We start from the raw sequence: 288358 nt of genomic DNA on the forward strand, positions 1-288358 counted from the left end.
AGTTTTGACCTGATCTCCGACTATGGCAATGGATTCTCCGCTAATACGGCTACTACGGATAGTATTAAAAAAAAAATAAAAAATACATTTTTTCGGGAGTGTTTTCGTATAAACCTTCTCCTGGAAAATTAAAACAGCTGAAAACCAAATGAGACAAATCGGCTCAGCCATTCTCAATTTATGAGATCCCGTAAATTTTTTACTCCATTTATATATAAATACCGATTTATTAGTATGGGTAATTATGTAACGAATTACATTTAATACAACGTATTGGTACAATAAATTATGATAAAATGCGCTGAACCGGACCGACTGTAAAAAAATTGCTAAAAAATATTTTTCTCTATACTACATATGCAGACACCAGTAGACCTGATCAAACTTTTCTCTGTACCAGATGAAAAAAACCAACATATTGGCAGTATTGGCTGTAAATACGCAAAATTACAAGGACAATTGTCTTCCGACGCTTAAAAAATTTGTTGATAGGTATTATGCGAATGAGCTATTATCATTCGCATAATACCTATCAACAAATTTTTTGCTCATTATGACAGAACAACTCTGAAGCCTCTTGGCCACTTTTTTTGCTTGTTTTGGGTTCAGATCCCCCCATAAATGGAAATACCTTTGTTGGTTTTTCGGCAAATTCTTGGCGGAATTTCCAAATATCCGTAATCACAGGAAAAACCGTATGTTTTATTGACGTGTAGACTAACCACATATAATCGCACAACTCGAAGCCGTTGGATAAACATTTCTTTTCTAAGTGTTTTCCTTGACTGTTTTCACAATGTAGCATTTCTCATACTATGCGTCCGGTTTTTCAACGTTACACTGTTTATTTCTAACATTCTCGCAACATTGTGGGTTTTTTCAACATTTCTCTGTTTATTTCAAACATTGTCGCAACTTTGTCTCATCTGAAGAAGACTGAACACCACTATCCTTGATCTGCTTCCCACTCATTTGTTAAGCACTTAACAAAGCATTGAGTTCGTGCCTAAGCTGCAAAACCTGCAAATGTGCCTCAGTTAAGGCCAGTTAAAAAGTTTTGAGCAAATTCGAAAACAAATATTTACAAAAAGGGATACAAGTCTGTGGAGATAATGTTTTTTATCCCCAATCGGCCGACTAATTATTCCAATTAAATAAAACTCGGCGCAGAAATAAAATTGCGATATGTTCTTTAATGCGTGACATCCAAATTGCAAGTGTGGCTTGCCTGCTCTTTACATTGCCGCTCCGATCGCTAAGCGCAGCTTCGCTCGGCCGACGTCGGTAGGTAGACGCAAAGCGGAGATAGCGAAGAGCGAGCTGGCAGAGAGCGTTTAGCAGGGCAAGCAAGCGCAAGCTTTAACAAACAAATGAGTGACATAGACATAAGTAACAAACAAAATAAGCGGCTGAGGGCCAAGAATTAGGTGCTATTTGGTAAGCAGCTAATCGGCTGCGTTCTGCTCCGAACATTCACCCCCCGTTGGAAGGCAAAGGCTTTCAACAGATCCATCCTGAAGGGGCAGAACCGCTATTTTTCCAACGGCCCTCTTGAAGATGCTTGCTTGGGCGCAGGTGGCGGCTACGCTGGGATGATCGTCGAACGCAGCAATCGGCGCTTCTTTACGAAGGCGGCTTGTCGTGATTGAGTCTTGATCATCGGGAACCTCTGTACTTGCATAGAATGGCAGGAAATTTGGCAATGTAGAAATTGTTGAAAGTTGAATTTCATTTAGCGTGGATATATAGGTTTTTAATATATCAAAAAGTTCGCGCTGCAGTTCCTGATTCTCCGATCGCAGTTTTTCCACTTGCACCTGGCACTCGAGCAGCTGCTTCATGCATTGCTGCTCTAAGTTTTGGTACTCCAGCGTTGTGGGCCGAAAATCGTCATTAGAGATGTAGGAGGAATTTTCAAAAGCGGCTAAAACTGCACGCTTATTCTCCGAGCTATCAATGCTTCCTGACACTATCCAACCAAGTTTTGTCTCCTGCAATGTTGGCAATTGGTCTGATAGTCGAATCTGTCCGACGCACATTAAATCGAAGAACAAACCACCACCTATCAACAGATCGATACGCTGGGGCTTGGAGAAATTAGGATCAGCTAGTTTTAGATTATTCGGCATGGGCCAATCCTTTGCGTCTAGGCTGAAGTTAGGCTGCATTTCCGTAATTGAGTTGGTGACAATTGCAGCGAAGGAAGCTCGATAGCTTGCGTCCTGGGATTGTACAACTATATGTACAGACTTGCTCGAAGGTAGAATGGAATCTCCGATTCCGGAGATGTGAACATAAGACGAGCGATGATCCAACTGCAACTGATCAGCAAGTCTAGATGTTACAAAGTTTGCCTGTGACGCAGAATCCAAAATGGCACGACATGGGATAAGTGCTCCATAACGATCTGTTACATGGACGAGGGCAGTAGGTAGCAACACGTTCTGGCTAGGCTGAGATTTCTGGCTCGAGGGGGGAGGGCTGGTATATTTGCTTGCAACTAGGGCACTTGCAGGATCATGCTGGGTCGGTTCCGTGCTCGGCGACGGCAACTCAGCGTCAGCGCCCGACTGCATGTGGAGCAGAGTGTGATGCTTGGCTTGGCAATTTCTACATGCCCCTGACTTGCAGCGTTGCAATGAATGGCCTTTGTTGAGGCAGTTTAGACACAAATGGCGCTTCTTCACCTCCTTGTATCGAGAAAAGACAGGGAGATCTAGAAATGCCTGGCATCGGGATATGTAGTGATCAGAAGATTTGCAATACTTGCATGTTGAGCTAGTATGATCGTTAATGGAGGTGATTAGGGTGCTAGGTTTACTTTCTCCCAACTGCTGGCTAGGAATTGTTACCATAGCCGATCCCAAATTTTCCAGCATCCGACATCTTGCTTCCAAGAATGAGGCCATGCTTGACCACCTGGGCAATCCTGACGTCGGCAAGCTCTCCTCCCATTTCTCCTTGGTCTTGTGGTCCAATTTCGTGCCTATGATGAAGATCAGCAACCCATCGGAAATCTCCTGCGGGGTCGCCAAGGTCTGCAGTGCACGCAAGTGCGAATTGATTTTATCGCTGAGCGCGCGCAAGCCGATAGCTGAGCCCTTCTCCACCCCTTGCAGCCCGAAAATAGCCTTGACGTGTGCCTGAAAATGTAGCAGTTTATTATCGAATCGCAACATTAGCAAATTCAACGCCTTGTCGTAATTCTCCTCAGAAAGTTCCAAGGAACGAATCGTATCCAGCGCAGCACCATCTAGACATCCACGAAGATATTGGAATTTTTCGATGATTGGGATACGATGGTCTTTGTGCACCATTGTCGAGAACATCGAGTGGAATTCTGGCCAATCCATGTAGTTCCCACCGAATCGCGGAAGCTGCAACTCGGGCATTCGAGAACGGCATATACTATTATAGGCGAACAACGACGAATTCCCCTCGAGAGTATGCCGAGCTGTTGAATTGGCAACATTTACCGTGCGAGCAGCCATCAACTCCCGCGACAGCCTGGACCTAACCTTGACATAAACATTCGCAAAGTCCAGCCGGGCATCATGGGCTAACTGCAGGAAATCCAACCTTTCAAGGCTCGTTTGAGCGGCATCGAAATCCGCATTCATTCGCTCGATTTGCTCTAAGCGAGCTTGAAGTTCTGCCTCATCTAACTCGGCAAGCTCTTCCTTGGTGAGAAAGCGATCCATGGCCTTTAGTTGGCGCGCGACGGACTCGGCCTTGTGCTTGTAGAAATCAACATCACTCGGCATTGCTGCGTTCGCGACATTGGTAGGCTCAGGTGCTGCCATGTTGAGGTTTTAAAAGAGTCACTCAGCACGACCAAAAAAAAACACCCTGTATACGTATAAACGTGCGAACCGAAAACAAAGGGATTACAGCTAATGCCTTTAGCTGTGCGAGCTGTCCGATTCCGCTTTGTACTCAGCTTGTGTGTATTAGTGAGTTCGCTGCACTGCACTGACCGAATTGTCGCGACAGAGAAATTAATAGCCAGCAATGCGTGTATGTAGGTGTATGTAAGTATGTTTTAGCACCGAATTGTGCTTAACCGCCGAAAATTTGTTAAGGCTAACGAATGTCGATCGCGAATGATAATTAATTGACACTGCAACTCAGAGATCACGTCGGGGTCACCAAATTTTATGTGGAGATAATGTTTTTTATCCCCAATCGGCCGACTAATTATTCCAATTAAATAAAACTCGGCGCAGAAATAAAATTGCGATATGTTCTTTAATGCGTGACATCCAAATTGCAAGTGTGGCTTGCCTGCCCTTTACATTGCCGCTCCGATCGCTAAGCGCAGCTTCGCTCGGCCGACGTCGGTAGGCAGACGCAAAGCGGAGATAGCGAAGAGCGAGCTGGCAGAGAGCGTTTAGCAGGGCAAGCAAGCGCAAGCTTTAACAAACAAATGAGTGACATAGACATAAGTAACAAACAAAATAAGCGGCTGAGGGCCAAGAATTAGGTGCTATTTGGTAAGCAGCTAATCGGCTGCGTTCTGCTCCGAACAAAGTCAAAAAACATCGACTGCTTAACATTAAAAATCAAGGTACCCGAAAATATAAGGAAGGCTTATCGCTATGGTCATGATTATTTTTTGTAAAAATAGCTTCTAGTCTAGTAAAAAACATGAAAAATTTAAGTTGGTCAGACTCACTTCACTAATTAAGAAACTAAGCATGCATTCAAAATACAAATACCAATACCACTACAATTTCTAATTACTAGAAAGGTGTGTAAGGTTAAGGTGTGTGAGTAACTTAATAAGAGGAAGAGAATTAGTGGGGGAAATAATATGGTAGAGGGAATTATAATCTAAGCATAAGAGCCTAAACGGTTCATGCAAGGAATAATTCGATCTACAAAGTGGAAGGAACAACGCTATAACATTTCTAGTGAGTCTAATAGGAATCGTGAAGTTTATGCGACCTGTCCATGTCACCCCTGATCAAGTTGTGCACAAAAATCACACCAAGAATTTTCGTACGGCTAACTAAGGATGGGAGGCTTACTTATAGCAGTCCACTGGAGTAAGATGGAAGTCTCACACCCGTATCCCAGTTAAGGCCCCGCAGAGCAAAGTGTAAAGAGTTTTTCTGTACTGATTCTATACGGCCCTGGTGTACTTTGTACGAACTAGCGACGTATAGAGAGTCTTTGTTATATAGGGGTCGTCAAATTCTTTTGACCACCTCTTTATAAACCGAAGTACGCCCATGGTTATATTTACCATTGTCGACATGTGTTTAGAAAACTTTAGCTTGGCGTCTAATATAACACCAATATCATCCACCAGGGTATTTTTCACAAGAGAACCACCACATAGGGCCAATTCCGGAATAACGTAGGTTGCGGCATTTAGTTGTAAGCCCGGCTTAGTCAGAGAGCGGATGGAAAAACTGCAGATCTTCTTTGACTAAGCGGACACGGCATTGAGAATGGAGACCTCAGGTTTCGGAACGTGGGCCACTGCTGGTAGTCCCCAGTGTCACATGGAGAATGGCGGCTACCGCCGGAAGTCTGCACTTGAACGGCCAGTTGCGGCGTGTGAGAGACAGTCGGGGGCTCGAGCTGATCGTTCAGTTCGTCAAGGCATTACGCGTAGACCGTATAACAGTCATCGTACATCCCTTCGACATCAGCTACCACCCTTTGGATCCTCTTCCGACATTGCCACCGAACAGGCCTCGAACTCCGGGTCCACCTGGTCTGGTCCAGTCTGGTCTGATGAGCTCGTGAGGTGGCTCAAAGGGGGCCTAGCTGAACCCACCGGACGGGTCGCAGGTTGCGGATAGCGAACGACCTACCTATATACAGGTCATATAGGTAGGTCAGCTGCGAATAGGCGGACATCCCTAGGGAGAGTACCGAAAATAAGCAGCCCCGGACAGCCAGCGGGTGTTCGCGAAGTAGCAACACTGACGATGCGCTTGTGGTGCCGCCTCGTATAAGTAGCTCAAACACTCTCCTATCCCTACACACTACCTACCCACATCCCAACCCCCACATTCAGCTCACACCGGGCCGGACTAAGAGTGTTATTCGACCCGTGCCGAGAGTCAGCCTGGCTAGGGGCCCGGTATATAAAACTAGCCCAGTCGTTAACGGAGAGCTCAGGGACTTGGCAGCCCCCTGTTCTAAGTATGCCTTATCCGGGCAACGTGGATCTCTGCCCGGACGGACCGTACCCCTTCTCTGCAGCTCGTGGGAAAAGAATGGAAGATTTAAAAAACAAACGAAATGAGTCTGGCACTCCCCACATGCCAACAGGGAGCAATCCCAAACAGGGGAAGGCAGCGGCGCAAAGGCCTAGCCCAACCCGCAAACCAGCAGTTAAAACCTGCGCGGCGGAAGATACTAGGGAGAGCCCAAAGGGGTCCCATCCCGGTTTCGGGGTGAGTGGTGAATTGGCTCCCAAAACCGATACCTTGGCAGAGTGGCTATGCAATCCTGCGGCTGCTCTGCCTGCTGGTAAAGTGGCGGGTGATGAGTCCAACTAGTGAGTCTACTAGTGTCCAAGCCAAACCTATTACATATGCCGATAGAAGGAGTGCTGGCAATATACTCCGTCGGCAGAACGCAAGCCAGATGTCCAGCCCAACGGACAAATGGATAAAGAAGGTTAAGTGGGCCTCGAAGGTGCTGCCGAACTTTGGCAAGGAAGCACCGAAGAAGGAAGCCCCTCAGCCAAAAAGGCCGCGCTCGCAAGAGACTCCTGGGCCAACACCGAAGCGCTCCAGTTCGTGCAGATTGCCAGAGAAACGAGGCTGATCCTAGAGGCGTCCTAGACAAAGGCGGAAGGTGGAAGCGGCACTGGACGACCGCTGCTTCGAGCTGCTGGAAAAGAAGATAAATCTCCACCACTGTAAAGCAGCATCCGCTGCTCTTATTCTCCTTAGCCCTAGTCTAGGAACCTTGGATAGTAGAAGACAAGGTTTGTGGACTAGCGTCGAAGGAGTACAAGATAATTGTAGCTCAAGCACCTTAATATCTTTCTGCTCCATAATTATAACAATAGCGACAACACGGCGGCAAGCCTAGAGCTGAAAGGGATCTAAGACATCTAAGGCTGATGTCGTCCTACATGGCCCATGAGGAAAACGATCCTCCCAACGACCTTGTTCGCAAACTAGCCAGCGACAACGAAAGGTCGGACAGAGACCTGCTAATAGGGTACGATGCCAACGCTCACTACAGCCAATGGGGAAGCACGGACACAAGCGTAAGGGGTGAGTCACTTTTCAGCTTCATCCTGGACTCAAACTTATTTATTTGTAATCGGGGCAACGACCCCACTTTTATAATTAACGAGGGGGAACGTTGTGAGTTGCTGCGGACACCGCAACTCTACAGTTATACCCGATACTAAGTCAGTATGACTCTCCTCCGGCAGACGCCGCTTATATTAATCGACACGACAAAGAGTGCGTGCGAGAGGGACAGAAAATCAGTCTGAGCGTGACGTCGGGCGCTGCGTAGCCATTGCAAATTGATTTGTTTCCTTTCGCTATAAAAATGATCTGATCTGATCCAGATTCAGCAATCTGATGGATATGTTCGTTATCTATGATTCTGCGTTTTTAGTTTTCTCAAATCTGCAATATTGTGGATGCAATAGATTTTCGTCCTTTGTGCGGGCGGAAGCGGGTGGGGCGAAATTTTGAGATATACGTTTTATAGTGAGATCTAACAGAAGTGCGGATACCAAATTTGGTTACTCTAGCTTTAATAGTCTCTGAGATTTGTGAATATCCCCAGATTTGCATTCTTTGCGGGGGCGGAAGGGGGTGTGGCGAAATTTTGAAACAAACTCGTCTCGGTCCGATATATTAGGAGTGTGGATACCAAATTTGGTTGATCTAGCTTTTATAGTCTCTGAGATCTAGGCGCTAATGTTTTACTCTAAGCAAAGCCGCCTATACTACGTGTGTGTTAGAGAGAGACAGGGCGAGAAAAAATGAAATTGTTTTCTTGATGCTGGCTATAATAATAATACGATCCAATTCAGATTCTGCAGTCTATAAGATATGGTCATTCTGTACGATTCTGCGTTTTTGGTTTTATCTTATCTATAAAATTGTGGATGCCACAGATTTTCGCTCTTTGTGGGGGCGGAAGTGGGCGGGGCAAAGTTTTGAAATATTTTTGTAGCAGTGACATATCACAGAAGTCTGGATCCAAAACATCGTTGCTCTAGCTCTTATAGTCTTTGAGCATTAGGCGTTGAAGGGGACGGACGGACAGACGGACAGAAGGACGGACGGACAGATGGACAGACGGACGGACGGACAGACAGACATGGCTTAATCGACTCGGCTATTGATGCTGATCAAGAATATATATACTTTATGGGGTCGGAAACGTCCTTCTGGACGTTACTCATATCCACGTTTACCACAAATCTAATATACCCCAATACTCATTTTGAGTATCGGGTATAAAAATCGACAGGAGGTTATTGACCTCACCTCAGTATCTCCCAACCTGTTAGACATAGTCAAGAGTTGGCAAGTCCTTGATGACCACTCTTTCTCTGACCGCAGATACATCGAGACCACACTATCCCTCGAGTGTCCGAAACCTAAGGACTATATTAATCCCAGGAAAGCCAACTGGGAAAAATATAGCTCAGCCCTGGAGGACTTACTCCCCTCCAAAGCACCATCATGCCCGGACACAAAAGACGACCTAGATCGCCTAGTGAACAGGTTCACAGAAGCATGCAAAAAAGCCTTCGCGGCAGCATGCCCCTCTAGCAAACCTAGGCGGAAAAAGAAACCCCCCTGGTGGTCAAAACAAATAGACATCCTTCGTAAAAGCTGCAGGACCCTCTTTAACAGGGCCAAAAGCGCGAACGAGGAGAGCCACTGGGCAGACTACAACATCTGTCTTTCACTATATAAAAAGGAAACAAGGAAAGCAAAAAGGGCCTCTTGGCAAAAATTTTGCTCGGAAATTGAGGAAACGTCAGAGGCCGCAAGGCTTCGCAAGATTCTCTCAAAAACTAACCCCTCGGTAGGGTATCTTAAAAAGAATGACGGCACGTGGACCAACTCCAGTGAGGAGTCCTGCACATTCTACTAGACACGCATTTCCCAGGGTGCACAACTATCGAGACGGTACATCTCCCAGGAGAGGGACCGGTAACATCGATGGATCACATCCTCACAAAACGTAACATAAGCTGGGCAATAAACAGCTTCAACCCGTTCAAATCGCCAGGCCCAGACCAGGTAATCCCGGCCCAACTTCAGAAGGCCGGGGATACGGCCATAAACTGGCTACAAGGTATCTTCAGGAAGATACTGGCTGTGGGTACAATCCCGCGAACATGGCTTAAGGCAAAGATAGTCTTCATTCCCAAAGCTGGGAAAGCCTCGCACTCAGCTGCAAAGGACTTTAGACCAATCAGCCTATCGTCCTTCCTCCTCAAAACCTTTGAGAGACTCGTCGGGCTGCAACTGAGGACAACTATACACCCTCAGTTGCTGTCAGGCGCACAGCATGCCTACCGGAAAGGAAAATCCACGGAAACGGCTCTTCATGAAGTGATCTCTGCGGTAGAGAAATCTCTGCATCACAAAGAGTACTCACTCATAGCATTTCTCGATATTGAGGGAGCTTTCAACAACGTTGTACCGGGTGCCATTACAGAAGCCCTGACTGACCTGGGGGTGGACCGTCACTTGGTGATGCTCATTGATCAATTGCTCACATGCAGGACGGTGACATCATCGATGGGATCGTCCGCCCAGTCAAGGTATGTCAACAGAGGCACCCCGCACGGTGGTGTCCTGTCTCCTCTTCTGTGTAACATAGCAGTCAACAAGATTCTATGGGACCTGGAGGGGGGGGGGCTGCAAAGTCGTGGCCTATGCGGATGACGTTGCGATTATTTTCTCGGGGAAATACCCCCAAACACTGTGCGACTTAATGTCCACAAAGCTAGCGCAACTGTCGGACTGGACGGAATCGCGCGGTCTGGGAGTAAATCCCTCAAAAACGGAACTCGTATTATTCACAAATAAATACAAGGTCCCGCCCCTCAACCCTCCAATACTACAAGGATGCAGGCTCTCCTTTAGCGGCACTGTTACTTAGGGTTGGTAATTGACAAGAAGCTTAACTGGAACCTGAATGTCAAAGACAGAGTGAAGAAGGCAAAGACTGCACTCTACACATGCAAAAAATCTATTGGGCTAAGATGGGGTATGATCCCAAGCATAGTCCAATGGATATATCAAGCTATAGTTAGACCAATACTACTCTACGGAATTACGGTGTGGTGGCCGGCCCTATCGAAAAGGGCGATCACCAAGCAACTGGACAAAGTCCAAAGGCCACCGGGACATCGAGGGCAACTGTATAGCGGACGAGCTGGCCAGATCTGGCACTACAATCCCCCTTCTCCAAGACAAGGAGGATATCTGTATGCCAATGGACAGCTCATTATAAGGGAGCAATACAAGCGACTAACAAACGATATGTGGCAAATAGTGCCACGATGTTGCACAACTCGGCAAACATGGCCACCATGGGCATGAAGCGCACCTCCGAGCACTGCAAGCTAAGCAGGAAAAGGTGCAGTGTACTCATACGTTCCCTCACGGGACACTGGCTAATAGGCACCCACGCTAACAGGCTGGGGGCCCCACATAACGATTTGTGTCGCAGCTGTAGCAGAAGAAGGCTACAGCACCTGAGCTCAGCCTTTCTACACGACATCTCAGAGATGTCCAAACTATGTCCCAGGAAGATAGCGAAGTTTGTGAGAGCATCTGGATGGGATAATTGCTGATAGGAAGTCTCACAACGCAGGAAGGAATGATCCTATGCGGTATCACAACGGGCCGAAACAGGCCTAAGTGTGACGGGTTCCGAGCGAGCCCGGTAACCGCCTCAACTTAGCCTTGCCCACAGGCTTCGGAGTTGATCTCGATGGACTTGGGAGAGCGAGCAGGTTGGAGTGCTAGCATCTGGAGCGTCGAGCTTCTGATCGAAGCGGGTCAGTCTGCTTGCAGCGAAGGCAAACTTGGACCGTGTGAAAATGGCTGCCGATTGGTCCATAGTGCTCGGAACCGTAAGAGGGACTGCCGAGGGGAGCAACAAGACATCGAAAGCATATTCTCAACCCATAAAATACGAACTGTATAAACGTAACAATATTATGGAAATTGTAAAATGTGGCCGGAATGTGCAGATATATATACTACGATCAATAAATGTTTAACCAAGAACGAAAATTGTGGACGAACAATTATATTGAGGCACGAGGTATATGTCAGGTATATGTCAAACAACGGGTAAAAAGGTTTATAACCATTTTATACACAGGTTATGCTAGATATATGTATGTGTATTAATAACTATGAAGGCATGAGTGAATATATATATGTATGCATATGTTCAAGTATATGCTAATTCAAAATGTATACGTAGCCATAAACATATGTACATAAACAAGTTCAAGATTATTAAGAAATAGCTACTGGATCCCTTGGGTGTAACGTGTAGGTAGCGCGCCGGTTAAAACGGTGGTGGGAGCGTAACTAACTTATCTTAAGCGTTACGCTGCGGTGAACGCCGCGTGGATTGTGGATCTTCCGAGCGCACCGCCAAATTCGCGACATCGAGTTGGGACCGGAGCGCACGGAGTTGGCGCAGTGCGCGGCAATTATCTACTGATGCCCTGAACAAAAAATATTCCGAAAATATCGACGTTCTGCCATGTTTAGCTCAGTCACTGGATCTTAAACTCATCGAAATCTTATGGCCGAAGGACAAAGGAATTCTACCAACTGCAAATCCGTCAACGTGAACTCAGTTTTGGCAAGTGGTTTAAGAATTATTAAAATTATTGGCTCAAATCGTATTGAAAGGTTGGCAGGACCTTACTGACCCATGCCAGGTCGGGGGAAAGCAGCTCATACAGAACATATACAGGCAGGCTCCGTTTTTCATTTACTTTTGCGGATTACGTTTTCAGCCAAAACGTTTCGTTTTCGTTTTAAGGTGTTCCATTTTTCACATATTTTTTTTATCGATATGTTACATTTTGAAGTCCGAATTAAATTGGGCGGGAAACAGCTGTGCTCACACAGATTTTCTGTTGAGCGCATGTTACAAGCACAGTCTGAGCTGTTACATGCACATTTGTGCTGTTATACGCAAAAATTTATTAATTGCCAACGTTCCGATAACCAAATCGGAATGCGTCAGCTGCTTACACCAAAACGAAATTTGTTGTTGCTGTGGCCAATTTTTTCCGAGCCAAATTTTAGGTTGGGTTAAAATAAAATTATTTATAAAGAAAGCACAAGTTAAATTACCCTGATATAGGTATCAAGTTTATGTTAATGCATCAATAAGTCATCTATTTTTTCCTTTTGCAATTAAGGTTCGTTTTGTTGTATAAAAAGCCGTTTACTTTTCATTTCGTCAACGAAAATGTTTTCGTTTTGAAAACGAAGAAATCTTGCGGAATGGGAAAAATAGAGCCCCAATTTATGTGATTTCAAAAGTAAATCGGAAAACTTTTGTGAATGTGAAAAACGGAGCCTGGGTGAGAACATAGGTTTTAATTTGAGTTTCTTTTTTTGATTTTGTTCGAAAGCAACACTATTTCAATAAACAGCAGATATCTTGGGTAATTGTGTAAAGCCATGAAAAATAGAAGATGAATGTAAATGTAACAAAATTTCATCAGGTTTCTAATTTCTTCTTAAATTTTAACATTGTAAAAAGGAATAACTTGTTCAATTTTGAATATCTGAAATTTCTCAAAAGGAGTATGTATTTTGAGTTGAAATTGTTTTCTTCTAATTTTTTTTCTGCCATATTGAGTCAGGAAAGTATAGTATAGGGGTATATTAGATAAGTGGTGAAAGTGGATGTGTGAAACGTCCAGAAGAAACCGTTTCCGACCCCATAATGTATATATATTCTTGATCAGCATTAAAAGCCAAGTCGATAGAGCCATATCTGTCGGTCCGTCCCTATGAGCGCCTAGTGCTCAGAGACTATAAGAGCTAGAGCAACGACAGTTTGTATCCAGACTTCTGTGACATGTCACTGTTACAGGCACCCACAAAGGTCGAAAATCTGTGGCATGCACAATTTTAAAGATACGAGAAAACGCAGAATCGTAGAGAATGATTATATCTTCTAGACTGCAAAATCTGAACTAGATCGTATAATTATTACAGCCAAAATGATGGATCTCTCTCTAACACACAGGTTTCATGGTCGGCTTTGCCTATTGCTAAAAGTGAGCTCCTAGATCTCAGAGACTATAAAAGCTAGAGCAACCAAATTTTTGATCCACACTCCTGTGATATCGGACCTTGACGATCTAGTTTGTCATGGTCGGCTTTGCCTATTGCTAAAAGTAAGTTCCTAGATCTCAGAGACTATAAAAGCTAGAGCAACCAAATTTTTGATCCACACTCCTGTGATATCGGACCTTGACGAGCTAGTTTCAAAATTTCGCCACACCCCCTTTCGCCCCTGCAAAGAACGAAAATCTGGGGCATCCACAAATCTCAGAGACTATTAAGGCTAGAGAAACCAAATTTGGTATCCACACTCCTGTTAGATGTCACTAAACAACGTATATTTCGAAATTTCGTCGTCTGCCGGAGGAGAGCTATACTGACTTAGTATCGGGTATAAATGTAGAGTTGCGGTCGCCACAACACCTCACAGCGATCCCTTCCGTTTTTTTTTTTAATTTCCGAATCGAGGAATGTAGACAGAGAGTTAATTTTAAAATTATGGAATCACAATATTTCAAACAAAATTTAAGCTTCATGGCGAACCAAGTTTGAGCTAAGAAAAACTATTCAGTTCGGATCTACCCAAATCTGCCAATACATCTTGGTGATGTCAGCATTGAAGTCGTACCGTTAGTAGCACTACTTCAGGATCTGAAGGGTTAAGTCGGACTGGAGAACAGGGTCGGTGTGCAGAAGATCATTCAAGCTGATACCGTTAGTCGACGGGCTGGATGCGTGAAATACTACGCGGACTTTCGTGGTGGTGCTATCAGGCTTGAAGACAGCGTGGTGCGGCAGGTAGTAGGTTGAGGACCAATGAATCGGATTAACTTCTGTCATGTGATCAAGGTCTAGGTATTCTTGGATCACGGACTGGTACTGCGCCTGTGAGGTAGAGTCTCTTTTTAAACGATTTTCGTTCCACAAAAACTGAGTCGGGGCAATCGACCTTGAATACCCCAGATCGGATCCGAGACGATCTGGGTCACGGAACGGCAACGCGACAACGTACTTTCCATTCGACGTTCTCGAAGTGGTTCGGAGGAAATTGCTTTCGCAGTAGGCATCCGACTCGCCTACGATTTTCACCGGTAGTGTCTCCACCTCCCAAAACTTGGTAAGAAACTGATCTAAGGGAGCCTCTAGCTCGTTCGAAACTTGCGTAGAGAAGGATCAAATACTGCTTTGTACAGTATTGGGCACTGGGCCGGTAAATACCCACCCGAAAATGGTTTCCTGCCCGAGGAGAGAGCCACAGATGTTGGTCTGTGAGCCGCTTAACAGGATGGACGGAAGGATATCCGCTCCAATCAGGACATCTATTTGTGAACTCTCGTGGAAGGTCGGGTCTGCCCATGCAAGGCTCGGCAGGTCTCGCAACGAAGTTTGCAGAATCGGATGGGATGGCAGGTGACCCGCCAGTTTCGGCAGAACATAGGCCGTGGCGTTTAAGTGCAAGTCCGGCCTCGTCGTGGAATGGATGACAAAATGACAGATCTTCGTGGATTGAGCGGATACTGTCCGATTTAGGCCCGAGACTTGTGCCTGGATAAGTCGAAACGGCAACTTGATTATATTAAAAAGACGTTCCGTGATAAACGTTGCCTCGGATCCCGAGTCGATTAGAGCGCGGGCGCGGAAATTTGTCCCCAGGTGGCAAATATTAATGATTGCTGTTCCCAGAAGGACAGCTCTTTGGCCGGAGGCGAAATAATTTTGAGCGCTGGGTGGCGCGTCGGAAGAACGTGGACTCGGTACGACTGGGGAAGTGGAATCACGGGCGATTGGAGTGCCACGGTGCAGCAGCGTGTGGTGTCGGTCCCCACAAGTACTGCAGTTATGGGCACTTTGGCATTCCCGGATCTGATGGCCTCGTGCGAAACAGTGGAGACAAAGCTGCTTTTGTTTGATGCAGCTGTCACGAGCATCAGCGTTCATTTAGAGAAAGTGCGGGCATAGCCGGATTGGGTGATTCTCTTTCCCGCAAAGATCACGCTCTCCGATTTACGGTTGTCTCGAAGGAGTGAACCCTCCGAGGAACAGGACTCCCTTGGGAACGGAACGGGTTGCTTCGGGAAGGTGGCGGATTCGGATCACCTTTCGGACTGTGTGAAGCGGACGGGTTGCCCTCGATGGCTTCGAGCGTCAGGTATCTCTGGCTCCTTCCACGAAGGCATCTCTTTCTTTGTGGTGACGGAATCTTCCCAAAAAGCCCGGGTTACCTTCGGTAATTTGGATGCACAAATAGTCACCAGCAAGCTGTCCCAGTTTTCGGCGGAGACCTTTGAGTGGGCCAGTGCGGTTAAAACCCCTTGGATGGTGACTTGACTCGGTACCAACGGAAGCCAATGAAAGGAGGATATTTATTTGGTTAGTCACCAGGAGCCTGTTATTTTCGTACCGGTCCCGAAGGGCATTCCAGGCAGCCTCGAAGCCGTCATTTGTGAGTGGGGACTTTTCCACTATGGCCTTCGGATCACCACTGGTCTTAGTGGTGAGGTGATACAGCTTCTTCACGGGAGACAGCCTGGGATTCTGTATGTAGATCGCAGTAAACAGGTCTCGGAACGTAGGCCTGCGTATGTAATCCCCAGCGAAAACTTCGATGTCGCATGGGGGGAGTCTGCAGCCGCCGTGGAAATCTGGCTGTGCGGAGGGACGGACTGCTGGTTGTTGGAGCTGATCAGTGAGATCAGCAACGCACTGTTCGTACACCGTAAAACAGTCATCGAACTTCGATTGAAGGTCCGCTTTAGCCTGCGCACCGTCTTCAGCCACAACCGCGAAACAATTTTTGTGCTCTGCCTCAACCTCCGCCCACATGCTTCGGATTTGGTCACGGTGTACCGTGGCAAGAGAGGCAGATGGAGTGCGGGGATTCGGAAGGTTTATTCGCTCTCCGAAATGCATAAGTTTGCGTGAGGCTGCTTCAAATGTAGCCATTGCTGTAGTGGCAGCGGAGTGAGCCATTGTGTGGGAGGGTCGAGAATGGCTTGGACTGTTTTGCGTACGCGCTGGCACCTTAAGTGTGACCGGCGACGGGAATAGGACCGATCTGGTCTTCGCTCCCGCGGAGCTTGTGGTGGGCCCGGGAGTACTGGATGACTTAACTTTGCGAGTCACCGAGGTGGGTGTTTCTGGGGCGGACGAGCTGCGTGGTCTTCTGAAACTTGGAGAGGCCACGGACAAAAGTTTTTTGCTCTCTTCACGCCCTGTTGGCATATTCGGAAATCACACGAAGAAAGGAGAACATTCTCCCACTCGGATGAGGAAGTGTGGAGCGAATGGCCACAACCTTGGTTGTATACGGAGATTAGGATGAAAATTGAGGATGAACAATAATATTGAGGCACGAGGTATCAATATATAGAGTCAGCTGCAAACGGCCGTCTAAAACAATATACCATCGAAATGCAGGGTAGCGCGTAACTTGACGCTCCGTTACGGTCAAGCGCGGCACCGAAAAATTTTCTCCCACTAACAACAACGCAAGCGAACACGGTGAAAAAGCGAAAGCGAAAGAAAAAGCGGATCGAAAGCAACGCTGCTGCTGCTTGTATGTGTGTGCGTATGGATGTAAGTGCTATGTACGGTGCCTTGAGTTAACGCAATTGAACACCGGGTACAACAAAAAAACGGTAACCGTTTTAAATACAAGATGTGTGTATGTATATAGATATACAAGAATATGCTACTTTAAAAAGAATGCGTACTTATGAATATGTAAATTAATATGTGCCGGCCGTATGAAATCGTGTATTATGTTATGGACAATATAATTAGTTAAGAAAGGGGCGACGTAGTGACCTGTGTTAGTTTATATATAGTGACATATCCATAATTCCCCACATCCCATACACATTATGTTTATGTACAATTCATCCACCCCATCCACACAAGTAACAGGACCCCACTCAAGAATCAATAACTGTTTCTTCCCATACTCCAAGCTAGGGCCCCCCATAATATAAACAATGGACCACATTGTTTCAGCAACATTAGAATCACGCCACTCTCGAGAAATCGATTCTTTAGAATCACGCCACTCATGAGGACCAATCAAAGCTAGACATAAAACCAAGGAGTATCACATTCCTAGCTCCGTCATGTAATGCAACACCGATCGCCAGCAGTGGATGCCTTTCATCAAAGCCGACGCATCCCCAAATATCGATCCAGGCACGTACGCCACCGACACGAAGATGCAGCCGAGGAAAGCAACGCCCGAAGCCAGAGTCGGGAGTTCCAAGAGAAGGGCTCATGGAAACTAGCCAGCAGCAGAGAGATCAGTTCCGTTTGAGACCAGCAGACCGAAAGTCAAGTCGGGGAATTCATTTAAATCTTGTGACATAAAGATATTTAAGTTGTAAAATAAAAGTCTTTGTTAAAAAAACTTAAAATCGAGTTGCGGATATTTAACTGGCGCAGTCGGTAGGATTTCGTTTAAAATTAACACCTATATTTCGGTAATGGTCAGCTTGTGTAATTTATAATTACTGTGATCACGTAATCCCGGAATTGTTAATAAAATTGTGAAATCCGCCAAAGAACCTATGTGCTGCAAGCACATACGATTTGCAAAACTAATTTAAGTGAACTGAAGTAAGCGGAGATAGTGAATCACCAAGGACAGTGAAACACTTAATACAAAATCAAAAAAACTTACAAGTGAACCAAAATAAAGTTAAAAACTACAACAAAACAAAACCCAATCAACACCAACAACATGGCGTTACCACCACTATCATTGAGCGAAATCCACTTGAACCAGGCACTGCTGTCGATCCGACAAATACCTGCCTATGACGGTTCATCTGGACAGCTAAGCTCATTTATCAAACGAATCGAATATGTATGCGGATTATATCCAACTGAAGATCTTCGCCAACAAAGGATCCTATTTGGAGCGACCGAGATCCAACTGTCAGGAGAGGCACAACGCATATCGCAAATGATACAACCCAACACGTGGCTCGAACTGAAGACGGCGCTGATCAACGAGTTCAAAAATCACACACCATATGAAGAACTCTTACGACAACTATACACCACCAGATTCAACGGCAGTCTTCGTAAGTTTATAGAAGAATTAGAGATAAAAGCATTATTAATAAACAATAAGCTAAACTTAGAAAACATACCAGAAAATAATGTCATTTATAAAAACGCTTTGAACAACACAATTAAAGATGTCATTACTCGAAAACTTCCTGACAGAATGTTCATGACCTTAGCAAGAAAAGATATTACCACATTGTCTAATCTTAAGAAGGCAGCACAAGAAGAAGGATTGTACGAAGCTAGTACAACAGATTCAGGTACAAATAAAGATCAATCGAAATCGTCTCAATCAAATCGAAAGAATGTTGGAAACTATTATCCAAATTATAATACTACTAACTATCACAATCAAACTCAGAGTTCATCTGGAACAGGTCAGACTAATCGAACAAATCAAAATCAAAATTCCCAAAATCCAGGATTATACAATGAGTTCAAAAATTCCTTGAATCAAGGTAGGGCTCAGAATCCATTCAATCAGCAAATATCTCAAAACCAAGCTAGTGGGAGTGGACCCAACCAACCTACTAAAAGAGGGAGGGAGAGCCAGAGTGGCCAAACGACGATGGACGTAAATTTTCATCAAGCCGCCTCGGAAGAAACCGAGGAGGACCCTATATAAACATTACCATTAATAAAAGAATATTAAGGTGTATCGCTGACTCGGGATCATCGATCAACATCATGAAAGAAAATTACACAGATTCCGAGATAAAAGACGATAACCTTACGGTCCATACCATCAATGGACCTGTCCGTTTAACTAAGAGTATAATGAGGAATGCGAACAAAACATGTCCGTCCGAACAAAAGTTCTACATACATAACTTTTCCGAAAATTATGATATTTTATTAGGAAGAGAATACTTGATGGCAAGTAAAGCCGTCATCGATTACAGAAATGACACTGTAACACTAGCAGCTAGGTCGTACCCAATCATTCAGAGTGGAGAAGCTATTGAAGCCGGGAAGACCGCACAGAAGTGCACTGATCCCTCTACAAAAGAAGAGAAAATCGCACCTAAGTGCCTTGACCCATCTCCAGAGGGAGATCAATACTTCGCTTCCTCTCTAGACAGTGAATTAAGGGAATGTAATCAATTAAGATTGGAACACTTAAACGACGAAGAGAGGGAAGAGTTAAAGAAGGTCTTATATGAGTTTAAGGATGTGCAGTACAGAGAAGGTGACAATTTGACTTTCACAAGTACAATCAAGCACGAGATCAAAACTCAACATGAAGACCCGGTCTACAGACGACCATACAAATATGCCCAGATACATGATCAGGAGGTAAACCAGCAAATCAAAGATATGATCAGGCAGGGAATAATTCGAAAGTCGAATTCTCCTTACTGCTCGCCCATATCTATGATTCCGAAGAAGATAGATGCTTCAGGAAAGCAAAAATATCGAATGGTAGTAGACTATAGAAGTCTAAATGAAATAACAGTTAAGGACAAATTCCCAACTCCAAGAATGGATGAAATCCTAGACAAACTAGGTAAATGTCAGTATTTTACGACAATCGATTTAGCAAAAGGTTTCCATCAAATACCCATGGAACCTAGCTCAATCCCCAAAACTGCGTTCTCCACTAAGCATGGACATTACGAGTTCACTCGTATGCCCTTTGGGCTAACCACTGCCCCAGCTACCTTCCAAAGATGTATGAACAATCTGCTAGAAGAGTTAATCTTCAAAGATTGCTTTGTATACTTAGATGACATCATTATATTTTCCACTTCATTGGAAGAACACTTGTTGTCACTAAGGAGAGTATTTGGAAGGTTGAGAGACGCCAACTTGAAGCTACAAATGGATAAATGTGAATTCATGAAAAAGGAAACTGAATTCCTAGGTCATGTAGTCACTACTGAAGGAATAGTGCCAAATCCAGGCAAAATCTCTGCCATTGTCAAATTTCCAATACCAGAAACGACTAAACAAATAAAGTCATTCTTAGGTCTGTGCGGGTTCTACAGGAAATTCATTCCTAATTTTGCAAACATAGCAAAACCCATGACACTCAAACTAAAGAAAGGAGCTGTCATAGACCCCAAGGAAGAAAAGTACGTCGAGGCATTTGAGAGACTAAAAGTACTCATCACCTCAGACCCTATCCTTGCGTTCCCAGACTTTGACAAAATGTTCACGGTAACAACCGACGCTAGTAACATAGCATTGGGAGCGGTTTTGTCACAAGAACACAAACCGATCTGCTACGCTAGCAGAACCCTAAATGAACATGAAATAAACTATTCAGCCATCGAAAAGGAATTATTAGCGATCGTATGGGCAACCAAGTATTTCCGTTCATACCTGTTCGGTAGAACATTCGAGATACAAAGCGATCATAAACCCTTGATTTGGTTGAACAACCTCAAGGAGCCAAATATGAAATTACAAAGGTGGAAAATAAAACTGAATGAGTTTGATTTTAAAATGAAATATCTACCAGGCAAAGAAAATTATGTAGCTGATGCCTTATCAAGGGTAAGGATTAATGAAAATCTCCTGGGAGAAGCTTCCAATAGCGTTGGTGCAACTGTACATAGCGCACAGGAAGACAATCTAAATCACATTGCTATCACGGAAAGACCAATTAACTATTACAATCGGCAAATTGAGCTAATAAAAGGCTATGAAGATAAGGTAGAAACAATTCGTTATTTTCACAAGCTAATCATCAAGATCACGTATAAGGAAATGACTAACACCTTAGCGAAGGATATAATAAAGGAATATCTATGCACCAAAATGAGCGCATTATATTTCCATAACGAAACAGATTTTCCTCCATTCCAAAAAGCCTATTTAGAAATCATTAATTCTAACAATATAACCAAAGCTATTAAATCAAGCACGAAACTCCTAGATATTCAGAATTACGCTGAATTTAAAGAAACCATATTAAAGAATAATAAAGGCTTACTCCGTCCAGGGATAGAGAAAACCGTCAATTGGTTTAGGGGAAAACCAAAAACTAATCCAAAACATCATAAACAAATGTCCTACTTGTAATATTGCCAAAACAGAGCATAGAAATACGAAGTTGGCATTCGAAACTACACCGGAAATACTGAACATCAGAGAGAAATACGTCATGGATTTCTATATGGTTGGTAACCAACAGTTCCTATCATGTATTGACGTATACTCGAAGTTTGCCACTCTTGTAGAAGTAAAAAGTCGTGACTGGTTAGAAGCAAAAAGAGCCATCATGAAAGTTTTTAACGAGATGGGCAAACCAATTGAAATCAAAGCCGATAAAGATTCAGCTTTTATGTGCACAGCATTGCAAGCATGGCTGAATGCGGAAAACGTCAAAATAGAGATCACTTCCAGCAAAAATGGAATATCTGACGTTGAAAGATTTCATAAAACAGTAAATGAAAAATTAAGAATAATATCTAGCGAGGATAACACAGAAGATAGATTCACGAAGTTTGAATTAATTCTTTATACTTATAATCATAAAACCAAACATAATACCACAAATAGGACACCAGCTGATATATTCATTTATGCAGGCTCACCTGATTATGACACACAACTAAATAAAGTGAATAAAATCACTCAATTAAATAAAAACCGCATAGAGTATGAAGTAGATACCCGCTATAAACTATCACCTCTAGTTAAGTCTAAGGTAACAAATCCTTTCAAAAGGACGGGTGAAATTAGACAGGTAGACGAAAAACATTATGAAGAAAAGAATAGGGGTAGGAAAATAACTCATTATAAATCAAAATTCAAGAAAAAGAAGAAATCTAATAGAAGCAAATATAATAATTCCAGAGAAACCGAGGAAGTTAATGGAATCGGCGAACTTCAACACAATTAAAATCCTCATCTTCCTCATAATTACCATCGTAATGGCACAGGGCCAAAACATAGAAATAAATTCTATAAAATCCCAAAACGGATATATGATATTCAAAACTGGATCGATCAACATACCTATCAATTACGAATACCATTATCTAACTGTTAATGTAACTAAAACCGAAGAACTATACCAAAATTTGTTAAGGCAAGCCACTAAATTCCAGGACATAATCCAAATAAAATATCTAGTAGACAAATTGCAAAGAGAAATGAACGGGCTAAAAATAACCAAAAGAAATAAAAGAGGCCTAATCAATATAGTAGGAACAGCCTACAAATATCTCTTTGGAACACTAGATCAGGAAGATAAAGTCGATTTGGAACAAAAAATAGAAAATTTAGCCAGCCATAGCATTCAAATGAATGAACTAAATTTGGTAATAGATGCAGTTAATAGCGGAATAAACGTTATAAACAAACTAAATGAAGAAAAAGACAGGAATCAACAAATAGAAATTTTGATATTCAATCTACAACATTTCACAGAATATATCGAAGATATAGAACTAGGTATGCAATTAACTAGGCTCGGTATATTTAATCCAAAATTATTAAAACAAGACTACCTGGAACAAATAAATTCTGAGAAAATACTAAATATAAAAACCTCCACATGGCTAAAATCCGATACCAACGAAATTCTAATAATTTCCAACATTCCCAAAGACATTACAAAAGTACCAATCTATAAAATCGTTCCGTATCAAGACGAATTAAATAACATGTTAACAGATATGACATACGACAAGTACTACATAAAAAATGAAGAAGTATTTGTTAAAGAAACTAGATTGAAAACCAATGACAATTGTATAAAAGGAATTTTAATGCAAACTCCCACTAAATGTCCATATTCCAAAACATTTCAAAACTTTCAAATAAACTTTATTAAACCCAATATACTAATCACGTGGAATCTTCCAAAAACAACGCTAAATCAGAATTGTGTAAACCAAGAAATCATAGCGGAAGGAAATACCATTATAAAAATCTACAACTGTTCAATCCAATTAAATGAATTTACAATATCAAACACAATGTTAGATTTTGCCCAGAATGTTTATGTCAACAACAACATAACTAAAATAAAACCACTGTCGTATGTCCAAACTAATGAAATAATTATGCAATACACCACATATAGTAACCTATTACAAATAAGTCTACTAATTTCATTTGTCATAATTATATTAGTACTACTAAGTTATGTAGCTGTTAAATTTACGAAAACTTCTAAAAGAGTCACGGTTAAATGTATAAACCCTATAATAGAAGCAGAAGAGGAACCAACCTCAGCCACCGCACTTGACACCCCGTCACTATACCCGAGGGTAATCGCCTAGGGACAGGCTAATAACAAACGTTGGGGGAGTGACATATCCATAATTCCCCACATCCCATACACATTATGTTTATGTACAATTCATCCACCCCATCCACACAAGTAACAGGACCCCACTCAAGAATCAATAACTGTTTCTTCCCATACTCCAAGCTAGGGCCCCCCATAATATAAACAATGGACCACATTGTTTCAGCAACATTAGAATCACGCCACTCTCGAGAAATCGATTCTTTAGAATCACGCCACTCATGAGGACCAATCAAAGCTAGACATAAAACCAAGGAGTATCACATTCCTAGCTCCGTCATGTAATGCAACACCGATCGCCAGCAGTGGATGCCTTTCATCAAAGCCGACGCATCCCCAAATATCGATCCAGGCACGTACGCCACCGACACGAAGATGCAGCCGAGGAAAGCAACGCCCGAAGCCAGAGTCGGGAGTTCCAAGAGAAGGGCTCATGGAAACTAGCCAGCAGCAGAGAGATCAGTTCCGTTTGAGACCAGCAGACCGAAAGTCAAGTCGGGGAATTCATTTAAATCTTGTGACATAAAGATATTTAAGTTGTAAAATAAAAGTCTTTGTTAAAAAAACTTAAAATCGAGTTGCGGATATTTAACTATATGTATGTAATTATAAAACAAAAAAACTGTAGGCTATTGGACATGCATGGAATAAACACCAAGGTGACTGCAAGAATCTGTACAGAATATGTATGTGCATATGTATGTACGTTTGTCAGCCGCGAAAGCTCAGCTGGTAGCTGGGAGAGGAAGGCAGATGAGTTACCGACAGATATGCATACATATGTGTATGAATGTAAGAGCTGGATCGGAGGCGGATAAAATTGGTCTCGCTGCAGGTGACTTCTTTTTATTTCACTGTGGCACAACTGATTGCACAGGCAACGGAACTATAAGCACGACCGTTGTATTGGGTATGTAGATGTGGGTATATACGAGCACTCGAAGAAGCGGAGAGCGCCCGGAATTGCCTGGAAAAATATGGCGCCGTCGATAGAACGGTAAAAGGAAAGACGCGGCACGAATATATATGTATATATGTCCAGCCGAATGGGACCAGGAGGTGAGGAGCCACTGGAGATGGGCTGATGGGGAATCCGTACTTATCTTGGAGGTGGGGAATTATCCGCCGGTGCTTGTTGGGATGGACTTCTCCTTATGTTTAGGCGAAGATCCGGCTCGAAGGACTAATGTTTGTAGTGGGGCGGACGAAGCTCAAGTCTCCAACGACGATATGGATGATCCAGTGCTACCTCCTAGTAGCCGTCGCAAGAAATGAAATGCCGTGGTGCTTCGGGGTATATATGTACATATGTAGTATTTATTTCGGGGGTCGCGCGATAAATCGGGCTTTGAAACGGGGGTTGAAACGTAACTAAGCTAGGCCTTATGATCTATGCTCTATGATGGCTTGAGCGCCGGGTGGATCGTAAAATCTCCCGAGCGCCCCTCCGAGCGCGCGAGAGCGAGTTGGGACCGGAGCGCACGAAGTTGGCACAGTGCGCGGCACTCATCTGCTGCTGTCCTGAACAATCTTAATCATGTTGTAGCTCCAGATTCCCAGTTTTCTCTTCGGGTACTCTGCAATTATCGTATTTACTTTTATTCGATGTTTTCTTGCTTTTGATTTTCATTTTATAGTGGGTGATTTTCCTCTTCAAAGTTTATTATTATTATTATTAAATAATGCTAATAGCTAGTTAAAACTAAATATTAACAGAAGTTGGAGCTATAGCTACTGAGGCCTTAAGCTCTAGGGTAACTGGGTCAGATTTTATACATATATACAAAGATGTTGGGATGAGTATTTATTTACAGTATGTTCGGTTACATATTGTGGAGGATATTTGCGATTTGAAGGAATTTGAGGATAATTTTTTAATTTGAGTTGGTAGGGTTTGCGATAAGTTGCATGGGGTCGTTGTTATTAAATGATAGGGACCTCACCTTTCCTGGTGAGAGTGAGGGACAGGTGTATAGTGTGTGTCGTAAGTCTATGTAAGCGTTGTGGCACAATGAACATGTGCTGGGCAATGTTTTGTCAATGTAGTGGGCGTTGGTCAGCTTGGTGTGGCCCAGTCTCAGTCTATAAAATATGACCTGGTGCTTTCTATTAAGGATATTGTTTTTGGGTGGGGTGTTATTGGTAGCGAGGTTGCTAATTTGTTGGTACCATGTGAGGAGGTCAGTTTGTTTGGATTGGAGGATTTTTTTAGGAAGTGTGCAATATCGGTAGAGTTGTGGTTTGGGGTGTAGATAAGAGGAAATTTGGCGTTCATTTTGGCTGTAGAGTCGGCGAATTCGTTGCCTATTATGCCTATGTGACTAGGTATCCAGATTATTAGGATCTTAGGGAAGTGGGTGGATAATAGGTTTCTGATCGAGGAGGCGTAGTAGGAGTGATTGTTGGGGTTCCTGATTGAGGTGATAGAGGAGAGGGAGTCGGTGCAGATAGCATATTTTCCACGTTTATATCGGGTAAATAAGATGGCTTTGTGTATTGCAATTATTTCGCTGGAGAGTACAGATGAGTATGTTGGCAGCAATCCAGTTTTTATTACTGCTGATTCGTTTTTAATACAGTAGCTGGTAATATCCCCGGATTTGGAGCCGTCTTTGTAAAGGAAGTTGTGTTTGAGGAGAGCTGATTTGATAGAGTGGAAAAGTTGGTGGAAGACTATTGTAGGGGTAGTGTTTTTGTTGTGATTGGAGAGGTTGATGTTTGTTGATTTGTGGATGTTAAGGATGTTGAATTTTTTGGATGTGGAGGTTCTGATTGGGGAAAAAGGGATGGATGGCATGGATATTTTTAGTGGGGTAAAGACCGCAGAAACGTCTGATTTTGGACCATGTTGTGGTTGGATCTGAGTTAGGCTGTATATGGGTTGTGAACTCAAGGATCGATTTTCGTTTCCCTTCTCTAATTGCTCTTTTAAAACTTTTGATTTTTATACCCGATACTCAAAATGAGTATTGGGGTATATTAGATTTGTGGTAAAAGTGGATGTGTGTAACGTCCAGAAGGAATCGTTTCCGACCCCATAAAGTATATATATTCTTGATCAGCATCAATAGCCGAGTCGATTGAGCCATGTCTGTCTGTCCGTCTGTCCGTCTGTCCGTCCGTCCGTCTGTCCGTCTGTCCGTCCCCTTCAGCGCCTAATGCTCAAAGACTATAAGAGCTAGAGCAACGATGTTTTGGATCCAGACTTCTGTGATATGTCACTGCTCCAAAAATATTTCAAAACTTTGCCCCGCCCACTTCCGCCCCCACAAAGGGCGAAAATCTGTGGCATCCACAATTTCGACGATACGAGAAAACTAAAAACGCAGAATCGTAGAAGATGACTATATCTTCTAGAGTGCAAAATCTGAATCAGATCAGCCAGAATCAAGAAAACAATTTCATTCTTTCTCGCTCTGTCTCTCTCTAACACACAGGTTTCATGGTCGGTTTTGCCAATTGCAAAATATGAGTTCAAGGATCTCAGAACCTGTAAGAGCCAGAGCAACCAAATTTCGTATCCACACTCCTCTAATATCGGACCTTGACCGTTTTATGGAAAAATTTCGCCACACCCCCTTCCGCCCCCGCAAAGAACGAAAATCTGAGGCAACCACAAATCTCAGAGACTATTAAGGCTAGAGTAACCAAATTTGGTACACACACTCCTTTAAGATGTCACTATAAAACGTATATCTCAGAATTTCGCCCCACCCCCATCCGCCCCCACAAAGGACGAAAATCTGTTGCATCCACAATATTGCAGATTTGAGAAAACTAAAAACGCAGAATCATAGATAATGACCATATCTATTAGATTGCTGAATCTGGATCAGATCAGATAATTTTTATAGCCAAAAGGAACAAATCAATTTGCAGTGGCTACGCAGCGCCCGACGTCACGCTCAGACTGATTTTCTGTCTCTCTCGCACGCACTCTTTGTCGTGTCGCTTAATATTAGCGGCGTCTGCCGGAGGAGAGCCATACTGACTTAGTATCGGGTATAACCGTAGAGTTGCGGTGTCCGCAGCAACTCACAACGTTCCCCCTCGTTTGTATTCTATGATGTTATGGTTGCTTATGTTGTGCTTGAGGTAGTTCCATTTTGCGACTTTGTCTCTTTTGAGGAGTGAAAGTTGTTTGTTCCGCCAGGGAACAGTGCGGGTGAGAGAGAAGGTGGTGTTTTGTGGGATTGAAAGGTGGGCACTTTGGATAAGTATTTTTTTTATTAGGGCGGCTTCTCTATTGACATTGTTATTTGATTGGGTTGTGGAGATGAAGCGGGCTGAATGTTTCCTGAAGAGATCGCAGTCTGAGTTTTTGAGATTGAAAGTCGGTTTAGGGGTGAAGGGGGAGGGGGGATAGGGAGAGGGAGAGGGAGTGTTGAATAGTGAAAGTAAGATGGGAAAGTGGTCAGAACCGTAAAGGTCATCTATCACTTCCCAGAGGATCTCTGGAGCAATTCTGGATGTTGCAAGTGAGAGATCGATGTGGGTAAATGTATTGTGTGTTGAGACGTGGGTCGGAGTATTGTCATTTAGTAGGATGAAGTTCGAGCGGTCTAGGAATGAGGCTATTGTTTCCCTGTTCCCTTACTTAGGTGAGCCCCAGTAAGGGTGCCAGCTGTTGAAGTCTCCTAGGACAATGGTGTGGTCGTTTGCCGGGGTGAGGACGTTTTGGAGGTTACGGGTGTTGAAGGATTTGTTAGGGGAGATGTAGGCGGATATGATATTGTGATATGATTTGGACCTTATGGTGACGTCTACTGCGTCAAAGTCTGCGTTGAGTTGAATTTGGGTATGGGAGATGGAGTTGTGAATAAGGAGAGCTGTGCCACCGAAAGCATTTGTGGGGTTGTTGTTGCAGTATAGTCTAAAGTTAATTGGGATTGGGAGTGAGATGGGGTTCGTTATGTGGGCTTCCTGTAATGCAATAATTTGAGGTTGTGGGATTTCATGAGTGTTTGTAGTTCTATATAATTATTCTTGTATCCGTGGATGTTCCATTGGATTATTTTGAGCATTATATGTTAGTGGGAGTAGTGTTTTGTTTTCTTAGTGATAGGGCTTAGTGATAATTACTAGTTTGGGTTGATATTTAAAGATCATCTTCGCTGTAAATTTGGTTTGCTAATGCAAAGGGCTAGGTTTGCGTTTGGGGTCTTATTTTTTTCAGTTTTATCTTTGGCTTTGAGGTGTTTGGCAACCAGGTTCTTTTTCCTTAGTCTTCTTAGTTACTGAGTTTACGGTCACAATTTTGGATAGTTTTCGGGTTTTTGGTATTTTTAGCGGTTTCCGTAGTTTCGATGTCTTTGATTGGTCTTATTTGGTGTGATTGGTTATAGGTGGGCAATGATGAGGTAGATGTTTCAGTGTTATGAGGTTTTGGTTGTTGATGGCGGGCTACTTCAGCGTATTGTGTGGATTGATGGGGGCTCCGTTGGTTGTAAATTTTCTTTGCGGTAGTGAAATCTACTTTTTCGATGGTTTTGATTATTATTGTAGGTATTCTGAATATCGGTGTTGAATTTGCAGTTACTGCACAACTTTGGCTTGAAGCATAATTCATCGTCAGGATGTACTTTCGAGCAGTTAGTACAGATCTGCAGCATTTAGAAGGGTGGCCATATTTTTGGCAATTTTGGCATTAAGGGGCGAGGTGTTTGTATCCGATCATTAAATGTTGGGGTAGAGTTGTCGAATGTAACGACGATGATTCCGGTTTCATGGAGCACGTTGTCTTTCTGTTTAAGTATTTTGGTTGCATCAATGACTTTTTGAAGTTTGAGTTATTTTTTAAATCAATGTTACGGAGTAAAAGTTTGGAGTTGGAGTAGAAGTTTAGTGTTTTGTGTTCGGTTGCTGTTCCTTCGATGTCGTGGAATTTGGTGATTTTCAAAAGTCTAGAAGCCTGGGCTGTTCCTTTTGTTTTGACCAGAAGTTATTTGTCTCTGATTTTTTTAACCGAGTCTACTTCACCGCAACACTGGTAGTCAATGATTTTTTTTTATTATAAAAGTGGAGGTGTTGTCAAAAGATTTGTTATCTGTTGTGTTTATTGATATGTATTTTGATTCTATGAAAGCTGTTTAGTCCTACTGTGTGAGCAATTTTGGGTCTGGTGGTCGCGACATTGCGCTCGAGTTAGTGCTCTGCACTTGCCCGCTGCACTTGGATTTTTAACTGTTCACTTGGTGTGTTTGTTATTGGTTTCATTGAGTACGTTGTCTTTCTGTTTAAGTATTTTGGTTGCGTCAATGACTTTTTGAGGTTTGAGTTATTTTTATACCCGATACTCAAAATGAGTATTGGGGTATATTAGATTTGTGGTAAAAGTGGATGTGTGTAACGTCCAGAAGGAATCGTTTCCGACCCTATAAAGTATATATATTCTTGATCAGCATCAATAGCCGAGTCGATTGAGCCCTGTCTGTCTGTCCGTCCGTCCGTCTCTCCGTCTGTCCGTCCCCTTCAGCGCCTAATGCTCAAAGACTATAAGAGCTAGAGCAACGATGTGTTGGATCCAGATTTCTGTGATATGTCACTGCTCCAAAAATATTTCAAAACTTTGCCCCGCCCACTTCCGCCCCCACAAAGGGCGAAAATCTGTGGCATCCACAATTTTAAAGATACGAGAAAACCAAAAACGCAGAATCGTAGAGAATGACCATATCTTTTAGACTGCGGAATTTGAATTGGATCGTATTATTATTATAGCCAGCATCAAGAAAACAATTTCATTTTTTCTCGCCCTGTCTCTCTCTAACACACACGTAGTATAGGCGGCTTTGCTTAGAGTAAAACATTAGCGCCTAGATCTCAGAGACTATAAAAGCTAGATCAACCAAATTTGGTATCCACACTCCTAATATATCGGACCGAGACGAGTTTGTTTCAAATTTTCGCCACACCCCCTTCCACCCCCGCAAAGGATGCAAATCTGGGGATATTCACAAATCTCAGAGACTATTAAAGCTAGAGTAACCAAATTTAGTATCCGCACTCCTGTTAGATGTCACTATAAAACGTATATCTCAAAATTTCGCCCCACCCCCTTCCGCCCCCACAAAGAACGAAAATCTGTTGCATCCACAATATTGCAGATTTGAGAAAACTAAAAACGCAGAATCATAGATAATGACCATATCTATCAGATTGCTGAATCTGGATCAGATCAGATAATTTTTGTAGCCAAAAGGAACAAATCAATTTGCATTGGCTACGCAGCGCCCGACGTCACGCTCAGACTGATTTTCTGTCTCTCTCGCACGCACTCTTTGTCGTGTCGTTTTATATTAGCGCCGTCTGCCGGAGGAGAGCCATACTGACTTAGTATCGGGTATAACCGTAGAGTTGCGGTGTCCGCAGCAACGTTCCCCCTCGTTTGATTTCAATGTTACGCAATTCGTTGGAGTAGATAACCCCTTTGGAGAAGTTTACTGTTTTGTGTTCGGTTGCTATTACTTAGATGTCGTGAAATTTGGTGATTTTCAAAAGTCTAGTAGCCTGGGCTGTTCCTTTTGTTTTGACTAGAAGTGATCCGTCTCAGATTTTTTTTACCAGAGTCTACTTCATCGCAACACTGGTAGTCTATGACTTTTTTTATTATAAAAGGGGAGGTGTTTTCGAAAGATTTGTTATCTTTTCTGTTTATTGATATGTATTTTGGTTCTAAGAATGATGTTTTGTCCCACTGTGTGAGCAATTTTGGGTCTGGTGGTCGCGACATTGCGCTCGAGCTTGGACTGCTGCCCGGTTCACGTGGATTTGTAACTGTTCACTTGGTGTGTTTGTTATTGGCTTTTTTGGAATTTGCTTTGTGCACTTGAATGTTTTTCTGCGTGGATTTTGTTGCTGCTGCCTAGCTGCTGGCGCGTCTTTACTTGACGAAGTCTAGACTGGCACTGTTCCTCTTCAAAGTGCTTTTCGTCTACCTGCCTAATTTAACCTGTTTTTTTGAACGGATTGGTTGTTTTTTTTTAACTAGGGGTGCACTCTTGTAGCGTGTGTCTACTTAAAAGTCGATTCTATCGTTATTCAAATGATTGATCTTCCCAACTTTATTCAGTTGGGTGCTATAATCTGTTAGACCAGCGTACAGGAAGAATTCAGCTGGGGATCTTTTTGTAGTATAATGAACCGTTTAATGATTATAAGTGTATAGAATTAACTCGAATTTTGTGAGCTTGTTCTCTATGTTATCCTCGCTTGAAATAATTCTTAATTTTTCATTGATCGTTTTATGTAGCCGTTCTACATCAGAAACTCCGTTTTTACTGGTAGTGATTTCGATTTTCACATTTTCCGCATTCAACCATGCTTGCAATGCTGCACACAAAAAGGCTGAATCTTTGTCGGCTTTAATTTCAGGACATTCATTGATGATATTTTGGATTAACTTTTGATAATCGGGGTAGTAGAATTTTCCTTTAAACATATTAGTGGTCTTTTCGAAACTGGGTGAAGTAGCTCTTTATGATTCTTCAATATTTGTTACTTTAATTCGGAGTAGTTCGGAATATCTATGAGTTTGGTACTGGATTTAATCAGTTTAGTCAAGTGATTGGGACTTATTATCTCCAGGAATGCCCTTTGGAACAGTGGGAAGTCTACTTCATTACGGAAATATAGTGAACTCTTTTTGGTACACAAATATACCTTTATTATATTTTACGCTAATGACTCTGTCATTTCATTTTTATCAGTATCTTGTGGAAATAGTGGGATGTTTCTACCGTATCCTCTGTTCGGAGCAGAACCCAGCCGATTAGCTGCTTACCAAACAGCACTTAATTCTTGGCCCTCAGCCGCTTATTTTGTTTGTTACTTATGTCTATGTCACTCATTTGTTTGTTAAAGCTTTGCGCGTGCTTGCCCTGCTAAACGCTCTCTGCCAGCTCGCTCTTCGCTATCTCCGCTTTGCGTCTGCCTACCGACGTCGGCCGAGCGAAGCTGAGCTAAGCGATCGGAGCGGCAATGTAAAGGCCAGGCAAGCCACACTTTCAATTTGGATGTCACGCATTAAAGAACATATCGCAATTTTATTTCTGCGCCGAGTTTTATTTAATTCGAATAATTAGTCGGCCGATTGGGGATAATAAACATTATCTCCACATAAAATTTGGTGACCCCGACGTGATCTCTGAGTTGGAGTGTCAATTAATAATCATTCGCGGTCGACATTCGTTAGCCTTAACAAATTTTCGGCGGTTAAGCACAATTCGGTGCTAAAACATACTTACATACACCTACATACACGCATTGCTGGCTATTAATTTCTCTGTCGCGACAATTCGGTCAGTGCAGTGCAGCGAACTCACTAATACACACAAGCGGAGCACAAAGCGGAATCGGACAGCTCGCACAGCTAAAGGCATTAGCTGTAATCCCTTTGCTTTCGGTTCCCACGTTTATACGTATACAGGTTGTCTTTTTCGGTCGAGCTGAGTGACTCTTTTAAAACCTCAACATGGCAGCACCTGAGCCTACCAATGTCGCGAACGCAGCAATGCCGAGTAATGTAGATTTCTACAAGCACAAGGCCGAGTCCATCGCGCGCCAACTAAAGGCCATGGATCGCTTTCTCACCAAGGAAGAGCTTGCCGAGTTAGATGAGGCAAAACTTCAAGCTCGCTTAAAGCAAATCGATTTCGCGGATCTCGGATGCGGATTTCGATGCCGCTTAAACGAGCCTTGAAAAGCTGGATTTCCTGCAGTTAGCCCATGATGCCCGGCTGGACTTTTCGAATGTTTATGTCAAGGCTGCTCGCACGGTAAATGTTGCCAATTCAACAGCTCGGCATACTCTCGAGGGGAATTCGTCGTTGTTCGCCTATAATAGTATAGGCCGTTCTCGAATGCCCGAGTTGCAGCTTCCGCGATTCGGTGGGAGCTACATGGATTGGCCAGAATTCCACTCAATGTTCTCGACAATGGTGCACAAAGACCATCGTATCCCAATCATCGAAAAATTCCAATATCTGCGTGGATGTCTAGATGGTGCTGCGCTGGATACGATTCGTTCCTTGGAACTTTCTGAGGAGAATTACGACAAGGCGTTGAATTTACTAATGTTGCGATTCGATAATAAACTGTTACATTTTCAGGCACACGTCAAGGCTTTTTTCGGGCTGCAAGGGGTGGAGAAGGGCCCAGCTATCGGCTTGCGCGCGCTCAGCAACAAAATCAATTCGCACTTGCGTGCACTTCAGACCTTGGCGACCCCGCAGGAGATTTCGGATGGGTTGCTGATCTTCATCATAGGCACGAAATTGGACCACAAGACCAAGGAGAAATGGGAAGAGAACTTGCCGACGTCAGGATTGCCTCGGTGGTCAAGCATGGCCTCATTCTTGGAAGCAAGATGTCGGATGCTGGAAAATTTGGAATCGGCTATGGTAACAATTCTTAGCTAGCAGGTGGGAGAAGCTAGCACCCTAATCACCTCCATTAACGATCATAATAGCTCAACATGCAAGTATTGCAAATCTTCCGATCACTACATATCCCGATGCCAGGCATTTCTAAATCTCCCTGTTTTTTCTCGATACAAGGAGGTGAAGAAGCGCCATTTGTGTCTAAACTGCCTCAACAAAGGCCATTCATTGCAACGCTGCAAGTCAGGGGCATGTAGAAATTGCCAAGCCAAGCATCACACACTGCTCCACATGTAGTCGGGCGCTGACGCTGAGTTGCCGTCGCCGAGCACGGAATCGACCCACCATGATCCTGCAAGTGCCCTAGTAGCAAGCAAATATACCAGCCCTCCCCCCTCGAGTCAGAAATCTCTGCCTAGCCAAAACGTGCTGCTAGCTACCGCAATCGTATATGTCAGGGGCCGTTTTGGATCGCTTATTCCATGTCGCGCCATTTTAGATTCCGCTTCTCAGGTTAACTTTATAACATCGAGACTCGCCAATCAGCTGCAGTTAGATCCTCACCCGTCTCACGTTCAAATCGCCGGTATTGGAGAGTCAATTCTACCATCCAGCAAGGCTGTAGACATCGTCCTGCAATCTCAAGACGAAAGCTATCACGGTTTTCTCTCTGCAATTATCACTGCCTCAATCACAGGAATGCAGCCTAACTTCGGCCTAGCCGCAAAGGATTGGCCAATGCCAAATAATCTAAAACTGGCTGATCCTAATTTCTCCAAGCCCCAGCGTGTCGATCTGTTTATAGGTGCTGGTTTGTTCTTCGAATTAATGTGCGTTCGACAGATTCGACTGTCAGACCAATTGCCAACATTGCAGAAGACGAAACTTGGCTGGATAGATGTCAGGAAGTATTAAAAACTCTGAGAAAGCCCGTGAGGCTCTAGCAGCCGTTGAAGATCCCCCTGTCATCTCCGCTTGCGAGACTAATTTGTGCGATATTGTAAGGCGGTTTTGGGAAGTCGATGGAGATTATTCGCCCTCATCAATTTCGGAGGAAGATGTTCTTTGATGTGTCGTATGCAGCGGGGGCGATACGTAACTATCATAACGTAACGTAACCCAGCTCGAGCCTTGGCCTGATCCAGCAGGTTAGGGGAGCCAGGGCTACGTTACGCTATGTGGACTTTATTGTACGGATACTATACTAGTATTTTAGGTACATTGTATTGGGGCTACATTTTTACTTATAAATATATGTAAGTAGCGAATTCTCTTCTGCGGGCAGTTCTGCCGGCGCAATCATCTTTTGTGAAAATCTCTCCGCTTTGGTAAACAGTCCGTTTGCCAGAGGGGGGAGGGGGAGTGGGTAGAGCTAAATCATAATACTATTGACTTAGTTTAGATTTAAATGTAGACTATAATTAAGGGGAGCATTTTGGTTGCCTTACATTGGCAGAAAGGGAGATTATATATATATGTTATTTATTCTAATTATTGTCTTTTTATTCCTTTTTTGTCTTGTTTTTGTTTCTCCTCTGCCCACTGGTCCGGGGCAGCCAGAGCTATTGCTTGTTTGGTTTCTTTCTTCATCTCTTCTTTCGTTGTTGTTCCGCCCTCTGGTCCGGGGCAGCCAGAATTGAGTTGAGTGTCTGTGTGAATGTGTGTATGTGGTTGTGCGCAGCAATCAGTTGTCTCGGCAGTGGAAATGGCAGAAATCCACCACCTTCCAGTAGTTGTTGTTGTCTTCTCTCTTCCTCTCAGGGAGTTCACTGGCGGCAATTCGGGATCTATAGGAGAAGGAGGAGACAGAAATTGCGCAGCAGAAATGCTAACGCTCATAGTTTTGAACAGCGGCGCCTTGATCGGACGCGTTTTTGGCAGTCGGTCGACTCATGCGACTCTACTCTTTTAAACAATTTGCAGCTGTCCATTTCCATGTCGTTAGTTGCTCGGTTCGGGAAGATATTAGTCAGAGTGTTCATTCCGTAACGGCCATTTCGGTGTCTTTTTTGTCCGTGGCATTCGTCGCGCTCGCATATACATATTTGTGTGTTTCTTTTCGTGCGTTTGTGTGTTCTGCGTCCAAATGCGGCAGCCATGGTTGTTGCAATCTTAGGGGCTGAACGAGACTTTGCTGGCGGTAAGTCTTCACTGCTGCTGAACATTTTGGCTGTTATTTTCTGTGTTTCTTGTTCCTGTTGCTGGCGGTGGTTGACTTTCATGGGCATTTGTGTTAGTGTGTGTGTGTGTGTTTCCATTGCCTTGGCCGTTCTCGCTATGCCGCGAATGTGTGTAAGCTATCTCGTTCAGAGCTGCATCTATTGCCAGGCCCAATCGCTCTAATCGCTGCCTTCTGCTGCTGATCGTCAGATCTACCGTGGCTATGGGAGCAGGCTCCAGTAACCTTCTTCTAGGGAGTACGACCTCTGTGTAATAATTATACTCTGTTGGCGGCGACACTGGGCGATCCATCCTAATCAGCATCCTCCGCATTTCATCGAGGTTCCTGTCGTGGCTGATTTGGTCCTCTTCTGTGAACGGGCGCTGGTTAGGGATCATCTCGATGCGGTTCCATTCGTGTTTCGCGAGTTCCTTGGGTAGGTGTTTGCCTAGAAACTCGGAATACCGGGGTCTGGTGACATAGGGGTCATTGACCACTTTGGCTGCCTCAATGTTGTGGTGGGATCTCATTTGCTCCGTGTACCTCTTGCATGTCCTCTCATAGACTGCCTCAACTGTGTCCACTTCCAGGTCCCTGTGAATGGTGTCGTTCCTCACATACCATGGCGCATTGCAGATCAGGCGAAGGGTCTTGTTTTGCTCAACCTGAATCCGTCCAAATTCCGCGCTGCTCGCTAATGGACCCCATACGGCCAATGTGTACTGCCAGATCGGTGCGATCATTTGCTTGTACAACATTACCTTTGTGTTGAGATTCAGTTTGCTGCTTGAATTTAGGAGCCAGCGCAGTTTTTGGACCCTTGCCCTGACCTTTGTGATGACGTTGCTGATGTGTAGATGGAACTGTAGCTTAGCATCCAGCTTGACCCCCAGATATGAATGCACGGCGACGCTACTGATTCGCTGGTCGGCAATGTGCGGCTGCAAATCATCCACTGACTGCTGGATCGAGCGCAATGTATGCACTATATGCACTGTTTTGGAAGCGTTGATGGTGATGCCCCATTGCTTTGCCCAGTTGGAGATGCTGAGCAGGAAGCGGTTGAGCTTGTTGGTAGCCATGAGCTGGTTCATGCCAGTCGCCAGGATTGCTGTGTCGTCAGCAGGTAGCCAGGAGCATACCACTGTCGCGAGGAAGCGGCATGTCGTATGCATACAGGTTGTATAAAACTGGCCCAAGTACGCTGCCCTGTGGAACGCCTGCTGCAATCATTTTGTTCCCTGACTTGACTCCGCCTGTGCATTCAACATAGAAAGACCGATCGTCCAAGTAGTTAGACAAGACTCTGTACACCGCTGTCGGCAACAACTGCTTCATTTTGTGCTTCAACCCCGCATGCCAGACTCGATCGAAGGCCTCCTGTATGTCCATGTATATGGCAGAGCAGTACAAATTGTTCTCATAGGTGGATAGGATGAACTTTGTAACTCTCCCCAATTGGTGTTCAGCCGCGTGCACATGTCTGAAGCCAAACTGATGGTTTGGAATAGCCTCAACAAATCCATCAGCTTCCATCATCCTGGTCAGAATAAGTCGCTCAAACAGTTTGGACAGGCCCGAAAGCAGACTGATGGGGCGATAAGATGCCAACTTATCGGCGGGTTTTCCTGGTTTGGGGATCATACTAACAGCCGCGTGCTTCCATCTGTTATGAAAATAGCCAATCCTGAGGGAGCTGTTGCATATGAGCGCGAAATACAGAAGAGCAGTCTTAGGTAGAGCTTTTATAGTCCGATTGTCAATCCTGTCCATTCCAGGGGCCTTTTTCACCTTCAGTACCTTGACCTGTGCCTTAATCTCAGAAAAGAGTGATCGCCCTGAATCTCAAATTGGGACCAGGGGATCCAAACTCTTCAAGGGACTCCTCGATGACTCGTCTGTCGGCTGCCGCGCTGGTCAAAACAGGCTTGAATCGCTGCTCCAGATGCAATGCAAAGGACTCTGCCTTCTCCTCAGTGCTCTTACACCAGGGATCGTCAGCATTGTCTTCTCCATCCGCACAAAACTTCCTCACAGGCAAGTTGGCTCCTGGCTGCCGCTTCAATCCATTTGTCAACCTCCACAGCTTTTGCATGCTGTAGCGATCGGTGGGGTCGATTGAGCCAATGATACCGTTCGCGCGCCTGGCTTTGTCCGCTTCCAGCTCCTTATGAATCCTGTTGGCAAGCATGTTGTATAGCTGTCTCACTGCCGGGTCATGGTTCCGCTTCAGCAGGTTCCTCAGGCGTCTCTTGGTGGCAATCATCAGCCGTATGCGATTGCTGACCTGATACTCAGCTTGGACTCTAGGTCGGACGGGCCTCCTCAGACTGCTTGTGGCATGTTCGGCTGCCTCTAACACGTTCCTCTCAAGAATGCTAGCTGCGTCATCAACATCCTCTGCTGACCTGAGCTCAGTATTCAGATGGATGTGCGAGTCAAGCCAAGATTGGAATCTCGAAATGCTAGCCCCTGGGGGCAAGAGGCGTCTCCTATTCACCGCCTCCGCTGGAGACATGCTCAACTCAATCACCATTGGGAGATGATCAGATGAGAGGTCATTCAGATGGGATATACGCAGCAATTCGTCTCTCACGCCCTTGTAGACCGCGAAGTCGATTGCCGATGGTGTATGCCGAGTGTTGTACGGGTAGTGAGTAGGAGATCCAGTAGCCAGAATGTTGCAGCTACTTTCCTGAACGGCCTTGAGCAGCTTTCCACCTCTTCTACACTGCCCTTGCGTTTCCCCACCATGAGTTCTTCGCATTCCAATCGCCAGCAGCAACGAATCTCGGCCCCAACTGACCAAACAATGCCAAGAAGTCATCGTCGGACCATTCCTGCATTGGGGGGCAGTAAATGGAAGAGACCACTAGTCGGCCGCCATCAGGCAGGGTCAGGGTAGCAGATACACACTGAATGTTGTCCGTTGCTATATTAGGCAGGGCAATATGAAGGATTCTAGCTCTGACTAGGAGCAGGGATCCCCCACGACCAGTCCCAGATGGGTGATTAGCACTGTAAGTACAGTATCCATTAACGCTGAAGGTCTCTGAGTTTTTAAAATGAGACTCAGAGACCATCAGAACGTCAACTTCGTGTCTGCATGCAAAAGCCGCAAGTTCGGCTGTCTTCCCTCGGAGTCCCGAGGCGTTCCAAAATACAATCTTTAGATTGCTGTGTTGGCGGGTAGAGTAGTTAGCATTAGAATTATACATTTCTGGCAAATGAATTCGCCTGAATGCTAGCATATAAACAGTCCGTAAGCTTCGTCATTTGTGCAATTAATATATCCATTTTCCCTTCCAGTTTTTGAGTAGATTCATCAGCGGCGGCCGCATGCTGGATCCGCTCCTGTGTCAGCAGGGTGATGAGGTAGTCCAGTTTCTGGCTGAGCTCATCGCTAGGACGGACACTCTGACTGCTCACCATGGGCTGGAATCCAGTTGTGGTCGCTGTTGGTGGCACCGAATGCCATACTTGCCTTCCCGGGAAGAGGCTGGGAATGACTCGCTGGCTGCCGTGTGCGGAGTGCATCGGCATAGCTGCTCATTTGAGCTGGAGGAGCAGGAGCTCTTGCGCCAGAGCGCGCTCGCCGGCGGCTTGGTTGCTGCAGTGCTGGAAATCCCTGCTGGTTAATGACGGGTGGCTGGCGGGGACGCCGCAAACCCTGAGTGGCGGGTAAGGTAGGCATCGAAAGTTTATTTAGCATCTTGTTGGTCTGATCTAACCCATTTCTTCTTTTATTGCAGTACTCCTTATACTTTACACAACCACGGTAGCTGGCAACATGGGGACCATCGCAATTTGCGCATTTCGGCACATCCTCCCGCTTCTTGGGGCAGTCCTTGGGGTCATGTTTCTCCCCACACTTCAAACATATAACTGCACGGCTACAGTAATTCTTCGAGTGCCCAAACATCTGACACTTATGACATTGGGGAACACCTGGCGCGCGTATGGGCTTCTCCACCTTGACCCGTTGGCTGCAAATTGCCGTTAGCTCGTATATACTATTGTTAATTTCCTGAGGCTCTAGCTCAACCTCGAATAGGTCCAATGGTTCCTTTGTAAACCTTTTAAGTATATTGGCAATATGCCTCACCTTATATCCGAGTCTTCCGAGCTGTTCACGCACCCAGTCTGTGGGTGTGGAGCGGTGCAGGTGACGTATAACAATACGCATTCCCCTCTCGCTTCGCAGGCGAAACGTATGGTGTTCAACACCTTGCCCCTCAGTGTGGCACATTACTTTCAAAGACCTATTAGCAGCAGGCCTGGTGTCATCTGTACCAGCGCCAATGGCATTATCGAAGCACTGTAGCAGGGGAAAGATATCTGTAACATTAGGAATGTATATGGGGGCTGGCCGCACAATTTTGGCGTCAGCAGCGGCAGCAGCATTGGGAGCGTGCGCAGTGTTAGGGGCAGGCGGGGGGTGGTCTGAGAAGTAGAGGGCCTGTTTGTGGGAACAGGTTCCTCGGCTTCCGTCTCTCCCTCGCTGCAGTCAGCATCCACATCCATATCGTCAGCATCAGACAGTATATTATAGTAATTAGTTGAACTCATCTGGTTAGGGTCCCGCTTCTCCTTCGAGGATACTATCCGTTTGACCATCTTAGCCGACGCCTTTGTAATCGGCGAGGCCAAGGTGGTCGTCCACTTCTTATTACGGGCCTCCGACTCCGCCTTCAGCATGGCCATTATCTTCTTCTCCCTTGCCAGTTTCTCCCGCTGCTCCTTGAGAATCTCGTGCAGAGTCAAATCTGCCAATGAGTTCGAGTGACAGGAAAGGGGGCCTAGATCACTCTGCGAAATTCCCGACATTAGTAGCGAGGGGGAATGCAGATCAACTTCGTTGTCTGAGCAGGGAGCACTTGAGGCCAAATTGGTCTTCTTTTTAGATTTCGGACACGGTTTACGTGCCATTGTTTGTTCTTTTGCAGCTTTATTAGCGCAAAGGCAAGTTTGTATATGGGGGAGGGGGGGGGGGGGTGGTCAGCAGCGGCTGAAGCCTACCCCACCTTTTTTCACTTTCGGCACTTTGGTTATGTAGTATGTGTATTTCAGAGAAAATTATTGTGCGCGGCACAACACTTCGCGTTGCCCCGAAATGTTTTTTACAGAATATTGCACAGTGTTTACTTACACATGTGCAATATTATAAGGGATTTTTTGGCGATTTGATGGTTTGTTTTTTTTTGTTTTGATGTGTCGTATGCAGCGGGGGCGATACGTAACTTGTTCATTGCGAACAGCATTTCGTCACAAACTGCATTCGCCTAGATTCCGGAGCTCACTCCGTGCGTTTGCCAACCAAATTCAGTCTAGAGGAATTAGGAGAATCGTATCAGCAGGCGCTGTACCGCTGTGTACGCTCTTCCCATCCCGATACGCACGTGCAGTGCATCCTATGGCGCAATGACCCGAAGGAGGAGATTCAGGTGTTCAAGTTGGAGACCGTTACTTACGGAACCAAACCTGCCGCTTTCTTAGCAATTCGTGCTATGCATCAATTGGCAAATGATGAAGAGTTGCGTTTTCCGCTTGGCGCTGATGTTGTTCGAAGAGATTTCTATGTCGATGATCTCATATCTGGAGGGGACAGCATTGATTCTGTCATCAAGATTCGTCAGCAGGTAAAGGAGCTACTTTCGAAAGGATGTTTTCCCATACGTAAATGGTGTTCCAATGAACCCGCTGCTTTGGAAGGCGTATCGGAGGCGGATCGCGAAAAGTTCCTTACCTTTCATGACGGGACTGAAGTAACCAAAGCGCTTGGTCTAGTCTGGGATCCCACCACGGATAATCTTCTGTTTAGCTTCGCTCACGTCAGAGCCGCTGCAGGCCCAATATCGAAGCGTTCGGTCCTGTCTACACTAGCTAGGTTCTACTATCCTCTAGGGCTCATCTCTCCCATCATCACAAAAGCTAAAATATTTATGCAGTCGCAATGGAACGAAAGCCTAAAGTTGAATTGGGACGAAAGCCTGCCCCAGGACCTACATACGACTTGGATTGAGCTGACTTCGCAGTTGTCGATGGTTGAAAACTTTAAGTTTCCACGTTACGTGCTTCGGCAGCAAGCCAAATTAGAAATGCACGCGTTTTGTGATGCGAGCCAAGCAGCATATGGCACCTGTGTATACATGCGTTCGGAAGCTCTTGACATTGTGCAAAGTCATCTCTTATGCTCTAAATCCAGAGTCGCGCCCTTGAAAAGTATGACTATCCCCAAGCTTGAGCTATCCGCTGCCCTCGTATTAGCCGAACTAGTGTCCACCATAGTTAAGGGATTATCAGCTCCATGCCAAATACATTGCTGGTCGGATTCGTCCATAGCCCTTGCCTGGATTCGAGAATCACCATTGAATTTTAATATATTTGTTTCTAATCGAGTTCAGCGGATTCAGGAGCTCACCGCTTTAATGACTTGGCATCACGTGCCCACAAAGTTGAATCCTGCCGACATCATATCACGTGGATCCACGCCCGCTGAACTAATGGATAGCAGCCTTTGGATCTCTGGACCACCATTCTTGGTGGAGCTCAGAGTGGCCTGCAGGTTTGCAATTGCCGACCGATGTACCAGAACGTCGTCATGCAGCATTGGTTGTCTCAAACGAAAGGGATGTATCGTACGATTGCAAATTTCAAAACTCATTCGGAACCATGCAGCGCGTCTTTGCTTACATATATCGATTCTACATTCTCAAGGACAAAGGCATAGCGCGGTCGAAGGGTCAACTTACCGTAATCGACATCAAAAATGGTACGCATTTGCTCATAAGGGTAATACAGCACCAACAATTTTCGGAAGAAATAAGGACCCTCGCCAGCAAACAGGCCCTACCGCCAAAACGCACGATGGCCTCACTGAATCCATTTCTGGATAGCTTTGGATTGCTGCGGGTTGGAGGCCGCCTCCAAAATGCCGAATTAGACTACGACGCGAAGCACCCGATCCTGCTTTCTAAGGGACATCCTGTCACTGTCTCTATTATTATCTTCTTTCACGAAAGGTTTCTCCACGCAGGAGCTCAAGGATTGCTGGGACTGCTTCGGCAAAAATTCTGGCCTATTGGTGGACGCAAATATGTTGCGGGAATCATTCGCAAATGTGTTAGATGTTTTCGTTTGAAGCCATTGCTGAGGGAACATATCATGGGAAACTTGCCTGCGGATCGCGTAAGGACTAATCCAGCATTCCACACAACGGGCGTTGATTTTTGCGGACCCTTTTATCACAAGTCGGAAGTCAGAAGCTGGCCTCCTATCAAATGTTACATCGCTGTCTTCGTATGCTTTAGCACCAAAGCAACTCATTTGGAAGTCGTTCGGGATCTATCTACAGAATCCTTTCTGGCAGCATTAATGCGTTTTATAAGTCTACGTCCCAAACCTCGAATCATCTGGTCAGACAACGCAACAAATTTTGTAGGAGCAAAAAATTAGCTTTTGGAGCTTCGTCAAATGTTCCTCAGCGATCCTCATACGTCGGCTGTGTCACATCTCTGCGTTTCTAGTGGAATCGATTGGAAATTCATCCCCCCTCGCTCACATCATTTTGGGGGTTTGTGGGAGGCGGCTGTTAAAGCAGCTAAATATCATTTTCATCGCATCGTCGGGACCTACATTTGTACTCTTGATGAAATTCAGACCTTGGCTTGTGAAATCTCTGCTTTGTTAAATTCCCGTCCGCTTTATGCAATTACAGAAAGCCCCGATGACCTAGATGTGCTCACGCCAAACCACTTTCTCAATGGAGCCCTGAAAGCTGCATTCGACGAGCCAGATGTGACGCATCTCCGGGTCAACTTACTTAGTCGATGGTAGCAGCTGTGTCAAATGAAGCAGGCGTTTTGGAGAAAATGGAGCACGGCGTATCTTTCGATTCTTCAGGACCGAAGCAAGTGGCGGTCATCGTCTCCAAACATGAAGCTAGGAGCGCTCGTCATGATCAAGGAGGAAACGCTGCCACCATTAAGGTGGCCGCTTGGCCGCATTGAGAGCGTCATCCCAGGAATAGATGGAACCATCAGAGTAGCCGTCATACGCACTCAAAGAGGCCTTTTCAAGAGGGCCGTTGGAAAAATAGCGGTTCTGCCCCTTCAGGATGGATCTGTTGAAAGCCTTTGCCTTCCAACGGGGGGTGAATGTTCCTAGCAGAACCCAGCCGATTAGCTGCTTACCAAACAGCACCTAATTCTTGGCCCTCAGCCGCTTATTTTGTTTGTTACTTATGTCTATGTCACTCATTTGTTTGTTAAAGCTTTGCGCGTGCTTGCCCTGCTAAACGCTCTCTGCCAGCTCACTCTTCGCTATCTCCGCTCTGCGTCTGCCTACCGACGTCGGCCGAGCGAAGCTGAGCTAAGCGGTCGGAGCGGCAATGTAAAGGGCAGGCAAGCCACACTTTCAATTTGGATGTCACGCATTAAAGAACATATCGCAATTTTATTTCTGCGCCGAGTTTTATTTAATTCGAATAATTATTCGGCCGATTGGGGATAAAAAACATTATCTCCACATCCTCATTACCTTTAATCAGTTCTATTTGCCTATTATAGTAACTGATTGGTCGCTCTGTAAGTGGAATATAATTTGTATTATCTTCTTGCGCGCTATGGACCGTTGTACAATCACTATTAATGGTTTCTCCGAGTAGGTTTTCGTTAATCTTTACTCTTGATAGCGCATCGGCTACATGGTTCTCCTTTCCTGGTAAATATTTTATTTTGAAGTCAAATTCATTTAATTTGATCTTCTTCTTTGGTTCCTTGAGGTTATTTAAACAAATCAAGGGTTTATGATCACTTAATATCTCAAACGTTCTACCAAACAGGTATGGTCTGAAATACTAAGTTGCTCAAACTATAGCTAGTAATTCCTTTTCTATTGCTGATATATATTGCTGGATACGCGGCATCTATTGTTTTATGTTCAACTTCTAGCTTAGGGTGTTTGTTTACATTGCCGGCTATCGGCTACACGTGGTCTACTTCGAGCGTGAGATTGTTTATGGGGGTTCGAGGCTGAGGGTGTCGGATGTGGTGTGGGTGTGGGGTGTGGGTTCAGGGTAATAGACATAGATAAGGGTATGCGGAGCATGGACTATAGATATGTCACTCCCCCATCGTTAGATTTAAGTCTATCCTCCGGCGTCATTCCTTGGATATAGCTCAGGTGCATCTAAAACTGTGCATGCTGGGGATTCCTCGTCTTCGTCTGAGGATATTTCTATGTGAGAGTCGGGTTTAGGCTTATTGCTTTTACTTAGATTAAACAATTTGTAGCTTAATCCTATTATGATTATGACAAATAGTGGTATTAAGCTTACATGTAATACATTATTTAATCGCGTATTTTCTATTACGGTTTCTTTGGTTTGAAAATAAGACAGTGGTTTAATTTGAATTCGCCTGAATGCTAGCATATAAACAGTCCGTAAGCTTCGTCATTTGTGCAATTAATATATCCATTTTCCCTTCCAGTTTTTGAGTAGATTCATCAGCGGCGGCCGCATGCTGGATCCGCTCCTGTGTCAGCAGGGTGATGAGGTAGTCCAGTTTCTGGCTGAGCTCATCGCTAGGACGGACACTCTGACTGCTCACCATCGGCTGGAATCCAGTTGTGGTCGCTGTTGGTGGCACCGAATGCCATACTTGCCTTCCCGGGAAGAGGCTGGGAATGACTCGCTGGCTGCCGTGTGCGGAGTGCATCGGCATAGCTGCTCATTTGAGCTGGAGGAGCAGGAGCTCTTGCGCCAGAGCGCGCTCGCCGGCGGCTTGGTTGCTGCAGTGCTGGAAATCCCTGCTGGTTAATGACGGGTGGCTGGCGGGGACGCCGCAAACCCTGAGTGGCGGGTAAGGTAGGCATCGAAAGTTTATTTAGCATCTTGTTGGTCTGATCTAACCCATTTCTTCTTTTATTGCAGTACTCCTTATACTTTACACAACCACGGTAGCTGGCAACATGGGGACCATCGCAATTTGCGCATTTCGGCACATCCTCCCGCTTCTTGGGGCAGTCCTTGGGGTCATGTTTCTCCCCACACTTCAAACATATAACTTCACGGCTACAGTAATTCTTCGAGTGCCCAAACATCTGACACTTATGACATTGGGGAACACCTGGCGCGCGTATGGGCTTCTCCACCTTGACCCGTTGGCTGCAAATTGCCGTTAGCTCGTATATACTTTTGTTAATTTCCTGAGGCTCTAGCTCAACCTCGAATAGGTCCAATGGTTCCTTTGTAAACCTTTTAAGTATATTGGCAATATGCCTCACCTTATATCCGAGTCTTCCGAGCTGCTCACGCACCCAGTCTGTGGGTGTGGAGCGGTGCAGGTGACGTATAACAATACGCATTCCCCTCTCGCTTCGCAGGCGAAACGTATGGTGTTCAACACCTTGCCCCTCAGTTAGGAGCCGAATTAGGGCCCTATGTCCATCTATTGTGTGGCACATTACTTTCAAAGACCTATTAGCAGCAGGCCTGGTGTCATATGTACCAGCGCCAATGGCATTATCGAAGCACTGTAGCAGGGGAAAGATATCTGTAACATTAGGAATGTATATGGGGGCTGGCCGCACAATTTTGGCGTCAGCAGCGGCAGCAGCATTGGGAGCGTGCGCAGTGTTAGGGGCAGGCGGGGGGTGGTCTGAGAAGTAGAGGGCCTGTTTGTGGGAACAGGTTCCTCGGCTTCCGTCTCTCCCTCGCTGCAGTCAGCATCCACATCCATATCGTCAGCATCAGACAGTATATTATAGTAATTAGTTGAACTCATCTGGTTAGGGTCCCGCTTCTCCTTCGAGGATACTATCCGTTTGACCATCTTAGCCGACGCCTTTGTAATCGGCGAGGCCAAGGTGGTCGTCCACTTCTTATTACGGGCCTCCGACTCCGCCTTCAGCATGGCCATTACCTTCTTCTCCCTTGCCAGTTTCTCCCGCTGCTCCTTGAGAATCTCGTGCAGAGTCAAATCTGCCAATGAGGTCGAGCGACAGGAAAGGGGGCGTAGATCACTCTGCGAAATTCCCGACATTAGTAGCGAGGGGGAATGCAGATCAACTTCGTTGTCTGAGCAGGGAGCACTTGAGGCCAAATTGGTCTTCTTTTTAGATTTCGGACACGGTTTACGTACCATTGTTTGTTCTTTTGCAGCTTTATTAGCGCAAAGGCAAGTTTGTATATGGGGGAGGGGGGGGTGGTCAGCAGCGGCTGAAGCCTACCCCACGTTTTTTCACTTTCGGCACTTTGGTTATGTAGTATGTGTATTTCAGAGAAAATTATTGTGCGCGGCACAACACTTCGCGTTGCCCCGAAATGTTTTTTACAGAATATTGCACAGTGTTTACTTACACATGTGCAATATTATAAGGGATTTTTTGGCGATTTGATGGTTTGTTTTTTTTGTTTTGATGTGTCGTATGCAGCGGGGGCGATACATAACTTGTTCATTGCGAACAGCATTTCGTCACAAACTGCATTCGTCTAGATTCCGGAGCTCACTCCGTGCGTTTGCCAACCAAATTCAGTCTAGAGGAATAAGGAGAATCTTATCAGCAGGCGCTGTACCGCTGTGTACGCTCTTCCCATCCCGATACGCACGTGCGGTGCATCCTATGGCGCAATGACCCGAAGGAGGAGATTCAGGTGTTCAAGTTGGAGACCGTTACTTACGGAACCAAACCTGCCGCTTTCTTAGCAATTCGTGCTATGCATCAATTGGCAAATGATGAAGAGTTGCGTTTTCCGCTTGGCGCTGATGTTGTTCGAAGAGATTTCTATGTCGATGATCTCATATCTGGAGGGGACAGCATTGATTCTGTCATCAAGATTCGTCAGCAGGTAAAGGAGCTACTTTCGAAAGGATGTTTTCCCATACGTAAATGGTGTTCCAATGAACCCGCTGCTTTGGAAGGCGTATCGGAGGCGGATCGCGAAAAGTTCCTTACCTTTCATGACGGGACTGAAGTAACCAAAGTGCTTGGTCTAGTTTGGGATCCCACCACGGATAATCTTCTGTTTAGCTTCGCTCACGTCAGAACCGCTGCAGGCCCAATATCGAAGCGTTCGGTCCTGTCTACACTAGCTAGGTTCTACTATCCTCTAGGGCTCATCTCTCCCATCATCACAAAAGCTAAAATATTTATGCAGTCGCAATGGAACGAAAGCCTAAAGTTGAATTGGGACGAAAGCCTGCCCCAGGACCTACATACGACTTGGATTGAGCTGACTTCGCAGTTGTCGATGGTTGAAAACTTTAAGTTTCCACGTTACGTGCTTCGGCAGCAAGCCAAATTAGAAATGCACGCGTTTTGTGATGCGAGCCAAGCAGCATATGGCACCTGTGTATACATGCGTTCGGAAGCTCTTGACATTGTGCAAAGTCATCTCTTATGCTCTAAATCCAGAGTCGCGCCCCTGAAAAGTATGACTATCCCCAAGCTTGAGCTATCCGCTGCCCTCGTATTAGCCGAACTAGTGTCCACCATAGTTAAGGGATTATCAGCTCCATGCCAAATACATTGCTGGTCGGATTCGTCCATAGCCCTTGCCTGGATTCGAGAATCACCATTGAATTTTAATATATTTGTTTCTAATCGAGTTCAGCGGATTCAGGAGCTCACCGCTTTAATGACTTGGCATCACGTGCCCACAAAGTTGAATCCTGCCGACATCATATCACGTGGATCCACGCCCGCTGAACTAATGGATAGCAGCCTTTGGATCTCTGGACCACCATTCTTGGTGGAGCTCAGAGTGGCCTGCAGGTTTGCAATTGCCGACCGATGTACCAGAACGTCGTCATGCAGCATTGGTTGTCTCAAACGAAAGGGATGTATCGTACGATTGCAAATTTCAAAACTCATTCGGAACCATGCAGCGCGTCTTTGCTTACATATATCGATTCTACATTCTCAAGGACAAAGGCATAGCGCGGTCGAAGGGTCAACTTACCGTAATCGACATTGTTTGAGATGCCAAGCTTTTTTGGCACCTATGTATTTCACAATAAAAAGAGATTTGGGTTAAACTTTATAATATATAATATATTTAATCTTGGTGGCTTAGCGGAAGCCGATTGCTTGCTATTGCCAGATGTACTTTATGCGAGATCGATATGCAACCAATGCGCAGAGGGGTTAGCATAGAACTAAACTATAGACGACGGCGTTAGATCAAAGTGACTGCCGAAGTGGCGGCAGCAGATCAAAGTAGTTGCCGAAGTGGCGGCGGCAGAGAGCCCCTTTAGCGAGAGAGCGCAGCAGCTCTGCAGAAAGTCAACGTTTTACAACATATGTAGGCGGCTCTCTATGCTCATACAATAATAATGCTAAAGTTACGGTTATTCCTCAGCGGCTGGCCCGAACATACTCCCCCCGTTGGGAGCTAGTCTCTCAACAGATTCCTTAAGGGGCAGCAAACATAGCCGAGTGACGGCCCTCCTGATGTTTCCTGAGGATGTCTTCAGGTCAGCGACGCGACACACTCCGTCCTTGCCCAAAACGACATCGACCACTCTAGCCAGTGGCCATCGCATTGGAGGAAGATTTTCGTCCTTCACCAGAACGAGGTCGTTCTTGCAGATGTTTTGCGCGGGGGTGCGCCACTTGCAAAAGAGTGAGATACTCTGCGCGCCAACGGCTCCAAAATATTTGTTGTAGTTGGGTGACCCGCTGCCAGCCATCCAGACGATTGTAGTTCAGCTTCGTTAGGTCAGGCTCGAGGATTTGCTCATGGGGGCCGCCTAAAAGCAGATGAGCAGGAGTCAAAACGTCTAAATCATCAGGATTTTCTGAAAGCGAGAGCAAAGGGCGAGAGTTAACAATTGCAGTGATCTGACAGATCAGAGTGCGCAGCTCGTCGAAGCTAAGCACAGATGGTCCAACTGAGCGGTACAGGTGATATTTTGCGGTCTTCACGGCCGCTTCCCACAACCCGCCAAAATGCGGAGAGCGAGGTGGGATGAAACGCCAGTCGATCGAGTCAGCCAAGCAGGATTCGTGGACCTCCTTCATATGCGGTTCGCTAAGACAAAGCTTCTTTAGCTCCAGAAGCTCGTTCTTGGCGCCAACGAAGTTTGTCGCATTGTCCGACCAAATTTGACTTGGCCTTCCTCGAGTGGAAGTAAAACGCTTTAGTGCGCCTAGAAACGATGCAGTGGTCAAATCCTTTACGAGCTCCATGTGTATAGCCTTGGAAGTGAAGCAGATGAATACGCTAATGTAGCACTTGATCGGAGGCCTTGTGCGGATTTCTGATCGGTAGAAAAAAGGTCCACAGAAATCTACTCCAGTGACTTCAAAAGCTCGAGATCCTTCCAAACGTTCCTTAGGTAGGTCTCCCATGATGTGTTCGACCATGCGCGGCTTAGTCCTGAAGCATCTCACACATCTGCTGACGACTCTTGACACTGCCTTAACACCTCCAATGGGCCAATATTCCAGCCGAATTTTGGATAGCAAGGCGCGAGGTCCGGCATGGAGGTTTCTTTCATGATAATATCTTATCAGCGCAAAGGTAATGGAATGTCCCTTTGGCAAAATGAGCGGGTGCTGAGCGTCAAATCCTAGCGATGAGTTGCCAAGACGACCTCCAACTCTAAGTAGTCCAGAATGATCGATGAACGGGTTGAGCGAACTAATAGAACTGGATTTCATGACTTGACCATTGCGCCGAATCTCCTTTATGTCCATCCACAAACTTGCCAGCTGAATGTGTCGAATTAGAAGATGCGTTCCTTGCCGAATATCAGAAACGGTGAGTCCTGGATGCCTAAGACGATGTATAAATTTATGCATGTAGGCGAATGTGCGCTGCATGCGAAGGAATGAATTCGCAAATTTGCATCCGGACGTGAGATCGGCATGTGGAGACGTGATTAGCAATCCTCTCTTGCGAAGCTCCAAAGTTGCTATGTTGTTAGTAGGAGATACAGGCCACTTATCCTTGGAGCATAGCAAAAAGGATGGGCCGTGAAACCATAGCTCTGACTGGATAAGATGGTTGGGAAGCGAGCCTCTCGAGAGAATATCAGCAGGATTTAAAGATGTGGGAACATAGCGCCATTCCATGTCTGCCGTCAACTCCTGAATTGATGCCACTCGATTTGCCACGAAAACTTGAAATTTAGCTGGCTCGTCCCTAATCCAAGATAATGCTGTTGACGAATCCGACCAGCAATAGAACCGACCTGTAAAGATTCCCATGTCCTTTACATTCTGCATGATTTTCGCAAGCAAATGGGCTCCACTTAATTCCAGCTTAGGAATCGATATAGTCTTTAGCGGCGCCACTCGCGACTTTGAGCACAAAACGTGGCTCGAAGACTGGGCTTCCCTGGACACGATATACACGCAAGCGCCATATGCTTCTAAGCTGGCATCACAGAATCCGTGAACTTCTGTAGCCACACTAGAACGAAGAACCAAGCGAGGAAATGAGATCCGAGAAATGCTTGCCAAACTATTTCTCAAGTCCATCCAAGTTGAATGCAACGCTGAGGGTAGGCTTTCATCCCAATCCAAATTTTCTCTCCAAAGCTGCTGAAGGAAGATTTTGCACCTGACAATGACTGGATTTATCAATCCAAGAGGGTCGTAGAACCGCGCAATCGTAGATAAAACCGACCGCTTTGATGGCTTTGAGGTTGTGTCCAGTGCGGACAAGGCAAAAAGCAGCTGATCCGAAGCAGGGTCCCACGCTAAGCCGAGAGTTTTGGCTATGTCGCTTCCATCATTAAACTTTAGGAACTTCTCTATGTCATCTTCAGGGGTTCCCTCAAGTACTTCCTGGTGACTGGAGCACCATTTCCTAAGTCTAAAGTTACCACGGGACAGTAAAGCTGATGTTTGGTGCATCTTTTCCATGACCTGTGCGACCGAATTACCGCCCGAAATAAGGTCATCCACGTAAAACTCCTGCCGCAGAGCAGCTGAGCCAAGAGGGTAGGATTCACCTTCGTCGATGGCCAGCTGGTGCATTGCGCGGACCGCTAAAAATGATGCAGCCCTCGTCCCGTATGTGACGGTGTCTAATGTGTAGACTTGAACCTCGGACTCGATGGAATCTCGCCATAGGATGCACTGATACAAATTGTCGGGTGGAGACACTCGTACGCAGCGGTACATTTTACAAATGTCCCCAGTGAGAGCGACTGGATATGTTCGAAAGCGAATCAATATGTTGAACAATGCAGGCTGAATAACAGGGCCTGTCATCATCACATCATTTAGAGAATATCCAGTTGATGTAGCTGCGGATCCATCGAAAACGACACGGAGTTTTGTCGTCGTACTGTCCTCCTTTAGGACACAGTGATGAGGCAAGAAATATTTGCAGAGGCTACGGGAATCAGGGTTGACTTGGTGCATATGATGCAAATCAATATACTCCCTCATAAAGGCGGAATACCGCTCCTTGAGTGTAGGATTACGCTCCAGTTTTCGCTCCAGACTGATGAACCGTCGATAAGCCTGAGCATAAGATTCTCCTAAACGATCAATATTGTTGTTTAGCGGCAGACGAACTGCATACTCCCCGGATGGCAACCGTGAAAGGTGGCTTACGAAATGTGCTTCACAATCGTCTTCTTCTTTGGTATTCAACCCAACCTCCACACAATTCTCGACTTCCCAAAACATACGAAGAGTTTTATCCAACCTTGCTTCCATCTCAGCTATCGAATCTGGACAATTGTGCGTGGCCAAAAGCGCCGAGCTTGATACCTTCTGTCCACCACCAGATACGATCCACCCAAGCCGGGTCTTCTGCAGAAGAGGCAGTCCATCGGTGAGTTTGATTTGCCCTACGCAGAGGAGATCATAAAAAACGCTCGCACCAATGAGAAGATCAACCCGTTGAGGATTGAAAAATGCAGGATCAGCGAGCTGAATGTTAGATGGAATACGCCAATCGGATACATTTACTGCCATACTTGGTTGAGAATCGGTAATCGTGGGGGCGATGAGAGCAGTAAGCGTAGTTGTGTAAGCAGAGGTGCGAGAATGCATACAAATGCTTATGGTGGATCCCTCAGTAGAAACGCTGGTATCGCCCAGCCCAGACACAAGTGCAGACGATTGAGTTCTCCTAAGCTGAAGCTGCTGGGCGAACCTGGATGTGACGAGATGCAGCTGCGATCCTGAATCTAAGATGGCACGACAAGGAACTAAAACGCCAGACCGATTCTTCACGAGAACCACGGCTGTAGCCAGAAGCACGACATCAGAGTGAAGACCTTGGGCAGCAAGAGAGGTAGACGAAGGTAGAGACGAGCTGCTAGCAGAATTTTGAGCAACGGAAAGAGTGTCCGGTTGAACGGCCAGATCGGGAGGAGTAATACCTGGGCAGCCTTGTGTTGTGGGCTGCATACTAACGAAGTGCAACAAACTATGATGCCTACCGCCGCATACTCGACATTTTCCACTATTGCATGCGCGGGTCCGGTGCCCCGGTTTTAGGCAATTGAAGCATAGGGAAAGCTTCTTCACTTCTTTGTGGCGCAGCAACGGTGAGAGATTTTCGAATATCTTGCACGAGTATATTCCATGGCCCGCTGAGTGGCAAAAGACGCATACAGACGGGTCGGCGGAAGAGTTGGAAGCTACAAACGTTTTCTTAACATGCGTATATGAATGGTTTTTTCCCACCTGATCGCTACTAGCGTGTGTCGCTGTAGCATATTCCAATCGCTCCATTTTCTGGCAGCGTTGCTGCAAGAATTCGAAGAATTCCTCTGCGGTAGGTATAGCATCCGACGATGTGTGCTCCTCCCATTTGGTTTGCGTCTTCGAATCCAACTTCTGCAGCAGCATGTTGATAACCATGAATCCCGAAATCTCCTCAGCAGTTCCCAATGTCTGCAACGCTCGCATGTGTAAATTGACTGCATCCGAAAACTCCCGAAGCCTTTTAGCAGAAGGCGAGTCTACCCTCTTTAGCCCAAGAATCTTCTTGATGTGTGCCTGGAAAACAAGTCTTTTGTTATTAAAGCGTTTATTAAGTAATCCAGAGCCGCACGATAATTGGCACTGGAGAGCTCCAACGATCGAACCGAATCCAAAGCCGCATCAGCGAGGCAAGAGCGAAGGTGCTGGAATTTCTCGATGTCACTGAGATCCGCATCCGCTTCAATCACCGATTTGAACATTGCCATAAAATCCGAGAACTCGACGTATCCACCAGAAAACTTCGGCACCTTCAGCTCAGGAAGTCGCTGCTTGTGCGCCATGATGATGGTACTATGTCCGGAATGGCTTGGCAGAGTCGTAGAATTGGCAGCGGCGTGTGACTGGCCTACTTCAACAGCAGCCAGCAACTCAGCTTTCAACGATATGAAAAGAGTATCGAAGATTTCGCGCAGCTCACTCCCAATCTCGTTTTGATCGAGAGCCTCCAACTCATTATGGGCCTTATTAAATTCCGCTCGAATTTCTGCCAACATATCAAGGCGCACCTCGACTTCCGCGGCGGTCAGCTTGTCGATTTTATTCCCCGCGAAGGATTCGCCAAGCCTGTGCAATCGATCATATAATGACTGACTTTTACGTTTATACAGACTCAGTCTGGAATCAGCCACCACAATATTTCCGCCCGCGCCTGTATTTGGATCGTTGTCCATGTTAACCGTTGTGCAATCGACACAACAACGGAAAATGAAATACCGCTTAAGCGACGATGTATAGACGCGAGAGCGAGAATGCAAGACACGAAAAGTCAAGAACCGCGGCTGCAGCTGCGCAGAGAATGAGAGATTCGACGCTTAAAGTACCGGAATTTGTCTATAAATATTCCAGCCGCACTCTCACTGAATTTGCACTTTAAACTGTTTTTAATGTGCACACAAATGTATTTGTTGGTAGTTAAACTACCCAACAACACAATATTGTATAATTAATAAGTGTTTTAACGGAACGCGATTAAGCAATGGTTTTATATCACGTCGGGGTCACCAATGTTTGAGATGCCAAGCTTTTTTGGCACCTATGTATTTCACAATGAAAAGAGATTTGGGTTAAACTTTATAATATATAATATATTTAATCTTGGTGGCTTAGCGGAAGCCGATTGCTTGCTATTGCCAGATGTACTTTATGCGAGATCGATATGCAACCAATGCGCAGAGGGGTTAGCATAGAACTAAACTATAGACGACGGCGTTAGATCAAAGTGACTGCCGAAGTGGCGGCAGCAGATCAAAGTAGTTGCCGAAGTGGCGGCGGCAGAGAGCCCCTTTAGCGAGAGAGCGCAGCAGCTCTGCAGAAAGTCAACGTTTTACAACATATGTAGGCGGCTCTCTATGCTCATACAATAATAATGCTAAAGTTACGGTTATTCCTCAGCGGCTGGCCCGAACAGACATCAAAAATGGTACGCATTTGCTCATAAGGGTAATACAGCACCAACAATTTTCGGAAGAAATAAGGACCCTCGCCAGCAAACAGGCCCTACCGCCAAAACGCACGATGGCCTCACTGAATCCATTTCTGGATAGCTTTGGATTGCTGCGGGTTGGAGGCCGCCTCCAAAATGCCGAATTAGACTACGACGCGAAGCACCCGATCCTGCTTTCTAAGGGACATCCTGTCACTGTCTCTATTATTATCTTCTTTCACGAAAGGTTTCTCCACGCAGGAGCTCAAGGATTGCTGGGACTGCTTCGGCAAAAATTCTGGCCTATTGGTGGACGCAAATATGTTGCGGGAATCATTCGCAAATGTGTTAGATGTTTTCGTTTGAAGCCATTGCTGAGGGAACATATCATGGGAAACTTGCCTGCGGATCGCGTAAGGACTAATCCAGCATTCCACACAACGGGCGTTGATTTTTGCGGACCCTTTTATCACAAGTCGGAAGTCAGAAGCTGGCCTCCTATCAAATGTTACATCGCTGTCTTCGTATGCTTTAGCACCAAAGCAACTCATTTGGAAGTCGTTCGGGATCTATCTACAGAATCCTTTCTGGCAGCATTAATGCGTTTTATAAGTCTACGTCCCAAACCTCGAATCATCTGGTCAGACAACGCAACAAATTTTGTAGGAGCAAAAAATTAGCTTTTGGAGCTTCGTCAAATGTTCCTCAGCGATCCTCATACGTCGGCTGTGTCACATCTCTGCGTTTCTAGTGGAATCGATTGGAAATTCATCCCCCCTCGCTCACATCATTTTGGGGGTTTGTGGGAGGCGGCTGTTAAAGCAGCTAAATATCATTTTCATCGCATCGTCGGGACCTACATTTGTACTCTTGATGAAATTCAGACCTTGGCTTGTGAAATCTCTGCTTTGTTAAATTCCCGTCCGCTTTATGCAATTACAGAAAGCCCCGATGACCTAGATGTGCTCACGCCAAACCACTTTCTCAATGGAGCCCTGAAAGCTGCATTCGACGAGCCAGATGTGACGCATCTCCGGGTCAACTTACTTAGTCGATGGTAGCAGCTGTGTCAAATGAAGCAGGCGTTTTGGAGAAAATGGAGCACGGCGTATCTTTCGATTCTTCAGGACCGAAGCAAGTGGCGGTCATCGTCTCCAAACATGAAGCTAGGAGCGCTCGTCATGATCAAGGAGGAAACGCTGCCACCATTAAGGTGGCCGCTTGGCCGCATTGAGAGCGTCATCCCAGGAATAGATGGAACCATCAGAGTAGCCGTCATACGCACTCAAAGAGGCCTTTTCAAGAGGGCCGTTGGAAAAATAGCGGTTCTGCCCCTTCAGGATGGATCTGTTGAAAGCCTTTGCCTTCCAACGGGGGGTGAATGTTCGGAGCAGAACCCAGCCGATTAGCTGCTTACCAAACAGCACCTAATTCTTGGCCCTCAGCCGCTTATTTTGTTTGTTACTTATGTCTATGTCACTCATTTGTTTGTTAAAGCTTTGCGCGTGCTTGCCCTGCTAAACGCTCTCTGCCAGCTCACTCTTCGCTATCTCCGCTTTGCGTCTGCCTACCGACGTCGGCCGAGCGAAGCTGAGCTAAGCGATCGGAGCGGCAATGTAAAGGGCAGGCAAGCCACACTTTCAATTTGGATGTCACGCATTAAAGAACATATCGCAATTTTATTTCTGCGCCGAGTTTTATTTAATTCGAATAATTATTCGGCCGATTGGGGATAAAAAACATTATCTCCACATCCTCATTACCTTTAATCAGTTCTATTTGCCTATTATAGTAACTGATTGGTCGCTCTGTAAGTGGAATATAATTTGTATTATCTTCTTGAGCGCTATGGACCGTTGTACAATCACTATTAATGGTTTCTCCGAGTAGGTTTTCGTTAATCTTTACTCTTGATAGCGCATCGGCTACATGGTTCTCCTTTCCTGGTAAATATTTTATTTTGAAGTCAAATTCATTTAATTTGATCTTCATCTTTGGTTCCTTGAGGTTATTTAAACAAATCAAGGGTTTATGATCACTTAATATCTCAAACGTTCGACCAAACAGGTATGGTCTGAAATACTAAGTTGCTCAAACTATAGCTAGTAATTCCTTTTCTATTGCTGATATATATTGCTGGATACGCGGCATCTATTGTTTTATGTTCAACTTCTAGCTTAGGGTGTTTGTTTACATTGCCGGCTATCGGCTACACGTGGTCTACTTCGATCGTGAGATTGTTTATGGGGGTTCGAGGCTGAGGGTGTCGGATTGTTTATAGTATGTGGGTTCAGGGTAATAGACATAGATAAGGGTATGCGGAGCATGGACTATAGATATGTCACTCCCCCATCGTTAGATTTAAGTCTGTCCTCCGGCGATTATCCTTGGATATAGCTCAGGTGCATCTAAAACTGTGCATGCTGGGGATTCCTCGTCTTCGTCTGAGGATATTTCTATGTGAGAGTCGGGTTTAGGCTTATTGCTTTTACTTAGATTAAACAATTTGTAGCTTAATCCTATTATGATTATGACAAATAGTGGTATTAAGCTTACATGTAATACATTATTTAATCGCGTATTTTCTATTACGGTTTCTTTGGTTTGAAAATAAGACAGTGGTTTAATTTTTGTTACTTTATTTTTGATGTATATGCTTTGTGCAAATTCTGGTATTGAGTTGGATATTAAGAATTCATTTAATTGTACACTGCAATTATGTATTTTTATTAATGCGTTACCTTCTACTTTTTCCGGTCTGATGAGCTCGTGAGGTGGCTCAAAGGGGGCCTAGCTGAGGCCACCGGACGGGTCGCAGGTTGCGGATAGCGAACGACCTACCTATATACAGTTCATATAGGTAGGTCAGCTGCGAATAATCGGACATCCCTAGGGAGAGTACCGAAAATAAGCAGCCCCGGACAGCCAGCGGGTGTTCGCGAAGTAGCAACACTGACGATGCGCTTGTGGTGCCGCCTCGTATAAGTAGCTCACACACTCCCCTATCCCTACACACTACCTACCCACATCCCAACCCCCCACATTCAGCTCACACCGGGCCGGACTAAAAGTGTTATTCGACCCGTGCCGAGAGTCAGCCCGGCTGGGGGCCCGGTATATAAAACTAGCCCAGTCGTTAACGGAGAGCTCAGGGACTTGGCAGCCCCCTGTTCTAAGTATGCCTTATCCGGGCAACGTGGATCTCTGCCCGGACGGACCGTACCCCTTCTCTGCAGCTCGTGGGAAAAGAATGGAAGATTTTAAAAACAAACAAAATGAGTCTGGCACTCCCCAAATGCCAACAGGGACCAATCCCAAACAGGGGAAGGTAGCGGCCCAAAGGCCTGGCCCAACCCGCAAATCAGCAGGGAAAACCAGCAGAGTGGCTATGCAATCCTGCGGCTGCTCTGCCTGCTGGTAAAGTGACGGGTGATGAGTCACCATCTACTAGTGTCCAAGCCAAATCCTTTACATATGCCGATAGAAGGAGTGCTGGCAATATACTCCGTCGGCAGAACGCAAGCCAGATGTCCAGCCCAACGGATAAATGGATAAAGAAGGTTAAGTGGGCTTCGAAGGTGCTGCCGAATTTTGGCAAGGAAGCACCGAAGAAGGAAGCCCCTCAGCAAAAAAGGCAGCGCTCGCAGGAGACTCCTGGACCAACACCGAAGCGCTCTAGAGTACTGCCGAGTGCATCGATCGTGCAGATTGCCAGAGAAAAGACGTTGATTGGCGTCCTGGACAAAGGCAGCGCGGACTCCCGAATTCCCAAGAACCAGTGGAAGTGGGTGGAAGCGAAACTGGCCGCTGCTTCGAGCTGTTGGAAAAGCAGTCTGGTCCCGTCATAACATAAAAATATACATACTTTCTTACCAATTTGTAACGTTCGTTCAAAACTATTGTGCACGAATCCGTCAATTATATCTAGCTTTTCATTATAGCGAAGCCCACTTCTTATTGCCATTTAATGCATCATACGGGCTACTTCAATTTCATTTTTTTCATTCAATTTGTAAACAAAATTTCAAATTGAATCAAAAGCATTATATTCAAACCCAGGCTGGAGGGATTTGTTTGGCTCCTATCTGAACAACAATTTGCTAAAATTTTTAATTCCTTACTAATCTGTAAATTATTAATATCTTTAATTTTTTGGCTGGGAACAAATTTTTTATGCTTTCTGCTCTGGAATTTTGTTTTTTTGGATTTAAATCCTTTTTTCTGTTTTGTATTTTTGCCAGTAGCGTGTTGCAATTTTTTTTTATAAACGTTATTTGACTTTGAAAATGTATTGCAATTAGCGCTAATAGATAAGCTTTTGTTATTTTATTGTAATTACTTCAGGTTCAATAAATTCATCACAATTACTTTCCAGCTTTTCGACTAAATTTGAAGTTGTGGAATAGATTCGCTTTTCAATTTTTTCGTCCCTATATATGCAGTAGAAAAATTATCTTCGCATATGAAAATATGTTTCCCCAGTGAAATACTATATTTTTCGTGCTAAGTTTGACCACAAATGGTCGCGCGTTCTGTCTACGGGGTGTCATTAAAAATCACGGCATAGAACATCTTTTGGTTCCTCATGCAAAATTTTGTTATTGTATGTATACAAGTGTATATCTGTACATTATATTCGTATATTCGATATTTAACAAAACTAGCATTTTAAGCATATATAAAAAAACAGTTCTTCCGCAATTTTGGGGCAAGCATCTTCAAAAAGTGCGAGCTCAAAAAATGGTAAAGTAGGTTAAATAGTCCATAAATTCCAGCAACCGTAGAACCTATACATGCAGAATGTGATAATGCGTTTACTTCAACACATTAAAGTACGCTGGACCCTCAAGAGAAACAGCACCAAAAACAAAATAAAAATTTCAGTTTTAGCTGCCAGCAATAATAAAACAACAAGCAAAGTACGTGAGAATGCGTGTGCACCCATACATTAAAACTCACTGGAACTGAAATTAAACTCTGAAAACGAAAAAGCATCACATATTTTTGTGAGAAAATATTGAAGCAGGCACCGAACTTTTATGAACTATGGTTTCAGCCAAAACGTTTCGTTTCACGTGCTCCCGTTTTTAAAAATATTTCGTATGAAATGAAAAGTATGGATCATTTTCTCATCGATTCTGGAAAACAAAATCAACAGACCTGGTTGCTTCGTAAGTGTACAGCGTGATAAAATGTCTTCATTTTTTCAATTGCTTGTTTTGAAGCAAAACGACGACAGAAAGTTCGTGATTTAAGAAGATAAAGAAATACTAGATGAAACACCTAAGTATTTAACATGTCTGACGAGCTGTGAGTATCAGCCTGCATATTGCAAATTAAATTGCTAATGGTCAAAAAAGAAATTCTTCTATTTCTGCTGTTATGCGTAAACATTTAATTCTTGCCAACGTTCCGATAATCAAATCGGACTGCGTCAGCTGTTTGCACGAGCACGAGAAGTGTTGTTGCCCTTACCAAATTCTAGTTTGGGTTAAGAAAAAACTATTTATAAAGAAACCACACGCTAAATTGTCCTGGTGCCAAATTAATGTTAATGTCATCTATTTTTCTTCGTTTGCAATTAAGATTCGTTCTTTTGTCATTTCGTTTACTCTTCATTTCGTCAAGGAAAATGTTTTCGTTTTGAAAACGGAGAATACTTACGCATTATGAAAATGGAAGCACCAATTATGTGATTTCAAAATTAAAACTCGGACAACTTTTGTGAAAGTGAAAACCGGAGCCTGGCTTATTGTGTGTGTGTTGTACTAACACATGCAAATCGTTGCTGTGTTGGCTCACGATAACGCGGCGCTAGCCGAATCCCAGAGCTATCTTTTTCTGCTCCATTTCTATTCATCTGATAACACTAAATAAAACTATGCAACAACATGTTTACTCCACGAACCAAAGCGTCTCTTTATAAAAGATGTTGAATGAATTATGGTTTTTATTTTTTTTTATGGTAAGAGTTTTTAAGTTTAAGTAAGTTTTTTTAATGAAACAAAAATGGTATTCTGGTATTTTATCAAATTTTTACTTTAAAAACTCAGGAAAAGTCGAAAAAAATCTTTCAGTTAACGCAAAGACTTCTTTTAAAAGACTCTTACGATTTTGATGCAATTTTGATATTGTTGCTTTTAGAAACCATAGTAATTGACAAGACAGAAAAAACCATGCGAATATACATATGAGTTTTGGAAATATTTTACTCTGTTTTTGACACAATATTATTATTTTCATCTGGTTTTTATCCCATATGTAGTTTTTCCATTAAGTAACATAATTGCATTTTTAGTCCACAAAAAATCCTTTTGGCATTAAAATCCCAATTTTCATTAGACTTATTTTAATGCCAGGCGTGTTAAAATGTCTATTAATTTTTTTTTTTTAATAAAGGAAACCCGGTACTGTCTGAAACAATTGCGCGATTTTCATTTTCCGACGAGTATGAAACCAATACTTTTACAGGTGAAAAACTGCTGTTAGGCCACAGAAAATAATTATTTTTAAACATTTTCCTTGTAGATCCATATTTCCTCTTTACTAAACGAAAATGGTTAGCACGAATGTTTCACTCTCAAAAATGTATAATTTGGTCCTATGGAGTAGTTGGAAAATGCGACTGCTGAAGACAGACAAACTGAGAGCTCTCATAGACACTGCAGTGGTCAGAGGCGAAGCATAAAGAATTTTGCTCTCTGTTGAAAAAGCTACATACCCGCCAGCATACCGCCAGCATACCGCCAGCATACCGCCAGCAACCCCGCCATTGAAAAGCTTTTTTATGCGTCATGCAACATAATTCCATAGTCTTTTTTTTGACACGCTTTAGTTATGCCAAGTTAGTTAGTCATTTCCGCGGATCGCAAACGTATGTTCGTAGCTTTTTGATGTAAAATTATTTTAAAAAAAATGTACTAGCTTTTTAAGCCATTTGTCATTTTGTTAGCTCTGTTTAGTTCTCTATGGGGTTCATCCAATTTTTAGTTTTCATAAGGATTGCAATGAAGTTTTGGTCGCGAACGTACACGAAATAGAAGTCCTGGCTTAATCTGGAATTGGGAAAATCTTCAAAACAGAAACAAATATTCTAAAGAAGATAATTTTTTTTTAAAGAGGATTAATTTGGGTTCCTGTCGAGTATTTACACAATAAATTATTGTTCTTTACGTACGTGTCGAGAACGTTTTTTTTTTCATGTTTTTTTTTTTTGTTACTTTATCACCTCACATTTTTCTATGAATCACTTCATATTTCCTTGACAAACAACATAGTTGATTTTTAAGAGACACTTTGAGGAAACATTTTTATTAAGAATCATCTTTCTTATAGGAGATCATGACTATAAAAATAACAAAAACCCGCGTAAAACTAACTTTTCTTATTTGAATAGGTTTTCATCGAAGCTAACGAAATTATGTGCCAATTGGTTCAATTTCCGTTGGCTCAGTTTCAATGTGTTTTTATTGACTTTTCATTTTTTAGCCTCAGTTGGCATTTCCACGAAGTTTACGAGGGATATAATTCGGTGACTTTATGAATGAAACACTGGTTTTTCAGCATGGTCCAACGATTCGCTAATATTTGTATCCCTTCTCGAGAGCTTCAAAGTAGGCTTTTTTGTGAGATGACTTCACTGTTAGACTCAAGTGTCTTTCCGACGAGCCATTTCTTCAGGTTCAAGAAATAATCGCTCAGGGTGGTTTAGGGAGCATCATTTATGGAAATCAAAGCTATCACTCGAATGCGTTTGTGGTCAATTATGAGCAAGCGCGGCAGTTATTTTGCGAAACGGTTTCTCATGATCAAGTGTTCATTCAAAATTGAAACCACTGAGCCCATTGATAAGCCTATGGCTTCCACAATCTGGGCGTCCAGGACGTTGGAATTGATTGTGAAGACTTACCGTAGTATTTATCAAGCTTAGCCTTGATTGAGTGAAATTTTTTCCGCAAAAAATTCTTTATGAACTCACTCGAATTAAAATCGTCCATCAATGGCTGTCAAACACAAGCTAAATAACGCAGATTTCTTAAGTTTTGATAGAAATGAGCTGTTGACAGTAGGAGTGTTGTCCTAATATTTGTTATATGGGAGGTTAAAATAGACACGGGCTTATTGAACAGTTAATAATTTAACTACTTCATAATTTAATTATTTCCTTGCCTGTGTTAAACACATGAGTGAAATGCCAAGTCCTACGCTAAGATGTAAAAAAGATCAAATGAAAAAAATTATGGAAGTCAGTCGTTTTCATTTTTAAATGGATATTCTCTTTAATCATTTGACTTCATAACGGTCGGCTAATAAGTAATACAGCACATAACAGACAAACATTCTAGATCGCATTGCATATTATGGTCAAAACACTCCACTACTGGTTTTTTTTTTGTAAAATGGTGTGCCCACTTGCAGAGCTTCACCCTTTTGCGGCTGCATTAATTACAGATGCGCTGATTGAATTATAATCACTTTCACCATTAACTTCGCTGATACCAGCAATTTTGGATTTCTCTGTGATTCCGTGTTGAATTCCAGTGCCGATTAGCAGCTCATGCTCCGTTTTGGTCCGACGCAGCCAATCGCGAAGGTCGCGAGAGCGTTTCACCAAACTGGTCGAATAGTTTACAGGCCGTCGATTTTGGGAGACGATACTATTGGCCGCCAGAATCGCACCACCCATCGAGCCTTGCATATGTCCAGCAGCTAACTGGCGATAGGTCTCAAGACGATCCGCAATTGTTGGTTTTGGTTGAGATGCAGGTACCGCCTCGATACCACTGCTATCGCTGATACCATGGCTAGATGTTGAGTTGCTTGCTTGAAACGGAGAAACTATAGCCGTTACGGTATCCTGCTGGCTAAGCATGTGTGTCCACTTAAGGTCGTTAGAAAATTGTATGGCCATGGTCGATAATGATTCCTGATGATGCTGTTTTTGTTGATTTTGACTTAGTATGTCAAGAATTTCACAAATCTCTTCGTTAAGAATTTCAAGATTCTGAATCCATTCGATGGATTCCTGTTGAAAGTATTCTCTGCGCTTCTGAAGATCTGCGCCACTGGCGAAATCAGTGCTGCTAAAGCCAGAACTGGATTGCGACGAAAGATCGCTGAGCGTTGCAGCATCATCCTTGTGATCCAGATTGGTACCGCACTTGTCTTGCTCGTACATGCAGAGCAGGCTCCGTTCTAGATGCTTTAGCCTTATAACCTTCTCACCTAACAAAGCACGTGTGCGATGTAGGTTTACTTCCATCTCGGTTAATTCTTTTTCCTCTTGGATATGCTGGTCCAGCCACTGCTTAGGTACTAAAGGGGGAGTTTTGATCCGTTGTTTTATATCGCGTTGCCGTAACCTAAAGTCACTACGGTCTTTTTTCAAAGATTCTTTGGCTCGACGTACTGAATCCCGTTCCATATGTATGCGATGTTTAAAAAATTCCAGTTCCGAGCCCATACCCTCAATAGCATGATCGTTGGAAATATCAGTAAACGGGTATCGAAGATGAAAAGTGGCGTCAACCGCATGATCTGGAAACTGATCCTCTAAATCCTCTAGCTTTCGCAGTTGGTACCGTAAATTTTCAACAGGAGTAAACGCACGTTCCAGTTGATATTTATAATCGGAGTTAAGTCTAGAGGTTGATGCTGATTTAGCGCGTGAAAAGACCCTCTTCCGTGACCCTCCCAGCTGATTGCTGTTGTTGTTTTTCTCTTGAATTTCCGCGTCTGAATTTCTGTTTCCGCTTGGCTTGACTGTACCACAACCTTTGCAGCTTGTGGGTTGTGAAACAGGTAAATAATGACCATTGGAGTAGTTATTTGATACTGTTGTGTCCGACTGACTGATTGAGGTGTTCGTCTCATTCTTGAGCTGCCGCTGCCCGATGCATTTGCTGCTAATATTCTGCTTATTAAGCTGTGTCTTCGGAAGCCCCAGTGGTTTTTCTTTTAAGCTGCCTTTGACTGCCTTATCTGAGTAGCTCACTGAGTGATCTTCCCTATTTTCAATGGGATTTTTGGATAAAGAGCGCTCCATTTCAGAGCCAATGATAGCGTTGGTCTTATTATTTTGGCAATTTTTCTGAAAAGCGAGTACCTCGCGTCGTCGATTGCGTCGTTCTAAGGACAGTCTAACGTCCGTTTTAAGTCTAAAGTATTTTTCTTTGAGACAACGATATTTGTCCTCAAGTAAACGTTTTTCACAGCGAACTTTCTCGTAGAGTCTCTCCTCACCCTTCTCGCGAAATCGTTTATTTTCCAATTCTAGCTCATGGGCAAGATTGTCCCGCATTTGTGATAGCCTGACTGCTTGCTCGCGGCGAAGAATCTCTTCCTCACTATGGAGGTCACGCTCTAACTCATTGAGAATCTCAGAATGGTTACTCTGCAGTATGGCCATTCGAGCCTTATGTTCGCTTACTATTAGAGAACGCTTGCTTTGCAGCTGAAGCTCCAGCTTGCCCCGATATTTTTCAATTTGACTCTCGAACGCTTCTTCGAGTTGGTGCTGGTGCGATGTAAAGCGCAAATCGTATTCATGTCTTAGGTTCTTTAGCCTTACCTCATGCTCGCGTTTGATTGCCTCATCGTTACTTAAAAAACTATCTGTCTGTTTATATAGAGTACCTAACTTGCTGGCCATTTTAAGGCCCTGCACGTTTTTTGTTGATACCTCTGCGGATTTACGCTGCAACAGCTCTAGCTCATGGCTATGCTTGCGACCCAACTCATCCAAATCAAACGGTCTGTTGCTTACTGGATTTAGGGCATCTTGCTCTGAATTTTTTTTTATAATAAAGCTGCGAACAAAACTAGGCTCAGGTTCTGGGTCATTGTTATCTTTGTGTTGCCTCGTTGTAGCACCTTCTTTTAATTCACATATCGACCTACACGTAACAGATGTTGAGTCTACCAAATTATGCTCCATGGGTGGATTGTTACTACAAGCCATCATCTTCTCAATGGTTTGAGTTTTGGGTACGGATTTTGATAAGCCGCTTGTGCAACGGCTTAAGCTACACTTTCCCTCTTTGAGATTACCATGGAGCAATTCATCATTATAAATATTTTCACCTTTAAACATGTTATTAGCTCGATCTTCATTAAAATCGTAGTCCATCCCCGCCTCTACTTCCTCGTCGTCCAGGTTGATGGACAACTCGCTAGTCTGGCATAACTTTGGCGAGAATTCATCCTCGGGTGAGTCTCGCATGCGGTGCATCTCCTCTAAATTAAAGCGCACGCTTTTTTTATCATCAAATTCTGTCGTTGGATCGTCACGGTCCATGCAACGGTTTATATCGAACACACTTGATTCACGGAGAATACCCTTTACACAAAGTAGTGGAGTACTTCCACCTATTTTTACTTGTTCCAAGTTTTGACGAAGCTTGAGAAACCTCCTGGAACCGCTTGCACTTGAGAGCAGAAACATTCCATCTCGCTGCTCCACTATAGAATCTGAGTTTTCCCTTGTCTCCTCGTTTTCCCGGCTTAGTGCCAGCATCCTGTGAGATAGTTTAGATGCGGATAAATGTGTGTTCATACTAATTGGAGAATTTGTGTTGCCGTTTTCAAGTTGAGCATTTTTAACACAATTGAAAATTTGACCGAAATTCCTAGTGCGAGACTCTAAAAATCGATTAACACCGCCACTAAATACACTTGCACCTGCAAAACTGGTCGTGTGAGTAGAAACAGAATTAATCATTGACGCCTGCGTTTTAACGCTGTTGAAAGGTGAGTTGATTTCGTAGAATTCATCGGTACAATGCATACTGCGTATACCAGAATCCAACTGGGATATATCATCTGAGCTATCAATAATAACCATGGCTCCTTCAGGAATTATCGCCCCTATGTTATGACGTGTCTTCTCTACTAATTCACGATACACAGCATCTAAGGGATGATCCCACTGCGACTGCTTGGTGAACGTATTATAATAGTAATGACCGTTTTTCTCCTCGGAGTAGCTGTAGAAGATTAAAAAAAAACCTTCTTAGTAATACAATGGCTAATTAAAACCGTAAGCTCACCAGATTTTCCACTCCGAAGGCAGTGCGGCCATCAAACCTTCCTTAGCGAGATAAAGCAAATGGTGCTCCTTAAGAGGATCGATCCCTATCAGCGTGGCATAATCGTAGATCTCTATAAAAGAAGATATAAATATTTGATAAAATATAATTTGTCATTCCAAAAAAGTAAATGTATTCCATAAATAACACAAACCCACTGCTGTGGCCTCAACTCTACATTTATACCCGATACTTAGTCTCCTTTTTTGAACGAAAAAAGTGCTTGCGAGAGAGACAGAGACAGCGTAGCCACTGTAAATAGTTTTGCTCCTTTTGGTTATAAAAATGATCTGGTCTGATCCAGATTCGGCTATTTGGTAGATATGGTCATTCTCCATTTTCCCGTATCTTCAAAATTGTGCATGCCACAGATTCTCGGTCTTTGTGGGGGCGGAAGGGGCCGGGCGAAAGTTTGAAATACACTTGTAATGGTGAGATCCAGCAGGAGTGTGGATATCAAAATCGGTTGATTTAGTTGTTATAGTCTCTGAGATCTGTGAATGGGTGGAGTGAAATTTCGAAATCACAGGAAAGTGAATTCAAAATTTGGTTGCTATAGCTCCTATAGTTTCTGAGATATAGACGCTCACTTTTAGCGATAGACAAAACCGTCCATGAAATGTGTGTGTTGGACACAGAGCGAGAGAGAATGAAATTGTTTTCTTCGTTCGGGCTATAAAAATAATACGATCTGGTTCAGATTCTATTGTCTAGAAGATATAGTCATTCCCTACGATTCTGCGTTTCTGGTTTTCTCGTATCTTTGAAATTGTGGATGCCACAGATTTTCGCTCTTTGTGGGGGCGGAAGTGGGCGGAGCAAAGTTTTGAAATATACTTGTAACAGTGACATATCACAGAATTCGGAATATAAAAAGTCGTTTCTCTAGCTGTTACAGTCTCTGAGCACTAGGCGCTCATAGGGACGGGCAGACGGACGGATAGACGGACGGACGGACATACAAACATGGCTCAATCGACGCGGCTATTGATGCTGATCAAGAATATATATGTATATACTTTATGAGGTCGGAAACGCTTCCTTCTGGACGTTACACACATCCATTTTCACCATAAATCTTATATACCCCTATACTCATTTTGAGTATCGGGTATAAAAAAACGAGGGTGAACATTGTGAGTCGCAGCTACTGCCACGATAATTAAGCGCTTTGCGTAGCCACTGAATAAATAACATCACGTTGCTCTTGCTCTTATGGTCTCATAGAGCTAGACGTCAAACAAGACGGACGGGCGGACGAACAGACATGGCTCTATTGACTCGGTTATTAATGCTAATCAAGAATATGTGTGACCTCCATCTATGGCGGCGATGAATTTTTTTATTTTATCTTAATTACGAAGTCTAGAGTAAGTTAGGCTAGGGCAGAGCGGGAGCGCAATAAAAGCTCGCTCTCTCGCTCTTGGCGAATTCGCCCCGCTTTGCCACCGTAGGTTAGCTAGTATAAGGGATTGAAAGAGATCGAACACATTCATTTTCGCCTCGCCAAATAAATACTTAAATTACAGTCACCGAAAGTTTTCGGTGATTTTCGTTTGGAAAAACTCTTCTAATTTTTCATGGCGTCCCTGGGTGGACTGTAAATTTAATTATAGGCAATAACAATAAATGACAGTGACACAAGAAATTGCAGTCTATGCAAACATAATAGTGTGTGTCCAACCAATCATTTTGCATAATATCATCGCGTCGGTCGCAGTTGGATTTAAAGATCCAAAAGAGGAATCAGAGGTATTTGTGCGGAAAATTGAAGGCTGAGCAAAAGATATTCAGATCTTTCTGTGAAGTGTCTTGTGCTGAAAACATCTCACATCGCTTTCAATTTTGGTTACAGACGTATGATATATAGTAGAGGTTGATTGCATGCATTTTATTAGCAATTGCACATAAAATCGACACATACAGACATATGTGAACCGCTATTTGGACGCAACAGTTATATGTAAATACAGTTATACTAAGTCAGTATGGCTCTCCTCCGGCAGACGCCGCTAATATTAAACGACACGACAAAGAGTGCGTGCGAGAGAGACAGAAAATCAGTCTGAGCGTGACGTCGGGCGCTGCGTAGCCACTAAAAATTGATTTCTTGCTTTTGGCTACAAAAATGATCCGATCTGATCCAGATTCGGCAACCGGATAGATATGGTCATTGTCTATGATTCTGCGTTTTTAGTTTACTCGAATTTGCAATATTGTGGATGCAACAGATTTTCGTCCTTTGTGTGGGCGGTAGGGGGTGGGGCGAAATTTTGAGATATACGTTTTATAGTGAGATCTAACAGGAGTGCGGATACCAAATTTGGTTACTCTAGCCTTAATAGTCTCTGAGATTTATGAATATCCCCAGATCTGCATCCTTTGCGGGGGCGGAAGGGGGTGTGGCGAAATTTTGAAACAAACTCGTCTCGGTCCGATATATTAGGAGTGTGGATACCAAATTTGGTTGCTCTAGCTTTTATAGTCTCTGAGATCTAGGCGCTAATGTTTTACTCTAAGCAAAGCCGCCTATGCTACGTGTGTGTTAGAGAGAGACAGGGCGAGAAAAAATTAAATTGTTTTCGTGATGCTGGCTATAATAATAATACGATCCAATTCAGATTCTGCAGTCTAAAAGATATGCTCATTCTCTACGATTCTGCGTTTTTGGTTTTATCGTATCTTTAAAATTGTGGATGCCACAGATTTTCGCCCTTTTTGGGGGCGGAAGTGGGCGCGGCAATGTTTTGAAATATTTTTGTAGCAGTGACATAACACAGTAGTCTGGATCCAAAACCTCGTTTCTCTAGGTTTTATAGTCTTTGAGCATTAGGCATCGTGCCTCTCTGATGAAGCATTAGGTAAAATAAAGGCGTTCCAAGTCACCAAGGCAAATTATGAAAACGCCATGGCTGGCCTACAACGAGAATATGAAAACGACTATTTGATTTTCACGAATAATATTTCCTCATTGTTCAATCTTCCGAGAATATCGCATCAATCTGCATCGTCTCTAAGAAATCTAATCGATACTGTTTACCGATCGTTACTGTCGATCAGAGACTATACCAAAATTTCGAATGCAATGCTCATTCATCTCATTTTGAACAGAGTCGATCCAGTGACGAAACAAAAGTGGGATGAACAGCTTACTTATGAGAAGTTGCCGTTTTGGTCCGACTTTGAGAAAGTCTTGAATCGTCGATACCAGCATCTGTCTGCTGAAGAATCGACGAAGCCAAGACACGACAAAGTCATGCCAAGCAAGCTACATTCGCAGTTCATTTGCTTGTTCTTCCACTTCCACCAGCAGAAGAACTAAGCAAACTTGTAGCTATTGCAATTCAGGAGACCATGTAGTCTCAAATTGCCCTCCATTTTTGCGTCTCTCGGAGTGGCAAATTTTCGAGTTTGCCAAGTCGGCATCCTTAATGCTTAATTGTTTGCGAAAAGGCCACGCTGCTGTAAAATGCAAAGCCAATAAATGTCGAGTGTGCAACCGCTCACATCATACATTATTGCATCGATACACAATGTCGGCTAATAGTCTCGCGTTGCCACCTGCATGCGACAGCGTTGGACAGGGTAATTCTGACTACGTCGATCGTAAGCGTCCGAACTAAGAGCGGTGAACACATTTTGGCCAGAGCTCTCTACACACAGTGGGGAAGTCGCGAATAAATGGTAGTGAGTTCTCCCTTGAGTTTTGGATCCTAAAATCAATTTCAGGTTATCACCCTGACCAGTGAGTGAATGTTACTGGCTGGCGAATCAAAGAGAACCTTCCACTGGCAGACCCATATTTCTACAAGCCACAAAGAATAGATATTCTAATTGGAGTAGAATTGAATTATTATTATTAGCTGTTGGTCAAATTAATCAGGGTCCCGACTTTCCAACTCGTCAGTAAACCCTTCTCGGTTGGGTTGTGTCGGGAAAATGTGTTTCAAGGAGTTCTGCTCCTCAAATTATAAACAGTTTGAGTTGCAGTGAAGAGTTGCTAGTGTCCACCGATAGGACCTTAAAAAAGTTTTGGTCACTGGATGAAATGCCATCTACCAAGAAAATTGTCACACCTGAGCACAAGTTATGCGAAGAACACTATCGTAAGACGACTCAGGTACTATCATCAGGTCGGCTCGAAGTAAGGATCCCGTTTAAATCAGATCTTAATTGTTTAGGCAGCTCCTTTGAGGTTGCTAAACGGCGGTTTTTGTCGCTCGAAAGAAAATTGCAGCGTGACCCTGAGTTAAAGAAAATGTACTTGGAATTCATGGAAGAGTACCTCTCCTTAGGTCATATGTCTTCTACAGACAATACGATTCCTTCTACTCCACACTACGTAATCCCTCATCAGAATGATATTCTGATGGTGGGACCTACCATTCAAGAGTAATTATACTCGACACTGCTGCGTATCCGTCTGCACAGGTGTGACCTGACTGCCGATGTTAAAAAGATGTATCGTCAAGTGATGATGAACGAAGGGAATCGGCAGTTTTAAATCATAGTGTGGAGAAGAGACCCTTCTGAATCTTTGAAATTATGCAAGCTCAACACTGTAACCTATGGGAATGAACCAGCCCCATTCTTAGCTATCCGGTGTTTGAAAAGGTTGCAGGTTGCAAAAAACATAAGTCTTTTTTGAGGTAGGGCTAGAAAATTGCAAAACTCTACGAATTGGGTAGAACTATCTGTATAACCTTTTTTTTGCCGATATATGAAGCGCTTATTTTTCAAGTTATTAAATGCAAAATCATCTAATGTTACATCTTAATGTTGATCTAATGTTAGTCCGAGGTAACTGAAACACTTTAAAAATATACCATTAACCGATATTGGGCAAATTTTATATGATTTTTTAGATAGTTTAACATGTAAAAAACACTCTAACTACAAATATGTATCAAGAATAATCCTTCTTATGGGAAATAATGGAAAATGAAAACATGACTACAAAAATACTAAAATATACTGAAAAAGTGAACTTTGGCTTGCTTTAATAGGTTTATACGAAAAACTGCCAATAGCTATGGTTCTAACGAATGCAAAAGTGTATTGATCATCACGGGTGAAATTTTAGAATAGTTTTTCTAAATTTTTCGTTTTCAATAGATTTTGGCGACTCCTCTATATACAAACAATTTCGTTTGAGCGTATCTTACCTACGGTGGCAAAGCGGAGCGAATCCGCCAAGAGCGAGAGAGCGAGCTTTTATTACGCTTCCGCTTTGCCCTAGCATAACTTACACTAGACTTAATCAAATTCGATCCTAATATTATTCTAATACACATTATAAGCCAAATGGCGCTACAAGGGGGAATATTTTGAAAAACAACGAGGGGGAACGTTGTGAGTTGCTGCGGACACCGCAACTCTACAGTTATACCCGATACTAAGTCAGTATGGCTCTCCTCCGGCAGACGCCGCTAATATTAAACGACACGACAAAGAGTGCGTGCGAGAGAGACAGAAAATCAGTCTGAGCGTGACGTCGGGCGCTGCGTAGCCACTAAAAATTGATTTCTTGCTTTTGGCTACAAAAATGACCCGATCTGATCCAGATTCGGCAACCGGATAGATATGGTCATTGTCTATGATTCTGCGTTTTTAGTTTACTCGAATTTGCAATATTGTGGATGCAACAGATTTTCGTCCTTTGTGTGGGCGGAAGGGGGTGGGGCGAAATTTTGAGATATACGTTTTATAGTGAGATCTAACAGGAGTGCGGATACCAAATTTGGTTACTCTAGCCTTAATAGTCTCTGAGATTTATGAATATCCCCAGATCTGCATCCTTTGCGGGGGCGGAAGGGGGTGTGGCGAAATTTTGAAACAAACTCGTCTCGGTCCGATATATTAAGAGTGTGGATACCAAATTTGGTTGCTCTTGCTTTTATAGTCTCTGAGATCTAGGCGCTAATGTTTTACTCTAAGCAAAGCCGCCTATGCTACGTGTGTGTTAGAGAGAGACAGGGCCAGAAAAAATGAAATTGTTTTCGTAATGCTGGGTATAATAGTATTACGATCCAATTCAGATTCTGCAGTCTAAAAGATATGCTCATTCTCTACGATTCTGCGTTTTTGGTTTTCTCGTATCTTTAAAATTGTGGATGCCACAGATTTTCGCCCTTTGTGGGGGCGGAAGTGGGCGGGGCAAAGTTTTGAAATATTTTTGGAGCAGTGACATATCACAGAAGTCTGGATCCAAAACATCGTTGCTCTAGCTCTTATAGTCTTTGAGCATTAGGCATCGTGCCTCTCTGATGAAGCATTAGGAAAAATAAAGGCGTTCCAAGTCACCAAGGCAAATTATGAAAACGCCATGGCTGGCCTACAACGAGAATATTATTGGACGTTGACATGCAATGACTGCATCTAACAAGAGGCGATGCAATTACTGCACCGTCAAGTGGCCCGTGTGACACCAGCAGAAGGCTGTTACGCGCGGATCCCAGGCAAAACGCAGCCCTCCTCCCGCCCAACCGACCGAGGGGCGCTGCCGCATGACGCGCGGTGCGTAGCCGAACCAAACGCGAGCATGCAAGAAAGATAGATATTAGACTAACCTTCGAGGAAAATTAGCACTAAACTTATTAAGAAATTAAGCATGCAATAAAATACAAAATACAAATACCACTACAATTACTAATTACTAGAAAGGTGTGTAAGGATTAGTAATTTAATAAGAGGAAGAGAATTAGTGGAGGATATAATATGGTATAGGGAATTATAGTCCGAGCATAAGACCCTAAACGGTTCATGCAAGGAATAATTCGATCTACAAAGTGGAAGGAACAACGGTATAAAGTTTCTAGTCAGTCTAATAGGAATCATGAAGTTTATGCGGCTCAACAGATCAGGGCTGTCTATGTCACCCCTGATCAAGTTGTGCATAAATATCACACCAAGCATTTTTCTACGGTTAACTAAGGATGGGAGGTTTACTAATAATAGTCTACTAGAGTAAGATGGGAGTCTTACACCCGCATCCCAGTTAAGGCCCCGCAGAGCAAAGAGTAAAAAGTTTTTCTGTACTGATTCTATACGGTCCTGGTGTACTTTGTACTGAGGGCACCATACACAGGAGCCGTATTCTAAGATCGGACGAACAAGCGAGGTATAGAGAGTCTTTGTTATATAGGGGTCGTCAAATTCCTTTGACCACCTCTTTATAAACCCAAGCACGCCCATGCCCTTATTTACCATGGTAGAAATGTGTTCGGAAAACTTTAACTTGGGATCTAACATAACACCCAGATCATCCACCAGGGTAATTCTCTCAAGAGAACCCCCAAATAGGGTGTAGGGAGCCAACAAAGGGTTAGAACGATGAAAAGTCATAACTTTGCATTTCGAGGCATTAAGGTGTAACAAGTTTGCACAACACCATGACTGAAAGCTATTGAGATCGGATTGCAAGCGAGAATGAAATGAAATGTCCTTGTACTGGACACAGAGTTTAACATCATCCGCATACACAAGTACTCGAGAGTATGTTATTACTGAAGGCAAGTCATTAATAAAGAGTGTGAAGAGTAAGGGGCCTAGATGGCTGCCCTGTGGTACTCCCGAAGAAACCTTTACTGTTAAAGAGAGGGAGTTTTTGAAGAGGACTCTTTGAGACCTAGAACAAAGATAGCTAGAAATCCATCTCAGGAGGTTGGGCGGAAACCCTAAAAGGTCAAGTTTATGTGCTAAAAGGGAATGGTTTACAGACTCGAATGCTTTACTAAAGTCGGTGTAAATAACATCCGTCTGTAAGTTAGCTTGAAAGCCTTTAATAATGAAAGAGGTAAACTCTAACAGGTTCGTGGTGGTTGATCGCCGACTTATAAATCCATGCTGAGTGGGAGATATAAGTGACTTAAAGAGATGTTGCAAGTGCTGAGTTAAAACCTCCTCAAACATTTTGGGAATAGCGGATAACTTTGCTATACCTCTATAATTTTTTGCGTCAGACTTGCTACCTTTTTTATGGAGAAATATTATAAACGATTCCTTCCAGATCGGGGGGAAGTAAGAGGAATCAATGGACATGGTGCATTGTTTAAGCAAGGGTCCACACAGAGCCTCGGCGCAGTACCTGAGTACACAACCTTGAACCCCGTCTGGACCCGGTGAAAACACCGGCTTAACTAGTCGAAGATCTTGAAGTAGGGAATACTCATTTAACAAGGGACTGAAAATGCCGTTCGACCTCGGTAATCCGTATGGGTACGGTTGACCAGAGTAGCGTTCCTCAGAATAGGTAGTTTGGAAAAACTGGGCGAAAAGATCGGCAATTGCCTGATCATTATTTGCCGACGTATTACAAAATGATAGCGAGGATGGGTGTGCGGACGTTCTACGCTTACTGTTTACGAAGCAGTAAAACTGTTTAGGGTCCTGAGAAAAACGTATCCTGCAACGAGATAGGTAGTTCTTATAGCATTGAGCATTAAGAACTGAAAAGTTTGACCGAGCTATTACATAACGAGAGTGAGAAGTAGGAGAACCCACTTCTTGAAATTTTTTATAAAGTCTTGATTTTAAGTTTTTTAGACTGGATAACTCTTTGGTAAACCAAGGGGGTTTTCCAGATCTAATCGGACAAGAAAGCGGGACACAAGAATCAAAAAATGTGCCAAGAGCATTGTAAAAAATGTTTGTGGCTTTTGTGACATCAGTGCACAAGTACAAAGCGGACCAATCAAAATCCCTAATTAGGTTATTAAGCTTCGCAAACTCGGCTTTACGAAAGCAGCGGACACGTTCAGGTAGTCTACTCGACCGATCCAATACAGTTGGTCCTATGTCTAGCGACACCTCGAAAGTAGGGTGGTAGGCGTCTTCAGGTATAGTGAGCGGAAGGGCTCGGGTTAACAACACTATGGTCGGATCCGATACAAAGCATAGATCAAGCAATCGACCCAAGGAATTTTTCACATGATTGACTTGAGACAAGGACAGGTCAAGCAAGCCGTCAACAAAGTCATGTCGTGACATGGGCACTAGGATACTAGACTCCTTTACCGAAGACCAAACAGTTCCTGGCAAGTTGAAGTCACCAAGAACTATCATACGATCTTTATCAGATAGCGAGGAAGCAACAGCGGTTAAAGCGGACAAGTGCTGCTCATAAATTGAAATATCCGAAGAAGGTGGGATATACGAGCAAGTAATGAATATAGCGAAAGCGGGAAGAATCAGTTTTACACACATTAATTCCAGTTCCTGTTGAACTTGGACTGTGAAGTGTTCTGACGTGAAGTAAGAGTCCACTGCAATTAGAACCCCTCCTGCACGTCGAGACGAACGGTCCTTTCTAAAAGTTGGGTACCGACCTGCCAAAACCTCGGAACTAAGAATGTCCGGCTTTAACCAGGTTTCAGTAAACACAATAACGTGGGAAGCAAATGCAACACTATCCCGGAAAAGAATGCTGAGCTTACTACGCAAGCCTCTTACATTCTGATAGGTTACTAAAAGAGAAGTTAGTTTTTTGCAAAGGTTGGAGCAAGACGGGAAGTTGAGGAAGAGGAAGTTGAGGTTGAGGGTGGCACGCTGGAAAGATTTGGAAGCGATATGGGGGGCCTATTCTTCTTCTTAGCCTTAAACTCCTTCACCACCAAATGCTCCGGCCAAAATTTGGTGGAGCAAATGGTGTCAAATTGAGTTGGGGAGATGCTTATCTTAAACGACGCTATCTCCCTGGCATAAGAGAAGTTAAATTTCTCCACCTTTAAACCCACGGCTTTTATTTTGCTTTGAATGAAAGCAGTTACATCATTAGATGTGAGGTCAGGGGCCAGCCGTGAAACAAAAACTTGTCGTTTTGGTGGGACTCCCACCAGTGGTTTAGTCACCGCAGGTCTAGTACCTGTGGTGGCAATATCCGGAGGTCCGGAACGTCTATTTACTGGTGGGATCGGGATAGACGGGACAACTAGTGAACTTGCGGACACCACGGACACGGACGCAGCAGACGTACTTGGCTGCACATTCTCCGAGGCGATGAATTCGGCTACCGAATCTGCATCGCCAGCAGCTTTCGTTGCCTTTGGAGTGGCAAACGAGATTAACTGCTGTACACTTGGAGTGGTCGGAGTCAATTTTTCGGCGGCGGACGGCTGAGTGACGGTTGGCACTTGCAGGTCCCGCGGAGTGACCTTTTTGCGCCTCGGAGACTCATTCAGCAGCTTTAAACCGCTAAACTGAGCCTCCATGGCTAGGAGCCGATCGTACTGGTTTTTAAAACCAACGGTCAGCTCCTTAAAGCCACTCCGCGTCTGCCTCATGAAAGCCACCATGTCTTTCTCCACCGCACGGCATGCCTCGCAACTGTAATGCAAGCCATTACGTTTGGCTATGGCATCGCTCACGAGGCCAGAAAATCCCGCGCATTGTGTGGACTACGCTGTCGCAGAGCCAGCAGGGGACATTTGGCTGATCGTGAGTGATCTGCTTCTTGCAGGTTTTTTTAGCGCAGACCACAGCGAATTCCATTTTTTTTTATTATTCAAATATTTTATTAAAATCAAAAAAATTAAAAATTTCCAAAACAAATTGGTATCAGACCAATGTGCCAGACAACGCTCAAAGCGGAATTGGTAAGAAAAAAAGAGAGCAGAGTGGAGAGCGGTTATAGCGAGAGCTACTAGATAGAGAGCGCTATTGCTCAGAAAGTTGAAAGAGCGAGAGAGAAAGAACAGTTATTGAGGTTGAGGTGATAGCGAGAGAGTGATAAGACAACAAAAGCTACCAGACGAGAGCGGACTGCAATGCAATACTCACTCACTGCAATAACACAACACAACACAAGCCGACGCCGAAAAATAAAAAGTTAAATAATATTTTAACACAAATCAAAAGGCATGCACTCGCGTAAAAGAATAGGTTTCCAGATTGTTGTCTGGTTAGAAAGTATATTTAGAATTTAATTAGGAAAACTCCGGCTGTTTATTCGAAACAAAAGGAAAAATGCGGAGCGCAAAACAAAAACACGTCTGATCACTACGAAAGAGAACGAAGATATGACAACGATTATTTGATTTTCACGAATAATATTTCCTCATTGTTCAATCTTCCGATCTGGTCTGATGAGCTTGTGAGGTAGCTCAAAGGGGGCCTAGCTGAGGCCACCGGACGGGTCGCGGGTTGCGGATAGCGAACGGCCTACCTCGGTAGGTCAGCTGCGAATAAGCGGGCATCCCTCACGGGAGAGTACCGAAATAAGCAGTCCCGGACAGCCAGCGGGTGTTCGCGAAGCAGCAACACTGACGATGCGCTTGTGGTGCCGCCTCAATAAGTAGCTCACACACTCCCATCCATACACAATACCTACCCATATCCCAACCCCCACATCCACCTCACACCGGGCCGGACTAAGTGTGTTACTCGACCCGTGCCGAGAGTCAGCCTGGCTGGGGGCCCGGTATAAAAAATAGCCCAGTCTCTAACGGAGGGCTCAGGGACTTGGCAGCTTCCTGTTCTAATGATGCCTTACCCGGGCAACGTGGATCTCTGCCCGGGCTGACCTTTCCCTTTCTCTGCATCTCGTGGGAACAAGATGTATAACAATAAAAACAAAACCAACAAAAAAACAAATGAGTGCGGCGCTCCCCAAATGCCAACTGGGAGCAATCCCAAGCTCGGGAAGGCAGCGGCCCAAAGGCCTGGCCCAACCGGCTCTATAGTGGGGAATACCCACAAGGTGGAAGGTGCCTGTGCGAACCCGAGGGGGTCCCATCCCGAATCCGGTGTGGGTGGCAAGGTAACTCCCGAAGCTGACACCTTGGAAGGGAAGCTAAGCAATATTGCGGCTGCCCGACCTTCTGGTAAAGCGGAGGGGGTTGACTTGCCTTCGACAAGTGCCCAAGCCAGACGATACTCATATGCCGAAAAGAGGAGTGCAGGGCACATACTCCGTCGGCAACACGCCAGCAGTGAAGCCAGCCCATCAGCCGAATGGCTGAAGATGGTGGAATGGGCTTCGGCCGTACTTCCGGAGTTCACTTTAGAACAGAAAAAGGTGGCTCCCCAAGCCAAGAGGCAGCGCTCGCAGGAGACACCGGGACCGGTAGCAAAGCGCTCCAGAGTGCTGCCAAATGTCTCCTTTGCGCAGATTGCCAAGGAGAGGACGCTAATTGGTGTCCTCGACAAAGGCAGCGCAGAGGGGAGAATCCCAAGGAGTCAGTGGAAGTGGGTGGAAGCGGCATTGGCCGACCGCTGCTTCGAACTCCTCGACAAAGACCCTGGACCTCCGCCAGTCTGCAAGGACATGGGGTGGTTCCAGGGCAATGTAAAGATAATTGCCTGCGAAGACGAGCGCTCTGTGAAGCTGTACAAAGCGGCGGTAGCGCAGGTCGGCGAGGTTTATGCTGGGGCGAAACTCGTCGCAGTCGACTGGAGCGAGGTGCCCAGCAGACCGAGGGCCAGAATTTGGGTGCCGGCTACCTTTAAGGAGCCAGAACGCATCCTCAAGATGTTGCAGAGGTGCAACCCAGGACTACCAACCTCCGATTGGAAGGTAGCCAAAGTTGACACGACACAAGGGCCGACTAACCAGGCAGTTCTCGTTCTCAATAAAGAGTCGCTGGCCCCGATAGAGGCAGCAAAAGGAGAGCTCAACTTCGGCTTCAGCTCGGTCACCATCAAGGTGTACAAATCGGACGCGGCGGCCGCGGCGCTTCCTGGCGTCAACCCAGACGTGCAGGATGTCGTTGCGGAGATCGAAGCGCCTGACGACGAGCTGGAGCCAGACCAGGAAGGCTTCTCCTCAGATACAGAACTGATGCGAGACTTCGAGTCAATGTGCCGAGAGAGAGTCTCAGATGACTCGGACGCGGACATCACGGTGGTGGAGAATCTTGAAGATGGTCCTAAGGATCCTTCAAATAAATCTCCACCACTGTAAAGCAGCATCGGCTGCTCTCATACTCCGCCTGCTGGACACAATCAAGAGCTGGAGAGTCCTAGGAGACCACTCCTTCTCGGACCACAGGTATATCGAGACGATATTATCCTTCGATATTCCCAAACCAACAGACTATATCAACCCCAGAAAAGCCAACTGGGAAAAATATAGCACAACGCTGGAGGAGCTACTCCCTCCTAACGCCCCTAACTGCCCGAACACTGAAGACAACCTAAACCGTCTTGTGTACAGGTTTACGGATGCGTGCAACAAAGCCTTCAAGGCAGCATGCCCTTCTACCTGACCAAGGGGGAAAAAAAACCCCCCTGGTGGTCCAAGCAACTAGACACCCTTCGTAGAACTTGCAGGACTCTATTCAACAGAGCCACAAGAACTAAGGAGGATACTCACTGGGCAGACTATAAAACCAGTCTAGCACTATACAAAAAGGAAACGAGGAAGGCTAAAAGAGCCTCCTGGCAAAAATTTTGCTCCGAAATCGAGGAAACCTCGGAGGCCGCAAGACTCCGGAAAGTTCTCTCAAAAACCACCCCCTCGGTAGGGTACCTCAAAAAGAATGATGGCACGTGGACCAACTCTAGTGAGGAGTCCCTGCACATTTTGCTCGACACGCACTTCCCCGGATGCACATCCACCGAGCCGTCTCACCTCCCAAGAGAGGGATCTGTAGAATCGATGGACCATATCCTTACAAAACGGAACATAAGCTGGGCAGTAAACAGCTTCAACCCGTTTAAATCGCCAGGCCCGGACCAGGTAATCCCGGCCCAGCTTCAGAGGGCCGGGGAGACGGCCATCAACTGGCTACATAGTATCTTCAGGAAGAAACTGGCGGTATGTACAATACCGCAAGCGTGGCTTAAGGCTAGGATAGTTTTCATCCCTAAAGCAGGCAAAGCCTCACACTCAACCCCGAAAGACTTTAGACAAATCAGTTTATCGTCTTTCCTACTCAAAACCTTTGAGAGACTTATCGGGTTACAATTACGGACTACCATAAGTCCCCAGCTGTACTCAAGTGCGCAGCATGCCTACCGGAAAGGAAAATCCACGGAAACGGCACTTCACGAAGTGATCTCGACTGTAGAAAAATCCCTGCATCTCAAAGAATACTCACTAATAGCTTTTCTCGATATCGAGGGAGCCTTCAACAACGTCACACCGGGCGCCATTACAGAAGCCCTGACTGACCTGGGGGTGGACCGTCACTTGGTAATGCTCATTGATCAATTGCTCATACGCAGGACGGTGACATCATCGATGGGATCGTCCACCCAGTCAAGGTATGTCAACAGAGGAACCCCGCAAGGGGGAGTTCTGTCTCCTCTTCTATGGAACATTGCAGTCAATAAGATTCTTTGCGACCTGGAAGAGGGGGGCTGTAAAGTAGTGGCCTATGGGGACGACGTTGCAATTATCTTTGCGGGGAAATACCCCCAAACACTATGCGACCTAATGACCGCAAAGCTTGCTCGATTGTCCCAATGGACAGAATCGCGCGGATTGGGACTAAATCCCTCGAAAACGGAACTAGTGTTATTCACAAAAAAATACAAGGTCCCGCCCCTCAACCCACCAACACTAAACGGATACAGGCTCTCCTTCAGCGACAGTGCCAGTTACTTAGGGTTGGTAATTGACAAAAAGCTTAGCTGGAACCTGAATGTCAAGGATAGAGTGAGGAAGGCAACGACAGCACTCTATACTTGCAAAAAAGCTATCGGCCTAAAGTGGGGCATGAACCCAAGCATAGTCCGATGGATATATCTGGCAATAGTCAGACCTATAATACTCTACGGAGTTACTGTCTGGTGGCCTGCCCTAGCGAAAAGGACAATAACCAATCAGCTGGGCAAGGTTCAGCGAACAGCCGCCCTCTGCATCAGTGGAGCTCTTCGAACTACACCAAATGATGCGCTAAACGCCATGTTATGCCTTCAGAGCCTTGACTTTGCAGGAAAGGAGCGGGCAGAAATGGCAGCAATACGTCTTAGGGACTCTGAACAATGGGTACCCCAGAACATAGGTCACTCATCTATACTAAACAAAAACAACAAGGTCCCAGCAAGAACGGACTATCAAGTTCCAATGGAGCACACGGAGACTCCATTCAGCATAATCATCCCTCATAGAGACGATTGGCTCGAGGGACCCCCCGGCCCAGACGGGGCCATAAGCATCTTCACGGATGGCTCAAAACTGGACGGCAGGGTTGGAGGAGGAATCTACTCTGAACAACTTAACATAAGGCAATCTTTCAGGCTTCCGGATCACTGTAGCGTCTTCCAAGCGGAAGTTACAGCAATCAGGGAGGCTCTGTACTGCCTTCATACGGTTACCACCACGGCAACCAATCTAAACATCTACAGCGACAGCCAAGCTGCGATCAGATCACTTAACGCGATCTCCTCGAACTCGGCTACTGTGGCGAAGTGCCGCAGATCTCTTCACGAGATGGCTCAGCAATTTGCTATCAGCCTTATATGGGTCCCGGGTCACCGGGATATCGAGGGCAACTGCATAGCGGACGAGCTGGCCAGATCTGGCACTACAACCCCCCTTCTCCAAGATAAGGAGGATATTTGTATGCCTATGGCCACCTGCAAGCTCATCATAAAAGAGCAGTACACGCTACTGATAGACAACAAGTGGCAAACAGGGCCACGTTGTCGCACAGCTCGGCAAACATGGCCGACCATAGACAAGAAGCGCACCTCAGAGCTCTGCAAACTAGGCAGGGAAAGGTGCAGCGCAGTCATACGTTCCCTCACAGGACACTGGCTAGTAGGCACCCACGCAAACAGGCTGGGTGCCCCATACAATGATTTCTGCCGCAGCTGCAGAGACGAGGACGAGGAGGAAACAGTGGAACACCTGTTCTGTTCCTGTCCAGCTCTCAGCAGAAGGAGGCTGCATTACTTGGGCTCTGCCTTTCTGAACGACATCTCGGAGATGTCCACGCTATGTCCCAGAAATATCGTCAACTTTATAAGGGCATCTGGATGGGACAACTGTTGACATGAAGTCTCATCTGCAGGGAGGGAATGATCCCAAACGGTATCACAACGGGCCGAAACCGGCCTATGTGTGCTGGGCTCCGAGCGAGCTTGGCGGCCGTCTCTACCTAACCTAACCTAACCTCAATCTTCCGAGAATATCGCATCAATCTGCATCGTCTCTAAGAAATCTAATCGATACTGTTTACCGATCGTTACTGTCGATCAGAGACTATACCAAAATTTCGAATGCAATGCTCATTCATCTTATTTTGAACAGAGTCGATCCAGTGACGAAACAAAAGTGGGATGAACAGCTTACTTATGAGAAGTTGCCGTTTTGGTCCGACTTTGAGAAAGTCTTGAATCGTCGATACCAGCATCTGTCTGCTGAAGAATCGACGAAGCCAAGACACGACAAAGTCATGCCAAGCAAGCTACATTCGCAGTTCATTTGCTTGTTCTTCCACTTCCACCAGCAGAAGAACTAAGCAAACTTGTAGCTATTGCAATTCAGGAGACCATGTAGTCTCAAATTGCCCTCCATTTTTGCGTCTCTCGGAGTGGCAAATTTTCGAGTTTGCCAAGTCGGCATCCTTAATGCTTAATTGTTTGCGAAAAGGCCACGCTGCTGTAAAATGCAAAGCCAATAAATGTCGAGTGTGCAACCGCTCACATCATACATTATTGCATCGATACACAATGTCGGCTAATAGTCTCGCGTTGCCACCTGCATGCGACAGCGTTGGACAGGGTAATTCTGACTACGTCGATCGTAAGCGTCCGAACTAAGAGCGGTGAACAAATTTTGGCCAGAGCTCTCTACACACAGTGGGGAAGTCGCGAATAAATGGTAGTGAGTTCTCCCTTGAGTTTTGGATCCTAAAATCAATTTCAGGTTATCACCCTGACCAGTGAGTGAATGTTACTGACTGGCGAATCAAAGAGAACCTTCCACTGGCAGACCCATATTTCTACAAGCCACAAAGAATAGATATTCTAATTGGAGTAGAATTGAATTATTATTATTAGCTGTTGGTCAAATTAATCAGGGTCCCGACTTTCCAACTCGTCAGTAAACCCTTCTCGGTTGGGTTGTGTCGGGAAAATGTGTTTCAAGGAGTTCTGCTCCTCAAATTACAAACAGTTTGAGTTGCAGTGAAGAGTTGCTAGTGTCCACCGATAGGACCTTAAAAAAGTTTTGGTCACTGGATGAAATGCCATCTACCAAGAAAATTGTCACACCTGAGCACAAGTTATGCGAAGAACACTATCGTAAGACGACTCAGGTACTATCATCAGGTCGGCTCGAAGTAAGGATCCCGTTTAAATCAGATCTTAATTGTTTAGGCAGCTCCTTTGAGGTTGCTAAACGGCGGTTTTTGTCGCTCGAAAGAAAATTGCAGCGTGACCCTGAGTTAAAGAAAATGTACTTGGAATTCATGGAAGAGTACCTCTCCTTAGGTCATATGTCTTCTACAGACAATACGATTCCTTCTACTCCACACTACGTAATCCCTCATCAGAATGATATTCTGATGGTGGGACCTACCATTCAAGAGTAATTATACTCGACACTGCTGCGTATCCGTCTGCACAGGTGTGACCTGACTGCCGATGTTAAAAAGATGTATCGTCAAGTGATGATGAACGAAGGGAATCGGCAGTTTTAAATCATAGTGTGGAGAAGAGACCCTTCTGAATCTTTGAAATTATGCAAGCTCAACACTGTAACCTATGGGAGTGAACCAGCCCCATTCTTAGCTATCCGGTGTTTGAAAAGGTTGCAGGTTGCAAAAAACATAAGTCTTTTTTGAGGTAGGGCTAGAAAATTGCAAAACTCTACGAATTGGGTAGAACTATCTGTATAACCTTTTTTTTGCCAATATATGAAGCGCTTATTTTTCAAGTTATTAAATGCAAAATCATCTAATGTTACATCTTAATGTTGATCTAATGTTAGTCCGAGGTAACTGAAACACTTTAAAAATATACCATTAACCGATATTGGGCAAATTTTATATGATTTTTTAGATAGTTTAACATGTAAAAAACACTCTAACTACAAATATGTATCAAGAATAATCCTTCTTATGGGAAATAATGGAAAATGAAAACATGACTACAAAAATACTAAAATATACTGAAAAAGTGAACTTTGGCTTGCTTTAATAGGTTTATACGAAAAACTGCCAATAGCTATGGTTCTAACGAATGCAAAAGTGTATTGATCATCACGGGTGAAATTTTAGAATAGTTTTTCTAAATTTTTCGTTTTCAATAGATTTTGGCGACTCCTCTATATACAAACAATTTCGTTTGAGCGTATCTTACCTACGGTGGCAAAGCGGAGCGAATCCGCCAAGAGCGAGAGAGCGAGCTTTTATTACGCTTCCGCTTTGCCCTAGCATAACTTACACTAGACTTAATCAAATTCGATCCTAATATTATTCTAATACACATTATAAGCCAAATGGCGCTACAAGGGGGAATATTTTGAAAAACAACGAGGGGGAACGTTGTGAGTTGCTGCGGACACCGCAACTCTACAGTTATACCCGATACTAAGTCAGTATGGCTCTCCTCCGGCAGACGCCGCTAATATTAAACGACACGACAAAGAGTGCGTGCGAGAGAGACAGAAAATCAGTCTGAGCGTGACGTCGGGCGCTGCGTAGCCACTAAAAATTGATTTCTTGCTTTTGGCTACAAAAATGACCCGATCTGATCCAGATTCGGCAACCGGATAGATATGGTCATTGTCTATGATTCTGCGTTTTTAGTTTACTCGAATTTGCAATATTGTGGATGCAACAGATTTTCGTCCTTTGTGTGGGCGGAAGGGGGTGGGGCGAAATTTTGAGATATACGTTTTATAGTGAGATCTAACAGGAGTGCGGATACCAAATTTGGTTACTCTAGCCTTAATAGTCTCTGAGATTTATGAATATCCCCAGATCTGCATCCTTTGCGGGGGCGGAAGGGGGTGTGGCGAAATTTTGAAACAAACTCGTCTCGGTCCGATATATTAGGAGTGTGGATACCAAATTTGGTTGCTCTAGCTTTTATAGTCTCTGAGATCTAGGCGCTAATGTTTTACTCTAAGCAAAGCCGCCTATGCTACGTGTGTGTTAGAGAGAGACAGGGCGAGAAAAAATTAAATTGTTTTCGTGATGCTGGCTATAATAATAATACGATCCAATTCAGATTCTGCAGTCTAAAAGATATGCTCATTCTCTACGATTCTGCGTTTTTGGTTTTATCGTATCTTTAAAATTGTGGATGCCACAGATTTTCGCCCTTTTTGGGGGCGGAAGTGGGCGGGGCAATGTTTTGAAATATTTTTGTAGCAGTGACATAACACAGTAGTCTGGATCCAAAACCTCGTTTCTCTAGGTTTTATAGTCTTTGAGCATTAGGCATCGTGCCTCTCTGATGAAGCATTAGGTAAAATAAAGGCGTTCCAAGTCACCAAGGCAAATTATGAAAACGCCATGGCTGGCCTACAACGAGAATATGAAAACGACTATTTGATTTTCACGAATAATATTTCCTCATTGTTCAATCTTCCGAGAATATCGCATCAATCTGCATCGTCTCTAAGAAATCTAATCGATACTGTTTACCGATCGTTACTGTCGATCAGAGACTATACCAAAATTTCGAATGCAATGCTCATTCATCTCATTTTGAACAGAGTCGATCCAGTGACGAAACAAAAGTGGGATGAACAGCTTACTTATGAGAAGTTGCCGTTTTGGTCCGACTTTGAGAAAGTCTTGAATCGTCGATACCAGCATCTGTCTGCTGAAGAATCGACGAAGCCAAGACACGACAAAGTCATGCCAAGCAAGCTACATTCGCAGTTCATTTGCTTGTTCTTCCACTTCCACCAGCAGAAGAACTAAGCAAACTTGTAGCTATTGCAATTCAGGAGACCATGTAGTCTCAAATTGCCCTCCATTTTTGCGTCTCTCGGAGTGGCAAATTTTCGAGTTTGCCAAGTCGGCATCCTTAATGCTTAATTGTTTGCGAAAAGGCCACGCTGCTGTAAAATGCAAAGCCAATAAATGTCGAGTGTGCAACCGCTCACATCATACATTATTGCATCGATACACAATGTCGGCTAATAGTCTCGCGTTGCCACCTGCATGCGACAGCGTTGGACAGGGTAATTCTGACTACGTCGATCGTAAGCGTCCGAACTAAGAGCGGTGAACACATTTTGGCCAGAGCTCTCTACACACAGTGGGGAAGTCGCGAATAAATGGTAGTGAGTTCTCCCTTGAGTTTTGGATCCTAAAATCAATTTCAGGTTATCACCCTGACCAGTGAGTGAATGTTACTGACTGGCGAATCAAAGAGAACCTTCCACTGGCAGACCCATATTTCTACAAGCCACAAAGAATAGATATTCTAATTGGAGTAGAATTGAATTATTATTATTAGCTGTTGGTCAAATTAATCAGGGTCCCGACTTTCCAACTCGTCAGTAAACCCTTCTCGGTTGGGTTGTGTCGGGAAAATGTGTTTCAAGGAGTTCTGCTCCTCAAATTACAAACAGTTTGAGTTGCAGTGAAGAGTTGCTAGTGTCCACCGATAGGACCTTAAAAAAGTTTTGGTCACTGGATGAAATGCCATCTACCAAGAAAATTGTCACACCTGAGCACAAGTTATGCGAAGAACACTATCGTAAGACGACTCAGGTACTATCATCAGGTCGGCTCGAAGTAAGGATCCCGTTTAAATCAGATCTTAATTGTTTAGGCAGCTCCTTTGAGGTTGCTAAACGGCGGTTTTTGTCGCTCGAAAGAAAATTGCAGCGTGACCCTGAGTTAAAGAAAATGTACTTGGAATTCATGGAAGAGTACCTCTCCTTAGGTCATATGTCTTCTACAGACAATACGATTCCTTCTACTCCACACTACGTAATCCCTCATCAGAATGATATTCTGATGGTGGGACCTACCATTCAAGAGTAATTATACTCGACACTGCTGCGTATCCGTCTGCACAGGTGTGACCTGACTGCCGATGTTAAAAAGATGTATCGTCAAGTGATGATGAACGAAGGGAATCGGCAGTTTTAAATCATAGTGTGGAGAAGAGACCCTTCTGAATCTTTGAAATTATGCAAGCTCAACACTGTAACCTATGGGAGTGAACCAGCCCCATTCTTAGCTATCCGGTGTTTGAAAAGGTTGCAGGAGCTTAGGCTTAACAAACTAAATTGGGATGAGTCGATCCCGCTGCATTTAGAAACAGCGTGTAATAGGTTTAAAAATACACTGTCTCAATTGGAAGACATATCCATATCTCGGTTTGTGTGTTCCGATCCGATGTCACCGGTTCACCGGTTACGTCACAAAAAACATAAGTCTTTTTTGAGGTAGGGCTAGAAAATTGCAAAACTCTACGAATTGGGTAGAACTATCTGTATAACCTTTTTTTTACCAATATATGAAGCGCTTATTTTTCAAGTTATTAAATGCAAAATCATCCAATGTTACATCTTAATGTTGATCTAATGTTAGTCCGAGGTAACTGAAACACTTTAAAAATATACCATTAACCGATATTGGGCAAATTTTATATGATTTTTTAGATAGTTTAACATGTAAAAAACACTCTAACTACAAATATGTATCAAGAATAATCCTTCTTATGGGAAATAATGGAAAATGAAAACATTAATACAAAAATACTAAAATATACTGAAAAAGTGAACTTTGGCTTGCTTTAATAGGTTTATACGAAAAACTGCCAATAGCTATGGTTCTAACGAATGCAAAAGTGTATTGATCATCACGGGTGAAATTTTAGAATAGTTTTTTTAAATTTTTTCGTTTTCAATAGATTTTGGCGACTCCTCTATATACAAACAATTTCGTTTGAGCGTATCTTACCTACGGTGGCAAAGCGGAGCGAATCCGCCAAGAGCGAGAGAGCGAGCTTTTATTACGCTTCCGCTTTGCCCTAGCATAACTTACACTAGACTTAATCAAATTCGATCCTAATATTATTCTAATACACATTATAAGCCAAATGGCGCTACAAGGGGGAATATTTTGAAAAACAACGAGGGGGAACGTTGTGAGTTGCTGCGGACACCGCAACTCTACAGTTATACCCGATACTAAGTCAGTATGGCTCTCCTCCGGCAGACGCCGCTAATATTAAACGACACGACAAAGAGTGCGTGCGAGAGAGACAGAAAATCAGTCTGAGCGTGACGTCGGGCGCTGCGTAGCCACTAAAAATTGATTTCTTGCTTTTGGCTACAAAAATGACCCGATCTGATCCAGATTCGGCAACCGGATAGATATGGTCATTGTCTATGATTCTGCGTTTTTAGTTTACTCGAATTTGCAATATTGTGGATGCAACAGATTTTCGTCCTTTGTGTGGGCGGAAGGGGGTGGGGCGAAATTTTGAGATATACGTTTTATAGTGAGATCTAACAGGAGTGCGGATACCAAATTTGGTTACTCTAGCCTTAATAGTCTCTGAGATTTATGAATATCCCCAGATCTGCATCCTTTGCGGGGGCGGAAGGGGGTGTGGCGAAATTTTGAAACAAACTCGTCTCGGTCCGATATATTAGGAGTGTGGATACCAAATTTGGTTGCTCTTGCTTTTATAGTCTCTGAGATCTAGGCGCTAATGTTTTACTCTAAGCAAAGCCGCCTATGCTACGTGTGTGTTAGAGAGAGACAGGGCGAGAAAAAATTAAATTGTTTTCGTGATGCTGGCTATAATAATAAGACGATCCAATTCAGATTCTGCAGTCTAAAAGATATGCTCATTCTCTACGATTCTGCGTTTTTGGTTTTCTCGTATCTTTAAAATTGTGGATGCCACAGATTTTCGCCCTTTGTGGGGGCGGAAGTGGGCGGGCAAAGTTTTGAAATATTTTTGGAGCAGTGACATATCACAGAAGTCTGGATCCAAAACATCGTTGCTCTAGCTCTTATAGTCTTTGAGCATTAGGCGTTGAAGGGGACGGACAGACGGACGGACGGACAGACAGACATGGCTCAATCGACTCGGCTATTGATGCTGATCAAGAATATATATACTTTATGGGGTCGGAAACGATTCCTTCTGGACGTTACACACATACACTTTTACCACAATTCTAATATACCCCAATACTCATTTTGAGTATCGGGTATAATAAAGCCATTTTAACTTAAAAGTTTTACTTCTTATTTACTATTCCCGAAATATAAACAGCAGCCCTCGTATACATCAATTATACATATATCAATTGGACAAAAGTATACGGAAATCTGTATTTGCTGGACTTTTAATCATTTTTGTCATGGTGGACATTTTGGTGAAAAAGCCCATAATATAATATAAATTTCGCGGCGAAAGCTAGATTTCTTTTTAGTTTTTCCATCTTTATTTGTCAAAATTAAAAAAAAAAACTAAAAAGATTTTAAACATTGGAAAGTAAAAATCTGGAATATTTCCTGGAAATTAAAACTGAAAACCTGGCGTGGCTTTGTTTCTTCATTAAGCAATTTTAAAAAGTAGTTCAAGAAGGACGTAGACTGAACTAACTAGAACGTTTGAATTAACGAGAAAACGTACTACCGTTAGCAACTAAATGATCTTACGAAATCTAAAGGAATTGCGATTATACGACTTGCTTGGCATAACCTTATATGGCTTTCGCATCGTCCGTTATCGTATCGGTCATATTTACTAAAGACTCTAGCTCGGGCCAGGCTGTCAAATCTCTACTTGGAAGCTCTTAATTGTTAATAATGCTTCACCAGAAAAAATGAGAAATCAAATGATTCGGTTTTTCGAAAAATGTTATCAAAATTTCGGTTCTGTCACAGAATACCAAAACAACCGATTTCCAACTTTACTTTTTGAGGAACCATGGTTCCCACAGGCCGAGTGCGACCAAAAGCACAGTCGGATAAAAGCTGACGGCTGGCCGGATAAGGCGAAGGTCAGGCCAGATGCCCACGGTTATCCGGACGCGGCGAAGAGGCCAAGGGCCTCGAGAGGAGAAGTGCCCTGCTCTCGGAGAGAGAGACACAAGAGAGGCAAAGGAAACGGCGGGATCGGGCCGGCAGTAATCTGGCGCATGACCAAATAAGGGCACGGGATCACGCCGCCGGCCAGGCCCCGTTACGAAGGCCGTGGAAACCAGGAGACGGCGATGGAAAACTACCGACGCCGAGCCGGGGCCTGGCAAGGGGCTATAAAAGGAGGCTGCGGCGTCGAAGCGGGTCTCTTTTCCGTGGATAAGTGATTGCGCGCGCACGTTGAGACCCGGTCGAAACGCAGGAGTGATACTCGGTACGAAATAAAGAAGTGTAGTGAAGTGTAGCAGCAGGCAGACAGGCCCCGCCTGCCGCCCAGAGTAAGTCTAAATTAAGTGAAGATCCCCGTACGCCGGCGGAAGCTAGGAGGGGAGTGCGAGACGTGGAGTGCGGATTTGAGTGGCGGACCAAAGAAATAGCAGAGGCCAACTTGCCCCAATCAATAGCCTCGACGCTGCCACACCCGACGAGAGCCCACGCGTGGTGGAGATCGGTAGCTAAGAGAAACTGTAACACCTAGCCCTAAGTCCTAATAGAACTGCGAATAAAGCGGAATTTAAATAAAGAAAAGGAAAGTCTTATCATTTGTCGTTGGGGGCAACAATAAAAATACGTTGCTGCGAATCTGCCGACCGCTGAGCAAGCCCAGCAAACTCAAGCGGGCCCAAAAAGGAGGTTCGTTACAACTGGCGCCCAACGTGGGGCCTACAACGACAAATAATAGGACAAAGGGAGGGAGAGTATAGACATCAGAATGGGGAAGGGACAATGGATCCATCGGTTGAGAAAGGATGAGCTTGTCCAATGCGGCCACGCCTTCGGCGTGCGGCTGGAGGGCACCGTGGACGAAATGAGAAGAACATTTAAGGAGTGGATGAGGGAACACGAGGATGAGGCAGAGTGGGCCGATCTGATAGAGGTATGGGAGTGTCGGGCGGACAGGTCCTCGCCGACACCCCGGGCGGACGACAAACAAGCCGCGTACGAGCACCTGGCGCCCCCACCCGGCGCAGCCGCGGCTGCGCTGTGGAGGTCCCCAGTCGATATACAAAGAGAGTTGATCGCGAGTCTCTCAGTGCCAATACCGGAACGCTCACACACAGGGACGCCTAGCAGGCCCCGTCACCCAGGAAGGGATCGAAGCCGAGAAACCGAAAGGGAGAGAGTCGAACCAGCCACCACACGGCCAGCACACCTGGACTACGCTAGAGTGGCGAAACAGGTGAGAGAGTGGTCGTTCCGGTTCGACGGTACGACGAAGCCTCTCGAGTTCTTGGAGCAGGTCGAGTGGTCCGCCGAGACGTACGGTCTGGATCCGGATCAGATCCCTAGGGCGATGCCGGAGCTGCTAAAAGGACGGGCGCTGATGTGGTTCGTGGCGAACAATCGGCAGTGGAGAACGTGGAAAGAGTTCTCTTCCAGCTTCCAGGCTTACTTTCTGCGTCGGGGATATTTTGAGAAGTTGCTGCAGGAAGTAAGGATGCGGAAACAGAAGTGGGGCGAGCCGTTCAAAGAATACATGGTAGAGATGCAGACACTTATGCGTCCCCTGAAATGTCCCCAAGAGGAGCAAACGGAGTTGATTCGGGAGAATAGCATGCCCGACTTGAGAGCGTATATGAGACCACACCGGTGCAAGGATCTCGACACCATGATGGAACTGGCAGACGAGTTCGAGGCGCTGGAAAGTGACCGCCTAGAGTTCCAACGGGAGAATCCAACCGTGAAAGGATATGTCAAGAATCCGGCCCAGGCGTGCCGAAGGTGTGGGAGCGCGGATCATTGGAGCCGGGAGTGCAACGGCCGACCGCTCACCTACTGCTGGAGATGCGGAAAAGTGGGCATCTCGGCATGGCAGTGCTGCAGGAAGACGGGAAACGCCCCGCGACCCACGCCGCGGAGGGCCGTGCCAGGGTCGCAAGAGACGGTCCCTCAAGCCTAGTCGGCAGGCTGATCAGCGAGGAGGAGCAGTTATCCGCAGTAGTGGAGGTCGCGGGCATGGAGCTGCAAGCCACGGTGGATACAGGAGCCACCAGCAGTTTCGTGAGCCGCGAGCTGGCGGACCGACTGAAGGGTGAGGGCCGGAAGGCGGCGGCAAGGAAGAGCGTGAGGTTGGCAGATGGCCATAGCCAGGAGATCACACACCAGATCGAAACGAAGGTAGGCTTTGGGAACAAGGAGATCCCAATGGTGCTACTCGTATTGCCGGATGTGATCGATGAGTTAGTGTTGGGATGGGATTTCCTCCGCGCGGTCGGGGCAGTGGTGACCTGTGCAGGACACAGGGTGGTGATCCCTGCCCAAGATCGGGAACGAGGAGGCCAGGAGGAAAGATTGTCCGTGGCGAAGGCCGAAGCTAGAGAGACAGGACCGGAGTACGACAACAAAACGGACCCGACCCTAGGGGTCGACCCTTTGCCAAGATCGAGGGGGTGTCTAATGTGGCGGTGCACACAATCACCATGAGCGACCCGCAACCGATTAAGCAAAGATATTACCCAAAGAACCCCAAAATGCAGGCCGAGATTAACCAGAAAGTGGACGAACTATTAGAAAAGGGATGCATAGAGCCGTCAAAGAGCCCCTACAGTTCGCCTATAGTGATGGTGAAGAAGAAAAATGGCAAATGGAGATTGTGCGTGGACTTTCGTCAAGTGAACGCGAGATCAGTAAAGGACGCGTACCCAATGCCCAGGATCGATTACATACTCGATCAGCTGGGGGAAGCAAAGTTCATAAGTAGCCTGGATCTGAAGGATGGATATTGGCAGATCCCCCTGGCCGAGAGCAGCCGGCCGATCACGGCGTTCACGGTGCCCGGCAAGGGGCTATACCAGTGGAAGGTGATGCCGTTTGGGTTACACTCCGCGTCGGCCACCTTTCAACGGGCATTAGACCAAGTGATAGGGCCAGAGATGATGCCGCACGCATTCGCGTACCAGGATGACATAGTGGTCATCGGGCGAACAGAAGAAGAACACCGAAGAAACCTGATAGAGGTGTTTCGACGGCTACGCTTGGCCAACTTGCGGCTGAATGCGGACAAGTGCGAATTCTTCAGGAAAGAGCTGCGGTATCTGGGTCATAAGGTGACCGGCGAGGGGATATGTACGGACCCCGAGAAAGTCGCAGCCATCGCCGAACTGAAACCGCCGACAAATGTCAAGGAGCTAAGACAGTACTTGGGAGTGGCCTCATGGTACCGGAGGTTCGTGCCCGACTTCGCCACCCTAGTGCAGCCTCTCACCGGGCTCCTCAAGAAGAAGACGGAATGGATCTGGACCCGGGAACGGCAGGAAGCGTTCGAGGAGGTGAAGAGAAGACTAGTGGCGGACCCCGTGCTGGCGTGCCCTGACTTCTCGAAGAAATTCATCCTGCAGACAGACGCCAGTGATTACGGGCTGGGCGCGATTCTCACGCAGGAGACGGAAAGGGGAGAGCGGGTAATATCATATGCTAGCAGGACGCTAAACGGACCCGAAAGGAACTATTCGGCGACGGAGAAGGAATGTCTGGCCATTGTGTGGGCCATACGCCGGTTGAGGCCATACTTGGAAGGGTATCGCTTCAAGGTGGTCACGGACCACATGGCTCTGAAATGGTTAAATAGCATAGAAAGTCCGTCGGGAAGAGTGGCGAGATGGGCATTAGAGTTGCAGCAGTACGACTTTGAAATCGCATACAGGAAAGGACAGCTTAACGTGGTAGCCGACGCACTCTCCCGACAACCGGTGGAGGAGCGAGGCCGGCGAATAAGAAGTGAGGAGGGAACACCGCCAGTAGGCGAGCCGCCCTGCAAGTGGTTAGAGGGCATGGCCGAGAAGATCAGGAAAGAAGCCCCAAAGTACCCCGACTATGTGGAGAAGGGGGGGAACTTGTACCGGCACATTCCGCACCGGGCCGGGAGCGAAGAAGTCGCCTCGTGGAAGTTATGTGTGCCGAAATATGCCCGAGAAAGGGTTTTAAAGGAGAGCCACGATAACCCGGAAGCAGGCCACGCCGGCGGAAGGAGAACCGCGGCACGGGTGGCGGCAAGATATTACTGGCCGGGGATGTACAGAGACGTGAGAGCCTACGTGCGGAAGTGCGAACTATAACTGCCAAGTCAGCTACAAGCGGCAGGGGAGATGTTGACACAGGTACCGGAAGAGCCATGGGCTACGGTATGCGCGGACTTTGTGGGTCCTCTCCCGAGATCGAAGCATGGGAACTCGATGCTGCTGGTGCTAGTGGATCGATTCTCAAAATGGACCGAGTTGGTGCCGCTGAGGAAGGCCACAGCCGAGGCACTAATAAAAGCCTGTCGAGAACGCATAATAGCCCGGTTTGGGGCACCCAAAGTCTTCATTACGGACAATGGGGTGCAGTTTGCAGGCAGGGCATTTAAACGATTTCTGGAGCAGCTAGGAGTCCGCCACCAGTTTACGGCGCCATACACGCCGCAAGAAAATCCGACAGAGCGAACAAACAGAACAATAAAGACCATGATCGCTCAGTTCACCGAGGGCAATCAAAGGTGTTGGGACGAAAAGTGGCCGGAGCTAATGCTGGCCATGAATTCGGGAGTGTCGGATGCAACTGGATATTCACCGGCGTTCGTGGTGCAAGGAAGGGAACCCCGGCTGCCAAAGGCCCTATATGACGAGGAGACGGTAGGCACGGGGCAGGGCACAGAGACACCGGATGAAAATGCGAAGAAGTTAAAAGAGCTGTTTCAGTTGGTACGACGAATCTTGGAAAGGGCAGCCCAGGATCAGGCCAGGCACTACAACCTGAGAAGAAGACCGTGGAGACCCAAAGTGGGAGAAATCGTATGGGCCAAACAGCATCACCTGTCCAATGCGGCGGAGGGATTCGCCGCGAAGCTGGCACCAAGGTACGATGGGCCATACCAGATAGAGGACTTCATATCCCCCGTTATCTGCAGCCTAAGAAAGGAGGGCGACAGGAAAAAGAGAACGGCCCACATACGAGACCTGAAACCCCAGCCCGATGAGTGAGGGACGCAGGGGTGAGAGGGAATGGATGGAGTGGGTCGCCCTAAAAGGGTCGCGCAGGACCGGGAACGGTAGGGTGCCACGCAGGACACGGGGGAAGGGTGCCGCGCAGGACACGCACGAGACTCGTCAGCACGCAGGGTGACGGACTGGTGCACTCAGACACGGGGGAAGGGTGCCGCGCAGGACACACACGAGACTCGTCAGCACGCAGGGTGACGGACTGGCGCACTTAGATTTAAAAAGAAAAAGGAAGAGCAGGAAAGCCGTGGTTTGAAAGATCTGAAAAAAAGGGTGAGAATTAGTAGGAATACAGAAAAATAATGCGAGAAGAGGGAAAGCTCAGCAAACCTGAACAGGAAACGCGTCCCCAAAGCTGGGAGGCGAATCCGGGGCCGGGGAGGGTAATCTCAGGCAACGGACGACCAAAGAAAGCCCAGGGGCCAGGCTCACGCCTCAACGTGGTCTCACAGGGCAACTACGAGCGTCGGGCCGGAACGACGGGTGCCGCTCATGCGTGGTCTACCGGGCGAGGAGTCGGATGATCCTCGGGTCCGAGCCACTGTGTGAGGGAGACGCCGGTCAAAAGAGTCCGGCCGGGGGCGCGTAGTAGTTGCCCTGGGATGTGAGCCAAAGATTCCAGCCCGGGCGGAGGGTCGAAGGACCCGTTGTTCACGAGCGGAATCGCGGCAAGCGACCCGCAGTGAGGGCGGAGGGCGAGCTGGAAAGGGAGAAAGGGTTAAGTAAAAGGCATCCGGGTCGGGAGAACTCACTCAGGCCAAGGAGGGTCCAATCAGCACGGGAGGAAGAACAGGTCGACGGTAGCAGGGAAGTAAATTGTAATTAAAATAAAAGGAGAAATATACGTACGCACAAATGGGAAGGGGGTGGGTCCATCAAAGATGGAAAAATATTATCCGTCAGCCAACACAGAACGCGGCGAGAACACAACAGTATCCAAAAAAAAAAAAAGACAAGGCGAAGTCGGATAGAGAGCGGAGAGCGCGTCGGTACTCACCCAACCAGGGGAAAGATGCCGTTAGAGAGCGCGGCCGGTAAAAGAGACAAGCCATGAGCACACACGTAACAACCGTTAGAACCAGGCAAGAGAGACCGAACCCGACGCACCGGCACCGTTAGAGGGAACGACTGGTAATGCAACGCGGGTATATATGCGGGTGGAAGACGGAACGGCGGACACTTGAAGGTAATTATCACCAAGGAGAAATCGCAGCAGAAAAAAAAGAGAAAAAAAATGGAGACGAAACGGCTCACCCACGAGGACGGGAAGAAGAAGATGGAGGATCTCAGGGCTTTCTTGGAGGAGCAGCAGGCGATAGTGGGGGAGGGGGGCTACCGCGCCGAGGCTTCTCGTCAGCGACGTGCGTCCGTGCACTCGCGTGGCGACGAGGAGGATTGGTGCGATGGCTCCCAGTTCTTCCAGCTGTTGGCCTCGCCGTTAGTATCGCCGGCGCCGTCGGGCCACGACTCCGTGTCACCGACGGTATCCTCGGACGAGGGGGCCGGGGAGAGCGAGGACGACGTGATTTGCATCGACGGTCCACGCGCCCCAACCGCCCAAGAGAAGGCCAGCGTGAGAAGGCCGCTGACCATGCGCGACCGGGGCGAAGCGTTAAAACGGAAATTCCAGGAGGCGACGGCGGAGGAGAAGCGCCGGATCCACCGGGTGCTGGAGGCGGCGCGAATGATCCGACGGCGGAGGGACGAGCGGCTGGAGGCGCGGCGGCGACAGGAGGGAAAGGCCACCAGGAAGGAGGAGCCCGGCCACGAGAGCGACGAGGCGCCGGCACCCCCGCCATTCCGAGTGGTACTGCCGCCGATGCAGTCCCCGGCCAGGGGCGAGCGGGCCACGAATCCCGAGGCCGAATGGCAGCGGCGACTGCAACAGGCCGAGGAGGAGGAAGGCGAATTGTGGCAGCCTACGCCACCAGCCGAGGACGAAGAGGGCCCCGAGAGGCGGCCACCGCAAACCGAGGAGCAGCAGCAGCAGCACCAGCAGCAGCCGCAGCAGCAGCAGCAGCAGCACCAGCATCAGCAGCACCAGCAGCCGCAGCAGCAGCAGCAGCAACAGCAGCAGCAGCAAGAGAAGGGGCAGTGGCAGCAGCAGCCACAATGGAGGGGACCGGAGGCGGCCGTAATAGGGCCATACGTGTCACAGGAGGTGCGGACCGCCGTGCGCCAGGGGATGGTTTGGCACCATCAGACCCTGCACATCACGTGGGCCTCGGGGCCCGCCCCGTGCGAGACCCAGCCAGAGACCGTCGCCCGGGTGTGGGAGGAGAGCCCCCCCGGCAGCAACGACTGGTAATGCAACGCGGGTATATATGCGGGTGGAAGACGGAACGGCGGACACTTGAAGGTAATTATCACCAAGGAGAAATCGCAGCAGAAAAAAAAGAGAAAAAAAATGGAGACGAAACGGCTCACCCACGAGGACGGGAAGAAGAAGATGGAGGATCTCAGGGCTTTCTTGGAGGAGCAGCAGGCGATAGTGGGGGAGGGGGGCTACCGCGCCGAGGCTTCTCGTCAGCGACGTGCGTCCGTGCACTCGCGTGGCGACGAGGAGGATTGGTGCGATGGCTCCCAGTTCTTCCAGCTGTTGGCCTCGCCGTTAGTATCGCCGGCGCCGTCGGGCCACGACTCCGTGTCACCGACGGTATCCTCGGACGAGGGGGCCGGGGAGAGCGAGGACGACGTGATTTGCATCGACGGTCCACGCGCCCCAACCGCCCAAGAGAAGGCCAGCGTGAGAAGGCCGCTGACCATGCGCGACCGGGGCGAAGCGTGCACATCACGTGGGCCTCGGGGCCCGCCCCGTGCGAGACCCAGCCAGAGACCGTCGCCCGGGTGTGGGAGGAGAGCCCCCCCGGCAGCAACGACAGGGACCCGCGGAGGAGAAACCCCAAACCTGATCCCGCGACTGCAGCGGCAGGCATGGCGACGGCGGAGGCAGCGAGGACGGCGACGGACGAAGCCGCGGATGGCCCGGCGACGGCGACCACGGAGGCAGGAATGGCGGCGGCGGAGGCAGCGAGGAGGGCGACGGACGAAGCCGCGGATGGCCCGGCGACGGCGACCACGGCGGCGGGAATGGCGACGGCGGAGGCGGCGACGGCGGCGACGGACGAGGCAGCGGCTGGCCCAGCAACGGCGACCACAATGGCAGGAGTGGCGACGGCGGAGGCGGACGAGGCGGCGACGGAACACGCGGAGGTCGAGGCGTGGGAACGCGGGCCGTGGGTGTGGCCCGCGCCGGAGAGGTCGAGGGCGGTCGAGCGCCCAGCACTGAAGAGGTAGGCCTCCTGCCCGGAGCCCCATGCAAGACCCAAGCGGCCGGCCCTGCAGCGGCAGAGCTCAGCACCGGCAGCCACGGGCCACTGGAAGGCGATCCCGCGGGAGGAGTGGCCGGCGGCAGTGAGCCGCGCACAGGCCCAGATACGCCTCGTGGGTAGACGGGTAAAAAAATTGGTAAGCGAGCGAGGTACGCGGTACCGCATCGCCATGTCGGCCACGCGCACGGAGGTATTCCGGGAATAGAAATAAAGGAAAACGGAGAAGAGAAGAAAACGGGGGGGGGGGGGGGGGGGGGGGGGGGGGGTGGGGGGGGGGGGTGGGGGGGCAGAAGAAACACAAAAAGAAAAAAAAAAAAAAGGGCAGCACACGCGGGAGAATATGAATAAAGAGAAAACAGAAAAAAAAGAAAACGGAATATCGACTGGGGGGGGAAGTATCGAGTGGATCGCAGAAGCGCCCCTACACCTTATCGATAGGCGGGAGTCGGCGCCAGCCAGAAAAGTGCAAGGGCTGGCAGCGCCGCCCGAGCTAAGGCGCCAGAGGGCGCCAGAACGCCGGCGATCCCAGGCACAACAAAGGGCGCGCGCAACTTCGGGCCGTTTGAATGAGGAAAGCCCACCCCATCCCGAGATCGCGGAAAACGGAAGTATTCCGCTACGGGAAGAAAGAGGGGGGTGTGATGAGCCATGGTTCCCACAGGCCGAGTGCGACCAAAAGCACAGTCGGATAAAAGCTGACGGCTGGCCGGATAAGGCGAAGGTCAGGCCAGATGCCCACGGTTATCCGGACGCGGCGAAGAGGCCAAGGGCCTCGAGAGGAGAAGTGTCCTGCTCTCGGAGAGAGAGACACAAGAGAGGCAAAGGAAACGGCGGGATCGGGCCGGCAGTAATCTGGCGCATGACCAAATAAGGGCACGGGATCACGCCGCCGGCCAGGCCCCGTTACGAAGGCCGTGGAAACCAGGAGACGGCGATGGAAAACTACCGACGCCGAGCCGGGGCCTGGCAAGGGGCTATAAAAGGAGGCTGCGGCGTCGAAGCGGGTCTCTTTTCCGTGGATAAGTGATTGCGCGCGCACGTTGAGACCCGGTCGAAACGCAGGAGTGATACTCGGTACGAAATAAAGAAGTGTAGTGAAGTGTAGCAGCAGGCAGACAGGCCCCGCCTGCCCCCCAGAGTAAGTCTAAATTAAGTGAAGATCCCCGTACGCCGGCGGAAGCTAGGAGGGGAGTGCGAGACGTGGAGTGCGGATTTGAGTGGCGGACCTAAGAAATAGCAGAGGTCAACTTGCCCCAATCAATAGCCTCGACGCTGCCACACCCGACGAGAGCCCACGCGTGGTGGAGATCGGTAGTTAAGAGAAACTGTAACACCTAGCCCTAAGTCCTAATAGAACTGCGAATAAAGCGGAATTTAAATAAAGAAAAGGAAAGTCTTATCATTTGTCGTTGGGGGCAACAATAAAAATACGTTGCTGCGAATCTGCCGACCGCTGAGCAAGCCCAGCAAACTCAAGCGGGCCCAAAAAGGAGGTTCGTTACAACTTATATACTCTATACTCAGTCAGTATATATACTGATCAACGTAACCTATGCAAAGATTTTAAATGTAATTATATGTAAGCGCCGGAACTGGTAACGGAGCTGATGATTGCTTTTTCTTCTTTTTTTCGTCTTTTGCGAGGTAATACAGTGTCTAGCGATGGCAATAGTCTTCTCGAACACAAGTCGGAAAACGCTAAACATGGCAATGGTTAGATGTGCCTGATGTTTTCATAAAAAAATTGTTGGGTCAAGGAGCTTAAATATTGTATATTATTGCCAGTGGTGCGGCCCAAAGGAAATGCCATTTGTTGTTGTCATTTCCAACGCCAACTGTAAAGATCAATTGTTACCGCATATGCATATGCAGCAGAATTCTTTCATCTCCTTATATCTTAATCTCTCTTACTCGGCTTAGCAGCGGCCCCGAGCATCACTAGCGCTCTAGGTATATCCTACTCTCTCGCTCGCGTCTATGCTTGCTGCATAGGGCTTGAGCTAATCGTCGCAGCTATTAGATTAAGATCCTCGCATCATTCGTTCGCCCAATCACCCCCATATGTGCATACGCGATAAGTTGGTCTACTTATGCAAATAAATTGTGAATTATATACAATCTCTCGACTTTCATTAAATTCCAAATTGCAACCGTTATTAAAAACGCTTAATAGCTTAACATTTGGTGACCCTGACGTGATTGTGCAATAAATAATCTATCTGTGCAATCACAAACTAATATAGCATTCAAAGGTCTAAACTAATAGCAGAAGAAACACAAAAAGAAAAAAAAAAAAAAAAGGGCAGCACACGCGGGAGAATATGAATAAAGAGAAAACAGAAAAAAAAGAAAACGGAATATCGACTGGGGGGGGAAGTATCGAGTGGATCGCAGAAGCGCCCCTACACCTTATCGATAGGCGGGAGTCGGCGCCAGCCAGAAAAGTGCAAGGGCTGGCAGCGCCGCCCGAGCTAAGGCGCCAGAGGGCGCCAGAACGCCGGCGATCCCAGGCACAACAAAGGGCGCGCGCAACTTCGGGCCGTTTGAATGAGGAAAGCCCACCCCATCCCGAGATCGCGGAAAACGGAAGTATTCCGCTACGGGAAGAAAGAGGGGGGTGTGATGAGCCATGGTTCCCACAGGCCGAGTGCGACCAAAAGCACAGTCGGATAAAAGCTGACGGCTGGCCGGATAAGGCGAAGGTCAGGCCAGATGCCCACGGTTATCCGGACGCGGCGAAGAGGCCAAGGGCCTCGAGAGGAGAAGTGTCCTGCTCTCGGAGAGAGAGACACAAGAGAGGCAAAGGAAACGGCGGGATCGGGCCGGCAGTAATCTGGCGCATGACCAAATAAGGGCACGGGATCACGCCGCCGGCCAGGCCCCGTTACGAAGGCCGTGGAAACCAGGAGACGGCGATGGAAAACTACCGACGCCGAGCCGGGGCCTGGCAAGGGGCTATAAAAGGAGGCTGCGGCGTCGAAGCGGGTCTCTTTTCCGTGGATAAGTGATTGCGCGCGCACGTTGAGACCCGGTCGAAACGCAGGAGTGATACTCGGTACGAAATAAAGAAGTGTAGTGAAGTGTAGCAGCAGGCAGACAGGCCCCGCCTGCCCCCCACAGTAAGTCTAAATTAAGTGAAGATCCCCGTACGCCGGCGGAAGCTAGGAGGGGAGTGCGAGACGTGGAGTGCGGATTTGAGTGGCGGACCTAAGAAATAGCAGAGGTCAACTTGCCCCAATCAATAGCCTCGACGCTGCCACACCCGACGAGAGCCCACGCGTGGTGGAGATCGGTAGTTAAGAGAAACTGTAACACCTAGCCCTAAGTCCTAATAGAACTGCGAATAAAGCGGAATTTAAATAAAGAAAAGGAAAGTCTTATCATTTGTCGTTGGGGGCAACAATAAAAATACGTTGCTGCGAATCTGCCGACCGCTGAGCAAGCCCAGCAAACTCAAGCGGGCCCAAAAAGGAGGTTCGTTACAACTTATATACTCTATACTCAGTCAGTATATATACTGATCAACGTAACCTATGCAAAGATTTTAAATGTAATTATATGTAAGCGCCGGAACTGGTAACGGAGCTGATGATTGCTTTTTCTTCTTTTTTTCGTCTTTTGCGAGGTAATACAGTGTCTAGCGATGGCAATAGTCTTCTCGAACACAAGTCGGAAAACGCTAAACATGGCAATGGTTAGATGTGCCTGATGTTTTCATAAAAAAATTGTTGGGTCAAGGAGCTTAAATATTGTATATTATTGCCAGTGGTGCGGCCCAAAGGAAATGCCATTTGTTGTTGTCATTTCCAACGCCAACTGTAAAGATCAATTGTTACCGCATATGCATATGCAGCAGAATTCTTTCATCTCCTTATATCTTAATCTCTCTTACTCGGCTTAGCAGCGGCCCCGAGCATCACTAGCGCTCTAGGTATATCCTACTCTCTCGCTCGCGTCTATGCTTGCTGCATAGGGCTTGAGCTAATCGTCGCAGCTATTAGATTAAGATCCTCGCATCATTCGTTCGCCCAATCACCCCCATATGTGCATACGCGATAAGTTGGTCTACTTATGCAAATAAATTGTGAATTATATACAATCTCTCGACTTTCATTAAATTCCAAATTGCAACCGTTATTAAAAACGCTTAATAGCTTAACATTTGGTGACCCTGACGTGATTGTGCAATAAATAATCTATCTGTGCAATCACAAACTAATATAGCATTCAAAGGTCTAAACTAATAGCCACCTCTACCAGTGTCGCCGACCACACAAGTTATCCATACATATATACACCGGCCTCTCCTGCATATTCGGTAGTGCACGTAGCTGTTAGCTTTCGCTTCTCTTTTCGGTCATCTTCCAGTAAGAAACGTTTCTTACACCGGTCGCCTTTGTATATACAGTTCGTACATAGCTGTTCGCTTGCTGGGCTCGGTTCTTGTCGTGTATTGCTCGTGTTACTCTTTGCGATCATCTTCCCTCTAGAGACGTTGGTCTCCCTACTAACGCTGCCGCTACCATGAAAATTAATGCTGCTAACGAAATTCCAATGACCAGTGAGCCAAACAGGCCGTCTTTTTTGAAGCTGAAGTCAACGGAATTGTGCGAGAAAATTAAAAGGTTAGTTACCGCCTGGCAAAATGAGTCGAAGGACTGTGACTACTACATGCTCGTGGTAAAGCAAGAGCAGGTCGAGAAGTTGATCGGCTAATTTCAGATGTTTCACGGCGAGCTTATGGAATTGGATCGAAGCGAAGCTCTCAGAGGACTGTGTAACATTTTTGAGTCACTTGCCAGCTCGCTGAAGGCGGCGATTATGAGGGAAATGGCTAAGAGTAGCGGCCGCATGCCGCTTCATTCTACCTTGGCTGGAGGAAACACTACGGTTGAGTTTGCCGGCTCGCAATTTCTACCTCACCGTAGACAAGTACCATCCCTGCCTCCTTAACAATTGCCGACGTTTAGCGGCGGGTATGCGAACTGGACGGACTTCTATTCAATGTTTGCCACCATCATCGACAGCCATCCGGACTTAACAAACATAGAAAAGCTCCAGCATTTGCGTTCCTGTCTGTGGGATTCGACATTGGAGACTGTTCGGTCGCTGGAAATCTCAGATGGCAATTATGCTGTGTCATTAGATTTGTTGGAAAACAGATTCAATAATTGGCGATTGATCTTTCAGGCACACATCAATGAGATCTTGGCGCTCCAGGCTGTGGAGCCGGGGTCAGTGGTCATGCTTCGGGAGCTTTCAGACAAGTTCAATTCACATATGCGCGCGCTCCAGGGTTGGGGCACCACTGAGCAGATCGCAGGATGCATCGTCGTGCAGGAGTTTCTCCGAAAACTGGATCCAGCGAGCCAAGAGAAGTGGGAGGAACGATTCAACGACCCCGCATTCGCAAACTTAATTCCGTCGTGGGAATCTATGGCCTCGTTCTTGGAGCAGCGATGCAGATCATTGGAGACGATGGACTTTTCTATGGCAAGCTATGCGTTGTGCAATCAGGTGGGCAGAAGTAGAAAGCATAATAATTCTAGATCCACATTGGTTACAACGAACCAAACCGTAGCACGGTGCGCGCTGTGCAACGATGGTGCTCACGAGGTCCAGCACTGTCAGAAGGTTAAAGCGCTGTCCCCCACAAATCGCCATAAAGAAGCCAAGCGGCTTTCCCTGTGTATAAATTATCTCAGACAAGGCATCGATTACTTCAGTGAACCTCGAGCAAATGTCGTACCTGCGGGGGCAGACACCATATCCTCCTCCATTTTGGTAGCCCTGAAGATATCGCAGTCCAAGTAAAATCAGCGAAGTGTACTCCATCCGTTTAAAAGGTCCCTCTTTGATGGTCTCTCGCGCTCGGGCCGTAGCAGCTGAGGATAATAGTTCAGAGGACCGGCTTGAGGTTCCAGAGGTTCTGGGGGGTAGAAAATTGCATCGAACCAATTGTAAAGTCTACCACAGAAGAGCTATATTGTGAAGCACACTTTGTCCAGCATTTCCATCGATTACATAAAGGCTATTATTATGTTCGTCTGCCAGCTAAATATAATTTGGATCTCCTTGGAGAATCTTACAATCAACCGCTTCGTAGATTCCTGACCCTTGAGAGAAAGTTAGTTCGTCGCACTGATGTTAAATCTCAGCATTCATAAAGTAATACCTTGATTTAGGCCATATGTCTCAGGTTACTGCCCAGTCAATGGGCAATTGCTGTTATTTTTTGCCTCACCATGAAGGAAGATAGTTCTACGACCAAGCTTCGCGTCGTTTTACATGGATCCGCTTCAACTTCATCTGGATATTCCCTGAACGACGTTTTAATGGCCGGTCCCGTAATCCAACCCAAACTGTTTCATATTCTTGTTCGATTTCGGTCATACGCCGTTGCGATTACGGGAGATATCTGTAAGATGTATCGTTGTGTAAGAGTCTGGACCGAGGATAGCAACTTGCAGTGTATTTTGTGGAGAAACTTCAGGGAAGAGGACTGCGTGTTGTGTTGTGTTTCAATTGGACACCGTTACTTATGGGACGAAGCCTGCCTCCTATTTATTTGTGCGGGCGATGCATCAGTTAGCAGAGGGCGTTTCCAGTTGGACCTGAAATTCTTCGACGTGACTTCTACGTGGATGACTTGATATCTGGAGCCAGCTCTCAGGAAGAGACTGTCCGAATTCGGGAGCATACTGCTGGAATTTTGTCTAGAGGTCAGTTCAGATTGAGAAAATGGCGTTCGAACGTACGTGCTGAGCTGGATGGAGTTCCGGAAGATTACAAGGAAACATTTTTTAAGTTCGACGATGGCTTGCTTGGGATCCGGTTGATCAACTGTTATTTTCCTTCTCGGCCCTACAATCTTCTTTGAATTCATGCAGGCGCTCTGTTTTGTCATCCATAGCGCGATTCTACGATCCTCTCGGACTAGCTGGTTCCGTAATTACTAAATCCAAAATCTTTCTCCAGCGTTTGTGCCAAGAGAAGTTGTCCTGGGATGAAAGCCTTCTAGCCGCACTGAACACGTATTGGCAGGAAATATGCACCAGTTTTGGCCAGATTCTACGCTAGAAATTCACGGATTTTGCGATGCCAGCAGGCTTATGGCTTATTCTGGCAATCACTTATTTGGACGTTCACATGCAATGACCACATCTTTCAAGAGGCGATGCAGTTACTGCACCGTCAAGTGGCCCGTGTGACACCAGCAGAAGGCTGTTACGCGCGGATCCCAGGCAAAACGCAGCCCTCCTCCCGACCAACCGACCGAGGGGCGCTGCCGCATGACGCGCGGTGCGTAGCCGAACCAAACGCGAACATGCAAGAAAGATAGCTATTAGACTAAAATTCGAGGAAAATTAGCACTAAACTTACTAAGAAACTAAGCATGCAATCGAAATACAAATACCACAACAGTTACTAATTAATAGAAAGGTGTGTAAGGATTAATAATTTAATAAGAGGAAGAGAATTAGTGTTGGATATAATATGGTAGAGGGAACTATAATCCGAGCATAAGACCCTAAACGGTTCATGCAAGGAATAATTAGATCTACAATTGGAAGGAACAACGGTATAAAATTCACCCGCACCCCAGTTAAGGCCCCGCAGAGCAAAGAGTAAAAAGTTTTTCTGTACTGATTCTATACGGTCCTGGTGTACTTTGTACCGAGGGCACCATACACAGGAGCCGTATTCTAAGATTGGACGAACAAGCGAGGTATAGAGAGTCTTTGTTATATAGGTGTCGTCAAATTCCTTTGACGACCGCTTTATAAACCCAAGCACGCCCATGGCCTTGTTTACCATGGTAGAAATGTGTTCGGAAAACTTTAACTTGGGGTCTAACATAACACCCAGATCATCCACCAGGGTAATTCTCTCGGATTGCAAGCCAAAAAGGAAATGAAATGTCCTTGTACTTGACACAGAGTTTAACATCATCCGCATACATAAGTACTCGAGAGTATGTTAATACTGAAGGCAAGTCATTAATAAAGAGTGTGAAGAGTAAGGGGCCTAGATGGCTGCCTTGTGGTACTCCCGAAGAAACCTTTACTGGTAAAGAGAGGGAGTTTTTGAAGAGGATTCTTTGAGACCTAGAACAAAGATAGCTAGAAATCCATCTCAGGAGGTTGGGCGGAAACATTAAAAGTTCTAGTTTATGTACTAAAAGGGAATGGTTTACAGAGTCAAAGGCTTTACTAAAGTCGGTGTAAATAACATCCGTCTGTAAGTTAGCTTGAAAGGCTTTAATAATGAAAGAGGTAAACTCTAACAAGTTCGTGGTGGTTGATCGCCGCCTTATAAATCCATGCTGAGTTGGAGATATAAGTGACTTGCAGAGATGTTGCAAATGCGGAGTTAAAACCTTCTCAAACATTTTGGGAATAGCGGATAACTTTGCTATACCTCTATAATTTTTTGCATCAGACTTGCTACCTTTTTTATGGAGAGGAATTATAAACGATTCCTTCCAGATCGGGGGGAAGCAAGAGGAATCAATGGACATGGTGAATAGTTTAAGCAAAGGTCCACACAGAGCCTCGGCGCAGTACCTGAGTACACAACCTTGAACCCCGTCTGGACCCGGTGAAAACACCGGCTTAACTAGTCGAAGATCATGAAGTAGGGAACATTCATTTAACATTTAAACTGAAAATGCCGTTCGACCTCGGTAATCCGTATGGGTACGGATGACCAGAGTAGTTTTTCTCAGAATAGGTGGTTTGGAAAAACTGGGCAAAAAGATCGGCAATTGCCTGATCATTATTTGCCGACGTATTACAAAATGATAGCGAGGATGGGTGTGCGGATGTTCTACGCATACTGTTTACGAAGCAGTAAAACTGTTTAGGGTCCTGAGAAAAACGTATCCTGCATCGAGATAAGTAGTTCTTATAGCATTGAGCATTAAGAACTGAAAAGTTTGACCGAGCTATTACATAACGAGAGTGAGAAGTAGGAGAGCCCACTTCTTGAAATTTAGTCTTGATTTTAAGTTTTTTAGACTGGATAACTCTTTGGTAAACCAAGGGGGTTTTCCAGATCTACTCGGACAAGAAAGCGGGACACAAGAATCAAAAAATGTGCCAAGAGCATTGTAAAAATGTGTGTGCCTTTTGTGACATCAGTGCACAAATACAAAGCGGACCAATCAAAATCCCTAATGAGGTTATTAAGCTTCGCAAACTCGGCTTTACGAAAGCAGCGGACACGTACAGGTAGTCTACTCGACCGATCCAATACAGTTGGTCCTATATCTAGCGACACCTCGAGCGTAGGGTGGTAGGCGTATTCAGGTATAGTGAGCGGAAGGGCTCGGGTTAACAAAACTATGGTCGGATCCGATACAAGGCATAGATCAAGCAATCGACCCAAGGAATTTTTCACATGATTGACTTGAGACAGGGACAGGTCAAGCAAGCCGTCAACAAAGTCATGTCGTGACATGGGCACTAGGATACTAGACTCGTTTACCGAAGACCAAACAGTTCCTGGCAAGTTGAAGTCACCAAGAACTATCATACAGATAGCGAGGAAGAAACAGCGGTTAAAGCGGACAAATGCTGCTCATAAATAGAGATATCCGAAGAAGGTGGAATATATGAGCAAGTAATGAGTATAGTGAAAGCGGGAAGAATCAGTTTTACACACAGGAATTCGATTTCCTGTTGAACTTGGACTGTAAGGTGTTCCGACGTGAAGTTAGAGTCCACTGCAATCAGAACCCGTCCTGCACATCGATACGAACGGTCCTTTCTAAAAGTTGTGTACCGAACTGCCAAAACCTCGGAACTAAGAATCTCCGGCTTTAACCAGGTTTCAGTACCCGCAATAACGTGGGAAGCAAATGCAACACTATCACGGAACAGAATGCTGAGCTTACTACGCAAGCCTCTTGCATTCTGATAGGTTACTAAAAGAGAAGTTAGTTTTTTGGAAAGGTGGTAGCAAGACGGGAATGGGGGGCCTATTCTTCTTCTTGGCCTTAAACTCCTTCACCACCAAATGCCAAATTGAGTTTGGGAGATGCTTATCTTAAACGAGGCTATCTCCCTGGCATAAGAGAAGTTAAATTTCTCCACCTTTAAACCCACGGCTTTTATTTTGCTTTGAATAAAAGCAATTACATCATTAGATGTGTGGTCAGGGGCCAGCCGTGGAACAAAAACTTGTCGTTTTGGTGGGACTCCCACCAGTGGTTTAGTCACCACAGGCCTAGTACCTGTGGTGGCAATATCCGGAGGTCCGGAACGTCTATTTACTGGTGGGATCGGGATAGACGGGACAACTAGCGAACTTGCGGACACCACGGACACGGATGCTGCAGACGTACTTGGCTGCACATTCTCCGAGGCGATGAATTCGGCTACCGAATCTGCATCGCCAGCAGCTGTCGTTGCCCTTGGAGTGGCAAGCGAGATCAACTGCTGCACACTTGGAGTGGTCGGAGTCAGTTTTTCGGCGGCGCACGGCTGAGTGACGGTTGGCACTTGCAGGTCCCGCGGAGTGACCTTTTTGCGCCTCGGAGACTCATTCAGCAGTTTTAAACCGCTAAACTGAGCCTCCATTGCTAGGAGCCGATCGTATTGGTTTTTGAAACCAACAGTCAGCTCCTTAAAGCCACTCCGCGTCTGCCTCATGAAAGCCACCATGTCTTTCTCCACCGCACGGCAAGCCTCGCAGCTGTAGTGCAAACGCAAACGCATTACGCTTTGAAATGGCATCACTCACAAGGCAAAAAAATCCAGCGCAATTTGCGTGCACTACGCTGTCGCAGAGCCAGCAGGGGATAATCGGCTGATCGTGGGTGATCTGCTTATTGCATGATTTGTTGGCACATACAACAGAAAACTCCATATTAAAAAATTTGAACAAAATTTAAATTAAAATCAAATAATCAATTAAAATCAAATAAATAAATATTTCGAAACAATTGGCTATCAAACCAGTGTGCCAGACAAACGCTAATAGGAGGAGAGGAGATCAGCTGTAGCAGCAGCTAATGAGATAGAGATAGCTTCTGAACAGAAACTTAAGAGAGCGAGAGAGAAAGAACAGTTATTTAAGTTTAGGTGATAGGGAGAGAGTGATAACACAACAAAAGCTACCAGACGAGATCGGACTAAAATGCAATGTAATGCGTACTCACTCACTGCAACAACACAAACACAAGCACAAGCACAAGCCAACGCCGAAAAATAAAAAGTTAAATACATTTTTAACACAAATCAAAAGGCATGCACTCGCGTAAAAGAATAGGTTTCCAGATTGTTGTCTGGTAAGGAAGTTTAATTAGAATTTATTTAGGAAAACACCGGCTGTTTATTCAAAACAAAAGGAAAGAATGCGGAGCGCAAAACAACAACGCGTCTGGTCACTACGAAAGAGAACCGGGTTTGTGAGATTTATGCCAAATCTCGTGTGGCTCCTTTGAAGACACTCACGGTACCAAAGTTGGAGCATAGTGGAGTAGAGTTGCTGGCTAGGCTCATATCTAAAATAGCTTGAAATAATGTCTTCAAGGGAAGGTGTTATTGTTGGTGTGATTCTGCCGTTGCGCTCTCTTGGATTTACGACGAGCCGTCAAGATTTAATATATTTGTTGCAAATAGAGTGGCAACAATTCAGGAAATTACCGAAAAAATGGAATGGCGATATGTCCCCACAGCCACAGACTCACTGTCTCAGACATTGAGCATGGAAGCCAGGTATTGCTGCGACTAGTCTAGCGTACTCAGCTATGGGAGGACATGAACTCACTGCGGGCAAGCGGAGCAGTCTCCTCATCGAGCTCAATTGCATCGTTATCGCCATTCATGGATCGGTTTGGACTTCTCAGGGTAGATGGTCGACTGAAAAACTCTTCGTTGGATTTTGATGGCCGTCATCCAATCATCTTGCCCAGCAGCCATCCACTGACTCTTGCAATAATCTCCCATTTTCATGAGTGGAATCTGCACGCTGGTCCTCGAGCTTTGCTTGGACTAATTCGATCCCAATATTAGCCTATTGGGGGGAGGAAGACGGTAAACAAGGCAGTAAACAAGTGCGTAAGATGCTTTCGACTGAAGCCCAGGGTATTGGAGCAGATTATGGCGGATCTTCCAAAGGAGCGGCTCGATGGTTCTCATGCCTTTGAAATCACAGGCGTGGACTTCTGTGGGCCGTTTTTCCACAAACCGGAGGCACGCAACAAGGCTCCAATCAAGTGCTAACGCTAATAAAGGTCTTATCCACAGTTGCTTTTCTACATGGACTAAAGCGCTTCATATGTACCAGACCAAAGCCGCGGCAAATTTGGTCAGACAACGCAACAAATTTTGTCGGCGCTAAGAATGAGCTCATGAAGTTAAAGCGCCTGGTCCTCAGCGATGACCATCAGAAGGCTCTGCTGGATTTTTGCTTGGTCGAGGCTATGGACTGGCATTTCATTCCTCCGCGCTCCTCTCATTTTGGTGGTCTATGGGAGGCTGCAGTGAAGACGGCCAAGTACCACTTCTACCGTGCGATAGGCAACTCGGTTCTTGGATTTGACGAGCTGCGGACGCTGTTGTGCCACATCACGGCAGTGATTAATTCAAGACCTTTAGTTTCAATTTCAGAGAGCCCTGCCGATCTAGATGTTTGAACTCCAGCACATTTCTTGAATGGTGGCCCTCCTTCTTTGTTCGCTGAGCCTGACGTCACGCGGCTAAACTTCGATCGCCTGGACGGCTGCAGCAGCTCTTTTGGTCCCGGTGGAAGGAGGAGTACATTACGTCACTGCAGCAGCGCTCAAAGTGGCGCACTGCGAAGCCTAGTTTAGCAGTCGGAGATTTAGTTCTTGTCAAGGATGAGAATCTTCCTCCCATGAAGTGGCCGCTGGCGAGAGTGGTAGAGCTTTTGATTGGACGAGATGGCGTTTCCCGCGTTGCTGTGCTGAAGACATCATCTGGAATCATCAAGCGCGCCGTCAACAAGCTGTGCCTGCTGCCCCTCAAAGATGTCAGGCTTCCAACGGGGGGAGTATGTCGGGTCAAGCAGCTTAAATATTGTAAATTATTCCCAGTGGTGCGGCCCTAAAGAAATGCATTTTGTTGTTATTGTCATTTCCACCGCCCACTGTAAAGATTATTTGTTACCGCATATGCATATGCAGCAGAATTCTTTCGTCTCCTTATATCTCAATCTCTCGTACTCGGCTTAGCAGCGGCCCCGAGCAGCTCTTACGCTCTCGGTCTATCCTACTCTCTCGCTCGCTACTTAAATTCAAAATTCCAACAGTTATTAAAAACACTTAATAGCTTAACAAATATCTTTAAATATTAACCTGCCTACAATCTTTAAATCTATACTAGTCTGCGAGTACATGCCTTTTAATCTGTGTAAAAACATAATTTAACTATTTATTTTTGTGAGTCAGCTAGTTGTGTTTGTGTTGTTGCTAGTAAGTACGCATTACAGTGCATTACAGCCCGCTCTCATCTTGTAACTTTTGTTGTTTTATCACTATCTCCCTATCACCTAAACTTAAACAACTGTTCTTTCTCTCTCTTGCTCGAAAATTTCTGTTCAGTAGCGCTCTCACTCATTAGCTGCTGCTACTTTTGCTCTCCTCTCCTCTTTCCATTCTTACCAATTCCACTATTAACCTTTATCTGGCACACTGGTCTGAAAGCCATGGATCGTAAATAATGACTTCGATTTTTTATACCCGATACTCAAAATGAGTATAGGGTATATTAGATTTGTAGTGAAAATGGATGTGTGTAACATCCAGAAGGAATAGTTTCCAACCGCATAAAGTATATATATTCTTGATCAGCATCAATAGCCGCAGTCACAAAACTACTCTCATAGAGATCGAACGTGCCTACGCTAACTAAAAGCTCATCGCAAAACCTTGCACAAAGCAGAATCACCAACAACTACCAACAATTATAATTAGAACAGTAACAAACACAAATATTCAATTAAGTGACAACCTAACGGAATCAAAACCAGAGGCGCCGTAATGGGGGACCCCCCAGATCGAGGGCCTAGACTCTCTCCCCAAATTGAAACCCTTCTAAAAACACCTGGACCGAAATTCGTCAACATCTCGAGAACAGATCCCAACAAAGACCTCAACTTGGTATCCCCCTTTCTCATAAAAAAACAAGTTGACTACACCTGTGGAGGTGAAGTCGAAATGTGCAAAAAAAATAAGAAACGGAACAATTTTGATAAAGACGAAAACAAACATACAAGCGAAAAAACTAATACACCTAAAATCTCTTGCAAGCGACATCAACGTCAACGTCACAATACACAACTCTCTTAACTACTCAAAGGGCGTCGTTTACTCTAACGATTTAAGAGGCATTGATGAAGACGAAATCCAATTAGAACTTGCGCACCAACAGGTCTCCGAAGTAAAGAAAATTTTGAAAAGAGAAAACGGATCTCTTAAAGAGACTGGCGTCTGCATATTAACATTCAACCTACTAACCCTACCGGAGTACATAATGATTGGATACCAAAGAGCCCAAGTCAGACAATATATACCACTTCCAATGAAATGCAACAATTGCTTCCAGTTTGGACACCTCCAAAAATTCTGCAAAAACAAAAAACTTTGCTTCAATTGCGGAGAGGACTTTCACATTGACACGACCACACAAGAGAAATGTAACAAAACCCAGCACTGCATTAACTGCAATAACGACCAGCACTCTTCGACCCACATAACTCTACCAGCAAAAAATGCCCTATCTTTATCACTCAATACGAACTCCAAGCAATTAAAACCACGAACAAATGCGACAACAAAACAGCCCTCTCAATACTACGGACACGGAACACAGATAATACACCTCACTTATTCTCTTCAGTCACCAAAACCACACAGGCCTCTACGCATTCCCAACAACAATACACAGCATCACAACAACAACACACAACACCACAACAACAACACACAGCATCACAAAAACAACAACACCCCCAGCAAGCATCCACATCCAAACGCCAAACTGTATCGTACTCTGATATCGACTCAGAAATAGACAGTAAGATAAACACCCTATCAAATTCCCATAAAAACAGCACAACCTCTAACATTGTAAAAATTCTAGCACTAACTACCTCTAAGCGCAGACTAGCAGCAATTAAGGCTGCGGACAAATTAAAAAGCTCAAGCAGCAAAAAAACAAGACAGAAGAACCCCAATACTGACGCCTTGAGTAGCAACAACTGCTCAATGGAAATAGAATCCGACTAAAACTAACAGATCAAGTAAAAACAACCCAAATAACCAGCACTCAAGAGACAAAAACTCAAAAAAATGACTCTGACAATAATCCAATGGAACCTTCGAGGCTACATAAACAACTATAATGAACTACAAATTATTATTAAAGCATAACAAACGGCAAATAATTGCATTACAAGAAACGCATCTATTTAATATTCACAATATACCCATTCCTATCAACTTCTCACTTTACGCTAAAAACTACTCACCCAATTTTGGGGGAGCAGCAGTCCTCATACACAACTGCTATTGAAGTTGAATCGAAGAAAAAATTTAAAATAATTTCTGCATACATATCGCCAAGCCAAAATTTTAACGAAAGTAACCTACACAATGTTCTCAGCAATAACTCAAGATCACTTATTTTAGGTGATTTCAACAGTTGGAGCAAACTTTGGGGCTCACCAAAAAATAACGCAAGAGGCAATACAGTAGCCAAATTCCTAAATAACACCAACTTTATACTCTTAAACGACAAATCCCCCACACACTTTACCACACACAATACATACACACATATTGACCTATCATTTTGCTCTCCAGACTTATTTCAATACGCTAACTGGAAAATCATCGACGACCTTCACGGAAGTGACCATTTCCCTATCCTCATTACACTCTTTAACAATAACAAACAGAATAAAACACAAAACAACCCAATCTTCAAAATAAAATCAGCCAACTGGGATGCATTTAAGGACAAAACTGACTACTTTAATACAAAAAGTTCGCCCTCAAACAATATCAATAAAGAATCATCATGTCTAAATAAAATTCTACTACAAAGCGCCCATCTTACCATCCCACAAACATCAATTAAAAACCATCCCAGAAACGTTCCCTGGTGGAACAATGGACTGCAAACTCTCAACAACGAAAGAAAACAAGCATGGAACAAACTAAAAAAACACATTACAACTACAAACATCATTAGATTTCGAAAAGCAGCGGCAAAATTTAAAAAAGAAATTAAATCTGCAAAAAATAATTCACTTTCCTGTTTTACTTCAGAAATCCAACCACAAACAAAGACAAGTCAAACCTGGTCAAATATAAGACGCTTTTGTGGACTGAATAATATGAAAAACATCCATACAATTATCCATCCGACCACTTTACAGCCAACTTCAGATAACCCCTCCATTGCCAATTCATTTGCCGAATACTGGTCTGATCAGTCCAAAGATTCCAACTTCTCATCCATGTTCACTAACAACAAATATTCAATTTCAACATATCAAAGCTCTCCTTCATCGCAATCTGCACAGAAAATAGAATCAGATATCACTTTCCTCCGCACTCTCAAGCTTAAAGGGCCATACAGCAGGTATTGATCGAATCTCCTACCCAATGATTGCAAATACATCCCCAGCAGTTAAGGATCGAATTTTAAAACACTACAATAATATACTTAATAACTATATACCTCAAGCTTACAAAATAGGTCTTGTTATACCAATAGCTAAACCCGGCTACATCAAAACATCAATAACCTCATACCGCCCGATTTCTCTAAACTCTTGCTTCGCAAAAGTCCTAGACAAAATCATAGCCAAGAGGTTGTGGTGGTTTGTTACTACAAACAAACATATACACACAAATCAAGTTGGTTTCAAACGTGGAAAATCAGTTACAGACAATATAGCGTACTTAGATCATCTGATAACTGATGCATTATCCCACAAACAACATTTGTCAATAGTATCATTAGATGTCAATAAAGCCTTTGCCAAAATTGGACTACATGCAATAACTAAGCAACTCCAAGAATGGAACATCGGCCCAAAAATACTTAACTATATTATTAATTTTATGAGCAAGAGAAAAATCAAATGTCGCGTAGCAAACAACCTATCGAGCACTTTTCCTCTGCATAACGGAATCCCCCAGGGATCACCGATATCAGTTATTATATTCTTAATAGCATATAACAAACTAGCAAACCTCATTACTATCCAACGAAATCTCACATTCACAGCCTATGCAGACGATTTTCATATTATTGTCAAATTTAAAAAAAACCAAACCCAAGAAAATTTCAATCTCGATGATCTATTCCAAAAAATCGACGAATGGTGTTCGTTTTCAGGCTCATCCATATCATTTGATAAATGCAAACACTTACATATATGCCGTAAACATAACTGTAAATGCACAATAACAACGAGAAACCTAAACATTCCGAGCGTAGACCACTTAAAAATATTAGGACTCACATTCGATTCAAAATATAGATGGACTAGACACATAGAAGACTTAGCTAGCTCTCTCTCAAACAAAATTAATATAATAAAATGTCTCTCCAGTAACAAGTTCAATTGCAATACGCATACACTAATATCAATCACAAAAGCAATAATAGTTTCTAAAATTGACTACGGACTAGTATTTTACGGCAATTCCTCAATAACTTGGCTTAAAAAAATTCAAACCATTCTAAACTGTGCAGTAAGGATAGCTTTGGGAGCATTCAGGACAACCCCGATTACAAATCTTTTAATGGAAGCTAACATAAACCCAGTTGCAGATCGACGTGACTTTCTACAAGCCAAACTAATAAAAAACCTTTATTTTCCAAACAACTCACCTCTTCACAAAATCTCAAAGTCCCTCCAAAGCAGAATCCACTTCAACAACAAAATACCTTCAGCAATAACTTACTCTCTACAACATTGCAAAAAACAAAACATAAGCCTTCTCATAAAACCCGAAATAAAAACTAAGCTACCTTTCTGGAAATTCCTACCAAATACCATAAATACCGAACTTGAAAAACTAGACAAAAATAATACACACGACTCTATATACCAACAACACTTTCTTACCATCAAAAACCAATTTAATGATCACACCTTTCTGTTTACGGATGGATCCAAAACCATAAGTACCACATCATTTGCAATCACAACTGAAAAAAACACCTTAAAAGTGGGCTTACTACAAAATTTTTCTTCAATTTACTCTGCCGAAATCATAGCAATATTCGAGGCAATACAAATTGTCAAATCTATGCGCGGGAAATATATGATATGCTCAGACTCTCTATCCTCTCTTCAAGCCATAGGCAACCCCGATAACTTCAACTATTATGAATCTAAAATTAGATCTCTTCTAATGCAACTACATCCAAAAATAAAACTACTCTGGATCCCAGGTCATAAAAACATAATTGGAAATGAACTAGCAGACCAAAAAGCAAAATCAGCTTCAACAATGCCCCTTACATACACACACAATAACAATATATCAGACATTAATAAGCACCTCAAGACAAAAATGCTTAAAGACAAACTTATAAAACTAGAACAAACATCGAACTGGTATCAATTTATCAATCCCAACCAAATAACAGCCGACAAATTCACCAAAAGACTAGACCAAAACACCACATCAAGGATAAAACAAACAAAAATAATTAGACTAAGACTAGGACATACAAGAATAACTCACCAACATTACCTAGACCCAACCAAAATAAATACTTGTACGCATTGCCTGAACAACGTTCCAGTAACTATAGAACACCTCGCCCCACTAGACCTGAACATAGAGTTGGAATTCTTTAGACCTTGTCTTTACTACCGATACAACGAATACTCTGGTCTGCAGAGGATCTCTATCCCTCTATCTATATCCAAATCTTTCAAAAAGCCCTCGGCTATCTTTTGTTTCAAAAAGGCTGAAGGCCTTATATTTTTGATTCGCACACTTACTCAGATCGATTGGTTATTACTCGACGACTTTCAAGAGATTGAGCCCGCCACTAATGCATTCTACAGGACTGTTTTTTTCATCTTTCCTACCTTTGTTCCATTAGTTTCCCATCTCAGATATCTTGCTGCACTTTTTTGGTTCACTCCGCGGCTAATAAATAATAATAAAAACTCGTTTATATAAGAAGTTTGAGCTGTCTGGCTCGCAGTCAGATTTTTCTAGGTATTCAATTGCAAAATCTAAATTTTCCATTTGTAATACACAATGCTATAACAGTTATTTCGCATTTGGCCAACTTTAAGCGAGATCCTAAATAATTCTTTAAGTTTTTTAACTCTAAACGTAATTCTTCAAAATATCCCTCTTCATTACATTTAAATGGTACTTATGCAGATAACAATTCCGATATTGCTAACCTATTTGCTTAATTTTTTTCAACTATGTTACTCGGCTACTTCTAATAACATACCCTCTATTCTCGCTTCACCTAACTACTTTCCTGCCGCTCACTCATATCCTATCCCCTTAAATAGTTCAAGTTGTATCCATCCCCCCTTTATTGATTATGATGGCCTTTTAACTAATTTAAAATCGTGTAAATCTTCTTGGTTCCCAGTGCCTTACTTAAACTTTCTGGGGATTCTCTTTGCGATTCTCTTCTCTTAAAACTATTCAACCTCTTTCCCGAGCTTGGTAATTTTTCCACCGTCTGGAAAGAATCTTACATAGTTCCTATTCATAACGAGGGGGAACGTTGTGAGTTGCTGCGGAGACCGCAACTCTACACTTATACCCGATACTTTGTCGGTATGGCTCGTTTTGCGTTTTCAGTTTTCTTGTATCTTTGAAATTGTAGATGCCACAGAATTTCGCCCTATGTGGGGGCGGGGCAATGTTTTGAAATATACTTTTAACAGTGACATATTACAGAAGTCTGGATATAGAATGTCGTAGCTCTAGCTCTTATCGTCTTTGAGCACTAGGCGCTAATAGGGATGGACAGACGGACGGACGGACAGACAGACAGGGCTCAATCGACTCAGCTATTGATGCTGATCAAGAATATAAATGTATATACTTTATGGGGTCGGAAACGATTCCATCTGGAGCTTACACACATCCATTTTCACCACAAATCTAATATACCCCAATACTAATTTTGAGTATCGGGTATAAAAAGGGGTCTAAATCAGACATCTCAAACTACCGTTGTATCTCCAATTTATCTGCCATTCCTAAACTCTTCGAAGAACAAATTACTTCTCAGCTTCAACACTTTTGTAGTAACATGTTTTGAGAATCACAGCACGGATTTGTAACTATGTAACTGCCGGATTTGCAACGCAATGCTAAACTGACGTAGTTCATACTGATTTTAGTAAAGCTTTCTCTATTAGGATTTCCGACTAAACTTCTTCTTTGGACTAATGCGTACCTTTGCAATCGTTCTCAGCGTGTCTGCTTCCAACTTCTCTTTCCAAACCTAGCGATCCTGTGTCCCCGTTATTTCTTCAATCGGATCTCGACGCTCGCAACAATTGGTATATTATAAACGCTCTTCCACTTAAAATTTCCACATGTAACGTCATGACCATCCATCGCAACAAGCCTTAACTATTTGACTTTTCAATTACTAAATATGTCCTTGGAACGCCTGTACAAAGTTAATGACTTAGGCATTATCTTCGTGCCTAACGTTTGTTTTAATTCTCATCTATCCGCTATTTCGAATAAAGCCAAAGGAGTCCTTGGCTTTATCAAATGACGGTCTAAGGAATTTTCGGACCCCTATACCACTAAAGTCTGGTGAATATCCTCCAGCTGAACCCTCCACGAGGGTGCCGGCTGGGAAATGGACACTGCATTATCGCGGGCAAGGGTAATGCACTGTCGCTTGCTCTGTCCGAGGTAAAGCAGTGTCTAGCTAAGGCAATGGTCCAGCGTCTTCCCGATCTAAAGTCAGGGGAACTGAACCAGGGCCATGGCTAGAGGTGCCTGACTTCAGGCATAAAACGCTAAGGGTGGTCCCCCTGAAAAAAATTCACCGGTATGGACCTTCGGGCCAGACATGGAGGTTGATAAGGATCAAGCACGCGTTGGGATGTCAATCCAAACGTCGGTGGAAAACATGACTGCTAACGACGACCCAACGCGGCAGTGGATGGTGGAGAAGGTGCCCTAACTGGAAGCTCTAAGGGAGGGTGCCAAGCTGGAGTTGGTAGAGAGGGAGCTGAACCCGTCTATACCAAAGGCGGAGGTGACCTTCAGGAAGGCTATGTTGAAAATGATCTAAGTCTGGAGACCATACCGGTGGCCGCCCAGGGTCTTGCACTGGACGACTCGGAGGAAGGGGAGGACGGTGTCCTAAGAACTAAAATCAACCGCTTGTCTGAGGTTGAGTTAGCCACCCATGACATTAAGGGTGCCGTAGCTCAACCTCATTGATCCTCATGATCCTCATGATCCGGTGATCCTCATTGACATGGAGGAAGGGCCCGCTGACATAGCTTTAGCCGTGGATTGTGTAAGGCAATTCTGTGTCCGGACTAAAGTCCTCAAATTACAACCTTCTTCACTCAACATCGGTAAGCAGGAACAGAACCGCCGTACTCGTACGGAAGGGAATCCATGCTCATCTTATGCCTCATTACATCACGGATGACCTGACGGTAGTGATGCTGGAGAGTGAGGAAAAGCGCCTTATGGCAGCTTCCTGCTACATAGCACACGACAGCACCGCACCACCAGAAAAACTTAGGAGCCTGGTGACAGAAGCCGGCTCCAAAAATCTCCAAGTGTGTGCGTAAGCCCCGACATTAATAATAGAGGTGAGTCACTCCTAGACTTTATATTATCCACTAACTTAGATGTAGCAAACGTGGGGGAGAAACACACCTTCCTAGGTCCCACCTCGTCAAACGTGCTAGACCTTACTCTCGTCACTGAAAAGAGTACTTTGGTATCTGCTGGAGAGTCCTCGAAAGACCATCTTTCTCAGACCATAAGTACATTCAGTTCAGGTGCGAACTCAAACACTCTTCGAAGATAACTGTCTATAGAAACCTCCAGAATACAAACTGGGTAAAGTTAAAAAAAACATTTACTTCGCAGCTCTGGAATCCGGGCTCAATGAAATCGGCAGAGGATATAGATATGTCCCTAGAGACCATATCCAAAGAGTTACTGGGTGTCTACCACGTATCGTGCGACCCCTCAAGACAAGTGAAGAGGTCCAATCCACTCTGGTGGAGCCGAGATCTTTCTATCGGAATACGAAATCCGACTTAGGAGCTACAAGAAGGAAATGCGTAAGCCACAAATAAACTAGTGGAGGAACTTCTGCTCCAACATCGAGAAAGTGCCTGAAACCGCTAGGCTCTGGAACCTGCTTTCAAAGCAGCCTACAATACAGAGTCAATTAGAGCTAGATGACAGACAGTGGATAGTTGGCAGTAAAGAAGCCCTAACCGCACTATTGGAGGCACATTTCCCTGGATGCACTGAGGTCACCGACGCCACCGAGATCTGTTAACCACTAAGAGAATCCATTGGGCTATAACTCCATCGCGGGCTTAAAATCGCCAGGACTGGACGGGATATTCCCAGCCATGATGAAGGTGACCAAAGAGGTTATCACCCGATAGCTCTAAGCACTATATTCAGCACGTCTTAGTACGGGCTATATCTCTATCCAATGAAGAGCCTAGAGAGTTGTCTCCCTCCCAGAGGCAGGAAAGTGCTGGCCACGCGAATCCCAAGGATTACATACTAAAAACTGGAAAAGCTGTTGGATTTTCACATCAGGAATGAGGTAGAGGGACTGATGTCAACAAACCAACATCCCTACTTCAAAGGGAAATCTGTGGAGACGGCATTACACTCGTTAGTAGCCACCATCGAGAGCGCCTTCACAATAAAAAGTATGTGTTCGGGCCAGCCGCTGAAGAATAACCGTAACTTTAAGCATTATTATTGTATGAGCAGAAAGCAGAGCTCCCGCTAAAGGGGCTCTCTGCCGCCGCCACTTCCGCAATTACTTTGATCTGCTGCCGCCACTTCAGCAATCACTTTGATCTAAAGCCGTCGTCTATTTTTAGTTCTATGCTAACCCCTCTGCGCATTGGATACATATCGATCTCGCATACATTTTATCTGGCCATAGCAAGCAATCGGCTTCCGCTAAGCCACCAAGATTAAATCCGAATTATAAAGTTTAACCCAAATTCTCTTTTCATTTTTGAAACACATAAGTTCCAAAAAAGCTTGGCATCTCAAACATTGGTGACCCCCCGACGTGATATAAAACCATTGCTTAATCGCGTTCCGTTAAAACACTTATTAATTATACAATATTGTGTTGTTGGGTAGTTTAACTACCAACAAATACATTTGGGTGCACGTTGAAAAACAGTTTAAAGTGCAAATTCAGTTAGAGTGCGGCTGGAATATTTATATACAAATTCCGGTACGAATCTCTCATTCTCTGCGCAGCTGCAGCCGCGGTTCTTGACTTTTCGTGTCTTGCATTCTCGCTCTCGCTTCTATACATCATCGCTTAAGCGGTATTTCATCTTCCGTTGTTGTGTCGAATTGCACAACGGTTAACATGGACAACGATCCGAATACAGGCGCGGGCGGAAACATTGTGGTGGCTGATTCCAGACTGAGTCTGTATAAGCGTAAAAGTCAGTCATTATATGATCGATTGCATAGGCTTGGCGAATCCTTCGCTGGGAATAAAATCGATAAATTGACCGCCGCGGAAGTCGAGGTGCGCCTTGATATGTACGCAGAAATTCGAGAGGAATTCAATAAGGCCCATAATGAATTGGATGCTCTCGATCAAAACGAGATTGGGAGTGAGCTGCGCGAAATCTTCGATACTCTTTTCATATCGTTGAAAGCGGAGTTGCTGGCTGCTGTTGAAGTAAGCCAGTCACACGCCGCTGCCCATTCTACGACTCTGCCAAACCATTCCGGACATAGTACCATCATCGTGGCTCACAAGCAACGCTGCCAGAAAATGGAGCGATTGGAATATGCTACAGCTACACACGCTAGTAGCGATCAGGTGGGAAACAACCATTCCTATACGCAGGTTAAGAAAACGTTTGTAGCTTCCAACTCTTCCGCCGATACCTGGGCCGCGAATTGGCCACGCACAATTGTCCAGATTCGATAGCTGAGATGGAAGCAAGGTTGGATAAAACTCTGTTTTGGGAAGTCGAGAATTCTGTGGAGGCTGGGTTGAATACCAAAGAAGAAGATGATTGTGAAGCACATTTCGTAAGCCACCATATATGAACGAATATAATTTACCTTTTTCACCACTAATTCATTGTGATGCCATACAAAAGGGTATCGTATTATCAACCATACCCGGCATCCTCGTAAACAGCCAAATAATAGAAAATGAAATTTTAGGAAGAATTGTGATTGCTAATGTTAGATTGTCTTCCAATCGGAATGGACACCATTAAAAAACACATATGGACTGGCTTACGATCTGCGCTAAAGTTTGCACTCTAAGAGCAGAATTCGATAAGTCATACAAATGCTTAACGCAGAACAGACCTACACAAAATAGTACGGTCATTAAACATACAACTAATTTGGTAAACATATATAATGAGGTCAGAGAACTTTTTCTAGAAAACAGACAAAGACTTACTGATATACATTGGTTTCAATCTACAGACGTCTTCAAACGTCTAAGGGAACGATTAGTATTCGTTAAAGAAAAATTCAATCTAGACATAAACATCCCAAATCTTCTAAACACAGCTGCGACATATATACCAGCTGTAGAATCGGAATCAAGGCCAATAAGTCCCAGGCCCCCGAATGTAAAAAATATTATCATTATATCGGAAGACGATTCTCGATCAAATACATCGAACCATCCGGTGAACGACGACAAACCGTCGACTAGTTCAGCAAACAGCGTGGTTGGGCAAGAACCAACCACAATGGCAGACGAAACAATTGCCCAACGGGCATATATCAAAGATATTTCGCACGCCATTCCGGAATTTAATGGACAGAAACTCCATTTACAAAGATTCATTACGGCAGTCAAATTGGTCAATCTAACGAAAGGACCATACGAAAATTTAGCTATAGAAGTAATTAAATCAAAAGTAATGAAACTACATTGTATAAAATACAAGATGAAACCACCATTAGCGCAATAATAAAGAAATTGCAAGACACTATTGTCGGAGAGTCATCAGATGTTATAAAGGCTAAAATGGCAAAAGTATGCCAAAAAGGCAAAACAGCAGCCCAATTCACAACAGAGATTGATGATATGCGAAAACTTCTAGAAGCATCATACATTGATGAGGGTTTGCCAGCGAAACACGCCGATAAGTTCAGCTGCAAAGAGGCCATTAGTACAATGGTTAAAAATTGCGAGCACGGCAGACTCAAAACAATACTAGAAGCAGGCACATTCCCCACAATGAATGATGCCGTAGCAAAATATATACAGTGTAGTACAGAGATGACTGGTAGTGCAAGTTCAATATTGTACACCAGACAAGGACAAGTCTACCGCGGTAGTAACTTTCGAGGTAACTATCGCGGTGGAGGAAATGGTCGTGGTTACAACCACAACCATATTTACAACAACAATAGTTATAATAACAATAGAGGTCGTGTTGGCTATAGGGGAAATAACCGTAATAACGGTGGAACCTATAACAACCAAAGATACAATAGCAATGGAAACACACGACAGAACAATGTTCGTGTTACACAGACAGCTTCGGGAAACTCCCAAGATCCCTTAGATACACTAAATTAAAAAATCCAGCGGTTCACACAATCAACCTCAATCTCAATATATTCGTGGCATTCCTCAATTCTAAAACAGGAAAACAACTTACATTCCTTATAGATACAGGTGCCAATATATCATTATTAAAAGAAAATTCAGATGTCTTTAACGACATTCAAACAAAAAATAAAATAGATATTCAAGGAATAGGGGAAGGTATAATAACATCCCAAGGCCTTGCCCTAATAGAGCTACAGACGGATAAGTACATAATTCCACACAATTGAGGGAGAGATTGAGAGATGACGAACCTATATATATAAAGAACTATCGAAGTCCGCATAGCCAAGTTGAGCAAATTAAAAAACAAGTAGGAAAATTAATCAACGACAATATTGTCGAACCATCCGTCTCAGAATACAACAGCCCACTTCTACTTGTCCCAAAGAAAGCCCTTCCGGGTTTAGAACAAAAGAAATGGCGATTGTTAATTGACTATCGTCAAATAAACAAAAAACTCCTGGCCGACAAATTTCCACTACCTAGAATTGATGACATTTTGGATCAACTAGGTAGAGCAAAGTATTTCTCATGCCTTGACTTAATGTCAGGTTTTCATCAAATCGAACTAGAAGAAAGTTCGCGAAATATAACGTCTTATTCCACGAGCAATGGCTCATATCGCTTCACGCGACTACCATTTGGTTTAAAAATAGCGCCGAATTCATTTCAAAGAATGATGACTATAGCATTCTCTGGACTTGAAGCTTCGCAAGCCTTCCTGTATATGGACGATCTAATAGTCATGGGTTGTTCCGAAAAACATATGCTTAAAAACTTAACAGATATTTTTGAGATATGTAGGAAACACAACCTAAAATTACATCCACAAAAATGTTAATTTTTTATGCATGAAGTGACCTTTCTTGGTCATAAATGCACAGATAAAGGAATCTTGCCAGATGACAAGAAATATGACGTCATCAAAAACTATCCAGTCCCACATGATGCGGACAGCGCTAGACGATTTATTGCATTTTGCAATTATTATAGACGTTTTATTAAAAACTTCGCCGACTATTCCCGGCACATAACTAGATTATGTAAAAAGAATGTCCCCTTTGAGTGGTCAGCTGAATGTCAAAATGCATTCCAATATTTAAAAGATAAACTTATGGAACCCACTCTGTTACAGTACCCAGATTTTCAGAAAGAATTTTGCATAATCACCGATGCTAGTAAACAAGCATGTGGATCGGTTTTAACTCAAAACCATAACGGACTCCAACTCCCATTAGCATATGCATCACGTTCATTCACAAAAGGTGAAAGTAACAAAAGTACTACAGAACAGGAATTAGCAGCAATTCATTGGGCAATTACCCATTTTCGACCATATATCTATGGTAAACACTTTACAGTAAAAACGGATCACAGACCACTAACATACCTATTTTCAATGGTCAATCCTAGCTCAAAACTCACACGCATGCGGCTCGAATTAGAAGAATACGACTTTACAGTCGAGTATCTAAAGGGTAAAGATAATCATGTAGCAGATGCGTTATCAAGAATAACCATCACAGACCTGAAAAACATACAAAAAACAAATAAAGTCCTGAAAGTCACTACCAGGCAACAGAGTAGACAGAAATCCTGCGCAGGAAAAGAACAAATAGAATTGCCTAGGCAATCTCTAACAAAAGCTTTAAAGCCCAACGTATATGAAGTCATCAACAATGACGAAGTACGTAAAGTAGTGACCTTGCATGTAAATAATAATTTATGTTTTTTCAAACATGGAAAAAAAATTACTGCAAGATATGATGTTAGCGATTTGTATACTAATGGAACCCTTGACTTAGGTCAGTTTTTCCAAAGCTTTGAAACGCAGGCCGGTAAACAAAAAATCAGCCAACTCAAAGTGGCACCGTGGGAAAATATCTTTGAATACATTTCAATAGATAATTTTAAAAATATGGGCAATAAAATATTACGAACAATAAGAGTAGCGCTACTCAACCCGGTGACCCTAATTAAAAATGAAAAAGAAAAAGAAGCAATACTGTCTACATTACATGATGATCCCATACAAGGAGGACATACAGGCATAACAAAAACCTTGGCCAAGGTCAAAAGACATTATTTTTGGAAAGGTATGACTAAAGAAATAACCAATTACATACGAAAATGTCCAAAATGCCAAAAAGCTAAAGTAACCAAGCACACAATAACGCCATTGACTATTACAGAAACACCATACATGGCTTTTGATAGGGTAATAGTGGATACGATCGGTCCACTTCCTAAATCAGAACAAGGAAATAAATATGCAGTCACCTTAATATGTGACCTGACAAAATACCTTGTTGCCATACCTATTAGAAACAAAAGTGCAAATACAGTAGCTAAAGCTATTTTTGAAAATTGTATTCTAAAGTACGGTCCAATGAAGACGTTCATTACGGACATGGGAACAGAATATAAAAATTCAATAATTGAAGACTTATGTAAAAATCTAAACATCAAAAACATAACTTCTACTGCACATCATCACCAGACTGTAGGGACCGTGGAGCGAAGCCACAGAACATTTAACGAGTTCATACGCTCATACATCTCAGCTGACAAATCAGATTGGGATGTATGGCTGCAATACTTCGTATATTGTTTTAATACAACCCCCTCTATGGCACATGATTATTGTCCATATGAGCTAGTTTTCGGTAAGACTTCAAATTTACCAGTTCAATTTAATACTATAGATAGAATAGCACCTCTATATAATATAGATGATTACTCTAAAGAGAGTAAATATAGATTAGAAATAGCATATAAACGAGCAAGGATTATGCTCGAGGAGCATAAAATTAAAAATAAACAGCTCTATGACTTAAAGTTAAAAGATTTAAATTTAGCTGTAGGAGATAAAGTTTTATTGAAAAATGAAACAGGACATAAGCTAGATTTTAAATATATAGGACCATATAGAGTAGAAAGTATCGGATAAAGAGATAACGTCATAATCTCCGATAATAAAAACAAAACTCAGAAAGTACATAAGGATAGGTTAAAGATTTGCAATTATTAATACTTTTTTAGTATGGCCATACATTAATATAAACCATAAAAATATACTATTCTGCATTTATATTCAAATAACTTTTAAATTTTATCAATATTAATTAAAGTTCAATATTCTAATAATTGACTAAAAAGAAAAAATATATATAAATTGTCTTTTTAAGAATACCTAACTCGTATACATATATAGTAAAAGCTAAAAATAAAATAACTTCATTATATTACGTTATTTTTCAAAAGGAGGGAGATGTAGTATGCTCATATTAAAGTAAAGTAAAGTATTCATTATTTCGAATACCCACTGTACCGACGGTACTTAAAGAATACACACTGTAACACTTTGTTTCAGTGTTTACGTAACAATAAAGTCCCAGACATTCTGGGTGATCGTATTACGATTCACTCAAGAATGCCTCGAGCGACCCAAGTGCAGCGTCAGCATGTTCCCATGACTTGACGGCACTAATATACATGCATACACACATATATCTTCCTTCGCGCTCTCGCTGCCAACAGCGCTGAGCATATTCACACATACACATATTAACATATAAGAGATAAGAACACATAGTTCTGCCGCTCCGCTGCCGGCGTCACTGGCAGCGCAGCTCCGCGGCTTTTGGCTTACAAAAGCCCAAACCACAATTGTAAAATACAGAACATAAATCACAATAAAACAGATCGGAGGGTTGAGCCCCAACGATCCAACAAAAGGATTGAACATTTTTCGTTTTACAGTTTAACATATTGATTCGCTTTCGAACATTCGCTTTCACTGGGGACATTTGTAAAATGTACCGCTGCGTACGAGTGTCTCCACCCGACAATTTGTATCAGTGCATCCTATGGCGAGATTCCATCGAGTCCGAGGTTCAAGTCTACACATTAGACACCGTCACATACGGGACGAGGGCTGCATCATTTTTAGCGGTCCGCGCAATGCACCAGCTGGCCATCGACGAGGGTGAATCCTACCCTCTTGACTCAGCTGCTCTGCGGCAGGAGTTTTACGTGGATGACCTTATTTCGGGCGGTAATTCGGTCGCACAGGTCATGGACAAGATGCACCAAACATCAGCTTTACTGTCCCGTGGTAACTTTAGACTTAGGAAATGGTGCTCCAGTCACCAGGAAGTACTTGAGGGAACCCCTGAAGATGACATAGAGAAGTTCCTAAAGTTTAATGATGGAAGCGACATAGCCAAAACTCTCGGCTTAGCGTGGGACCCTGCTTCGGATCAGCTGCTTTTTGCCTTGTCCGCACTGGACACAAACTCAAAGCCATCAAAGCGGTCGGTTTTATCTACGATTGCGCGGTTCTACGACCCTCTTGGATGGATAAATCCAGTCATTGTCAGGTGCAAAATCTTCCTTCAGCAGCTTTGGAGAGAAGATTTGGATCGGGATGAAAGCCTACCCTCTGCGTTGCATTCAACTTGGATGGACTTGAGAAATAGTTTGGCAAGCATTTCTCGGATCTCATTTCCTCGCTTGGTTCTTCGATCTAGTGTGGCTACAGAAGTTCACGGATTATGTGATGCCAGCTTAGAAGCATATGGCGCTTGCGTGTATGTCGTGTCCAGGGAAGCCCAGTCTTCGAGCCACGTTTTGTGCTCAAAGTCGCGAGTGGCGCCGCTAAAGACTATATCGATTCCTAAGCTGGAATTAAGTGGAGCCCATTTGCTTGCGAAAATCATGCAGAATGTAAAGGACATGGGAATCTTTACAGGTCGGTTCTATTGCTAGTCGGATTCGTCAACAGCATTATCTTGGATTAGGGACGAGCCAGCTAAATTTCAAGTTTTCGTGGCAAATTGAGTGGCATCAATTCAGGAGTTGACGGCAGCCATGGAATGGCGCTATGTTCCCACATCCTTAAATCCTGCTGATATTCTCTCGAGAGGCTCGCTTCCCAGCCATCTTATCCAGTTAGAGCTATGTATGGTTTCACGGCCCATCCTTTTTGCTAGGGTCCAAGGATAAGTGGCCTGTATCTCCTGCTAACGACATAGCAACTTTGGAGCTTCGCAAGAGAGGATTGCTAATCACGTCACCACATGCCGATCTCACGTCCGGATGCAAATTTGCGAATTCATTCTTTCGCATGCAGCGCACATTCGCCTACATGCATAAACTTATATATCGTCTTAGGCATCCAGGACTCACCGTTTCTGATATTCGGCAAGGGACGCATCTTCTAATTCGCCACATTCAGCTGGAAAATTTGTGGATGGACACAAAGGAGATTCGGCGCAATGGTCAAGTCATGAAATCCAGTTCTACTAGTTCGCTGTACTTGTTCATCGATCATTCTGGACTACTTAGAGTTGGAGGTCGTCTTGGCAACTCATCGCTAGGATTTGACGCTCAGCACCCGCTCATTCTGCCAAAGGGACATTCCATTACCTTTGCGCTGATAAGATATTATCACGAAAGAAACCTCCATGCCGGACCTCGCGCCTTGCTATCCAAAATTCGGCTGGAATATTGGCCCATATTAAAGCAGTGTCAAGGGTCGTCAGCAAGTGTGTGAGATGCTTCAGGACTACGCCGCGCATGGTTGAACACATCATGGGAGACCTACCTAAGGAACGTTTGGAAGGATCTCGAGCATTTGAAGTCACTGGAGTAGATTACTGTGGACCTTTTTTTCTACCAATCAGAAATCCGCACGAGGCCTCCGATCAAGTGCTACATTAGCGTATTCATCTGCTTCACTTCTAAGGCTATACACTCTGGTCTGATGAGCTTGTGAGGTAGCTCAAAGGGGGCCTAGCTGAGGCCACCGGACGGGTCGCGGGTTGCGGATAGCGAACGGCCTACCTCGGTAGGTCAGCTGCGAATAAGCGGGCATCCCTCACGGGAGAGTACCGAAATAAGCAGTCCCGGACAGCCAGCGGGTGTTAGCTAGGTAGCAGCACTGACGATGCGCTTGTGGTGCCGCCTCAATAAGTAGCTCACACAGCCCCATCCATACACAATACCTCCCCACATCCCAACCCCCACACCCACCTCACACCGGGCCGGACTAAGTGTGTTACTCGACCCGTGCCGAGAGTCAGCCTACCTGGGGGCCCGGTATAAAAACTAGCCCAGTCGCTAACGGAGGGCTCAGGGACTTGGCAGCCCCCTGTTCTAATGATGCCTTACACGGGCAACGTGGATCTCTGCCCGGGCTGACCTTTCCCTTTCTCTGCATCTCGTGGGAGCAGGATGTATAATAACAAGAACAAAAACCAAAAAACTGACAAAAAAACAAATGAGTGCGGCGCTCCCCAAATGCCAACTGGGAGCAATCCCAAGCTCGGAAAGGCAGCGGCCCAAAGGCCTGGCCCAACCGGCTCTATAGTAGGGAATACCTGCAAGGTGGAAGGTGCCTGTGCGAACCCGAGGGGGTCCCATCCCGAATCCCGTGTGTGTGGCAAGGTAACTTCCGAAGCTGACACCTTGGAAGGAAAGCTAAGCAATATTGCGGCTGCCCGACCTTCTGGTAAAGCGGAGGGGGCTGACTTGCCGTCGACAAGCGCCCAAGCCAGACGCTACACATATGCCGAAAAGAGGAGTGCAGGGCACATACTCCGTCGGCAACACGCCATCAGTGAAGCCAGCCCATCAGCCGACTGGCTGAAGAAGGTGGAATGGACTTCGGCCGTGCTCCCGGAGCTCACCTTAGAACAGAAAAAGGTGGCTCCCCAAGCCAAGAGGCAGCGCTCGCAGGAGACACCGGGACTGGTAGCAAAGCGCTCCAGAGTGCTGCCAAATGTCTCGTTGGGAATACAAGATCATTGTATCCCAAAATGAAGGTAAAATCCGTACCTGCATACTTGCTAGAAAGCACCTTGCTCCATAATTATAGCGATGGCGATAACATGGCGGGAAGCCTAGAACTAAAAGGGAATCATCTCAGGCTGGTGGCGTCCTATATGGCCCACGAGGAGGATGATCCTCCGAACGACCTTGTTCGCAAAATAGCCAGCGACAGCGAAAGGACGGACAAAGACCTACTTATAGGTTGCGATGCCAACGCCCACCACACCCAATGGGGGAGCACGGACACGAATGTAAGGGGTGAGTCACTGTTCAGCTTCATCCTGAACTCAAATTTATTCATATGCAATCGGGGTAGCGACCCCACATTTATAATTAAAAATCGGCAGGAGGTCATTGACCACACGCTAGTGTCAAGCAAACTGCTGGACACAATCAAGAGCTGGAAAGTCCTAGGAGACCACTCCTTCTCGGACCACAGGTATATCGAGACGATATTATCCTTCGATATTCCCAAACCAACCGATTATATCAACCCCAGAAAAGCCAACTGGGAAAAATATAACACAGCCCTGGAGGAGCTACTCCGTCCTAACGCCCCTAATTGCCCGAACACTGAAGACAACCTAAACCGTCTTGTGAACAGGTTTACGGAAGCGTGCAACAAAGCCTTCAAGGCAGCATGCCCTTCTACCAGACCAAGGGGGAAAAAAAACCCCCCTGGTGGTCTAAGCAACTAAACACCCTTCGTAGAACTTGCAGGACTCTATTCAATAGAGCCACAAGAACTAAGGAGGATACTCACTGGGCAGACTATAAAGCCAGTCTAGCACTATACAAAAAAGAAACGAGGAAGGCTAAAAGAACCTCCTGGCAAACATTTTGCTCCGAAATCGAGGAAACCTCGGAGGCCGCAAGACTCCGGAAAGTTCTCTCAAAAACCACCCCCTCGTTAGGGTACCTCAAAAAGAATGATGGCACGTGGACCAACTCTAGTGAGGAGTCCCTGCACATTCTGCTCGACACGCACTTCCCCGGATGCACATCCACCGAGCCGTCACACCTCCCAAGAGAGGGATCGGTAGAATCGATGGACCATATCCTTACAAAACGGAACATGAGCTGGGCAGTAAACAGCTTCAACCCGTTTAAATCGCCAGGCCCGGACCAGGTAATCCCGGCCCAGCTTCAGAGGGCCGGGGAGACGGCCATCAACTGGCTACATAGTATCTTCAGGAAGATACTGGCGGTATGTACAATACCGCAAGCGTGGCTTAAGGCTAGGATAGTTTTCATCCCTAAAGCAGGCAAAGCCTCACACTCAACCCCGAAAGACTTTAGACAAATCAGTTTATCGTCTTTCCTACTCAAAACCTTTGAGAGACTTATCGGGTTACAATTACGGACTACCATAAGTCCCCAGCTGTACTCAAGTGCGCAGCATGCCTACCGGAAAGGAAAATCCACGGAAACGGCACTTCACGAAGTGATCTCGAGTGTAGAAAAATCCCTGCATCTCAAAGAATACTCACTAATAGCTTTTCTCGATATCGAGGGAGCCCTCAACAACGTCACACCGGGCGCCATTACAGAAGCCCTGACTGACCTGGGGGTGGACCTTCACTTGGTAATGCTCATTGATCAATTGCTCATACGCAGGACGGTGACATCATCGATGGGATCGTCCACCCAGTCAAGGTATGTCAACAGAGGAACCCCGCAAGGGGGAGTTCTGTCTCCTCTTCTATGGAACATTGCAGTCAATAAGATTCTTTGCGACCTGGAAGAGGGGGGCTGTAAAGAAGTGGCCTATGGGGACGACGTTGCAATTATCTTTGCGGGGAAATACCCCCAAACACTATGTGACCTAATGACTGCAAAGCTGTCCGAATGGACAGAATCGCGCGGATTGGGACTAAATCCCTCGAAAACGGAACTCGTGTTATTCACAAAAAAATACAAGGTCCCGCCCCTCAACCCCCCAACACTAAACGGATACAGGCTCTCCTTCAGCGACAGTGCCAGTTACTTAGGGTTGGTAATTAACAAAAAGCTTAGCTGGAACCTGAATGTCAAGGATAGAGTGAGGAAGGCAACGACAGCACTCTATACTTGCAAAAAAGCTATCGGCCTAAAGTGGGGCATGAACCCAAGCATAGTCCGATGGATATATCTGGCAATAGTCAGACCTATAATACTCTACGGAGTTACTGTCTGGTGGCCTGCCCTAGCGAAAAGGACAATCACCAATCAGCTGGGCAAGGTTCAGCGAACAGCCGCCCTCTGCATCAGTGGAGCTCTTCGAACTACACCAAATGATGCGCTAAACGCCATGTTATGCCTTCAGAGCCTTGACTTTGCAGGAAAGGAGCGGGCAGAAATGGCAGCAATACGTCTTAGGGACTCTGAACAATGGGTACCCCAGAACATAGGTCACTCATCTATACTAAACAAAAACAACAAGGTCCCAGCAAGAACGGACTATCAAGTTCCAATGGAGCACACGGAGACTCCATTCAGCATAATCATCCCTCATAGAGACGATTCGCTCGAGGGACTCCCCGGCCCAGACGGGGCCATAAGCATCTTCACGGATGGCTCAAAACTGGACGGCAGGGTTGGAGGAGGAATCTACTCTGAACAACTTAACATAAGGCAATCTTTCAGGCTTCCGGATCACTGTAGCGTCTTCCAAGCGGAAGTTACAGCAATCAGGGAGGCTCTGTACTGCCTTCACACGGTTACCACCACGGCAACCAATCTAAACATCTACAGCGACAGCCAAGCTGCGATCAGATCACTTAACGCGATCTCCTCGAACTCGGCTACTGTGGCGAAGTGCCGCAGATCTCTTCACGAGATGGCTCAGCAATTTGCTATCAGCCTTATATGGTTCCCGGGCCACCGGGATATCGAAGGCAACTGCATAGCGGACGAGCTGGCCAGATCTGGCACTACAACCCCCCTTCTCCAAGATAAGGAGGATATTTGTATGCCTATGGCCACCTGCAAGCTCATCATAAAAGAGCAGTACACGCGACTGATAGACAACAAGTGGCAAATAGGGCCACGTTGTCGCACAGCTCGGCAAACATGGCCGACCATAGATAAGAAGCGCACCTCAGAGCTCTGCAAACTAGGCAGGGAAAGGTGCAGCGCAGTCATAGGTTCCCTCACAGGACACTGGCTAGTAGGCACCCACGCAAACAGGCTGGGTGCCCCATACAATGATTTCTGCCGCAGCTGCAGAGACGAGGACGAGGAGGAAACAGTGGAACACCTGTTCTGTTCCTGTCCAGCTCTCAGCAGAAGGAGGCTGCATCACTTGGGCTCTGCCTTTCTGAACGACATCTCGGAGAAGTCCACGCTATGTCCCAGAAAGATCGTCAACTTTATAAGGGCATCTGGATGGGACAACTATTGACATGAAGTCTCATCTGCAGGGAGGGAATGATCCCAAGCGGTATCACAACGGGCCGAAACCGGCCTATGTGTGCTGGGCTCCGAGCGAGCTTGGCGGCCGTCTCTACGTAACCTAACCTAAGGCTATACATATGGAGCTCGTAAAGGATTTGACCACCGCATCGTTTCTAGGCGCACTAAAGCGTTTTACTTCCACGTCAAGTCAAATTTGGTCGGACAAAGCGACAAACTTCGTTGGCGCCAAGATCGAGCTTCTGGAGCTAAAGAAGCTTTGTCTGAGCGAACCGCATATGAAGGAGGTCCATGAATCCTACTTGGCTGACTCTATCGACTGGCGTTTCATCCCAATCGCTCTCCGCATTTTGGCGGGTTGTGGGAAGCGGCCGTGAAGACCGCAAAATATCACCAGTACCGCTCAGTTTGACCATCTGTGCTTAGCTTCGACGAGCTGCGTATTCTGATCTGTCAGATCACTGCAATTGTTAACTCTCGCCCTTTGCTCTCGCTTTCAGAAAATCCTGATGATTTAGACGTTTTGACTCCTGTTCGGAGCAGAACCCAGCCGATTAGCTGCTTGCCAAATAGCACCTAATTCTTGGCCCTCAGCCGCTTATTTTGTTTGTTACTTATGTCTATGTCACTCATTTGTTTGTTAAAGCTTTGCGCTTGCTTGCCCTGCTAAACGCTCTCTGCCAGCTCACTCTTCGCTATCTCCGCTTTGCGTCTGCCTACCGACGTCGGCCGAGCAAAGCTGCGCTTAGCGATCGGAGCGGCAATGTAAAGGGCAGGCAAGCCACACTTGCAATTTGGATGTCACGCATTAAAGAACATATCGTAATTTTATTTCTGCGCCGAGTTTTATTTAATTCGAATAATTAGTCGGCCGATTGGGGATAAAAAACATTATCTCCACATAAAATTTGGTGACCCCGACGTGATCTCTGAGTTGCAGTGTCAATTAATTATCATTCGCGATCGACATTCGTTAGCCTTAACAAATTTTCGGCGGTTAAGCACAATTCGGTGCTAAAACATACTTACATACACCTACATACACGCATTGCTGGCTATTAATTTCTCTGTCGCGACAATTCGGCCAGTGCAGTGCAGCGAACTCACTAATACACACAAGTGGAGTACAAAGCGTAATCGGACAGCTCGCACAGCCGCACAGCTAAAGGCATTATCTGTAATCCCTTTGCTTTCGGTTCCCATGTTTATACGTATACAGGGTGTCTTTTTCGGTCGTGCTGAGTGACTCTTTTAAAACCTCAACATGGCAGCACCTGAGCCTACCAATGTCGCGAACGCAGCAATGCCGAGTGATGTAGATTTCTACAAGCACAAGGCCGAGTCCATCGCGCGCCAACTAAAGGCCATGGATCGCTTTCTCACCAAGGAAGAGCTTGCCGGGTTAGATGAGGCAGAACTTCAAGCTCGCTTAGAGCAAATCGAGCGAATGAATGCGGATTTCGATGCCGCTCAAACGAGCCTTGAAAGGCTGGATTTCCTGCAGTTAGCCCATGATGCCCGGCTGGACTTTTCGAATGTTTATGTCAAGGTTAGGTTCAGGCTGTCGCGGGAGTTGATGGCTGCTCGCACGGTAAATGTTGCCAATTCAACGGCTCGGCATACTCTCGAGAGGAATTCGTCGTTGTTCGCCTATAGTAGTATAGGCCGTTCTCGAATGCCGGAGTTGCAGCTTCCGCGATTCGGTGGGAACTACATGGATTGGCCAGAATTCCTCTCAATGTTCTCGACAATGGTGCACAAAGACCATCGTATCCCAATCATCGAAAAATTCAAATATCTTCGTGGATGTCTAGATGGTGCTGCGCTGTATACGATTCGTTCCTTGGAACTTTCTGAGGAGAATTACGACAAGGCGTTGAATTTGCTAATGTTGCGATTCGATAATAAACTGTTACATTTTCAGGCACACGTCAAGGCTTTTTTCGGGCTGCAAGGGGTGGAGAAGGGCCCAGCTATCGGCTTGCGCGCGCTCAGCAACAAAATCAATTCGCACTTGAGTGCACTTCAGACCTTGGCGACCCCGCAGGAGATTTCGGATGGGTTGCTGATCTTCATCATAGGCACGAAACTGGACCACAAAACAAAGGAGAAATGGGAAGAGAACTTGCCGACGTCAGGATTGCCTCGGTGGTCAAGCATGGCCTCATTTTTGGAAGCGAGATGTCGGATGCTGGAGAATTTGGGATCAGCCATGGCAACAAGTCCTAGTCAACAGGTGGGAGAAGACAAACCTGTCACCCTTATCACCTCCAGTAACAACCATCCTAACCCCACATGTAACCATTGCAATTCCTCCGAGCATTACATATCTAGATGTCAGGCATTCCTGAATCTCTCTGCGTTTGAGCGATACAAAGAAGCAAAGAAGAGCCGCTTGTGTTTGAACTGCCTCAACAAAGGCCATGAATTGCAGAGGTGCAGGTCAGGACTTTGCAGGCATTGCCAGGCCAAACATCACACGATACTCCACATTCCAACGGGAACTGGTGCTTCATCTTCCTCTTCACCGGCCGAGGAATCGATCCAGCAAGAGGCTGTGCTTCTAGCAAGCGGATGTTCTAGCCCTCCCCCTCGATCCAGAAATCTCAGCCTAGCCAGAACGTGTTGCTACCTACTGCCCTCGTCCATGTAACAGATCATTATGAAGCACTTATCCCATGTCGTGCCATTTTGGATTCTGCATCACAGGCAAACTTTGTAACATCTAGACTCGCTGATCAGTTGCAGTTGGATCATCGCTCGTCTTATGTTCACATCTCTGGAATCGGAGATTCCATTCTACCTTCGAGCAAGTCTGTACATATAGTTGTACAATCCCAGGACGCAAGCTATCGAGCTTCCTTCGCTGCAATTGTTACCAACTCAATTACGGAAATGCAGCCTAACTTCAGCCTAGACGCAAAGGATTGGCCCATGCCGAATAATCTAAAACTAGCTGATCCTAATTTCTCCAAGCCCCAGCGTATCGATCTGTAGATAGGTTCTGGTTTGTTCTTCGATTTAATGTGCGTCGGACAGATTCGACTATCAGCCCAATTGCCAACATTGGAGGAGACAAAACTTGGTTGGATAGTATCAGGAAGCATTGATAGATCGGAAAATAAACGTGCAGCTTTAGCCGCTTGTGAAATTTCCGCGTGCATCTCTGTTGACAATTTTCGACCCACAACGCTGGAGTACCAAAACTTAGAGCAGCAATGCAGGAAGCAGCTGCTCGAGTGCCAGGTGCAAATGGAAAAACTGCGATCGGAGAATCAGGAACTGCAGCGCGAACGTTTCCATATATTAAAAACCTACATATCCACGCTAAATGAAATTCAACTTTCAACAATTTCTACATTGCCAAATTTCCTGCCATTCTATGCAATTACAGAGGTTCCCGATGATCAAGACGTAATCACGACAAGTCGCCTTCGTAAAGAAGCGCCGATTGCTGCGTTCGACGATCATCCCAGCGTAGCCGCCAGCTGAGCCCAACCAAGCATCTTCAAGAGGGCCGTTGGAAAAATAGCGGTTCTGACCCTTCAGGATGGATCTGTTGAAAGCCTTTGCCTTCCAACGGGAGGTGAATGTTCGGAGCAGAACCCAGCCGATTAGCTGCTTGCCAAGTAGCACCTAATTCTTGGCCCTCAGCCGCTTAATTTTGTTTGTTACTTATGTCCATGTCACTCATTTGTTTGTTAAAGCTTTGCGCTTGCTTGCCCTGCTAAACGCTCTCTGCCAGCTCGCTCTTCGTTATCTCCGCTTTGCGTCTGCCTACCGACGTCGGCCGAGCAAAGCTGCGCTTAGCGATCGGAGCGGCAATGTAAAGGGCAGGCAAGCCACACTTGCAATTTGGATGTCACGCATTAAAAAACATATCGTAATTTTATTTCTGCGCCGAGTTTTATTTAATTCGAAATAATTAGTCGGCGGATTGGGGATAAAAAACATTATCTCCACAACTCCTGCTCATCTGCTTTTAGGCAGCCCCCATGAGCCGCCCTCGAGCCTGACCTAACGAAGCTGAACTACAACCGTCTGGATGGCTGGCAGCGGGTCACCCAACTTCAACAAATATTTTGGAGCCGTTGGCGCGAAGAATATCTCACTCTTTTGCAAGATTGCGTACCTCCGCGCAAAACATCTGCAAGAACGATCTCGTTCTGGTGAAGGACGAAAATGTTCCTCCAATGCGTTGGCCCCTGGCTAGAGTGGGCGATGTCGTTATGGGCAAGGACGGAGTGTGTCGCGTCGCTAACCCGAACCTGGCTATGTTTGCTGCCCCTTAAGGAATCTGTTGAGAGACTAGCTCCCAACGGGGGGAGTATGTTCGGGCCAGCCGCTGAATAATAAACGTAACTTTAAGCATTATTATTGTATGAGCAGAGAGAGCCGCCTATGTTGTAAAACGTTGACTTTCTGCAGAGCTGCTGCGCTCTCCCGCTAAAGGGGCTCTCTGCCGCCGCCACTTCGGCAATTACTTTGATCTGCTGCCGCCACTTCGGCAATCACTTTGATCTAACGCCGTCGTCTATTTTTAGTTATATGCTAACTCCTCTGCGCATTGGATGCATATCGATCTCGCATAAATTTTATCTGGCCATAGCAAGCAATCGGCTTCCGCTAAGCCACCAAGATTAAATACGAATTATAAAGTTTAACCCAAATTCTCTTTTCATTTGTGAAACACATAGGTGCCAAAAAAGCTTGGAATCTCAAACAGTATGCACTGGGAGTATATGTGGACATCTCCGGGGTATTGAATAACGTGGCTACGAACGCAATAAAAAATCGCTTAGAAGCAATTAAAACATAAACCCACCAATCAACCTTTGGATCAGGAACATCCTATGTTGTAGACGGATGCAATCGGAGTGGGGCACCGCTTCCATGGTACAAAGGGCTCACGGAGGTATACCTCAGGGTGGAGTCCTGTCTTCACTTCTGTGGAATCGACGAAATCATCAAATAACAGCTTATGCAGATGACATAAGCATAGTTATTACGGATATATGTCGATCGACCCTCAGCTCCACTCAGGGAAATACATGAGTGGGTGGAAGAGGTAGGACTCAGTATCAACGCGGACCTCATCCTCTTTACCAAGAGGTACAAGGCACCGATATGGACCCCCCGAAAATCGACCAAGCTAGGCTGACCCCAAAAACACAGGTCAAATACCTAGCTATTGTACAGGACAGCAAGCTATGTGGAAACCCAATGTAGTGGAAAGCGTGTAGTAGTTCAGTTCTTAATGCTCAATGCTATAAGAACTACCTACCTCGATGCAGGATACGATTCGTAAACACTGATTCGTAAACAGTAAGCGTAGAACGTCCGCACACCCATCCTCGCTATCATTTTTTGTAATACGTCGGCAAATAATGATCAGGCAATTGCCATTTTTCCAAACCACCTATTCTGAGGAAAGCTACTCTGGTCATCCGTAACCCTACAGTTTACCGAGGTGGAACGGCATTTTCAGTCCCTTGATAAATTAATGTTGTTTACTTCATGATCTTCGACTAGTTAAGCCGGTGTTTTTACCGGGTCCAGACGGCGTTCCAGGTTGTGCACGCAGGTACTGCGCCAGGGCACCTTGTGGGTGCACCCTTGCTTAAACTGTTCACCCCGTCCATTGATTCATCTTACTTCCCCCGATCGGGAAGGAATCGTTTATAATTCGTTTATAAAATTATAAAGGTATACCAAAGTTATCCGCTATTCCTAAAATGTTTGAGAAAGTCGTAGCTCCGCACTTGCAACACCTCTGCAAGTCACTTATATCTCCAACTCAGCGTGGATTTATAAGGCGGCGATCAACCACCACGAATATATTAGAGTTTACCTTTTTCATTATTAAAGGCGTTCAAGGTAACTTACAGACGGATGTCATTTACACCGACTTTAGTAAAGCTTTCGACTCTGGAAACCATTCCCTTTTAGGGCATAAACTTGACCTTTTAGGGTTTCCGCCCAACCTCCTGAAATAGATTTCTAGCTACCTTTGTTCCAGGTCTCAAAGAGTCCTATTTAAAAACTCCCTCTCTTCACCAGTAAAGGTTTGTTCGGGAGTAAAACCGGGCAGCCATCTAGGCCCCTTACTCTTCACACTATTTATTAATGACTTGCCTTCGGTATTAAAATACTCTCGAGTACTTATGTATGCGGATGATGTTAAACTCTGTGTCCAGTATAAGAAAATTTCATTTCGTTCTCGCTGGCAATCCGATCTCAATAACTTTCAGTCATGGTGTTGTTGTTACACCATAATGTCTCGAAATGCAAAGTAATGACATTTCATTGTTCTAGCCCCTTATTGGCTCCCTATACCCTATTTTGTGGTTCTCTTAAGAGAATTACCCTGGTGGATGGTCTTGGTGTTATGTTAAACCCCAACTTAAAGTTTTCTGAACAGATTTCTACCATGTTAAATATGGCAATGGTCGTGCTTGGGTTTATAAAGAGGTGGTCAATGGAATTTGACGACCCCTATATAACAAAGGCTTTCTATACCTCGCTTGTTCCTCCGATCTTAAAATACGGCTCCTGTGTATGGTGCCCTCAGTACAAAGTACACCAGGACATAGAATATAAAATTATCATACCCTAGAAGATTGCTTTTAATACACATTCCAACCTTAGTTAAAAGTAGAAAAATGCTTGGTGTGATTTTTGTGCACAACTTGATCAAGGATAACATAGATAACCCTTACTTGTTGAACCGCATTAACTCCACGATTCCTACTAGATCCACTAGAAACTATTCACCGTTTTTCTTCCGATTCGTAGATCGTCAGAAATCAAACCTGGGACCTTGTCCAAATTCATCCAAGTCTCCGGATGGGACTGCCCTTAACCTGCAGTAGTTTGCTCTCAAGGTTCACATGCGGCAACACATTGGACCTCTTATAGGTCCAAGTGAGCTTGGTGGGGCGGGGGTTTTATACCCGCTCCCCGGCTACCGTCTTTACCTAACCTAACTTAATCTACTGCAGCTTCCCGTAATCCGCCGAAGTCTGGTGCATCCTTTGTTGCTGCACTCCTTCTTAATATCCCTTTGAGCTTTTTCCGAGAATAAAGCTTCTTCCAGCTCTTGAACCTTGTTTCTGGCTCCGAGAAATAAACCGCCGAAGTGCCGCTAGAAATGCTTCTGTGGTGAGATCGTTGATTAGTTCCAAATGTACTGCCTTAGTTGCGAAATAATAGAATATCGAAACGTAAACTGTATTGGGGTTTATTTCTCAAATTGTATAATGGATTTTAAATGGCCCGTAAAATTTAACACCAGAATTGAGGACTGGCCTTTCCTGCGGTGGTCAGATTTCCCATGATCTGATTTAACAATTTTGGCCTGGCTCTAGCGCACTTCACGCAGTTCTGTATAATGTTTCTGGTCATATTTCTCCCTTTTAATATACAGAATTGCTGCCGTGATTCTGTCATCAGGGCCTGGGGACCGCATTGCATATTTTCCTTTTTTATTTTGCTAAGGATGTTTTTAACAATTGGATCGCTACATGGCAGGAGCATTGGGTGTTAGGCGTCAAATGAAATAGTTTTCACTTCCTGTCGACCACCCACGCAAGATTCCATTGTGATCCAAAAAGAGTGTTAGCCACCTTATTGAGATTTCCTTTTGTGTCTCCTCATGCCTTGTTTTGTGGCGTATGTCCTCTATGAATCATTCCGTTGTATGTTGCGAATGACAATTTTCTGAGCTGCTTTCCACTCATCTCATTTGTAGCCATAAAGTGGTAAAGTAAAGTGCGGCCTGCAACTCGCGGATAGCTAGCTGGGCCTCATTTGTGGAGTCTACTCCTGCAAGGACATTGCCCTCATACATAATAAGCCGAATAACTTGACTTGCTTGGGAACTCGTTCGTTCTCATTCGTAGTGATTAGACGCGTTTTTACGACAGCGTAGTGCACGAAAATGCGCTGGGCTTACGGTCATCGTGGGTGATGCCATCTCCAAACGTAATGGCTTGCACCACAGTTGTGAGGCATGCCGTGCGGTGGAGAATGAGGCTTTAAGGCTTTAAAACTGACTCCGACCACTCCAAGTGTGCAGCAGTTGATCTCGTTTGCCCTCCAAGGGCAACGACAGCTGCTGGTGATGCAGACTCGGTAGCCGAATTCATCGCCTCGGAGAATGTGCAGCCAAGTACGTCTGCAGCATCCGTGTCCGTGGTGTCCGCAAGTTCGCTAGTTGTCCCGTCTATTCCGATCCCACTAGTGATCAGAAGGTCCGGACCTCCGGATATTGGCATCTCAGGTTCTAGGCCTGTGGTGCCTAAACCTCTGGTGGGAGTCGCACCAAAACGACAAGTTTTTGTTTCACGGATGGCCCTTGACCTCACATCTAATGATGTAATTGCTTTTATTCAAAGCAAAAAAAAAGCTGTGGGTTTAGAGGTGGAGAAGTTTAACTTCTCTTATTCCAGGGAGATAGCCTCGTTTAAGATAAGCATCTCCCCAACTCAATTTGACACCATTTTCTCTGCCAAATTTTTGGCCGGAGCATTTGGTGGAGAAGGAGTTTAAGACTAAAAAGAAGAATAGGCCACCATAACTCTTACAAATCATTTCAGTGTGCCACTTCCAAAAAACGAACTTCTCTTTTAGTAACCTATCAGAATGTTAGAGACTTGAGTAGTAAGCTCAGCATTCTTTTCCGGGATAGTGTTGCATTTGTTTACCACGTTATTGTGATTAATGAAACCTGGTTAAAGCGGGACATTCTTAGTTCCGTGGTTTTGGCAGATCGTTACACAACTGCAGGACGGGTTCTGATTACAGTGGACTCTAACTTCACGTTGGAACACCTTAAAGTCCAAGTTCAACAGGAACTGGAATTCCTGTGTGTAAAACTGATTCTTCCCGCTTTCGCTATATTCATTACGTGCTCGTATATCCCACCTTCTTCGGATATTTCAATTTATGAGCAGCACTTGTCCGCTTTAACCGCTGTTTCTTCCTCGCTATCTGATAAAGATCGTATGATAGTTCTTGGTGACTTCAACTTGCCAGGAACTGTTAGGTCTTCGGTAAAGGAGTCTAGTATCCTAGTGCCCATGTCACGACATGACTTTGTTGACGGCTTGCTTGACCTGTCCCTGTCTCAAGTCAATCATGTGAAAAATTCCTTGGGTCGATTGCTTGATCTATGCCTTGAATCGGATCCGACCATAGTGTTGTTAACCCGAGTCCTTCCGCTCACTATACCGGAAGACGCCTACCATCCTACTTTCGAAGTGTCGCTAGATATTGGACCAACTGTATTGGATCGGTCGAGTAGGCCACCAGAACGTGTCCGTCGCTTTCGTAAAGCCGAGTTTACGAAGCTGAATAATCTAATTAGGGATTTTGATTGGTCCGCTTTGTACTTGTGCACTGATGTCATAAAAGGCACAAACATTTTTTACAATGCTCTTGGCACAGTTTTAGTGTCCCGCTTTCTTGTCCGATTAGATCTGTAAAACCATAGAGTTCTCCAGCTTAAGAAACTTAAAATCAAGACTTTATAAAATAGTTCAAGAAGTTGGTTCTCCTATTTCTCACTCCCGCTATGTAATAGCACGGTCAAACTTTTCAGTTTTTAATGCACAATGATATAAGAACTACCTATCTCTATGCAGGATACGTTTTTCTCAGGACCCTAAAAGTTTTACTGCTTCGTAAACAGTAAGCGTAGAACGTCCGCACACCCATCCTCGCTATCAGTTCGTAATGCGCCGGCAAGTAATAATCGACGATCTTTTTGCCCAATTTATCCAAACCACCTATTCTAAGGAAACCTACTCTGGTCATCCGTACCCATACGGTTTACCGAGGTCGAAGGGCATTTTAAGTCCCTTGTTAAATGAATGTTCTATACTTCATGATCTTCGACTAGTTAAGCCGGTGTTTTCACCGGGTCCAGACGGGGTTCCTGGTTGTGTACTCAGGTACTGCACCGAGGCACTGTGTGGACCCTTGCTTAAACAATGCACCATGTCCATTGATTCTTCTTACTTCCCCCCGATCTGGAAGGAATCGTTTATAACATTTTTCCATAAAAAAGGTAGCAAGTCTGACGCAAAAAATTATAGAGGTATAGCAAAGTTATCCGCTATTCCCAAAATGTTTGAGCAGGTTTTAACTCAGCACTTGCAACATCTCTTCAAGTGACTTATATCTCCCACTCAGCATGGATTTATAAGTTGGCGATCAACCACCACGAACCTGTTAGAGTCTACATCTTTCATTAATAAAGGCTTTCAAGGTAACTTACAGATGTTATTTACACCGACTTTAGTAAGACATTCGACTCTGTAAACCATTCCCTTTTAACGCATAAGCTTGACCTTGTAGGGTTTCCGCCCAACCTTCTGAGATGGATTTCTAGCTATCTTTTTCCAGGTCTCAAAGAGTCCTCTTCAAAAACTCCCTCTCTTTACCAGTAAAGCTTTCTTCGGGAGTACCACAGGGCAGCCATCTAGGACCCTTATTCTTCACACTCTTTTTTAATGACTTGCCTTCGGTATTAACATACTCTCGAGTACTTATGTATGCGGATGATGTTAAACTTTGTGTCCAGTATAAGGACATTTCATTTCATTCTCGCTTGCAATCTGATCTCAATAACTTTCAGTCATGGTGTTGTGCAAACTTGTTACACCTGATACCCTACACCTATACCCTATTTGGGGGTTCTCTTGAGAGAATTACCCTGGTGGATGATCTTGGTGTTATGTTGGATCCCAAGTTAAAGTTTTCTGAACACATGTCTACCATGGTAAATAAAGCCATGGGCGTGCTTGGGTTTATAAAGAGGTGGTCAAAGGAATTTGACGACCCCTATATAACAAAGACTATCTATACCTCGCTTGTTCGTCCGATCTTAGAATACGGCTGCATTGTATGGTGACCTCAGTAGAAAGTACACCAGGACCGTATAGATTCAGTACAGAAAAACTTTTTACTCTTTGCTCTGCGGGGCCTTAACTGGGATTAAAGTGTGAGACTCCCATCTTACTCTAGTAGATTGCTATTAGTAAACCTCACATCCTTATTTAATCGTAGAAAAATGCTTGGTGTGATTTTTATGCACAACGTGGTTGAAACCTGGCTCAATTCTAACTTTTTTTACAACGAATACTTCGATCCTAGCCTTTTCCAGGTGTTTCGTAAGGACAGAGATTGTGCCAAAACGAAGTGCTGCAGAGGTGGTGGGGTCATTGTGGCCGTCAGCCGCACCCTACGCTGCGATCGGATTTGTCTCCTGGATGGAGACTCTGTTCTGGATCAAATTGGTGTGGCAGTGGCAGGCCAGTTGGAGACGCTATTTATTAGCGCATCGTACATTCCACCAAATAGCAGCTATGAAATATACAAGGCACACACACAGAACATTGCATACATTTATAGTAATCTGCGAGACCGTCAGCACCTCTGCGTTGTTGGCGACTTTAATTTGCGTTCGTTGGTATGGTTCGGCGATCCGCAATCGTCGGCTATGATACCTAGTAATGTACATTTGCCGAACGAGATTATTTTCCTAGATGACTGTTTTAGTATGGGCTTATCCCAAGTAAACAATATTTTTAATAGGCTAAATATGATTCTAGACTTAATTTTTGTTAGTTCGGATATAGATTGCCATGTTACATGTTGCGAACTCCCCATCGCGGAATGTGACATGCATCATATGCCGTTGGAATTCCTAGTCAATTTCCATTTTTATTCGCCCTGGGCGGAACCATATTATGAATGCTTCTTTACTAGTGTAAGCCTGAATGCTATTAGTATAGTATTATGATAGTATCTTAAATGTTAATTGGGCTTCTGTTCTCTCGCATCCTAGTGTAGACACGTCCTATAATGTTTTCCTGCATACGGTCCGTCGTATTATTGGTAACAATGCTTCCAAAAGGGTGCATGGCTCCTATAGACTGCCGTGGTATAGGATGGGTCTTATGAAATATAAGAATCTTCGTAATAAGTACTTTAAACGATTTGGTAAGACCCGGGACCCTGTAGATTGGGCGAGGTATGTGCAACATAAGAGGGAGTTTACTTTTTTAAGCAAATTTTTGTATAACCAATATATTGTCGACGTTGAGAGGGAACTTAAAGCCAATTCCAGGTCTTTTTGGCATTTTATAAAGTCCAAAAGGTCAACGAGCTCTCTTCCTTCCGTTATGAACCTGGGCAGCTTGAGCGCTAATACGGATAATGGTATAGCAAACCTTTTTGCTTCTTTATTTAGCTCAAATTTTGAGCCATACGCATCTTGGCACAGTTTCGACGCCTTAAACTCTATTCCATCGGTGGTCAATATTGGCATACTCGATGTATCGGAGGAGGACATTTTGGTGGCAATTGATGAATTCGATAATTCTAATAAACCCGCCTGTGCTGGCATTTCTGCCTTCCTGCTTCGCAACTGTGTTGTAGCGTTCTGTGAGCATCTCAAAATTCTATTCACAAATTCGCTGTTAACAGGTCAGTTTATTGGTAAGTGGAAAGCTATCACGATTACGCCAATTTTTAAGAGAGCTACCAAAAATCTCATTTCCAATTATAGACCAATTGCCAAACTCAGCAATGTTTCGAAACTTCTAGAGCGAATCATTGCCAGAAAGATCACCTTCCTCATGAAATCGTACATTAGCCCAAATCAGCATGGTTTTATGCCGGGTAGATCAACAACCACTAATCTCATTGCTTTCAGTAATTTCTGCACTCTTGTCTTTGAAATGCACTCTCAAGTAGACGTTGTGTATACTGACTTTGCTAAAGCCTTTGACAAAGTCTCCCACTGTGCTTTAATAGCCAAGCTGCATCGGTTAGGAATTCATTCCTGCCTGATCAGTTGGTTTAGGTCGTATCTTGAGCGGCGAGAGTATGTCGTATTGATAAATGGAAAGCCTTCGGTCCCATTCTTGGCTACTTCCGGCCTTCCACAGGGAAGTGCACTTGGTCCACTTCTGTTCTTAATTTTTATTAACGACATATGTATCAGCATATGTCAGCATATGTGCTGGCCTCATATTCAATAGATGGCCATCCTCTCTTAAAGCAGATGGAGATACTTGACCTCGGGGTCTTATTTGACTGTAGATTTCTGTTTGCAAGGCATACGAATTTAATATTGCCAAAAACCTATGCAATGTTTGGCTTTGTTAAGCGCAATTCATCTAAATTCAGGGACCCATATACGAGGCTCAGTCTGTACGCATTCCTTGTGCGCTCGCGCCTTGAGTACGCTTCCATGGTCTGGAATCCTACCGGGGTCGTTCAAATTTCGCGCATCGAGAGACTCCAAAGAAAGTTTCTGAAATTTGCACTTCAGCCTCTGCCATTTTCCATTCCGATGCCGTCCTATGAGTGCAGATGTCGCCTCGTGCATCTCTCGAGGATCGTAGGACCATTGCGGCTCAAATATTTATTTATGACCTTTTAGTGGGTAATATCGATTGCCCTGACCTACTTAGTAGGTAGCTTCACTACGTAGCTTCACTACGCCCGCCAGTAGCCTCAGGACCCATGCACCCTTTGCAGTTGATCTCCACCGGACCAATTATGGCTTTCATGAGCCCATCTGTAGGGCGCTTCGGCAGCACAATGCGCTGCCAGCTGGGATGCGCTTTGACTTTTGCCAGGGGAAGGGAGCCGTCAGACAATTGCTTGTGGACTTCTTCCTGTTACATAATCAATTTATTAATGATATTTTTTTTGTTATTTGTTAAGATAGAAATAAGTTGCATGCTCGCGTAACAGCTTTCTGCTGGTTGCAGACGGGCCACTTGACGATGCAGTAATTGCATCGCCTCTTGAAATATGCAGTCATTGCATGTCAACGACCAATACAAAAAAAAAAATAAATAAATAAGCATATGAAAACCAACTTATTGTGTCATATGTAGGTACTCGTAATTGGGTGAACGATTGATGCGACTCAAGACTTATAATGTAAAGGTTGACGGGCCAAATTGCCGGGCCCTATGCAGCAAGCTTAGACGCGAGCGAGAGAGTAGGATAGCCCGAGAGCATTAGAGCTACTCTGGGCCGCTGCTAAGTCGAGTACGAAAATTTGATTGAGGCAATATAAAGAGACGAAAGAATTCCGCTGTGTATGCATGTACGGTAACAAAATTCTCTTTACAGTGGGCATTGCAAATGACTATCAACAACAAAATACATTTGCTTTGGGTCGCACCACTAGCAATAGTTTATAATATTTATGCTGCTTGACCCGACATTATTTTCAAAGAGAAAATTTTAGCTCAGGGGTAACTTTGTGGTCCCTTAACAAGGATATGCAATAATATTGGCGAACATTCTAACACAGAAGCCGTAAATCCTGTTGAGTTTTATTTTAAGCAAAAAAAATAATAAATCATAATTAATCATTAATTTGATTGATTAAGTCTAGGTTTTATCAAATTAATCCAAAATAATGATTATCAGTGAATAAAAACGTAAAAAATCTAAAATTTTAAAATCATGGCGGCAATGCAGAGATTGCACAAAAATAAAGATTTTGGTGTAAATAATATTTTTCTAGGTCCATTAAAAGTAAGCGATTTTTTTATTTTTATTTTATTTAGTTTGTTAAAAAAATTTAATTTAGTAAGAAATTAAATATAGCAAAATTTTGTAAAGCGAAAAATACCATTAAATGTTCTTTATTGATCAAAGAATATAAAAAACTGTATTTATATAGACAAAAATACACCGGAAAAATATTGTGAAACTTCTAGACACCGTAGAACCGTGTACGTGTGCAGTCTAAATTGTTCAGGATTTTGCTTTCAAATGCAGTTTGCTTATTTTTATATCTTTGCTTGTTCATATTTATTTAGTGGTAGATTTTGCGAATTATAACCATAGTTGTATGTACTAGGGGAAATAGTTGTCTGCAGAAGTAGAGTCTCACAAAGAGGTATGAAACGGCTTAAGCTAAAACGAAAATTAGTTCTTTGGTTAATTAATACATTGCGTTTTTCTCTTATAATGAGGAACTAATAAATATGAGGAACAATTCTTTAAAATTCTATACATATAACATTGTAAAGATAGATAGCTGAGCATACATGAACTTCCACAGAGAAAAACTTTAAAGCTTTCAAACGCCTTACACTGGCAAAACGCGCTGCAATTACACAATTTAACAAGCTAAATCTGCAAAGGCCTTGCTAGGCGTTTGTCATAGAGAGAAGTTACATCTAGTAATTTAAGTTCATATATAAGGAAAGAAAGTGGGAGGTAGTTTCATTCTTGGTCAAATTTCAGCGTTAGCAGAACTTTGTCTTTTCTAATTGCGAGGTGCCGTGGATAGTGAAGATTTGGTATGGCTTGGATCAGCCGACAGTTCTAGATTGCTGCGTCATCTAGTGGTCGGCACGGAAAGTGAGTTATAGAATAAAGAAAAAAATTATTTAACTTTTGCGTTTCGACTAAAGGCCCGCTGCGAGGGGCATAGAAAGTGAGCGAGTGAGCTCCTGGGAGCAGGGAGAGCAGGGAAAGTACTTCGGTTCTTATAAATGTACATATCGATGGTCACGAGAACAAACAAGTAAACCCCCTTGGTCCGTGAAGTCAAGCTCCATGTAGTCTAGCATGGCTCCATGCAACTAGAAGGTGATGATAAATATTTATTCAATTGATGGGACCGGTAGAACATTCCGGCGGATCGGCCTTCATGTCCAGGATGGACATTCCGCTTAGCTGTTTGCTAAATTTGGCTATGAATTATTGTCGCGTTAAATGTGCAGATGTGCAGGGATCTCGGGCCGTGTGAGTGTTGCCATATTCCGAAGTAATGGCCTGCATTATAGTTGTGAGAAATGGCACGCTGTTGAAAACGACATGCGATCGTTGAAGAGGCAAACACGGAGTGGCTTCAAAAAGCTGGGCTTCAAGAAGCAATATGATCTTCTATGGAATATGGATACCCAGTTCTGCAGCTACCAGCTTCTGAGTGAGTCTGCGAGTTTTAAGAAGTCTACTCCGCCGAACTTGCAGTGCAGCTCATTTTCTACTCCAAGTTCAACGATAGCTGCTGGTGAAACAGATTCGGCACCCGGTGGGAGTACCAAAAAATAGGCAAGTTTTTGTCTCACGGCTAGCCCCAGAACTTACGCATCTAATGAAGTAAAAGCTTTCATACAAAACAAAATAAAAGCCGTCAGTTTAAAGGTGGAGAACTTTAAGTTCTCTTATGCCAGGATTTCCAATCCCCAATTTAATTCGAAATCAAATACCTTGCCAAATTTTTGGATGGAGCATTTGGTTGTGAAAGAGTTTAAGGCTAAAAAGAAGAGAAGGCCCCCCATAACTCTCTGCAAATAAAATCAGCCCAAAAAGCCATCCTAATCTTCCCGTTCTACTTTCATACGTTCAAAAAACGAACATCTTCTTAGTTCACCAAAGAATTATCCAGACAAAAAATTAAAATCAAGACTGTTCGACTAAGCGCTAAGCACAGAAATCATTACAGAGAACGTATCTCTGAACATAGCGCAACTTGTTGTTATTTTTTTTTGCTTGGTTGCTTTTCCCTACGCTCTTAATCGTTATATCCCCCTTTTCTCATCGTTCGTCGCTGGCGAAAGCTGCTAGGGAGGCTCGTCTGCCTAGCAGAAAACACATCTACACCAATCGTCATCGCCAGTGTAATATTCGACGCTTGTCGTGCCTTATTTATTGGATATATCAACGGCTAACTGCGAAAGAACAGCCTAAAACTAGGCCGTAATAAAATTAGAGTTTAAGATCTTGTGAGCTTTGATACAGCTTATCAACATATGTTTTGCGATCAAGTGGCAACACTTTAATATGCAATGTGTCTGCTTTGCATCTTATTTTATTGAATATTGCTGTACGTGTATTCGGCATAGTAACGAACCTGTAATATCTGGCCGGATAGGCAACTCTGCTAAATAGCACGTTCCAATGTTTCTGTCTGATTTAGGTTTCAAAGTGGATTAGCTCTACTGCCTACCCATGGGGAATATGGGAGCGTGTTGTTTGGGGGAGGAACTTGTCCATACCGTTGCTGATCTTGATAAACCTTGTCGTCTTCTTCAGTGTTTCTATTGTGGTTTCGTTTTTTTGTTTGACAGACGTAGGTGGAATGGTTCTCCTATACTGTGGATCCGGAAAATTTGGTGGTCCGCGATCCAGAACTTTTTTGTGTTTGCCACCTACACTATAAGTAGAGGTCCATGGGATTGTCAGGGCTTCCGAATTTCTCGGATATCCATCGGTGGTGCAAAACTACCGAACGGTCCCAATTCATCCGATAATTCTTTGTATTGATTGTTGATTGATAATAATATCACCAGAGTCAGTGGGGGACACACTCCTGTTAGACGAATGTTGCACGGTTTCCGAATTTTGAAGATAAAGAGTAGATATATCGATCATTATAAGTTAATAATCGATAGTAGAAAAGAAAATCATACAGTGGTAAAAGTAGAATAGGATTTCATTAGATTGGAGTTTCGACGAGATTGATCAAACCGTTGAGCGAATCGCCTAGACGGAAAATTCCGAATAATGATACCAATCTCTTGCAACCTGATCCGATTGGTACGCCTGCCTCCCACCTTCATCCATCGGAAGCATTTGTTACTCCGGGTGGTCATGCCTCGCCGATATCTGTAAATCCGCCAACGGTGGCTCCGGTGTTCTTTACACCGAGAAATGTGCTTCCTTCGAGCATCCAAGTTCCCAACAGAATCAATCCCATCCCTGCAGTTTCTGTTGCTGCCACTTCTGACATGTTGAGTGCTCCTAGTGCGGGTGTGCTGGTTGCTGGTGATGTCTTGCCAATTCCTGCTCCAGCCATTGCTGGCAATTCTTCTGCCCCAGGACCGAGATCTCTTTTCGGAGTGGCTCCACCATCTCGATCTCGCACGGGACTTCAACTTAGAGCAGTGGTCCCTCGGAAAGCAATATTTGTTTCTCGTCTTATTCCTGAGGCTACAACGGAGGACGTTAAACAACATCTTTCCTCTAAACTTAACGCTTTGTCGGATGATATAGTTGTGACTAAATTTACATTTAAACATAAGCGCAACATATCATCCTTTAAAATTCTTCCCCCTGATTCTTTACTATCCAATTCTCTAGAACCGTCAATCTGGCATGAGCATTCAATGCATGAGATCCTTTTCAAAGATTCGAGCTCGAATCCCAGAATTACCGAACCTGCTGCTCCAAAAAACTGATGTACCATTTTTCTAAGCACTATCAGAACGTTCGCAGTTTGTGGGGCAAATTGCGTCAAATTCATACTAATAGTGCGTCTTTTGATTTCTATGCCATCGCTTTTACCGAAACCTGGCTTAATTTCACTATCAATGATCATGAAATTTTCATTGATAGTTACACTATTTATAGGTGGGGTTCTGATTGCAGTCAAATCAGTTTTCTCATCAGAGTTTTTACCATTCAATAACATCCATGGAATTGAATTTGTTGCAGTCAAAGTTCGTGTTGGCTCGGCATTTTTCTATTTAACCTGCTCTTACATTCCCCCCTGGTCTGATGCTGAGCTTTACTTACACCACCTCTCAGCAATTAATACTGTCGTATCTGCATTAGGGTGCAATGATCGAGTTATTGTCATGGGGGACTTTAACCTCCCATTTCTTTCTTGTTTGCCTTGCGATGACGCAAACCTGTTTTTTCCCAATTGCCACAATGAGCTAACGGATATTTCCCTTGTCCAAATTAATGCCGTTAAAAACATTAGGGACAGACTTCTTGACCTCGTTTTTGTTAACGATGCTTCTCTTGCTACGGTATCTAGAGCAAGCCCAATATCACTCCCAACTGTCCCTGGTGGTGCTGACAGTTCCATGGCTCCTTGTCACATAAAGTGTTTTCGCAAAACAAACTTTATCGATTTAGATCTACATCTCTCGCGTGTTGATTGGTCGTTTCTTTATTCATTACCGAACATAGATGCAACTGTTAGCTCGTTTTATAGCTCTATTTACTCCGCCCTTAATACATTTCTTCCAGATATCACTGTACCCGTATCGTCCAAGCAAAGTATTTGTCATACTTAAAAAAAATAAATCCCGGCTCTATAAAAAGTACCAGAGGTCGGGCTCCACGTCGGCCTTAGCTCCATACTCATCCGCTCACTCTCTGTTTCCTGCTGTTAATAGTCAGTGTTATAATCATTACCTTTCACAATGTAGTAGTAACTTTCGTAGTGATCCTAAAAAATTCTTTTCGTTCGTTAACTCTAAGCGTAAATCAAACACTTTTCCTCCGTCCCACAGTGGACGGTGCTGTACGGAAATGGTGGCCAAAATACTTCACGTGCGAATATCAATACGAAATTTTGAAATCAGCTTTATATAGTATTTGTAGCGCCATTTGGCTAATAATAATTGTTATTAGGATAGTATTTTATGAAGTCTAGTGTAAGTTAGGCTAGGGCAAAGCGGGAACGCAATAAAAGCTCGCTCTCTCGCTCTTGGCGAATTCGCCCCGCTTTGCCACCGTAGGTAAGATAGGCGAAGAAGAACTGTTTGAATATATGAAGAGAGGTCGAGAAAAATCTATGAAAACGAACGCACGCACTCCTTTTTTTCGTCGTCTTAAAATACAAATTTGCAGTCACCCAAGTTTTTCGGTATCTTTTATTTAGAAAAACTTGCAAATTAATTAAAAGTGAAAGGCAAAAGTGACAGTGACACAGTGGAGAATAGATCAATAGCCAAAATCTATTATACCTACATGTACATGCATATGTGCTGCAGCTAAATTGCCAAACAAAACTAAAAATCACCGCGTCGGTCGTGCAATACCCTGTCTGCAGCTATATACATACAAAAGGGGATATATACATATACAATCTACCAAAGGAGATCCAAGTGGAGCATCCAGCATCAGAAGAGGAGAGTACAGCACCTGGAAATTCCAATCTTATCAAGAGGTATTTGTGCAAAAAATTGAAAGCTCGAGTGAAGACGAAAAGATTAAAAAACTCGCAATTATTGTCTTGTGCTGAAACAATTGCACCTCGCTTTCAATTCTTGGCACATATTTACGTATGACATAGTAGAGCTAGATTGCATGCTGTAGTTAGAGTTGAGCATATATATTAATACATATATACATACATATGTACATCTAACCCTCTTGGACGCAATAACTACACATATACATAACTCATTTTAACTGCAATCGCTGTCGCCCCTTTCCCCTTTTCTCGTTTTCGTTGTGTCAAATATATGTATAGTTGGGTCGTTGGCCAAGCACGCATACCAATACGCAGCTGCAGCGGTGAATTTTTTCGTCTCGCTTTCGCTCTTCACCGTTGCTTATCGTTGTTCTTTTGTTTGGCGCGCTTGATCCAAACCAAACACCAAGTGACGCGCTACCCTGTTTTTGTCGGGTATATTCGTTTGGTGTCAGTAGGATCCAACTATCAATTAAGACAAAGTCGTGCCTCGCAAATCAATTTAGCGTCGATCGTTGTCGTACGTATGCATACACAACATTAATTCTTCAGAACTGCAGCGGTGAAATTTTTCGTTTTCGCTTGTCACCAGTGCAGTTCGTTGGTATTCTTGTGTGGTTTTCGTGTACGCGCCAGCCAAGCGACGCTATACCCTAAATTTTTCGGGTATATTGGTTTTTCACCTCGTTTGGGTACAATTACCCATTATTTCATTGAGTGCCTCGGCATTAAATACGATTATTAGAAACGATCTTTCGCCTTCAGTTGCTTGTATTGAGAATCAATATGACCTCAAAAGCCAACAATATCGTCCTTGAAGAGCTGAAGAAAAAGCGCAGTTGCCGTGTCAAAGGCATTCGTTTATCAGCGGACCGTTTAGAAGCGGGGGATATTCCGCTGGTATTGACGGAGCTCGAGTGCAGACTCGGCACGCGAACTTCAAGAGAAGATTGAAGATATAGACATTGACGATGAATTTGGAGTCGAGTTGGAAGAACTCTCAATTGTCACAAAGGCAAAATTAATGTCTCTCATTTGCGCATTAAAGACAGCTGATGAGACAATACCGGCAGTACCAGCTTATGGTGGCCCAACTCGTGCTCGCCTTCCGAAGTTAGCTCTGCCGCAGTTCAGCGGCAACTTTTCGGACTTTAAAAACTGCATACGTTTATTTGAGACTCTAGTTCACAATGACCAAAGCACTCCAATTTTCGAAAAGTTCAACCATTTGCTTTCGTGTCTCTCCGGTGAAGCGTTGGGAAGAGTTAGGGCTTTCCAAGTAACCGAGTAATGGTTCGTTGTTGTCGGTAGGCGATGATAAAAAGATCTCGAATGCGATGATTATTCATCTCGTCTTGAGCAGAGTCGATCCGGTGACCAAAGAGAAATGGGAAGAACAGCTCGATTATGACAAACTGCCCCTTTGGACGGACTGTGAAAAGTTGCTTAATCGCAGACATCAGCATCTTTCGGCCGAAAATTCGGAAAAACCAAAGCAGGAGCAGAAAGCTGTTCCAAGCAAGCCGCATAATCGGAGCTCATTCGCGTGTTCCACCGCGAATACCAAAAACCAACAATGCAGCTACTGCAATGCGAAACACCATTTGTTGACAGATTGCAGTCCATTTGGTCGGCTAGCAGTAATGCAAAGGTTCGAATTCGCAAAAACTGCATCCTTGTGCATCAATTGTCTGCAGCCAGGCCACTCTGTAGTATGATGCAAAGCTAAGAAGTGTCGAGTGTGTAGCTGCTCACACCATACCTTATTGCATAGGTACACAGTGGCGAATAAAAGTCTGGCGTTACCATCACCCCCAGAGAATTCTTCTCCTCCTCCCAATCAGAATCAACCTTCCACTTCGCATGCTCTCCATGCGACAGCTATGGATAGAGTTATTCTGGCTACGTCGATCGTAAGCGTCCGAACAAATAATGGTGAACATGTTTTGGCCCGAGCTCTGCTTGACTCGGGGTCTCAAACCAATTTTATAACTGAGGACTTAGCACAGCGCTTACAGATCCGTAGGGAGGAGTCGTGTATCAACTTGCTTGGTATTGGTGAATCCAATTCACAAGTCAAGAAAAAGATACACACGGCGGTGAAGTCGCGAATTACTGGTAGTGAGTTTTCGGTTGATTTCTGGATTTTAAGGTCCATTTCGGGGTATCACCCTGATCAAACACTTAACGTGAGTGACTAGAAAATCCTGAAGAACTTACCACTTGCAGACCCATATTTCTTCAAGCCACAGAAGATAGATATGTTGATAGGTGCAGAAACATTTTTCGAACTTCTATCTGTTGGTCAGATTCGCCAAGGTCCTGACTATCCTACTCTGCAGAAAACGCTTCTCGGCTGGATTGTGTCGGGCAGATACACTCCAAAGGTGACTGCCACCCAAGAAGCTAGGAATTGTTTGAGTTGTCGAGAAGAGTCAGTGATCCACATCGACAATACATTACAAAAGTTTTGGTCACTGGAAGAATTGCCGTCTTCTAAAAAGTCTTTATCTCCTGAACACAAGTTATGTGAAAAGCATTATAGAAGGACTACTCAGGTCGTGCCTTCAGGTCGGTTTGAAGTAAGACTGCCGTTCAAATCAGATCCCAGTATCTTAGGCAACTCCTTTGAAGTGGCTAAACGGCGGCTTTTATCGCTTGAAAAAAAATTGTCTCGTGACCCCGAGTTACAGAAAATGTACTTGGAGTTCATGGAAGAGTACCTCTCCTTGGGTCACTTGTCTACCACAGACAACACAATCCCCAAAACTCCACATTATTTTATTCCACATCAGTGTGTGTTGGGCCCCAAAGCACGTCGACCAAATTCCGCGCCGTTTTCGATGCGTCTTGTAAAACGTCCTCTCAGGTGGCCTTGAACGACAGATTGATGGTCGGTCCTACGATACAGGATGAGCTGTATTCGACATTGCTCCGATTCAGACTACACAGGTACGCCTTGACAGCCGATGTCAAGAAGATGTATCGCCAAGTCTGGGTCGCTGATGCGGATAGACAATTCCAGCTCATAGTGTGGAGAAGAGAGCCGTCTGAGTCCTTGAGAATATACCAGCTCAACACCGTAACATATGGGACTGGACCAGCCCCATTTTTGGTTATTCGGTGTTTGAAGAGGTTGAGTGAGTCTGCAAAACTCTCATTCCCTAAAGCTGCTGAAGTTATTGACTCCGACTTCTATGTAGATGACATGTTGACTGGTGCTGGTTGCGTAGAGGAGTTAAAGACAATTAAGTCTGATGTGGCTCAGGTTCTTCAAACTGCTGGGTTTGAATTGACTAAATGGTTTTCGAACTCACCTGAGGTCACCGCATCCGAGAGCACAGTTAAACCGATAAAGATCTCGGACTCAGAGTCAACTAAGGCGTTAGGAATATCGTGGCTGCCACACGAAGACGTCTTTAAGTTTCAAATTGACACGTCAGTTATGGGTCTCCGAGCGACAAAACGGAACATATTATCGGTGACATCAAAGCTGTTTGACCCCCTTGGCTTGTTAAGTCCTTTAGTAATTAAGGGAAAGATCCTCCTGCAGGAGCTTTGGCTTAACAAGCTAGATTGGGATGAGTCCATTCCAATGAACTTGGAAACAGCATGGAACATATTAAAAGAATCCTTGGGTTAGTTAGAGAAGATTACCATACCTCGATTTGTGCATACTGATCCCATGTCACTGATTCAAGTACATGCCTTTGCCGACGCATCATTGAGAGCTTATGGAGTCTGCGTCTATATCCGTAGAAAGACTGCAGAAGGTTTCGAGGTGTCCTTGTTGACTGCAAAGTCGAAAGTAGCGCTCAAGGTTCCAATTGAGAAAATGATATTCTGGTCAGATTCAGAAGTTACTCTTCATTGGATCAGATCCCACCCTTCGTCGTTGTCAACATTCGTTGCGAACCGAGTAGCGGAGATTCAGGAGTGGTCAAGTGAAGCTACGTGGCGGCATGTGCCAACAAAACAGCACCCAGCAGACATAGTTTCGAGAGGTTGTGACGTAGAGGAAATCGTGCAGTCGATCTGGTTTGGTGGACCAGAGTTCTTAAAGTTTGAAGAAGAGAGCTGGCCCAGAAATCCACACTTCGAGCTTTCCGAAGAAGAGCTACAGATGGAAAGTCGGAAGAAATCGGTCGGACTGACCGTCGCGGCCAAGCCAAATTATTTAGTGGATGTAATCGAGGGATACTCGTCACACCTCAAACTGCTAAGAGTGTTCGTTTTCGTGTTCCGCTTCATCCGAAAATGCAAAGACAAAAGTCTCAACTGTGGAAAAATTCCGTCATCCGTAGAATACGACGAGGCGTTTCTAAAAATAGTCGAAATAACACAGAAAAATGAGTCTCAAGAAGATATTGAAAGGGTTCGTAAAGGCACCAAGTTAGGCCCCAGTCTTCAGCGCTTGAATTCCTTCATCCATGAAGAGGCTGGGACATGGTGCTCTTTTTCGTTGTTGCGAGTTGGGGGGCGACTAGTTAACGCTCCTATGTCATATAATGCCAAGTTTCCTTGGTTATTGACAAAACGCTCGTAGTTTGTGCAGATATACGTTCGCCATCTGCATCAAACGAATTTTCATACCAGCCCACGAGCACTCGTGAGTATCCTTAGACAGCGTATTTGGATAGTGAACGCTCAGGCGGGATGGGGAAATTACCCGCAGAACGGCTCCGTGCTCTCCGCTGATTTTCAGTATGTGGCGTTGATTTTTGTGGCCCAGTCTATACGTTTCTGAAAATTCGTGGCCGCCTTATAAGTCCTACATAGCGTTATTTGTCTGTTTTGCGTAAAAGGCGGTTCATTGAAATTGTCTCCGATTTGACGACTAATTTTTTCTTGTTAGAGTTCCAAAGGTTCGTCGGTCGTCGAGGATGACCGCAACACGTGAACAGCGACAACGCGACAAATTTCGTCGGAGCAAGTCGCCAGTTCAGCGAGCTGCGGAGGAAGATAGAAGCGGAAGCGGACGCGATACGCGAATTTGCGTCAAGAAGCGGGTGCGAGTTTGCCTTCATACCGCCTCGAGCACCGCACATGGGCGTACTTTGGGAGGCCGGTGAGAAGTCTGCCAAGGGCCTACTCCTACGGGCAGTCGGAAGCGCTCTCCTCCCCTCAGAGGAGCTGGAGACCGTGCTGGTCGGGATCGAGGCGGTACTCAACTCGCGCCCGCTAGGACCCCTAAGCCCAGACCCAAGCGACGGAGACGCGCTGACTCCCGGGCACCTGCTGACAGGCGGGCCGCTCATGGCGTTGACGGACGCCCTGGCCCAAAATGACTAAGACAATGTAAGTCAAACGGTACAGCAGCCGAATAATCAAGTTTCAGGATGTTCAAAGCCTAGTGGAGAAAACCAAACCATTTAACAGTTGTTCCAAATACCCACTTGAGAGCCTGTAGGTGTCCCGATAAATCAATGATTCTATGGGTAACCCCATGTGGATTCCAACAGATAGCGGGACTACGAATAGATAGGACTGGAAAAATAATCGATTTTATGTATTGGATAGAAGCCCTAACCAAGCCGACCTTAGAAGATAATCTCGACCTAGTTCCCAGAAACGCCATTTACCTGTTTGAAGCCAGTGCTAGCGAGTGGTTTTGGCGTTACCATAAAAGTGTACCCTCCGCAGCAGCTAAGTACAGCTTTAAAAACTCGATTTAGAGAGGGGCGTAGCGACCTAGAAATTCGTGCGGCAATAGTTCAACGAAAGCAGAAGCCGCACGAACCATTTGATACAATCTACGAAGCCATTGTAATCTTGTCCGACAAAATAGTCAGCCCCATGTCGGAAATGTCGCTGTTGGAAGTGCTAAAGTCGAATATCTTGGACGATAACCAACATGAAATTTTATACATTCCAATTCTGTCCGTAACGAAATTGCGCAACATATTGCGTACTCGCGAGCGCTTTTTGCAATCAGTGGCTAAGCCTGTGGTCAGCGCTGAGCCGAAGCGTATTCCTATACGACGACAGGTGCATGAAATTGTTGTGCAGACAGATAAGGATGGTGATGTTGAGGTCGATGAAGCAGAACAGCTAGATATTGCGGCAGTAACCCGCAGTAGGAACTGTGGTTGTCAGGGTCATCTGTATCAACATTGCGTAGGGGATCGCACCGTCTTTTGTTACGGCTGTGGAAAACGGGATACGTACAAACCGTCGGGCGCTAGGACTCACGAAATAGTTATTTTAATTTGTTAAATGTTTATTCTGTGTTTGCGGTCGGAGCTGCACTAGCTCCATCAGCGCGACCCTGCTCTTCAAGAGCTAGCACTGTTGTTCCGACGACTTGATAAAAATGGTATTTTGCCGACTTGAAAGCCGGCTTCCCTTGGCTTCCAGCCAAAATCTTTATGAGTGATCCAACCTGCGGCATAGGTGTGCGCTCCGGTAAGTCTATAGTTTGCGAAACTTTAGAAGGCCATGCGCGATTCAGTTGGACATTCGATTTTATGTAAGCGCAAGCTCCTTATGCGGCCATGCTGGCCTAAAAAGCAGCGGGCCTAGTTCTATATAAATTAAGTCTACCGCCGTTATCTCGATGATCAGCGACGCTATGTGGGTAATTAGCTGGCGATAGTGGCCTCTTCCTTTGATGAGGTAACGGTGGATCCGGCGATTGAAACTGGATCAATGATGATTATGTTGTGTGATGGATCCGGCGAGCGAAACGGGATCAATGATAATTATGTTGTGGGACTTTCCCAACTATAATTGATAACACACTGAATTTTATTTACGGCAGTGCCGGAGCTTTAATCGTTCGTCTTATTAGAATGCGATCTGAACTGAGACTGACTTTACAGAAATGTCTTTGCTTAAGCTTACCCTACGAAGTCAATGCATCGCGCCATACCCCAGAGTCGGCATGCCGACTCAACACTCTTCCGCAAACAGCACGGGTGACCGTTTTCACTTGCTGTGTGCAGAATTCTTGGCAGCGCGTCAGCATTGTTTGCTGAGGGCAACCAAATACTTATGATTACCTGCTGCGTACTTAGAAATAACAATGTATGACAGAGAGAGTTCATATTATATGCTTAGTTGTTAACTACCCCCCCCTCAGGATGATGACCGTCCTCGGTCATATTAAAGTTGTCCAAAGCCCTCTGCACCCTCAATGTGGCTCGCTTTCTCCTTAGCACCATGAAAAGGACGAATGAGCCAATTAGTCCGACGTTCAGGACCGCACCAACCGTGAACCAGAATTTGGGTGAGCCCGCCGCAGTCACTTTCTCCTTGAAATCTACAGGTGTTATTGCTTTCAGGTGGCTGGGTTGGGTATGGCAGTTGGCGATGTTTCCAGCATGAAGGGAGCTAACACAGGTTTCGCGCCGTGCTCGTTCGCAGAAGGTGTTATGCGTAGTCACGGTGCATCCAGTAACTGTAAAGGTGTCCTTTTCGCATTCCGCCAGCGTGTCCTCGTCGAGTCGCAGAATGGTTTGTTGGTGTGAAACGGGGTAGACGGAGACCTTTTGGCACCTAAACTCAACTTTAGGGTAGGCTATTAATATGTGGATAATGTTCTCGGACTGAAGGACCTTGATCTTAGAAGCTTCTATTAAGCTTACTATTGGGGTGTCTTGCTCAATAAGTGATTTCAGATCGGTGTGGTCGAGAATTGTGGGATTTACTATGTTTGCTTTTGCCAGTGTTATAGTTAGTATTAAATTTTGAATTTCCGTGTTCAGTATTCTATTTTTTACCAGCAGTGTTTCGAATAAATGAGGAGTGTCAACCAAATCGCCTTTGCGGGAGCTGATAATTTTATTGATCGTGTCCGTCAGTCTGTTTATTTGCTTTTGAGTTTCGGAGTTTATTAAGTTGGCTTACTAGCTAATTGTGGGGAAAACTTATTTCAGGTTGTCCTTATGGACCACCCTCCCCTTAATGAGAACAGACGTTCCCAGGTCTGCTTCGACCTTTTGTTCTGAGCATAATGGAGTTAACTTGTTCCCTAGCCTTTTGTTGTTCTTCTGGAACACCTTTTCTCCTACCTCGAAAACACGGTTTTGTCTGGCTGCGTTGCACCTTTTGATATTGTCTTGCTGTGCCTTAATCAGCCTGTCTTTGACGTTCTCGCGACGAACATGAGCTACTGCATGAACGACCTCAATTGGTTTCTCTCGGGTTACTGAGTGTAAACTTTTGTTGAACTCTATCGTAGCCTTTAAAATTAATTCTGTAGTGTCGCTGATTTTCTTGTCTAGTTTGAGGCATCTCGCAATTTCGGTCAGGGTGCTATGAAAGCGCTCCACCTGGCCGTTTGAGGTGCTGTGAAGCGGAGCTGCATTCACAACGCAAATGCCGTAGGCGTTTCGGAGCATCGAAGTGATGGTCTCGGAATTGAAGGCCGCCTCGTTATCGCAATAAATTGTCTTAGTTGCGGGGAAAAGGTTAATAATTTGCAGTAGAGGGCTTGTGACATCGATTATTGTTCTGGATAATATCGGTTGGACGACTGCAAATTTGGAGAACTTGTCTACGCAGGTTAAGAATTGTTTCTTGTCTGTTGAGAAAATGTCGATATGCAACATTTCGCCAGTATAACTTGGTATAGGCGTTTCCCCGAGTTCCTGTTTCTTCGGGTGCCTATCGTACTTGGCTTTAGTGCAAACCCTGCAGTTTGCAACCACTTCTATGGCCAAAGTGGCCATATTGGGAAAAAAAATAGTCACGAAGTACTTGTTTGATGTTTTCCTGAGCTGCTCTGTGCGCTCGATTGTGCTCGGCAGTGATGACTTCTAACTGCTCGTTTTTGTCCGTTATATCTTGCACAAGATTTTTACAGTGCCTGAATTGGGTGGCAGGGAAATGCAAAATCAGGTGGTGTTGGAAACTTGCCAACGTGGGAAGGTCGCAATGTATTGCATTAACGACTCCAGAATTCACAACTTCTTTGAGAGTTTTGAGAATTGAGCTCTTGTCAGTGTAACTGATCAAGTGGCGTGTTTTGCTGCGAAACAGCAACAGGTTTCGCTTTAGCGGGAAACGCGATTCCTCTAGAACAATCTGGTTCCTAAAACAATTCAAAGGTTTGTCTGTTGTCTCGACTGTGTAGGTCAGGGAAATTTCGCTGTGAACGGTTGCAGCGTCCGAACGGGGCCCATCTTGCAAAGCATTAACGTTTTGCCTTGAAAGGGCATCCGCCACCAGATTCTCTTTGCCCGGTTTATAAAACATTTTGGCATTGTGCTGGTCGATGTACGATTTCCATCTTTTAATCTTAGAATTCGTGTTCTTGTCCGACACAGCGAACGTGAGCGGCTGGTGGTCCGTGAAAATGTTAATTTCCCTGGAACCGTACAGAAAGTTCTGCAATCTGCCTAAAGCCCACACAACGGCCAGCAACTCTCTTTCGTTGGTGGCATAGTTTTGTTCGGCCTGTTTTAAGGCGCGAGAAATCATTGTTATTGGCCTATTGCCTTGGGAAAGAACCGCGCCAATTCCACTGGCCGAAGCATCAGTGGTTAAATCGAACGGTTTCTGGAAGTCTGGGTACATTAGCATGACATCTTCTGATGCCAAAATGTTTCGCAGACGGTGAAATGCATCGCGTTGAGTTTCATTAAATTCAACAGGGATTTTCTTTGATACGTGCCTACTCACTGAACCATTTTCCCCTTTAAGTATGTCTGATATTGGGCGCGCTATAGCGGCAAAGTCCTTAATAAAGACCCTATAGTAGTTAGCTAACCCCAAGAATGACCTAACGCTGTAGACACTTTTGGGTTCAGGGAAGTCCTGAATGGCTTTAACCTTTTTGGGTTCGGATGTTGCTCCGTCTTTGGTAACAATGAAACCCAGGAATTCAATACTTTCCTTGAAGAATTGAGTCTTTTCAGGGCCTACACGCATGTTGGCGTCGATTAGACATTTTAACACAGTGTTGATGTGTTGAATATGCTCCGTTTCGTTTTTAGAAAAAATTATGACGTCGTCTACATAGACAAAGCAAATCTTTCCTATATGTTCCCTCAGGATATCGTCTATTGCCCTTTGGAATATGCTGCTTGCATTGCGCAGGCCAAACGGAAGCCGACAGAACTCGTACTTGCCGCTGCTTACTGAAAACGAAGTCTTTTCGCGGTCATGCTCCGCAAGGTAGATTTGGTGGTACCCAGACTTTAAGTCGAGGGTAGTGAAGTATTTGGCCTTCCCTAGATTCGCTAAAATCATGGGGATGCTTGGCATGGGATAGCGGTCCGGTATGGTTTTTTCGTTCAGTTTCCTGAAATCGATTACCAACCTTTTTTTTGGGTTACCGTTTGAGTCAGTGCCTTTTTTATCAACCACCCATGTTGCGCTGTTGTAAGGCGATCTGAAGGGCCTGATTATGCCATCGTCCAGTAATTGTTTGACTTCTTTGTTTATGAAGTCAGAAACACCCATGAGACTCGGGTATCTTGAATACACAGGCTCGTCGTCCACTGTTCGGATTGTAGCGATGACAGCAGTATTAAAAGGGAGAGCTTCATCTGCATTTGAGAAGGCTCTTTTGTTTCTGAGTATCATGTCCCTGAACTCTTTCTTTACGGACGGAGGGACAACGATGTCGTTGACATCGGTGAAGTTCACATCGGCACATTGATAGTACTGGAGTTTTTCAGATGTACCCTGGTATTCCAGAGTGTTTTTTGCCAAGTTCAATTTGACTCCGGCTTGTGTTAGCAAGTCGAAGCCTATGATGGCGTCGAAAGAACTTAGGGTATCGAGGAGAAAAAACGGGGAGGTATGCTGGAAAATATTCATCAAGCACTTGCGCTTGATTTCGGTAGACCCGTGGATCGAGTTTACCGAGAATGACTTGGCGACCGGCGTTATGGCCTTTAGCTCTGTTAAGGGCTTCACATAATTCTTTGCCGCGCCAGTGTCAATTAACATCTTCAGAGTTCTCCCAGCCAACCGTCGTTGAATGTACGGAAGCCGGGAGTGTTCCCTAAAAAATTAATTGAGTCGTCACCAGGTGCGTACTCGTTCTCACTCTCTAATTCTTCAACTGCCTCTTTGGCCGCCTTCTCGAATTCTGTTACGGCCTCTTTGGAGTCTGATTGTACGACATTGTTAATGCGTTGCCGTCTTTGACCTGTTGAACGGTCTGACGAATTCTTGCGTTTTGCTGCGTTGGACTCGTAAGTCTGACGCCTGCTGTAGTCGGTTTTTTGTCTAAATCTGGAGGAAGAGTCAACTTCCATGGGCTGTGGAGCTTCGGATTGATTGTCTTTAGGGGCCTGAGGCTGGGGACCGCCCTTTTGGCGTTTTAAAAAATGGGGATTTCTCTCCTGATTTTGCTCATCTTTGTTAAACTTGGTTTGTCTGCCTTGGGCACGGTTTTTGTTAGTTTCGGCAATTTGCGCTCGGTCTTGCAAGGCTTTAGCGTAAGAGTTCGCAAACATGCTTCTTTCAATGCTAGCCTCAGCTTCCCTGGCCAGAGCCAGTGCGGATGGTAGATCTTTTGGTTGTGCAGGGAACACAACCGCTCTCAACGGCTTCCTAAGACCGGAGATAAAGGCGTGCAAGGCGTCGTCTCTGACCTCCCGATTGAGCAAATCGGCGCCTTCTTGGTCATGAGACATTACAATTTTGTTAGTTACGAGAGTGAGCTTCTTTTCGACGTCATCGTAGTATTGCATCAGGGACATTTCGCCCTGCGTAACTAACTCCAAACACTGTCTCAACAAGCGCAAGGATGTTTTATCCGAGTATGTGCAATCTAGCCTAGCTAGTATTGCATCGAAATTTAGGACAGTGTTGTGAGACACTAGTAAGGCTCCAGCTGGGCCTTTGATTTTGTTCCTAATGATTGCTACCGCTTGGTAATGCGCCGTGCTCTTTGGAAAGCCCTTGAATAACTCGTATGCGTAGATGGCTGCTTGCCTCCACGCTACATACTCATCCTGTACACCGGAGAAATCCGGCACAGATTTAATAATGTCTAAGGGAATGTCGCATTTGGCGTCAGGATCGACGGATATTTTCTCGTATGTGACAATTTGCGGCGCTTCGACCTGCAAACTCTGCACCCGTGAAGCTAAAGCGGTTATTTGTGCTTGAAACTGCCTTTCTTGTTCCGCTAAGGCTTGCCTGATGAGAGTCTGAACTTGAGCCAGCTCCATTTTTTCAGTTACAACGATATCTGCAGGGGTAGGATTTATTGAGCAATTGATTCCCCCCTCCTCACTATCGGAACTATTAAATTCAGGTTTTTTCTCCCTATAATTCCAACTCATTGGTTTATGGTTGGCACTTTTCGAAACTTAGGCCGATCGAGAAAGATCGGCAGGTAAAACTGTTGGCAATAGTAGAAACTGGTGTATCTTGGGGTATGCAATATTTATTATAAAAATTGTTAAGGGTATGCAGCAGAAAATATAATGCCGCCGAAAGTATGCAAAGTTTTATTGACCAGGAACGCTGGTAAAAGTATGCAACAATTTTAATAAAAGTATGCAATGATTTAAAGGAATGAAATGCTGGTAGAAGAAGGCAGCAATATTTACTTTACTTTACAGTTTATCTTTATTTTTTTTCGTGAACAATTTCTTCAAACTGAAATCACTTATGAACTTACATGGTATGGGTTCTTATGTATTGGTTGGGCGCCAATTAAGTCTACCGCCGTTATCTCGATGATCAGCGACGCTATGTGGGTAATTAGCTGGCGATAGTGGCCTCTTCCTTTGATGAGGTAACGGTGGATCCGGCGATTGAAACTGGATCAATGATGATTATGTTGTGTGATGGATCCGGCGAGCGAAACGGGATCAATGATAATTATGTTGTGGGACTTTCCCAACTATAATTGATAACACACTGAATTTTATTTACGGCAGTGCCGGAGCTTTAATCGTTCGTCTTATTAGAATGCGATCTGAACTGAGACTGACTTTACAGAAATGTCTTTGCTTAAGCTTACCCTACGAAGTCAATGCATCGCGCCATACCCCAGAGTCGGCATGCCGACTCAACACTCTTCCGCAAACAGCACGGGTGACCGTTTTCACTTGCTGTGTGCAGAATTCTTGGCAGCGCGTCAGCATTGTTTGCTGAGGGCAACCAAATACTTATGATTACCTGCTGCGTACTTAGAAATAACAATGTATGACAGAGAGAGTTCATATTATATGCTTAGTTGTTAACTTATATAACGGTCTCCAGCTTGTAAACCTTGATTTCATAAGTAGGCAGCGATACATCTTGCATATATATTCGCAAAGAGCAATCGTTTAGAAGCTAAAACGTGGCAGTTTGTTGAATAATTTTGGCTGAATGGCTGGGCCAGCCATAACTAAGTCATTAAGAGAGCGCCCAGATGAGGTATTAGCGGAACCATCGCAAAAAAACGTTGCCAAGAGACTCAAAACCAGCATTAGTCAAAAGCCAAAACGAAATTTGTCCATTTTCGAGAGGAGAGTAGTTTTCCTTGAACAAACGCTCGCGGAGTAGATCCTCACTCGATGCAGTTTCCTCCGAAGAGCAATAATTTTCCAGCTCCCAAGACCGCTTCACAACCTCAAACAGGGAATTCTCCTCATCCTTTGGCATGTGCGGTCTAGCACCCGTAGGTAGAGCGCAGCGATTGTTGGTGGTGCGAGCCAGATCTCCAGAGACGAATTAACCAAATTTGTTGTTCTGGAGCGACGGCAACGTATCAGCCAACTGGATCTGTCCAACACAGATCAAGTCGAAGAATAGACCAGCGCCTATCAGCATATCGATTCGCTTAGATCTATAAAACAAATGTTCAGCCAACCTTATATTCTTCGGTACACCCTAACTAGCAGTATTATTATTGAAATGCGGTTGATAGTCTGTGATGATGATGACCGCCGTAAATGAAGAGCTATTCTGCTCAGCTGCTATTCTGAGACTGCATGAGGACTTCCACAGCCTTTTTCGAGCTCAGCCACGACTCTCCAATGCCAGATATCGAAACGGGCCAGTGTCGATGATTTAGTTGCAGATGACCAGCCAAATGAGACGTTACGAAATTGAGCTGCGGTGCGGAATCAAGTATCGCCAGACATGAGACGAGTGTGCCGTTGCCGTAATCGTTCGAGATACTATGGATAGGTGGAGGGTGAGGTGGCAAGGCTGAGCATGAAATCAATGCAGATGTTTGATGTTTTGGCGGGCCGTGTCTGCTGAAACTATTGAGGATGAAAAAAATTGAGGCAGAGATGCATTTTCTTTGCTTTCTTAAAGCGCAAAGTAGGGGCCAAATTTAAAAACATGTTAGATATTTTTTCTAGTTTTAATGTTGCTACCAACTTTCTTAATCAGTATCTTCCATGATTTTAAAAATTCTAAAAAAAAAGAAAACTTAAAGAATTACATATTAAAATTGATCGATTTTGCTTCATTCTTCAATAAAACTGAATTTTAAGTTTATGCAATCCACAGGCACATGTTAGCGTTGAAAGTTTCTTTGCAAGTACAGATGCAAACAAAACGAGGGGGAACGTTGTGAGTTGCTGCGGAGACCGCAACTCTACATTTATACCCGATACTTAGTCAGGCTCTCCTCCGGCATACGCCGCAAATATTAAAAGACACGACAAAGAGTGCGTGCGAGAGAGACAGAAAATCAGTCTGAGCGTGATGTCGGGGGCTGCGTAGCCAGTGCAAATTGATTTCTTCCTTTTGGCTATACAAATTATCTGATCTGATCCAGATTCAGCAATCTGATAGATATGGTCATAATTTATGATTTGCGTTTTTAGTTTTCTCGTATCCTCAATATTGTGGATGCAACAGATTTTCGTTCTTTGTGGTGGCGGAAGGGGGTGGGTCGAAATTTTGTGATATAAGTCTCATAGTGAGATCTAACAGGAGTGCGGATACCAAATTTGGTTATCTAGCGTTAATAGTCTCTGAGATTTGTGGATACCCCCCAGATTTTCATCTTTTGTGACCAAATTTGTGTACCAAATTTGGTTGCTCTAGCTTTTATAGTCTCTGAGATCTAGGCGCTAATGTTTTACTCTAAGTAAAGCCGGCTATTCTCCGTGTGTGTTAGAGAGAGACAGGGGAGAAAAAAAGAAATTGTTTTCTTGATACTGGCTATAATAATAATACGATCCAATTCAGATTCTGTCTTAAAGATATGGTCATTTCCTGCGTTTTTGGTTTTCTTGCATCTTTAAAATTGTGGATGCCACAGATTTTCGTCCTTTGTGGGGGCGGAAGTGGGCGGGGCGAAGTTTGGAAATATTTTTGTAGCAGTGACATATCACAGAAGTCTGGATCCAAAACATCGTTGCTCTAGCTCTTATAGTCTTCGAGCACCAGGCGCTAATATGGACGGGCAGGCAGACATGGCTCAATCGACTCGGCTATTGATGCTGATCAAGAATATATATACTTTATGGGGTCGGAAACGATTCCTTCTGGACGTTACACACATCCACTTTTACCACAAATCTAATATACCCCAATGCTCATTTTGAATATCGAGTATAAAAATATTGAAAAATTGATTATGCGAAGATAAAATTGAGTCTCAAATGCTGGGATGGCGGACGGGCGGGAGACCAGCGACCTGACGCAACAGCCAAATGATAACAACTCATTTGCTGGATGAGGAGATTCTAGCCGATCCTGTGCGGTCAATTGCAAACAAATAGAACAAAGAAATAAGCTACAGAGTTTACGATGCATTGTAGGCATGTTTCTGGTCATTGTTGTTTGATTTTCGTGTTAGCTCTTTTTGTTTTCCTCCTTCTCGTGGTTAAAGTTCACAATCAGGGGCAGTGACTGTACTTGAGCGACCTACATCAGAGTCTCCTTGGTGAGCTCGCATTCGAACACAGATTAAACAGGATCACGCCATTGTCCTTGCACTGCTGCTCACACCGAAGACAAATGAGTCCAGGACGTAGGCGGTCTTGGTGAAGATCTTGGCCTCCTGGAAGAAACCAATGATGGCAATTTCGTTGTTCTTGAGGAACTGCTCAGCATCGGCCACGTTGGTTAGATCCTTGGCAGGTGGTCCAGTCTTCTTGGTTACCCAGGAGATGATGTCGGCGGCCTGACGACCCCGTTGTACTCTCCTGTGAGGTAACCACGCACCTGTTACTGCTCAGCTAGCTCATCTTTGACGGTGGCGTCGACCTTGGCCAGATTGATTGGCGAGCCCTTCTCGGCTAGCTGCTGAGCAGCCTTGGCATACTCGTGAGTGAGGGCCTTGCATTGTCCGCACCAAGGAGCATATAATTCAACTAGCATAAACTCATTGTCGGCAACCAATTGCTTAAAGTTTTCCATTGTCGCAATGAGAGCCTCCTCCTCAACTTTGACTTTGGCAGCGGCCAAGTAGAAAGCCGCGGCGAGTAGTGCACAGATTAGGAATTTCATATACTAAGTAATATGTTGGGGTATATCACACACTTCTTCTGTTGCAACTGGTGCTGTTCTGTTCTCTGTTTGTCAGTTTGACGGGACGCGAACGAGATTGGAGAATGTGACTAGATTGGAGAATGGAATCACAAAACCTACGTGCTGTGTTATTAATATAGTTAGATGAAGCAATGAGGACATTTTGGCTTGGATTATGAATGCTTTTTGGTGCTTCGTGTTTCGGTTACCAACTCATTTCCTCGATGCTCCATCATCCTGCATCGTATTTCCAGAAATTACGCCAAGGAATTCCACCTGGACAGCTTATTGCTCGGCAACTCTTTTTTCTGCGTTACGATTCGAGTCAGAACTCCATCTAAAATCCCCTTTTGATGATGACAACGGCCGAATCGCATGCAGATGAGCATTGACCTTGTCGCTGAGCTGTGGAAGACTCCTTGTAGATCCCATCTCAACACCATGTAGCCCAAATATCGCCCTTACGTGTGCCTGAAAATGAAGGTAATTGTTGTGGAAACGATTACTAAGCAATTCTAAAGATTTTCCATAAGTCGAATTCCATAATTTTTCTAAGCTAGCATACTGGAATTTCTCCAAATTACTTAGCTCCTGCTCATTGTACTACCATAGTACCATAGTGCACTACTGAAGCGAGCCAACACCAGATGCGGCAGCCTTGACCTCCGAGCTGAAATGTTGAAAGTAGCTTCTTCGGTGAAATGATGTGGCATGGTAGTTGAGTTTGCCTTGCTCAACTGCTTCTTCTGTGGGGCTAACTCGCTATATAATTTCGCCTCGTTATCCAAATATTCCGTCGTGAAATCGGCACGAGCGCCACTGGCGAGCCCCATCAGATCGAGGCACTACTAGAGTTGTTCAGGGTACGATATAACACCCGGTATACACGGGCCAGGCAGAAAAACCAAGCGATGAAAAACAAACTGTTCCGATTTGTGTTCTGCTTTTGCCTCAGCTTCTAAAAGAAGAACCGCTTCTTGACGATATATATATATAGTTAAATATCCGCAACTGAAACTTACGTTTGTAAAAAGATTTTATTTTCAAATGGCTGTACTTCTTAATGTTACAAGATAAGGTTGAGTTCCGCGACTGAACTGTAGGTCTGTTTGTTGTAAACTGATCTCTCTGCTGCTGGGTAGATTCCATCAGCACTTCTTTCGGAGATCTAGACTCTTGCTTTGGGCGTCGCATTCCTCGTCTGCATCTTCGTGGCGATGTCATACGTGCCTGGACTAATATTTGGGGATGCGTCGGCTTTTATATAAGGCGACCGCTGCTGGCGATCCGTGTTGCATTACATGAGGAAGTTAGAAGTGTGAGAGAATTCAAGGTTTAATGCTTAGCTCGGATTGATCCTCCATGTATGGCGTGATTGTGGGGAATCGATCTCATCATTGGTGGTGTTTCTGGAGTGGATGAATCAACTGTTTGTAATTGGTGACTCTAGCTTGAAGTGTCAGAATCATTCGATACTAGGCGGTGTCCTGTTACTCGTGGTTAGGGTGGGTGAATAGGACGTAAACATAATTTGTATGTGAAGTAGGGAATTATGCAGATTCATATATGTAGGGCTATATCCTTTCTAGAGCACGAACTGCAGCCAAATGTCGGTAATGGAAAATGTCGAATATCACTGTTTTATGTGTGGTTTACTTGTATTTTATATGTTTGGCACCGATATGAGCGCAAACAGCTTCATCGCGATTAGGCGGTACAAAGTATGCGTGCGGGCGGTTTCGTCTAGAAGTTTCTACTAACTCAACTCCGCGAAAAGAAGTCGAGCAAAAGGGAATTGGAAGATCACGCGATACGACTCGACGCGACGGACTCAATACAAACAACGGAACGCATCGCTGTGTGCGTGTGCAGCTGCGGGTCTGGCCATGCGTGTGAGAACATTACAGCTATGTTCTGGACACGAGCAAAAACAACAACACAGCTATGCGCGTAAAAATAGTTACTAAGGCGGTGTACTACAATCATGAGTGTGTAAATAGGTCAATCGCAATATACATGAACATTGAATTAAAAACTACGAGACTCATTTCTCAACATACCGGCCCCCCTGAACGACTGTTCAGAACAAGGGAAGCACAGCAAGTTTGGTCTCTTGTACACTCCTCGGGCTGTTTTGACGGTGACCACTCGAACCCTCTCGTCTTGGCCAGGATGAACTTCGGTGATTCGCCCAAGCAGCCACTTGCTAGGCGGTTGATTTGGCTCCTTCAGTACCACAAGAGTGTCCACGGTTATGTCGTTGGACTCCTGCTGCCATTTCGTGCGAGGTTGCAAGGAAGTAAGGTATTGCAGATTCCAACGTTTCCAGAATCCTTAAACCTTGGCTTGCAGTTGTCTCCAACGCTGCAGTCTGTTAATGTTGACGTCTAACAAGGACGGCTCCGGCACCGACATGTGAGGTTGACCTGTAAGAAAATGAGCGGGGGTAAGGGGATCCAAGCTGTGATCGCTGGGCGCGCACAGTGGGCGAGAGTTGAGTAACCCTGAGTAATCTGAGTTAAAATTGTTGAATATTCCCCGAAAGTCAACGCACTGCTACCAATTACTCGGCGAAGGTGGAGTTTGATAGATCGTACTCCTCCCAAAGACTTCCAAAATGCGGGGCAGACGGCTGAATGAAGTGCCAGTTGATTTCCTGACTCGTCAGAAAATTAGCAATTTCCTCGTCTTGACTTTGAGATACAGCTATCCGTTGCATCTCCGTTAGTTCCTTTCTGGCTCCATGGAATGTTGTGCCATTGTCCGAGTACAAGTCGGATATAGGGTCACGTCAAGACCAAAACCGTTTGAAAGCGGCGATAAATGCAGGAGTCGTCAAATCACTGACGAGCTCGAGATGAATTGCTTTGGTGGACAGACAAACAAAGATGGCAAACCAAGCTTTGCCAAACTTCGGTGTCCGACCTGCTGATGTCTTGATGGTAACTGGGCCAGCGTAATCCAATCCAGAATGTAGAAAGCAGCGGGTGGGCTGAACGCGAAAGGCGGGAAGATCAGCCATGAGTTGTGTGCTCTTTCCTTTGCGCTGGAGGAAGCATATCTTGCAGTTGAATACAATTTTGCGGACTATGTTACGGGCTCCCAGGATCCAATACTTCTGTCTCAACGTGCGAAAAAAATATATATTCGACTCCAGCGTGTAACGATGTGACGTGCTGGTGTCTAGCTATTAAAACAGCGACTGGTGATTCCTTTGGAAGAAGGATGGGATGTTTTGCATCATAGGTTGTCCTCGAATTTCCAATGCGTCCTCCTACGCGCAGAATTCCTTGATCGTCAACAAATGGAGTGTTGTGAACCAACTTGGATTTTTGAGAAAGGGCTTGTCCAGTGCTCAGATGTCTGTACTCCACTTGGAAGAACTCCATCTGGACATGTTTGATTACCCTAGAGCGGGCACATTGAAGCTCCCATGATGGTAAAAATGATGACGGGCGGTCCTTGCAACGAAGTCGATGTACGAAACGAAAGCAATAGCTAAGTGTCCGCAAGAGACACCAGGAGGAAGCTTTGTTGATCATACAGTTAAGATCATTTCCTTCATTGGATATGTGTAGATTAACTTGGGGCATGACCTTTACTTCCATCCGCTCAGCGTCCTCAGTCGACAGTACGAACTTGGCCTTAGCAGGTGGCCAAGTGCGATGTGATTGGGAAAGCCACGGTGGTCCATTCCACCACAGTTTATGTTCTACCAGATCCTTTGGTAGAAGTCCGCGTGATGCACAGTCCGCGGGATTGTCCTCAGTGCGAATGTGTTGCCAGCAGCTACGTGGGCAAGCTTCTAGAATCTCAGCAGTGCGATTACAAACATAAGTGTTCCAAGTCCGTGGGGGTGATGAAAGCCAATGTAGTACAATTTCGGAGTCTGACCAACACGAAGTACTGGAAATAGGAACAGTTAGAGCTTGCTTAACTAGAGACATGAATTTCGACAGAAGATGGGCGGCATTCAATTCGAGCCGTGGGATGGAGATAGGTTTGATGGGTGCCACCCGGGTTTTTGCGGCGATCAGAGTTACAGTGTAGTAATTATTGAATCTCACGCGACTGTAGATGACAGCGGCGTATGCATGAGATGAAGCATCGGCGAATCCATGCAGCTCCGTTGCTTGAAGTGGCGAGGATAGGTAGCGAGGTATGCGACAGATTTCCAGTAAATGAACTTCAGCTACAAACTGTTGCCACCGTGCGCATAGCTGCGCGGGTAGTGGTTTGTTCCATTCGACCGAGCTCAGCCAACTATCTTGAAAGAGAGCCTTTAGATATACAGTTGTGGGGGCAAGCAACCCCAGTGGATCGTAGATCTTGGCAAGCTTTGACAGCAAAATCCGTTTTGTCAGAACCCCTGTGGCGTCGGGAATGGTCAACTTGAAGGAAAGCTCGTCCACAGCCGGGTCCCAGCGTATTCCAAGAACCTTGACATATTGAGTTGGGCTATCTCCCTCTAGGGCTTCAAGTGGATACTCACAAATGTCCTTTGGCAGCGATTTGAGTAGTGACCAACAGTTTGAACTCCATTTTCGAAGTTTAAATTGAGCTTGGCTCAATAGAAAAATTAATTCATCTTTGAGTGCAATGAGATCGTCGATATTATCGCAACCAGTAGGAATATCATCCGCGTACGCGTCTCGTACAAGCACAGCAGCAGCCTTCGGATACAAATCGGCATGATCTTGCGCAATCTGCTTGAGAACTCGAACAGCCAAGAACGGTGAAGACGCTAAACCATACGTCACGGTCAGCAATCGATAATGATCGAGTGTAGCAGTCTCCTCCTTTCGCCAGACAATCCGTTGGTAATGCGTGTGATCTTCTGAAACCAGGATGCCTCTAAAAATTTTCTCAATGTCCGTACAAAACACATAGCGATGCTGACGGAAACGTAGACATACTCCAAGTAAATCCCTTTGAATAGGTGGTCCGATGTGTAGTCGTGAATTAAGTGAAGATCCATTGAAGTCCTCCCCAGAGCCATCAAATCCAACTCGGCATTTCGTGGTGGTGCTATCTAGTTTAAATACTGCGTGGTGTGCTAAGTAATTGTGATTGGCGGGATCGTTTTCTACGGTAGTAGAAGGAATCACCTCCATGTGTCCTCCTTGTATATAATACTCCATAAAGTCGACATACTGTTGCTTGAGCGCAGGAAATTTTCGAAATTTCCGCTCGAGAGAAGAAAAGCGGCGTAGTGCTTGTGGCAGTGTGTACCCCATCGGAAGGGCAGATTCCTTGAATGGGTATTGGACGATGTACACGCCATCGTTTCTGCGGGCGTGCGTGTGAACGAAGTGTTGCTCAGCGGGATCATTAGCATTAATGGTAGCGTCACTTGGTTAAACTCGTTCCATGTCTATGAACGATCGAACCAAAGTGTCCAGATCCTCATGCGCGTGTTGTGTTAGTGCATGGTTGTGGGCATCACTACTGAGATGGTAGCTGCCTGTAATGACCCAACCAAAATTAGTATGAAGTGCAATAGGATATTCAGAACAAAACTCTTTGCGTTGTCCAGTGTAAAGGTTCCAAAGCTGATCAGCTCCTAAAATCACGTCGATTTCGCCTGGTTTACCAAATGTAGGGTCCGCTAAGGGTAGATCACGAATTCTTTTCCACATCGGTGTGCTAGACTCGATCCTCTGGGCTGGAATCGAGGAGGTTAAAATGTTCAGACCTGTTACCACCACTGAGGCCGAGCTTGTGCGGGAAAGCAGCGTAAATGTGGCGCGACCTCTAGTAACCCCAGCAGGATTTGCGCCTAGACCAACCACTGGTATACGAGCATGGGTGCGCGGCAATCCAATTCGTTGAATAAATGATTCGGCGACCATCGTTATAGTTGAACCAGTATCCAAGAGTATCCTGCAGGTGGTCTCGTTGCCCCAGGAGTCGACTATAGTGGCCAAAATCGTTGGACGGGTGAGTCAGCGGATGTATTGACATCAGCGGAAGCCGTGACAGAGCGTATGTCCTCTGGATGAACAAGAGTGTGGTGCCTCAGCTTACACAGACGGCACTTGCTTGTGGAATTACACTCCTTGACTTGATGAGATCGGCTTAGACAATTGAAGCACAAATTACTATCCCTTGCGAACTTGCGGCGGTCCACAACATCCAGAGCCTTGAATTCAGCGCACGCATAAAGACTGTGTTGCTCGTGACAATATACACAATCACGAGCAGACGTATTTGGCACGTCAACATGATGAGAAATTGCACGACGTTTATTCAGCACCGTGTGTGTATCCTGGATTAGCTTTGGATCTTGACAAGACTCAAGTACATCGCAACGGGCGAAGACAAAGCCGAACAGGTCATTTATGGTCACATTTTCCTTGCACGATTCACTGGATGTGGCCCAAGCTTCCTTGCATTCCAGGTCTAGCTTTGAGAGCAAGATATGGATCAGCCACACATCGCGGCTGTCGCAGCTCAGCGCATGTAGACCACGTATACTTTCGTCGGCGGTGTCGACTATTTTATGCAACTGCCTCTCCCATGCGTCCTGGTAATTGGCATCTGATACGGGAATATTTTTTATCAGAGACAACGCTTCAGCATCCAGATAGGATTTCAAATAATGAAACTTTTGGCACTAGGACAGACTACTCTTCTTGTCGACTGAGCCTAAGAACAAGTCACTAAACTGACACCAATCCTCATATCTGCCCGAAAACGTCGGAATGCGTATTTTCTCGAACTGCAGCTCTGTGGTTCCCGATGAGTCCCGAATCCTCTCCAGAAGTTGAGTTTGTCCCTCAAACAAGCGTTCCACAGTGTTCGATAGCAGTAGATTTGAGTTGTCGTGCTCATTATCGTGACTGCTCCGGTCACATATGGCTTCAGTAAAAATACAATACAATGCGCACTAAAGAACCTTTCCTCATATTCGGGGATGTCCAAATCCGGATCCACGTATTCATCTTCATCATTATATTGGACCTGCTCTTCAGACAGCTCCATAAAGCGGTTGAAAGTTTGAACAAGTCGGTCGAACTTGTGCTCTAATGTTTGTACAGAAGAACATGACAGTACAAACTCTTGAGCCTCCGTAGCCACGCGAGTTAATTGGGATTTGCAGGCACCACGTTGCTGAATTAGACGATGCACTAGGGCTTTCATGGCAAACAGTGGTTAACGGTATCACTCAATATGTATATAAATAAACTCAAACGCGGAGATCCGGCTCGAAGGACCAAAATTTGCTATGGTTATGAAATAGTGGACTGTATAATCGTTTATATCTTGAGCTTATTTATTTTTATTGATTATTTAAAATTGGTGGTTATAGTACAATTATATTACAAGAACAGCGGGGGGCGTCGTTTCTGCGGCGGTACAAAGTATGCGTGCGGTCGGTTTCGTCTAGAAGTTTCTACTAACTCAACTCCGCGAAAAGAAGTCGAGCAAAAGGGAATTGGAAGATCACGCGATACGACTCGACGCGACGGACTCAATGCAAACAACGGAACGCATCGCTGTGTGCGTGTGCAGCTGCGGGTCTGGCCATGCGTGTGAGAACATTACAGCTATGTTCTGGACACGAGCAAAAACAACAACATAGCTATGCGCGTAAAAATAGTTACTTAGGCGGTGTACTACAATCATGAGCGTGTAAATAGGTCAATCGCAATATACATGAACATTGAATTAAAAACTACGAGGCTCATTTCTCAACAAGCACCTTGATTTTACATAAAGACTCACGAAAATGTTATGTATTTAATTGTGTTAAATGTTTGTGCACAAGCTCCATTAGCACTAACTCCATCAGCACTAGCTCCATCGGCCCAGCTACAGCAGCAGCCGAAAGCTCAGGTCGAATGCAAGAGCGCCAAAGCTAACCAGAGCACAAGCTTTAGCGGGGCTAGCGCTAATGAAGAGAGATTACAAAATATGCAAAAACAAGCAATGATGCTCGATGGCAGTAACTTTAGGACAAATCTGCACCGTTCGCTCCGAACAGTTAGAATGTACAGTTTAACAGTACTTACCGTCTGATGATGGTAAACAGGCATCGTCGAAAACTTCTTCGCATATGACGGATGTACTCGGAGATATATACCCAGAGCGTTTCGTTTTAGAGGCAGCTATGGTCATTGCCGATTCAGTTTTTCTATTCGTATGCAAAGTTGTGACTGTTGTTTTGACCATCAATGGCGTTGCCGAGGATATGCTCGTGTTGTTACTGGTCGTTGTCATGACAGTTGCTTTTATATATAGTTCTTAATTCAACACAGTATACGACACGTTAGTCACTTCGAGCAGACCTTGATTAAGTTGTATTACCCCGTATTTAATTTGTGTCTTTACACTTTAATGTTTCTATGTTTTCCACGGAACATATATGAAATTTCGTCATTTCGTATGACTCGCAGTCACATTGTTACGATAATCGTTGTGATAGAGACAGTGTCTGTGGTTTCTCTCACGCTCTTTTCGTTGTGTATTATTTTATTCGCTGCAGTGTGGAATATGTTATCCAAACAAATTGAAAGAAAAAGAATAGATCAAAAAGTTAAAGAGATTTTCGTTAAGTTGTCTGTCGGTGGCATTACTGGTTTTTGCTAATTTCAGAAAATAGACAAAAATGCAAGTGTTGTTTCTGTTGATTGTGGAAAAATGTTTGCGTATATCTATATGAGATAGGTGTAATTCAAAGCTTTCTGGAAATTATTGTTTAAAATTTGCTCGTGCTGTTATTGCTCGAATACGCCAGGTTGCCAAAACACAAGCTAAACCGGGTCAAACCACGATCGCCGAACCGGCGAAAAGCAAGCCCTACGCGGAAATGCATTTTGTGACAGCGCGGCACAGCGACAGAGAAACGCGAACAGTGTCACCACCCACCAATAAATTCGAAACGTCCGCAGTGAAGCTCGATCCAGTGCCGCAAAACGCAAGCCAAACGAAATAGCAAACGCGAGTAATAAGCAGAGCAGTGGAATCCCATACAGAGGAACAGTCTGGTGAGTACTACCCTGGAGAATTAGTCGCCAAACCAGGGGTGAGTACCGGCTGAATACCTAAACGTCGCCGAGAGAAGCTGGAGTCCTGCGTGGAGGAATTCCGACTCAGCCGCGAGGGTAATCGATCGAACCCCGATCTTAGCCTGCGAGTCCCAAAGCCTGCGGAGCTAAGGCCTTCGCCCATGAGAAGGATCTTGCCGACTGCAGAAGGAAACGACCCCACAGACGGTCACTACAGTCACGCCGCGTAGATGGCGGAACGGGTTCGGAATTGGGGAATCCAGTTCGACGGGCAGGATGACCCATTGTCCCTCTTGGAACTACTGGAAGAGCGTGCCCTCTCGCATGCGGGAAGACATGAACTACCTGCCGATGCAGAGCGACTTATGGATCGAGTTCCATCAGGAATTCCTAGCCTTCTTCCTGCCTCCCCGATACTTCGACCAACTTGAAGACCAGATCAAGGACCGCAAACAAGCGGTAGGCGAACCGTTCAAGGACTTTGGCATCGAGCTCCGTTTGATCATGCACCACGCCGGGTACGACGTGGCTAAAGAGCTCAACTGGATCTATGACAACTCTCTCCCAGCGTACCAGCTATACATGCGAAGACACGAACTGAGAAGTCTGGCGCAACTGACGATGTTGGCCACAGAGTTCGAGAGTATCCAGGAGCGAAACATACCGGCGACCCTCGTCCTGCTTCGACAACCATCAAGGTACACATGGCCGACGGCACAACGAGCGCAAATTGAAGGCGAGATGAATCGGGCCAAATTCCGAAAACCTCACTGGAACACCCCGTAATCCGCAAGCCGGCGCTCCAGCCCGGAAAGCTACACATCGGATGATCAGCACTTCAATCGTCGACCCACACGCGGCCTGTCGGCGCTGTGAAGAAGCTGGACACCGATCCTCTTCTGCTGGGAGTGCGGTAAGCGCGGAACACGCATTGTGGGCTGTTGCCGCCAATACCTGTCGGGGAACGACTCGCGTCCCCAGCTGACACGGGAACAGCCGGGCACGACGCTCTCTCAAACATCCGTCTAAAGAACCCGCTACAAGTACACGAAGGCCGGATAGTGGCGAGAGTAACCGTCGAAGGACGACGCACGGAAGCCACGGTCGACACCGGGGCATCGCGAAGCTTCATCAACGCTGACCTCGCCCGCCAACTCCATCAAAACAACGACCTGAGAGAGGCGTGCATCCAGATCCGCCTGGCCGATGGCTCGGCACTCGAGATAACTCAGATCTTGCTAGCGCGCGTCCGACTAGACGAGCGAGAGGTACAGATACCGCTCTTAGTACTACCAAATATGCTAGAGCAAGTCATCGTTGGGATGGATTTCCTACGCGCCATCGACATAACGATACAGTGTGGCACCACGCGCCTCCATCTTCAAGGTCACCAGCGCGCCGTTTTAAGCACGCCAATGATCACCGCCAGCCAAGTACACACCCCAAGACCCACGAACTCGAGACCCCCGCCGCTAACGGATCCCCCGACACGATACGAGACACGAGCAAGAGAAACAAGGAACACAAAACCCACGGCCGCATTGAGGCACACTAGTCCTAGGCCCACGGCGAGAAACCCAATATCAGCACGGCCCCACCTGCAACAACCGCCACGCAGCAGCCAGACGCTCGAGGTACCGGCTCCGACCGCCGCCCTGGCCCAGGACTGCAGCGACAACGCCACAAGACACAAGACCTCTACAACAGAGAGCGACCAGCTACTCCCGCATCCTCTCAGGCAGGAACCGGGAAAGGCGAACACCGCCACACGAGGCGCCAATCTGAACCCCGATGCACCTAGAGCCAACACGCCATCGATCGTCACCGACATCATGGAACGCCTCCCAGGCAGCCCCTCGCACATCGTCGGCATGCCTGTCCGAAACCTGCGTCGCCCAAACTAGTCGTCGGTCCAACGCTAGGATCGCCACCAAGTCCCACGGGCACCCCTCCCATGGTCGACACCCTCGCGGTAGCAGCTCACATAAGCGAATACACTCGTGAAGTCGAACCAACAAGCGAATTCAACACGACGATCCTCCCCGAGAACCTCGACCACACTTACGACCCAGGAATCGAGGAACCGTCCAAGGACGATTCGGAACGAATCTCCGACCCATGGCCCCCCGAAATCGCGCCGAAAATACAACAATTTCTGGACGAGGAGCTGCCAACACTCGCACGCCTCCGAGAGACGACAGATCTAAAGGAACATACCATCGTCATGAGGGACAACCGAACCATAAAAGAGCGGTACCGCCCAAAAATGCAGCCATGAGGCGGATCATCGACGAACAGGTCGACCAACTAATAGCCAAAGACCTAATCGAACCATCTCGGAGCCCCCACAGCGCCCCAATTGTCCTGGTCCGTAAAAAGGACGGGAGATGGCGCATGTGCGTAAACTATCGACAGCTCAACGAACGTTTTATCCCGGACGCACACCCGCTGTACAGGATAAACTACATACTAGAACGACTCCGAATCGCGCACTTCATCACGACCCTTGACCTGAAAAACGGATACTGGCAGATACCCATGGCCCGCGACAGCCGGGAAGCCACGGCATTCACGATACCTGGCCGAGGATTATACCAATGGAAAGTAATGCCTTTCGGTCGGACCCTCGACGCCGTCAACGGCGCGGACATGGAACCGTTCGCATTCACATATCTCGATGACATCGTCATCGTCGGGAAAAACTTCACGGAACACCTGAACAACATGAAGGAAGTTTTCGCACGACTACACAAGGCGCACTTACGGATCGACACAGACAAGTGTGCCTTCTTCCAGCGCCGGATAAAATACCTGGGCCACATGATCAGCGAAGAAGGTATCCACACGGACCTCGACAAAATCGCGGCCGTAACAGAGCTGAGGCCAACGAACAACCTGAAGGATTTACGACAATGCGTAGGCATGGCCGGTTTGTACCGCAGATTTGTCCCAAACTTTGCCACCGTGGTCCAACCAATGTCACTGCTGCTGAAGAAAGGGAAAGCATGGACATGGGGCCAGGAACAACAAGACGCCTTCGACGAGCTAAAAATACTGCTCACCACCGCACCAGTACTCGCCTGCCCAGACTTCAATGTCAAATTCTCCCTGTAGTCGGACGCAAGCAACCCTGGAGTGGGCGCAGTCCTCACCCAAGAGATCGAAGGGAAAGAGCGGGTCATCGCATACGTCAGTCGACGCCTCAACGAAGCTTAGGAAAACTACTCCGCCACCGACAAAAAATGCCTAGCCGTCATCTGGGCGATCAGAAAACTGCGATTCTACCTCGAAGGCTACCGTTTCGATGTGATGACCGACCACCTTGCACTAAAGTGGCTGAATACCCTCGAGAGCCCATATGGTAGAGTAGCAAGATGGGCACTCGAGCTACAGCAGTACCAATACGACGTGCATTATCGGCCCGGCAACCAGAACGTAGTCGCAGACGCGCTATAGAGACAACCATTAGAAACCCTCTCCCGCATCGAGGAAGAACACAACACAGCATGCACCTGGCTCAAACAAAGGATCCAGCAAGTCCAAGACGAACCCCAGAAATACCCGGACTACGCGCATTACACATACTGTGGAAACTATGGCTGCCTATAAATTGCCAAACGATAGTACTCCACGAATGCCACGACGAGCCAATAGCAGGTCACCGCGGCATCCGGAAGACCATCCTAAGGATAACGCAGCGGTATTACTGACCAGGACTACACCAGGAAGTACGACGATACGTATAGGGCTGTGTCACCTGTCTGAAGCTCAAGACCACACAACGCAAGGCCGTTAGTAGGATTCTCACACGCAAAGCCGAGGAGCCCTTCGCCACGGTGTGCCACTATGTCGTCGGACCATTACCACGGTCCAAACACGGGAACACCATCCTGCTGGTCTTCTTCGACACTTTCTCGAAGTGGGTCGAGCTGGTGCCCCTCAAGAAGGCGACAACAGCAAATCTTGAACGAGCCTTCAGAGAACGGATACTAAGGTGGAGAAATTAAAGGTGGATAAATTTAACTTCTCTTATGCCAGGGAGATAGCCTCGTTTAAGATAAGCATCTCCCCAACTCAATTTGACACCATTTGCTCCGCCAAATTTTGGCCGGAGCATTTGGTGGTGAAGGAGTTTAAGGCTAAGAAGAAGAATAGGCCCCCCATATCCCTTCCAAATCTTTCCAGTGTGCCACCCTCAACCTCAACCTCAACTTCCTCTTCCTCAACTTCCCGTCTTGCTTCCACCTTTCCAAAAAACTAACTTATCTTTTAGTAACCTATCAGAATGTAAGAGGCTTGCGTAGTAAGCTCAGCATTCTTTTCCCGGATAGTGTAGCATTTGCTTCCCACGTTATTGTGTTTACTGAAACCTGGTTAAAGCAGGAGATTCTTAGTTCCGAGGTTTTGGCAGGTCGGTACACAACTTTTAGAAAGGACCGTTCGTCTCGACGTGCAGCAGGGGTTCTAATTGCAGTGGACTCTTACTCCACGTCAGAACATGCCACAGTCCAAGTTCAACAGGAAATCGAATTCCTGTGTGTAAAACTGATTCTTCCCGCTTTCGCTATATTCATTACGTGCTCGTATATCCCACCTTCTTCGGATATTTCAATTTATTAGCAGCACTTGTCCGCTTTAACCGCTGTTTCTTCCTCGCTATCTGATAAAGATCGTATGATAGTTCTTGGTGACTTCAACTTGCCAGGAACTGTTAGGTCTTCGGTAAAGGAGTCTAGTATCCTAGTGCCCATGTCACGACATGACTTTGTTGACGGCTTGCTTGACCTGTCCCTGTCTCAAGTCAATCATGTGAAAAATTCCTTGGGTCGATTGCTTGATCTATGCCTTGAATCGGATCCGACCATAGTGTTGTTAACCCGAGCCCTTCCGCTCACTATACCGGAAGACGCCTACCATCCTACTTTCGAAGTGTCGCTAGATATAGGACCAACTGTATTGGATCGGTCGAGTAGGCCACCAGAACGTGTCCGTCGCTTTCGTAAAGCCGAGTTTGCGAAGCTTAATAACCTCATTAGGGATTTTGATTGGTCCGCTTTGTATTTGTGCACTGATGTTACAAAAGGCACAAACATTTTTTACAATGCTGTCAGCACATTTTTTGATTCTTGTGTCCCGCTTTCTTGCCCGATTAGATCTGAAAAAACCCTTGGTTTACCAAAGAGTTATACAGCCTAAAAAACTTAAAATCAAGACTTTATAAAAAACTTCAAGAAGTGGGTTCTCCTACTTCTCACTCTCGTTATGTAATAGCTCGGTCAAACTTTTCAGTTCTTAATGCTCAATTCTATAAGAACTACCTATCTCGTTGCAGGATACGTTTTTCTCATGACCCTAAACAGTTTTACTGCTTCGTAAACAGTAAGCGTAGAACGTCCGCACACCCATCCTCGCTATCAGTTCGTTATGCGCTGGCAAGTAATAATCGCCGATCTTTTTGCCCAATTTTTCCAAACCACCTATTCTAAGGAAAGCTACTCTGGTCATCCGTACCCATACGGTTTACCGAGGTCGAAAGGCATTTTAAGTCCCTTGTTAAATGAATGTTCTATACTTCATGATCTTCGACTAGTTAAGCCGGTGTTTTCACCGGGTCCAGACGGGGTTCCTGGTTGTGTACTCAGGTACTGCACCGAGGCACTGTGTGGACCCTTGCTTAAACAATGCACCATGTCCATTGATTCCTCTTACTTCCCCCCGATCTGGAAGGAATCGTTTATAATATTTCTCCATAAAAAAGGTAGCAAGTCTGACGCAAAAAATTATAGAGGTATAGCAAAGTTATCCGCTATTCCCAAAATGTTTGAGGAGGTTTTAACTCAGCACTTGCAACATCTCTTTAAGTCACTTATATCTCCCACTCAGCATGGATTTATAAGTCGGCGATCAACCACCACGAACCTGTTAGAGTTTACCTCTTTCATTATTAAAGGCTTTCAAGCTAACTTACAGACGGATGTTATTTACACCGACTTTAGTAAAGCATTCGAGTCTGTAAACCATTCCCTTTTAGCACATAAACTTGACCTTTTAGGGTTTCCGCCCAACCTCCTGAGATGGATTTCTAGCTATCTTTGTTCTAGGTCTCAAAGAGTCCTCTTCAAAAACTCCCTCCCTTTAACAGTAAAGGTTTCTTCGGGAGTACCACAGGGCAGCCATCTAGGCCTCTTACTCTTCACACTCTTTATTAATGACTTGCCTTTAGTATTAACATACTCTCGAGTACTTATGTATGCGGATGATGTTAAACTCTGTGTCAAGTACAAGGACATTTCATTTCCTTTTTGGCTTGCAATCCGATCTCAATAGCTTTCAGTCATGGTGTTGAGCAAACTTGTTACACCTTAATGCCTCGAAATGCAAAGTTATGACATTTCATCGTTCTAGCCCTTTGTTGGCTTCCTACACCCTATTTGGTGGTTCTCTTGAGATAATTACCCTGGTGGATGATCTGGGTGTAATGTTAGACCCCAAGTTAAAGTTTTCCGAACACATTTCTACCATGGTAAATAAGGCCATGGGCGTGCTTGGGTTTATACTCTTTTTTTACTTTTTTTACTCTTTTTACTCTTTGCTCTGCGGGGCCTTAACTGGGGTGCGGGTGAATTTTATACCGTTGTTCCTTCTACTTTGTAGATCGAATTATTCCTTGCATGAACCGTTTAGGGTCTTATGCTCGGATTATAATTCCCTCTACCATATTATATCCTCCACTAATTCTCTTCCTCTTATTAAATTACTAATCCTTACACACCTTTCTATTAATTAGTAATTGTAGTGGTATTCGTAAATGTATTTTGATTGCATGCTTAGTTTTTTAGTAAGTTTAGTGCTAATTTTCCTCGAATGTTAGTCTAATAGCTATCTTTCTTGCATGTTCGCGTTTGGTTCGGCTACGCACCGCGCGTCATGCGGCAGCGCCCCTCGGTCGGTTGGGCGGGAGGAGGGCTGCGTTTTGCCTGGGATCCGCGCGTAACATCCTTATGCTGGTGTCACACGGGCCACTTGACGGTGCAGTACTTCGCCTCTTGAAAGATGCAGGCATTGCATGTCAACGTCCAAAAAAAAAATAAATAAATAAGCAGCTTTGGCGTGCCGAAACTTTTCGTATGCGACAACGGCACGCAGTTCACCAGCCGGTCCTTCGGAACCTTCATACGAACCGCAGGCGTGGAGCTGCAAAATACAGCACCGTATTGCCACAAGAGAACCCAACGGAGAGCGCCAACCGGACCGTAAAGACGATGATCGCCCAATTCGTCGAAGAACACCAGAATACATGGGACGAACTCCAACCCGAAATGACACTGGCGATCAACTCAAGCGTCTCTGAGACGACCGGATTCAGCCCCGCGTTCCTCCTGCAAGGAAGGGAAGCCCGGCTCCCCGGTGCTCTATACGACGAAGTCACGACCTGGATAGGAAGCACTCCAGAGACGGCCACCAGCAAAGCAACGAGGCTGAAGGAAGTATTCGCCATCGTCCGGACTAACATCCATAGAGCCAGCCAAGAGCAAGGGAGACATTTTAAACTCCGCCGGCAATTATGGTGCCCCGCCATCGGGTCATTAGTACTGTTACTCCAACACCACCTCTCGAACGCCGCCGAGGGCTTCGCAGCAAAACTAGTTCGATGGCCCCTACCAAGTCAATAGCTTCCCGATACCGAATATCGCCAAATTACAACATCGTGAAAGCCGGAAGCAGAAAGTCTCGAATATAACGCTCATTTGACGTCACGACCACGCGCCCCACAAATCCGCTGACGAAGCGAAGAGAACGCGGAAACCCTAAAGCAGACCACAGAAGAAACATGACGACAAGCCACAACCGGCGACACCGTCGAAGGGGAGTCTCCCAAATTATAGCAAGAAAAGGGCACGCGGATGACCCAAAAGCGCACCCATGATGCAACGCGGAAGAAAAGCTTGATTCGCAAGTATAGACCCCGAAAGGCGATATCATCGATCACACTATGTACGCCCACACTTGAAGAAACCACCAGAGCCCGACCAACAGCCCACGAGTCTTCGTATCTCTCGCCGGGGAAGAAATAGCAGGGTGTAACGAGCCTAAAAGGGTTCGATACAATCCTTCCCCCAACGTATGATAAACATAAACCTACTACTAAGTTACAACACCCCGCATATATTATTTACCAACACTCCCTCCACACATAACTACTCGACACGCAACGACTCCAACATCACTGACTGAACACACCAGGTCGCGCAGACTTCCCCCACTCCAGACAATGTGACCGATACAGTGCCATCGGCCACGAAAAGATGACACCGCGAAAGCTCGCGACGAACGCCAACGTCGAATACGCCAGGTTGCCAAAACACAAGAAGCGAAACCGGGTCAAACTACGATCGCCGAACCGGCGAAAAGCAAGCCCTACGCGGAAATGCATTTTGTGACCCCCGCTGACACAGCAACAAAAGGCATATAAATAGGTGCCAGCCAGAACCAGAAGACAGCTTACGCAGAAACTCGGCTCCGAGTACCGACGTTGTACCAAGAACTTACGGAGGAGTCTGGAGATCAGTAAAGTCATCGAAATAATCTAAAAAATTAAAAGTGTTAAAGTATTCATCATAAAGTGTCTAATCAGCCGAACAAGATCGAGCTGCGTAAATTCATTCCAACCAGCCGAGACACCGACTCTACCCCACTCCACGTTTACAAACACCAGTTAATACACACGACGAGCAGTGTTGAAAGCGAACAGACGTGTTTATAGTGTGCCTCCAGCGATCATAAAGAAAAGAAGCTTTAGACCCTCCTAAAAAAGGTAAATAAGTGAGTGCGTGGTTTCCAGTAGGAAGGGGGTACGCACCAAGCCTGGCCCAAGCGTGAAGGGAATCCTGCAGCGAAGGTACCAGATAAATTTGGGTGCACCAGCCAGGGTTAAGGGGCGGAGGGGAAATTTAGTTCCGCTGTCTGCCGCTCTCTCCCATTCGGACCACAAAAACAAAGTTTTTCCGCGCGCACACTATCAGGCAGCTATACTATCGGCCTCACAAGTCTTGTAGCAGCCAGCCGCCGACAGGCGTAAAACTAAAAGCAAAGAAGAAGAGGTAAAAGCAGAAAGGTGCATATTTCCAGGCAGAATTATTCGTCCTGGTAAAGTGTAAGTGATACCTGCCTACATCTAGGCCAAAGTAAGCAAGCACAGGTCTAAATAGGGGAAAGGGCTGAAGGTCGCGGATCCGACTATTTGCCAACCCCCCGCCTAGGCGGTGTCCCGGAAAATGGGGCTATGGGGAACGAGAAAGGGCGGTATATCCCCCATCGACCAAAAGCCAATGGAAACTTGTGGCCAGCGCGGGTTCACCTATCGCCTGACTTGGAATAGCAAGAGGCATGAAGGTAGGAAACCCCTTTGCTAAAAGCGCAGCGATGGCAAGATCCCCCCCTCAGCCAAAGGCCACGCCATTGGCGCAGCAGCTGGCTGAATCGATAAGCAGCCCTACCACGGCACCAAAGTGCCTGGCGGACGCAGTAAGCCAAATAGGTCTAATCTTGAAGCACCTCTCGACCATGTTCACGGGCCAGAGGCACATTAACCAACGGATGAGAGACAGCTTAACACAGCTAGTAAACCTGCAGGAGATGGTAGCCGATCTCATCAGCCAAGATAATGGCAAGATTCCCGAGCGCAAAGAGGCAGACACGCAGACAACGCCAATAGCCGCAAGTAGGAGTCAAGCGACACCAAAACGTGCAAGGGAACCAACGGCAGGCCAGAGACAGACACCGCCGAAGAAGTTCAGGTCACGGGAGCGAACGGACCGCGACACTGAAACCCAACGGTCCCCAGCTGGCAGCAGTTCGGAAAGAAACCAGGAGAAAACAGGCCACGAAGAAAACGCGATCAGATGCCGTAGTGATAGCGAGCGTAGGAAACACCACCTACGCGGAACTACTAAAATCGGTAAAAGGAGATGCAACACTGAGCCATGTGAGCGGTGACGTGGAAAGCATTAGGAAGACAGCTAAGGGAGATCTGCTGCTGCGCCTCAAAAAAACCCCGAGTCACAGCGCGGAGGAGGTCAAAACAGCGGTCGGAAACGCAATAGGGGCCAAGGCAGTGGTACGGGCCCTGACTGAACAAACGAGGCTTGAATTAATGGACCTGGATGAAGTCACAACAAAGGAAGAGATATTGGAAGCATTGAAGCATGCCACGGGGGTATCCAAAATCCCCGAGGACCTGTTAGATCCCTACGAGCCACCAGAAGCGGGATGCAGATAGCCACCCTATCCATCCAAGCAGTCGCCGCCAACAAGCTCGCTGCAATGGGAAAGATAAGGGTCGGCTGGGTAAACTGCCATATAAAGCAAATAGTGTCGCCAAAACGATGCTATAAATGCTTGGAATTCGGGCACATCTCAGCAAACTGCCCCGGAGGAAACGACCTCAGAGGAGCGTGCTTTAGATGTGGAGGCAGAGACCATGAGGCCAGAAATTGCAGAAAGGACCCACACTGCTTACTCAAAAAAGGGTAGCCCCACGCACTATGCCTCGGGAAGTTTCAAGTGCCCGGCGTACCGCGAGGTAGTTAGACTTCTCCAATGTTAAGAATCATCCAACTGAATCTTAACCATTGCAGGGTGGCCCAAGACCTTCTCACCCAATCCGTTACAGAACTCAGCACGGACCTGGCACTGATGAAGGAGCCCTACAATACCGAGAGATCCAACACGTGGGTCACGGATCAATCGGAAAAAGCGGCAATCTGGATGTGCGGCAAACCGGCACGGCACCTAGACGGAGTAAAAAGATCCAAAGGATACGTACGAGGGCGGCTGAAAGACCTTTGGGTATACAGCTGCTACCTACCACCCAGCTGGTCACTCGAGGAGTTCAGCGGCGAATCGACAACTTGGCAGATGACATCAGGGCGCATTTGCCGTCACTAGTAGCTGGGGACTACAACGCCTGGGCAACGGAATGGCAGTCAACATCAACGAACGCCAGGGGCCGTGTCTTGGTGGAGGCTTTTCCCTCCCTGGACATAGTCCTAAAAAACGCTGGTTCCAACCCAACTTTCAGCAGAGCATGTACCACATCCATCATAGACCTCACCTACATAAATACTCGACTAGCAGTGAACACGTCATGGCAGATCAGCGAGCAGTACACCGCGAGGGACCACAACGATATCCTGTGCAGCCTCCAGACCAGAAGAGCCACCCAGAGTTTCGCTACGAGGGGGCACTACAAAGAAACCACGCTGAACACATCAGCCTTCAGGGCAGCCCTAGCAGGACTAGCCGATGTGGAAGGCGAACACGATCTAGTGGCACAAGTCATGGGGCAACTCGAAGGGGCGTGCAAAGCTAGCTTGGAGCGCAGCAAACCGTTTAAAGGGCATAGGCCGATATTCTGGTGGAACCGGGCAATTGAAGAGGCCCGCCAAACATGCATAGGCGCCAGAAGGGCATACCACAGATCTCGCGGAACAGCAGACATCCAGGCTCTCAAGGAAAGCTATACCCGAAGAAAGAAGGCACTGAAGACGGAAATTAAAAATAGTAAACAACGATGCTTCTTAGATCTTTGCGACGAAGCCGAAAATGATCTCTGGAGTAAGGCCTAAAAGGTGGTCATGAAGAAGACCGGCGCATTAAAGCATGCGGCCCCAACAAGAGCGAAAAAAAATGGAGACGATTGTCGAGCACCTATTCCCAGCGCAGGACACGCAGGTTGAAATAATGACGATCCTTGGACAAGGATCTGTAGTCGAACCGCTATTGTGGAATACCATGTACGTTGGAATCCTTCGCCTCAACTTCCAGCAAGCATTCGAAATCGTTGTATTCGCTGACATTGTTGCGGTGACGGTCACGAAGAAAACACTCGCGGAGACGGAGAGCTGCATGAACAAGGCAATAGAAACCATAAGCGACTGGCTCAAATTTGCCGAGCACAAGACAGAATCGGTCCTCATCAGTAGCAGGCAACAGGTGGAGACGGCGAAGATAACCGTAGGAGGAGCCGAAAACGAGCGATAAGGTTATGCTCGACACCCGGCTGTCGCTTAGAGAGCACCCGCAGCAGACACACCAGAAGGCACACGGCGTAGTCATGGCGGTTTCAAGAATGATGCTGAACCATAGAGGCCCAAAGTCGACGAGCAGGAGACTGCTGTTTAACGAGGCCAAGTCATCAATACTATTCGCAGAGCCAATATGGGCCCATGCTACGAGGACCAAGAGTTACACTAAGGGCATTGAGTCGGCCTTCAGACTTGGCGCCCTGCGGGTCAGCTGGGCGTTCCGTACAGTCTTCACAGAGGCCATAATGGTCATAAGCGGCATACCACCGGTCGAGCTTGCAGCGTAGGAAACCAGCGAAGTCCACAAGGGAAAAAAGGCCGCCAACACACAGGCAGACGCTAGAACAGCTAAGACCAGGGCGAGGGCTGAATGTGTGGAGAGCTGGCAACGCAGATGGGATAATGCCGTAACTGGCCGCTGGACCCACCGACTAATCCCCAACATTGCAGCATGGATGAATCGGCGGCATGGAGAACTTACGTTCGAACTGACACAAGTTCTCAGAGGTCACGGGTGCTTTAAGGAGTACCTTTACCGCCGTGGCCACGAGGAAGATGGGCTGTGCAGCTGCTGAGGAACAACAGAAAACGCTGAGCATGTCCTGACCACATGCGCCAGATTCGCAGAGGCCCGTAGGCGAGCGGAAGGCACCCTAGGGGCGCCCATAACAGTAAAAGGTTTGGTACCAAGGATGCTGGAAAACCAAACAAAGTGGACGGCGATATGCAGTCTTGCAACAGAGATCGCTTCGGAACTAAGGCGGCTGGATCGCACACGAAATGAGCGGCCGTAACAGGCTAGCCAGCCTTGTGAAGCAATGCTTCACGGCGGTCCCACAAGTCTGGTCCATATACATACGTAAATGTTATATAATTGTATTCTAAGTTTTATATTACTATATTTTATATCTATATATATATATATATATATCCTATTTTTAAAAATGATCTATTAATGCAAATTTCAAGAATTGTGGTGAAAAGTGTAATTTCTTACTATATACATATCAAAAAGATTTTATTAATCTACGACTCATGAATCTACGAATCTACGTTTCAGTGTGGGACTTGTTTCAAAAATTAGTTTTCATTAAAAGTTGGCACATGTTGAAGGCCTCACCTTAACCTTCAATTACGTAGACATCACATCTGCAAGATACCATTCAAAACTCAAAACACGTAGTAAAAACCCGACTGATTAAGATTCATCAAAAATATTTAATCAGGTCTTGACTTTTTTCAATTTTTGACAAATTTCAAATGGTTATTAATATGGCACTTTTTCACTTCACGTGCTTTACGATAAAAACAGTTGGGCTACACAGCTGATTTTGCCAATGTGGCGCCATCTATGGAAATTTCTGGTACGCAGCTTTAATGGTCACTCTTTTTCTAATGCAGAGTGATCAAAACCAGGTTTTAGTTTTGACTTTTCAAAATTAGGCTTTGACCAACAAAAGTGGTCGTTCGGACCATAGTGCAGCATCGTCAGCTTTTTCGGAAGTGTGTTTTCTCTAGCAAGGAAACTAGTTTGAGAAATGAGCAGTTTTCCTGGCAACGAAGACATGGTGAAAAGATTATGTTTTTCAATAAATTATGGAAAAATATTAAGTTTAATCACCTATAAAAAAATTATTTTTATTCGTAAAATTTATTCACATTAAATCTGATTTTAGCACAGTACGTATTCACAATGGTGACATGAGAATATCATCAAAGTGTTTTTAAAGTCAGTGTGAAACATAAATAGTTTGCGAGTAGCACACGATTCAGTTGAGCGTGATGGGATAATTTGTTGTTTAGTGTGGACTAGGGCTTAAAAGCATACATATGTATGTACAGTGGGTCCTACGTGAACATTCGGTGCAATGCTTTCAGAGTTAAGACCTTAGGTTTTAGCAGCTGTTTTCAGAACATTTGTTTCACCATTGCATGCAAAGGTAGCCGTCTTAAAATAAAAATCTGTCTCTTTTTTTGTTGTTCTTACAGCAACAGCAGCCTTTTTATCTTTCCAGAGGGCGTACATTGCACTGCGTAAGCGCGTAGTGCAAGCGTAGCGTAGTAGCGTAGCCACTCCAATTTCATTTGTTCTTTCTGGCAATGTGCTAGACATAGATATTTCATAATTCAACGTTCTCGAATCTTCTAAATTATGGATGCTACAGACTTTCGCCCTTTGTGGGTTCGAAAGGGGGCTTTGCCAAATTTTTAAATAAACTTGATTAAGTGTGATATCACAGGAGCCTACACATGAAATTTGGTTGCTCTAGCTCTTATAGTCTCTGATAGTTAGACGTCAAGCAAGAAGAACAGACAGACATTGATACATCGACTCGGCTATGGAACGATTCCTTCCTTCTGGGTGTTACCACGTAACCATACAATATATACATATATGTGCCAGTTCACACTACGAAGTGTCACACGACGGGTAACCAGATTAAGCACCCCAGAGACTTCGGCTCTGGCGTACTGACGCGTCATCATGAGAGAGCCAGAGAGAACATCTTTGCATGTGTTAGTACACACGCTATATGTTTTGACAAAAATATGTGTTTGTATGCTTTTTTCGTTTACAGAGATCTGATGCTGATGCTAATTTCTGTTTTCTGTTGTGCCTCCAGCATATTTCAATGTATGGGTGCACACGCATTCTCACGTACTTAGCGTGTGTATTATTGTATTGCTGGCCGCTAGAACTGGAATTTTAGTTTGGTTTTTGTTTTGGGTCTCTTAATGAATGAAAAAAATTAAGAATGGGCAGGAGTGGGTTCACTTAAACGCGTTAAATAAAATAAAAGCTGTTATTTTTCTGATTTTTACTACAAAATATAAAATATTATAATCGCTCGCAGCCCGAGTGTAAATTCTTTACTCATCTTTCTATTTCCTATCCTATTCATTTTCTGTACCATTTTGGTCACTGTACTAAGCTAACGTAACGTAAGCGTAGCGTATCTTTTCTTTCCTCTGCCGTCGCTATGCCGTAAGCAGCTGCGCATCGGCTCGCTTGCCTCATCCAAGTGTATCACTCTTTAATACTATTGTAAAAGGCTCTGGCATCTTTGGCCAACCTCATCACACATATTACCAATAACCAAGAAAAAAAAATTAGAACGTTTCCAAATTCATTAAATTGTGAAATTATTGAACAATTATAGACAGCGAAAAAGCTCGTTGTCTCAAACATAATTTTAGAACATCTTGAAGTCCGTCCGTCCGTCTTTCCGTCTATCCGTCCCCTTCAGCGCCTAGTGCTCAAAGACTATAAGAGCTAGAGCAACGATGTTTTGGATCCAGACTCCTGTGATATGTCACTGCTATAAAAATATTTCAAAACTTCGCCCCGCCCACTTCCGCCTCACAAAGGACGAAAATCTGTGGCATCCACATTTTTAAAGATACGATAAAACCAAAAACACAGAAACACAAACGTAGAGGATGACTATATCTTCTAGAGTGCGAAATCTGAACCAGATCGTAAAATTATTATAGCCAGAATCAAGAAAACAATTTCATTCTTTCTCGCTCTGTCTCTCTCTAACACACAGGTTTCATGGTCGATTTTGCCAATTGCAAAATACGAGTTCAAGGATCTCAGAACCTATAAGAGCTAGAGCAACCAAATTTGGTATCCACACTCCTGTGATATCGGACCTTGACCGTTTTGTGTCAAAATTTCGCCACACCCCCTTCCGCCCCCGCTAAGAACGAAAATCTGGGGGGTATCCAAAAATTTCAGAGACTATTAACGCCAGAGTAACCAAATTTGGTATCCGCTCTCCTGTTAGATCTCACTATAAAACATTTATCTCAAAATTTCACCCCACCCCTTTCCGCCCCCACAAAGAACGCAAATCTGTGGCATCCACAATATTGAAGATACGAGAAAACGCACGATCATAGAGAATGACCGAATCTATGAGACTGCGATCTGGATCAGATCGGATCATTTTTATAGCCAAAAGGAACAAATTAATTTGCAGTGGGTACGCAGCGCCCGACGACATGTTCAGATACGATTTCTGTCTCTCTCGCACTCACAAATTGTCGCTCAATGTAGCCATACTGACTATGTATCGGGTATAAATGTAGAGTTGCGGTGTCCGCAGCAACTCACAACGTTCCCCCTAGTTTGTACTATATTTCTCGTTTTTCTCTCTTTTTAAGCAATTTTCACAGAAGTTGATATCAATCGATTCTTTATTTTTTAATGAAACTTTATCAGGCGTTTCTGTAATTCACTGTTGCTATTGTTCGTTTGGAATTATATTATGCACATCTGCCAGTTTAATTCTCTAAGCCTTAAAAAATGTTTCTATTGGTTCATTGCCTTGTTCATTTTCTGAAAATTCATAATCATTGCAAGGATCTGCATTGAATGGATTTAATAAAGTATTTTCAGACAAGTTTGATGTTTTACACACTCCTAAATACTTAACATCAAAAAGCTGGTCACAAATTCGTGCAGTTTTTTTCACCAAATTGCTATCCAAACCACAAACCTCAACCCATTTATTTATTAAAAAATAATAAATTCTGTGGAAATTTAAATAATCTTATAGGGAAATCGGACGAACTATTTCTACCCACTGAGACAGGATGAAATAATGGATTTTATACCGGATTTTCGGTTATCTTTTTAATTAGCTGGCGACATAATATATTATAATAAAACAACTATGTAGGCTAATAATAATAATTATATATAATGCACTTCACTGCGCACTGATTCTACAGACACACTCAACGCATTCACTTGCCGAAAAGGGGGAGATAGGCTAGCCACTCAAACGTAGAGCTTTTATCTGCCTTAGTCCTACTATGCCTTGCTTAACAAACTCTCAGTCACACGTGGATATGCATATGCAGGTCTCTTAATCCTAGTGAAAATGCAGCTTTCTCTACAAAATCTCACTTACTATTCATATGCAGGTCTTTTAGTCCTTCCAGCATATGCACATTTAAACACAAACACTCACACCCACTTAGATAAAAAAAAGGGAATCTAATATAATCTAATGTAATTAATGTGGCATAAAAGCAACGTACTAGCGGAAAAACGAATCAGTTGTCTTTCTCCCAAGATTCACGCGCGCTTCCAAGATACGCATTCCTTCCCACATACACTTTCGTGCCCTTTTCTAAGAAGCTTGCCACCAAAACATCAAGACAACAGTAATTTTAAATAACATCATGCAATATACGAATGTAAACTGATATATTTATGTAAATATGTATGTATGTATGTACATAAGATGTTTCACAATTGACTTTATACTTGATTAATTGTCCATGAGAGTATTCAAGGTGCGACCGGTATCTAAATTTTTTTCCATCCGTTTCTGTTTCTGGTGTAAAACCAATTCCATGTATGTATGCATATTTTTTTTAGTATGTGGATTGTCGGGTCAAGCAGCTTAAATATTTTAAATTATTTCCAGTGGTGCGGCCCAAAGGAAATGAATTTTGGTGTTGTCGTTTCCAATGCCCCCACTGCAAAGATCATTTGCTACCGCATATGCGCATGCAGCGGAATTCTTTCTTCTCCTTATGTCGCAATCTCTCGTACTTGGCTTAACAGCGTCCCCGAGCAGCTCTAACGCTCGCGGGCTATCATACGCTCTCGCTCGCGTCTAAGCTTGCTGCATAGGGCCCGGCAATTTGGCCCGTCAGCCCTTGCATGGGCAGTCTTGAGATAATCGTCGCAGCTATTAGATTAACATCCCCGCATCAATCGTTCGCCCAAATCATCTCCATATGTACATACGCGATAAGTTGGTTTACATATGCAAATAAATTGTGAATTATAAACAGCCTCTCGACTTTCATTAACTTCAAATTGCAACAGTTATTAAAAACGCATAATAGCTTAACATTTGGTGACCCCAACATGATTGTGCAATAAATAATCAATCAGTGCAATCACAAACTAATATAGCATTCAAAGATCTAAACTAATTGCCATCTCAACAGTGTCATCGACCACATAAGTTATCCATACATATATACACCGGCCTCTCCTGCATATTCGGTAGTGCACGTAGCTGTTAGCTTTCGCTTCTCTTTTCGGTCATCTTCCAGTAAGAAACGTTTCTTACACCGGCCGCCTTTGTATATACGGTTGGTACATAGCTGTTCGCTTGCTGTGCTCGGCTATTGTCGTCTATTGCTCATGTTACTCTTTGCGATCATCTTCCCGCTAGAGACGTGGCTCTCCCTGCTAACGCTACCGCTACCAAGGAAATCAATGCTGCTAACGAAATTCCAATGACCAGCGAGCAAAACAGGGTATCTTGCTTGAAGCTAAAGTCAACGGAATTATGCGAGAAAATGAAAAGGTTAGTTACCGCCTGGCAGAATGAGTCGTTGGACTGTGACTACTACATGCTCGTGGTAAAGCAAGAGCAAGTCGAGAAGTTGATCGGCAAATTTGAGATGTTTCACGGCGAGCTTGAGGAATTGGATCGAAGCGAAATTCATAGTGGTTTGTGTGACATTTTTGAGTCAGTTGCCAGCTCGCTGAAGGCGGCGATTATGAGGGAAATGGCTAAGAGTAGCGGCCGCATGCCGCTTCATTCTACCTTGGCTGGAGGAAACACTACGGTTGAGTTTGCCGGCTCGCAATTTCTACCTCACCGTAGACAAGTACCATCCCTGCCTCCTATACAATTGCCGACGTTTAGCGGCGGGTATGCGAACTGGACGGAGTTCTATTCAATGTTTGCCACCATCATCGACAGCCATCCGGACTTAACAAACATATAAAAGCTCCAGCATTTGCGTTCCTGTCTGTGGGATTCGACATTGGAGACTGTTCGGTCGCTGGAAATCTCAGATGGCAATTATGCTGTGTCATTAGATTTGTTGGAAAACAGATTCAATAATTGGCGATTGATCTTTCAGGCACACATCAATGAGATCTTGGCGCTCCAGGCTGTGGAACCTGGGTCAGTGGTCATGCTTCTATGGCCTCGTTCTTGGAGCAGCGATGCAGATCATTGGAGACGATGGACTTTTCTATGGCAAGCTATGCGTTGTGCAATCAGGTGGGCAGAAGTAGAAAGCATAATAATTCTAGATCCACATTGGTTACAACGAACCAAACCGTAGCACGCTGCGCGCTGTGCAACGATGGTGCTCACGAGGTCCAGCACTGTCAGAAGGTTAAAGCGCTGTCCCCCACAAATCGCCATAAAGAAGCCAAGCGGCTTTCCCTGTGTATAAATTATCTCAGACAAGGCATCGATTACTTCAGTGCACCTCTAGCAACTGTCGCACCTGCGGGGGTAGACACCATACCCTCCTTCATTTTGGTAGCCCTGAAGATACCGCAGTCCAAAGGAAATCAGCGCCGTATACTCCATCTCAGTCTGCGCTGTCTGAGTCTACGCCGTCTGAGCATACCACTGAGCCCTCTACTTCAGCGGCTACCTCGTCTGCCCTTATTGCCCAAGATCTCAGGAATGGTGTTGTTCTACTTGCCACGGCCACGGTCTTAGTCAAAAATTGTTCCGGAGTTTTAGTTCCCTGCCGAGCGTTGCTGGATTCCGGCTCCCAGTTGCATCTAATAACTTCTCGTTTCGCGAATCAGCTTCAGCTTCGAAAAATTAAATCATCGACTGCAGTCTCGGGAAAAGGCGACACTAGCTTCGTCACGGATGGATTTTCGGTCAACGTTAGCCTGCACTCTCGCTCATCGGATTACTCAACTCTCATCACTGCCATTGTAGCCCCTAGCATAACCGATCGACAGCCAAGCTTTGGAATTGACACTCAAAACTGGAACATTCCATCTACACATACCACTATCTGATCCGGAGTTTTATAAGCCGCAGCGCGTCGACCTGCTAATTGGCGAAAGTCTGTTTTTCGAACTCCTGTGTGTTGGTCAGTTAGATCGTCGCCCTGATGTTAAATCTCAGTATGCAGCATTTATAAAGGAGTACCTTGATTTAGGCCATATGTCTCAGGTTCCTACCCAGTCAATCAGCAACTGCAGATATTTTTTGCCTCACCATTGCGTCATGAAGGAAGATAGTTCTACGACTTGGTCGAGGCTATGGACTGGCACTTCATTCCTCCGCGCTCCCTTCATTTTGGTGGTCTATGGGAGGCTGCAGTGAAGACGGCCAAGTACCACCCCTACCGTGCGATAGGCAACTCGGTTCTTGGATTTGACGAGCTGCGGACGCTGTTGTGCGACATCACGGCAGTGATTAATTCAAGACCTTTAGTTTCAATTTCAGAGAGCCCTGCCGATCTAGATTTTCTAACTCCAGCGCATTTCTTGAATGGTGGCCCTCCTTCTTTGTTCGCTGAGCCTGACGTCACGCAGCTAAACTTCGATCGCCTGGACGGCTGGCAGCGCGTTTCGTACCTTCAGCAGCTCTTTTGGTCCCGGTGGAAGGAGGAGTACATAACGTCACTGCAGCAGCGCTCAAAGTGGCGCACTGCGAAGCCTAGTTTAGCAGTCGCAGATTTGGTGCTTGTCAAGGATCAGAATCTTCCTCCCATGAAGTGGCCACTGGCGAGAGTGGTAAAGCTTTTGCCTGGACGAGATGGCGTTTCCCGAGTTGCTGTGCTGAAGACGTCATCTGAATCCACAAAGCGCGCCGTCAACAAGCTGTGCCTGCTGCCTCTTAAAGATGCATGCAGCGGAATTCTTTCTTCTCCTTATGTCGCAATCTCTCGTACTCGGCTTAACAGCGTCCCCGAGCAGCTCTAACGCTCTCTGGCTATCATTCGCTCTCGCTCGCGTCTAAGCTTGCTGCATAGGGCCCGGCAATTTGGCCCGTCAGCCCTTGCATGGGCAGTCTTGAGCTAATCGTCGCAGCTATTAGATTAACATCCTCGCATCAATCGTTCGCCCCAATCATCCCCATATGTACATACGCGATAAGTTGGTTTACATATGCAAATAAATTGTGAATTATAAACAGCCTCTCGACTTTCATTAACTTCAAATTGCAACAGTTATTAAAACGCTTAATAGCTTAACATGGATAATAAATTAGTTCTTATATCGAGAACCGACGGCGTTTACATAATTTTTATAATTTATAATCCACCTGTTTAAATTAAGGAAATAAATGTGTAATAATATTATTTTAATATTTTATATTTTGTAGTATAAATCAAACAAATAACAGCTTTATTGTATTTCCCGCGCCCTAGTGTACCATACCCCCACCCCTGCCCATTCATTAAGAGACCCAAAACAAAAACCAAACAAAAATTCCAGTTCTAGCGGCCAGCAATACAATAATACACACGCTAAGTACGTGAGAATGCGTGTGCACCCATACATTGAAATATACTGGAGGCACAACAGAAAACAGAAATTAGCATCAGCATCAGATCTCTGAAAACGAAAAAAGCATACAAACATTTTTGTCAAAACATAGTGACATATAACACATGCAAAGATGTTCTCTCTGGCTCTCTCATGATGACGCGTCAGTGCCCGAACGCCAGAGCCGAAGTCTCTGGGGTGCTCAATCTGGTTACCCGTCGTGTGACACTTCGTAGTATAAACTGGCACATCTATGTATATACTGTATGGTTAGTGGAGTTACACACATCCATTTTCATCATTTTACTCTGCTCATTTTGAATATGGGGTATAAAAAGAATCGAAAAATAATTAAAAAATCATTAAAACGCAGAACTGAATAGGATAAAATCAAAAATCTGCTTATTTATTGCCTCTAAGGGCTCGCGCACACTGTAGCAGAAATCGGAGCTGAAATGGCGCTTTGTCTATTTCCTTAAGTGGCATCAATAAATATCATTCTAATTATTATTATTATATTGTTAATGAACTATTACTTCACAGCACGTACAGTAGCCAGACGGAAGCTTTCTTCGCTTTTTTTTTTTTTTTTAAATTCCGTGTATTTTAACCACATTTCCGTTTCGTATTACTTTTATTTTACGAATTATTATTACATTTTTCAATTATTATTTATTTTGTATAATAATAAACATTGTGATGTCTTTCGAGCGTTTGCTGTACTTGAGGACATAGTATATTATATTTGTTATTGACATATGTAAATGGTAAATAATAAATTTTTTTTGCCCAATTTATCACCTTCCAGAAATTTTAGAAATAAAACTATTTTTCAAATATTTTTAATAGTCCCGCTTATTCCCCAGCGCTGGGTTAACCGTAATTTCGCTTAACAATATTTTGTAGCCCATATTCGATCACTTATGAACCAATACACTTGAACAAAATCAGCAATAAGCTTGCCAAAAAAACAAACATGCTTGATCGATCAAACTAAGCTGAGATGATTTCAGCGAGCTTTTTCAACTCAGCTCAGTCGGCAATGTGCGCACTTGCACCGGTGCAGTGTGTTTGTTTTTTCAGAGCTTAAAAATGAGCTTTCAGCTACAGTATGCGCGAGCCCTAAAACTAAAACGGATAATGCGAGGATGCGAGGATGCTAAGATGCTAAGATTTTTAACTCTGAATGGCTTCCAAAGTGGAAGACAGTGTTCCGCAAAGCGTTTGCCAGGATCTGGTGTACTGGTTTACTGGTGTACCGTCGCCATCAATTGGTGTTCCGCGGAAAAAGTCAAGTTTTGGTTTAGATAATACACCTCAAGAAAGCTGAGAGCTATAAAAGCGATGTGCTTTGTTGTGCGAAGACAGCGTCACCAGTGTGACAGATACAATCCTACGACACATTAATGATATTTCCATTGAAATTAAATCAACGCTAATTGAACATTTAAAACTTTGTGGATTTTTGTAAGCAAAAAATCGACGAGTCTACTGATATCAGAATTAACGCGCATCTCATCTCAAATTTGAGGTACACTGACGGATATAAAAACGAGGGCGAACGTTCTTTGTGGGGGCGGAAAGGGGTGGGGTGAAATTTTGAGATAAATGTTTTATAGTGAGATCTAACAGGAGAGCGGATACCAAATTTGCTTACTCTGGCGTTAATAGTCTCTGAAATTTGTGGATACCCCCCAGATTTTCGTTCTTAGCGGGGGCGGAAGGGGGTGTGGCGAAATTTTGACACAAAACGGTCAAGGTCCGATATCACAGGAGTGTGGATACCAAATTTGGTTGCTCTAGCTCTTATAGGTTCTGAGATCCTTGAACTCGTATTTTGCAATTGGCAAAATCGACCATGAAACCTGTGTGTTAGAGAGAGACAGAGCGAGAAAGAATGAAATTGTTTTCTTGATTCTGGGTTTAATAATTTTACGATCTGGTTCAGATTTCGCACTCTAGAAGATATAGTCATCCTCTACGTTTGTGTTTCTGTGTTTTTGGTTTTATCGTATCTTTAAAAATGTGGATGCCACAGATTTTCGTCCTTTGTGAGGCGGAAGTGGGCGGGGCTAAGTTTTGAAATATTTTTATAGCAGTGACATATCACAGGAGTCTCGATCCAAAACATCGTTGCTCTAGTATGCTCTTATAGTCTTTGAGCACTAGGCGCTGAAGGGGACGGATAGACGGACAGACGGACGGACGGACAGACAGACAGGGCTCAATCGACTCGGCTATTGATGCTGATCAAGAATATATATACTTTATAGGGTCGGAAACGATTCCTTCTGGACGTTACACACATCCACTTTTACCACAAATCTAATATACCCCAATACTCATTTTGAGTATTTTCCGAAGTAGAGATAGCGTAGCACAGTTTTGGGCGCATATAAAGAATTATAGATGTTATTTATGCGAATTTGGAGTTTAAACTCAGTTAAATAAGATCGCATTTCTCACTGAATATGTTTTTATATTAGGTATATTGATTTTAGAAATAAACAAATAATTAAATAAACATTGCTTTTGCTTTAGTCTCCCTTTAAATTTTCTTGATTTGAAAGGTGTACTTCGTAAACAATAGGTTTGGTGTTAAGGACTCACATTTTTAACGCATTCTTGTTATAGAGCAAACAGAAAATAAATATCTATGTGAATTTATAAAGATATTGATTTTTCCTTCGTTACTTCGTGTTTTTATAACTTGCCCACTTATGAATCGCAGACTTATCGATAAGATATACTGTCTGTACATCAGAAATATACCGAAATTTACTTTTTCATTTGCAAAATATACTTTAAGCATACCGAATAAAAATTTTTTGTGTAAAGCTACTATTTATTTATTTATTAAATTAGCAAATTATCTGTTAATAATGGTACTTAGTTACTAAAGGCGGAAAAAGAGAAGTTAAAAGTTAGCTAAATTTAAGTGATTATAAATATTGCATGCAATTAGTTTAAGAGACAGTTCAGGGGATAGGATTTGGCAGAGGGAGTTATAATTATGGCATAAAACCCTAAAAGGTTCATGATCGGCATAATTAGACCTACATATGGGTAAACAGATAGGCCTAAAAGTACGGGTAGGTCTAGATGGAACGGCCAAGTCAATCTGACCCAAGAGAGTTTGGGAGTCAACAGTCCCGAGAAGGAGCTTGTGCACGAACATTACGCCATTGCATATTCTGCGATGGTGCAACGACGGCAGGTCAATAAGATTTAGCCTAGACCGGTAGGGTGGCAAGATTCTACCCGGGTCCCAGTTAAAGTTCCGAAGGGAAAAAATTAAAAATTGCTTTTGCACGGATTCAATAACAACCTGCTGCTCTTTATACTGCGCGCTCCACACACATGAACAATACTCCAATATAGGACGTACTAACGAGATGTACACTTGTTTCGTAACGTACGGGTCGTCAAACTCCTTGGACCAACGCTTGATGAACGCTAAAACACCCTTAGCTTTATTTACAGTTGCAGCTATATGGGTGTTAAAACACATCATATGATCAAAAAGGACTTCGAGGTCATTTGAACATATGAACATATGAGACAAAATAATAAATGGTAAAATGTCAAAGGTTTGAATTTGGAAAGGTTCAGAAAAAGAAGATTAGTTGAACACCACAATAGTAGTTCACTTAGATCAAGTTGAAGGCGTGTGTGCAAATACCAATCAGAGTAAGAAAGACAGATTTTAACATCATCAGCATACATTAGTGTAGTAGAGTATGTTATAACTTGAGGAAGGTCATTCACAAATAAAATAAACAGAAGCGGGCCCAGATGACTTCCCTGTGGCATACCTGAAGTAACATTAACAGTATTTGACAACACGTTAGAAAACAAAACACGTTGAGTACCACGATAGTTTTCAGTGTTTGATCTTGAACCTTTTTTGTGAAGCGGAATGATGTAGGACTCATTCCCAATTACTGGGAGACAAGACTGTTCTAACCATACATTATTTAGATGTGACAGTTCATACACCGAAAATTTCGGACTAGTTCCGCGCCGGTTGCCGCTCAACTACATAGTTAGGCGGGAAGCAAACGCCGACCAGTCTTAACATATCCGTAATATAAAGCCGCGTTTGTTTTGTTTTCGAAGTCGATAAGTAACCATAAGCCGCGAACAATCCTTACAGTACATTGCGGACTCATTAAGTTTTTACCGATGACGCGCCATGCAATCGTGAATTGTGATATTTTGCTGTATTTGTGCTGGTAGAATGGAAGATACAAAAAATAACACAAACAAAACGCGTTTCTTGTCTGCGCGTTTGCATTCTGCATTGTTTTTGTTGACTTATGTTAAAGATCTAGTTTCTGGCAAAAGGATTTGCGAAAACGTTGTTTAAAATATAAAAAAAGAGTGAGAAATATACTCTAATTTCACCAAATAAATGCTAATCAACAGGTACGTAACGATACATTTGTAATATTCGACGCTTGTCGTGCCTTCTTGTATTTTAATTATCCACGGCTAACTCCCAAAATAACAGCCTAAAACTAGGCCGTAAAAAATTCGAGTTGAAGATCTTGTGAGCCTTGATAAAGCTTATCAACAGCTGTTTTGCGACCAATTAGCAACACTTTGATATGCAATTTTTCTGCCGTGCACTATATATTATTAAATATTTCTGTGCCTGTATTCTGTATAACAGAAGAAGACCATAAAGTGTGGAAAAAACGTGGGTTGCTGGACTTAGTAGGATCAGCCTCTTTCTTTTTCATCTCGTGACCGTCAGAGTGACCGGCAGTGGAAAAAGAAGTCTTGTAGAGCTGACCCAGTTCTCTAAACCAAGGTCAAGCCAAAGTTAAAGCCTAGTGCAAGTGCCAAGTGCGGCTCAAAGTGATCATTTAATTTGAGTGGACGCGCTAGTTATATATCGCCAATACTGGGGCAGCCGTTCGACCATTGGAAAACGAGCGCCCACAGTTTACTAACATTTTTCGAAACAGTGGTGCAATTCTGTTGAGGTAATTATCCATTTAGCTACAGCGACCCGTTGAAAAATGTTCAGTTCTTTCCGCGTAGGATTAGCACCACTATTATCTAGAAGTTACGGATTGGTTATTCCCGGAGACCTCTATTAGCCACTTGCCCGTACCACCGGTTAAAGCCCACCGTTTGACATTCGGATGAGGCGGTAGCCGAGGGCATGGACTTGCTCCCCAAGTATACCCGATCGGTGGGCTCTGCAATCATCGCCCCCCGTTCGACCCATGGGGATGATCTGGCTGACTCTTCAAATACACCAGTCGCCCCACGAGCAATCCAGTGTGCGAGTGTACCTAACCTCACGCCGCAGATGGACCGCGGTCATTGACCCCTGGAATCGGAAGCAGCTGATGTTACCTGCGCCCGGTACAATCGTGTGCCACCTTCAGACCTCGAGTAGGAACTCGGTCTCCAGCCGGGAAGCATCGAACCCGCACCGGATTTAGTTATATTTTCTATCTTTCTTTCGAAATTAGACCCGATATGTGAAACCCTGTTTTTTTATCCGCTTTCTGTTTAACTACGTTCTTTTGATACGGCAAAAATGTGCAACAGCCAATTAAATCCGGTATAAACAAAAAGGGAATTCCTGTCCATGGGCTAAGTCGAACTTGAACAAATGAGTAGTGTATTAATACCGATTATTTTTACAGTTTTTGATTTTGGTTGCCACGCATTCATTTCATCATCTATGCAGACACTCATCACAATCACACACATCATCATACTCATCCACCCATCAAATCACCTCATCCAACACACAACGAAAGATCTTTCTGCGTGGGAGTCAACTCCTGCGTAGCTATTAATCGTATCGTAAGTGATTATCCTGAACCAAGAAAGCCATCTGAAAAGAATGAATGTGCGGTGACTATTCGTTGGTCTTCAACCATGATCACGGTTTTATACACGTATTACTCATGCCTTTAAGCGAATTTCCATATTTCGATTTTTGTCTGGTTTTGGCACTGACCAAGTTAACGTAATGAAGTTTGAAGTTTTCTTGTTCCTATGATGAACACATAACATAGCGCTTGCATTTATATATACCCACTACTAATCAGTTTTATAGATTTAAGATCATTATACCTTACCTCGCCCCTATGATATTCTTTCCCCAGTGTTCGGAGCAGAACGCAGCCGATTAGCTGCTTACCAAATAGCACCTAATTCTTGGCCCTCAGCCGCTTATTTTGTTTGTTACTTATGTCTATGTCACTCATTTGTTTGTTAAAGCTTTGCGCTTGCTTGCCCTGCTAAACGCTCTCTGCCAGCTCGCTCTTCGCTATCTCCGCTTTGCGTCTGCCTACCGACGTCGGCCGAGCGAAGCTGCGCTTAGCGATCGGAGCGGCAATGTAAAGGGCAGGCAAGCCACACTTGCAATTTGGATGTCACTCATTAAAGAACATATCGCAATTTTATTTCTGCGCCGAGTTTTATTTAATTGAAATAATTAGTCGGCCGATTGGGGATAAAAAACATTATCTCCACATAAAATTTGGTGACCCCGACGTGATCTCTGAGTTGCAGTGTCAATTAATTATCATTCGCGATCGACATTCGTTATCCTTAACAAATTTTCGGCGGTTAAGCACAATTCGGTGCTAAAACATACTTACATACACCTACATACACGCATTGCTGGCTATTAATTTCTCTGTCGCGACAATTCGGTCAGTGCAGTGCAGCGAACTCACTAATACACACAAGCGGAGTACAAAGCGGAATCGGACAGCTCGCACAGCCGCACAGCTAAAGGCATTAGCTGTAATCCCTTTGCTTTCGGTTCGCACGTTTATACGTATACAGGGTGTCTTTTTCGGTCGTGCTGAGTGACTCTTTTAAAACCTCAACATGGCAGCACCTGAGCCTACCAATGTCGCGAACGCAACAATGCCGAGTGATGTAGATTTCTACAAGCACAAGGCCGAGTCCGTCGCGCGCCAACTAAAGGCCATGGATCGCTTTCTCACCAAGGAAGAGCTTGCCGAGTTAGATGAGGCAGAACTTCAAGCTCGCTTAGAGCGAATGAATGCCGATTTCGATGCCGCTCAAACGAGCCTTGAAAGGCTGGATTTCCTGCAGTTAGCCCATGATGCCCGGCTGGACTTTTCGAATGTTTATGTCAAGGTTAGGTCCAGGCTGTCGCGGGAGTTGATGGCTGCTCGCACGGTAAATGTTGCCAATTCAACAGCTCGGCATACTCTCGAGGGGAATTCGTCGTTGTTCGCCTATAGTAGTATAGGCCGTTCTCGAATGCCCGAGTTGCAGCTTCCGCGATTCGGTGGGAGCTACATGGATTGGCCAGAATTCCACTCAATGTTCTCGACAATGGTGCACAAAGACCATCGTATCCCAATCATCGAAAAATTCCAATATCTGCGTGGATGTCTAGATGGTGCTGCGCTGGATACGATTCGTTCCTTGGAACTTTCTGAGGAGAATTACGACAAGGCGTTGAATTTACTAATATTGCGATTCGATAATAAACTGTTGCATTTTCAGGCACACGTCAAGGCTATTTTCGGGCTGCAAGGGGTGGAGAAGGGCTCGGCTATCGGCTTGCGCGCGCTCAGCGATAAAATCAATTCGCACTTGCGTGCACTGCAGACCTTGGCGACCCCGCAGGAGATTTCCGATGGGTTGCTGATCTTCATCATAGGCACGAAATTGGACCACAAGACCAAGGAGAAATGGGAGGAGAGCTTGCCGACGTCAGGATTGCCCACGTGGTCAAGCATGGCCTCATTCTTAGAAGCAAGATGTCGGATGCTGGAAAATTTGGGATCGGCTATGGTAACAATTCCTAGCCAGCAGGTGGGAGAAAGTAAACCTAGCACCCTAATCACCTCCATTAACGATCATACTAGCTCAACATGCAAGTATTGCAAATCTTCTGATCACTACATATCCCGATGCCAGGCATTTCTAGATCTCCCTGTCTTTTCTCGATACAAGGAGGTGAAGAAGCGCCATTTGTGTCTAAACTGCCTCAACAAAGGCCATTCATTGCAACGCTGCAAGTCAGGGGCATGTAGAAATTGCCAAGCCAAGCATCACACTCTGCTCCACATGCAGTCGGGCGCTGACGCTGAGTTGCCGTCGCCGAGCACGGAACCGACCCAGCATGATCCTGCAAGTGCCCTAGTTACAAGCAAATATACCAGCCCTCCCGCTTCGAGTCAGAAATCTCTGCCTAGCCAAAACGTGCTGCTAGCTACCGCAATCGTATATGTTAGGGGCCGTTTTGGATCGCTTATTCCATGTCGTGCCATTTTAGATTCCGCTTCTCAGGTTAACTTTATAACATCGAGACTCGCCAATCAGCTGCAGTTAGATCCTCACCCGTTTCACGTTCAAATCGCCGGTATTGGAGAGTCAATTCTACCATCCAGCAAGGCTGTAGACATCGTCCTGCAATCTCAAGACGAAAGCTATCACGGTTTTCTCTCTGCAATTATCACTGCCTCAATCACAGGAATGCAGCCTAACTTCGGCCTAGCCGCAAAGGATTGGCCAATGCCAAATAATCTAAAACTGGCTGATCCTAATTTCTCCAAGCCCCAGCGTGTCGATCTGTTTATAGGTGCTGGTTTGTTCTTCGAATTAATGTGCGTTCGACAGATTCGACTGTCAGACCAATTGCCAACATTGCAGAAGACGAAACTTGGCTGGATAGATGTCAGGAAGTATTAAAAACTCTGAGAAAGCCCGTGCGGCTCTAGCAGCCGTTGAAGATCCCCCTGTCATCTCCGCTTGCGAGACTAATTTGTGCGATATTGTAAGGCGGTTTTGGGAAGTCGATGGAGATTATTCGCCCTCATCAATTTCGGAGGAAGATGTTCATTGCGAACAGCATTTCGTCACAAACTGCATTCGCCTAGATTCCGGAGCTTACTCCGTGCGTTTGCCAACCAAATTCAGTCTAGAGGAATTAGGAGAATCGTATCAGCAGGCGCTGCGTAGATTTCTCAATTTGGAGAGGAAGCTAGCAAAAAATGCACAGCTTAAGGAAAAATATATGGAGTTTCTCCAGGAGTATCGTGATTTAGGACACATGTCGGCAGCTTCGCGGCAGTCAGACCTCCCGCAGTACTTCTTGCCTCACCATTGCGTCCACAAGCAGGATAGTACAACCACCAAATTACGCGTAGTGTTCGATGGATCTGCCTAAACAGCGTCTGGAGTATCACTGAATGATGCGCTAATGGCTGGACCCACCATCCAACCTAAAATTTTGATAACTCTACTTCGTTTCCGCTTTTTTAAAGTCGCCTTGTGTGGCGATATCTGCAAAATGTACCGCTGTGTACGCGTTTCCCATCCCGATACGCACGTGCAGTGCATCCTATGGCGCAATGACCCGAAGGAGGAGATTCAGGTGTTCAAGTTGGAGACTGTTACTTACGGAACCAAACCTGCCGCTTTCTTAGCAATTCGTGCTATGCATCAATTGGCAAATGATGAAGAGTTGCGTTTTCCGCTTGGCGCTGATGTTGTTCGAAGAGATTTCTATGTCGATGATCTCATATCTGGAGGGGACAGCATTGATTCTGTCATCAAGATTCGTCAGCAGGTAAAGGAGCTACTTTCGAAAGGATGTTTTCCCATACGTAAATGGTGTTCCAATGAACCCGCTGCTTTGGAAGGCGTATCGGAGGCGGATCGCGAAAAGTTCCTTACCTTTCATGACGGAACTGAAGTAACCAAGGCGCTTGGTCTAGTTTGGGATCCCACCACGGACAATCTTCTGTTTAGCTTCGCTCACGTCGGAACCGCTGCAGGCCCAATATCGAAGCGTTCGGTCCTGTCTACACTAGCTAGGTTCTACGATCCTCTAGGGCTCATCTCTCCCATCATCACAAAAGCTAAAATATTTATGCAGTCGCTATGGAACGAAAGCCTAAAGTTGAATTGGGACGAAAGCCTGCCCCAGGATCTTCATACGACTTGGATTGAGCTGACTTCGCAGTTGTCGATGGTTGAAAACTTTAAGTTTCCACGTTACGTGCCAAATTAGAAATGCACGCGTTTTGTGATGCGAGCCAAGCAGCATATGGCACCTGTGTATACATGCGTTCGGAAGCTCTTGACATTGTGCAAAGTCATCTCTTATGCTCTAAATCCAGAGTCGCGCCCTTGAAAAGTATGACTATCCCCAAGCTTGAGCTATCCGCTGCCCTCGTATTAGCCGAACTAGTGTCCACCATAGTTAAGGGATTATCAGCTCCATGCCAAATACATTGCTGGTCGGATTCGTCCATAGCCCTTGCCTGGATTCAAAAATCACCATTGAATTTTAATATATTTGTTTCTAATCGAGTTCAGCGGATTCAGGAGCTCACCGCTGGAATGACTTGGCATCATGTGCCCACAAAGTTGAATCCTGCCGACATCATATCACGTGGATCCACGCCCGCTGAACTAATGGATAGCAGCCTTTGGATCTCTGGACCACCATTCTTACGTCTTGCGAGCTCGGAGTGGCCTGCAGGCTTGCAATTGCCAACCGATGTACCAGAACGTCGTCATGCAGCATTGGTTGTTTCAAACGAAAGGGATGTATCGTACGATTGCAAATTTCAAAACTCATTCGGATCCATGCAGCGCATCTTTGCTTACATATATCGATTCTACATTCTCAAGGACAAAGGCATAGCGCGGTCGAAGGGTCAACTTACCGTAATCGACATCAAAAATGGTACGCATTTGCTCATAAGGGCAATACAGCAGCAACAATTTTCGGAAGAGATAAGGGCCCTCACCAGCAAACAGGCCCTACCGTCAAAAAGCACGATGGCCTCACTGAATCCATTTTTGGATAGCTTTGGATTGCTGCGGGTTGGAGGCCGCCTCCAAAATGCCGAATTAGACTACGACGCGAAGCACCCGATCCTGCTTCCTAAGGGACATCCTGTCACTGTCTCTATTATTATCTTCTTTCACGAAAGGTTTCTCCACGCAGGAGCTCAAGGATTGCTCGGACTGCTTCGGCAAAAATTCTGGCCTATTGGTGGACGCAAATATGTTGCGGGAATCATTCGCAAATGTGTTAGATGTTTTCGTTTGAAGCCATTGCTGAGGGAACATATCATGGGAAACTTGCCTGCGGATCGCGTAAGGACTAATCCAGCATTCCACACAACGGGCGTTGATTTTTGCGGACCCTTTTATCACAAGTCGGAAGTCAGAAGCAGGCCTCCTATCAAATGTTACATCGCTGTTTTCGTATGCTTTAGCACCAAAGCAACTCATTTGGAAGTCGTTCGGGATCTATCTACAGAATCCTTTCTGGCAGCATTAAGGCGTTTTATAAGTCTACGTCCCAAACCTCGAATCATTTGGTCAGACAACGCAACAAATTTTGTAGGAGCAAAAAATGAGCTTTTGGAGCTTCGTCAAATGTTCCTCAGCGATCCTCATACGTCGGCTGTGTCACATCTCTGCGTTTCTAGTGGAATCGATTGGAAATTCATCCCCCCTCGCTCACATCATTTTGGGGGTTTGTGGGAGGCGGCTGTTAAAGCAGCTAAATATCATTTTCATCGCATCGTCGGGACCTACATTTTTACTCTTGATGAAATTCAGACCTTGGCTTGTGAAATCTCTGCTTTGTTAAATTCCCGTCCGCTTTATGCAATTACAGAAAGCCCCGATGACCTAGATGTGCTCACGCCAAACCACTTTCTCAATGGAGCCCCGAAAGCTGCATTCGACGAGCCAGATGTGACGCATCTCCGGGTCAACCTACTTAGTCGATGGCAGCGGCTGTGTCAAATGAAGCAGGCGTTTTGGAGAAAATGGAGCACGGCGTATCTTTCGATTCTTCAGGAGCGGAGCAAGTGGCGGTCATCGTCTCCAAACATGAAGCTAGGAGCGCTCGTCATGATCAAGGAGGAAACGCTGCCACCATTAAGGTGGCCGCTTGGCCGCAATGAGAGCGTCATCCCAGGAAAAGATGGAACCATCAGGGTAGTCGTCATCCGCACTCAAAGAGGCCTTTTCAAGAGGGCCGTTGGAAAAATTGCGGTTCTGCCCCTTCAGGATGGATCTGTTGAAAGTCTTTGCCTTCCAACGGGGGGTGAATGTTCGGAGCAGAACGCAGCCGATTAGCTGCTTACCAAATAGCACCTAATTCTTGGCCCTCAGCCGCTTATTTTGTTTGTTACTTATGTCTATGTCACTCATTTGTTTGTTAAAGCTTTGCGCTTGCTTGCCCTGCTAAACGCTCTCTGCCAGCTCGCTCTTCGCTATCTCCGCTTTGCGTCTGCCTACCGACGTCGGCCGAGCGAAGCTGCGCTTAGCGATCGGAGCGGCAATGTAAAGGGCAGGCAAGCCACACTTGCAATTTGGATGTCACTCATTAAAGAACATATCGCAATTTTATTTCTGCGCCGAGTTTTATTTAATTGAAATAATTAGTCGGCCGATTGGGGATAAAAAACATTATCTCCACACCCAGTATATGCAGTATATATCGAATAGCAGGCTTATATTAGGGACTAGATTCTATTAGCGTTAGGTTTTATAGGAATTTAAATAAGGAACTATGGATTGCTTAAATAAAGTAAGTTTGGAAATGAACCAAGGCTTATATCGGAACCATGAAACCTCATCTGACTCAGATGTGACCCACCGCAGTCTTTGTTGGAGGGATTCTGACTGTTAATAGGTGGCCCTGAAGGATCATGGTAGGGCGATACCGCAGCCGACAAAGATCTGACCGGTGACCGGTAGTAAAATATCCTCCATGCCCACACCCCGCCGACCAGAGACAAAAGCCGAAGCCAGCGCGTACTTCCTAATCCCGTTTAGTTATCATCAGCTCCTATAACCTGTACGTTGTATGCTTCACATTACATATTTAGAATACTGTGATGAGTAATAGCACTAACCATACAGTATATAGGTGTGCCAGTTCATACTAGAAAGCGTCACACGATGGGTTACCAGTTTGAATACCCCAGAGACTTCAAAATTACAGTTGTCTTCATGCTAGGTGCCAAGCTTCTTAGAAGAGTTTAGTACTCTTAAAGGGCGCGCAACTGGATGTAATGTATGTATGTATCTATGCGAGTATGATGGATGTACCAAATCTCGAAATCTTGTGACAAAGGCATGCACACAGTTCGAATTTTGTTCAGGTTCGTTTCTTTGATTTAGGGTATTTTCGGGTACTACAACTTTTTAAAGAAGCTTGCCACCAAGACATACAACAGTAATTTTGAATACCCTCATGCAATATACGAATGTAATAATCTCATATATATTTATGTACATATGTACATAAGAAGTTTCATGATATAATTAGAAAATGTTTGGGTATTGTCCATGAGAGTATTCATGGTGCGACACGCATCTATATTTTTGCTTTGCACATTCCCGTCGGAAAGCGCGTATTGACAATTGATTTGAAATATATGTGAAACCAATTTCATTTATATTTATGCATATTTATTTTGGTACATATATATTTATACCCGATACTTAAAATGAGTATTGGGGTATATTAGATTTGTGGTAAAAGTGGATGTGTGTAACGTCCAGAAGGAATCGTTTCCGACCCCATAAAGTATATATATATATTCTTGATCAGCATCAATAGCCGAGTCGATTGAGCCATGTCTGTCTGTCCGTCTGTCCGTCCGTCCGTCTGTCCGTCTGTCCGTCCCCTTCAGCGCCTAATGCTCAAAGACTATAAGAGCTAGAGCAACGATGTTTTGGATCCAGACTTATGTGATATGTCACTGCTACAAAAATATTTCGAAACTTTGCCCCGCCCACTTCCGCCCCCACAAAGTGCGAAAATCTGTGGCATCCACAATTTCGACGATACGAGAAAACAGAAAACTCAGAACCGTAGAAGATGACTATATCTTACGGAGTGCAAAATCTAAACCAGATCGTATAATTATTATAGCCAGAATCACGAAAACAATTTCACTCTTTCTCGCTCTGTCTCACTCTAACACACAGGTTTCATGGTCGGTTTTGCCAATTGCAAAATATGAGTTCAAGGATCTCAGAACCCATAAGAGCTAGAGCAACCAAATTTGGTATCCACACTCCTGTGATATCGGACCTTGACCGTTTTGTGTCAAAATTTCGCCGCACCCCCTTCCGCCCCCGCAAAGGACGAAAATCTGGGGCAACCACAAATCTCAGAGACTATTAAAGCTAGAGTAACCAAAATTGGTATCCACACTTCTGTTAGATCTCACTATAAAACGTATATCTCAGAATTTCGCCCCACCCCCTTCCGCCCCCACAAAGGACGAGAATCTGTTGCATTCACAATATTACAGATTCGAGAAAACTAAAAAACGCAGAATCATAGAGAATGACCATATCTTTTAGATTGCTGAGTCTGGATCAGATCAGATAATTTTTATAGCCAACAGGAACAAATCAATTTGCAGTGGCTACGCAGCGCCCGCCGTCACGCACAGACTGATTTTCTGTCTCTCTCGCACGCACTCTTTGTCGTTTCGTTTAATATTAGCGCCGTCTGCCGGAGGAGAGCCATACTGACTTAGTATCGGGTATAACTGTAGAGTTGCGGTGTACGCAGCAACTTACAACGTTCGCCCTCGTTTTTTCTTATATCGTTTATTTAGATAGTTCATTAATTAATTAATTAATTAATAAATAAAGAAAGAAGTCGAGAACCGACTGCGTTTACATAATTTTTATAATTTATAATCCACCTGTTTAAATCATGGAAATAAATGTGTAATAATATTATTTTAATATTTTATTTTTTTTAGTATAAAAATAATTAACAGCTTTATTTTATATTCCGCGCCCTAGTGTACCATACCCCCACCCCTGCCTATTCTTAATTTTTTTTGGCGGTAGGTCAAATCATTAAGAGACCCAAAACAAAAACCAAACTAAAATTCCAGTTCTAGCGGCCAGCAATAAAATAATACACACGCTAAGTACGTGAGAATGCATGTGCACCCATAGATTCAAATATGCTGGAGGCACAACAGAAAACAGAAATTACAAACTAATATTTTTGTATTGTATATTGCGGTGTACTAACACATACAAAGATGTTCTCTGCGCTTTCTCATGATGACGCGTCAGTACCCGAACGCCAGAGCCGAAGTCTCTGGGGTATTCACTGTATGGTTAGTGGTAATAATCATCTGCGTAGCCAATATAATGCGTCAGCGGGTGTGGAGAATGATACAGCCTGTTGGCATATCGGAAAGAAATTGCAGAAAATCGAAATAAATATGTATATACTTTCAGTAACCCTATATCAGGAGAATGATATTATTCGTGGTAAGACTAATTAACATTAATAGAACATTACTTGTATTATCAAAGAAATTACAAACATTGTTTTTATAATAAAAACGGTGGAACAGCAGAAGGAATTCAATGAACAAATGAAACTCAACTTACACGTACAAAGCATTCATTTTATTTATGAAATATGAAATATTCTATTTCTGGTCGGACGGGGACTGGTTGCGGATATCGAATAAGCGGGCTTTCCCAGGGGAGAGTTCCAAAAACAAGTATCCCCGGAGCGTCAGTGGGTGTTCGCGAAGTAGCAACACTGACGATGCGCTTCGATGCCTCGTACAAGTAGCTCATACACTACAGGTCTTCGACTTCCGCGTCGCGACACATCGCCTCAAATTTACGCCCCAGCATGCTGTCGGTAAAGTAGCCTTCCAGGTCTGTCTCCCTGTAATCGTCTGGTGCTTCGATTTCCGAGGCAGCGTCCTGCTCGACTAGATTGTCGACAGGATGCGCCCCGGCCGCTTGTAGACCTTTACGGTCACGGAGCTGAACCCAAAGTTGAGCTCGGCTTTGGCAGCCTCTATCGGCACCAGTGACTCCTTATTTAGGACGACCACTACTGGTCCAGGGGTCGCCTGCGAGTGTTGCCTCTTTGGCATAGGGGATCTCTTTTTCGGCGCCTCTGTGGCATAATTCGGCAGCACCTTCCAGACCCACTCAACCTTCTATTTGTCCTTTGGGCTGGACATCTGACTTGCGTTCTGCCGACGGAGTATGTTACCAGCACTCCTTCTGTCAGCATATGTGTATGTCTTGGCTTGGACGCTTGTAGATGGTAACTCGTCCCCCGCCACTTTACCAGCAGGCACAGCAGCCGTGGATTGTATAGCCACTCTGCCAAGGTATCGGTTTTGGGAGCAAATTCACCACCCACCCCGGATCCGGGATGGGATTACCCTAGTCCTACCTAGTAGCCCTAGTCCTAGGATCTAGTCTGGACTAGGATCGAAGGAGTACAAGATGATTGTAGCTCAACATGAAGGTAAAACCCGCACCTGAATTCTTGCCACAGAGCACCTAAATATCTTTCTGCTCCATAATTATAGCGGTAGCGACAACACGGCGGCAAGCCTAGAGCTGAAAGGGACACATCTAAGGCTGATGTCGTCCTACAAAGCCCATGAGGAGAACGATCCTCCCAACGACCTTGCTCGCATATTAGCCAGCGTCAGCGAGTGGTCGGACATAGACCTAACAGGTTCCGATGCCAACGCTCACCACACTGAATGGGGGATTATATGGACGTTGACATGCAATGACTGCATCTATCAAGAGGCGATGCAATTACTGCGCCGTCAAGTGGCCCGTGTGACACCAGCAGAAGGCTGTTACGCCCAACCGACCGAGGGGCGCTGCCGCATGACGCGCGGTGCGTGCGGTGCCGAACCAAACGCGAGCATATTAGACTAACATTCGAGGAAAATTAGCACTAAACTTATTAAGAAATTAAGCATGCAATAAAATACAAAATACAAATACCACTACAATTACTAATTACTAGAAAGGTGTGTAAGGATTAGTAATTTAATAAGAGGAAGAGAATTAGTGGAGGATATAATATGGTAGAGGGAATTATAATCCGAGCATAAGACCCTAAACGGTTCATGCAAGGAATAATTCGATCTACAAAGTGGAAGGAACAACGGTATAAAGTTTCTAGTCAGTCTAATAGGAATCGTGAAGTTTATGCGGCTCAACAGATCAGGGCTGTCTATGTCACCCCTGATCAAGTTGTGCATAAATATCACACCAAGCATTTTTCTACGGTTAACTAAGGATGAGAGGTTTACTAATAATAGTCTACTAGAGTAAGATGGGAGTCTTACACCCGCATCCCAGTTAAGGCCCCGCAGAGCAAAGAGTAAAAAGTTTTTCTGTACTGATTCTATACGGTCCTGGTGTACTTTGTACTGAGGGCACCATACACAGGAGCCGTATTCTAAGATCGGACGAACAAGCGAGGTATAGAGAGTCTTTGTTATATAGGGGTCGTCAAATTCCTTTGACCACCTCTTTATAAACCCAAGCACGCCCATGGCCTTGTTTACCATGGTAGAAATGTGTTCGGAAAACTTTAACTTGGGGTCTAACATAACACCCAGATCATCCACCAGGGTAATTCTCTCGGATTGCAAGCCAAAAAGGAAATGAAATGTCCTTGTACTTGACACAGAGTTTAACATCATCCGCATACATAAGTACTCGAGAGTATGTTAATACTGAAGGCAAGTCATTAATAAAGAGTGTGAAGAGTAAGGGGCCTAGATGGCTGCCCTGTGATACTCCCGAAGAAACCTTTACTGGTAAAGAGAGGGAGTTTTTGAAGAGGACTCTTTGAGACCTAGAACAAAGATAGCTAGAAATCCATCTCAGGAGGTTGGGCGGAAACCCTAAAAGGTCAAGTTTATGTGCTAAAAGGGAATGGTTTACAGAGTCGAATGCTTTACTAAAGTCGGTGTAAATAACATCCGTCTGTAAGTTACCTTGAAAGCCTTTAATAAGGAAAGAGGTAAACTCTAACAAGTTCGTGGTGGTTGATCGCCGCCTTATAAATTCATGCTGAGTTGGAGATATAAGTGACTTGCAGAGATTTTGCAAGTGCGGAGTTAAAACCTTCTCAAACAATTTGGGAATAGCGGATAACTTTGCTATACCTCTATAATTTTTTGCATCAGACTTGCTACCTTTTTTATGGAGAGGAATTATAAACGATTCCTTCCAGATTGGGGGGAAGCAAGAGGAATCAATGGACAGGGTGAATAGTTTAAGCAATGGTCCACACAGAGCCTCGGCGCAGTACCTGAGTACACAACCTGGAACCCCGTCTGGACCCGGTGAAAACACCGGCTTAACTAGTCGAAGATCTTGAAGTAGGGAATATTCATTTAACAAGGGACTGAAAATGCCGTTCGACATCGGTAATCCGTATGGGTACGGTTGACCAGAGTAGCGTTCCTCAGAATAGGTGGTTTGGAAAAACTGGGCAAAAAGATCGGCAATTGCCTGATCATTATTTGCCGACGTATTACAAAATGATAGCGAGGATGGGTGTGCGGACGTTCTACGCTTACTGTTTACGAAGCAGTAAAACTGTTTAGGGTCATGAGAAAAACGTATCCTGCAACGAGATAGGTAGTTCTTATAGAATTGAGCATTAAGAACTGAAAAGTTTGACCGAGCTATTACATAACGAGAGTGAGAAGTAGGAGAACCCAGTTCTTGAAATTTTTTATAAAGCCTTGATTTTAAGTTTTTTAGACTGGATAACTCTTTGGTAAACCAAGGGGGTTTTCCAGATCTAATCGGACAAGAAAGCGGCACACAAGAATCAAAAAATGTGCCAAGAGCATTGTAAAAAATGTTTGTGCCTTTTGTGACATCAGTGCACAAGTACAAAGCGGACCAATCAAAATCCCTAATGAGGTTATTAAGCTTCGCAAACTCGGCTTTACGAAAGCAGCGGACACGTTCAGGTAGTCTACTCGACCGATCCAATACAGTTGGTCCTATGTCTAGCGACACCTCGAAAGTAGGGTGGTAGGCGTCTTCAGGTATAGTGAGCGGAAGGGCTCGGGTTAACAACACTATGGTCGGATCCGATACAAAGCATAGATCAAGCAATCGACCCAAGGAATTTTTCACATGATTGACTTGAGACACGGACAGGTCAAGCAAGCCGTTAACAAAGTCATGTCGTGACATGTGCACTAGGACACTAGACTCGTTTACCGAAGACCAAACAGTTCCTGGCAAGTTGAAGTCACCAAGAACTATCATACGATCTTTATCAGATAGCGAGGAAGCAACAGCGGTTAAAGCGGACAAGTGCTGCTCATAAATTGAAATATCCGAAGAAGGTGGGATATACGAGCAAGTAATGAATATAGCGAAAGCGGGAAGAATCAGTTTTACACACAGGAATTCCAGTTCCTGTTGAACTTGGACTGTGAAGTGTTCTGACGTGAAGTAAGAGTCCACTGCAATTAGAACCCCTCCTGCACGTCGAGACGAACGGTCCTTTCTAAAAGTTGTGTACCGACCTGCCAAAACCTCGGAACTAAGAATGTCCGGCTTTAACCAGGTTTCAGTAAACACAATAACGTGGGAAGCAAATGCAACACTATCCCGGAAAAGAATGCTGAGCTTACTACGCAAGCCTCTTACATTCTGATAGGTTACTAAAAGAGAAGTTAGTTGTTTGGAAAGGTTGGAGCAAGACGGGAAGTTGAGGAAGAGGAAGTTGAGGTTGAGGGTGGCACGCTGGAAAGATTTGGAAGCGATATGGGGGGACTATTCTTCTTCTTAGCCTTAAACTCCTTCACCACCAAATGCTCCGGCCAAAATTTGGTGGAGCAAATGGTGTCAAATTGAGTTGGGGAGATGCTTATCTTAAACGACGCTATCTCCCTGGCATAAGAGAAGTTAAATTTCTCCACCTTTAAACCCACGGCTTTTATTTTGCTTTGAATGAAAGCAGTTACATCATTAGATGTGAGGTCAGGGGCCAGCCGTGAAACAAAAACTTGTCGTTTTGGTGGGACTCCCTCCAGTGGTTTAGTCACCACAGGTCTAGTACCTGTGGTGGCAATATCCGGAGGTCCGGAACGTCTATTTACTGGTGGGATCGGGATAGACGGGACAACTAGTGAACTTGCGGACACCACGGACACGGACGCTGCAGACGTACTTGGCTGCACATTCTCGGAGGCGATGAATTCGGCTACCGAATCTGCATCGCCAGCAGCTGTCGTTGCCCTTGGAGTGGCAAACGAGATCAACTGCTGCACACTTGGAGTGGTCGGAGTCAGTTTTTCGGCGGCGCACGGCTGAGTGACGGTTGGCACTTGCAGATCCCGCGGAGTAACCTTTTTGCACCTCGGAGACTCATTCAGCAGTTTTAAACCGCTAAACTGAGCCTCCATGGCTAGGAGCCGATCGTATTGGTTTTTGAAACCAACGGTCAGCTCCTTAAAGCCACTCCGCGTCTGCCTCATGAAAGCCACCATGTCTTCTTCCACCGCACGGCATGCCTCGCAACTGTAATGCAAGCCATTACGTTTGGCTATGGCATCACTCACGAGGCCGGAAAATCCAGCGCATTTTGCGTGGACTACGCTGTCGCAGAGCCAGCAGGGGACATTCGGCTGATCGTGAGTGATCTGCTTCTTGCAGGTTTTTTTGGCGCAGACCACAGCGAATTCCATTTTTATTTTTATTATTTAAATATTTTCTTAAAAAAATTTGCAAAGAAAAATTAAAATCAAAAAAATTAAAAATTTCCAAAACAAATTGGTATCAGACCAATGTGCCAGACAACGCTCAAAGCGGAATTGGTAAGAAAAAAAAGAGAGCAGAGTGGAGAGCGGTTATAGCGAGAGCTACTAGACAGAGAGCGCTATTGCTCAGAAAGTTGAAAGAGCGAGAGAGAAAGAACAGTTATTGAGGTTGAGGTGAGAGCGAGAGAGTGATAAGACAACCAAAGCTACCAGACGAGAGCGGACTGCAATGCAATACTCACTCACTGCAACAACACAACACAACACAAGCCGACGCCGAAAAATAAAAAGTTAAATAATATTTTAACACAAATCAAAAGGCATGCACTCGCGTAAAAGAATTGGTTTCCAGATTGTTGTCTGGTTAGGGAGTATAATTAGAATTTAGTTAGGAAAACTCCGGCTGTTTATTCAAAACAAAAGGAAAAAATGCGGAGCGCTACGAAAGAGAACGGATGATGATCTGAGACACAAATGTAAGAGTTGAGTCACTTTTCAGCTTCACCCTTAGCTCAAATCTATTTATTTTTAATCGGGGCAACGACCCCAATTTTAAAACTAAAAATCGACAGGAGGTTATTGACCTCACCTTAGTGTCTCACAAACTGTTAGACATAGTCAAGAGTTGGCAAGTCCTTGATGACCACTCCTACTCTGATCACAGGTATATCGAGACCACACTATCCTTCGAGAGTCCGAAACCAAATTACTACATCAATCTCAGGAAAGCCAACAGGGAAATAAATAGCTCAGCCCTGAATTACTTACTTCCTTCTAAAGCACCAACAAGCCGGACACAAAGGAAGACCTAGATCGTTTAGTAAACAGGTTCACAGAAGCATGCAACAAGGCCTTCACCAATATTGGTAATTGCCTTTAATCAGGCTGCGGACGCGGGGGACTAGCGGAATGGACCAGAGGTGCTTGTGGCGGAGACGAAACAAATAAAAAGGCATGACCATTCTTCATCAATGTTCTTCATAATCTCTCCATTTATTACCCTAAGCTATGCTGTAGCGAAAGTTGCTCAACATTTTTGTGTTGCTTTATTTAATTCAAATTTGCGGCTGCATGGACCGCTGTACCGACATTCCGGCCGCCTTGAACGACCGCACGTCGGTCTTCAATCCGCTGGTAGCTGGCCCAATTTATGAATTGGCCGCTTAATGACTCTTCCATCCGCTCCTTCGGCGACTCTGGTTACCCTGCCGGTGAACTACCGGTGCGGCAGCGTGTGGTCTTCGTGGACCACCCCCCTAATCCTGACCTCAATGCTCGGCTGGCTCGACCCTTGCGGCAGCGAGCAAAGGGACTGGCCGATCAGCAACTTGCCTGCGGTGAGTACCTCTCCGTCGTTGGGATCTGTGCTGGCCGGAGTGAGTGGCCTGGAGTTCAGTATGGCCTCTGTTTCGGACAACACCGTCCGAACCTCGCTCTTCGTGAGGATGACGATTTGTTATGCCGATTTGACCGCCGCCTCCCACAAACCGCCGAAGTGCGGTGCTCGTGGGGGAATGAATTTCCACTCCATCCCTTGCTCCGCTGCGAACGTCCGCAGGCTGTGCTGCTACTCCTCTGACGCTTCCTGCAGCTTCCTCAGCTCGTACCGGGCTCCGACGAAGTTGGTCCCGTTGTCGGAATATATCCTCTGCGGAACGCCGCGTATTGCGATGAAGCTTTTAAAAGATATAAGAAAGCATTTAGTGGACAAGTCTGGGACAAGCTCTAAATGAACGGCCTTCGAAGCGAAACAAACAAATACCGCGATATACATTTTGACGAGCGGACGTCCTCAAATCCGAAGCGAGAAGTTAATAGGACCACAAAAATCCACCCCACAAATCATTAATGGACGACCTTCTCTAAACCTGTCTGCCGGTAGATTTCCCATGATCTGACTCATTATTTTGGTTTGTAGCGAAAACAATGGATGCATCTCCTAACTATCCTAGTGCATTCCCGACGTGCATTTGCAAGCCAAATCTCCTGTCTCAGCAGACTGACCAGTGTCTTTGCATGACAATTTTTGAAGTGCAAATTCCTCAAAAACCGTTTGACTAAGTAACTCTTGGCGGGCAGTATAATTGGAAACTTGGCCTCACGTGGCACAGGCGAAAACCTGATAAGCGAAAACGTTCTCCCTTTTTCAGACATCTTTTGGACCATCATTTGCAGGCTTGGCGGCCGAGCCTGTCCCTTTTTCAACTGTTTAAGCTCCTGCGGAAAGACACTTCGTTGAACCAGTTCCATCAATTTGAGGGACGATTGCTGCAACTCCTCTACAGTCAACTACGTGGAGAGCTCTCTTTGACTATCGATGTTTAAAAAACAGTGGGTGGGTTAGTGGGTTACAATAGGCAAATACTCGAAATAATTTTGTGTTCGACGAAAAACGAGTAAATACCTGATTGGGAAATGAGTCCTCAACACCAATTAAAACTTGTGCGGACTTTTTTACCTCCGACTCCCTTACATCGGCTGGGATGTTAAAATGCGAGTTCTCTGGCCAACAGTGCTCAGGCTCACATACAAATTTAGGACCTTCTAGCCAAATTGACTCCAAGAGTTCAGGGACGTGGCATCCACGAGAAGCCAAGTCTGATGGATTTGACAGTGAAGGCACATGACGCCATGTAATCCCTTCTGATAACTCCTGAATTGTGGATACCCTATTTGACACAAAAACAGCTCGCGACGATGGCGGAGTCTTTATCCAATGTAGCGTTATTTCGGAGTCCGTCCAGAAATAAACGCTCTCGATTCTGCAATTGTCATGAATTTGTTTGACGTAGGACCAAAATTGAGCCAAGAGAGTAGCGGCGCATAGTTCAAGCCTTGTTAAGGTTTTCGTCTTTAGTGGAGCAACTCTAGCTTTTGCTGCCATCAATCGACAACAGACTGCATCACTGCGTGAAGAGTCCGCAAATTCTTCCTCATAGCTTCCCAACCTGAATGAAGTCCATCGGAATCGCTTTATCCCATTCCACTTCCGTTAACATTTCATCCAAATGAAAGCGGAATGTGTCTGCATTTGGACTCCATCGCATACCTAAGGCTTTGGTCGAATCGGTATCATTGAAGTTAAGGGATGTTTCCATATTGATTCCTTCAGCTAGTTGTGGATGTTTTGAAAACCATTTAGACAGCTGGAAGCCACCTTAATTTAGGATTTCGGACACTTGATTATACATCACATTCAACGTGTCAATTTCATTGGCTTGTGTTGGCATTGTCGTCCACATAAAAATCGTTGCAAATTATGTCGAAACCGATCTCAAATGTGTCTCTATAAAGAACTCCAAGTTCTTGCAAGCAACGGATGGCAAGAAATGAATCTTTGACCTGCGAGCCTAAGTCCAATAGTGTGCTCTTGCGAACTGAACTTGGCCAAACCAATCGAACTCGAACCACTGCTGTGGGCAGGATGACGTGCTCGGGCTCAATGGAAACACGTTCAACCTGCGCAGGATGTGACGAAGCCTGAACTCTAATGGCCTGACCTTGCTAGTCCGAACTCTGATTTGCATTCGAAACGCCATATCTATGCAATAGTGTGTGTTAGCCCTGTGAACAAACTCTGCACTTAGAGGATGTGCACTGGAAAACTCTATGACCAGATAGAAGGCAATTAATGCACAGCTGCTTGCCCTTTGCGAAAAGGGCCTTCGAATCTGGGACTTTGCATCTGAGACTTGGAATGTATCGTTGTATCGTTCCTAAAGCTTCATTGGACAAGCACGAAATGAGATGGTTGAATTTCTCAATATTGGACAACGACCGGTCGTAATCTACCAAACTTTCGAGCAAATTAATAAATTGTTTACATTCCGCGTGCTTGCCGCTGAACTATGGCTACTTTAATTTTGGCACATTATAACGGTGCTGCACGGGAACTAAATTTCCTCGTGGTTGGAAAGACCTGTTTGGCGCTGCCGATATTTATAACGCCTTAGTAATCACACACGTTTCTTCTAAATCCGACCTTTCCGAGTTATTTGGATCTAAACTGTCGATCTCGGAATGCAGGGCTATTGCTTTGGTAATATTTCCAAACGACATTAGATTTGTAGAGAAATTGCACCCTCCTCGAAGGCTATCCTCAATCGATTAATAACAAATATTCGAACCAAGCGCACATAAATTCGGTAAAATATCAACGCATAAACGTTGGGTTCGATTCGAAACGCTTGAACGAAAGCACTTCGAACCGTTCTAAGCGAACGCTACCAACAGCCAAGCATTGGCTCGACGTATCAAGTTTGAACCACGTTCGACACGATACGATACATCAAACGATGCTCCATCTAACTCACCAAGTATAAAAGACCGAAATGATCGCTTCTTGACACACGAACGAAACACATGCTGAGCGAGGCCAGCAAAAGAGGCCGATATGACAAACGAAGCGCGAAAGCAATCTACGAAACGAAACGACAAGCTGTGATCAGGGTAAAGACCGAATGCGACAATAAACAGACGCGTATGTGAGGCATTAACGAGATGAATTTTTTAAGAGAACGGCCATGAGCATCAGCTTACCGCTGCAAGGGTCGAAAGGAAAGACGAAATATTCCACATGTTTATGTGTGTGTGTGTGTAGGAAGCTGGGTTGCATATGGTACATAAACCGTCTGCAGTTTTGTCGTCGCCACTAGAACTTGATCCAGTTGGACTGCGGAGTGGATATTTTACGGTGCGCAAGGGAGGGTCTGAAGACACGGCTACAGCCTCTGATGATTGCGATGGAAGATTAGTGACAGGCAGTTATGGTAACGTTGCTGATACTGACTTTATTGATAAAATTGATTCTTATTTATAGGTAACAAAAGGTACAAAAGTGCTGAGTCTGTAAAATATATGTTTGTGTATTATGGATAATTTTAGTGTCTGGAGGGCAATTGCGACATTGTGATGGTCAGCAATTACACCGCTGTCTTCGCTCTCTGCGGAGAGAGTGCATTGTAAGCAGAACTCACTGCAGTGGCTAGTGTGTTGTCGTGAGGCATTATATTACATGTTAAATAGAAAACTGTGTCACGGTGTCACTGTATTATGCCAACGAATACATAACAGGTTGAACAGGTGTTCAACCATCGTTCAAGTCGTCGGCAAATCGGCGTTCAAGGGGGAGCCGTGTGACACGGCTGGATCGGGATTTGATGGCCTTGATTTCTATAGTTGATACTTCTTCCGGAAAATGTAGGCAATGATCAACAGAATTGATATTGCTAGGGAGCAAGTTGATGGTGCTGAACGGTGGTGAGATGGTTCGGCAGCTCGTGATGATTGATGGCTGACGAGTTCTTGAAGATAGTCTGATGTCTGATTCTTCAGTTGCCACATTGATGGCGAGAATGATGTCTCCGGTGGGCTCACGTTACCAAACCGAGTGTAGGTCGATTTTACTTCGCTGATTGTGGTGCTGAAGGTGCTGATGATTACTTCAGTATTGCGAGCAGTGGACCAGTTCCTTCTAGTGTTATGGTTGACGGAACTTCCTTGCGTACTGCTTGAAGTTTAGTTGTGGAATGCGTTGCGAAGATCCATTTATTTGGATGCTGAGTTTTTAGCCACACCATGTCAGCCTTTGTGTGTGTTACCTGACACAGTGTTTCTGTTTTATTGTTAAATAGTTGAAACTCACAGCGATTGTCCACATTGAAGATCGTCTGATGGTCAAAGCAGATGAACTCCTCGTTATGTACTTTAAGACAGCGTCGGAAATCCTCTTGGGAAGTGCCCGTGAACTGGTCTCGGTGGATGTTAACTGTTACTATGGTGGTTCTGAGGTCAAATAGACTCCAGCTTGTTAAATCCCAAAACGGAATTGGGATGATGCTTAAGACTTCGAGCTGAGCTGTTGAGACCAGCGGTAGCGTCAGCTTGAAGATGACGTGTGTTGCAGTCGGGGTTCCTTTAGCTTGCATGATTCTGTATAGTTGAATCACCTCTTTCGTTGTGACGGGCAGCATTTGCTCATGTGGCAAATGATCCCGTATCTGGTCTAGTTGGTCTCTTAGTTGGTCGGGAGACACCAGCGTGGGGCTTATTCTCCGATGATGAATACCGATTAGGACATCAGATATGTCGGACTCCATTCGTTGGAGAGTTGTTGTAAGCAGGGTTAACTGTGCTAATAGTCCTAAGTAATAAATAAATAAAATAAATAAATAAGTAAAGTCCTGTTTGTCGGTTGATAGTAGTCAATTACTGTTCCAAAACTTTAAGGCGATTATCTGTGGATACTTTGTCTTTTCTGACTAAGTTTATTGTAGCGTCAATAATTGATGTTTGATTTTGAAGCAGATGTAGTAGGAAGTCTTCATTGGTTTTCACTTTTTAAATTACTTGAGTAATCTACTCAGCGTATTTTAAGTCGAGAACACCAAAAAGACTGTGTTCGGGCCAGCCGCCAAATAATAACCGTAACTTTAAGCATTATTATTGTATGAGCAGGGAGAGCCGCCTATGTTGTAAAACGTTGACTTTCTGCATAGCTGCTGCGCTCTCCCGGTAAAGGGGCTCTCTGCCGCCGCCACTTCGGCAATTACTTTGATCTGCTGCCGCCACTTCGGCAATCACTTTGATCTAACGCCGTCGTCTATAGTTTAGTTATATGCTAACCCCTCTGCGCATTGGTTGCATATCGATCTCGCATAAATTTTATCTGGCAATAGAAAGCAATCGGCTTCCGCTAAGCCACCAAGATTAAATACGAATTATAAAGTTTAACCCAAAATCTCTTTTCATTTTTGAAACACATAGGTGTCAAAAAAGCTTGGCATCTCAAACATTGGTGACCCCCCGACGTGATATAAAACCATTTCTTAATCGCGTTCCGTTAAAACACTTATTAATTATACAATATTGTGTTGTTGGGTAGTTTAACTACCAACAAATACATTTGGGTGCACATTGAAAAACAGTTTAAAGTGCAAATTCAGTGAGAGTGCGGCTGGAATATTTATATACAAATTCCGGTACTTTAAGCGTCGAATCTCTCATTCTCTGCGCAGCTGCAGTCGCGGTTCTTGACTTTTCGTGTCTTGCATTCTCCCTCTCGCGTCGTAAAATCGATAAGTTGACCGCCGCGGAAGTCGAGGTGCGCCTTGATATTTACTCAGAAATTCGAGAGGAATTCAATAAGGCCCATAATGAATTGGAGGCTCTCGATCAAAACGAGATTGGGAGTGAGCTGCGCGAAATCTTCGATACTCTTTTCATATCGTTGAAAGCTGAGTTGCTGGCTGCTGTTCTACGACTCTGCCAAGCCATTCCGGACATAGTACCATCATCATGGCTCACAAGCAGCGACTTCCTGAGCTGAAGGTGCCTAAGTTTTCTGGTGGATACGTTGAGTTTTCGGATTTTATGGCAATGTTCAAATCGGTGATTGAAGCGGATGCGGATCTCAGTGACATCGAGAAATTCCAGCACCTTCGCTCTTGCCTCGATGATGCGGCTTTGGATTCGGTTCGATCGTTGAAGCTCTCCAGTGCCAATTATCGTGCTGCTCTGGATATACTTAATAAACGCTTTAATAACAAAAGACTTGTTTTCCAGGCACACATCAAGAAGATTCTTGGGCTAAAGAGGGTAGAATCGCCGCAGAGGAATACCTACCGCAGAGGAATTCTTCGAATTCTTGCAGCAACGCTGCCAGAAAATAGAGCGATTGGAATATGCTACAGCGACACACGTAGTAGCGATCAGGTGGGAAAAAACCATTCCTATACGCAGGTTAAGAAAACGTTTGTAGCTTCCAACTCTTTCGCCGACCCGTCTGTATGCGTCTTTTGCCGTCCGGGGGCCATGGAATATACTCGTGCAAGATATTCGGAAATCTCTCACCGTTGCTGCGCCCAAAGAAGTGAAGAAGCTTTCCCTATGCTTCAATTGCCTAAAACCGGGGCACCGGACCCGCGCATGCAATAGTGGAAAATGTCGAGTATGCGGCGGTAGGCATCATAGTTTGTTGCACTTCGTTAGTTTACAGCCCTCAACAGGTATTACTCTTCCCGATCTGGCCGTTCAACCGGACACTCTTTCCGTTGCTCAAAATTCTGCTAGCAGCTCGTCTCTACCTTCTTCTACCTCTCTTGCTGCCCAAGGTCTTCACTCTGATGTCGTGCTTCTGGCTACAGCCGTGGTTCTCGTGAAGAATCGGTCTGGCGTTTTAGTTCCTTGTCGTGCCATCTTAGATTCAGGATCGCAGCTGCATCTCGTCACATCCAGGTTCGCCCAGCAGCTTCAGCTTAGGAAAACTCAATCGTCTGCACTTGTGTCTGGGCTGGGCGATACCAGCGTTTCTACTGAGGGATCCACCATAAGCATTTGTATGCATTCTCGCACCTCTGCTTACACAACTACACTTACTGCTCTCATCGCGCCCACGATTACCGATTCTCAACCAAGTATGACAGTAAATGTATCCGATTGGCGTATTCCATCTAACATTCAGCTCGCTGATCCTGCATTTTTCAATCCTCAACGGGTTGATCTTCTCATTGGTGCGAGCGTTTTTTATGATCTCCTCTGCGAAGGGAAAATCTCAAACTCACCGATGGACTGCCTCTTCTGCAGAACACCTGGCTTGGGTGGATCGTATCTGGCGGTGGATGCAAATTTGCGAATTCATTCTTTCGCATGCAGCGCACATTCGCCTACATGCATAAATTTATACATCGTCTTAGGCATCCAGGACTCACCGTTTCTGATATTCGGCAAGGGACGCATCTTCTAATTCGCCACATTCAGCTTGAAAATTTGTGGATGGACATAAAGGAGATTCGCCGCAATGGTCAAGTCATGAAATCCAGTTCTATTAGTTCGCTCAACCCGTTCATCGATCATTCTGGACTACTTAGAGTTGGAGGTCGTCTTGGCAACTCATCACTAGGATTTGACGCTCAGCACCCGCTCATTCTGCCAAAGGGACATTCCATTACCTTTGCGCTGATAAGATATTATCACGAAAGAAACTTCCATGCCGGACCTCGCTCCTTTCTATCCAAAATTCGGCTGGAATATTGGCCAATTGGATGTATTAAAGCAGTGTCAAGGGTCGTCAGCAAGTGTGTGAGATGCTTCAGGACTAGGCCGCGCATGGTTGAACACATCATGTGAGACCTACCTAAGGAACGTTTGGAAGGAACTAGAGCATTTGAAGTCACTGAAGTAGATTACTGTGGACCTTTTTTGTACCGATCTTCCTGCTACATAATTAATTTATTAATGTTATTTTTTGTTATTTGTTAAGATAGAAATAAGTTAGCCCAGCCAGTTAAGGATTTTTTTTTTTTTTTGATTCCGTTGGCGAATAATAAATAAATAAACTCTTTGATTAAGAAATCCGCAGGAGGCCTCCGATCAAGTGCTACATTAGCGTATTCATCTGTTTCACTTCTAAGGCTATACACATGGAGCTCGTAAAGGATTTGACCACCGCATCGTTTCTAGGCGCACTAAAGCGTTTTACTTCCACTCGAGGAAGGCCAAGTCAAATTTTGTCGGACAATGCGACAAACTTCGTTGGGGCCAAGAACGAGCTTCTGGAGCTAAAGAAGCTTTGTCTGAGCGAACCGCATATGAAGGAGGTCCATGAATTCGACTCGATCGACTGGCGTTTCATTCCACCTCGCTCTCCGCATTTTGGCGGGTTGTGGGAAGCGGCCGTGAAGACCGCAAATTATCCCCTGTACCGCTCAGTTGGACCATCTGTGCTTAGCTTCGACGAGCTGCGCACTCTGATCTGTCAGATCACTGCAATTGTTAACTCTCGCCCTTTGCTCTCGCTTTCAGAAAATCCTGATGATTTAGACGTTTTGACTCCTGCTCATCTGCTTTTAGGCGGCCCCCATGAACAAATCCTCGAGCCTGACCTAACGAAGCTGAACTACAATCGTCTGGATGGCTGGCAGCGGGTCACCCAACTACAACAAATATTTTGGAGCCGTTGGCGCGCAGAGTATCTCAATCTTTTGCAAGAGCGCGCGAAGTGGCGTACCTCCGCGCAAAACGAAAATCTCCAATGCGATGGAATTGGCTGGATATGGGCAAGGACGGTGTGTGTCGCGTCGCTGACCTGAAGACATCCTCAGGAAACATCAGGAGGGCCGTCACTCGGCTATGTTTGCTGCCCCTTAAGGAATCTGTTGATAGACTAGCTCCCAATGGGGGGAGTATGTTGGGCCAGCCGCAAATAAAACCCGTAACTTTAAGCATTATTATTATATGAGCAGGGAGAGCCGCCTATGTTGTAAAACGTTGACTTTCTGCAGAGCTGCTGCGCTCTCCCGCTAAAGGGGCTCTCTGCCGCCGCCACTTCGGCAATTACCTTGATCTGTCGCCGCCACTTCGGCAATCACTTTGATCTGGCGCCGTCGTCTATTTTAGTTCTATGCCAACCCCTCTGCGCATTGGTTGCATATCGATCTCGTATAAATTTTATCTGGCCATAGAAAGCAATCGGCTTCCGCTAAGCCACCAAGATTACATCCGAACTATAAAGTTTAACCGAAATTCTCTTTTCATTTTGAAACACATAGGTGACAAAAAATCTTGGCATCTCAAACAGACTGCTTGCTACATTTCCTAGGATTTCCAGCGGTGACATGCGTTTTCGAGAGTTTTTTATTAAATTGTTTCGTTATTAAATTAGCTCGTTATATACATGTTGAAAGTGTTGAACTATGGAGTTGCATGCCGGAACATGTTTTAGTTCAGGGCACATGTGTCGTACCTCTGACATTCCAGCAGACATTAGTTGCATATCCTTCCAATATGGATCCAAGTCATAGTAGTCGATCATGGTCTACTCAGAGGTTGCTATTCGTGATGTTCCAAGATTCTCATTTAATATTCCAGACTTGATTGCGAATTGTGTCACATTTATTGACTGTGACAATGCTAATGAGCAACAGCACTAATAATGTTGTTGTTAATGTAGGTAACAATTTTTTTGTTCGCTGTGTGGGTGGCTCATCAATCTCCGTGGTGTCACTGATCACGTTATGGGAACGTTTGATTGCCACATCTTCTGGAAATAGCGGTGCTAGACGAGTGATCAAGCGCTTGTATACGCCATGGTTGTCCTGTCCAGGATATGTTTTAATGATGCGACCCATTAGCCACTTCATTACTGGAAGGTTTTCTTCCTTACCAAAACTAATAAACCTTCAGGTACGCTTGGGGAAGCGGTCTTCCATTTATGCCGAGCTTGCAATGCTCGGAGGTATTCCGTAGATCATTGTTTCCAGAATGAATACTTTAGGCGCGATACCAACTCCCAGCGCTTTACCAATGTTTTTCCGTGATGATCAACATTGATGCCAGGTGGGTTGTCAATGGTTCACCAATCAAGAAGTGTCCTAGGGTGAGCGCTGTTGTATCAGTGGGATCATTTGACATTGGAATGATGGTTCGAGAATTGCTTCAATTTCGATTATCACTGTGTTTAGTTCTTCAAATGTCAATGAGGCTGTGTTGGTGGTTGTTACCAAAGCTTTTTGCTGATTTTACCGCCGCTTCCCAGAGGCCGCCAAACAATGAAGCCCTGGGAGGAATGAATTTAAGCTCCACTTGTTTTTTGTTGCAGTGATTCGTGATCAGAGCACTTGCCTTTGAACTGAATATAGATTCTTCTAGTTCTTTAAGCTGGTTGTTTGCACCCACAAAGTTCGTTGCATTATCGCTGTTTGTAGTGGGACGGATCGAAACTCAAGTCTCCAAAGACGATATGGATGATCCAGGGAAACCTCCTAGTAGCCGTCGCAAGAAATGAAATGCCGTGGTACTTCGTGGTATATATGTAGTATTTATGTCGGAGGTCGCGCGGTAGATCGGGCGTTTGAAACGGGGGTTGAAACGACAGAAGCGCACGAAGTTGGCACAGTGCGCGGCAATCATCTCCTGCTGGCCTGACTAGTCGCAATGAATAGTTTGGCACTTCCCACGTCTACTGTAGAATCGACGCAGGGCGGCCAAGAATGCATCTTTGCTCAGGTCGCTTACCAGCTCCAGGTCCACTACCTTTGTGGAAAAGCAGCAGAACACGGCGATGTATGCCTTATCTGGTATTTTGCCTCGGATCTTATGGTGGGTCGAGGCCGTCAGCCATCGGGTGCTACAGGGGTACAAACGGATGACGGGTCGGCTCGCACAACTGTGAACTGGGAACTGAGGCGCAGCCGCTCCGGTTAGTAATAGCCGGTGAGGCCTGCGTCCCACACCACCCAGAACACAGAGTGTTGCGAGCGAACCGTCACCCGCCGTAACTGTACACACCGGTGGAAGTGCGACTACACTCTCCCCGAGAGGGCGGCTGGAAACAGGTCCTGGCACGGTCATGTCTCTGCCAGGTTGCTGGCGAATGGTAGTCGGGCGGAGAGAAGAAAACTCTCAGTGAAATTACCCCAATCCAATGTGACACTGTTATATGCCGAGGGATGCATGGCCGGGGGGTGCCCGGTCACTAATATGCGGACTCTGGATACCTGCCGACCTCCAGTTTAAATTAGGCTTCCCGGAGCAAGCGGGCTATGCCTCGGGTGACCAACCCCTTCCCGCCTACTCGTGGGATCAAAAATGCCAAATATATCAAAAATACATAATAAAAACACCGCAAAGGAGCTCGGTACTCCTCTTAAAGTACCGGAGGGACAAGCCAATCCCTTTGTACCAACGCCTGGGAAACAGGTCCAAAGAAGACGGGAAAGGAGACTGAGTCGCTCCACCGTCTTCAGGCAGCGGCCGCAGCGAGGGGCGGCCTGAAAAGCCAATCGGGTCCTTCCAAGTCGGGTGGCTCCAAGGGCGAACCGGAGACCGGGGTGGCTGCCAAGCAGAGCATAATCGCAGCTGGTAAGCGCACCGGGACCGAGGAACCCATGGGGGCCCCGGCGACCAGGACAGGAGACGAGCGGCTTTCATCCTGTCCAACGAGGACCCGGGCTTTAGGGCTTCGGCACAAGGAAAGGAGCAGAGGCTGTGGGCCTCCTCAATCCTGCCACTCTTCCAGCCAGCCAAAGCCGGAAAGGGCGCAGCCAAGGCCCCCAACAAGCGGCAACGCTCAGCGGAGGACCCCGCTAACCAGCCAGGCCAAGCCCAGCAAGCCAAGCGGGTGAAGACCCACCCCACGAACCGGTCGTTCGCTGAGGTGGCGAGGGGCAAGTCCCTGACCGGCGTCCTGGACAGGGGCGCCGAGGACGGCCATCTCCCTCGCGATAAGTGGCACCTGGTGGAGAACGAGCTCCAGGACCGGTTCCTACAGGAACTGGAGGAGAACGGCGGACCACCGACAAAGTGTAAGAACGTAGGGTGGCATCAAGGCAAGGTGAAAGCCATCGCCTGCCTAGACGCTCGCTCTGCGGCCCTCTACATGAAGGCGGTGGCTGCTCTGAAAGAGGTCTACCCAGGGGAGAAACTAGAGGCCGTGAGATGGCAGGATGTTCCCAGCCGCCCGAGAGCCAGAGCATGGGTATCGGCAAAACCTGCAGAACCTGAGAAAATCCTCAGGCTTCTGCAGGTCTGCAACCCCCACCTTCCCACAGCCGATTGGAAGGTGGCCAAGGTAGAGGACATCCAGGGGCAGAGGCGCCAGATTATCCTCGTCCTAAATGAGGAGTCGCTAGAGCCCCTCGCCAAAACGGACGGTGTGGTCGACTACGGATACAAAAAGATCACCATTACCACCTATAAACCGGATCGCAAGGGCAGGCAAGCGGAGGTCGAGCCAGACCCGGAGCTGCCGAAGATCCCGAAAGAGTGCGACGAGTGCGACGAGTGCGACCTAGCCAGAGGTCTCAGCCATATCGTTGTCGGGGAGGAGCCAGAATCCCCCGACAGCGATCTAGAAGCAACAATGGCGGAGGTGAGACTCAGGAATGTCACTAACGATCCTGCAGATAAACCTCCACCATTGTAAGGCAGCATGCGCTGCTCTACTGCTCCACCTGGCCAAGGGTGGAGCCGACATAGTCCTCATTCAGGAGCCCTGGATCCTCGAAAACAGGGTCTCCGGTCTGGGGACTTCTTACTACAAGCTATACGTAGCTGAAACCTGTTGAAATTTGAAGTGTAACCATAATATGATCTGTCTGGCAACGCTAATTAACATAATGTACATGAACAGCGAGAGCCTCTGTTATCTCTCGTCTCTCCTATTCGTATGTAAGTACATATGTACACATGTCATCTCTTCAGTTCTGAATAAACCACTTATGAGCACAGACGCGTCGTTCTCTATTTAATACATGACAAAAGGCGCAATTCACAATAGGTTATGGGCCCAGATCACCGAAAGATCGGGCGTGTATTAAAGACAATTAAAAAACCGTGGTAGAACTGGAAGTTAATATTTTGTTTGATGCAATTGCAAAAAAATCGTGCACCAAAATGAGTGTGTCTCTGCAAATTGAAAAATTGGGGAAAGACAATTACGATGTGTGGTCTATGTCCATGCGTAGTGTATTGATCACAACAGATTTGTGGACATATGTAAGTGGTAAAACCGAAAGGCCACAGGAGGAAGCAGCAGGAACACAGGAACACTTGGCACAGTGGGACAAGGCTGATCAAAAGGCGTTGGCATGTATTATATTAAATGTAAAAGCAACGCAGTTGATGCACATAAAGTCGTGTACAACGTCGAAGCAGGCGTGGCAAAAATTACGCGATGTACATGTGTCAGTGGGACCAGTGCGAAAGGTACAGTTATACCAAAAACTTTTGCGGCAAAATATGCAAAACGGTGATAACGTGGTACAATATGTAAATTCTTTCGTGGAAATTACTGAAAAGTTAGCCGAGCTAAATATCGACATTCAAGACGAGCTAAAAGTAATAATGTTGTTGTCGAGCTTGCCCAGCGGTTGGGAAAATTTCGTCGTGGCGATAGAAACACGCGACAGTCTGCCGTCGTTCGAAACGGTAAAAGTTAAAATACTTGAAGAAGGAGCACGTAAAGACGAAAGAGACGATCGTGAGCTTGCTGTACAGCAAAGACAGCAAACGAGACGGCCAGAAATTCAACGAGCATCGCGAGTTTCGATGAAAATGCTACAAATGTAAACAAAGCGGGCACCGCGCATCCGAGTGCAAAAGCAACAAAGATAATACGAAAGAGTGCGTAAGGGATGAAAAATCAAACTTTTTAATGCACAGCTGCGTTGTTAAGCAGCGAAAAAATTCTTGGTGTATCGACAGTGGGGCAACATCGCATATGTGTTGTAATAAAAATTAGTTTGAAACCTTTAATAAGAAAAACACAACCATTATGTTGGCTGCAGAAAAGGATATTGAGTCCCTAGGTATTGGAACTATAAAAATTAAATCAAATGAAACAAATATAGAATTGCAAAACGTGTGGTATGTGCCGGATTTAAAAATTAATTTTTTGTCGGTAAGCAAAGCAGCCGAGTTCGGGAATGTCACTACATTCGGAAATTCAGAAGCTTTAGTGCGAAATAAACATGGACATATAATGTTGCGAGCGGTTCAAGAAAACAATTTATACGTGTATGGAGTGGAAAAAACCACTGATGCAGTGCATTTGATATCCGATATATCTCTTGCAAAAAAATGGCATAGCCGCTACGGGCATTTAAATTTTCAAAATTTAAAGAATCTTTGTGAGAAAGAACGTGCAATCGGAATGAAAATTAAAAACGTATCCGTAAACACAAATTGCGACACATGCAATAAGGCTAAAATATGTGCATTGCCGTTCCCACAAAAGGCAGAACGTGTTACGAAAAGTGTTCTCGAATTGATCTATACCGACGTATGCGGACCTATGAATGTTAAATCTCTGGCTGGAAACCGTTATTTTGTTACATTTATAGACGATTACTCGCGAAAAATTCACGTATATTTTATGCGCGCCAAAAATGAAGTTTTTGAGAAATTTTAAATGTATAAAAGTTATGTTGAGTGCCAAACCGAAAAAACAATCAAAGCCTTGCGAAGCGATAACGGTACTGAGTACATAAACAATGAATTTACAAATTTTTTAAATGCGTGCGGAATAAAAAGAGAACTAACGGTGCCTTACACACCTTAGCAAAACGGCGTTGCTGAGCGCGCAATTCGTACAATCGTTGAAATGGCTAGGAGTATGTTAATTCATGCAAATTTAAAAGAATTTTTGTGGGCTGAAGCCGTTCAAACTGCAGTATATTTGAGAAATAGATGTCCGACCAGAGCGTTAAATGGATGCACCCCCTTCGAGGCTTGGAACAAGCGCAAGCCGTCGGTAAACCATCTGAAAATATTTGGTTCACGCGCATTTGCACTGGAAAAAACCAAAAAAGGCAAATTCGTTGCAAAAGGAAAGAAGTACATTTTTGTTGGCTACTCTTTTGCAGCAAAAGCATATCGTTTATATGACCAAGAAAAGCGAATGATAGTGGAACGCCGAGACGTCAAAATTGTGGAGGATGAATTCGTCAAGGAAGTAAATGATATTTACGAAAATGGAGATCAGACGAAGTCAAACGAAGAACCTGTGCAGGTACAAACTGTTGTTGAGCCCGAAGACGAAACGAACATTGACAACAGCGATGATGATGAGGAGGAGTACTTCGTAAATGCAAGCGATCCAGAACAGAGCCGCAGCTCAGATGAAGAAGACATCCCACAAATACGTGGCCCAGGAAGGCCAAAAATCATTCGTACTGGTCAACCTGGCAGACCAAAGAAGCAGTACAATGTCCTCAACAATCTTAGCTGCTCCGATGACATTGAGACTCCACGGACCGTTGCAGAGGCGTTGTAAAGCCACGATGCAGAAGAATGGAAAAAATCTATGCGAAAGGAATTCGATGCACTCGTGTCAAATAATACATGGACTCCTGTCAATCTTCCGCCCGAAAAAAAGGCTATAGGTTCAAAATGGGGTTTCAGAATCAAACGCAACCAAAACGGTGACATTGAAAGGTTTAAGTCGAGACTTGTGGCACAACGATGTGGCCAGCAGTTTGGCGTAAACTACTGGGAGACATATTCTCCAGTGATACGTTATGAGACAATCCGAATGTTATTTGCGATTGCTGCAGAAAAGCAGTTACACATGCATCAGGTGGATATCTCTAACGCGTATCTCAACGGTAAACTCCAAGAAGTCGTCTATATGAAGCAACCAGTAGGCTTTATAGATGAGCAGAACCCCCACAAGGTACTCAAACTTTAAAAGGCTATCTATGGGCTGAAGCAGTCTGGACGTGTCTGGAATGACACATTGAACGAGGTGCTGGTTAACATGGGCTTTAAAAAAAGTCAACACGAGCCATGTCTATACGTCAAACAGCATCAACAAGGCTTCAGTTATATAGCAGTTTACGTCGACGACCTGATAATCATCTGTCGAAAAGAGATGGACGTCAGCGCGATCAAGCAAAATATCGCATCCGTATTTGAGATGAAAGATGGAGGTCAGCTCAACTTTTTCCTAGGCATGGAAATTCATCGAGAAGGCAAACAAGGCGCCCTCAAGTTATGCCAGAAGAGGTATATTGAAAGCGTTTTGAATACTTTCGGTATGCAGGATTGCCGTCCAGTCGCAACACCACTTGACCCAGGTTTTCACGTTGGTTGTAAAGATGAAGAATGTGTAAAGGTAAATAAGACATATTATCAATCACTAATTGGTTCGCTCATGTACTTAGCAGTTTTGAGCCGGCCCGACATTCTTCATGCTGTGAGCAAACTATCACACCGAAACCAAGACCCTCATGTGGAGCACGAAACTGCAGCTAAGCGTGTTGCGCTATTTACGAGGCACAATGAATATGAGCATCATCTACCAAAAGTCTGGAGAGCCAGTAAAAGGGTTCGCCGATGCTGATTGGGCAAATGACAAGCTGGACCGAAAATCATATTCCGGATACGTTTTCTTCCTAGCTGGTAGTGCGTTTTCGTGGACATCAGCCAAGCAGAGCGTCGTCGCCATGAGCAGCACCGAAGCAGAGTATGTGGCGCTATCAACAGCCGCTAGAGAAGCAGTATATCTACAAGGTCTGTTGCAAGAGATTGGATACTCAAATCAAGGGCCAATGACTATCTATGGTGACAACCTCAGTGCGCATCATATTGCGAAAAATCCTATTCACCATAAACGCACAAAGCATATAGATTTAAAATATCATTTTGTTAGAGACAAAGTAGAAAGTAAAGAGATAAAACTTGAATATGTATCCACACAGAAAAACGTTGCCGATGTATTAACCAAAAGTTTATGTAAGCAAAAGCATTATAGATTTGTAAAATCGCTTGGATTAATTAATTAATACATTGTAATCACAAAATATTATGCTTAAGCAAAAGTGTTGAAATTTGAAGTGTAACCATAATATGATCTGGCTGGCGAAAATCCTCTAGCTGAACCCTCCACGAGGGTGCCGGCTGGGCAATGGACACTGCATTACCCCGGACAAGGGTAATGCACTGTCGCTTGCTCTGTCCGGGGTAATGCAGTGTCTAGCTAAGGCTATGGTCCGGCGTCTTCCCGATTCAAAGTCGGGGGAACCGAACCAGGGCCATGGCTAGAGGTGCCTGGCGGTCAGGCCTAAAACGCTAGGGGGTGGTCCCCCCGAAAAATATTAACCAGTATGGACCCTCGGGCCAAATATGGAGGCGAAGAAGGATGAAGCACGGGTTGGGATGTCAACCCAAACGTCGGTGGAAAGCGTGACTGCTACCACCGGCGGGCACGGGGAGGAGCAGTCCTCTCTGCGTGTCGCCAGCGGTCACACCTCAGACTTGGCGGGAGCAGGCCAGGTCAGTTGTAAAGCTACTGCCACAACAACAACAACAAAAACAACTCACTCCGTGCCCTGCAAGTTGAGCCGCACAGATGCCGTAGTCGATACAGACACGGATCTGGAGAGCGTGCTCTCTCTAAGCAGGACGGACGAAGAGAGCCTTCTCCGCTCGCCGGAACCAGGCACCAGCTCCCTGCGTAGGGAAGGGCCGAAGCGTTCCAAGGAGGGGATGAAGGCCAAGGCGCAATACAAAGCGGCCCTCAACATAAAAAGCCGGCTGCAAGGCAAAGCAGACATCTCCCAGGAGGAGAAGGTCAAGCTAGCCTGGGCCGAGCAGAGAGTAGAGGAGGGTCAGCTACACTATGCCCAGATGCCACAGATGAGGGCGTCGAATGGCGAATATGCCAATAAGGTGGAGGAGATGATGGCCACCAAGAGGCAACGCTCGACTGAGAGTGCCATTAAGGACACTCCAGCGAGCAAGCGGCAACGCGGGCCCAGGAGTGCAGCCCCTCCACCGAAAGCGGCCAAGAAGCCGAAAGCGAAGGTCAGCGAGGTGACCAAACGACACCTGATCGTGGCACTCATTGACCGCAGTGAAGAAAACGGCAAGATGTCAGCGGCACAGTGGAAGCTGGTGCACGCGCGTCTTGTCGACGCACTCTTTGCACAGATGGAGGAAGACCCCGCGGCCCCAATGCCCACGTTCGATGGTGCTGGGTGGCTAAATGGGGTTAAGATCCTGAAGTGCAATGATGACCCAACCCTAAGGTGGCTGACGCGTACGGTCTGCCAACTGGAGGCGATGTGGGAGGGGGCCAAGCTGGAGGTTGTGGACCGGGAGCTTATCCCGTCCAAGCCTAAGGCGAAGGTACTCTTCCCCATCACGATCCAGGGGGACCGAGCGCTGAAGCTCCTTCAGCGGCAAAACGCGGACGTGCCAACGGCCGACTGGAGGATCCTACACATTGGTAGCCCACTACCCAACGAGGGGGGCCAGTGTGTGATCCTCCAAATAAACAAGGAAGCAGAGGATCTGCTATACCCCAAGTTCGGGAAGATGGCGTGGGGCATGGGTAGCGTCTACCTGCGCCTCAAAAAGCGCCACCCTGAGGACAAAGACGCGCATACCCTGCAGGCAGGCGAGGTGGAAAAGGACCTAGGTCTCGAGTCCATCGTGGAGGCCGCCCAGGGTCTTGCGCTTGAAGATGAAGAAGAGGAAGACGGTGACCTGACGCTGGTAGTCAACCCGTCAGGTGCAAGCGAGCCAGCCACCCATGCTGAGTGTGCTGCAGCTCTACTTGCATAAAAGCAAGGTAGCGTCGGCGGAGCTCCTCATCGCCATGGAGCAAGGGCTCGCCGACATAGCTCTAGTCCAGGAGCCCTGGATTGCGACAGGCAATTCAGTGGCCGGACTAAAGTCCTCAAATCATAACCTGTTCTACTCAACATCGGTAAGCAGGAGCAGAACCGTCGTACTCGTACGAAAGGGAATCCATGCTTACCTTATGTCTCATTACAGCACGGATGACCTGACGGTTGTGATGCTGGAAAGTGAGGAAAAGCGCCTTCTGGTGGCTTCCTGCTACATGGCTCACGACAGACCCGCACCACCCGACGAACTCAGGAGCCTGGTGACAGAAGCCGGCACCAAAAACTATCAACTCGTCATCGGAACGGACGCCAACGCCCACCATAATGTGTGGGGAAGCACCGACATCAATGACAGAGGTGAGTCACTCTTAGACTTTATACTAGCAACTAATCTATATATAGCAAACGTTGGGGAGGAGCACACCTTCGTAGGTCCGACCTCATCTAACGTGCTAGACCTAACACTTGCAATGGGAAACAGTACTACGGTATCTAGCTGGAGGGTCCTCGATAGACCATCCTTCTCAGACCATAAGTACATTCAGTTCAAGTGCGAATTCAAACACCTTTCGAAGACAACAGTCTATAGAAACCCCCGGAACACAAACTGGGCAAAGTTTAAAAAGACAGTTACTTCGAAGCTCGCGAATCCGGGCTCAGTGAAATCCGCGGAGGATATAGAGAAGTCCCTAAGGACCCTATCCAACGAGCTACTGAACGCCTACCATGCATCGTGCAAACCCTCGAGAACGAAGAGGAGGTCCAAGCCACTCTGGTGGAACCGAGATCTCTCTCTCCAAAGGAACAACCTCAAGGAATTCTTCAAGATCGCCAAACAAGCGAACGAGGAGATTGTCAATGAGGAATATAAAATCCTACTTAGGAGCTACAAGAAGGAAATACGTAAGGCACAAAGGAACTCGTGGAGAAACTTCTGCTCCAACATCGAGAAAGTGCCCGAAACCGCCAGGCTTCGGAAGCTGCTTTCAAAGCAGCCCACAGTACAGAGTCAACTAAAACTAGACAACGGACAGTGGACAGAGGGCAGCAAAGAAGCCCTAACAGCACTAATGGAGGCGCACTTCCCTGGATGCACCGAGGTCACTGACGCCAAGGAGCATCAGGACCTAGCAACCGAGGAACAACACCCTCCAATAGGTCTGTTAACCACTAAGAGAATACACTGGGCCATAGACTCCTTCGCGGGCATAAAAGCACCAGGACTGGACGGGATATTCCCAGCCATGATGCAGTTGACCAAAGAGGTTATCACCCCATGGCTCCTCGCAATATACTCAGCATGCCTAAGTACGGGCTATATCCCCATCCAATGGAGAACCTCGAGAGTTGTCTTCCTCCCTAAGGCAGGAAAGTGCAGCCACGTGAGTCCCAAGGACTACAGACCGATAAGCCTTACCTCCTTTATACTAAAAACACTAGAAAAGCTGCTGGATTTGCACATCAGGAATGAGGTAGAGGGACTGATGTCAACAAACCAACACGCCTACACTAAAGGGAAATCAGTGGAGACGGCACTACACTCGCTAGTAGCCACCATCGAGAGCGCCCTTCACAACAAAAAGTATGCTTTGGGAGCATTTGTGGACATCTCAGGAGCATTCAACAACGTGGCCACAACCGCAATAACAAGTCGCCTAGAAGCGAATAACATACACCCTGCAATCAACGTCTGGATCAAAAACCTCCTAAGTTGCAGACGGGTGCAATCGGAGTGGGGCACTGCTTCCATGGTAAAGGGGGCACACAGAGGCACACCTCAGGGTGGAGTCCTGTCGCCACTACTGTGGAATCTGGTGGTCGACGACCTCATCAAGAGATTTGAAAGGAAGGCCCCAAAGATAACGGCTTATGCAGATGACATAAGCATACTTATTACGGGTGTATGTCCATCGACCCTCAGCTCCTTAATGGAACGTACACTCAGGGAGATACGTGAGTGGGCGGAAGAGGTAGGACTCAGTATCAACGCGGACAAGACGGACCTCATCCTCTTTACCAAGAGGTACAAGGTACCGATATGGACCCCCCCGAAAATTGACCAAACTAGGCTGACCCCAAAATCACAGGTGAAATACCTAGGCACAGTACTGGACAGCAAGCTGGCATGGAGGCCCAATGTAGTGGAAAGGGTGAAGAAGGCTACCATTGCGCTTTATGCATCCAAGAAGATGCTCAGCAACACATGGGGCCTGTCACCTGCTCTAATGCACTGGATCTACATCTCGGTGGTGCGACCAACTCTGCTGTATGGAGCCTTAGTGTGGTGGCAGGCTACTGAAAAGAAGACATACCATAAGCTTATGGAGAAGACTCAGCGACAGGCTCTGCTCTGTATTACAGGGGCGCTGAGGTCAACCCCAACAAAAGCACTCGAAACCATACTCGGAATCGACCCCCTGGACATTCAAGCTCGCCTGATTGCGGGAAAGGCAGCACAACGCCTCATAGCATCAGGAAATCTATCGCCACAAGGATACGGGCATAGTTCAATCGGCAGGGAAATGACCAGATCAACTGACTACATGACCCCCCAAACTTGCCTTGACGTCAAAACAACCACATCTCTGGGACCTGAAGACTGGAAGATTGGAAGGGACCAAACTGAGCACCTCAATATATACACAGACGGCTCCAAGATGGACGGAGGAGTAGGAGCGGGCCTATACTGCACAGACCCCGTGATAAGGCTGTCGTATAAGCTACCCGACCCATGCAGCATATTCCAGGCAGAAGTTTTTGCCATCGGGAAAGCAGCGGAGGTCGCTCTCCGCACAGAACGAACACACGATGCGGTCAACCTATTCGTCGACAGCCAAGCGGCGATAAGATCCATGCAGTCGTCCGTGGTCAGTTCCAGAAGTGTCTTGGCGAGCAGGGAGGCATTAGACATCCTAAGCACGACAAAGACAGTGCGGATCTATTGGGTTCCCAGCCACCAGGGCATCGAAGGAAACGAAGCGGCGGACGTACTAGCTAAGGAAGGCGTCGGGCTGGAGAATAGGAGAACCGAGAACGTGCCTGTCTCCCTCAGAACGCTGCAAGGCGATCTAGAGAAGCAGGCTAGAGCACAGACTGATAGCAGGTGGAGGAGTACCACCACCTGCAGAACCTCGAAGATAATGTGCAAGGAGCGCAACGAGAAACTTAGCCACTACCTACTGCACCTACCACGAAAGGACTGCAGACTGATGGTGGGAATACTAACAGGTCACTGTCTGGCTGCTGCACATGCAGCAAAGCTAGGCATCACCAACAGAGACAGTTGCAGGAAATGTGAGGAACCTGGGGCTATCGAAACCCTGGAACATCTCATCTGCAACTGTCCGGCTCTCTCAAGGGCAAGGAGGAGATACCTGGGCGCCCCAGTGTTGGCATCACTGGAAGATGCCTCCAAAAGGACGCCTCAGGAACTGCTGGCCTATGCTAAAAACACCTCGATTCTCGGGGACTTTTTAAAACCACATTAACACTCCCGCGACGGTTCATACACCCCCCCATCCGGATAACTAAGGGCCATATTGGCCTATGCGCGGCCCCGCTGAGGGCCGTCCGGGTTAACCTAACCTTAACCTATAATATGATCTGTCTGGCAACGCTAATTAACATAATGTACATGAACAGCGAGAGCCTCTGTTATCTCTCGTCTCTCCTATTCGTATGTAAGTACATATGTACACATGTCATCTCTTCAGTTCTGAATAAACCACTTATGAGCACAGACGCGTCGTTCTCTATTTAATACATGACAAAAGGCGCAATTCACAATAAAACCGCAGGTAAAAGTCGTACCTGCATTCTTGCAAAAAGAGAGTTGCACTTTTTTTTGCTCCCAAATTTCAGCAATGAAGACCACACCGCAGTGAGCCTCGAAGGCAAGGAGCGCTCACTGAGAATCTGCTCCGCATACATGGGGCATGATCAACCAGTCCCCCCTCCACACGCTCCTCTACGGGCTCTAATCGCAGAATGTTCGGTCAAAGACATCGGCCTAATTGTGGGGTGCGACGCCAATGCACTGTCAGTGGGGAAGCACTGACACAAACGAAAGGGGTGAGTACCTTTTCAGTTACTTACTGACCACTCAGATGGTCTTATTAAACCGGGGTAATGATCCCACCTTTATTATTAAAAACCGCAAGGAGATCCTGGACCTCACGCTTGCCTCTCATGAGGTACAGAGTAACATTTTATCCTGGAGGGTCCTGGAAGATCACTCCTTCTCGGACCACAGGTACGTGGAAACTGTTTTCTCCTTCTCAGTACCGAAGCCAGCTCGTTTCCGGAACATCAGGCGGACAAACTGGACTCGATACTCTGATTACCTCTGTCGTGTTCTCCCCGAGCCCCCATCTGAGGAGGAGTTCTCCACGGAGGCAACGACCCGTCTTCTTAAGATCTTTACCGACGCCTGCAATAAGGCGCTCGACAAAGCATGCCCCTCTGTCAAGAACAGAGGCCGGAGGAAACCTGAATGGTGGAATCCGAAACTGGATGAACTCCGGAAAGCCTCCAGGAGACTCTTCAATAAAGCTAAGGCTGAGAACGTTGAGCAAAACTGGGCCGAATACAAGGCCAGTCTGTCAATCTACAACAAAGAACTTTGAAAGCCAAACGCGCCTCCTGGCGTAAGTTCTGCAGCGAAATCGAGAGTAACTCAGAAGCCTCGCGTTTGCGCAGAGTTCTCTCGAAGACAACACCCACCTTGGGCTACTTGAAGAACACCGACCAGTCGTGGACTACGTCCAGCGATGAATCGCTAAATCTTCTCCTAAATACTCACTTCCCTGGCTGCGATGAAAACAGACCCAACTACTTCGCGCCTCCTTCTGTCGTCTCAAATGCCCTCCTGAGCCTGCTAAGCCAGGAGAACATATCCTGGGCGATCAGAAGTTTGAAACCCTACAAATCCGTGGGCTCAGACGGCATTTTCCCTGCCCAACTGATTCACGCGGGACTTAAAGCCATTAACTGGCTCAAAATAATTTACGAGGCAATCTTTTCCCACGGGTGCATTCCTGACACCTGGCCTCAGACCAAAGTCGTATATGAATATGAAGTCTTACCCAAGGCAGGCAAGCCCTCGCACACTGCCCCAAAAGATTTCAGACCCATAAGTCTATCGTCTTTTTTTCTAAGGGCGATGGAACGGCTCCTGGGGCTGCATCTCACAGCGTCTATTCCGTCCAGTCTGATCTCAGACTCCCAGCAAGCCTATCGGAAGGGAAGATCCACCGAAACGGCCCTACACTCGATCACATCGATCATCGAAGCGTCCCATAGATTTAAGGAGTGCACCCTCGTAGCCTTCCTCGACATAGAAGGCGCTTTTAACAACATCCTTCCGACCGCCATCACGGGCGCACTGACGGATCTGGGGGTTGACTCCAGGACGGTGAGCCTCATCGATCAGATGCTGCAATGCAGGACAGTGAATACACTGCTGCGGGAGATAGAGGGGGGTGGCTGCCGTGTGGTGGCGTATGCGGACGATGTTGCTATAGCACTCTCCGGAAAATTTCCGCAGACGTTGTGTGAGTGCATGACAAGTACTCTCACGAAAATATCGAAATGGGCAGACAAATGTGGGTTAGGCGTCAACCGGCGTCTAAAACGGAACTGGTGCTTTTTACTAGGAAGTACAAGGTTCCGGTACTGATTCCCCCTAGACTATGTGGGGAAGCGTTAGTTTTCAGCAGCAACGCCAAATATCTTGGCCTAATCCTCGACAGAAAGCTCGACTGGAAATTGAGCATAGAGGACAGAGTAAAGAAAGCCACAGTGGCCCTCTATACTTGCAGAAAGGCCATCGGACTAAAATGGGAAATGACCCCCTATATAGTCCGGTGGCTCTACACCGCCATCATACCACCAATCATGCTCTATGGAGTGGTGGTATGGTGGCCAGCCTTAGACAGAAGGACATGCCTCAATAAAATCAGCAGAGTTCAACGCATGGCAGAGCTATGCATCACTGGCGGGCTACGCACTACTCCAGGGGAAGCCCTGGATACTGTGCTGGACCTCCTCCCTGTGGATCTCATGGGAAAGAAAGTGGCAACACTTTCTGCCCTCAGAATGAGAGAAGCCAGACTGTGGAAAGCATCCGCGGTTGGGCACTCGGGAATCCTGATGAGACTCCGGCAATTACCAGAGAGGACAGATTACTGTATCCCTAGTGATCACCTTTCGACGCCCTCCCAGGTATCAATCCCATCTAGGGAGGACTGGGAGATGGGTGAACCTGCAAATGCGGTCCACTTCTACACTGATGGCTTAAAGCTAGACGGCCGCGTGGGAGGCGGAGTCTACTGCATCAGTCATTGCTTCAGGCTCCCGGACCACTGCAGTGTGTTCCAAGCGGAGGTTGTAGCCATCAAGGAGGCCATTTCTATCGTCTCCAAACTACTTATAGACACGCACTTAGTGTTCGTTTTCTCTGACAACCAAGCAGCTATTAAAGCTTTAGGCTCCATATCTGCAAACTCAGCGACTGTAAATGACTGCCGCAGGTCTCTGTACGAGATCGCAGAGCAGTTAGATCTCTTCCTTATATGGGTCCCCGGCCACAGGGACATCGAGGGGAACGACGCCGCCGACGAGCTAGCCAGGCACTACGATTCCTCTCCTATCGGAGAGGGAGCAAGTAGCGATGCCCTTGGCTACGTGCAGGCTCCTAACGCACGAATTGTTCGAGCAAAATGCCAATAGGAGATGGCAGCAAACCGTTTCCTGTAAAGTCTCAAGATTGATATGGCCATATCGATCGAAGAAGCGCTCAGCAGAGCTGTATAAACTCAGCAGAGCACAGTGCTCTGCAGTTACTAGAGCCATTACGGGACACTGGCAGATCGGCACTCACGCCTCTAGACTGTCAATCCCGCATAACGACTTCTGCAGGAGTTGTCGCGACGAGGAGGAGGAGGAATCGGTCCCCCACTTCTCTCTCTCTCACGGTTCAGGCAACGAGAAAGGGCACATGCCCATGCGGCAACACAACAGACCTTCTACAGGTCCAAGTGAGCTCGGGGCGGGAGGCTCACATCCCCCCCTCCCGGCTACCGCCTTAACCTAACCTAACCTATGGTGGGTCGAGATTGGTGCACAGTAGTCGACGCCTGCGTTAAGAAACGGACGTGCTTGTGTGACTCGTTGTGCTGGGAGTTTGCCCATGATTTGGTGCATCAGCTTTGGTCTAGCCTTGGTGCATCTAACACAGCTGTGAATGATGCTTCTAGCCATTGTCTTGCCATTGATGACCCAATATTGTTGTCTTGCAGTTGCCCTTAATGCTTAAGCACCACAATGCATGTTCTCCTCATGTATGGCAGCAAAACTGGGTGTTGTATGACAGTAGAGCTTCTTCAAGTCTATCACCAACTCGGATGAGCTCATCGTCTCCTAGGAAGGGAGATAATGATATGATCGAGCTCTTTTATCCAAAGTCTTATAGCGTTGAAACTGTTTTAACTCTGCTGTAAACTCGACTTGATTATAGGAGGAGTTTACAGGATCGCAGGATTATAGCCCGGGCATGAGTCAGTTCTTCTGCGCAGAGCGTCGTGGTGTGCGCTCTGTTGGTTTTGTAGCAGAAGCGAAACATATATGCCACAATACGTTGCAGTTTGTGAAATGAGTTGCTATGTCTGCATGTATACAATTTTTCCCCAAGTGTGCTGGGTGTGATTGGCAAGCTTACATGCTTAGCCCTTCTCTCAAGATTGCTGGGTTCTATGTTGGGTGCCTTCGTCCATTTGTCTCGAGATCCGTACAGGAAAACTGGTCCATATAAGCACAGATTGCGATCTGTCAGTCTGCTTGCTGGGATCCCTCTCGACAGGACATCGGCTGCGATGTTGGCCGATGAGACATGACGCCATTGTGACTGGTTTGTTAATGCCTGGATTTTGGCTATTCGATTTGCCACAAAGGTATGGTATGTGGATGACGATGCGTTTATCCAGGATAACACAACGGTGGAATCACTCCAAAAACATCCTGAAACCGTGTTAATGTCCATGTGCAGATCCTGTCGGACTCGGTTTGTGAGCTCGGCACCGAGGACTGCAGCACACAGTTCTAACCGTGGTAGCGATTGTTTGGCTGTAATGGAGTTCTTGGGTAACTGGAATTTTACCATCGTAATTATGCCGGGGAATTTGCATTTTGTTCAATGTTTGTAAGACGTCCTGGTATTCTTTCCATTCGGTTTAGTGTTGTAATGGTAGTTCGTCATCCCAATCCAGTTTGAGCTCCCAAAGTTGTTGCATGAAGATTTTTGCCTTTACTACCACCGGTGCAAAGATTTTTCCTAGTGGGTCAAAGATTTGGGCCAGTTCGGAACATACCTCCCGTTTGGTGATGCGTGTAGCCTGGCTTTTCTGTGTTCGTCCACACAATTTATCCTTCTTAGGCACCCAGATGAGACCCAGAGCTTTCACGCTGTAGTGCTCTAGTGTCTCTCCTAGTTTGACATCGCTTACAATATCCTCTTTGGGGATTCCTTGGAGAAGTGTCTTATTGTTAGAGCACCACTTACGCAATTTTAATCCGGACAGTAGCAATATCTTATTTAGTTCTTGTCGAACATAAATTGCCTCTGGAATAATGTTTAATCCAGTTAGACAGTCGTCAACAAATCGGCTTGTAATGTTGATGATCCTACTGGTAGTCTGTCTATGTATTGTGTTGCCAAATTATCCAGACATTTCGTTGCTCAGAACGGAGCAGCTGTTGTCCCATATGTAACTGTTTCCAGGCGATAGTTCCTGAGATCTTCGGAAGGGTTGTTTCTCTAGACTATCATCTGAAGGAATTGATCCTCCGGACTCGTCCACACTTACCGGTACATCTTTTCTTTTCTATGTCTGCTGTGAATACGTACTTATGAATTCAAAATCGTAGCAGAATAAACATAAGTTCTCTCTGAACTATGGTTTCAGCCTGCAGAATGTCGTTCAGAGATTTCCCGCTTGTTGATTTGCATGAGGCATCGAATACTACCCGAAGCTTTGTGGTGGTGATCTCAGGTTTGAGTACACAATGATGTCGAATGAATTAGTGCTTTTTGCGAACCTTTGATGCTGGCACAATCTTTATATGTCGTAATCCTTCATACTCTTCCAAGTTTCTGTTGAGATGCGGCGCTCCAACGCTAGGACGCTAGAAACCCTGAAGGGTTTTCGGAAAATGGTAGCTTTACAATAAACCGACCGTCTAAAGCAGTCTGAAAATTTTCTATAAAATGAGCTTCGCACCGTGAAGTGCGTGGTTTGTGTTCTGTCTCTAGATTGTCCAGAGTCCAGAATCTTTCCATGAGCTCGTATACTCCCATTGCACAAATGGGGGAGAAACTGTGGGCAGATTTGACTGTTCCTGCCACAATCTATCCCAGTTTCGTGTTTTGTAGCAACGGGCCTCCTGTCCCGTTTAAGCTCTCTGTTGACGCCCCTTAATAGAATATAGGATTAAATTACTTTATATTGGTTGACAATTTGAATATTTGAATTAATATGTATATACTGCTAAAAATGTGAATTAATTTGAAGTTGGTACGTCACATTATGTACATATAAAGAAGCGCAATCGATAGTATCGAGCTAAAACGATCTGAATTTTGATCACTAGATTTAAGAGATATACGAAATAAAACGAACGAGCAAGGAACTACATCGAGCGGATTAAGGAAGGTCTTAATTGTGTAGGAAAATTACACAAAACTACACAAGGAAAACTGTTGGAGGGACTTCGCTCGTACACTCTCTGTATCAAGTGCCTGAGCTGGTTGATCAGCTATTATCTGTGGTAATACGAAAGCTTCAATTCTTTGCGTAAAACCATTGTGAAGGGATTTCGTGAGCACATTTACTCGTGCTCTGCTGGTCGTTGATTGACCTCCAATTCCTTCGATCCGTAATGTTGTGTCTTTTAGTTTGAGTGACAAAATTGATGCCATTCGTTCAGAGATCAAGTTTATCTGTGATCCTGAATCTAGCAGTGCTCTGATGTCAGCAACCTGCCCGTTGTTGGCTTCTACTGCCACCTTTCCTGTGGCCCGTAGATTGTAACTATTGTTACTTGCTGCACCAACCGTCAGGCCTCTTGATTCTGTAGCTGCGCCCGATACTGTTTCCAAATGTAGCTTCGTGTTGTGCAAGCAGTTTCGACCTGGGCATGCGTTTGTTTTGTGATTTGTTCTAAAACAATTTTTGTTTTTGTACCAAATTTAGTCGTTCTGATGTAGATTTGGACCGAAATTCTTCGCATCCGTATAAGGGTGCTCACGCTCTCCCTGTGTTTACTGATGCACATGACGTGCCTTTTGGCTCTCTCCTTGATGCTGGTGGCTTCTTACTGGTTCCTAGAACTCGAATTCTTTGCTCCAAGAACTGAAGCATCGGATCCAGCGCCTGAATGTCCTTTAAGCTTCCCAACTGCTCATACAAGGCATTATTGGTAACATCCAGTTTGCTTCTGATAATGGCAATCAATAGTGGATCCCATGTAGATATATTGATGCCCAATACTTTTAGTGATGTAAATGATTTTATGGTTGTTATGTACAACTCTTTTAATGACTGGGGACCGTCATTAATTGTTTGCTGATTGAGGAAGCGGTTCAGTACTGTATTCGAAACATCTCTGGTATCGCAGTATGCGTCAACTAGTATTTCCCAAGCGGCTTCATAATTTTCTTTCTTTAGATCGATATGTAGAATCAATCTTTCTGTGTCGCCGGTAACGGTGGTTTTAAGATACCACATCTTTTTCACCGTAGGCATGCTGGTTTCATGAACCATGCGTGGGAACAGATCAAAGTACTGGGTCCATTTTAATAGATCCCCATCAAACTTCGGAATGTTGATGCGTGGATGATGCAAGTTGTCCGTGTTTGGTGTCGCTGATTTTGCCAATGCTCTTTGTACCTTACTTCCCAGTGTTACGTAGGCTTCCATGTCATATCCTCCTTCCACTGGGTCCTCGTATTCGTCATGAATGGTAAGTGAACTTCTTGTGCTTGAGTCCATAGTGATTTTATCAAATCACTTGATGTGCGTCCTTCCGCCTCTGAAAGTTGTTTCTGATTGCGTTTAACAGACTCTACGACTCTACTCGGCGACAGAGTGAAAACAATTTGCTGTAATCCTTCGAGGACAGCTTGATCAGATCGCTTTCTTTAAGACCTACTGGAGGTCTCTCATGCTTTTCTTTAAAGACGATTTTACGTTCCCCACGAGCACTAGACGTCTGCGATAGTTTATCAATGCATTCCGTAAAAATCGTAATGTATTGCTTACATGTTCTACGTAAGTCTTCACGGATTTTTACGTATTCATCCGTTTTGTCTGTATCGCGAAGCTTTGAGTCGTTTTTGTTAAAGTGATTCCACGCATTTTCGAGTGCTGATATTTTGTATTGAAAATAAGAGGCCGTTTGCTTTCGTTCTTGGGAATCTTTTTTAATGTTCCGAATGCACCTCGATATTTCCTCAACAATCTCATGCTCATTGTAGCGGCAGCTTCTGCCTCCATTTGTGTATCCATTCTATCTGTTTATACCAATTACTTTTGACCCGTTGGGAGTGTTTTATTTGCTTTGCAGCTGGATACGCTCCGAATCGCAATCGTTGTCGGCCAGAAAAGTGATAGTACAGGTGAAGTATTGGATGGAGGCATTTGTGCTGCTTCCAATCTATGGAACGCACGAACAACAAAAAATGATTGACTCGATGGTAATCGAACTCTGTAGCTGGTTTTCTTTTGAATGATAACCTGAATATGTCAGATTTGACACACGTAACTTATTGGTAGGAGATGCTACCGTAGGTGTATGGCCTGGTGCCAAATTTTTATTGAAGATGTCCTGTTGACTGCTTCAATCTGATGTCCAGATCTAATCCCTTTTACTGTAGCTTGTCTGACAGTTTGATAGGATGACCAAGGTCGGGGTCACCAAATGTTAATGTGTGTGTGTGTTGGAAGATGGGTTGCATACGGTAAACCGTCTACAGTTTGGTCGTCGCAACTAGAACTTGAACCAGTTGGACTGCGGAGTGGGTATCCTACGGTGCGCAAGGGAGGGTCTGAAGACACGGCAACAGCCTCTGATGATTACGATGGAATATAAGTGACAGGTAGCTTTGGTACTGTTTCTGATACTGACTTTATTGATAAAATTGATTTTTATTTATAGGTAACAAAAATTACAAAAGTGCTGAGTCTGTAAAAATATATGTTTGTGTATTATGGATAATTTTAGTGTCTGGTGGGCAATTGCGATATTATGATGGTCAGCAACTGTACCGCTGTCTTCGCCCTCTGCGGAGAGAGTGCATTGTCAGCAGAGCTCACTGCAGTGGCTAGTTGTCGTGAGGTATTATATTAAATGTTAAATAGAGAACTGTGTCACGGTGTCACTGTGTTATGCCAACGGATATCATAAAATATTACTTATGCATATTTTTGCAACTGAACAGCACCCAAGCACCGAAAGAGGTGGTAAAACTTTGGCGTTGGAGCGTTATGATACTCTTTGTCATATAGAAAGCGACACACGAATATTAAACCGTTTGGGCATGTCATACATACATACATTTATGAACAGTTCAATGCCAAGCCAATAGGTATTTTTGCAATTATTTTAGCCGCTATTGCTTTGGCTTGGTTACCTGATTGTCGGAAGAATCCATTTCCCTGGGCATGGGCAGGTCAGTATTAATTCTATGTCTTGGTTATGGCACTATGTTATTCCTTCTCCGATAGTCTTCTGGCGACGAAGTGTTATTTTATACGACGCGAAACATGGTTATTCGCAAACAGCTTTCTGGTTCAAAACGAAAATTTGCGATCACGAAAGTTAATCCCAAGGTCTCTGCTCGGGCGCCATGTAGAATCTTGCGATCAAATATTGGTAATTGCCTTTAATCAGGCTGCGGGCGCGGGGGACTAGCGGGATGGACAAGAGCTGCTTGCGGCGGAGACGAAACAAATAAAAAGGCATGACCGTTCTTTATCAATGTGAGATTGCGACTCTCTCTCCATTTATTACCCTAAGCTATGCTGCAAGTGGCCTGGGGTGAGTACCTCTCCGTCGTTGGGATCTGTGCTGGCCGGAGTGAGTGGCCTGGAGTTCAGTATGGCCTCTGCTTCGGACAACACCGTCCGAACCTCGCTCTTCGTGAGGATGACGATTTGTTATGCCGATTTGACCGCCGCCTCCCAAAAACCGCCGAAGTGCGGTGCTCGTGGGGGAATGAATTTCCACTCCATCCCTTGCTCCGCTGCGAACGTCCGCAGGCTGTGCTGCTACTCCTCTGACGCTTCCTGCAGCTTCCTCAGCTCGTACCGGGCTCCGACGAAGTTGGTCCCGTTGTCGGAATATATCCTCTGCGGAACGCCGCGTATTGCGATGAAGCTTTTAAAAGATATAAGAAAGCATTTAGTGGACAAGTCTGGGACAAGCTCTAAATGAACGGCCTTCGAAGCGAAACAAACAAATACCGCGATATACATTTTGACGAGCGGACGTCCTCAAATCCGAAGCGAGAAGTTAATAGGACCACAAAAATCCACCCCACAAATCATTAATGGACGACCTTCTCTAAACCTGTCTGCCGGTAGATTTCCCATGATCTGACTCATTATTTTGGTTTGTAGCGAAAACAATGGATGCATCTCCTAACTATCCTAGTGCATTCCCGACGTGCATTTGCAAGCCAAATCTCCTGTCTCAGCAGACTGACCAGTGTCTTTGCATGACAATTTTTGAAGTGCAAATTCCTCAAAAACCGTTTGACTAAGTAACTCTTGGCGGGCAGTATAATTGGAAACTTGGCCTCACGTGGCACAGGCGAAAACCTGATAAGCGAAAACGTTCTCCCTTTTTCAGACATCTTTTGGACCATCATTTGCAGGCTTGGCGGCCGAGCCTGTCCCTTTTTCAACTGTTTAAGCTCCTGCGGAAAGACACTTCGTTGAACCAGTTCCATCAATTTGAGGGACGATTGCTGCAACTCCTCTACAGTCAACTACGTGGAGAGCTCTCTTTGACTATCGATGTTTAAAAAACAGTGGGTGGGTTAGTGGGTTACAATAGGCAAATACTCGAAATAATTTTGTGTTCGACGAAAAACGAGTAAATACCTGATTGGGAAATGAGTCCTCAACACCAATTAAAACTTGTGCGGACTTTTTTACCTCCGACTCCCTTACATCGGCTGGGATGTTAAAATGCGAGTTCTCTGGCCAACAGTGCTCAGGCTCACATACAAATTTAGGACCTTCTAGCCAAATTGACTCCAAGAGTTCAGGGACGTGGCATCCACGAGAAGCCAAGTCTGATGGATTTGACAGTGAAGGCACATGACGCCATGTAATCCCTTCTGAAAACTCCTGAATTGTGGATACCCTATTTGACACAAAAACAGCTCGCGACGATGGCGGAGTCTTTATCCAATGTAGCGTTATTTCGGAGTCCGTCCAGAAATAAACGCTCTCGATTCTGCAATTGTCATGAATTTGTTTGACGTAGGACCAAAATTGAGCCAAGAGAGTAGCGGCGCATAGTTCAAGCCTTGTTAAGGTTTTCGTCTTTAGTGGAGCAACTCTAGCTTTTGCTGCCATCAATCGACAACAGACTGCATCACTGCGTGAAGAGTCCGCAAATTCTTCCTCATAGCTTCCCAACCTGAATGAAGTCCATCGGAATCGCTTTATCTCATTCCACTTCCGTTAACATTTCATCCAAATGAAAGCGGAATGTGTCTGCATTTGGACTCCATCGCATACCTAAGGCTTTGGTCGAATCGGTATCATTGAAGTTAAGGGATGTTTCCATATTGATTCCTTCAGCTAGTTGTGGATGTTTTGAAAACCATTTAGACAGCTGGAAGCCACCTTAATTTAGGATTTCGGACACTTGATTATACATCACATTCAACGTGTCAATTTCATTGGCTTGTGTTGGCATTGTCGTCCACATAAAAATCGTTGCAAATTATGTCGAAACCGATCTCAAATGTGTCTCTATAAAGAACTGCAAGTTCTTGCAAGCAACGGATGGCAAGAAATGAATCTGGAGCCGTTCCGTAGGTGACAGTACTTAAACGCAAAGTCTGTACCTCATCAGATGGATTCTCGCCATATTATGAGCAGTCATAGTCACTTGCCTGTACATTTTCGATGTATCTGCTGTTAAGGCGATGCGATTCAAATGAAATCTGACAAGAAATAATACCAATTCCCTCTGAATAGTGGGCCCCACCATTAAAATGTCATTTAATGACTGCGCCGAAATAGTCTTCGCCGACGCGTCGAACGAAGATCCAAGCATATGGGGATCAGATTTAAAAGACATGCTAACTTCGAACCGCCCAGAATTCAAATTAGAAACGCTTTTTCACAAAGTGGTTCTCACAAGCAATTTGTTTTTTGTATTTTGTTTTTTTTTTATTCTCTGGAACAGTATCTAGCTCCCAAAGCCTTTCAACAAAGCCTCCCAACTCCATGTTTTCCTTTGACGAAACTACAACACAACAACCAGCTTCTTGTTGTAGCTTGCATCATCCAGAAACGACCCATCCCAGGAGAGTTTTCTGTATCAACGGACCTTCATTATCGAGTCTGAGTTGCTCGGTGGAACGCTGGATCTGCCAGGTAATCTCGGCCCAACCTCAGAAGGCCGGGGATACGGCCATCAACTGGCTAAAGGTATCTTCAGGAAGATACTGGCTGTGGGTACAATCCCACGAACATGGCTTAAGGCAAAGATAGTCTTCATTCCCAAAGCTGGAAAAGCCTCGCACTCAGCTGCAAAAGACTTTGAACCAATCAGCCTATCGTCCTTCCTCCTCAAAACCTTTGAGAGACTCGTCGGGCTGCAACTGAGGACAACTATACACCCTCAGTTGCTGTCAGGCGCCCAGCATGCCTACCGGAAAGGAAAATCCACGGAAACGGCTCTTCATGAAGTGATCTCAGCGGTAGAGAAATCTCTGCATCTCAAAGAGTACTCACTCATAGCCATTCTCGATATTGAGGGAGCTTTCAACAACGTTGTACCGGGCGCCATTACAGAAGCCCTGACTGACCTGGGGGTGGACCGTCACTTGGTGATGCTCATTGATCAATTGCTCACATGCAGGACGGTTACATCATCGATGGGATCGTCCGCCCAGTCAAGGTATGTCAACAGAGGCAACCCGCAAGGTGGTGTCCTGTCTCCTCTTCTGTGGAACATAGCAGTCAACAAGATTCTATGTGACCTAGAGGGGGGGGCTGCAAAGTCGTGGCCTATGCGGACGACGTTGCGATTATCTTCTCGGGGAAATACCCCCAAACACTGTGCGACTTAATGTCCACAAAGCTAGCGCAACTGTCGGATTGGACAGAATCGCGCGGTCTGGGAGTAAATCCCTCAAAAACGGAACTCGTACTATTCACAAATAAATACAAGGTCCCGCCCCTCAACCCTCCAATACTACAAGGATGCAGGCTCTCCTTTATCGACAGTGCCAGTTACTTAGGGTTGGTAATTAACAAGAAGCTTAGCTGGAACCTGAATGTCAAAGACAGAGTGAAGAAGGCAATGACTGCACTCTATACATGCAAAACAGCTATTGGGCTAAGATGGGGTATGATCCCAAGCATAGTCCAATGGATATATCAAGCTATAGTTAGACCAATACTACTCTACGGAGTTACGGTGTGGTGGCCGGCCCTATCAAAAAGGGCGATCACCAAGCAACTGGGCAAAGTCCAGCGGACTGCCGCCCTATGCATCAGCGGAGCTCTTCGCACCACCCCAAATGATGCGCTAAATGCCATCGTATGTCTACAGAGCCTTGACCTCGCAGGAAAGGAACGGGCAGAAGCAGCAGCAATACGTCTAAGAGACTCAGATCAATGGGTGACACAGTGCATAGGTCACTCAGCCATACTAAATAATAGCAGTACCGTCCCCTCAAAAACAGACTACCAAGTTCCAAGAGAGACTACCAAGTCGAGGCTCGAGGGACTCCCAGGCCCAGATGGGGCCATAAACATCTTCACAGATGGATCAAAGCTGGACGACAGAGTCGGAGGGGGAATCTACTCTGAACAGCTAAACATAAGGCATTCCTTCAGACTTTCAAGCGGAAAGCAAAGCAATCAGGGAGGCTCTAGACTGCCTACAAGTGGCTGCCGTTACGGCAACCAAGCTAAACATTTACAGCGACTGCCAGGCTGCGATCAAATCGCTAAGCGCGATTTCCTTGAACTCGGCCACCGTGGCAGACTGCCGCAAATCTCTGCACGAGATAGCTCAGCAATTTGCTATTAGCCTGATTTGGGTCCCGGGCCACCGGGACATCGAGCGCAACTGTATAGCGGACGAGCTGGCCAGATCTGGCACTACAATCCCCCTTCTCCAAGACAGGGAGGATATCTGTATGCCAATGGCCACCTGTAAGCTCATTATAAGGGAGCAATACAAGCGACTAACAAACGATATGTGGCAAACAGTGCCACGATGTCGCACAACTCGGCAAACATGGCCGACCATGGACATGAAGCGCACCTCCGAGCTCCTCAAGTTAAGCAGGAAAAGGTGCAGCGTAGTCACACGTTCCCTCACGGGACACTGGCTAATAGGCACCCACGCTAACAGGCTGGGGGCCCCACATAACGATTTTTTTCGCTGCTGTAGAGACGAGGAAGAGGAGGAGACAGTGGAACATCTGCTCTGCTCCTGCCCAGCTCTCAACAAAAGAAGGCTACAGCACCTGGGCTCAGCCTTTCTACACGACATCTCAGAAATGTCCAAACTATGTCCCAGGAGGATAGCGAACTTTGTGAGAGCATCTGGGTGGGATAATTGCTGACAGGAAGTCTCACAACGCAGGAAGGAATGGTCCTATGCGGTATCACAACGGGCCGAAACCGGCCTAAGTGTGACGGGCTCCGAGCGAGACCGGCAGCCGCCTCAACCTAACCTAACCTAACCTTGGAGGAATCCTCTGCTGAAATGTGCTGGTACCGCCTATTTAAAGTTTTTGCACAATCGGACCAGCGCGGCAGCACATCATAGTCAAACTGCTTCTTATATTTCGATTTCGTATATGAATCGACCTTCGACAACGACAGATATATGATCATGGCGTTAGCAACCCCTCGCTCGTCTTTTAATGTTAAGAGCGACTTGAAAATTGCTGACACGGACTATAACTAGTCGCAGAGAAGAAGCGGACGGCTAAGTCATGGCCGGGATTTCAAAAAACTGAGCAAGTGTATCGAAAAATATTAAGCACTTGTTGTCATACACGAGTGTTGTGTTGCTCATGAGTGAGTGAACAAAAAAGAGTTGTGCACTAAAGTGAGCAACTGAACATGTGCCTTCCAAGCTGTTCTTTTTAGTTCACATGTTCTTTGTTGTTCACTTGTTCTTTTTTGCTTACTTGTTTTTTGTTTTTCACTTGTTCATTTTTGTTCACTTGTTCTCTACTCACTTTTTGCGCAATTTTGCTCCTCAAAGGGCATATTGCGATCTGGCAGCTGTTGCTCATATTTGCGTTTACTTCACACTTTTTGTATTACCGGCAAAGCTGTTTACTATTTCAAAAATTCAGTATGTCGCTAATTCGAAAGTATAGTGAAATTTGGGACCATCTGTGCATGAATAGTTAACAACTGAGTGAGCAAGTGAGCAACTGAGCAAGTGAGTAACTGAGCAATCTAAGAGAGCAAGTGAGCAATATGAGGGAGTTGACTCACTTACTAAAAAAGAACAAGTGAACATGTTCACCAAAATGAGCAATGTTTACCCAACACTAGCATACACCACCATCTGAAACTTTGCATCTGAGACTTGGAATGCTTGTATCGTTCCCAAGGCTTCATCGGACAAGCACGAAATTAAATGGTTGAATTTCTCAATATTGGACAACGACCGTTTGGAATCTACCAAACTTTCGAACAAATTAATAAATTGTTTATATTCCCCGTGCTTACCGCCGAACTTTGCAACTTTAATTTTGGTAAATTATGACGGTGCTGCACGGGAACTAAATTTCCTCGTGGTTGGAAAGACCTGTTTGGCGCTGCCGACATGTACAACGCCTAAATAATCACAAACGTTTCTTCTAAATCCGACCTTTTCGAGTTATCTGGATCTAAACTGTCGATCTCAGACTGCAGGGCCATTGTGGACGCTGACATGCAATGACTGCATCTTTCAAGAGGCGATACAATTACTGCACCGTCAAGTGGCCCGTGTGACACCAGCAGAAGGCTGTTACACGAGCATGCAGGAAAGATAGCTGTTAGACTAATATTCAAGGAAGATTAGCACGAAAGTTTCTAAGATAACTAAACATGCATTCAAAATAAACATAAAAATAAAAACACCACTACAATTACTAATAACTAATTACTAGAAAGGTGTGTAAGAATTAGTTATTTAATAAGAGGAAGAGAATTAGTGGTGGATATGATATGGTAGAGGGAATTATAATCCGAGCATAAGACCCTAATCGGTTCATGCAAGGAATAATTCGATCTTTAAAGTGGAAGGAACAACGGTATAAAATTTCTAGTCAGTCTAATAGGAATCGTGAAGTTTATGCGGTTCAACAGATCAGGGCTGTCTATATCACCCCTGATCAAGTTGTGAATAAAAATCACACCAAGCTTTTTTCTACGGTTAAATAAGGATGGGAGGTTTACTAATAGATGGGAGTCTCACACCTTCATCCCAGTTAACCCGCAGAGCAAAGAGTAAAAAGTTTTTCTGTACTGATTCTATACGGTCCTGGTGTACTTTGTACTGAGGGCACCATACACAGTAGCCGTATTCTAAAATCGGTCGAACTTTCGTAGTATAGAGAGTCTTTGTTATATAGGGATCGTCAAATTCTTTTGACCACCTCTTTATAAACCCAAGCAGGCCCATGGCCTTATTTACCATGGTGTTAAGGTTAAGGTGTAACAAGTTTGCACAACACCATGACTAAAAGTTATTGAGATCGGATTGCAAGCGATAATGAAATGAAATTTCCTTGTACTGGACACAGAGTTTAACATCATCCGCATACATAAGTACTCGAGAGTATGTTAATACCGAAGGCAAGTCATTAAAAAAGTACCCTGTGGTACTCCCGAAGAAACCTTTACTGTTAAAGAGAGGGAGTTTTTGAAGAGGACTCTTTGAGACCTAGAACAAAGATAGCTAGAAATCCATCTCAGGAGGTTGGGCGGAAACCCTAAAAGGTCAAGTTTATGTGCTAAAAGGGAATGGTTTACAGACTCGAATGCTTTACTAAAGTCGGTGTAAATAACATCCGTCTGTAAGTTAGTTGAAAGCCTTTAATAATGAAAGAGGTAAACTCTAACAGGTTCGTGGTGGTTGATCGCCGACTTATAAATCCATGCTGAGTGGGAGATATAAGTGACTTAAAGAGATGTTGCAAGTGCTGAGTTAAAACCTCCTCAAACATTTTGGGAATAGCGGATAACTTTGCTATACCTCTATAATTTTTTGCGTCAGACTTGCTACCTTTTTTATGGAGAAATATTATAAACGATTCCTTCCAGATCGGGGGGAAGTAAGAGGAATCAATGGACATGGTGCATTGTTTAAGCAAGGGTCCACACAGTGCCTCGGTGCAGTACCTGAGTACACAACCAGGAACCCCGTCTGGACCCGGTGAAAACACCGGCTTAACTAGTCGAAGATCATGAAGTATAGAACATTCATTTAACAAGGGACTTAAAATGCCGTTCGACCTCGGTAAACCGTATGAGAACGGATGACCAGAGTAGCTTTATTCAGAAAAGGTGGTTTGGAAAAATTGGGCAAAAAGATCGGTCATTTCCTGATCATTATTTGCCGTCATATTACAAAATGATAGCAAGGATGGGTGTGCGGAAATTCTACCCTTACTGTTGTGATGGTCCTATTTCAGGCTGAGGTAAGCTCTGTCACGTCCAGGGGTCAATCCAAAAGAAATTTGTAGAAATAGATGGAACCTTAAGGGAGGCGTCGGGGGTGGCCTATCGTAGAGGGGGTGGATCGGGGCTAGAGTGGGCGTCGCTCGTCGTGTATACAAAACGGCGTGCGTGGACTCGCGGTGGGGTAGTGTCGGTGGCTTGGCTAGTTGGAATGAACTTACGCAATTGGATATTACTCTGATAATTTGACTCTTTATTATGAATCTTAGCACTTTAAATTAGCTTAGTTTGGCTGATCGCCGGTGTTTCCCGTAGGTTCCTGGTACAACGTCTGTACTCTGATCCACGTTTCTGCGCAAGCTGTTTCCCGGTTCTGGTCGTCGTCTTTTTATACGCCCGTATTGCTGAGTCCGCGGGTTCGAAAGTGCACTTCCGCGTCGGGGTGCACTTCGCCGTTTTTGGTGACCGTCGCAGACTTTCGCGGTGTCATCTTTCCGCAGTCGATGAACCAGGAAGACTGGACTTGGCCGATGGCTTGGCCTGGAGTGGGGGAAGTCCGCGTGTCCTGATGTCTTTGGTCAGCGCTATGGAGTCGGCGCGTGTTGATCGGTGGCTACGTGTGGAGAGGGGGCGTTGGTTGCGGGGTGTTGTGTGATACGCTCATTATATTTCGGGGGAAGGATTGTATCGTACCCCTTTAGGTTCGTTACACTGTTTACGAAGCAGTAAAACTTTTAGGGTCCTGAGAAAAACGTATTCTGCATAGAGATAGGTAGTTCTTATAGCATTGTCCATTAAAAACCGAAAATTTTGACCGAGCTGTTACATAGCGAGAGTGAGAAACAGGAGAACCAACTTCTTGAACTATTTTATAAATTCTTGATTTTAAGTTTCTTAAACTGGAGAACTCTATGGTTTTCCAGATCTAATCGGACAAGAAAGCGGGACACAAGAATCAAAAAATGTGCCAAGAGCATTGTAAAAAATGTTTGTGCCTTTTATGACGGACTAATCAAAATCCCTAATTAGATTATTAAGCTTCGTAAACTCGGCTTTACGAAAGCGACGGACACGTTCTGGTGGCCTACTCGACCGATCCAATACAGTTGGTCCTATATCTAGCGACACTTCGAAAGTAGGATGGTAGGCGTCTTCAGGTGTAGTGAGCGGAAGGGCTCGGGTTGTCAACACTATGGTCGAATCCGAGACAAAGCACAGATCAAGCAATCGACCCAAGGAATTTTTAACATGATTGACTTGAGACAGGGACAGGTCAAGCAAGCCGTCACCAAAGTCATGTCGTGACATGGGCACTAGGTTACTAGACTAGTTTACCGAAGACCAAACAGTTCCTGGCAAGTTGAAGTCACCAAGAACTATCATATGATCTTTATCTGATCTTTAGCGATAATAGCGGACAAATGCTGCTCATAAATATAAATATCTGAAGAAGGTAGAATAAGTATACTAGCAAGTAATGAATATAGTGAAAGCGGGAAGAATCAGTTTTACACACAAGAATTCCAGTTCCAGTTGAACCTAGACTGTGAAGTGGTCCGACGTGAAGTTAGAGTCCACTGCAATCAGAACCCCTCCTGCACGTCGAGACTAACGGTCCTTTCTAAAAGTCCAGCCTTAACCAGGTTTCAGTAAACACAATACAGTGGGAAGCAAATGCAACACTTTCCCGGAAAAGAATGTTGAGCTTACTACGTTAGCCTCTAACATTCTGATAAGTTACTAAAAGAGAAGTTAGTTTTTTGGAGAGGTGGAAGCAGGACGATAAGATTCCTCGCAACTGTAATGCAAGCCATTACGTTTGGCTATAGCATCACTCACGAGGCCAGAAAATCCTGCGCATTTTGCGTGCACTACTCTGTCGCAGAGCCAGCAGGGGACATTCGGCTGTATCTCTGCTTTGGTCAGTTTACTGCTCGTTTTCTGCACTTCGTTGGATCATCTGCTCTGAATTATTGCCACTGCTGTTGATTGTCGGACTCGCTCCGCTGTCTGCTCTCCCATTTTGCCTGCGCTGTCACTCTGTACTTTAATTATTCGTGCACCGTGATTCTACTGCTGTCAATAATGACAATTGTATGCAGTGAAAAGAAATGTGAATTCGGTGGTGTAATCATTGGTGATTCCTTAGCTGCTGGCTGTGCGATAATTTTGCCCACATAAAATGTGCTGGTGGCGGAAATTTTGGCCGGCTAAATTATCTGATCTCGAAACGTATAGGCCTGTCTTGGTCACGTTTGGGGGTTGTGGATTGTGACCAGGGCAGTGGCCAGAAGGACAGTGCTGGGTCCGTGATGCGTTGCCGTAGCGGAGACTAGTTGCGCAGAGTGTGTTCTCACAGACGAGTCGGTCGCTGCAGACTGTGGATGACCACCGGAACTAGTGTTGGGAACAACTGGGAGAGGCTGTGCAGTGCTCTGAGTAGGAAGTGGGGTCCTAGCATAGAGTTGCGTAGGCGTAGCCCTGCTAGATGAGTCGCTCGTTGTATACTGCCAGGAGTGACCGGAACGAGCACTATGGGAGGCTGCGTGAGGCTGTGTTGCCACCTAAGCAGGAGTTGGGAAGTGCAGCAGTGTATGGTGTCTTTGACCACACTGCGTGCAGTTCCTTTTACTGGTACATTTTGAAAGTGCATGGGAACGGCTCAGACAGTTGAGGCATGCCTTTGCATGATCGACGATGGCTTTCCTTGCAAAGCAGTCCTTGGACAAAAGGTCCGGGCAATGCCGAAGATTGTGACTGTCGGTACAGTGAGGGCAGCGAGTGTGTTCGGCAACCGCAGTCTTGGCGTGGAAACTGTTGCCCTTGTATGTTATGTTGCCAACTGACTTCTTCGGGTGCCTTTGATTGACAGGCTGCGGCACAGGTGTCTGCGTTTTGGAGTGGCCTCGATTTTCGAACACATCAATGCTGACGAGACGGTCGTTGAGAAATGATTGTAGCTGAGAAAATGTGGCAAGTTCGGCAGAGCTACCGAGATGGAGCTCCCAAGCTTGCAGGGTCGGGCTTGGCAGTCTGGAAGTGAGATGATGAGCCATCCAATGCTGAACATCTAGATTCTTGAAAGCATTGAGACAAACCGTCGCAACATTAAGCATATGTTTTATATCAGCAGACTGCTCCTTTGTCAACTGTGGCAAGTCATACAAACCGTACATATGGTACATAAACTGCAGCCGTTTGTTGTCGTATCGCTTGAGGATGAGACTCCAAGCTATTGCATAGTTATTTCCCGCAAGCGCCATCTGCTGAATATCCTCGTCGCGATCCGAGGGAAGAGCTTGCTTCAGGAAATGAAACCTTTGGACGTCGGACAGTTTCTGGTTGTTATGGATGAGTTGAACAAATGCATCGTGAAATGCCGGCCAATCCACAAACTTGCCTGTAAATGTCGGTTCAGGTAGCTTGGGCAATTGCACTGATGATACCGATGGATTTGCTGGCTCTGGATTCTGCTGTACCGGTGATGCTCTTGGACATACATTTTCGTAGGCCTCTGATATGATGCTGAATGCCGTTGTATAGTCTTCATCAAAGCGAAAGGCCACTTCGCTGGACACATAACTATGCGTACTTGGACATCGAAGTATTAGTAAACGTTGATGATTTTGCTCAAATTCACCTAAGAACCGTTGCAAAGTTTGTAAGCGCGTTTGAAAATAAGCTTTTGTTTTCCGATCTGCGATCTGAATAACACTGAGATTGTCGATCTCCACCTGAGGACCGGCTTCGAGATCGTGGGACTCGGCTGTTGACATGTTGCTGTTATATGTGTATGTACCTTTCTCACCCTTAGTTGCACTCTCTTTGACCTTGTACAAAATACCCACAACGAAACACTTACTCTGGTACTCGGGAGTGCTTCTCTTTGCTTAAAGCGTAGCTTAAGAGAACTTGCGAGTCGTTGTTGTTGGTGTTGTCCGAGCGGAGAGCAGAAACTGTGCTCTGTGAGCGTTGAGTTGAGGCCTTGTGTCTAGAGATGATGTGCAGCAACAGAACGCTCGTTGGTCTCTTGGTTTCTGCTTTGCACGAGAGAGAAGCTGCTGTCTAACCGTCGGCTTGAGTTGCTTTTTGTGTGCTGCAGTGAGGCTACTGTCCAGGCGCAGAGCTATCGTCTGGTCTTCTTTGGATAAACCGTTGGTTTGCTGTGTGTTTGCCGTTTACAGTTGCAGCCGATAAAATATGATTTTATTTGTACATTTAACTGAACGCGGAACGAGGTAGAATCATATGCGGATAGTACGAATTAAACGCGGATCCCCCCATGGGCCACCAAAAATGTTGTGAAATCCTCGATACGAGCTTTCAATGTTGAGCTTTCAATGTTGAGCAGAAATGCTCTGGGGAATCTTTGCGTTTAATAATGTACTACACGATATAGACAATTCGAGATTTATTCATTTATACTTCAATCAACTTAAACTTTAATCGTAATCGCGTATAGAGTACAATGTAATGGGTAATACGGGTTTAAGCGCGGCCGGCTGCAACTGCTAATTGTCGTTGTGATTTCGTCGACACGCAAACGAAGACAGAAGGTGATCGGAGACGAGGTTACGCCGCCCTAGCATGAAACGACGCCGTTTTCCGAGTGGGCAATCGCAGTTAGAGCGCTCTCACTCTCTTTGTAGTTTAACCCTTAGAAAACCGTCCAGGTCATTTGAACTCGAAATTCACATATAAGACAAAATTTGGAGCGCGACGGTAAAATGTCATACGTTTGCATTTAGAAAGGTTCAGAAAAAGAAGATTAGTTGAACACCACAATAGTAGTTCACTTAGATCCAGTTGAAGGCGTGTGTGCAAATACCAATCAAAGTAAGACAGACAGATTTTAACATCATCAGCATACATGTTTTTTTCCAGGTGCGGTTGTGTTTATCACGAGCTCCAAGTTTTCCGGCAAAAAAAATCCGCGCCACGCCTGGCAACTGAAAGGAAGCTGTTAAGAGCAGGTCACTGAAGCACCGGTACGTAGTGCATATGAAATCGGCCCTCGCCGACCACCCGTTCTGTTGCAGGGGCATATCCAGTGCGCTCCGTGCAGGAGGGGGAGAGGGGTGAACTCTTGTTTGGCGCCTTCCGCTATACACATTGTTGGTGGAGTTGAAGCAAAACAATTTTCTCACTCAAATTTTTCTTTCTTTTTCTGTTTACGGTTCTCGCCGGGAGCCTCCCACTCAGCAGCTGATCACTGAGCTGCCAGTCAGGTGATCGCGCAGGGTGGCAACTCGGACGGTGTTGCCGGACAGCATCGTACGGAACAGGGCTGCCGGAGTGCCGGAGCAGAGTTACGCGCCAAACGAAATTTGAAATTTCAAATTAAAATCGACCCAGAATTAACTGGAACATCGAGCAAAGGAATGGAAGAGGACGAAAACCTGGCTTTCATGAAGGGCAGCAAGCTCGCCCGATCGCCAGTAGCTGCGTCAGCTCCAGGAGCTGAGTTACAGAGCATAGACGCGGACGCCCGGGAGACCCCTAAGAGGGTACGGGACCCAGCCAGCCCAGAGAGTTTGCAAAGAAAAACGCCGCCTAAGAGAAGTAAGGCCTGCCAAGAGGCAACCTGCCTCGAAAACCTCCAAGAGCTCCTCCAAAATTATTTCGCCTCCGGCCAAAGAGCTGTCCTTCTGGGAACAGCAATCATTAATATTTGCCACCTGGGGACAAATTTCCGCGCCCGCGCTCTAATCGACTCGGGATCCGAGGCAACGTTTATCACGGAACGTCTTTTTAATATAATCAAGTTGCCGTTTCGACTTATCCAGGCACAAGTCTCGGGCCTCAATCGGACAGTATCCGCTCAATCCACGAAGATCTGTCATTTTGTCATCCATTCCACGACGAGGCCGGACTTGCACTTAAACGCCACGGCCTATGTTCTGCCGAAACTGGCGGGTCACCTGCCATCCCATCCGATTCTGCAAACTTCGTTGCGAGACCCGCCGAGCCTTGCATGGGCAGACCCGACCTTCCACGAGAGTTCACAAATAGATGTCCTGATTGGAGCGGATATCCTTCCGTCCATCCTGTTAAGCGGCTCACAGACCAACATCTGTGGCTCTCTCCTCGGGCAGGAAACCATTTTCGGGTGGGTATTTACCGGCCCAGTGCCCAATACTGTACAAAGCAGTATTTGATCCTTCTCTACGCAAGTTTCGAACGAGCTAGAGGCTCCCTTAGATCAGTTTCTTACCAAGTTTTGGGAGGTGGAGACACTACCGGTGAAAATCGTAGGCGAGTCGGATGCCTACTGCGAAAGCAATTTCCTCCGAACCACTTCGAGAACGTCGAATGGAAAGTACGTTGTCGCGTTGCCGTTCCGTGACCCAGATCGTCTCGGATCCGATCTGGGGTATTCAAGGTCGATTGCCCCGACTCAGTTTTTGTGGAACGAAAATCGTTTAAAAAGAGACTCTACCTTACAGGCGCAGTACCAGTCCGTGATCCAAGAATACCTAGACCTTGATCACATGACAGAAGTTCCTCCGATTCATTGGTCCTCAACCTACTACCTGCCGCACCACGCTGTCTTCAAGCCTGATAGCACCACCACGAAAGTCCGCGTAGTATTTCACGCATCCAGCCCGTCGACTAACGGTATCAGCTTGAATGATCTTCTGCACACCGACCCTGTTCTCCAGTCCGACTTAACCCTTCAGATCCTGAAGTAGTGCTACTAACGGTACGACTTCAATGCTGACATCACCAAGATGTATTGGCAGATTTGGGTAGATCCGAACTGAATAGTTTTTCTTAGCTCAAACTTGGTTCGCCATGAAGCTTAAATTTTGTTTGAAATATTGTGATTCCATAATTTTAAAATTAACTCTCTGTCTACATTCCTCGATTCGGAAATTAAAAAAAAAAACGGAAGGGATCGCTGTGAGGTGTTGTGGCGACCGCAACTCTACATTTATACCCGATACTAAGTCAGTATAGCTCTCCTCCGGCAGACGACGAAATTTCGAAATATACGTTGTTTAGTGACATCTAACAGGAGTGTGGATACCAAATTTGGTTTCTCTAGCCTTAATAGTCTCTGAGATTTGTGGATGCCCCAGATTTTCGTTCTTTGCAGGGGCGAAAGGGGGTGTGGCGAAATTTTGAAACTAGCTCGTCAAGGTCCGATATCACAGGAGTGTGGATCAAAAATTTGGTTGCTCTAGCTTTTATAGTCTCTGAGATCTAGGAACTTACTTTTAGCAATAGGCAAAGCCGACCATGACAAACTAGATCGTCAAGGTCCGATATCACAGGAGTGTGGATCAAAAATTTGGTTGCTCTAGCTTTTATAGTCTCTGAGATCTAGGAGCTCACTTTTAGCAATAGGCAAAGCCGACCATGAAACCTGTGTGTTAGAGAGAGATCCATCATTTTGGCTGTAATAATTATACGATCTAGTTCAGATTTTGCAGTCTAGAAGATATAATCATTCTCTACGATTCTGCGTTTTCTCGTATCTTTAAAATTGTGCATGCCACAGATTTTCGACCTTTGTGGGTGCCTGTAACAGTGACATGTCACAGAAGTCTGGATACAAACTGTCGTTGCTCTAGCTCTTATAGTCTCTGAGCACTAGGCGCTCATAGGGACGGACCGACAGATATGGCTCTATCGACTTGGCTTTTAATGCTGATCAAGAATATATATACATTATGGGGTCGGAAACGGTTTCTTCTGGACGTTTCACACATCCACTTTCACCACTTATCTAATATACCCCTATACTATACTTTCCTGACTCAATATGGCAGAAAAAAAATTAGAAGAAAACAATTTCAACTCAAAATACATACTCCTTTTGAGAAATTTCAGATATTCAAAATTGAACAAGTTATTCCTTTTTACAATGTTAAAATTTAAGAAGAAATTAGAAACCTGATGAAATTTTGTTACATTTACATTCATCTTCTATTTTTCATGGCTTTACACAATTACCCAAGATATCTGCTGTTTATTGAAATAGTGTTGCTTTCGAACAAAATCAAAAAAAGAAACTCAAATTAAAACCTATGTTCTCACCCAGGCTCCGTTTTTCACATTCACAAAAGTTTTCCGATTTACTTTTGAAATCACATAAATTGGGGCTCTATTTTTCCCATTCCGCAAGATTTCTTCGTTTTCAAAACGAAAACATTTTCGTTGACGAAATGAAAAGTAAACGGCTTTTTATACAACAAAACGAACCTTAATTGCAAAAGGAAAAAATAGATGACTTATTGATGCATTAACATAAACTTGATACCTATATCAGGGTAATTTAACTTGTGCTTTCTTTATAAATAATTTTATTTTAACCCAACCTAAAATTTGGCTCGGAAAAAATTGGCCACAGCAACAACAAATTTCGTTTTGGTGTAAGCAGCTGACGCATTCCGATTTGGTTATCGGAACGTTGGCAATTAATAAATTTTTGCGTATAACAGCACAAATGTGCATGTAACAGCTCAGACTGTGCTTGTAACATGCGCTCAACAGAAAATCTGTGTGAGCACAGCTGTTTCCCGCCCAATTTAATTCGGACTTCAAAATGTAACATATCGATAAAAAAAATATGTGAAAAATGGAACACCTTAAAACGAAAACGAAACGTTTTGGCTGAAAACGTAATCCGCAAAAGTAAATGAAAAACGGAGCCTGCCTGTATATGTTCTGTATGAGCTGCTTTCCCCCGACCTGGCATGGGTCAGTAAGGTCCTGCCAACCTTTCAATACGATTTGAGCCAATAATTTTAATAATTCTTAAACCACTTGCCAAAACTGAGTTCACGTTGACGGATTTGCAGTTGGTAGAATTCCTTTGTCCTTCGGCCATAAGATTTCGATGAGTTTAAGATCCAGTGACTGAGCTAAACATGGCAGAACGTCGATATTTTCGGAATATTTTTTGTTCAGGGCATCAGTAGATAATTGCCGCGCACTGCGCCAACTCCGTGCGCTCCGGTCCCAACTCGATGTCGCGAATTTGGCGGTGCGCTCGGAAGATCCACAATCCACGCGGCGTTCACCGCAGCGTAACGCTTAAGATAAGTTAGTTACGCTCCCACCACCGTTTTAACCGGCGCGCTACCTACACGTTACACCCAAGGGATCCAGTAGCTATTTCTAAATAATCTTGAACTTGTTTATGTACATATGTTTATGGCTACGTATACATTTTGAATTAGCATATACTTGAACATATGCATACATATATATTCACTCATGCCTTCATAGTTATTAATACACATACATATATCTAGCATAACCTGTGTATAAAATGGTTATAAACCTTTTTACCCGTTGTTTGACATATACCTGACATATACCTCGTGCCTCAATATAATTGTTCGTCCACAATTTTCGTTCTTGGTTAAACATTTATTGATCGTAGTATATATATCTGCACATTCCGGCCACATTTTACAATTTCCATAATATTGTTACGTTTATACAGTTCGTATTTTATGGGTTGAGAATATGCTTTCGATGTCTTGTTGCTCCCCTCGGCAGTCCCTCTTACGGTTCCGAGCACTATGGACCAATCGGCAGCCATTTTCACACGGTCCAAGTTTGCCTTCGCTGCAAGCAGACTGACCCGCTTCGATCAGAAGCTCGACGCTCCAGATGCTAGCACTCCAACCTGCTCGCTCTCCCAAGTCCATCGAGATCAACTCCGAAGCCTGTGGGCAAGGCTAAGTTGAGGCGGTTACCGGGCTCGCTCGGAACCCGTCACACTTAGGCCGGTTTCGGCCCGTTGTGATACCGCATAGGATCATTCCTTCCTGCGTTGTGAGACTTCCTATCAGCAATTATCCCATCCAGATGCTCTCACAAACTTCGCTATCTTCCTGGGACATAGTTTGGACATCTCTGAGATGTCGTGTAGAAAGGCTGAGCTCAGGTGCTGTAGCCTTCTTCTGCTACAGCTGCGACACAAATCGTTATGTGGGGCCCCCAGCCTGTTAGCGTGGGTGCCTATTAGCCAGTGTCCCGTGAGGGAACGTATGAGTACACTGCACCTTTTCCTGCTTAGCTTGCAGTGCTCGGAGGTGCGCTTCATGCCCATGGTGGCCATGTTTGCCGAGTTGTGCAACATCGTGGCACTATTTGCCACATATCGTTTGTTAGTCGCTTGTATTGCTCCCTTATAATGAGCTGGCCATTGGCATACAGATATCCTCCTTGTCTTTGAGAAGGGGGATTGTAGTGCCAGATCTGGCCATCTCGTCCGCTATACAGTTGCCCTCGATGTCCCGGTGGCCTTTGGACTTTGTCCAGTTGCTTGGTGATCGCCCTTTTCGATAGGGCCGGCCACCACACCGTAATTCCGTAGAGTAGTATTGGTCTAACTATAGCTTGATATATCCATTGGACTATGCTTGGGATCATACCCCATCTTAGCCCAATAGATTTTTTGCATGTGTAGAGTGCAGTCTTTGCCTTCTTCACTCTGTCTTTGACATTCAGGTTCCAGTTAAGCTTCTTGTCAATTACCAACCCTAAGTAACAGTGCCGCTAAAGGAGAGCCTGCATCCTTGTAGTATTGGAGGGTTGAGGGGCGGGACCTTGTATTTATTTGTGAATAATACGAGTTCCGTTTTTGAGGGATTTACTCCCAGACCGCGCGATTCCGTCCAGTCCGACAGTTGCGCTAGCTTTGTGGACATTAAGTCGCACAGTGTTTGGGGGTATTTCCCCGAGAAAATAATCGCAACGTCATCCGCATAGGCCACGACTTTGCAGCCCCCCCCCTCCAGGTCCCATAGAATCTTGTTGACTGCTATGTTACACAGAAGAGGAGACAGGACACCACCGTGCGGGGTGCCTCTGTTGACATACCTTGACTGGGCGGACGATCCCATCGATGATGTCACCGTCCTGCATGTGAGCAATTGATCAATGAGCATCACCAAGTGACGGTCCACCCCCAGGTCAGTCAGGGCTTCTGTAATGGCACCCGGTACAACGTTGTTGAAAGCTCCCTCAATATCGAGAAATGCTATGAGTGAGTACTCTTTGTGATGCAGAGATTTCTCTACCGCAGAGATCACTTCATGAAGAGCCGTTTCCGTGGATTTTCCTTTCCGGTAGGCATGCTGTGCGCCTGACAGCAACTGAGGGTGTATAGTTGTCCTCAGTTGCAGCCCGACGAGTCTCTCAAAGGTTTTGAGGAGGAAGGACGATAGGCTGATTGGTCTAAAGTCCTTTGCAGCTGAGTGCGAGGCTTTCCCAGCTTTGGGAATGAAGACTATCTTTGCCTTAAGCCATGTTCGCGGGATTGTACCCACAGCCAGTATCTTCCTGAAGATACCTTGTAGCCAGTTTATGGCCGTATCCCCGGCCTTCTGAAGTTGGGCCGGGATTACCTGGTCTGGGCCTGGCGATTTGAACGGGTTGAAGCTGTTTATTGCCCAGCTTATGTTACGTTTTGTGAGGATGTGATCCATCGATGTTACCGGTCCCTCTCCTGGGAGATGTACCGTCTCGATAGTTGTGCACCCTGGGAAATGCGTGTCTAGTAGAATGTGCAGGACTCCTCACTGGAGTTGGTCCACGTGCCGTCATTCTTTTTAAGATACCCTACCGAGGGGTTAGTTTTTGAGAGAATCTTGCGAAGCCTTGCGGCCTCTGACGTTTCCTCAATTTCCGAGCAAAATTTTTGCCAAGAGGCCCTTTTTGCTTTCCTTGTTTCCTTTTTATATAGTGAAAGACAGATTTTGTAGTCTGCCCAGTGGCTCTCCTCGTTCGCGCTTTTGGCCCTGTTAAAGAGGGTCCTGCAGCTTTTACGAAGGATGTCTATTTGTTTTGACCACCAGGGGGGTTTCTTTTTCCGCCTAGGTTTGCTAGAGGGGCATGCTGCCGCGAAGGCTTTTTTGCATGCTTCTGTGAACCTGTTCACTAGGCGATCTAGGTCGTCTTTTGTGTCCGGGCATGATGGTGCTTTGGAGGGGAGTAAGTCCTCCAGGGCTGAGCTATATTTTTCCCAGTTGGCTTTCCTGGGATTAATATAGTCCTTAGGTTTCGGACACTCGAGGGATAGTGTGGTCTCGATGTATCTGCGGTCAGAGAAAGAGTGGTCATCAAGGACTTGCCAACTCTTGACTATGTCTAACAGGTTGGGAGATACTGAGGTGAGGTCAATAACCTCCTGTCGATTTTTATACCCGATACTCAAAATGAGTATTGGGGTATATTAGATTTGTGGTAAACGTGGATATGAGTAACGTCCAGAAGGACGTTTCCGACCCCATAAAGTATATATATTCTTGATCAGCATCAATAGCCGAGTCGATTGAGCCATGTCTGTCTGTCCGTCCGTCCGTCTGTCCATCTGTCCGTCCGTCCTTCTGTCCGTCTGTCCGTCCGTCCCCTTCAACGCCTAATGCTCAAAGACTATAAGAGCTAGAGCAACGATGTTTTGGATCCAGACTTCTGTGATATGTCACTGCTACAAAAATATTTCAAAACTTTGCCCCGCCCACTTCCGCCCCCACAAAGAGCGAAAATCTGTGGCATCCACAATTTTATAGATAAGATAAAACCAAAAACGCAGAATCGTACAGAATGACCATATCTTATAGACTGCAGAATCTGAATTGGATCGTATTATTATTATAGCCAGCATCAAGAAAACAATTTCATTTTTTCTCGCCCTGTCTCTCTCTAACACACACGTTGCATAGGCGGCTTTGCTTAGAGTAAAACATTAGCGCCTAGATCTCAGAGACTATAAAAGCTAGATCAACCAAATTTGGTATCCACACTCCTAATATATCAGACCGAGACGAGTTTGTTTCAAAATTTCGCCACACCCCCTTCCGCCCTCGCAAAGAATGCAAATCTGGGGATATTCACAAATCTCAGAGACTATTAAAGCTAGAGTAACCAAATTTAGTATCCGCACTCCTGTTAGATGTCACTATAAAACGTATATCTCAAAATTTCGCCCCACCCCCTTCCGCCCCCACAAAGAACGAAAATCTGTTGCATCCACAATATTGCAGATTTGAGAAAACTAAAAACGCAGAATCATAGATAATGACCATATCTATCAGATTGCTGAATCTGGATCAGATCAGATAATTTTTGTAGCCAAAAGGAACAAATCAATTTGCATTGGCTACGCAGCGCCCGACGTCACGCTCAGACTGATTTTCTGTCTCTCTCGCACGCACTCTTTGTCGTGTCGTTTTATATTAGCGCCGTCTGCCGGAGGAGAGCCATACTGACTTAGTATCGGGTATAACCGTAGAGTTGCGGTGTCCGCAGCAACGTTCCCCCTCGTTTGATTTCAATGTTACGCAATTCGTTGGAGTAGATAACCCCTTTGGAGAAGTTTACTGTTTTGTGTTCGGTTGCTATTACTTAGATGTCGTGAAATTTGGTGATTTTCAAAAGTCTAGTAGCCTGGGCTGTTCCTTTTGTTTTGACTAGAAGTGATCCGTCTCAGATTTTTTTTACCAGAGTCTACTTCATCGCAACACTGGTAGTCTATGACTTTTTTTATTATAAAAGGGGAGGTGTTTTCGAAAGATTTGTTATCTTTTCTGTTTATTGATATGTATTTTGGTTCTAAGAATGATGTTTTGTCCCACTGTGTGAGCAATTTTGGGTCTGGTGGTCGCGACATTGCGCTCGAGCTTGGACTGCTGCCCGGTTCACGTGGATTTGTAACTGTTCACTTGGTGTGTTTGTTATTGGCTTTTTTGGAATTTGCTTTGTGCACTTGAATGTTTTTCTGCGTGGATTTTGTTGCTGCTGCTTAGCTGCTGGCGCGTCTTTACTTGACGAAGTCTAGACTGGCACTGTTCCTCTTCAAAGTGCTTTTCGTCTACCTGCCTAATTTAACCTGTTTTTTTGAACGGATTGGTTGTTTTTTTTTAACTAGGGGTGCACTCTTGTAGCGTGTGTCTACTTAAAAGTCGATTCTATCGTTATTCAAATGATTGATCTTCCCAACTTTATTCAGTTGGGTGCTATAATCTGTTAGACCAGCGTACAGGAAGAATTCAGCTGGGGATCTTTTTGTAGTATAATGAACCGTTTAATGATTATAAGTGTATAGAATTAACTCGAATTTTGTGAGCTTGTTCTCTATGTTATCCTCGCTTGAAATAATTCTTAATTTTTCATTGATCGTTTTATGTAGCCGTTCTACATCAGAAACTCCGTTTTTACTGGTAGTGATTTCGATTTTCACATTTTCCGCATTCAACCATGCTTGCAATGCTGCACACAAAAAGGCTGAATCTTTGTCGGCTTTAATTTCAGGACATTCATTGATGATATTTTGGATTAACTTTTGATAATCGGGGTAGTAGAATTTTCCTTTAAACATATTAGTGGTCTTTTCGAAACTGGGTGAAGTAGCTCTTTATGATTCTTCAATATTTGTTACTTGAATTCGGAGTAGTTCGGAATATCTATGAGTTTGGTACTGGATTTAATCAGTTTAGTCAAGTGATTGGGACTTATTATCTCCAGGAATGCCCTTTGGAACAGTGGGAAGTCTACTTCATTACGGAAATATAGTGAACTCTTTTTGGTACACAAATATACCTTTATTATATTTTACGCTAATGACTCTGTCATTTCATTTTTATCAGTATCTTGTGGAAATAGTGGGATGTTTCTACCGTATCCTCTGTTCGGAGCAGAACCCAGCCGATTAGCTGCTTACCAAACAGCACCTAATTCTTGGCCCTCAGCCGCTTATTTTGTTTGTTACTTATGTCTATGTCACTCATTTGTTTGTTAAAGCTTTGCGCGTGCTTGCCCTGCTAAACGCTCTCTGCCAGCTCGCTCTTCGCTATCTCCGCTTTGCGTCTGCCCACCGACGTCGGCCGAGCGAAGCTGAGCTAAGCGATCGGAGCGGCAATGTAAAGGGCAGGCAAGCCACACTTTCAATTTGGATGTCACGCATTAAAGAACATATCGCAATTTTATTTCTGCGCCGAGTTTTATTTAATTCGAATAATTATTCGGCCGATTGGGGATAAAAAACATTATCTCCACATCCTCATTACCTTTAATCAGTTCTATTTGCCTATTATAGTAACTGATTGGTCGCTCTGTAAGTGGAATATAATTTGTATTATCTTCTTGCGCGCTATGGACCGTTGTACAATCACTATTAATGGTTTCTCCGAGTAGGTTTTCGTTAATCTTTACTCTTGATAGCGCATCGGCTACATGGTTCTCCTTTCCTGGTAAATATTTTATTTTGAAGTCAAATTCATTTAATTTGATCTTCATCTTTGGTTCCTTGAGGTTATTTAAACAAATCAAGGGTTTATGATCACTTAATATCTCAAACGTTCTACCAAACAGGTATGGTCTGAAATACTAAGTTGCTCAAACTATAGCTAGTAATTCCTTTTCTATTGCTGATATATATTGCTGGATACGCGGCATCTATTGTTTTATGTTCAACTTCTAGCTTAGGGTGTTTGTTTACATTGCCGGCTATCGGCTACACGTGGTCTACTTCGAGCGTGAGATTGTTTATGGGGGTTCGAGGCTGAGGGTGTCGGATGTGGTGTGGGTGTGGGGTGTGGGTTCAGGGTAATAGACATAGATAAGGGTATGCGGAGCATGGACTATAGATATGTCACTCCCCCATCGTTAGATTTAAGTCTATCCTCCGGCGTCATTCCTTGGATATAGCTCAGGTGCATCTAAAACTGTGCATGCTGGGGATTCCTCGTCTTCGTCTGAGGATATTTCTATGTGAGAGTCGGGTTTAGGCTTATTGCTTTTACTTAGATTAAACAATTTGTAGCTTAATCCTATTATGATTATGACAAATAGTGGTATTAAGCTTACATGTAATACATTATTTAATCGCGTATTTTCTATTACGGTTTCTTTGGTTTGAAAATAAGACAGTGGTTTAATTTGAATTCGCCTGAATGCTAGCATATAAACAGTCCGTAAGCTTCGTCATTTGTGCAATTAATATATCCATTTTCCCTTCCAGTTTTTGAGTAGATTCATCAGCGGCGGCCGCATGCTGGATCCGCTCCTGTGTCAGCAGGGTGATGAGGTAGTCCAGTTTCTGGCTGAGCTCATCGCTAGGACGGACACTCTGACTGCTCACCATCGGCTGGAATCCAGTTGTGGTCGCTGTTGGTGGCACCGAATGCCATACTTGCCTTCCCGGGAAGAGGCTGGGAATGACTCGCTGGCTGCCGTGTGCGGAGTGCATCGGCATAGCTGCTCATTTGAGCTGGAGGAGCAGGAGCTCTTGCGCCAGAGCGCGCTCGCCGGCGGCTTGGTTGCTGCAGTGCTGGAAATCCCTGCTGGTTAATGACGGGTGGCTGGCGGGGACGCCGCAAACCCTGAGTGGCGGGTAAGGTAGGCATCGAAAGTTTATTTAGCATCTTGTTGGTCTGATCTAACCCATTTCTTCTTTTATTGCAGTACTCCTTATACTTTACACAACCACGGTAGCTGGCAACATGGGGACCATCGCAATTTGCGCATTTCGGCACATCCTCCCGCTTCTTGGGGCAGTCCTTGGGGTCATGTTTCTCCCCACACTTCAAACATATAACTGCACGGCTACAGTAATTCTTCGAGTGCCCAAACATCTGACACTTATGACATTGGGGAACACCTGGCGCGCGTATGGGCTTCTCCACCTTGACCCGTTGGCTGCAAATTGCCGTTAGCTCGTATATACTATTGTTAATTTCCTGAGGCTCTAGCTCAACCTCGAATAGGTCCAATGGTTCCTTTGTAAACCTTTTAAGTATATTGGCAATATGCCTCACCTTATATCCGAGTCTTCCGAGCTGTTCACGCACCCAGTCTGTGGGTGTGGAGCGGTGCAGGTGACGTATAACAATACGCATTCCCCTCTCGCTTCGCAGGCGAAACGTATGGTGTTCAACACCTTGCCCCTCAGTTAGGAGCCGAATTAGGGCCCTATGTCCATCTATTGTGTGGCACATTACTTTCAAAGACCTATTAGCAGCAGGCCTGGTGTCATATGTACCAGCGCCAATGGCATTATCGAAGCACTGTAGCAGGGGAAAGATATCTGTAACATTAGGAATGTATATGGGGGCTGGCCGCACAATTTTGGCGTCAGCAGCGGCAGCAGCATTGGGAGCGTGCGCAGTGTTAGGGGCAGGCGGGGGGTGGTCTGAGAAGTAGAGGGCCTGTTTGTGGGAACAGGTTCCTCGGCTTCCGTCTCTCCCTCGCTGCAGTCAGCATCCACATCCATATCGTCAGCATCAGACAGTATATTATAGTAATTAGTTGAACTCATCTGGTTAGGGTCCCGCTTCTCCTTCGAGGATACTATCCGTTTGACCATCTTAGCCGACGCCTTTGTAATCGGCGAGGCCAAGGTGGTCGTCCACTTCTTATTACGGGCCTCCGACTCCGCCTTCAGCATGGCCATTACCTTCTTCTCCCTTGCCAGTTTCTCCCGCTGCTCCTTGAGAATCTCGTGCAGAGTCAAATCTGCCAATGAGGTCGAGCGACAGGAAAGGGGGCGTAGATCACTCTGCGAAATTCCCGACATTAGTAGCGAGGGGGAATGCAGATCAACTTCGTTGTCTGAGCAGGGAGCACTTGAGGCCAAATTGGTCTTCTTTTTAGATTTCGGACACGGTTTACGTACCATTGTTTGTTCTTTTGCAGCTTTATTAGCGCAAAGGCAAGTTTGTATATGGGGGAGGGGGGGGGGGTGGTCAGCAGCGGCTGAAGCCTACCCCACCTTTTTTCACTTTCGGCACTTTGGTTATGTAGTATGTGTATTTCAGAGAAAATTATTGTGCGCGGCACAACACTTCGCGTTGCCCCGAAATGTTTTTTACAGAATATTGCACAGTGTTTACTTACACATGTGCAATATTATAAGGGATTTTTTGGCGATTTGATGGTTTGTTTTTTTTTGTTTTGATGTGTCGTATGCAGCGGGGGCGATACGTAACTTGTTCATTGCGAACAGCATTTCGTCACAAACTGCATTCGCCTAGATTCCGGAGCTCACTCCGTGCGTTTGCCAACCAAATTCAGTCTAGAGGAATTAGGAGAATCGTATCAGCAGGCGCTGTACCGCTGTGTACGCTCTTCCCATCCCGATACGCACGTGCAGTGCATCCTATGGCGCAATGACCCGAAGGAGGAGATTCAGGTGTTCAAGTTGGAGACCGTTACTTACGGAACCAAACCTGCCGCTTTCTTAGCAATTCGTGCTATGCATCAATTGGCAAATGATGAAGAGTTGCGTTTTCCGCTTGGCGCTGATGTTGTTCGAAGAGATTTCTATGTCGATGATCTCATATCTGGAGGGGACAGCATTGATTCTGTCATCAAGATTCGTCAGCAGGTAAAGGAGCTACTTTCGAAAGGATGTTTTCCCATACGTAAATGGTGTTCCAATGAACCCGCTGCTTTGGAAGGCGTATCGGAGGCGGATCGCGAAAAGTTCCTTACCTTTCATGACGGGACTGAAGTAACCAAAGCGCTTGGTCTAGTCTGGGATCCCACCACGGATAATCTTCTGTTTAGCTTCGCTCACGTCAGAGCCGCTGCAGGCCCAATATCGAAGCGTTCGGTCCTGTCTACACTAGCTAGGTTCTACTATCCTCTAGGGCTCATCTCTCCCATCATCACAAAAGCTAAAATATTTATGCAGTCGCAATGGAACGAAAGCCTAAAGTTGAATTGGGACGAAAGCCTGCCCCAGGACCTACATACGACTTGGATTGAGCTGACTTCGCAGTTGTCGATGGTTGAAAACTTTAAGTTTCCACGTTACGTGCTTCGGCAGCAAGCCAAATTAGAAATGCACGCGTTTTGTGATGCGAGCCAAGCAGCATATGGCACCTGTGTATACATGCGTTCGGAAGCTCTTGACATTGTGCAAAGTCATCTCTTATGCTCTAAATCCAGAGTCGCGCCCTTGAAAAGTATGACTATCCCCAAGCTTGAGCTATCCGCTGCCCTCGTATTAGCCGAACTAGTGTCCACCATAGTTAAGGGATTATCAGCTCCATGCCAAATACATTGCTGGTCGGATTCGTCCATAGCCCTTGCCTGGATTCGAGAATCACCATTGAATTTTAATATATTTGTTTCTAATCGAGTTCAGCGGATTCAGGAGCTCACCGCTTTAATGACTTGGCATCACGTGCCCACAAAGTTGAATCCTGCCGACATCATATCACGTGGATCCACGCCCGCTGAACTAATGGATAGCAGCCTTTGGATCTCTGGACCACCATTCTTGGTGCAGCTCAGAGTGGCCTGCAGGTTTGCAATTGCCGACCGATGTACCAGAACGTCGTCATGCAGCATTGGTTGTCTCAAACGAAAGGGATGTATCGTACGATTGCAAATTTCAAAACTCATTCGGAACCATGCAGCGCGTCTTTGCTTACATATATCGATTCTACATTCTCAAGGACAAAGGCATAGCGCGGTCGAAGGGTCAACTTACCGTAATCGACATCAAAAATGGTACGCATTTGCTCATAAGGGTAATACAGCACCAACAATTTTCGGAAGAAATAAGGACCCTCGCCAGCAAACAGGCCCTACCGCCAAAACGCACGATGGCCTCACTGAATCCATTTCTGGATAGCTTTGGATTGCTGCGGGTTGGAGGCCGCCTCCAAAATGCCGAATTAGACTACGACGCGAAGCACCCGATCCTGCTTTCTAAGGGACATCCTGTCACTGTCTCTATTATTATCTTCTTTCACGAAAGGTTTCTCCACGCAGGAGCTCAAGGATTGCTGGGACTGCTTCGGCAAAAATTCTGGCCTATTGGTGGACGCAAATATGTTGCGGGAATCATTCGCAAATGTGTTAGATGTTTTCGTTTGAAGCCATTGCTGAGGGAACATATCATGGGAAACTTGCCTGCGGATCGCGTAAGGACTAATCCAGCATTCCACACAACGGGCGTTGATTTTTGCGGACCCTTTTATCACAAGTCGGAAGTCAGAAGCTGGCCTCCTATCAAATGTTACATCGCTGTCTTCGTATGCTTTAGCACCAAAGCAACTCATTTGGAAGTCGTTCGGGATCTATCTACAGAATCCTTTCTGGCAGCATTAATGCGTTTTATAAGTCTACGTCCCAAACCTCGAATCATCTGGTCAGACAACGCAACAAATTTTGTAGGAGCAAAAAATTAGCTTTTGGAGCTTCGTCAAATGTTCCTCAGCGATCCTCATACGTCGGCTGTGTCACATCTCTGCGTTTCTAGTGGAATCGATTGGAAATTCATCCCCCCTCGCTCACATCATTTTGGGGGTTTGTGGGAGGCGGCTGTTAAAGCAGCTAAATATCATTTTCATCGCATAACCATCGTAACCTTCGGAGTCAATTGCGCTCCTTTTCTTGCCATCCGAGTGTTGCAACAGCTAGCAAGCGACGTCCAGTCCAGATTTCCGAAAGCAAGTCGCATTATCCGATCATTCATGTATGTCAACGATGTCCTAGCCGGAGCGGATTCTACCGATGAGGCTCGACTAACGATCCGCGAGTTGCAGGCCGCACTTAGCTCTGCAGGTTTTCCGCTGCGGAAGTGGACTTCAAACCACAAAGCTATTCTGGCAGGAATTCCGAGTGCTCATCGTCTCCACACAGATTTTCTGGAGATGGAGGAAGAGAGCACGGCTAAGACTCTCGGGATTCGCTGGAAAGCGACTTCAGACGAGTTTTTTTTTTGTCCCTCCCGAGTTGGCGCCTGAGTCGTCATACACCAAGCGAGCAGTTCCTGCTCCACACCAGGGGGCCAAAGCAAGCAAGGAGGAAGCTGATCACCAGCGTCGTCTCCTCTCAGCTCCTGTATGCTGCCGCAGTGTGGTCCAAAGCGACGAAGGTGCCGAGCTATATGCGAGGAGTCGAAGCAACGCACCGCTTATGTGCCATGAGGATCGGCTGCGCGTTTAGAACCATATCGCGGTCACGCGGGACCAGTCCCAATAGCAGAGCAAGCGAGGGAAAGGGCCGAGGTGTACGAGCTATCTCGCAGGGACACCCACAATCCTCCCACGGGAGCCGAGAGAGAATCAACCAGGCACGAGACCGTCAGGAGGTGTCAGATAAAGTGGGATTCCTAGACTAACGGACGCAAGACCCACCAGCTGATTCCGGATATCAAGCTGTGGTTGGAGAGGAAGCACGGACAGGTGGACTTCCACCTCACTCAGATGCTGAGCGGCCACGGATGCTTCAGATCGTACCTGAAGCGGAGGACTGGTGTTCATCATGTGGTCGAGGTATCGTGGAGGACGCTCACCACGTCTTCTTTGAATGCCACCGTTTCGAGTACGAGAGGCGCCAGCTAGAGGATGAGCTAGCCACCAGCATTAGCGTCGGAGGGATCGTGCCGCTCATGGTAGCGAATCCCAAGGCGTGGGATGCCACCACTAGGTTCGCCGCCACTATAATGCGGGAACTACGGAGAGCGGAGAGGGAAAGGAAAGTGTCGGAGGAGTAAGGAGGAACGGCTGTGCGAAGCAATGCTTTGCGGCCGTACCGCATAGCTACGCCCAATTACCCCACCAACAAACCACAGTCCCAGACCCTCACAACTAGTTGCTAACCTTATATAAGAACTAGTATTAAATCATAATAAAAGTAATAAAATACAAAAAAATCATCAGCATACATTAGTGTAGTAGAGTATGTTATAACTTGAGGAAGGTCATTCACAAATAAAATAAACAGAAGCGGGCCCAGATGACTTCCCTGTGGCACACCTGAAGTAACATTAACAGTATTTGATAACACGATAGAAAACAAAACACGTTGAGTACGGTTAGAGAGATAGGACAAAATCCAATCTAGAAGATTCATTGGGAACCCTAATAAAGAGAGCTTGTGAATAAGCAGAGCAGAATGGAATACCTTGCTGAAGTCCGTAAAAACTACATCCATCTGTAAACCAATTTAAAAACTACGGAGGATTAGGTTTGAATGATGTTGAATGATGTCTGAAAAAACCGTGTTGCGACGGAGATATCAAGATGCAACAAAGATGTTGCAGTTTCCGGGCGACCAGGAACTCAAGAAGCATCGGGATGGCGGAAAGCTTTGCGATACCACGATAGTTTTCAATATTTGATTCAAGATCAAAGACCTTTTTTGTGAAGCGGAATGATTTAGGACTCATTCCAAATAACTGGGAGGCAAGACTGTTCCAAAGAGAGGTTGAAGAGAAAAGTCAAGGGTTTGCAAAGGGACTAGGCACAGTGTTTTAAAATGCAACTTGGTACCTTATCTGGACGATATGACAAACCTTCAGAATAACGCTTTCCTCCAAAATGGACAGAAAAATGCTGTTAGCATGTACGGATACGGAGGGGATGCGTTGTAAATATGAGACGAGTAAGTTGTTTGGAAAAAGGTAGCGAATAAATTTGCAATACCAGCAACAGAAGCTTCAGCTTTGTTCTGGTAATGAAGGGATGGAGGAAAAGCGTTTGACTTACGCTTAAAGTTAACGAACGAAAAAAATTGTTTAGGATCACTTCGAATGTTACTACTACATTGGGAAAGGTAATGATTATAACACTGCCTAAGCTAAGGCCGACGTGAAGCCCGACTTCTGGTACTTTTTATAGAGCTTGGATTTATTGTTTTTTCAGTGTGAAAAATACTTGGAGAGCCAGGGAGGCTTGGACAATACGGGTACAGTGATATCTGGAACAAATGTATTAAAGGCGGAGTAAATAGAGCTATAAAACGAATTAACAGTTGCATCTATGTAAGAAGGAGTGGGCCAGCTGGCCTATTGAGGGGGCAGCGGGGATAAGCAACAGCAGTAATAACAGCAGCAGAGGAACAGCTGATGAGCAGCAACAGCAGTACTAACAGCGGCAGCAACAGCAGTAGTAACAGCAGCAGATCAACAGCGGACAGAGAAGAAGAGGAACCGAGCGAAGCAGTGAAAAGGAGAGAACAGCAGCATACGGACGCGACTCAAGCAGCAGCAGAAAATCAGCAGAAATAAGCCGTAACATTAAGAACTCTTGTAAGCACACATACCAGGCCACCGGGATATAATACGAATAAACAATACTCTAAATAATATCTTACATTTGGGGGGTCAACCGGTCGCGTACTGCCTGTGTAAAGTGAAAAAAATCAAAAATTGTGTGTCTCATGTCTCAAAAGCCGGCAGCAGACGAAGCGAGACGGAAAAGCAAAAATTCGGTGCAAAAAAACTGCGCATTTGACTCTCGGAAGCCGCAAGCAGAGGAAGCGAGATAGCGACTGGGTGAAAAGAAGAACCGAGAAAAAAGGGTTGTTTCAAGCCGGCTGCCCATAAGAGTATTGCGCAATAGAATTATAATGGAAAATACAAGTGGACCACCAGCCGGGAATATGCAGCAAAACGAAGGCCCAAGTGGATCAGAAGAAAACAGGATAGATCGCCAGCAAAACGCGAACGAGGAAGCGATGAGGTCAACACTCCTAGAAGAAATCACACAGACGCTCCAACAGCTGGTTCAACTGCTCTCGATGAAAATAAATGCTGATGAAATAGACAAGAAAAATGATGCAAAGCTGGTAGTGGAAAATTTTGCCAAAATTATTCCAGAATTCAACGGAGAAAATATGTCGGTACAGCAGTGGTTTATTAACTTCGAGCTAAACGCTGAAGCATACGGACTAAATGACAAACAAAAATACGTGCAAGCCCGAGCAAAAATGGCAGGTACAGCCGCTCTTTTTCTCGAGTCCACAGCAGTGTATGAGTACGACCAATTGCGTCACCAACTTTTACAGGAGTTTGAGTGTGAGCGTTTATGCAGTGCGCAAATTCACAATCAATTGTCTATGCGAGTGAAGATTGCCGGCGAAAGTTCTCACGAATATATACTACAGATGAAACGCATTGCTGCACGTGGGACAAC

The 288358-nt window shown here is 45.3% G+C and overlaps 1 protein-coding gene across 2 annotated transcripts; it reads right to left on the minus strand.

Annotated features, from left to right (window-relative positions):
- Positions 1-62811: 62811 nt before the first annotated feature.
- Cep164 (centrosomal protein 164) lies at positions 62812-205540 on the minus strand. 2 transcript variants are annotated; one of them, XM_033381874.1, is made up of 4 exons: positions 205395-205540; positions 180408-180874; positions 67582-67693; positions 62812-67518 (listed from the first exon to the last, which is right to left on the minus strand). In XM_033381874.1, exons 2-4 carry the CDS (start codon positions 180613-180615, stop codon positions 63957-63959), a joined length of 3882 nt encoding a protein of 1293 aa, XP_033237765.1. In that variant the 5' UTR covers positions 180616-180874; positions 205395-205540; the 3' UTR covers positions 62812-63956. The 2 variants fall into 2 exon arrangements, with proteins under 2 accessions (XP_033237765.1, XP_033237766.1); XM_033381875.1 differs by lacking the exons at positions 62812-67518; positions 67582-67693 and adding exons at positions 171209-172797; positions 172858-172863.
- Between the last annotated feature and the right edge of the window lie 82818 nt (positions 205541-288358).

The sequence above is a fragment of the Drosophila pseudoobscura genome, chromosome X, assembly GCF_009870125.1.
Source record: "Drosophila pseudoobscura strain MV-25-SWS-2005 chromosome X, UCI_Dpse_MV25, whole genome shotgun sequence".
Classification (NCBI taxonomy): domain Eukaryota; kingdom Metazoa; phylum Arthropoda; class Insecta; order Diptera; family Drosophilidae; genus Drosophila; species Drosophila pseudoobscura.

What these genes read in the sequence shown, in the direction of transcription:
- Cep164 (XM_033381874.1), bottom strand. Translation starts at nt 180,615, where the DNA reads ATGACAACGACCAGTAACAACACGAGCATATCCTCGGCAACGCCATTG. An exon ending in CTGTTTACCATCATCAGACG is followed by an intron (nt 67,694 to 180,407) that starts GTAAGTACTGTT and finishes CTTCTTTTATAG; the next exon opens with AGATCTACGATTATGCCACG. An exon ending in CCTTCGGAGTGGAAAATCTG is followed by an intron (nt 67,519 to 67,581) that starts GTGAGCTTACGG and finishes AATCTTCTACAG; the next exon opens with CTACTCCGAGGAGAAAAACG.